We start from the raw sequence: 288,358 nt of genomic DNA, 5'->3' as shown, positions 1-288,358 counted from the left end.
CCAAACGTGATTCCCCTCTCCCTGCCCCCTTCCCACTCACAGTCCACAATAGAGACCCGTATCAAAATCAAGTTTATCATCACTCACACATCTCATGAAATTTGTTTTTTTTTGCAGCAACAATACAGTGCAATACATAAAATTACTACAGTACTGTGCTGAATTCTTAAGGTACTCTAGCTATATATATGTGTGCCTAAGACTTTTGCACAGTACAATACATTTACATGTACATAGAATATTGCAGCCCTGTTAACCTACTCTAGGATCTATTTACCCCTTCCCTCCTACATAACCCTCATTTTCTTTCATCCATGTGCCTATCTTAAATGTTCTTAAATGTCCCTCGAGTATCTGCCTCTGCCACCACCCCTGGCAGTGCGTTCCACACACTTACTACCTTCTGTGTAAAAAACTTACCTCTGACATCCTGCCCATATTTTGTTCCAATCATGTTAAAATTATGCCTCTCATGATGTGTTGGCCAGGGTGTGACAAGCAGCACATTGTGCTACATACTTGGGACAACAGAATTTGCTCTGCTCTGCAGTTGGATGTGTCAACTTTGCCAGGCAACAATGTTGGCTTCTTGGTTATGTTCACTTCATAAAAGATGAAAGCATGGTTCCAGAGTTGTTATTTGCAAGGGTACTAGAAACAGATACAAAAGGGGAGTCAATATTTTGGGTTTTTAAGCAATTTTTCAAAGAAAAGGACATTCTGGTCACCAACATTCTTGCTTGTGCAACAGACAGGGCACCATCAATGACAGGACACCACCAAGGGGTTATTACTTGAAAAATACATACCATTCACTGTGTAATTCACAAACAGCATCTTGTCACAAAAACACCTAAGAGATTGGTTTCACGAATCATTAAGTACTGTTTTCACAGCGGTAAATAAAATCAAGTCCCATGCTCTCAACTCTCAACCATTTCAGGAGAATATTGAGAATGGTGAGCAGTTTAAATGTTTGCTGTTGCATAATAGAAGTCAGGTGGTTCTCAAAAAGAGTTGACCTGAGTTGGTTGCACGGGTATAATTGGGTGGTACGGGCTTATTGGGTTGGAAGAACCTGTTACTGTGTGTATCTCTAAATTAATAAAATAATAATAAAGAATATGACGGAAAGTGAAATGCTGTGGTTCCCAGAGTGTGCGAAATCACACCCTTCCCCCCCGGGGGTGGTTGGAGTTTCTAAGGGGTGGGGGGGGGGGGTCACTCAGTAATACAAAGGAACACGTGCAAACAAGCTGGATGAACTCAGCACGTCAAGCAGCATCCATTTCAACGGATGCTGCCCGACCCTCTGAGTTCATCCAGCTTGCTTGTACATGTTGATTTGACCACAGCATCTGCAGTGTACTTTGTGTTCAGTACAAAGGAGTTTGACTTAGTGGCCATTTCAGAAATGAATTCATCTGGGTAGAGATTAGAAATAGTAAAGGGAAAAAATCGCTGGTGGGAGTTGTCTAGAGGCCACCAAATGATAACATTACAGTGTCATAAGCAATGAACAGAGAAATATCTGAAGCATGTAAGAATGGAACAGCAGTTATCGTGGGGGACATTAACTTGCACATAGATTGGGTGAATCAAGTTGGTCGAGGCAGTCTTGAGGAGGACTTCATAGAATGCATCTGTGATGGCTTTCTTGAACAGCAGGTTACTGAACCTACAAGGGAACGTGCTATCTTAGATCCAGTCCTATGCAATGAGGTAGGTAAAATTAGTGATCTTGTAGTTAGAGATCCTCTTGGAAAGAGTGATCCCAGTATGACTGAGTGGAGGATGCAATAATTCAATCTAAAACCAGTGTATTATGCCCAAACAATGGAGACTACAATGGGATGAGGTAGGATTTGGCTAGTGTAGACAGGGTACACAGGCTATATGGTGGGACAATTGAGAAACAGTGGAATACTTTCTAAGAGATTTTTCATGGCGCTCAACAAAAATATATTCCAGTTAAAAGCAAGGACGGTAAGGGTGGGGAGAGCCAGCCTCGGATAACTAATGAAATAAAAGAAGGCATCAAGCTAAAAGCTCATGCATACAGTTTCCAAGAGTAGTGGCAAACTGGTAGACTGGGAAGGCTTCAAAAAGTAACGAAAAAACCACACAGCGAACAATAAATAAAGGGAAGATAAACTAGCACAAAATATAAAAACAGTTAGAAAAAGTTTTTTTAATTATATAAAGTGCAAAAGAGCAGCTAAAGCAAAAGTAGGACCTTGAAGGACGAGAAGAGGAAATTGATATTGGGTAATGAGGAAATGGCAGAGGCTTTGAATGACTATTTTGTGTCGGTCTTCAAGGTGGAGGACATGTCTAACATGCCAAAGAGAGATGTTATAGATGCGATGAGAGGTAAGGACCGCGATACAATACCTATCACTAAAGAGGTTGTTCTGAACAAACTTTTGGGCCTGAAGATGGGTAAGTCCCCTGGTCATGATGGAATGCATCTCAGATTACTGAAAGAAATGGCAGAAGTTATGAAAGGGGTAGATAAGATAGAGGCAGGAAAGTTGCTACCACTGGAAGACACAGCCTCACGATTCGGGGAGTAGATTTAGGATGGAGATGAGGAGGAACTGCTTTTCCCAGAGGGTGGTGAATCTGTGGAATTCTATGCCCAATGAAGCAGTGGAGGCTAACTCAGCAATATATCTAAGACAAGGTTGGATAGATTATTGCACAGCAGGGGAATTAAGTGTTATGGGGAAAAGGTAGAGATAAGTCCATGGCCAGATCAGTCACGATCTTATTGAATGGCAGAGTAATCTCGATGGGCCAGATGGCCGACTCCTGCTCCTATTTCTTATGTTCTTCTGCAACAGACATGTTGGCTGTTGTTGGTTGTTTGGTACTGGTATAAATCCATATCTCACATACTCTGCACTATTTTGTCTACATTTTTTTCATTTGGTCTGCTTCTGCTATTTTCATTACAGATTAATGACCATGGTCAATCATCTCTTGTTTAAGCCCAGCATCAAGTGCTGTGATCAATAAAGGGAAAAATTATGACATCATCATAGCTTGGGCAAAATCTGACTCTCTGCCTGAAGGTACATACAGTGGGGCAGCGATATCTCGGTTGGGCTGTGGGCTAGAGAAATATGGCCATTTGAAAGGGCATAATCTGAACTTTATCCCAATGAGCACCATACCCAATTCACAGGATTTGCGTTACTGTGTGATTAGAGTATGGAAATCATACTAGCTAACACTACAGTAGTGAGTGGCAATAATGCATGGGTTAGACTTGGAAATGACACAATCCCTTCCGTCCAGGTTATCTGTTGTCAACTATGAGTCACTGAGGATCTAGGCCCCATACTACTGAGTGACCCCCCCGCCCCATAGAAACTCCAACCACCCCCGGGGGGGAAAGGGTATGATTCCACACACTCTGGGAACCACAGCATTTCACTTTCTGTCATATTCTTTATTATTATTTTATTAATTTAGAGATACACACAGTAACAGGTTCTTCCAACCCAATAAGCCCATACCACCCAATTATACCCATGCAACCAATTAACCTACCAACCGGTACATCTTTGGACCATGGGAGGAAATCAGAGCACCCGGAGGAAATCCATGCCATCACGAGGAATGTACAAACTCCTTACAGACAGTGGTGGGAAATGAACACAGGTTGTTGGCACTGTAATAGCATTATGCTAACTGCTACACTACTGTGCGCCAGTACTTCAGGGGTGGGACGTCAAGGGTTTGGGGAGTGAAGTACCCAGGCAGGGAGGGTTTTGGGACAGTTGTAACAGGAAAGAGGAGTGGGTAGGGATTCAGAGGCTGTGGGGTGATGGAAAGAGATTGGGGAGCAGTTGAGGTGATGGCTAGTCTGAGATTTGTGGAGCAGTGTCTTTCCAGAAAATTTGACGGGTGAAGCTGTTCCTAAACTGTTAAGTGTTGATATTCAGGATCTTGTACTTCCTTCTTGATTTCAGTAACAAAACAGCCTGCATGCTGACCCTAAGACCAATGTCCTTTAGTTTACAATGAGTTTACAGCATTTGAGAAGGATGTTGCCCTCTCCCCCGCTTGCTGGTTCAATTCAAACTAACCCCATTACTGCCCTCTTGATGAAACTCAATGTGTTTTTTACTCCTTCCAGATATTCAACTTGCAGGTTGTGTGGATGGTGACACTGGAGATGGTCCAGAGGAGGTTTACAAGATTGATCCTGGGAATGAAAGAATTAACATATGAGAAATGTTTGATGGTTCTGAATCTGTACTCAATGAAGTTTTTAAGTATGAGGGGAGATCTAATTGAAATCTATTGAATAGATAGAGTTGATGTGGAGAAAATGTCTTTATAATGGGAAGTGTAGGACTAGAGGGTGTAGCCTCAAAATAGACGGGCACCCCTTTAGAACAGAGATGAGGAGGCATTTCTTTAGCCAGAGGGTTGTGAATGTGTGGAATTCGTTGCCGCAGACAGCTGGAAGGCTAAGTCATTGGGTATACTTAAAGCAGAGTTTGTTAGGTTCTCAATAGGGTGTCAAAGGTTACAGGGAGAAGGCTGAAGATTGGGACTGAGAGGTATAATGAATCAGCCATGATGAAATGGAGGAGCAGGCTCGATGAGCCGAATGGCCTAATTCTGCACCTATGTCTTAAGGTCTTATGGACATGTGCACATCTAGGCCTCATATGGAGCCAGTAATCATTAATGGAGAATGTGTGGAGCAGGTTAAGACCTACAAGTATCTGGGAGTACAGTTAGACGAGAAGCTAGACTGGACTGCCAACACAGATGCCTTGTGCAGGAAGGCACAGAGGCGACTGTACTTCCTTAGAAGGTTGGCGTCATTCAATGTCTGTAGTGAGATGCTGAAGATGTTCTATAGGTCAGTTGTGGAGAGCGCCCTCTTCTTTGTAGTGGCGTGTTGGGGAGGAAGCATTAAGAAGAGGGACGCCTCACGTCTTAATAAGCTGGTAAGGAAGGCTGGCTCTGTCGTGGGCAAAGTACTGGAGAGTTTAACATCGGTAGCTGAGCGAAGGGCGCTGAGTAGGCTACGGTCAATTATGGAAAACTCTGAACATCCTCTACATAGCACCATCCAGAGACAGAGAAGCAGTTTCAGCGACAGGTTACTATCGATGCAATGCTCCTCAGACAGGATGAAGAGGTCAATACTCCCCAATGCCATTAGGCTTTACAATTCTACCGCCAGGACTTAAGAACTTTTTAAAAGCTATTATTAATGCTTTTTGAGATAGTGATTTAGATGCATATCATATTTTTTACTGAGTTAAGTATTGTATGTAATTAGTTTTGCTACAACAAGTGTATGGGACATTGGAAAAAAGTTGAACTTCCCCATGGGGATGAATAAAGTATCTATCTATCTATCTATCTATCCATCTATCTATTAGTCCAGGCTGCAGTCTTGCCAGAACCATACAAACTTAATTCCTATTAAATCTTTTCACTCTCACCTTAAACTTATACCCTCCAGTTGTGGATGCCATTCACCCTGTCTATGTGCCCCACGATGTCATCCATCTCTATAAGGTCACGCTACAGCCTCCTACACTCCAAGGAATAAGGTCCTAGGAATGACGCCTTTCCTATATCAGGAAATGCGTACACAATACATTAGGTGTGGCCCCACCAAGATCTTGTACAACTTCAACACAACATTCTCAATCCTTTACTGAAGTCCCCTGACTCATGAAGGTCAGCGTCCCAAATGCCTCATTGACCCACCACCCCGCCCCCTTGTGATGCCACTGCACAAGGTGTACATACACCTCACTCCCTCACTCTCATGTGCTTATCTAGCACCCTCTTAAGAATTGTTATCTTATCTGAATCCATTTTCCCCTGATCAGCATGTTCCAATCACTCAACACTCTTTGTGCATAAAACCTTATCCTGCACATCTCCTTTAAACTTCGCCGCTCCCAGCTCTATAAGTTGATATTTTCACCCTAGTAAAATACTCTGATGTGGCATGTGGCCAGGTGGTTAAGGTGTTGGACTAGCAATCTGAAGGTTGTGAGTTTGAGCCCCAACCCAGGCAACGTGTTATGGGCAAGGCACTTAACCACAATTGCTCCAGTCCACCCAGCTGAAAATGGGTACGGCAAAATGCTGGGGGTTAACCTGGCGTCTTACCTGGGTGGGGGGGGGGGGGGGGGGAGAGTCTCGTACTCTCAGTCTCTTCACACCACTCTGAGCCTATATGTCTCTCAACATATTATTTGCTTCTATCAGATGGCTCCTCAGCCTCCAGTGCTCCAGAGAAGCTTATTCAATCTCTCCATACAACTAAAACTCTCTAATCTACAACCAGTTGGACCTCTACTACACTCTCTAATGGAGCCTCCACATCCTTCTTGTAACGTGGTCACCATAATACAGATTCCTTGAAAGTGACGTCACAGGTAGGTAGGAAATGTTGAGATTTCAAAGTGTTAAATAGGATGGGCAGTAGTTCTTTGATGGTCTCCGGAGGCTTGCTGTTGCTTGGTGGGTGGTGGGGGGGGGGGGGGGGGGCGGGGTGCTGATGCTTTTTGCTGGAACAATTGAGGAGGGTTGAAGCTTTTGCTGAAAAGGGGGAGGGAATCTTTAGAGTTCTAACACTTTCTGTCATTCATTCTTTGGATTCGTTTTTCCATTCCGTGGATGTTTACAAAGAGTTTAGGATTTCGGGCTGTTTACTGTATACATTCTCTGATATTAAATTGACCCATTGAACCACTAAAGACAGCTTTTAGCACGTTGCCCTTCATAAACCAGACTACTGATTACAGGAGTCGGGGATGTTATGTCATACAAGACATTGGTGAGCCTAATTTGGAGTACTCTGTGCAATTTTGGTCACCTACTTGCAGGAAAGATATCAGGGGACGTAAGCGGAGGTGAAGCATGATGGCGCTAGATTGCGACTCCTTTGTGTTCATCTACAAAACAGCTTAATTTCTACCTTTGTCGTCTCTCCTTTTCCCTTTCAGGGTGGATGGGGTTCTATTGAAGACCCTGACCTGGAGTTATGTTCAGACTTCAGTTCACTGAGGTGTTGGGGCCCACTCCCAGATAGCCCCTTTTCAATATTCCAAGAATGTGGCCTTCAGGGTTCTGAGGTGTCACTGACTGAAGCATCACAGGAGAGAACGGAACTTCAGGAACAGTGGATCAGCTGTCAGAGACTCTGTACTCAGCAAATTGTTTACACACACACACACACACACACACACACACACACACACACACACACACACACACACACACACACACACACACACACACACACACACACACACACACACACACACACACACACACACACACACACCTGCTTCACTACAAACACATCACAACATGAGCCATAGAGTCCAATCCACAAACCACATCAATTAAACTATGCTCAAGACCCAGGACTCCAGCACCATCAAATGAGAGGGAAAGATGGGCCATTTGAATACAGGGACTTTCCTCCAGGAGCAGTGGACATGAGGGAGAGAGAGACCGTCACATACAGACACATTCCAGCAGCATCTATGAAGACAAATAAACAGTCGACTTTTTGGGCCACAACCCTTCATCAAGACTCATCACTCCTGGTTCCCTATTTGCTCTCTTCTGCCTCCTTTAAAATTTTCGGAGACCCTGTCTGATTTCAGCTTCCTAAACCTAACATATCCTCCAAAAGGACCACAAACCTGTCGTGGTTTGGAAGCGTGCCTCAATGACTCAGAGAGCTACGCTGGCTGGATTCAGGGCTTTATGCTTTGGCTTTTGGTAGGGTCACCCATGCCAAACAGGTCAAAGGGTAGAAGAAACCAGACTAAGAGTGGTCCACTGGTCCTGCAGGTTCGGGATTTCAGCGCTAACAATCCTAACTGGTAAAACAAAATTGTAATGAAAATAGCAATGAAGAATCCTTCTACATCTGAGTGCAATGGTATTCCTGAGTCTCCACCTTGAACGTGCATGACTGACAGCAGTGAAAACCAAGAGAAAGCTACCGACATGATGAAGGAAGCCCTGAACACCGCCCAAGATCAAGGACCTTCACTGTTGCCCTAAACATCAGCGGAGTAATGCACAGTAATTTTAATTTTAAAAACCTTACATCTTCCATTCTCTTCTTGACTAAAGTAGATAAACATTAAAAAATATATATAGGGAAAGGTATTCCACAAACATGAGAAAGTCTCCAGTTGTTGGAAACCCATAGCAACACACACAAGATGCTGGAAGAACTCAGCAGGCCAGGCAGCATCTATCGAAAAGAGTAAACAGTTGATGTTTCAGACTGAGATCCTTCTTCAGTCTCTGTGTAATGATCTGATCTGAATGAACAGTATGTAAGACAAGTTTTTCACTGTAACTCGGTACACGTGACAATAATAAACCAATACCAATATAAATACCCCTCTAAACTTTCAGTCCAGGTGAAGTCTCAACCAAAACCTTCGGCAGTCCATTTCTCTCCATAGATGCTACTTGACCTGTTGAGTTTTTCCAACAATGTGGTGTAACATTTATGCAGACATACCTCAGACAGAGATGAGAGGGCATACAGGAATGAGAAATACCAGCTGGTTGAATGGGGTCGCAGCAACAACCTTGAACTCAACAAAGAGCTGATTGTGGACTTCAGAAAGGGTAAGGCGAGGGAACACAGACCAATTCTCATCAAGGGATCAGAAGTGGACAGAGTGAGCAATTTCAAGTTCCTGGCTGTCAATATCTCTGAGGATCTAGCCTGTTCCTGACATATCAATGCAGCTATAAAGAAGGCAAGACAGCAAATATTTTTCATTGAGTTTGAGGAAATTTGGTCTGTCATCTAAAACACTCGAAAACTTCTATGTGTACGTGGAGAACATTCTGACTGGCTGCATCACTGTCTGATAATGGGAGGGGGGGGGCTACTGCAAAGGACTAAAGGAAGCTACAGAGAATTATAAAATTAGTCAGGTCCATCATTGGCACTAGCCTGTGCAGTATCCAAGACATCTTCAAGGAGAGGTGCCTCAGAAAGACAGTGTCTATTATTAAGGACCCCCATCACCCAGGACATGTCCTCTTCTCAATGCTACCATCAGGAAGGAGGTACAGATGTCTGAGAACAATTGAGGATCAGCTTCTTCCCCTCTGCCATCTGATTCCTGAATGGACATTAAACCCTTGAACACTACCTCACTACTTTTTATTTTTTGATTTTGCACTACTTATTTTAACTACTTAATGTACAAATTTACTGTAATTCTGTTTTTTTATCTATATTTATCATGTATTACAATGTACTGCTGTGGCATAGTTAACAAATTTCACAACATATGCCAGTGATATTGTTATGAAACCAGTAACTGGTTTCACTTACCAGCAAAGATAGATATGTCAGTTGAAGTCCAATGGTACTATTTTCAAAAGTTTTATTAATAAAGGGGCACAAAAATTAAGGTTAATACAAACATTCAGATAACATGCGTCAATACTCAATCTAAAACGCAGGTACATTAATAATCACTCAGAAATAAGCTCTTTCGTTGTCTAGGGTATATAATACTGAGTCCAATTGGAAATATAAAGAGTCACTCTGAAGTCTGCAGGCTTTTCTCTTTTGGTTTCACGTGTTGGAGAGAGAGAGAGATAAAACGGAAAAACTTGCCCGAAACATCCATGGAATCAGGGGAGCGATCTTCCCCGTTGTTAGTTAAAAGCGATCTTCCGTTGGTTCCAGCCACAAACCCCGCATTCGGAATTTAACGCACGTGGCTTATTTCAAAATGGCTTCCCGTTCCCATGGGAAGCGGTATCGTGCTTCTTGGTGTCTCCTTGGTGCGTCTGAGGGTCGTCCTCTTTCAGACCCTTCTTTATACTGCCTCACGGGATCTCAGGTGTCAATCAGGTTGCAGGTGATGCAATCTCTCTCTCAACCAGCCCACTTTGCCCGAGGGCTTTACAATGTCCCTGCGAGTTGGCACGTCTGCAGTTCCCAGGTGTCTCCTGAGAACAATGCCACAGTCACCAGCTTTTGTCCCAGTGGAATGTCTTTCCATTTCCTGTGTCCATTCAGCCTGTCTCTCTCTCTCTCTTTTGGGTCATTGACCCCCCCTTTTCTAGGGCTCTTGCAATTCTCACAAAGGAGGGGGCTGGTATCATAACAATATTAAACCTGATTCTGATTCTCGTGTTACTTGGATGTGTCAGAGTTGGGGCAATATTAGCTTCTATAATAACTCCTCTCTGCCAGCAGATGGCTCCTTTTCATAGTGTTTGTGATCAGATTCCCTGATTTCTGGAGGCATGGTGCCATCTACTGACTCTGCTCTGGTAAGGCAGGAGCAGAAATTCCTCCTCTTACTGGAGAGAATCAGAGCCCGACCATATCCAGAAGAAAGTTGCAGACATCATTAAGGATGTCTAGAGGGTCTTGATGAGGTTCGCTGATAGGGTGGGTGATACGTAGTGGAGGGATGGGTGTGTGGGAGAAGTTGACATGTTAAATCTAAGTGCATGGGGCTGACGGACAACCGAGATAGATAGATAGATAGATAGATAGATACTTTATTGATTGTAAAGGAAATTACAGTGTAGCAGTAGCATTACAGGTGCACAGATATACATAAACACAAATATTAGAAGAGAAGTAAGAAAGAATAAAAAAAAGTTACCTCAAACAGTCTAACAGGAGGAGGTCATCACTTCCCTGGCTAGAGGTTGACTCATTATAGAGCCTAACGGCCAAGGGTAATAATGACCTCATATAGCGCTCTTTGGCGCAGCACAGTTGTCTTAGTCTATAACTTAAAGGGCTCCTCTGTTCAGCCAAGTTGGCATGCAGAGGGTAAGAAACATCGTCCAGAATTGTCAGGATTTTCTGTTATACCACAGCCTCCAGTCTGACCAGTTTGACTCCTATAACAGAGCCGGCCTTTCTAATTAGATTATTGAGCCTGTTGGCATCGCCCGTGTTGATGCTATTGCCCCAGCACACCACCGCATAGAAGATTGTACTGGTGACAAAAGGCTGGTAGAACATGTGAAGGAGAGACCTGCACACTCCTAAGGACCTCAGTCTCCTCAGGAAGTAGAGACAACTCTTGCCCTTCTTGTACACAGCCTTTGTGTTGGTGCTCCACTCAATTCTGTCATCAAGGTGCACTCCCAGGTACTTGTAGGTCCTCTCCACATGCACATCCTCACCACCAATAGTACCAGGGAGTAGTGCAGGCTTAGTCTTCCTAAACTTCATCACTCTCATTTGTCTTACTGATGTTGAGCTGCCAATGATTCAGCTTGCTCAGTTTGACAAAGTCCTCCACCAGGGCCCTGTTATCATTCTCCCATCCTTCCCTTATACACCCAACAATTGCTGAGTCATCAGAGAATTTCTGCAGGTGACATGACTCAGTGTTGTATCTGAACTCTGAGGTATACAGGATAAGCAGGGAGACAATACAGTCCCCTGCGAGGCCCTAGTGCTGCTTGTAGCCATGTTTGACACATAGCTCTGAAGTTGCACAAACTGTGGTCTGTCAGTCAGGTAGTCCACTACCGAAGATACAATGGAAGTGTGAACCCGCATTGAATTGAACTTCTCCCCCAGCAATGAGGGCCTGTATGGTATTGAAGGCACTGGAGAAATCAAAAAACATGATCCTCACACAGCTGCCCCTCCAAATGGGAGTAGGCTTTGTTCAGCAGGTAGACGACAGCATTGTTGACTCCAATGCGCTCCTGGAAGACAAACTGCAGGAGATTGAGGGCTGGGATCGGAGGTGAGCCAGGACCAACCTCTCTAGGGTCTTTCTGATGTGTGAGGTCAGGGTCACTGGACAGTAGTCATTCAAGACTTGCGGTTGGCCCTTCTTGGGTCCTGGGACCACACATGTTTTCCACACAGTCTAGACCCTTTTCAGGCTGAAACTCAGGATGAAAATGTGCTGGAAAACTTCACACAGCTGCTCAGCACATTTCTTCAAGACCTTTGGGTTCACACCATTTGGTCCCAATGGTTTGCTGTGTCTGAGTTTCCCCAGAGCCCTTCTCACCGGCTCAGTAGTTACCTAATCAAACTTCAAGATCATGTGATAATAACTGCAATTGCCAATCATATTTTAAAATAGTGTTACCATAAGAGGCCTTACAACACTTTAACATAATACTATCAACTACTGGAAATATCCTTTCCAAATCCACTCGATCTGGGCCTACGGTAGGATCCAACGAGATCTCCCCTTCATTCTTCTAAACTCCAACAATTGTGGTCCCAGAGCCAACAAGCATTTTTCATACAGTAACCATTTCATCCCCAGGATCATTCAGAGCCTCTGAACACTCTCTAATGCCACCAAGTTCATCCTCAGGTAAGGGGCCAAAAGCAACTCACAATACTCCAAATGCAGTACCATGAACACTATAAAATGCTAACTAGCTCTTCTCTCTTCAAGCTGTTAGATCCATTCCTACATTGGACTTAGGAGGGTTATCTGGAGACATAATCCTGGTCATAGCCCTCTGATAAGGATCAAACCTGAATGACATTTTTAATTGTAATTGGTTGATTATTGTCACGTGTAAAAGGATTTTTCTGGCAGGTATTGATATATTACTCAGTGCATTGAGGTAGTTAAAGTTGAAGTTAAAGTCTGTCCCGAGCCTTATATGCTCATCAGGCCGGTGCTTATGCCAGTTTCCATGGCGTGAAGCGACTGAGAGTATGAGACTCCCACCCCCCCCCCCCCCCCCCCGATAGGATGCCAGTCTATCTCGAGGTTAACCCCCAGCGTTTTGCTGGTTTTCAGCTGGGTGGACTGGAGCAATGTGTGGTTAAGTGCCTTGCTCAAGGACTCAACACGCTGCCTCAGCCGGGGCTCAAACTCATGACCTTCAGATCACTAGTCCAATGCCTTAACCACTTGGCCACGCACCACACACATTGAGGTAGAATGAGTTAATATAGTCATAGAACACTATAGCACAGAAACAAGCCCTTCAGTCCATTTAATGGCCCATCCCAAGCCACTTTGCACATCAGATTTCTGAATTTGCTCTCCATTTAGAATTTTCTCTGCCTCTCTCCCTACTTGAAGACTGGAGTGACATTTGTAATTTTCCATTCTTCCAGATTCATGCCAGAAACCATTGATTCTTGAAAGATCATTGCTAATGTCTCCACAATCCCTTCAGCCACATCCTTCGGGACTCTGGCATGTAGACCATCTGGTCCAGGTGACTTACCTACCTTTAGTTTTTCAAGCACCTTCTCCCTAGTAATGACAACTTCACTTGCTTCTGCCCCCTGACACTCTTAAGCCTCTAGTATATTCCTAGTGTCTTCCACAAAGACTTGGCCTCCACAGCCGCCTGTGACAATGAATTCCACAGATTCACCACTCTAAAGAAATTCCTCCTCATCTCTGTTCTAAATGAATGCCCCTCAATTCTGAGGCTGTATCCTCTGGTCTTACAGTAGATACCCCCACCACTGGAAATATTCCCTCCACATCCACTAAACAATTGAAAGGAGATACTCCCTCATCCCTCTGAATTTCAGAGAGTACACTTCCAGAGCTATAAAATATTCCTCATATGATAATCCTTCCAATCCCAGAATTATTTTGGAACCCTCTGCAATGTCAGCACATCCTTTCTTTGATAAAGGGTCAAAGATGTTCACAATACTCCAAGTGAGGCCTCTCCAGTGCCTTACAAAGAATCAGCATTCCATCCTTGCTTTTATATTCCAGTCCTCTCAGAACAAATGCTAACATTGCATTTGCCTTCCTCACCACAGACTCAACCTACAAACTAATTTTTAGGGAATCCCTGCACGAGGACTCCCAAGAACCTTTGCACCTCAAAATTTTGAATTTTCTCTCCATTTAGAAAATAGTCTATGCTTTTATTTCTCCTATCAAAGTGCATGACCATACACTCCTGACACAGTGTTCCATCTGCCACTTCTTTGCCCATTCTCCTAATCTGTCCAAGTCCTTCTGTGGCCTCTCTGCTTCCTCAACACTAAGAGACCCTCCACCTATCTTCGTGTTGTCTGTAAACTTAGCCACAAAGTCATCAATTACGTCATCCAAGTCATTGATGTAAAAAGAATCTGTCCCAACAAGAAACCCTGTAGTCACTGGAAGCTAATCAGAAAAGGCTCCCTTTATTCCCACTCTTTGCCTCCAGCAAATCAGCCATGCTACCTATGCTAGTGTCTTCCTTATAATACCATGGGTTCTTAACTTGCTAAGCAGCCTATGTGTGGTACCTTATCAAAGGCCTTCTGAAAATCCAAGCACATAGCATCAATGGATTCTCCTTTGTCTATCCTGCTTGTTACTTCTTCAAAGAATTCCAACAGATTTGTCAGACAAGATTTTCCCTTGAGGAAACCATGTTGATTTTGCTTTATTTTATCAGGTGCCTCCAAGTACCCTGAAACCACATCCTGAACAATCGAGTCCAACATCTTCCCAATTAATGCGGCCAGACTAACTGCCCTTTAATTTCATTTCTTCTGACTATCTCCATTATTGAAGAGTGGAGTGATAGTTACAATTTTCAATTTCTCCGGAACCATGCCAAAATCCATTGATTCTTGAAAGATCATTACTAATGCCTCAACAATATCTCAGCTACCTCTTTCAGAACCCTGGGGTGTAGACCATCTGATCCAAGAGACTTGGCTAACTTCACATCTTTCAGTTTTGCAAGAAACTTCGCCCTAGTAATGGAAACTTCACACACTTCTGTCCCCTGACACTTACAAATTTCCGGCATACTGCTAGTCTCTTCCACAGTGAAGACTGATGTAAAATATTTACTCAGTTCATCCGTCATTTCCTTGTTCCCTATTACTAACTCTCCAGTACAATTTTCCAGTGGTCTCTTTTACATTTTATGTATCTGAAGAAACTTTTCGTATCCTCTTTAATATTATTGGCTAGCTTACCATTGTATTCTGTCTTTTCCTTCTTTATGACTTTTTTAGTTGCCTTCTGATGGTTTTTAAAAGCTTCCCAATCCTCTAGATTCCTACTAATTTTTGCTCTATTATGTGCTCTCTCTTTGGCTTTTATGTTGGCTTTGACTTCTCTTGTTAGCCACAGTGTGTCATCTTGCCTTTAGAATACTTCTTTTTCTCTGGAATGTATATATCCTGCGCCTTCTGAATTGCTCCCAGAAATTCCAGCCATTATTGTTCTGTTGACATCCCAGCTAGTGTTTCTTTCCAATCGATTTTGGTCAGCTTCTCTCTCATGCCTCTACTGCCTCTTTACTCCACTGTAATACTGATATATCAGAATCAAGTTTTTTATTACCAGCATGTGTTGTCAAATTGGTTAACTTATCCGCAGTAGTTCAATGTAATACATAATATAGAGGCAAAATAATAAGTAAATCAATTATAGTATATGTATATTGAATAGATTAAAAATCATGCAAAAACAGAAATAATACATATTTAAAAAGTGAGGTAGTGTTCACGGGTTCAATGTCCATTCAGGAGTCGGATGGCAGAGGGGAAGAAGCTGTTCCTGAATCGCTGAGTGTGTGCCTTCAGGCTTCTGTACCTCCTACCCGATGGTAACAGTGAGAAAAGGGCATGCTCTGGGTGCAGTAGGTCCTTAATAATGGACGCTGCCTTTCTGAAACACCGCTCCTTGAAGATGTCCTGGGTACTTTGTAGGCTAGTACCCAAGATGGAACTGACTAAATTTACGACCCTCTACAGCTTCTTCTGGTCCTGTGCAGTAGCCTCCCTGCGCCTCCCCCCCACCCCATACCAGACAGTGATGAAGCCTGTCAGAATGCTTTCCACGGTACATCTATAGAAGTTTTTGAGTGTTTTTGTCGACATAACAAATCTCTTCAAACTCCTAATAAAGTATAATTGCTGTCTTGCCTTCTGTATAGTTGCATCAACATGTTGGGACCAGGTTAGGTCCTCAGAGATTCTGACACCCAGGAACTTGAAGCTGCTCACTCTCTCCACTTCTGATCCCTCTATGAGGATTGGTATGTGTTCCTTCATCTTACCCTTCCTGAAGCCCACAATCAGCTCTTCCATTTTACTGACGTTGAGTGCAAGGTTGTTGCTGAGCCACCACTCCACTAGTTGGCATATCTCACTCCTGCACGCCCTCTCGTCACCACCTGAGATTCTACCAACATTGGTTGTATCATCAGCAAATTTACAGCTGGCATTTGAGCTATGCCTAGCCCCACGGTTGGGTAGAGAGAGCAGAGCAGTGAGCTAAGCACACACCCCTGAGGTGCACCAGCTTTGATCATCAGCGAGGAGGAGATATTAACACCAATCCACACAGATTGTGGTCTTCCGGTTAGGAAGTTGAGGATTCAATTGCAGAGGGAGGTACATAGACCCAGGTTCTGTAGCCTATCAATCAGGATTATGGGAATGATAGTGTTAAATGCTGAGCTATAGTCGATGAACAGCATCCTGACATAGGTGTTCATGTTGTCCAGGTTGTCTAAGGCCATGTGAAGAGCCATTGAGATTACATCTGCCGCTGACCTATTGTGGCAATAGGCAAATTGCATTGGGTCCAGGTCCTTGATGAGGTAGGAGCTCAGTCTAGCCATGACCAACTTCTGACTTTAGCTTCTTGTTCCCAAATTGTAAAGTGAATTCTTTCATATTATGATCATTGTCCCTTCAAGGTTCCTTTACCTCAAGCTGTCTAATTAATTCTGGTTCATTGTACAACACCTAATCCAGAATAGCTGATCTCCTCATGGGCTCAACCACAAGCTGTTCTAAAAAGCTATGTCATAGGCATTCTACAATTTCCCCCTCTTGGGACTGAGCACCAATTTGCTTTTCCCAATCTACATTTGTATTGAAATCTCCCATGACTATCGTAGCTTTGCCCTTTTGACATGCATTTTCACCCGTAGTAATCTTTGCTACTATTCAGAGGTCCGTACACAACTCCCATCAAGGTATTTTTATCCTTGTCCTGTGTTCATCATCCTTTTCGATTTTGTCTCCCATTTACACTGTAACTTATCCCATTGACTGCAATTTTGCTCTATCACCAAGCCTTTCCTTGCTAACAGTCTCACTACACACTGTCTCTGTTTGTAAACTAACTACCCCATTCTCAGCACTATCTCTCTGGTTCCCACCCCCCTGCCAAATTAGTTTAAACCAGGGTTCCCAATCTTTTTTATGCCATGGACCAATGCCATTAAGCGAGGGGTCCATGGACCCCAGGTTGGGAACCCCTGGTTTAAATTCTCCCGAACAGTTCCAGCAAACCTGCCTGCAAGGACATTTTGTGTGGTTGTTCTGGATATGCAGCATCTGCACACTTTCTCATTTTATAAAGTCCTAATTGATTGAAATTTTACCTATAACTCAGGTCAAGTCCCAGCAACATCCTTGTGAATTTTCTCTGCACTTTTTCAATCTAATTTTTATAGTTCCTGTAGGCACAGTGCCTATAAAAAGTATTCAACCTCTTTGGAAGTGTTCATGTGTTATTGTTTTACAACATTGAATCACAGCAGATTTAATTTGGCTTTTTTGACAATGATCAATGGTAAAAGACTCTTTCACGTCAAAGTGAAAACAGATCTTTGCAAAATGATCTAAATTAATTGCAAATATAAAACACAAAATAATTGCTTACATAAGTATTTGCAATCCCACCCCCCCCCCCCCCAGTCATTATTTAGTAGATTCACCTTTGCCAGCAATTACTTTGGTACAATCATCAGCTTTGTACATCTGGATGCTACAATCTTTCCCTATTCTTCTTTACAAAACTGCTCAAGCTTTGTCAGATTGCATGGGGATTGTAAGTGATCAGCTCTTTTCTAGTCCAGCCACAAATTCTCAATTGGATTGAGGTCTAGACTCTGACCTGGCCTCTCCAGGACATTAATTTTGCTGTTTTTAAGCCATTCCTGTGTAGCTTTCGCTTTATGCTTGGTGTTATTGTCTTGCTGGAAAACAAATCTTTTCCCAATTTACAGTTCTCTTGCAGACTGCATCAGGTTTTCCTCCAGGATTTCCCTGTACTTTGCTGGATTAATTTTACCCTCTACCTTCACAAGCCTTCCAGGGCCCGCTGCAGTGAAGCATCCCCACAGCATGATGCAGCCACCACCATGCTTCACGGGAGAGATGATGTATTTTTGAAGATGTACAGTATTTGGCTTATGCAAACAGAGCATTTAGTTTGATGGTCAAAAAGCTGAAATTTGGTTTCATCAGACCATAGAAATTTCTTCCATCTGACCTCAGAGTCTCCCACATGCCTTCTAGCGAACTCTTTTGGCCGAGATTTCACGTGAGCTTTTTTCAACAGTGGTTTTCTCTTTGCCACTCTCCATAAAGCTGCGAATGATGACACACTCGGGCAACAGTTATTGTATGTGCAGTCACTCCTATCTCAGCCATTGAAGCTTGTAACTCCTTCAGCGCTGTCATGGGTCTTTGTGGCCTCCCTCTTAGTAGTCCCCTTCTTGCACGGTCTCTCAGTTTTTGAGGACAGCCTGCTCTAGGCAGATGTACAGCTGTACCATATTCTTTCCATTTCTTGATGATTGATTTAACTGTACTCCAATGGATATTGTGTCCATCTCCTGACTTGTGTTTTTTAATAACCTTTTTGCAGAGTTGAGTTGAACTGTTTTTTTTCTTCATGGGGTGGTTTTTACCAGTATACTGACTCACCAGCAATTGGACCTTCCAGATATAACAATTACAGCACGGAAACAGGCCATCTCGGTCCTTCTAGTCCGTGCCAAACGCTTACTCTCACCTAGTCCCACCTACCTGCACTCAGCCCATAACCCTTCATTCCTTTCCTGTCCATATATCTATCCATTTTTTAAAAAATGACAAAATCGAACTTGCCTCTACAACTTCTACTGGAAGCTCGTACCACACAGCTACCACTCTCTGAGTAAAGTTCCCCCTCGTGTTACCCTTAAACTTTTGCCCCTTAACTCTCAACTCATGTTCTCGTTTGAATCTCCCCTACTCTCAATGGAAAAAGCCTATCCACGTCAACTTTATCTATCCCCTCATAATTTTAAATACCTCTATCAAGTCCCCCCTCAACCTTCTATGCTCCAAAGAATAAAGACCTAACTTGTTCAACCTTTCCCTGTAACTTAGGAGCTGAAACCCAGGTAACATTCTAGTAAATCTCCTCTGTACTCTCTCTATTTTGTTGACATCTTTCCTATAATTCGGTAACCAGAATTGTACACAATACTCCAAATTTGGCCTCACCAATGCCTTGTACAATTTTAACATTACATCCCAACTCCTATACTCAATGCTCTGATTTATAAAGACCAGCAGACCAAAAGCTTTCTTCACCACCCTATCCACATGAGATTCCACCTTCAGGGAACTATGTACCATTATTCCTAGATCACCCTGTTCTACTGCATTCCTCAGTGCCCTACCATTTACTATGTATGTCCTATTTTGATTAGTCCTACCAAAATGTAGCACCTCACACTTATCAGCATTAAATTCCATCTGCCATCTTTCAGTCCACTCTTCTAACTGGCCTAAATCTCTGTGCAAGCTTTGAAAACCTACTTCATTATCCACAACACCACCTACCTTAGTATCATCTGCATACTTACAAATCCAATTTACCACCCCATCATCCAGATCATTAATGTATATGACAAACAACATTGGACCCAGTACAGATCCCTGAGGCACACCACTAGTCACCGGCCTCCAACCTGACAAACAGTTATCCACCACTACTCTCTGGCATCTCTCATCTAGCCACTGTTGAATCCATTTTACTACTTCAATATTAATACCTAACGATTGAACCTTCCTAACTAACCGTCTGTGTGGAACCTTGTCAAAGGCCTTACTGAAGTCCATATAGACAACATCCACTGCTTTACCCTCATCAACTTTCCTCATAACCTCTTCATAAAATTCAATAAGATTTGTCAAACATGACTTTCCACGCACAAATCCATGTTGACTGTTCCTAATCAGACCCTGTCTATCCAGATAATTATATATACCATCTCTAAGAATACTTTCCATTAATTTACCCACCACTGACGTCAAACTTACAGGCCAATAATTGCTAGGTTTACTCTTAGAACCCTTTTTAAACAATGGAACCACATGAGCAATATGCCAATCCTCCGGCACCATCCCCGTTTCTAATGACATTTGAAATATTTCTGTCAGAGCCCCTGCTATTTCTACACCAACTTCCCTCAAGGTCCTGGAGAATATCCTGTCAGGACCCGGAGATTTATCCACTTTTATATTCTTTAAAAGTGCAAGAACTTCTTCTTTAATCATCATAGTTTCCATAACTACCTTACATGTTTCCCTTGCCTTACACTATTCAATATCCTTCTCCTTAATGAATACCAAAGAAAATAAATTGTTCAAAATCTCCCCCATCTCTTTTTGCTCCACACATAGCTGTCCACTCTGATTCTCTAAGGGACCAATTTTATCCCTCACCATCCTTTTGCTATTAATATAACTGTAGTAACCCTTTGGATATATTTTCACCTTACTTGCCAAAGCAATCTCATACCTTCTTTTAGCTTTTCTAATTTTTTCCTTAAGATTATTTTTACATTCTTTATATTCCTCGAGCACCTCATTTACTCCATGCTGCCTATATTTATTGTAGATCTCTCTCTTTTTCCAAACCAAGTTTCCAATATCCCTTGAAAACCATGGCTCTCTCAAACTTTTAACCTTTCCTTTCAACCTAACAGGAACATAAAGATTCTGCACCCTCAAAATTTCACTTTTAAATGACCTCCATTTCTCTATTACATCCTTCCCATGAAACAAATTGTCCCCATCCACTCCTTCTAAATCCTTTTGCATCTCTTCATAGCTAGCCTTTCTCCAATTAAAAATCTCAACCCTGAGTCCAGTCCTATCCTTCTCCATAATTGTATTGAAATTAATGGCATTGTGATCACTGGACCCGAAGTGCTCCCCAACACATACCTCCGTCACCTGACCTATCTCATTCCCTAACAGGAGATCCAACACTGCCCCTTCTCTAGTCGGTACTTCTATGTATTATTGCAAAAAACTATCCTGCACACATTTTACAAACTCCAAACCATCCAGCCCTTTTACAAAATGGGCTTCCCAGTCTATGTGTGGAAAATTAAAATCTCCCACAATCACAACCCTGTGCTTACTACAAATACCTGCTATCTCCTTACAAATTTGCTCCTCCAATTTTTGCTCCCCATTAGGTGGTCTATAATACAACCCTATAAGTGTTACTACACCTTTCCATTCCTCAATTCCACCCAAATAGTCTCCCTAGACAAGCCCTCTAATTTATCCTGCCAAAGCACCGCTGTAATATTTTCTCTGACAAGCAATGCAACACCTCCCCCCTTGCCCCTCCAATTCTATCACACCTGAAGCAACGAAATCCAGGAATATTTAGTTGCCAATCACACCCCTCCTGCAACCATGTTTCACTAATAGCTACAACATCATGTTTCCAGGTATCAATCCATGCTCAAAGCTCATCCACCTTTCTTACAATGCTCCTAGCTTTAAAATAAATGCATTTAAGAAATTCTCCACCTCTTACTCTCTGTTTATCGCTAACAGTGCAAACAACTTTATTATCTTTTCCTTCCTTCTCCCCTACATCTTCGGTCTGAGCGCTCCCCTTCTCTATCACCTGCCTATCCTCCCTCACACACTGTCTTCAAGCTTTCTCTATTTGTGAACTAACCTCCTTTCTTCTAGTCTCTTCAATTTGATTCCCACCCCCAACCATTCTAGTTTAAAGTCTCCCCAGTAGCCTTAGCAAATCTCCTCACCAGGATATTGGTCCCCCTGGGATTCAAGTGCAACCTGTCCATTTTGTACAGATCATGCCAGCCCCAGAAGAGGTCTCAATGATCCAGAAATATGAATCCCTGCCCTTTGCTCCAATCTCTCCGCCACACATCTATCCTCCACCTCATTCCATTCCTACTCTCACTGTCGCATGGCACAGGCAGTAATCCCAAGATTACTACCTTTGCAGTCCTTCTTCTCAACTGCCTTCCTAACTTCCTATATTCTCCTTTCAGGACCTCTTCCCTTTTCCTACCTATGTCATTGGTACCTATATGTACCACAACCTCTGGCTCCTCACCCTCCCACTTTAGGATATCTCAGACGTGATCAGAAACACCCCAGACCCTGGCACCAGGGAGGCAAACTATAATCCGGATCTCCAGACTGTGTCCACAGAATCGCCTATCTGACCCCCCCAACTATCGAGTCCCCTATCAGTACTGCCTTCCTCTTCCTTTCCCTACCCTTCTGAGCCACAGGGCCAGACTCTGTGCCGGTGGCACGGCCACGGTTGCTTCCCCCAGGTAGGCTGTCCACCCCCCCCCAACAGTACTCAAACAAGAGTACTTATTGTCAAGGGGTACAGCCACAGGGGTACTCTGTAGTACCTGACTCTTCCCCTTCCCTCTCCTAACCATGACCCACCTGTCTGCCTCCCGTGACCCTGGTATGACTACCTGCCTGTAACTCCTCTCTATCACCTCCTCACTCTCCCTGACCAGACGAAGGTCATCGAGCTGCAGCTCCAGTTCCCTAACACGGTCCCTGAGGAGCTGCAGCTCGACACACCGGGTGCAGATATGGACATCCGGGAGGCTAGGAGACCCCAGGACCTCCCACATCCGACACCAAGAACAACAAGCTGCCCTCATAATTCCCCCTTTCCTGAAATAACAGGAAAAATTGAAAACTAAACCTACCTTGCCTTGCCTGTTGAGCCAAACCCCTTAAACCTTCACCTTGCTCCCACCTCACTCCACTCCCCACAAACGACGCTGCCCGCTGTATAAGGCTGTGTTCCTTTTAAATCTTCCACGCTTCACTGCCCGACATCAAATGCCTGCGCAGTCCCGCCTCTCTACAGGTGTACTTTTAATTGAAACGCCCTGACTGCACACAGGTCTCCAAAACAGATCTCCATTTAATTATGTGACTTCTAAAACCAGTTGGTTGCACCAGTGATGATTTGGTGTGTCATGTTAAAATAGGGTGAATACTTATGCAATCAATTACTTCATGTTTTATATTTGTAATTAATTTGTAGAGATCTGTTTTCACTTTGACATGAAAGAATCTTTTTCTGTTGATCACTGTCAAAAAAGCCAAATTAAATTCACTGTGATCCAATGTTGTAAAACAATAAAACATGAAAACTTCTGGGGGATGGTGGTGAATACTTTTTATAGGCACTGTATGTGGCCAGAGCTACACACAATACACCAAATTAGGCTTCATCACTTTTACAACCTAAACACCCCAACTCCTGTACTCAATACTCTGATTTATAAGGCCAATGTGCTGAGGGTTCTCTTTACGACCCTTTGACGCCACCTTCAAGGAATTCTGGATCTGCATTCCCAGATCCCTCTGTTCTATCACACTACTCAGAGCCCTACTTCTCACTGTGTAAGTCCTGGCCTAGTTTGACCTCCTAAAGTGCAGCACCTCACATTGCTTCTGAAATATAACAGAAGCAGAGAAAGTGCAGTGTGGGTAAACATCAGGGTGCAAGATCGTAACCAGGTCAAGCGACAATCTTATCATACACAAATCTGTTCAATAGTCATCTCTCAGTGAGGTAGAAGCTGTCCTTGAGTGTGATAGAACGTGCTGTCAGGCTTTTGTCTGCTTTGCCTGATGGGAGGAGGGAGAACTTACATTCAGTGGCCTCTTTATTAGGTACACCCGTATGTCTGCTTGTTAATCTAATCATGTGGCAGCAACTCAATGCATAAATGCTTGCAGATGTGGTCAAGAGGTTCAATTGTTGTGCAGACCAAACATCAGAATGGGGAAGAAATGCGATCTAAGTGACTTTGACTCTGGAATGATTGTGCCTAAAGGGGAGGTTTGAGTATCACAAAAACTGCTGATCTCCTGATATTTTCATGTGTAAGTCACTAGGGATTCCCAACCTGAGGTCCATGGACACTTCAGTTAATGGTAAGGTTCCATTGCATAATAAAGGTTGGGAACCCCTGCTCTAAAGTTTACAGGGGATGGTGCGAAAATCGTAAAGTCATTCAGTGTGCGGCAGTTCTGTGGGTGAAAATGTCTTGTTAATGAGAGAGGTCAGAGGAGAATGGTTCAAGCTGACAGGAAGGTGACAGCAACTCAAATAACCACATGTTACAACAGTGGTGCGCAGAAGACCATCTCTGAATACACGACACGCCAAACCTTGAAGTGGATGGGCTACAGCAGCAGCAGAACACACTGGGTTCCATTCTTGTACCTAATAACTGTGTGCATATGTTTCAATGAGGACACTCACTCATTCTTCTAAACTGAAAAGGATACAGACTGCAACTGTTTCGTCACTGCTGATGCATTCATCAGCTTTACAGTCTGGGTGAATCAGATACAATTATTATGTTCAAGAGTCATTGAAAGAGACACTTCTGCATTAGGTATTTCACACTTTAATGTGTTTATTCATGTGCTTTAATGCTTTCAGAATGTTGCAAGTCGTATTAATGTCTATTTGGTAAAAAGGTGGTCCCCATTGTAGTATCTGTACATTTTGACATCATGACCTTTATCTCATGGGTAACTGGGACTGAGCAATGGTGGCAGAACTCAGCAGTTTAGGCAGCATCTAAACAGTCAACGTTTTGGGCTGAGACCTTTCATCAGGTCTAAAAGCAGGAGCAAGAAGAGGCTGGGTAGTGACAGGTGAAACAGGTAAAGGGCTGGAGAAGGAGGAATCTGATAGAAGGCAGTGGACAATGGAAGATAGGGAAGGAGGAGGGATAACAGAGGGAGGTGATAGTTAGGTGAGGAGAAGGGGTAAAAGGGTAACCAGAATGGGGAAGTGGTGGGGAGGGAAGTTAGAGGAATCAATGTTGGTGTCATCAGACTGAGGCTATTCAGAGGGGATATAAGGGGTTGCTCCTCCAACCTGAGTTTGGCCTCAACAAGACAGTAGAGGAGTCCATGGACTGTCATGTTGGAATGGGAATGGGAGTGATATTGAAATAGGAAGCCAACAGGAGATCTTGCCTTTTGCAGCAGACACAGTGAAGGTACTTGACTCTGTAAATGCCCCTCCATTGATGCTGCTAAACTTGATTTTGTATGCTTTGCTTAAGATTTCCACCAACTACAGAAACTTCTGTGTTTTTGAGTATATTCCTCTATCGACCTATTATAGTTAATAAACAGCTCTCACAAAACTCCCCGCCCCTCCAGTATTCTCACTATGTTAAAGGTAAGGGAAAATTCTTTCCAAACAGAGGAAAAATAGTAGTAGGAGCAGGCCATTTGGCCCAACAAGCTCCTGTGCTCTCCCATAGCCCAAAATGCTTCCCACATCTGGAAACCTATCTACCTCCTACTTCCTCGGCTTAGCCTCCACAGCCCGCCACAGTAGTGAAGTCCACTCTTTCCTCATTACTATCTCAAATCCCTTGCTACACAACATGGTGCTGTCCATTCTTGCTCTTGGCAACACTCAGAGGCCACTTTATTAGGTATACCCGTACACCTGCTCATTCATGTAAAAATCTAACCAGCCAATCATGTGGCAGCTTCCTATCTGGATACGTCACATTCTCTTTGAACCTTCTAGATTGGTGGTTAGGTGGCTGGGTGGGAGGGGAGGAATCCAGAATAACACATGCACAAAAAGCTAGAGGTCAAATAGCAGCTCAGGCAGCATCTATGGAAAAGAATAAACAGGCGGTGTTTCAGGCCAAACTTTTCATCAGGACTGGAAGGGAATCATTCCCACTCTTCCCTGAAATCCCTGCTAATTATTCCCCATCTAATTCCTTTCTGAATTTCCTCTCAGGGTCGGCAGGGTCCAGGAGAGTTTCACTCCAACACGATCCCCTACCACCCTGGCCATTCTCTCTTCTCCATAGGACGGAAGATACAAAAGCCTGCGAGCACAAATACGGTGGGTTGAATGGCCTCAGACTGATAACTTGTGTAAAGTTCTTTACCCACTGTTACAGGCTATAGAATGGTAACCTAGTATGTTAAGATGTAACCTCAAAATCTACCTCATTTGGGGCCTTCACACCATACACTCAGTAGCCACTTTATAAGGCACACCTACACACCTGCTCGAGAATGCAAATATCTAATCAGCCAATCATGTGGAAGCAACTCAATGCAGAAAAGTCTGCAGACAAGGTCAGAGGTTCAGTTCTTGTTCCAGCCAAACATCAGAATGGGAAAGAAATGTGATCTGTTATTTTGAGCGTGGAATGATTGTTGGTGCCAGATGGGGTGGTTTGAGTATTTCAGAAGCTGCTCTAGCTTTTGAAATACTCCTGACATTTTCATGCACAACTGTCTCTAGAGTTTACAGAGAATGCTGCAAGAAGCAAAACGATAAACACCCAGTGAGCAGCAGTTCTAGGGGAAAAAGGCATTATTAATGAGAAGGTGGTGAGGTGGAGACACATCTTATCAAAGGAGGTGTAAGGTGTTTCTTCTGTCCGCTAGTCTGCAGGTCACCCTTGTGCAAGGTGTAGCACCTGCTTAGCCCCATCCCCCACCCCCCCAGATCAGGGTCATGTGAAACTGTGGGGACAGATGGTGGATGGTCATATAAACAGCGGGTGCATATCCCAAGTCCTGCTTTGTGACCAATGATGCCAAGCAGACAATCTCCTAAGAGTATTGATAATGGCTAGGGCCACTTGTTTTGTAAAGACTCTGCCCAGAAGAAAGCAGTGGCAAACCACTTTTGTAGAAACATTTGTCAAGAACAATCAATGCCACGTCATACAACATGGCACATAGTGATGATGAATGAGGGAGGTCATTCAACAGAGGAGAATGGCCAGAACGGTTCATGCCGACAGGAAGGCGACGGTAACTCAAATTACCACGTGTTACAACAGTGGTGTGCAGAAGAGCATCTCTGAACATAGAACACATCAAACCTTGAAGTGGATGGCTACAGGAGCAGAAAACCATGGACATACACTCAGTGGCCATTTTATTAGGTACAGGTAATAAAGTAGCCACTGGGTGTTAGCATCCTATCCAGGTGCATCACATTGTCTTTGAACTTTTCAGATGCGTAGTTAGGTGGCTGGGTGGGAGGGAGGAAAGGGGTTAGTTTTGTTGTCAATTACAACATTCGCCACAAGTGGGACTTCCCAGTGGCCAAACATTTTAACTCCCATTCCGACATGTCAATCCTCTTGTGCCAAAATGAGGCCACCCTCAAGATGGGAGGAGCAACACCTTCTATACCGTCTGGGTAGCCTTCAACCTAATGACATGAACATCCATTTCTCCTTCTGGTGAACAAATTTCCCCCCTCCTCTATTCCCTAATCTAACCTTTTACTTCTTCTCACCCATTACTTCTCCCTGGGTTCCCTCCTTCTTCCATTTCTCCTATCGTCCATTCTTCTCTCCTATTAGGTTCTTCCTTCTCCAGCCCTTGACATTTCCCACCCACCTGGCTGTACCTATCACCTTCCAGCTAGCCTCCTTCTGCCCCCTCCCACCTTCCTCCTTCTTCCCTTCACATCTTCCCCCTTCTTTCTCAGTCCTGGAGGAGGATCTTGGCCCAAAACGCAACTGTTTATTCACTTCCACAGATGTTGCCTGACGTGCTAAGTTCCTCCAGCATCTTGTGTGTGTTGCTTTGGATTTCCAGTATCTGCAGACTTTCTCACGTTTATCTTTTGTTGTTGTTGTTTTGTTACACAGTCTGTTGTTTTATTGTTGCTGCTTGTGTTGTTTTGTGGAACATCGTGGGCATGTTGCGTTGGAACCAGAATGTGTGGCCACACCTGCAGGCTGCCACCAGCACACCCTTAGGTTGTTAAGATAAATGGCAGATTCACTGCATGTTTTGATGCACTTGTAATAAATAAATTCATCTGAATTTGAATCTTGGCATCGCAACTAATCTGCCCGAGACCACAAGAAACTGCAGTGAGTTTGGATATAGCCCAACACATCACAGAATCCCAGCCTGCCCTCTACGGATTGAAAGGCCTAGAGAGAGTGAAGTCTCCGATAACACTGGACAACTAATTTGTTCCGAGAGTGTTTCTTCCTCAGAATCTCAGAATTTTTTGTTTATGATAGATCACTTGAAGCTGAACAAAAATATAATTTCAGGCTAGTTGCATCATGTAAAAATTCATAGAAACAGGAAATCCATGTTTATTGAATATAATGTGAATATAATATGGTGCTGATGCTTTGCAATAGTTCAACTAAGCTAAAAATGTCTTGTTGATGACTTTCGTTTGTACTCAACATCTGAGACTTCTCACTTACATGTCTGTCTGAAGCTTCTTACTTACATGTCCAACAATAATCAGCCAGCATTGATGGATTCCAGTTGCCCCTATACCAGTTGACGATGACCACAATGTTCTGGTGAAACTGAGAGTGTCAGTTTTGTCACTGACAGCACCAAGATTTGCAGGGAAGAAGTCTAAATGTTAAGACAGAAAATGAATCTTTAGTGACATGTTGCACTTCATAGTTTTGTGTGCTTGAAGCACGTTGTCAACCAGCTGCATGTAGTTTGGTGCTCTGTAGTCACCAGGAAATTTTTCAACATTCTTGAATGGCTTCCGTGCGATCTTCTCCAGTCCTACTAAAAGCTCTTCAAATTGCTTGTCAATAATGACTTATTTGATTTGTGGACCAACAAAAATGCCTTCCTTAATCTTGGCATCAGTTATTCTGACTTGAATTATGAAATAAAATCACAAATACAGACAATATCAAAAGATGGTGCTAGATAAGGAAATTTCAAGGTGATTTTCACGGTCAGTAACCCAAAATCCATAAGACACTGTCAAAAGTATTCAGGAAGCAAATGCTTTTGTTGTCTAGGGTAATGGGAGAGTCTAGGGTTAGAGAGCACAGCCTCAGAATACAAGGACATCCCTTTAGAACAGAGATGAGGAGGAATTTCTTTAGCGAGGGGATGGTGAATCTGTGGAATTTATTGCCTCAGATAGTTGTTGAAGCAAAGTCATTGGGTATATTTACTACAGAGGTTGATAGGTTCTTGATTAGTATGATCAAATGTCACAGGTAGAAGGCAGAAGAATGGGGTTGAGGGCGAAAATAAATCAGCCATGATAGAATGGCTGAGCATTCTCGATGAGCCAAATGGCCTGTCTGCTCCCATGTCTTATAGTATTACGGAATTATAAACTCTGACCCAAAAAAAACAGCCAGCATAATCAAAGATCCCTCCCACCATGGATAATCTCTCTTGGCCTCTTCTCCACTCAGGACGAAGGTACAACAGCCTGAAAGCACGTACCACCAGGCTGTTATCAGGTTATTGACCAGACTCTTGTACATTAAAGACGATCTCACGACGTCACAAACTATATTGCCATGGCCTTTGCACTTAATATTTACCCTGCAATGCACTTTCTGTGCATTCTACACCTTGTCACTGCTTTTCGGTATGAACTGCCTCGGAGTAGTTCTGCCCTGAATTGATCAGTTCGGATTGCTTGTAAAGTGAAGTTTGTCACCGTTATCTTGGTACTAGCAACAAAATGAAACCAATACTGATATCAAAGAAGGCAGCTACTCACTCCCATCACGTCTGTCTGTCCCACACCCCTCTCAAATTTCCCTGCACTCTCTCTCTCTCTCACTAGTTCTTTCTTGTATTATATCATCATGGACTTTAAGTACAATATGACTGGAGACAATATGACCTTGGTACTTGAATTGAGTTGAGATAAATCAATGAGTCTCTACCCGAGTTCATACAAGTTCACTAAAACCTTTGAGTCTGTTAAACATTAACCGAGGGCCAAAATCTCTGTTCCAGAAGGAGAAATAGACTCAGTGGCCACTTTATTAGGTACCACCTGTATCTAATAAAATGTTCATGGTCTTCTGCTGCTGTAGCCCATCCACTCCGACGTTTCACGCGTTGTGCATTCAGAGATGCTCTTCTGCACACCACTGTTGTAACACATGTGGTTACTTGAGATACAGTCGCCTTCCTGTTAGCTTGAACCAAGCTGGCCATTCTCCTCTGACCTCTCTCATTATCAAGGCATTTTTACCCACAGAGCTGCCACTCATCTGGATGTTGATTTTTTTTTGGTTTTTCGCACTGTTTTCTGTAAACTCTAGAGACTGTTGTGTGTGAAAATCCCAGCAGATCAGTAGTTCCGCAGATACTTAAACCACACCATCTGACACCAACAATCACATTTCTTCCCCATTCTGATGTTTGGTCTGAACAATAACTGAACCTTTTGACCATGTCTGTACACTTTTATGCATTGAGTTGCTGCCACTTGATTGGCTGATTAGGTAATTGCATTACGGAGCAAGTGTACAGGGGTACCTAATAAAGTGATGATTTTTTTTAATTACGCATTCGGTTGGAGATCTGGCCACAGGTTTACTGTGAGAAGGGGGAGAGGAGGAGTTAAAGGATAGTTGAACATGTAAAGGATAGGGAATGTTTAGATAGAGAAGCATATGCTGGAATCTGGAGCCACACCAAAAGTGCTGGAGGAACTCAGTGGGTCAGGCAGTATTTGTGGAGGGAAATTGAGAATGACCCTTTATCTAGACTGAAAGATAATAGAGAGACAGAAAACCTCTACCTCACAGTCCGGATATCAGCATGGACACAATGGGCCAAAAGGCCTGTTTATGAACTGTATGACTCTATGGCACAATCCTGTAGGGAGATTCTGGAACAGAGAACAGATAACAGGAATAGGCTTTTCAGCCCACTATATTGTGTGGAACTAGTTAAACCAGTAATTAAATACTGCTGCCACACTGTCCATATCTCTCCATTCTCTGCACATTCATGGGCTTATCTAAAAGTTCTTAACTGCTTCTAACCTATTTGCCCCCAGTGACACCTTCAGCAGCCATTCCAGGCCGCACCACTCTGTCTTCCTACAGATGTACCATGGAGAGCATTTTAATGGGTTGCTTCACTGCCTGGTGTGGAGGGAGCCAATGCACAGGATGAGAAAAGGCTGCAGATGGTTGTAAACTCAGCCAGCTCCATTGTGGGCACTAGCCTCCCCACCAGTGAGGACGTCTTCAGAAGGCAATGCAGATAGCAGCCTCCATCAGTGAGGAGGTATAGCAGCCTCTACTCAACATTTTAGAAACAGCTTCTTTCACTCCATCATCACATTTTTGAATGGACAATGAAACCATGAACATTACCTTACTATTACTTTTGCACTTTATTTACAGTACTTAAAATGTTTGGGTGGCAGGGTGGAGATATGTCTCTAACAAAGGACACGTAAGGTGCTCCTTCCCTTAGGCCTGCCTGCAGGTTACCCGTGCGCAACATGTACCACCTGCTTAGCCCACCAGTTGAGGTCACTTGAGACCATGGGAGCAGGTGGTGGATGGTTGTGTGAGCAGCCAGTGGATATTGGTTATGCGACCACTGACACCCAGGCAGACAATCTCTGATGAGTATTGATAATGGCTGGGGACACCTGTCTTGTAAAAGTACTGCCCAGAAGGAAATGGCAAACCACTTCTGTCGAAAAATTTGCCAAGAACAATCATGGTCATGGAAAGAGCACGCTCACCCACGTCATATGACATGGCACATAATACAGCTTACATTTCTTAATGTGAGTGTAATGCTCTGATTTAAGATTTTTATCTTTATGCTGTAGCTACTTCATTTTAGCAGTTCTGTAAAAGCAGTGTGTTCTCCTTTTAGAATGCTTGAGTTTCAGCTAACATAGAACATAGAACAGTACAGCCCTTCGGCCCACAATGTTGTGCTGACCCTTAAACCCTGCCTCCCATAAATTCCTCCATATACCTGTGATGTGATGGTTAGGTGCTGTGAAGTTCAGCTTAGGAATGTTGTGTCAGCCAAACAGGATGGCGGGATCGGGAGAAAATTCAAGAGAGCAGGTGGAGAGAGATTTGTGACGGACAGTGTGGTTCACATCTTTTTTTGGGGGTGCGGAAGGTGTGGAGAGGACAGGAGGGAGGATGGCTGAGGATGCTATGGGAAGAAGTGTCCCGGTTGCACAAGATGCTTTGTGCAGATGAATGGCTCTCAGAAGGAAGGGCCAATACTCCCGTTGGAGAGGCCGCTTGTTCAAAATGGATTTTGAGCGAAGTTCGGAATGTAGTGTGTGCTTTCATGCAGGCCATGGGTCCAGTGCGTGAGTAAAAAGACAACTTAAAGATGAGCTCCAACTTTATATGTACATTTGGACTGGTTTAAGTGTAAAGGGCGCTTTTATTTTTTTCCTTTTCTTTTTCCCACTAACAGTTCATTAAAGTTGAAATTTGTAAATATACTTTCTTTATAATTTTATGTGGTGTACAATCTGCTATTTCTTGCCGACCGACAATTGTGTATGGGCAGTACTTATGCAGTATTTGCTCAAATTGAGGTCTCTTTAATTGTTCCACGACGTTCCTGTCTGGTTGAACCCCAAATCATACCGACCCCAGACACCTATTGTTTATGAAAGGTGCCTTTCTCACTGCTGAATCCCATGGCTGTTAGTGGAGTCGACAACAAGCTGTTTCCATACGAGCCCAGTGACAGGGCTCCATAATTTAAAATATATTTTATGTATTGCATTATATTGCTGCCACAAAACAACACATTTCACAACATATTTCAGTGATAATAAACTTGATTCTGATTTATGTACAACACTTATCTCTTTTCGACTAAATTTGCAACATCGCTTGTCATCCTAGGTTCCTGAAGCTTGCCATTCTTGTATATTTTCCTCACAAGAACATGTTAAATAATATGATATTACTACATTACATTAACATAGAACAGTACAGCCCTTTGGCCCACACTGTTGTGCCAAAACACATACGAAGTAAATCAATCCCTGTCCCAAACTAATCCCTCCTACCTACACAATGTCCATATCCCCCCATCTTCCTCACATCCATGTGCCTGTCCAAACGTTTCCTAAAAGCCTCTAATGCATTTGCCTCTACCACCATACCAGGCAGCACATTCCAAGCATCCAGCACTCTGAGTGAAAAACCATCCCTCACATTCCCTTTGAACCTCCCCCCTCTCCCCTTCAATGCAAGCCCTCTGGTATTAGACATTTCTACCCTGGGAAACAGATACTCCCTGTCCACTCTATCAATGCCTCTCATGATCTTATAAACCTCCATCACATCTCCCTTCAGCCTCTGCTGCTTCAGAGAAAACAGCCCAAGTTTGTCCAGCCTCTCATAGAAACATAGAAAATAGGTGCAGGAGTAGGCCATTCGGCCCTTTGAGCCTGCACCGCCATTCAGTATGATCATACTTGTACCTGCCTTCTCTCCATACCCCCTGATCCCTTTAGCCACAAGGGCCATATCTAACTCCCTCTTAAATATAGCCAATGAACTGGCCTCAACTGTTTCCTGTGGCATGATAGCACATGCCTTCTAAACCAGACAGCATCCTGTAAACCTCTTCTGCACCCTCTTCAAAGCCTCAACATCCTTCCTATAGTGGGGTGACCAGAACTGTATCAATACTCCATGTGGCCTAACCAGAGTCTTATAAAGTTGCAACATAACCTCTTGACAGTCAAACTCAATGCCTCGACTAATTCCATAATTATTCCATAAGCCCTCTTAACCACCCTATCAATTAGCATAACCACTTTCAAGGAGTTATGAACATGGATCTCTAGATCCCTGCTCAGCAACACTGTAATGGATCTTGCCCTTAACAGTGTACTGTCTTCTTGCATTTGCCCTACCGAGGTGCGGCACCTCACATTTATCTTGGTTAAACTTCATCTGCCATTTCTCTGCAAATCTCTGCAACTGATCTATATCATGCTGTATTCTTTGCTGGTCTCCCACACTATCCATAACTCCAACAATCTTGGTATCATCAGCAAACTTATAGAACCACCCATCTACATATTACATAGTATTATCCACAGTTTATTAGTTACACCTGTATGTCTGCTCATTAATACAAATATCTAATCAGCCAATTATGTGGCAGCAACTCAGTGCCTGAAAGCATGCCCACGTGGTCATGAGATTCAGTTGTTGTTCAGGCCAAACATCAGAATGGGGAAGAAATGTGATCTAAATGACTTTACCCATTGTTGGTGCCAGATTGGGTGGTTTGAGTATCTCAGAAACTGCTGATCTCCACGGGATTTTCATGCATAATAGTCTCTAGAGTTTACAGAGAACGGTGGCAGTTCTGTGGGTGAAAATGCCTTGTTAATGACAGAGGTCAGAGTAGAATGACCAGCTGACAGAAAGATGACAGTAACAACAGTGGTGTGCAAAAGAGTACCTTTGAATGCACAATATATTGAACCTTGAAATGGATGGGCTACAACATCAGAAGACTACAAACATATGACAATACGATATGGTAGCAGAATTAGGCCATTTGGCCCATCGAGTCTGCTTCACCATTTCATCACGGCTGATCCATTTCCCTGTCAGCCTAATCTCCTGCCTTCATGCCTTGACTAATCATGAATCTATCAATCTCTGCCTTAAATATACTCAACAACTTGGCCTCCACAGCTGCCTGTGGCAATGAATATCACAGATTCACCACTGTCTGGCTAAAGAAATTCCTCATCTCCATTCTAAATGGACATCCCCCTATACTGAGACTCTGTGCTCTGGTCTTAGACTCCTCCGCCACAGGAAAGATCCTGTCCTTATCCACTCTATCTTCTGTAACCTCTCAGTTGTGGAACTCAGATCCCTGTGGAACACCACTAGTCACCGGCAGCCAGTCAGAAAAGGTTCCCTTTACTCCCACTCTTTGCCTCCTGCCAATCAGCCAATGCTCTATTCATGCTAGAATCTTTCCTGTAATACCATGGGCTCTTAGCCTGTTAAGCAGCCATATATGTGGCATCTTGTCAAAGGCCTTCTGAAAATCCAAATGCACATCTACCGATTCTCCTTTGTCAACCTGCTTGATATAATTCTTCAAGGAATTCCAACAGATTTGTCATGCAAGCTAATCTCTTAAAGAAACCATGCTGACTTTGGCCTATTTTTGCCTCCAAGTACCCCAAAACCATATCCTTACCAATCAAGTCCAATATCTTTCAAGTCATTGAGGTCAGACTAACTGGCCTGTAATTTCCTTTCTTCTGCCTCTATTCCTTCTTGAAGAGTGGAATGACATTTGGAATTTTCAAATCCTCCAGAATCGATTGATTCTTGAAAGATCATTACTAATGCCACAACAATCTCTTCAGCTCCCTCTTTCAGAACCCTGGGGTGCAGACCATCTGATCTAGGCAACTTATCTATCTTCAGACCTCTCATTTTCCCAAGCACCTTCTCCCTAGTAATGGCAACTTCATACACCTCTTCCCCCTGTGACACACTTGAACTTCAGGCACACTGCTACTGCTTTCCACAGTGAAGAATGATGCAAAATACTCACTCCATTCATCCGCCATTTCCTTGTCACCTCTCTAGCATCATTTTCTAGCTGCCTGATCATTACTGTCACCTCTCTAGATATCGAAGGCGAGAGTAGATATCATGGCCACTTTGTTAGGTACTTCCTGGCCACTGTGTATATATTAACATTAATAATGTTATATTCTTATTGTAGATTATAGTGGATTTTATGTATTGCACTGTACTGCTGCTAAAAAAACACAAAAATTTCACAAGATGTCAGTGATAAAAGTCATCCTGATCCTGTCTGTCCCACACACCTCCTTTGAACTTATTGCCTCCTTTCCCCTTCACCTGAATTGCATGACCCTGCTAATTCTGCACTCCCTTGTAATCTGGGACCTGAATGGCTTATGCATCAGCACCAAAGCCCGCCCACCCATATCACGCGGCCCCAGAACAAAGATAAAACCAGAGCAAAGCTTGAAGTCTGAAATCCATCGACTTGCAGTTGAGCAACAGGTTAGAAACAATGCAGAGTTCTAGTGGAGTTGGGGGGTTGGGGGGGAGGGTAATATTATTTTTTAAAATGTGCATTTTTTGTGAATGTCTTTTTTCAGGATACAAGCAGGAGAGCAGAGGTAATTGGTTAACTGGCTTTTAATTGTTATATTTGCTAAGGTACAGTGATAAATTTTGTCATGCATAGCATCTATACAAATCATTTCAATACTTCAGGACTTTGAAAGGGTACAAGGGCAAGTTTGCAGAATATTCTGGTCATTTACCTACAGGAAAGATCTCAACATGACTGAAAGAATACAGAAGAAATTTGCAAGAATGTTGCCAGGACTTGAGGTCCTGAGTCACAGGGAAGGGTTGAATAGGTTATGACTTCATTTCCTGGAGCGTAGGAGAATGAAGGGATATTTGACAGAAGTGTACAAAATTACGAGGGGAATAGATAGTAACCAGACTTTTTTTCCCCACTGAAGGTTAGCTGAGACCAGAATAACAGGTCATAGGATAAGGGTGAAAGGTGAAATGTTTAAGGGGAACCTAAGGAGCAACTCAGAGGGTGTTGCGAGTGTGGAATGAGCTCCCAGCTGAAATGGAGGATGTGGGTTCGATTACAACACTAAAGAGATGTTTGGATAGGTACATGGACAGGAGAGGTATGGAGGGCTATGGTCCAGGTGCAGATCGATGGGACTAGATGGAATAATAGTTCAGTCCAGACTAGATGGGTCTGTTTCAGTGCTGTAGTGCTCTATGATTCTATGTAGTGGTACAATTACAGAGTAAGTTTATTGCAGGTAGACAATAAGATGCAAGGGACATGATGCAGTAGCTGTGAGGTCAGGAGTTCATCTTATTGCTCAAAAAGTCCATTCAATGTAATAGTGGTATAGAAGCTATCTTTGAGTCTGGTGGTAAGTGCTTTCAGGCTCTTGTACCTTCTGCCAATGGGAGGGTGGAGAAGACAGAACTCCAGGATTGGGGGGGGGGGGGGGTCATTCTTTGACTATGTTGGCTGCTTTCTCGAGAAGTGTATACAGAGTCCATGGTGGCTGAAATGCTGAGCTGTGTACACAACTCTCTGCAGTTTTTTGCAGTCTTGAGCAGAACAGTTGTCATACCAAGCCGTGATGCATCCAAATAGGATGTTTTCTATGGTGCATCTATAAAAATGGGTGAAGGTCAACGGGGACTTGCCAAATTTGTTTCGCCTCCTGAGAGAGTAGAGGCTCTGGTGGACTGTTTTGGCCATGACATCTGATTGATTGGACCAAGACAAGTTATTGGTGAGGTCTCCAGTTTGGAACTTAAAGCTCTCAACCCTCAGCAGTGATGTAAACAGGAGCATGTCACATGCATGGTCTCAGGAGGTATGGGGCCAAAATATAGTGGATGGGTTGATACAGTCCTGCGAATGCATCAGGTGTAGCAGTGGGAGCCGAGTTAGATATTCCTGAGGGGGAAGAGTCAACTGCTCCTTGTCTGAGCACTAATGTTGACTTTAAGGTCCATCCGCACCCTGCCCTTCAGGACCTGCCAGTTCAGATGAGTGGATCTCAGGCTGAGGTCCAGCCTGAAGATATTCCTCCATCGCCCCCACCATAAGGTCTCACCAGAAGGCTTAACCAGTTGCAGTTTCCTCCCCCAGGTCTGTTTCAGCATCAGCACTTTCAGGATGGAGGGAGTGAGCCACGAGCTGGAGTTTTGCCTCGCCCAAGTGGATGACTTTGAGCAGGTGATGTCCATCTCCGTGAACATCTACAATGGACTCGACTACCTGCCGGACCGTTATCACAGATGGCTGAAGGACTCATCCCGGAGAGTGATCTTGGCCAAGAAAGAAGGCAAGGTGGTGCGTATATTACAGAATCAGAGTTGTACAGCACAGAAACAGGCCTTTCATCCCATCAAGATGCCCCATACAAGCCAATTTCATTTTTCAGTGGCAGGCCCATACTCTTTTAACTCTTTCCTATCCATGTATCTGGATGGTGGGATCATATGGAATCATTCCCGTTATTTATCAGCTATACAGTAGACACTGGTCAATTGGGCCATCAGTTAATCGGAGCAGCCGCTATTTTGGCACAGCTCTTAAAGAACAAAAACTAATCCAGAAAATAGCCAGGATTCCCTTTGTTTAATTGGGACACTATGTCGCTTTTTGGAGCAGGAGACTGTTGCCAAACAGTTCCTTACTAGCGTCAGACGCATGCCCTTGCATGGCCGTTAAACACTACACTGTGCTTAGTGCAAAAGCTTTTAAACTAGTGTCAGTTGCTGTCGTGGTTTCTTGAAATAACCAGGAGACACAGAAGATTCTTCGAGAAGTTTAAGCCTTTATCTGCAAACAAAAGCTGAGACAATTAATGAGCGTGTCACTAATTGCCCGCGAAGCCTAATACACAGTATTCTTTATAGTAATTTCTTATTTCAGTTACATTAGCATACCCTCGTCCCCTATCTCAGTTACGTTAGCATACCCTCGTCCCCTATCTCAGTTATGTTAGCATACCCTCGTCCCCTATCTCAGTTATGTTAGCATACCCTCGTCCCCATCTCAGTTACATTAGCATACCCTCGTCCCCTATCTCAGTTACATTAGCATACCCTCGTCCCCTATCTCAGTTACGTTAGCATACCCTCGTCCCCATCTCAGTTACATTAGCATACCCTCGTCCCCATCTCAGTTACATTAGCATACCCTCGTCCCCTATCTCAGTTACATTAGCATACCCTCGTCCCCTATCTCAGTTACGTTAGCATACCCTCATCCCCATCTCAGTTACATTAGCATACCCTCGTCCCCATCTCAGTTACGTTAGCATACCCTCGTCCCCTATCTCAGTTACATTAGCATACCCTCGTCCCCTATCTCAGTTACGTTAGCATACCCTCGTCCCCTATCTCAGTTACATTAGCATACCCTCGTCCCCTATCTCAGTTATGTTAGCATACCCTCGTCCCCTATCTCAGTTACGTTAGCATACCCTCGTCCCCTATCTCAGTTACATTAGCATACCCTCGTCCCCTATCTCAGTTACATTAGCATACCCTCGTCCCCTATCTCAGTTACATTAGCATACCCTCGTCCCCTATCTCAGTTACATTAGCATACCCTATCCGCTTGCAACCGCTTATCACCAGCACATTAGCTTCTCGATTCGCCACCAATATTTCTGCTCAGAAGCTTATTTGTTCTAGTCTACTCCTTGGAACACATGTCCCCCTTCCCGGCCTTGACTGGTTTTCACACCATCACACCATCGCACCCCTCCACCACTGTTATCTCTACACGCTTACTTTCACTGTTAGCTACATTCTTAAGGCACTGATGCATTCAATAGCACAGAGGCAATACAGAGATTACATTCTGGCTAATAAGTTGGATACATAGTAAATATAAGGCTGGTTTTTCACTGATAGCTACATTTTTAAGGCACTGATGCGTTCAATAGTATAGAGGCAATACAGAGATCACATAGTTTTGGTTACATAGTAACTGATGCAACTTTCTTTTCCAATATAATCCCCCCTTTGAGACCCATAGGGTCTCACTCAGAGAAAGAAGACAAAGAGTCCGCACACAAAAGCCCCAATAAAGTCCAGCACTTATTCCCAAATCTCGGGTTAAACTATAATTTTCTGCGCCAAGACCTCAAAGTATTCTCTCCCTGTTACCCTAGGCTGCTGAGTCAAAAACCTGTCCCTCTGTACCTGAGACAGGAAAAAAAAAACACAGAAGCCCTTACAATCTACTCCCACACTGTCGTTTTGCTCTTGTTCATCCTGCAGGTGTTGTAGGCTGTAACAATACATCTTCGGTGCTTCTTTCTCCGCTAAGCTTGGTTCAGTAATTGCCACGAGCATCGGAAATTGTTTGGTTGCAGCACGCACTACAAGAGACTTAAGACAAGGAAGGAAACGGCACAGAACAAGCGCAGAGCTCAGCAATACAATACCAACAGTCGTTGCCATCTTAGTCAGCCAAACTCCCCATCCTCCGAGTCTACTTTCTAACCAGTGAAATAACTGATGTCCGAACCCTGCATTCTGTTTAACTCCCTTTCTGAGACTTTTCAACTTATACATTGCCTTAGTAAACGATCCTTCTGGACTAGTATTATTTGGTATAAAAGTACAGCACTGCTCTCCAAACATCACACAAACTCCTCCTTTTTCTGCCAACAGCCAGTCCAATGCTTGTCTATTCTGCCACGCCATTTTGCTAGTTGCATCTAACTGTTGTCCCAAGGCCTCCAATGCATCATCGGTGTAGTTGATGAATCTTTGCTGATTGTAATATATATAATTTATCCATTCAACATCCTTAATAGTTCCTATCAAGGGTAGAAGTGCTTTGAAGCCTGCAGCAATCTCATTCCTCACCTTAAATTCGTTAGGTATACCTCTCGGCTGTCCTATACTATCTATCCAGATCGTCCAGTCGGGTTCATATTTTCTCCTTTTCCGCAATAGTGTCTGCTGTTCAGAGATATCAGTGTTGAAGTGTACTTCAGGGGATACTATAACTTCTTGAAGTAGCATAACACGTGTACACGTACCTGCCCAATTGACAGGAAGTGTGGATCTTAGACCTCCTTCTTCACCACACAGCCACCAGGTGTCTGCTAAGGGGATGGTCTGGGCGTCCAATGCACCTTTGGGTGGAGGGGAACCTACTACGTGTCTTTCGCCTGGGGTTACATCCCACATCTGAGTGCAGTTACCTCTGAAATGACCCACTGGACGAGCACCTGTCCGCGTAAAACATTCATAGCTCAACTGATACTGCATTATAAGCTGTTCCAGTGTAGGTGTCTGGCTTCTTTTGTTTATAGCCCATGGTCTGCTGTAGTTGCAGTCGGAGGCAAGCTTGCGTTGATCAGACTGCGAGGAAGCCTGATATAACATACACCAATATGGGCACATTGGTGCGTTTCTCATACAGCTTTGATAGCAGGGATCTGTTTTAACATAAAGCTTCAGGGAGCAAGCCTTAATCGGACCTGGACACTGTCGTTCACATCGCTCCCTATACTCTCTTTGCCACCGCATGCAAGTGGAGGAGTTATAAGGCATGGGAACTACATGCTGAGTGGGGCTTTCCCTTGAGCACAGGTAACAATTCTGTCTCTTCATCATTCCTGCCGTGTAAGTTGCCCATTGATACCACTGATTAGTATGTGTCTGTAACCATGGCGAGGAGTTAAGTGTTGTGCTCCTCTTACTTCTTTTCTGTAGGTTCTGTGGGGACTGAACAGTCCCATTCCATTTCTGCCACACTAATGGTATCCAAGTCTGCACTGGAGCATGTGGGTGCTTTGTCCCCAGGGGCACGACTGGTCATTCCCAGGTCATCCCCGTTATCTGAAGAAGCACTACTATCCACCACCACATCCTGAGTGTCTTCAGGCCCATCCTCAGAATCAAAAATTTCCCTTACTAATTGATAAAACTCCTGTGTCAGCTTCTTGTTCCTCCTGTCTGTCTCCTGCTAACTGTTCCTCCGCATCACTTACCTCGGACTCCTCACCTGATTGTCCTTGCGGGACTGCTCTCGTGCAGTGGTTCAGATGGTACCAGGTGGAGTATCCTTCTACCTGAACTGCGGTGGGTGATGCCTTGGTCACTGTAAAGGGTCCTTCCCTTCTCCGCTAGTTCCACTTTCTCCGAAAAACTCGCACGTAAACCTGGTCTCCTGGTTTGATCGGTCCTTCCGCCTGTACGGTCTCCGGCTCTTTCTGTTTTTCCTGTGCATAAATAGACCTATGTATCATAGTTAGCTGCTGCATGTATTGTTTCAATTCTATTTCCAATTGTTCCAAACTAGGTCCTTTATACGGCCCTCTCCACTGGGGCACTGGCATGGGCCTCCCAGTGAGCATCTCATGCGGTGTCAGGCATGTCATTCGATTAGTTTGCATGCGGTAACTCATCAATGCTAACGGTAAAGCATTGACCCAATTAAGTTTAGTGTCTGCACAGATTTTATTCAGTTTGGCTTTCAGGGTTCCATTAATTCTCTCTACCATGCCCTGCGACTGAGGGTGGTATACACATCCAAATCTTTGCTTTATCCTCAGCGCCTGTAGTACCAATTTGACCACTTTCTGGATAAAAGCTGAACCATTGTCTGAGCTAACTTCTGTAGGTATTCCAAACCTTGGGATCACTTCATTTGTCAGAAATTTTACCACTGTCTTTGCCCCTTGATCTCTTGAAGGTACAGCCTCCACCCATCTGCTAAATCAATCAATTACTACCAGCATGTATCTTTTCCCTCTCACTGTCTTTATCATGTCTACGTAATCGATCAGTAGATGTTTAAATGGTCCTTCAGGTACAGGAATGTGACCTATTGGGGTTGTAATTCCCTTCCGAACATTATTCTGTGTGCATACCTCGCACTGTGACAAGACAAAGTCCACTGAAGCCTGTAAATAAGGAGACCAAAAACCATCCTTCTTTATTTGCTTTATCAATTCCCCCCTTGCACAATGGTCAATCCCATGCGCTTCTGAAATCAGAATCGTCAGTAGAGGGGTGGGCACTACCAACAAACCGTCTTCCATGCTCCACAAGCCTTCCAGGTTCTGCTTGGCCCTCCTTCGTCTCCACATTGTCTGTTCTGCCAAAGTTGCCTTACCTTGCATTTCAATTAGGTCCTCTACCACAGGTTCTGGAGGAAGGCTTACCTGGGGGGCAATGACAGCTGATGTACATCTAGACGCTTTTCTGGCTGCCTTGTCCGCAGCTTGATTTCCCTTTGTTATTACATCATTTCCCTTTTTAAGTGCCTGGCATTTTACTATAGCCAATGCTTTAGGTTTCATTATGGCTTTTATTAAGTCTAGAATTTGCTGACAATGTTGTATGGGATCTCCACTGCTTTTTTTAAAACCTCTCTGCTTCCACACTGCCCCGAACAAATGGCATACTCCATGAGCATATGCCGAATCAGTATAAATGTCTACTTTCTCCCCTTCCATCATTTCACATGCAGCTGTCAGGGCTTTGATTTACGCTAGTTGGGCAGAACACGGTTGGGGACAGGACTCCATCCTAATAATCTTATAGCTCGACTGATCTTGCTGCACTACTGAGAACCCTGCATGATTTCCATCATAATCCCTATAACAAGAGCCATCTACGAACAGAACCTTTTTATCTGCATCCTCTAGTGGTTCTGACCGTAAATCTGCTCTCAATTTGGAAAATGCCATCGTCTTCCCTACACAATCATGGGGTTCTCCTTCATAGCCCAAAGGGACAAAATCGGCTATATTACTGGTAGTGCATCTCTGTATGGTTATGTCTGGAAATGTCACTAGCATCTGCTACGCTGCTATCCTGGCTGGCGTCAGCACAAATTTCCCTCTTTCCAGCAATTCTGCTACTTTGTGGTGTGTGTACAGAGTCACAGGATAGCCCAGGGTTACAGATGATGCCTTTTCATATGCATAGTACAGCGCCGCCAATCCCTGATAACAGGGTGGATACCCCTGAGCCACCTCATCTAGTCTCATACTGTAGTATGCTATCAGCTGCTTTGCTTTTCCTGTGCCTTTCTCCTGTGTTAGAACCGCTGTGACATAACCTTCCTGTCGGTTGGATACATACAAATGAAAAACCTTCTCGTAGTCAGGCAAAGCTAATGCTGGTGCTGACTGCAATTCCTGCTTAATAGTATTGAAAGCTATCTCCGCCTCTTCATTCCACTGTAAGCCGTTCTTCAAATTTGTATGTCCTGCTTCTTTCATTATCATTCTCAAAGGTGCCACAATCTCAGCATATTCTCCTATCCAATCTGAGCTGTACCCTGCCATTCCCAAAAACGTCATCATCTGCCCTACTGTCTGGGGTTTTGGGGCCTTAGTTATTGCCTCAATCTGATCTGGTGCTATTGCCTTCACTCCCTTGGATATTACCCTGCCTAAGTACTCCACTTGCTGCTTGCAAAATCGCAGTTTCTTTTTGGATACTTTATGTCCTCCATGCACCAGCTTCTCTAACAGAGTTATAGTGTCCTGCTCACATAGTTCCTCACTGTGGGAGCAAATCAACAGGTCATCCACATACTGTAACAATGTACTTTCCAATGGTATGCCCTCTAGGTCTGCCTTCAACACCTGATTAAAAATATGTGGTGAATGTTTAAACCCTTGAGGCATTCTGGTATAGGTATACTGAGCACCTCTGTAAGTAAATGCAAACAGATACTGACACTGGTCGGCTAGAGGAATGCTGAAGAAAACCGAACACAAATCAATCACTGAAAAGTAACTTGCTTCTGGCGGAACATTAGGCAAAAGCGTGTGTGGGTTGGGGACTACCGCTGGTCAGTCCTTCACCACGTCATTTACCACTCGCAAATCTTGCACCAATCTCCATTTAGATTTATCTGCTTTTAAGACCGGCAGCAAGGGGGTATTGCATGGACTGTTTGTTCTTTTAAGCACTCCTGCTTCAAGCAACCCCTGCACTGTTGATGCTATTCCCTCTTCTGCTTCTGGTCTTAGAGGGTATTGTGGTCTCCTGGGTGGAATTGCTCCCCTTTTCAGCCTTATTTCCACCGGACTAGCTGTTTTTATTTTCCCTACGTCCGTGTCATGCTGCGACCACAGAATAGACGGCAACTCATCTAACCTTTTATCTTTCTGCTGGCCTCTTTTCTTTCCCAGCAAGGGCAGGTGTGGTTGGGGAGTTATTTCGACCTCTTTCATTGTTCCTACCATATCTACACTTACCATTATTTTAATGCAATTGTTGTCTTCCGATATCCACACCTCCGGCGTGATTTTCCTCCACACTGTTACGGTTTCAGCACTCTTAACTAAGGGTCCTAAGTCTTTAGACTGATATCCCTTGTTTACCAACAATGTTACATGGGGTGCAGCCTCCGGTATCCTGTACCATTTTTCTAAAAAGGTGTCCCACTTAACTTGTAAAGCTGCCCCTTGCTTTCCAATTATCACAGCCTCCCCTTCCAGGTGCTGTTGGGTACATGCCTCCAGGTGCCATCTCTCCTCTAACTCCCTGTTCTGAGTCTCGTCAAAAATCACTGTACAATGTAGCTCAGATTTGGGCATTACAGCCCTGGGTAATATAGCCTGCACGCCCTTTTTCCATTTTTCCCAGGTTTCCTGAATCTGATCTGCTATGTCTCCTATCCAAAAGACATTAGCCTTCTTGTCTTCTCGCAATATCAATTAAGCCCCTGCTCTTTCCACACTCAGCCCATTTCTGGTGCATTCTAATTTTAATTCCAGTTTCAATAAGGCATCTCTGCCTAACAAATTAATCGGAGTTCCTTTAGATACTAGCAATGGCAAAACAATTCCTTTATTTCCCATTTTCAACTGCACTGGAGCCATCTCAATAAATAATTAAATAGGGAGGATTAGTGTAAATTGGTGGTTGACAATCACCAGCAACATGATGGGCTGAAGGGTCTGCTTTCCTCTGTATATGTCCCCTTGTTCAAAGTACATTTATTATCAAAGTATGTATATATTATACAACCTTGAGATTTGTCTCCTTACAGGGAGACACAAATCACCAAAAGAACCCGTTTAATAAAACAGTCAGAACACCCAATGTGCAGAGACAAAAAAAAACAAATCATTCAAACAATAAACACAAGCAAATAGCTGAAGTCCACAAAGAAAGGCCATCTACAGACCCTTAGTTTGGTGCAGAGCTGAGTAAATGTCTCGGAGAAGCGAGCTGAACTGGCCCAACCCTCACCTCAGGTTTCGATACTCTGACCTTTTGTGATAGTTCAGTCTATCCGGGTTTTCCGGCGGTCCCTTACTGCGGTTGGATTTAACTAGAAACACCCTGAGGCTCATATTGGAACTGGGAATATAAGTGGCCCTGGCACTGAGAGTGGGTGGGGGTTGTTGTCTTGTCAAGCTACTCATGGCATAGATGGCTGGTGGAAGGCTAGAATGGACTCTGCCATCCTTGGGGCCGCGTTGGAGAACCATGGCTTCTGGGAGCATTGCTGGTAGTAGTTGGAGTGGTCATTGCGGTATGGATTCAGCTGTTTCCCGGGCCAGCTGGGTGGCCGTCAGCCACTCTGAGCTAGGTAGGGATCCGGTTGCTTCCGTAGCCAGCCAAGGCTGCCGGCCATAACGGCTACTCGGAGCTACCCTGATGCAGAGGTGGAACTGTCTGTTGTTCCTTGGTGTTTGTCTCTTCCTGTCTTTGCCCCTGTGGGGTAAGTTAGGCCGTTCTGCCGTTGCCCTGCGGGGGGAATCTGTCTTGTCTTGTCCTTGCCTCCATAGGGTAAGCCAGGCTGTTCTGCCGTTGCCTGATGGATGGTCCTGCCCCACCTTGGTGTGGAGTTATAGAGGAGTCCTGGCTTGTCGGAGGACAAGTCCTGGCTCTATGTCTGTGTACTGTCCTGTCTCATGTCAGTATCCTGTCAAAGATGAGGCCCGGCTTGTCAGAGGATAAGTCCCGGCTCCATGTTGATATATAGTTCCTACTCTGCCCCTAGCTCCAGCCTCCGAATTCCTCAAGCCTCGACCCAAGCCTGCAGCCTTGACCCTCGACTCAAGTCTGCAGCCTGCAGCCTCGACTCAAGCCTCGACCCAAGCCTGCAGCCTGCAGCCTCGACCCAAGCCTCAAGACCCCAAGTCCCTAGCCAAGCCTCGTCATGTCCTCGCCTGGGGGTCTGAGCCCGAGGCAAGACCCAGGTTCTGGGTCCTTGTCCAGTCTCAGGCTCAGAGTCCACCCCAGGCTCCTTGTTCCCAGTCCCTCATCCTGCCCAGTTCCTAGTACTACAGTGTCTGCGTCCTGCATTTGGGTCCTGATTCAACGCTGGACTTATGACACCTTTTCAATTAGGCCTAGCACCTAAATTTCTGTTTAAACATTGGGTTCTGTCAACCGATACACTCTAGACCCCATCACCTTGACTTGGCTTGTATCCGACCTTTCCAATTCAGCCCAATGCTTAAATCGTCATCCAAATATCAGGCTCAGTTGTTGTGATATCACCTTTCCAGTTTTTTTAACTTCGCAATTGTTGAGGCTCATGTGAGGGGGAGGGTGGGGATAATCTGACTTGGTGTGAATGCAGGCTGTTGCTCTTGTTGGCAGGTGGCTCTGGTGTCAGTGAGCGTTGTCGACGATGGCCACACCGCACTTGTGGAAGGTTTGAGAGTGGCGCCCAGCGAGAGGGGACAAGGAATCGCTGGGCGGATTCAGCGGTACGCCTTGGCCCTGATAAAATCCCAGTTCCCAAGTCTGGAGGTTCGACGCTACGCCAGAATAGGGAAGCTAAACCCTGACGTCTTCACCAAGTTCCGGTTAATATGCAGCCGGGTAACAGCATGCACAATTCCTTTTTTCCCTTTTACAAAGGAGATTCTGTCAGTGATTACAGAATCACTTTATCATATTACACTCAGTAGCCACTTTATTAGGTTCACCTGCTCATTAATATAAATACCTCATCAGACAATCATGTGGCAGCAACTCAATGCATAAAAGCATGCAGACGTGGTCAAAAGGTTCAGTTGTTGTTCAGACCAAACATCAGAATGGGGAAGAAATGTAATCAAAGTGACTTTGACCATGGAATGATTGTTGGTGCCAGATGATGTGGCTTGAGTATCTCAGAAACTGCTTATCTCCTGGGATTTTTCCACACAACAGTTTATACACAATAGTGTGAGAAACAAAAACCAAGTAGTGAACCTTCTGCGAGTGAAAATGCCTTGTTAATGAGAGAGGTATCCGGGTGCTCTGGTTTCCTCCCACAGTCCCAAGATGTACTGGTTGGTAGGTCAATTGTCCCCCTAATTAGGCTAGAGTTAAATTGGAGGATATCTGGGTAGCATGACTCAAAAGGCTGGGGGTGGGTGGAGGAAGGAGGGAGGGAAAAATTATTGGATAAAAACATCCCCATTGAATTTAGCCCCCTCACTTTAAATGCATGTTTTCTAGTAATAGACATTCCCTGGGAGGAAGATATGATCTAAACCTTTGGTAATCTTATAAAAGTCTATCAGTTCTCCCTCTCAACCTCCACTGCTGCAGAGAAAACAATCCAACCTCTCCTTTTAGCACATGCCTTCTAAGCCAGGCAGCATCCTGGTAAACCTTTTCCAAAATCTCCATGTCCTTAACGTAAGGCTTAATTTGTGTCTAGTTTTGGTCACCTGCCTACAGCAAAGAAGTAAACAGAGTTGAAAGAAAACAGAGAAAATTTACATGAATATTGCCGGGTCTGGAAAGACTGAATAGGTTAGGTCTTTATTCCTTAGAACATAGAAGATTGAGGGGAGATTTGATAGAGGGATACAAAATTATGAGGGTTCAGATAGAGTAAATGCAAGCAGGCTTTTTCCACTGAGGGTGGGTGGGATTACAGTCAAAGGTCATGGGTTAAAGGGTGAAAGGTGAAAAGTTTAAGGGGAACATGAGGGGAAACTTCTTCACTCAGAGGGTTGTGAGAGTGTGGAATGAGCTGTCAACACAAGTGGTGAATGCAAGCTCAATTTCAACATTGAAGAGAAGTTTGGATAGGTACGTGGATGGGAGGGTTACAGAGAGCGGTACAGGTCGATGGCAGTAGGCAGTTTAAGTGGTTTTGGCGTGGACTAGATGGGTCGAAGGGCCTGTTTCTGTGTTGTACTTCTTATGACTATGACTCTAAGGGGGTGACCAGAACTGAAGGCAATACTTCCGATGCAGCCTAAGAGTTTTATAAAGCTGAAATTTAATTTCCAGACTCTTTAACTCAGTGCGACATCTAATAAAGGCAAGCGTTCCCTACACCTTTGTTACCACCCTATTAACCCTGCAGGCATTTTCAGGGAAGCAATAGACCACTGCAATATTCACTAATCACACAACTTACAGTGAAAGGCTTCGAATTACAAAACTTGTTTACCAAAGAACGTTTGATCAGTGAATACATTATTACAATACTACAATGTTTTATGATTCACACTTTTTACACTCAGTAGTTTCAAATTATAACACAACCTAAGATTGTTATAACCAGGGGTAGTAATGAGGATAAGCTCCCACTACCTATTAAATGTTCCCAATGGTGTGCGCCCAAATAGCCTCTGACAACCAAGTCCAGCTCTTGGCCTTCATGTGTGGCTCAGCTACTAAGCCCAGTGGAACCATTTCTACTGACAGGTGAAGGGGCAAAGGTGGGTTACTGGTACCTTAAAACCAGTTGCTTTGGGCAGATGGGGCTTGTCAGTTGTGGTTGGCAGCTCATCTAGGAGAAGGAAAACTCAGATCTCAAACCTCCACTGCATTTCGGCTATACCTACTCATGGAGAAGGCTTCATGAGTAAACTTCAAGGGAAAAATCTGGAGCTGGAGTCCCTCAGGCAGTCCTACATTGAGTTCAACACTGACTGGCAACTCCTGCGACATGCTGGTCCCGAACTGTATCAGTCTCTGCTATTCCTTTGGGTTCATCAGATGCTTGGAGAGGGGGAGTTTGCTACATGGGCAACAGTATGCTCTCCATATTGTTCTGCCCTGGCTTGCATATCTAGACAGCTAGGTCACAACATCTATGGTTGTCCCTGACCAACAGAGAGCATCAGAGCCTACTGTCCACGGATATCTCAGTGTTCCTTCTCCAAGTACACACAGGCACTTCAGCTGATGATAAATTAGGGCTCTTGTTGACAGTGAAGCAGGTTAAAATCAATTACAGTACAATGATATCTTGATCATTTGCGGCGATGTACTGAGGAATGACAAATGGTTTTCAATTTAGATAAGTGTGATGTAATGCATTTTGGACAATCAAACCAGGGTAGGACCTATACCATGAATGGCAGGGCACTGATGAGTGTTGCGGTACAAGTACAAAGTTCACTGAAAATGGCACCACGAGAAGACAAGGTGGTGATGAAGGCATTTAGAATGCTGACCTTCATCGAGTTTAGGATTAGGGACACTATGTTGCAGTTATACAGCTTGTTAATGAGGCTGCACTTGGAGTATCAGAAGGACAAGAGATTCTACAGATGCTAGAAATCTTGAGCAACACACAAGATGCTGGAAGAACTCAGCAAGTCAGGCACCTTCTATGGAGGGAAATAAGTGGTCAATGTTTCAGGCCGAGGCCCTTCATCGGGAGATGATCATGTTCATATGAAAGGTCTTGGCACAAACATCAACTGTTTACTCTTCTCCAAAGATGCTACCTGACTTACTAAGCTCCTCCAACATTTTTGTGTGTGTGTTAGTTAGTTAGTTACTTGGAGCTTTGGTCAGTCTGTTAGAAGAAAGACACCATCAAGATGGAGAAGGTGCAGGAGGGATTTTACAAGGATGCTGCCTGGACTAGAGGGCCTGAATTATAAGGAGTTGATAGATCTTTATTCCTTGGAGTGCAGAAGAATGAGACATGACTTCATAGAAATTTTAAAAATCATAAGGAGTATGAATGACAAACATGAGAAAATCTGCAGATGCTGGAAATCTAGAGGAACACACACAAAATGCTGGAGGAACCCAGCAGGCCAGGCAGCATCTATGGAAAACAGTAAACAGTTGACGTTTTGGCCGAGACCCTTCATCAGGACTGAGAAGGAAAGAGTATAGATAAGGTGGACAGTCATAGTCTTTTCCCAAAGATTGAAGAATCCAAAACTAGAAGGCATAGTTACAAGAAAAGAGGGAGGAGATTTAAGAGACATGAGAGGTAACTCCTTTATGGGGAGGGTACTTAATACCTGGAATGAGCTGCCAGAGGGTCTAGGCCCAAAACGTTAACTATACTTTTTTCCAGTGATGCTGCCTAGCCTGCTGAGTTCCTCCAGCGTTTTGTGTGTATTACAAGTAAACTAACCCTTCACATTACAACTAGTAGGAAGGATGCTGTGATCAGCACGAACCTGTTGGGCTGAAAAGCCTGTTTCCATGCTGTATCACTCTGTCACTCTATGACGCCACGATATTCCATTATTCACTCAATTTACAGTGAACAGCTTCAAATTACAACACAAATATGATTAACAAAGGAAGTTTATTCAGTGATTATTATGATTGCTATTGTTATGTCCAACAACGAATCTGTGATTACAGTATCAAATTACTACCAGTTACTGTATTCCATGATTCACACACTAACTGCAGTCCATAGTCTCACATTTAAACAGTCATCCCTATCAGAGTGCACTCAGTGCATTAAAAAAATTGCCCCACTCATTTCCTTTGAAATTAACGCCTCTCACATTAAATGCATGCTTGAGTATTAGACATTTTGACCCTGGATGAAAGATGCCAGCTGTCCACCTTTCATAACTTAATAAAATCCTGTCAGGTCTCCCCCCAGCCTCTGCCGCTCCTGAAAAAACAAGCTGGTTGTCCAACCTCTCCTTGTAGCACATGCTCTCTAATCTGACGCAGGACTTTTTCTTATGCCTACAGGAGGTGCTGATTCTCCACTTCATGGCAGAGGAGCTGCAGCCCTTGCTGGACACCACCATCGGCCACCTGAAGGCAAGCGGGCAGGAGTGGGAAGAGCCCATCCAGCTGGCAGCGGTCGAGGTCAAGCAGGTGTTCCTGGACCGGCGGGTGGTGGAGGAAGTGCTGCCAGGGGGCACCATCATACGAGACTGGATCCCTTACAAGCCCTCCAAGGGCAATCTAGAGGTACTCCTGAAGCGAGGCACCACCTGGATGGCGGACAGCGTAGTGGACCCGACCGTCCTGAGCCTCTGCTCCAGCCCCTACAAGGTGCCCGCGGGTGCCAACAACTTTCGTCTCAACATTGACATCTTCGGGAAGGATTTCCTTCGCGCCAGGAGCCAGTTTCTTGCTCAGCTGCACAAGGCTATCGACTTCCTTCAGGGTCCCACATACTGCCTCATATACTTGGACAAGACCATTTGGTCTATCATGCACTCCTTCTGCCAGACAGTCTTCAGCCTGACCACTGAAATCGTCCTTGAGAAGCAGTGGGTGCTAGAGGCAGAGTTTTAAGGCAGTGTTGGCCATTGGCTTATCATTGTCACATGTACCAGGATACATGCTGTCCATACAGATCATTTCAAACATAAGTACTTTGAAGTAGTACAAAGCAATAAGAGAATGCAAAATATAGAGGTACTGTTACACACTAGTGCAGTGCAGGCAGACAATATGATTCAGGGTTACGTCTAGATCATAACACACATCGAATCTGCTCTGGCATTACATTATACCTGAATTATTATCCCCCTCAACCCATTCCTCTGCCTTCTCCCTTTACTAAACAAGAACCTCCACTTTAAATATACCCAATGACTTGGCCCCAACAGCCATCTGTAGCAATGAACTCCACAGATTCACCATCCTCTCCATAGATGCTGCCTGACCTGCTAGTTCCACCAGCATTTTGGGCATGTTGTTCTGGATTTCTTGGAACCTATGACACACCTACTAACCAAGAAAAAAATCAACCTCCTCTTTAAATATACCCAGTCACTTGGCCTCCATCGCCATTTGTGGAAATCAATCCCACCATCTGGCTGAAGAAATTCCTCCTCATCTCTGTCCTGAAGGGACATCCTCCTATTCTGAAGCCAGCCCTCTGGTCCTGGACTCCATCACTATGGAAACATCCTCCCCACTAAGCTTTTCAATATTCTGTAGGTTTCAATGAGATCCCCCCCCCCCCATTCTTGTAAATTCCAGCAAGTGCAAGTCCAGACCCATCAAATGAGCCTCAAACATTAACCCTTTTATTTCTGAGATCATTCTCCTAAGCCTCCTCTGGATCCTCTCCAAAGCCAGTGCACCCTTTCTTAGATATGGAGCTGAAAACTGTAACAATTCTCCAAGTGCGGTCTGACCAATGCCTCGGTGTTATGTCCTTGTCTAATACTCTCGAAATTGATGTTAACATTGCATTTGCCTTCCTTGCGACCGACTCAAGCTGCAAATTAACCTTCAGTGAATCCAGCATTAGGTGTCTCTGCCTAGGATAGACCCAACACCTCTCCCACTGGGTTTCAGGATTAGGGGAAGAACATCTCCCTTAGGTTCTCCTCAAATCTAACTGCACATTGATTCATCAATCTGTTGCAGTTGCTTCATTGTAACTGGGTCCCAACCTTGGAACTCCATCTCCAACAGCACCGTGGGGGCAACTCCAGCAGAAGGACTGCAGCAGTTCAAGATGGCAACTTACTCCCCCCTTCAAAACTTTCTCAAGGGGCAGTTAAGGCTGGGAGAGAAACATTACCCTTGCCAGCAATCCCAGATCACAGGGAAGTAGGGTATGAAAACAGTATGACTTCAACACAATAACCGCTGTATTTTCAGTCTCGCTCTCTCCTCTCCTTCCTTCACACCAGTGCATTTGATGATACTCCTTGGAGAATGTACATAAAGCCAGTTACAAGTTATGTACAGAAACAGGCCTTTCAGCCCACGATATGTGTGCTGACCTGCGCTGCCAGTCCAAACAAACCCCATCTGCCTGCACATTATCTACTGTATATTAGAATCAGAATCAGGTTTAATATCACTGGCATATGTCATGAAATTTGTTGTTTTCATGACAGCAGTACAATGCAATATATGATAATAGAGAAAAGGAGTAGTGCAAAAATAGAAATAAAAATGTAGTAGTGTTCATAGGTTCAATGTCCGTTGAGAAATCATTGGCACAGGGGAAGAAGCTGTTCCTTAATCGCAGTGTGTGTGCCTTCAGGCTTCTGTACTTCCATTCTGATGGAGCAATGAGAAGAGGGCATGACCTGGGTGATGGGACTCCTTAATGATGGATGCCGCCTTTCTGAGGCAACGCTCCTTGAAGTCCTGGATACTATGGAGGCTAGTGCCCATAAAAGGAGGTAATTTTACAACTCTCCGCAGTTTACTTCGACCCATCACCCTCCCCGCCCCATATCAACCGGTGTTGCAACCAGTTAGAATGCTCTCCACGGTACATCATTGGTGACATACCAAATCACCTCAAACTCCTAATGAAATACAGCCGCTGTTGTGCCTTCTGTCTAGCTGCATCGATATGTTGGGCCCAGGTTAGATCCTCAGAGATGTTGATATCCAGGAACTTGAAATTGCTCACTCTTTCCAACCCCTGCTTGTGTATGTGCCTATTTGAATTTCTCTTTAATGCTACTGTTGTAACTGGTTTCCTAGCAGCCTGATCCAGGTATCTACCAAAACCTATCCCCCACATCTCCTGTAAACTTCCCCCTTCTCCCCTTTAAGCTCTCTCCTATGGTAGAATCTGATGTTTCCACTATGAGATAAAATTGTTACATGGTGCTTACAAATTATCTGATTTCTTGCAAGAATTTGAAAAGTAAATGTTATGAACCATTTATAAAATTTTAAAAAAATTGGTTATAAACACTTTAAACTGGTCTCACTTTGCCCAATTGTCTTTTCATTCATGATGCCATTAGATAATGCAATAAAGGAAGAGTCCATTTAGCTCACTGTTCATCTCTTCAGAATCAGGTTTAATATCACCAGCATATGTCGTGAAATTTGTTAACTTAATGGCAACAGTACAATGCAATACATGATAAACATAGAAAGAAAACGTAAATTACTCTAAGTATACATATATGTATATTAAATAGTTACATTAAGAGAATCAGTGTAAAAACAGAAATTTTAAATAAAGTATTGAGGTAGCTTTCATGGGTTCAATGTCCATTTAGAAATTGGATGGCTGAGGGGAAGAAGCTGTTCCTGAATCACTGAGAGTGTGCCTTCACGTTTCTGTACTCCCTTCCTGATGGTCACGTCCTGGGTGCTGGGGGTCCTAACGACAGAAGCCCATTTTCAGAGGCACCATTCCTTGAAGATGTCCTGGATACTATGGAGGCTAGAGCCCATGATGGAGCTGACTAATTTTACAAATTTCTGCAGCTTTCTTCAATCCTGTGCAGTATCTCCCCACCCCCAAACCCATACCAAATGGTGAAGCAGATAGTCAGAATGCTCTCCATGGTACATCTGTAGAAAGTTGCGAGTGTTTTAGGTGACAAACCAAATCTCCTCAAATGCCTTACGAAATATACTGTAGTCACTGTCTTGCCTGGTTTATAGCTGCATCGATATGTTGCGACCAGGTTAGATCCTCAGAGATCTTGACAGCCAGGAACTTGAAAATGCTCACTCTCTCCACTTCTGATACCTCTGAGGATTCTGCATGTACTTGAAATTTATTTTATTTAATGACACAGAGCGGAGTAGACTCTTCCAGCCCTTTGATCCCATCACCCCAACAACCCCGATCAACCCTAACCTAATCACAGGACAATTAACCTATCTGGTACATCTTTGAATTGTGGGAGGAAATCAGAACGCCCAGAAAATATCCGCACATTCAGCGTGAAGGACGTACAGATGGCGCCGGTACTGAACTCTAAACTCTGATGCCTCAAGATGTAATAACACTGTGCTAACCACTATGCTACCATCAGACCCTCGGAAATCTCGATCTCTGTAAAACCTGAAGACACAGGAGCAGAATTAGGCCATTCAGTCCATCAAGTCTACTCTGCCTTTCCATCATAGCTGATTCATTAGTCATCTCAACCCCATTCTCCTGCTTTCTCTCCATAATCTCTGACGCCCTTACTAATCAGGAACATATCAATCTCCGCTTTAACTAGACCCAATTACTCTGTCCCCACAGGCAATGAATTCCACAGATTCACTACTCTTCTCATTTCTCCTCATCTCTTTTCTGACAAGCCTTTTGAGAGGATTATGAACAGCTTGAGGTCTGGTGCCAACCAAAAAACCTTTTCCTCAATGTCAATGAGAGAAAGGAGATGGTTGTCAGCTTCAGGAGAACTTCCAGCACTCAACCCCTCTTTCCACTGGCAGCACAGCAGTGGAAACTGCAAGCACTTTTAATCTCCTGGGAGTGCACATCTCACACAACCTCTCATGGTCCCAGAACACATCCTACACAGTCAAGGCAACACACACAAAATGCAGGCCAGGCAGCATCTACGGAAAAGAGCAAACAATCAATACTTCAGACTGAGACCTTTCATCAGGACTGGAAAGCAAAAGGGAAGAAGTCAGATTAAGAAGATGGGGGAAGGGATGAGCAGGTAGAAGGTGTCAGGTGACAAGTGAAGCTGGGAGAGGAGGAGGGGTGAAGTAATGAGCTGGGAAGTGGATTGGTGAAAGAGACAAAGGGCTGGAGTCTGATAGGAAAGGAAAGAAGACCATTGAAGATGGGGAAGAGAGAGGAGCACCTGAGGAAGGTGATGGACAGTTAAGGAGATAAAGAAAGAGAAGGAAACAGAAATGAGCAGTGGTGAAGGAGAGTGGGGGGGGGGCAATTACCAGAAGTTCAGGAATCAATGTTCATGTCATCAGGTTGGAGGCTAACTGGATGGAGTATAACATGTTGCTCCTCCAACCTGAGTGTGGCCTCATCATGACAGTAGAGGAGGCCAGGGACCAACATGTCAGAATGGGAATGGGAAGTAGAATTGAAATGGGCAGCCACTGGGAGATCCCGCTTTTTGTGACATACGAAGTAGTCTCCCAATCTGTCCATCAGGTCTCACCAAAATACAGGAGGCTACACTGGGAGCACCGGATACAGCAGATGACCCCAAAAGACTCACAGGTGAAGTGTCGCCTGATCCGGAAGGACTGTTTGGGGTCCTGAATGGTAGCAAGGGAGGAGGTATAGCGGCAGATGTGGCACTTGTTCCGCTTGCACAGGTAAGTACCAGAAGGGAGATTAGTGGGGAAGGTCATTACTTAGGGCAAGGGAGTGATCCTTGCAGAAGTGGAAAGTGTGTGGAGGGGGTGTTGGGAGGTAAAGATGTGCTTGATGGTGGGACAAGAACACTCATGAATGCCACTCCTTTTTGAGGGGGCTGAAGCAAGCTGTATTACGCACATCAGTACTAATGCCCTATCACAGATGCACAGTAGATGCTACATCACTGCATAGAAACTGCACTGTGGTAGACAGGAAGGCTTGACAATGGGTGGACAAAATTGTCCAATGCCTCACAGACACCAGCCTACCACATCAAGGACAAATATACAGAAAGATGCCAGAGAAAGGCAAGCAATATCAAGAAGGTTCCCAAACACAACGCTCATGGACTGTTTGTACCATCCCATCAGGGAGGAGGCTACATAGCATCCACGCCAGGACCACCAGACTCAAAAACAGTTACTTTCACAAAGCAGTAAGGCTGATCAACACCTCCACGCACTAACTCACCCCTCTGCACTCCCCACAACCACTACTTTATCATTTCCTGTCAAAGTCACCCTATGTACAGACACTCTTGTACCTAGTGTCACTTTATGGGTATACAATCAATGTATATAAGCTATTTTATTATCATTCATTCGTTACGTGCCGTGTCATATGACATGAATGATCATGGCCCTTCCATGACCATAATTGTTCTTGGCAAATTCTCCTACAGAACTGATTTGCCATTGCCTGCTTCTGGTCAGTGTCTTTACAAGACAGATGACCCCAGCCATTATCAATGCTCTTCAGAGACTGTCTGCCTGGCATCAGTGGTCACATAACCAAGACTTCTGATATGCACCGGCAACTCATACGACCATACACCACCTGCTCCCATAGTTAGAGGGAGTGTGGGTGGCCTATTAGAATGGCTAATCATATTAACTGCCTTGGAGAAGAAACTTTTAGAATGGCATAAAGTTTTAATTTTAATAGTTTTAATGAGCACTTTCCAGAAGGGTGTGTTTGGAAAAGGCAATTTGCTGGGTGGGTAGTGTGCACAATGATTTTTCCTGCCCATTTTTTTGTCCTCCTTCAAGAGGATTTAGAGGCTTACATGCCTCAATGACCCAAAGAGCTTTGCTGGTTGGGGTCAGGCCCTTGTGCTTTGATTCTTGTTAGGGTCACCCATGCCAGACAGGAGAAATAGTAGGGGGTAGACTAAGAGTGGTCCACTGGTCCTGTAGGTTCGGAGGTTCAGCTCAGGACTAACAGCCCTGACTGGTAAAATGAAATTGTTACAGAAAAAGCAATGAAGATGGAGGACCTTCATTGATACCCAAAGTGCCATTGGCATAACAGGCAGTACAGCAAAAAGTCTTGGTCCTGGACACATAATGTCCTGGAGTGATGGTAGAATATGGTCAATTACCATTTCTGCTGACCTGATAGTTCACTGTAGTTTATGTGTATTTTGAGAGGATGCTGCACCAAACCTGACAGTAATGGCTGACGTAAGGATACTCTCTACAATGACAGAATTTCACCAGTATGTTCTGGGGAAGATGGAATTTTAACAAATGGCTCTTGTGAAATATCTAAGCACATTCAAGGTCGCATGTACAGGTAACGTTCGTTAAATAGTGGTTAGATCTTAAAATGAAAGATGCAGCCCCATAAAGATGTCAAGCAGAAGGACATTTATGAGTATTAAAGGCTTATTATTTGTGTGAGAGGCCCAGAAGGTAATCAGTTACACAATGAGCCTGTTCTCATTAATAAGGGTGGCCTATAGTTGCCTGGCAACACCTAACAAGGTCCTGAATCATTTTCTGAAGGGTGCTGGTCAATTGACATTTATCTTATGAGCCAATGCTTTCAAAATATATAGGACTTAGTCTGAACAGATACTTGGTTGAGTGAATGGGAAATTTTCCACTGAGGTTAGGCGAGGCTAAAATTAGAAATCATAGGTAAAGGGCAAAAGCTGAAATTTTTAAGGGGAACATGAGGGGAAACTTCTGCATTCAGAGGTTGGTGTGAGTGTGGAATGAGCTGCTAGCAGAGGTGGTAGATGCAGGTATGGAGGGCTATGGTCCGGGTGCACGGACTATGGGACTTTGGCATGGACTAGATGGGCCACAGGGCCTGTTTCTGTGCTGTAGTGTTCTACAGTGTGATTCTATGACATAATGGCCATGGAGACACTGAGTCACGGATGTGTCAGCAATGACAACTGTGAGGGAAAGGTGCAGCACCTGACGCAAAGAACCTATCGCCCCCGACATCAATACATCACTGGTAAATGACTGACACCACTTGTCCTACCTATGAACCCAGGCGCTTTGCAGATGGACTGTGGAAGGGATTATTATAAAGTCGAAACCCTTTTCCTTCTCAACAGCTGTAAAGATGTCCTGCATGTGTTCTTCACCATCAGCCCAACCAGGATCTCTCCAACATCCCACACTTTCTGTCTCTCTTAGGACATCTGACCTCCACCCTGCCACCTTTCTCTTTTTGATTTCAGACTTAGATTTATTATCATGGACCTAGATGTCATGAAATTTGCTGTATGGCAGCAGCGGTACAGCTCAAAGACACAATGTTACTGTAAACTACAAACATCAAACAAATTGTTTACACTGGATTGAATGCTATTGTTCCCTCATACCAATACTTAGTCAGACCATCATTCTAACTTATAATATTGAAATAAAGAAATTCCTATTGGTCAAACAATTGATCCTTCTTCTCCCTGCCCCTGCTATGGGGGTTTTCATTGCAACAGTTTTTCTCCCTATAATTTTCACTGCTCATTCCCTTTAGTCCTTAGTCCTATTCTCTTATCAGTTCAAACTGTTGTGTTTTGATTTTGTTGGCTCTGGCCTATCTGGCAAATAAACTTTTCATTGTCTCTGGTCCAAGGCAGTATCTCTTTATTGACCTTCTCCCAAGTAACAACTTGGACCTCATCGACACACACAAAAAGCTAGAGGAACTCAGCAGGTCAGGCAACATCTATGGAGACAAATAAACAATTGAAGTTTCGGGCCAAGACCCTTCATCAGGACTGTTGAAACACTGATTGTTTATTTGACTGTTAATGATGTCTAATTCAGTGGGGGCCTCTCTTAACTCAGTTATCTGTGAGTAAAACCAGTTCACAAAATGAAGGCTGCAGAACAGCCTCACAAAATGGCAGCTTCCATTCCTTTCATCACATAGCAAGAACAACAACATTTGGTTTGTTTACTTCACTATCCTTGACTCATTCAAGTTAGCCGTTTCTTCCATATTTTATTTCCTTCATGGCCAACAGACCCAATTGCAGAGGATTAAGAAATCACGAAGCAGTATTCCCGAGCAAAATCAGTTCACAAAATGGAGGCTGTAGGTCAGCCTCACAAAATGATGGCTTCCATTCCTTCTATCATATAGCTAGAGCAACGACATTTGGTTTGTTCACTTCCATGGTCCTTGACTCATTCCAGTCAGATGTTTTCTTCCATATTGTATGTTTTTCATAGCCAACAGATCTAATTGTAGAGGATTAAGAAGGCATAACACCAAACTTCTACCACAGCTGTGTTGGAGCCCTCAAGAGTGAACTGCAGGTCTAGTCAGGTTGAAGGTGAAGTGGTGGTATCTGGTGCATAGAATAAGGCCACAAGCTCAAATCCTCCCCTCACTGGGGATGGCTAAAACTTTTTGACTGAAACTTAATCCCATTACCTTATGTTGTCATTGCCTATTACCCAATGTTAACAACTGGTTAGAACCTTATGCCTAATGAAATGTTCGCTGAACTTAACTCTTCAGTTTCTTAGTTCCAACATCACACAAAACGGATTCACTGGTGTTGGAGGGGTTAATAACTTGAAACATCAGACGTAGCTTGTGCTGAAGTGGTATCGAGGGAACCATTGATAAAACAAAAGAGAGATATAGTTGTAACTGTACCAACTGTGCTCAATGATCATGTTATGGCCTATCATTATTGCTGTGGCTAAAACTTAGATTTGCTATTAATTAAGTTAGATTTAGATAGATAGATAGATAGATACTTTATTCATCCCCATGGGGAAATTCAACATTTTTTCCAATGTCCCATACACTTGTTGTAGCAAAAACTCATTACATACAATACTTAACTCAGTAATAATATGATATGCATCTAAATCACTAACTCAAAAAGCATTAATAATAGCTTTAAAAAAGTTCTTAAGTCCTGGCAGTTGAATTGTAAAGCCTAATGGCATTGGGGAGTATTGACCTCTTCATCCTGTCTGAGGAGCATTGCATCGACAGTAACCTGTCGCTGAAACTGATATTTAGATTGGCAGATGGAATTTAAAGCAGACAAGTGTGAGGTGTGGCACTTTGTGAGGACAAACAGTCAGTGGTAGGACAAAGAGATCTGGGAATGCAGATACATAATTCAATGAAAGTGGCATCTGTGGAAACGTATCTACAACCCTGAAGTCCTGATGAATTTGTAACTTTTTGTAAAATGTAATTCGACAAAATGGAACGTATAAAATCCTAATTTGCATTGCTGGTTTTGATGAGAGGTGTGTGTGTTTTATGATAGCAAGCTGTGTATTTTTCTATGACAGGAGATGTGTTTTATGGCTGGGCAGGGGACTGTTTCGATAACAGAGGTAAACAGGACAGAACTTCTAAAGAACAAATGTCAGAACCACATAAGGATGCAGATAATGGACGAATGTTATGGAATGGAGCAACTTAATTACTGTTCTCTGTAAAAAGTATAGAAGGCTTTGTTTGAGAGTAAGATCAAAGCTTATTTCCAGGCGATACTCATGTGGAAACAGAACCTGCATTGCAAATTAAATAATACATGCACTATAACATGATCCACACTGAATTTGTTGTAATTTGTTTCCATATAATAGAAGACCGAGCTGAACAGTACACAACACATCACAAGTAGATAGGGTTGTAAAGAAACATTTTATTAATTGGTCTTCAGTAATTATTGACTACTGGAATTGGGATATTATGTTGAAATTGTATAAGAAGTTGGTGAAACCAAATTTGGAGTTTGGAACAAATTTGGACCATTGCAGTTCTGGTCACCTAACTACAGGGACATATCATTAAGATTAAACGAGTACAGAGAAGTTTACAATTTGCTGGTACTTCACGACCAGTAATCGGGAAAGGTCAAATAGTTGAAGACTTTTGTTTCCTGGAGCACAGGAGAATGAAGGAAGATTTGATGGAGGTATACAAAATTATGAGGGGCAAAGATTAGGATAAATACAAGCTGGCTTTTTCCAATGACGTTGAATGGGACTAAAACTAGACGTCATAGGCTAAGGATGAAAGGTGAAATACTTAAGGGGAACCCAAGCGGGAATTTATTCACTCAGACAGTGGTGTGAGAGTGGAATGAGCAGCCAGTGGATATGATGACATTGGCAAACCACTTCTGTAGAAAAATATGCCAAGAACAATCATAGTCATCACAAGACCATGATTGCCCACATCATATGACACAGGACATAACAAACGAAAAAAAGTGCTCAACAACTGTATGTAGGGTTCTCAGTAATATTGACTGTGATGTTAACTGTTAAGGCTAACAAAATGGCTTCTCTGTAATGTTACTTAATGCTGTAATGGGTTTCGGTAGCTGGAATGTTAGGGTTATAACTGCAGATAAGGGGGGGAACTAACCAATGGAGAGTTGTTGTGCTATTTTGTATGTGTGAGCTGAGCTGGAGTTTGTGATCTTTTTCGGGAGGTGAGCAAAGAGGACGGACGTGTGGGGAGTGGACAGTGGTTCCAGGGCTGCGGATACTGGACGTCGGCGGTTCGGACGGTGGACGAAGGCCTGGAAGGTCATTGTGGATGGTACCAGAGGCGTGAGCTCCAATGTATTAAAATATTATGTGCACAAAACTGATAAAGTTACTGATTTGGCGCCTTTATTTTATCTGTTTCTGCTAATCCATCACTAAGAAATCATTATAAAGTTGTAATTATTTACTTGCCTTTGGTGTATTGTCTGATATTTTGTGTTGCGAGCTTGTACTGGGGTGGGGGGCATCACACCGTATCTACACCAAAGCGATTGCACCGTTGGCGGGGTCAACGGTTCACCCTAGGTAAATTGGGGGCATAGATGCTACATTGCAGGGGCTCATCTGGGATCAATGTAACCCTAACCCTAACCCTAATTTTACAACATTGAATCACAGTGGATTTAATTTGGCTTTTTTAAAAAATATATCATTACCCTCAGAATTACATGCCTCTCATTATCCTGGTCCATGGGAAAAACACAAGCCAAGTCTGATCAACTTTGGCTGGGCCACCTCGGGGAGGCTGTCTAATGATGAAAGGCCCAAAACACCTGACGATCCGAGGATGCATTACTGACAATGTGCCCCAGTGCACACCCGGTTCGTTGAGCCAAGTGGTGTCGGACCACGATAATTAAAGGCATGGGCCAGATTAACCTGGCTTCACCATATAAGCCTATCTGGCATAGCAGGTCATACATCATCACTCAAAACTCTGAAACCTAACCTCTCCCAGCCAAACATATACATCCACCAGCCCAACACTCAAACCTAATCCTAAAGTCCAAAAGGGGCACACACCCCCATAAACCCTAGGCACATCCCGATTAATCCCAGCTTCAGCCCCACAAACCCTAAGCACACCCTGATTATCCCTTGCTAAACCCCCACAAACCCGATGTCCTATGTCAGGAGGGGCAAGATTCAACAAAGGCAAGTGTTGGACCTGGTCAATGAAGGCGTGGGCCAGATCAAAGTGGCAGGTTTGCGTGAAACTGAATCTCAAGTGACAAGATCAAAAAGCACAAGAGGGCTGATTCGCCCACTGCCCGCATAATCTCAACCTAACCCTAATTTTACAACATTGAATCACAGTGGATTTAATTTGGCTTTTTTTGACAATGATGAACAGAAAAAGACTCTTTCTTGTCAAAGTGAAAACAGATCTCTACCAAGTGATATAAATTAATTACAAATATAAAACACAAAATAATTGATTGCACAAGTATTCATCCCCCTTTTATATGACACACCAAAATCATCACTGGTGCACTCAATTGGTTTTAGAAGTCACGCAATTAATTAAATGGAGATCTGTTTTTGGAGACCTATGTACTTGCAGCCAAGGTGTTTCAATTAAAAATACACCAGCATCTGAAAGGTCCAACTGCTGGTGAGTCAAGTGTCCTGGCAAAATCTACATCATGAAGACAAAAGAGCAGTCCAAGCAACTCTGCAAAAAGATTATTGAAAATCACAAGTAGGGAGATCGATTCGAGAAAATGTCCTTGTCACTAAATATCCCAGGGAGTACAGTTAAGTCAATCATCAAGAAATGGAAGAATATGGTATGGCTGTAAATCTGCCTAGAGCAGGCTGTCCTCAAAAACTGGGTGACAGTGCAAGAAGAGACTAGTGAGGGAGGCCACCAAGAGACCTATGACAACTCTGGAGGAGTTACAAGCTTCAGTGGCTGAGATGGGAGAGACTGCGCATACAACAACTGTTGCCCGGGTGCTTCACCAGTCACAGCTTCATGGGAGAGTGGCAAAGAGAAAGCCACTGTTGAGAAAAGCTCACATGAAATCTTGGCTAGAGTTTGCCAGAAGGCATGTGGGAGACACTGAAGTCAGCTGGAAGAAGATTCAATAGTCTGATGAAACCAAAATTGAGCTTTTTGGCCATCAGAGTAAATGCCCTATTTAGCATAAGCCAAACTCCGCACATGAACAAAAACACACCATCCCGACTGTGAAGCACAGTGGTGGCTGCATCATGCTGTGGGGATGATTTTCTCCAGCAGGCTCTGGAAGGCTTGTGAAGGAAGAGGGTAAAATGAATGCAGCAAAATACAGGAAAATCCTGGAGGAAAGCCTGATTGTCTGCAAGAGAATTGCAACTTGGGAGAAGATTTGTTTTCCATTTTTTAAAATCTTTTTATTGATATATAATCTTCTACAGCTATAAAATGATACAAGACTTCAACAAGTTGATATATATACAATTAATAAAGCTGAAAAAAACTTATCAAAAAAGAATAATATATGATAATGAAAAAAAGATATTTTTATTAAGAAAAGGAAAAAAGAGAACCCCAATTAACTAAAAAAAGAAACCCCACTAACTACTAGAGAAGGAAAAAGAAAAAAGAAGAAAAAAAGAAAAAAAGAACAAAAATCCATTAGGAATCAACTCCTGAATACGTCTTACCATCATCTAAATATATATAAAGAAGAAAAATCATCAACCGCCAGTTCACATTTATATAAAATAAAGTTGGAAGGAAATCATATAAATTAATTCAAATTAAATGATAACATTTGGCAAACGAGCCCCATCTTTTCTCAAAATCGAATCAAGGATCAAAAGTTCTACTTCTAATTTTTTCCAAACTAAGACATAACATTACTTGAGAAAACCATTGTATTAATGTAGGGACAGAGGTATCTTTCCATTTCAATAAGATAGCCCTTCTTGCCAACAATGTAACAAATGCAATTACATGTTGGTCTGAAGATGAAATACCCTGAATATGATGCGGAACTATTCCAAATAGAACAGTCAATCTATTAGGTTGTAAATTAATTTTCAGAGCTTTAGAAATTGTAGAAAATAAAGATTTTAATAAAGAACATGACCAGAACATCTGTGACAAAGTGGCTACTTCAGTTTTACACCTATCGCAATAATTGTCCATGTTAGGAAATATTTTGGATAGTCTCTCCTTTGTTAAATAATAACGGTGAACAATTTTAATTTGAATTAAACAGTGATTGGCACATATCGAGGAAGAATTGACCATTTTCAGAACTCACAACCAATCTTCATTAACAAAGGTCATATTAAGCTCTCTCTCCCAATCTTGTTTAATTTTTGGTGAGAGGTTATCTTTTTGTTGTAAAAGTAAATTATAAATTCTACCAATGGAACCTCTTACTAAAGGATTCATATTCAAAATAGTACCCAACAAATCAGATTCTTGCATATATGGAAACTTAGATAAGCATTTTTGTAAAAAATGTCTAATCTGAAGATATTGCAGAAAGTGTGTATGAGAGAGAGAATATTTGCTAATTAACTCTTCAAAAGTCATCAATCAACCATCACAAAACAAATCTGCAAAAAAACAGATCCCCTTATTTCTCCATAAGAGGAAAATGGGATTGGTTATTGAAGGTTTAAATAAAAAATTTTGATATAAAGAGTTGGACAATTTAAATTGCTTAAGATTTTAAAAATTACGGAACTGAAACCAAATCCATAAGGACTGTTTAATAACAGGGTAGAGATTTAAATTTGGAATGTTAGAGAGTTGTAAAGGTAATGGAGCTCCTAATAGTGAGGTTAGATGAAATTGTTTGATAGCTTTTAATTCCAAAACAATCCAAGCTGGTTTTTAGCCAATATAGCCAAAAACATAATTGTCGAATATTAACAACTCAATAATACAATCCTAAATTAGGAAGTGTAAGTCCACCAGCTTTTTTAGATTTTTGTAAATGATACTTGTTAATTCTTGGTCTTTTATTGTTCCAAATAAAGGACGAAATATAGAGTCAATTTGATCAAAAAAATTTTTAGTTAAAGTGATAGGTATATTTTGAAAAATATATAAAAATCTAGGTCAAATCATCATTTTCATGGCATGACCTATTAAAGAAAGTGTAAGTGGGTTCCATCTAGAAAGTAATTGTTTATAGAGTCCATTAAAGGAACTACATTAGCTTTATAAAGATCTTTATTTTTTTTTAGTAATTATAATAGCTAAATATTTAAAAGAATTAACAATTCTAAATGGAATATCGTATATAAAAACAGGAGCATTTAATGGAAACAATTCACTTTTATTTATGTTAAGTTTATACCCTGAAAATTTTTCAAATTCATTTAGTATTTCCAAAAGATTAGGAATAGATTCTTCAGGGTTCGAAATATAAACCAAAAGAGCATCTGCATAAAGAGAAATCTTATGTATGGTCCCATTTATAGAGATACCATGAATATTTTTAGCTTCACGGAGTATTATAGCCAAAGGCTCCAGTACAAAATTAAATAAAGGGCTTAATAGACATCCCTGTCTAGTACCTCGTGAAAGTGAAAAAGGGGACCTAAGATTATTAGTAATAACAGTAGCAATAGGATTCTTATAGATCATTTGAATCCACCTATTGAAATTATTACCAAAGCCAAATTTTTCTAATACCTTAAACAAATATGTCCATTCAACTCTATCATATGCCTTTTCTGCATCAAGAAAAATAACACATTGGGGTATCTTAGATAGTGATGAATATATAATGCTCATCAGTCTCTGAACATTGGAGAAAGAGTAGCGGCCTTTAATAAAGCCTGTTTGATCCATAGAGATGATTTTAGTTAAAATATTTTCCAAACAGTTAGCCATTATCTTAGAAAGAATCTTTGTGTCCACATTTAATAATAAAATAGGTCTGTATGATGAACATTCAGTAGGATCTTTATCTTTCTTAAGGATTAAGGAAACAGAAGCTTCATGAAAAGGAGGTAAATTAACCTTCTCAAAAGATACATAAAATATTTCCAAGATATAGAGAAAGTAATTTTTCAAATTTTTTGTAAAATCCTACCAAATAACCATCAAGTCCAGGAGCTTTACCTGATTGCATTGACAACAAAGCTTCCTGAATTTCATGCTCGGTAATTGGAGCATCAAGCATCTGTTGATCTTCAACAGTAATTCGAGGAAATTTAATCTTATGTAAAAAAAAGCCTTCATTTTGGAGGAATCTGCAGGAAATTGAGATTTATAAAGGTCAGAATAAAAATACTGAAAAATATTATTAACGTCTTCATAATTACTTACTATATCTCCATTATCTTTATGAATCTTTAAAATTTGTCTTTTAGCTCTAGCTACCCTTAATTGGGAAGCTAAGAGCCTATTATTTTTATCCCCAAAAATATAAAACTGACTTTTCAATTTAAGCAAATATCCTTCAATAGGATAAGTTAATAATAAATTATATTGTGATTATAGTTCCACTCTTCTTTTAAACAAATCAACATTTGGAGAGGTTGCATTGATGTTATCTAAAACTTTGTTTAGAAATTTTATCTAATTTCATTCTTATCTGTTTCTTCAGCTTAGCTATATACGAAATAATTTGTTTTCTAACAGGCCAATGACCCCAAGCATAAAGCCAAAGCTACACAATAATGGCTTAAAAACAAAGTTCATGTCCTGGAGTGGCCAAGTCGGAGTTTAGACATAAATCCAAGTGAGAGTTTGTGTCTGGACTTGAAGAGGGCTGTTCACTCACAATCCCCATGTAATCTGACAGAGCTTGAGAGTTTTGTAAAGAAGAATGGGGAGAAATTGCAGTGTCCAGATGTGCAAAGATGATAGAGACCTATCCACACAGACTCAAGGCTGCAAATGTGCACCTACGAAAAACTGACATGAAGGGGGTGAATACTTATATAATCAATTATTTTGTGTTTTATATTTGTAATTAATTTAGATCCCTTTGTTTTCACTTTGACAGGAGAGTCTTTTTCTGTTGATCAGTGTCAAAAAAAGCCAAATTAAATACACAGTGATTCAATATTGTAAAACAATAAAACATAAAAACTTCAAGGGGGTGAATACTTTTTATTGGCACTGTATAATCACGTCAGCTTTGGCTGGTGCCCGATGCTCATTGGTCTCAATAAGTCATCTGTTGTTCGTATATTGATTCCTTGCTGCCTCTCTTGTTTGCGTCTAAAGGTAGACATTTATTGGTGCTTTTGGGATCTTCCTGTGCATACGCGGGTACTGACAGCTATGCTGCATTGGCTGGGGAGTGTGCTTTGAGCTTCTGAACATTGGGAAAACCGTCACGTTAATGAAGTTCTAGTACACCATTGAGAGAGTCCTGACAAGTTTCATCTCCATCTGAGCATCAGACCAGAAGTCCCTTCAACGGACTGTGAGAATAGGTGATAGGATCATAGAGGGACATATATCAGGAGCGCTGTGTATGCAGGGCTCTTAGTATCAATATAGATCTCATCCAATATCCTCTTTGACTTCCTACTGTCAGGCAGGAGACTCCTATGCATAAAGACAAGAACGGTGAGGATGGAAAACAGTTTCTTCCCTCAGGCCATTAGGCTTCTGAACTCCCTGCTGCATCAGATTCAAAGTGTCACTGGTTAATCTGTTCTGTACCTTACAATATTTAATTTATGCACTTTAGTTTGTTTATTTATATGTAATCCATCTGTAGATTTTATCCTTACTTTCTTAAGTTACTGTGTGTTATGTGTACTACTGTGCTTTACATCCTGATTTGGAAAGACATTGCCTCAATTGATGGCATACATGTATATAGTAAAATGACAATAAACTTGAGTTGTTAAATGCTGTCACCATCTGGGACATGCCCTCTTCTTGTTCCTACCATGAGTGAATTTGGGTGAGTCAAGGACAATGGAAGTAGACATATTAATTTTCTTTGTTCTTGCCATGTGCTTGAAGGAGATGGAGGCAGACATTTTGTGAGACTGCCCTTGTGTTCCCCCCCCCACCCATTTTCTGAACTCTGAACCAATTTTTTTTCTGTGGGATAATCTAATCAGAGGAATTGAATGTGGACACAGGAAGGTTCAGCTAATGACCTGCAAAACCTGAGACCATTCTCAGATGAGTAATTATTTATTAAGTACAGCAGCAGACTTGTAATCTGTAATCTCGTTAGACTCAGTGTCTGGGTCACCTAGTTCAATTGGTTTGAACCAGTTAGAGTTGAAAGGAACAAAGGCACAAGGCTGGGGTGATGGTGGGCAGAAACTATAGAACAGTGCTGGTTGTAGTTGAGGGCCAGAGCCAGTAAGAAGGTGACCCAGATTGGTCAGGTGACCTTGAGCAAATGGGATGGAGATCCATCTTTCCTCTTTTTAAATCTTTTAATTAATTTTTAAACAAACATAAATGAAACATGAATACAGAGAGTTTGAGAGTACATAGTTAATAGTTTAAATAAACATTCAAATAGATGATAATCCATATATAACTTCCCAAACTCATAGTAATTACGAACAAAAGTTAAAAAAAAACCAAAAAAAGAGGGGAAAAAACTAACCAACATGGGCCATTGCATTATGTCAAATATATACAGTAGTGCCAATAACTCCGTACCTCCATCCAAATAATTAAGGATAATAAAAGTGAGGTTTAGGAAAATACAGTTTAACTCATATGAAAATGTTGAATAAATGGTCTCCAAGTTTATTCAAATTTAACTGAAGGATCAAAGACAACACTTCTAATTTTTTCTAAGCTCAAACGAGATAGTTTGAGAAAACCACTGAAATATAGTTGGAGGATTAATTTCTTTCCAATTCAATAGAATAGATCTTCTAGCCATTAATGTAACAAATGCAATCATCCATCCAGCTGAGGGGGATAAACTACTATTATCCGCCATTGGTAAACCGAAAATTGCAGTAATAGGATGCGGTTGGAAATTGATAATCAGAACTGTTGAAATAATACCGAAAATATCTTTCCAGTAATTTTGCAAACAAGGGCAAGACCAAAACATGTGGGTCAATGAAGCAACTTCAGAATGACATCTGTCACAGGTTGGATTAACATAAGAATAAAATCGAGTAAGTTTATCCTTAGACATATGAGCTCTATGTACAACCTTAATTTGTATTATGGCATGTTTAGCACAAATAGAAGAAGAATTGACTAATTGTAAAATTTTCTCCCACTGCTCAGTGGGTATAAGACAATGAAGTTCTTTTTCCCATTCCTTCTTAATTTTTTCTGATATTTCTGGCTGTATTTTCATGATCATATTATAAATGGTGGGTACTAAACCCTTCTGACAAGGATTCAGAACTAAAAAAATTTCCGTAACATCCGATGGACATAATTTCGGAAAAGACGAACTTATTATTCAAGAAATCTCTAACTTGCAAATATCTAAAAAAAATGAGTTTTCGGTAAATTATATTTATTAGATAGCTGTTCAAAGGACATAAAACTATTATCTAAAAATAGATCATGAAAACATGTTATACCTTTTGTTTTCCATAAAACAAAGGCTTGATCCATAAAAGAGGGCCGAAAAAGAAAGTTAGATATTATAGGGCTTGATAACTTATTCAAGCCAAAAAATTTACACAATTGAAACCACATTCGCAATGTATGTTTAACTATAGGATTAGTTATTTGTTTATTCAATTTAGATAAAGAAAAAGGAAGTGAAAATCCTAAAATTGAAAACAATGAAAAGTCTTGTACAGATTTACATTCCAAATTTACCCATTGTGAGCAAGCTGCTATGTCAATTCTTGTGTCCAAAATATTAAATATCGTATATTAACTGCCCAATAGTAAAATCTCAGGTTTGGCAAAGCCAAACCACCCTCCTTCTTAGGCTTCTGTAAATATTTTTTGCTTAGTCTAGGATTTTTATTCTGTCATACATAGGAAGATATTTTGGAGTCAATAATATCAAAAAAAGATTGAGGAATAAAAATTGGTAATGCTTGAAATAAATATAAGAATTTGGGTAATACCATCATCTTAATAGCATTAATTCGACCAACCAATGACAAAGATAATGGAGACCACCTGGTAACAAATTGCTTAATTTAGTCAATTAAAGGTAAAAAATTAACTTTAAATAAATCTTTATGTTTTTTGGTAATTTTAATACCCAAATAAGTAAAATAATCTGTGACAACTTTAAATGGTAAATGCTTATAAATTGGAACTTGCATATTTAATGGAAATAATTCACTCTTATGAGATCAGTTCAACCGAAAAGGAACACTACAAGAGTCAAGAGCTCCAAATATGTAATGACGCTAACTCTCCAGCAACCAACCATCTTTGATGAGGAGGACTCCACGGATACTTGGAGACCGGGAATATGAGGAACACCTGGCCAGTGTAGACTTCGTTCCCGGGCAATAACTTTTCTCTTCGTTAACTGTTCACTAGGAATGCTAGTTTGTGAACCCATGTGCTTTTTAGTTGAGACAACAAAGATTATTTCTTGATACAGATTCTCTCTGATCACTGTTACTAAGAGGCAGATCCTTATAGAAACATCCTCCGCCGCTCCAAGGAGAAAGGGCCGAGTTCACACAACCTATTCTCATAAGGCATGCTCCCCCATCCAGGCAACATCCTTGTAAATCTCCTCACCCTTTCTATAGTTTCCACATTCTTCCTGTAGTGAGGTGACCAGAACTGAACAGAATACTCCAAGTGGGACCTGACCAGGGCTGCAACATTACCTCTCGGTTCCTAAACTCAATCCCATGGTTGATGAATGCCTTCTTAACCACAGAGTCAACCTGCACAGCAGCTTTGAGTGTCCTATGGACTCGGACCCCAAGATCCCTCTGATCTTCCACACTGCCAAGTGTCTTACCATTAATACTATATTCTGTCATCATATTTGACCTACCAAAATAAACCACCTCATACTTATCTGGGTTGAACTCCATCTGCCATCTCTCGGCCCAGTTTTGCGTCCTACCAATGTCCCATTGTAACCTCTGACAGCCCTCCACACTATCCACAACACCCCCAACTTTGCGTCATCATCACATTTTTGAGGGCACTCACAGTAGATACAAAGAAACACAATAGAATAAATGAAAAACTACACAACCAAAGTGCAAATACAAGAAAAACAACAAAAATAAATATATTGAGAACATGATCTGCTTAGACCTTGAAAGTGAGTCCAAAGGCTGTGGAATTAGTTCTGTGTTGAGGTGAGTGAAATTATCCACACTGGTTCAGGAGTTTGATGGTTGTAGGGTAGTAACTGTTCCTGAACCTAGTGGTGTAGGATCTAAGGCACCTGTACACCCTTCTCAATGGCAGCAGCAAGAAGAGAGCATGGCCTGGATGGTGGGGGTCCTTGATGATGGATACTGCTTTCTTATGGCAGAATTCCTTATAGATGTGCTCAATGGTGGGCAGGGGTATGCCTGTGATGGATTGGGCTATATCTACCACTCTCTGTAGACCTTTCCGTACCTGAGCATTGGTGTTTCTATACCAGGCAGCGATGGTCATGATACCCTCCAACGTACTTCTAAAGTTTGTCAAAGTTTTAGATGACAAGCTGAATCTGTACAAACTTCTCAGAAAGTAAAGGTGCTGCCACACCTTCTTTGTGACCAGTCAGAATGTTCTCCACTGTACATCTGTAGAAATATGCTTGGTGTGAAGGGGCCACAAGGGATAAAAAGGGGCAGGGGAGGGGGTAACAGATGGGTCATTACCAGAAGATGAAGAAACTAAGGTTGATGCCATGAGATTTGGAGACTACCAAGATGGAACAGGAGTTGTTATTGCTTCTCCAACTGTGTCCAACCTCGACTGACAGCAGAGGAGGCTGCAGAGAGACATGTCGTTTTGAGTCTGGGAAATAGATTTAAAACGGCTAGCCATTGGGAGACCTGGTTCTTGTTCGAGATTTCCAGGATCTACATCCTGTCTTGTCCAGTCATAGGAAGAGCATGCAAATTGAGGAGAGACTACCATGAACACTACCATAATATAACTTTTACACTATATGTTTTTATAATTTATAGTAATATTATCTTTGCACTGTGGAGATGAGTCTGACTGGTTGCATCACCGCTGAGGGGTGGGTGTCTATGGCAGCGATTCAAAATAAGCTGTAGAGAGTTGTAAACTTAGTCAGCTCCATCACAGGTGCTAGCCTCCGTAGTATCCAAGATGCCTCAAAAAGGCAGCATCCATCATTAAGGACCCCATTCACCCAGGCCATGCCCTGTTCTCATTGCTACCATCAGAATGGAAGTGCAGGAGCCTGAAGGCATGCACTCAACGATTCAAAACAGCTTCTTACCCTCTGCCATCTGATTTCTGGATGGAGATTGAACCCGTGAACACTACCTCTATGTTTGTGCTACTTATTTAATTATTATAAACGGCGACTCCTTTGCTTGCATCTTCAGAAACAGCTCTATTTCTATCTTTGATATCTCTTTTTTCCCTTTCAATGTTCTTTTGAAGACCCTGACCTGCAGTTACACTCTGACTTCAGTTCTTTGCGGGAATGGGACACGCTCTCAGGGCCTCACAATCTGCTGCTTTTAGATATCCCAAGGACGAGGCCTAGGAGACTAATGTGCCTTCAGGGTACCAGATTTCCATGGCTCTGTAGATGGGCTGATTCAAGGCCGGTACCCCTGACTGAGGCATCATGGGAGAACACGGAACATCGGGAGCAGCGGGCTAGCTGCAGGCTGTGTGTCCAGACACCTGAGGCTTTCTGGGGCCGATTTTCTGCGCACAGAGCTCAGAAAAAGCGACGCAACAGACTTTGAACATCATAAATCAGTGAGTTGTTTGTTATGTCTCCCCTCTCCCTGTGAAAGGGAGACACCTCTTTTCCCCTTATTAGAGACAGACAGAGGTATGTCTGCAAGGGGTACTGCAAGTCTGTGTCTTTATTGATGCTTTGCTGCATGTTTGAGTACTCGGTGGAGGGTGCAGATGTTTTTGTGCTGTGGAGGAGGGGGAGTCTTTGCTTTGCTGCTGCTTATGTGTGGTGGGGGAACTGGGAGGCTTTGGGGTTCTAACATGTAACTGTTATTCATTCTTTGGAGCACTCCTCTGTTTTCGTGGATAGTTAAGAAGGTGTATATTGTATACATTTCTCTGACATTAAATGTACCTATTACACCTGGCGATATAGTTAGAGAGAGTCATTGAAAAGTACATCACATAAACAGGCCCTTCGGTCCATCTAGTCCATGCCAAAACCATTTAAATTTACCGTAATTCACGTATTTTTTCTACTATTATGTATTGCATTGTGCTGCCGCAAAGACAACACATTTCGCGGCATATGCCGGTGTTATTAAAAACCCCAAAAGTATTTCTAGGCCATACAAGTGAGCGATAATAAATCTGGTTTGAGACCTGCTATAAGTTGATAAAATTATAAGAGGCATAGATAGTGTTCTGTATCGGTGGGACATGAACAACAACGTAGTAATGTAAAAAATGAAACGTTTTTAACTGAGTCGTCTTCGTTACGGTATTCGCTGGGCAAGTTACGGTGAGGGAGCAACGAACCGGGTCCGCAGAGACGGAAAGCGCATGTGTACTCTGCGCCCCACTATACTGGTAACGCCCCACCCCCTTCTCCGCACGTAGGAAGCCCAATCGATTGACAGAGCGATCGATCGGCACATGCGCACTCGCCACCTTCTCGCGATCGATGGGATAGGGTGGACGTTCCAAGTCCTTTCTCACAGGTTAGAAATGGACGCACACGTTTAAGGTAAGAGGGAGCAAGGTTGTAGGCGATGTACAGATCCTTTAAAAAAAAACAGATTAAAATTTATGTTTCTGTTGTGTTATTATTTCAGAGGATCTGTCTTGGACCCAGCATGTAAGTGCAATTGCGAAGAAAACACGAAAGTACCTCAACTTCCTTGGGAGTCTGCGGAGGTCCGGCATGGCATCTAATACTTTAACAAACTTGTATAGATGTGTAGTGGAGAGTATATGGACAGGCTGCATTGCAGCTTGGTATGGAAACGCCAATGCCTTTGAACGGAAAATCCCTCAAAAACTAGTGCATATGGCCCAGTACATCCCGGGTAAAGCCCTCCCAACCATTGAGCACATCTACACGAAACGTTGCTGTAGAAAAGCAGCCTCCATCATCAGAGATCCCCACTATCCTGGCCATTGGGTAGAAGGTGCAAGAGCCTCACTACTCTGGCAGCACCAGGTTCAACCATCAAACTCTTAAACAGAAGAGGATAACTACACTCACTTGCCCATCCATTGAAATGTTCCTGACCAATAATCTAACTTTAACTCGTTATCTCATGTTCTCATTATTTATTTATATTTGATTTGCACAAGATGTTGTCTTCTGCACTCTGGCTGATCTTCCATTGATCCTGTTATAGTTACTATTCTATAGATTTGCTGAGTATGCCTGCAGGAAAATTAATCTCAGGGTTCTATATGGTAAAATGTAGGTACTTTGACAATAAATGTACTTTGAGTTTTTGAATTTTCCTCTATGGAGTCTACCTATGCTTCTTCCCATATCAGTAAAGCAGCCAACATAATCAAAGACCCCCACCCACCCCAGACATTCTCTACTCTCGCTTCAGGCAGAAGATACGAAAGTCTGAAAGCACGTAACCTACTGACTCTTGAGCAGACCTTTTGTATGATAAGATGGACTCGGCCTCAAAATCTACCTCGTTATGATCTTGCACTTATCATTTTCCTGCACTACACATTTTCTTTAGCTTTGACACTTTATTCTTCATTCTGCTATTGTTTTACCACGCTCTGCCTCAATGCACTGTGTAATGGTTTGATCTGTATGAACTGTATACAAGACAGGATTTTCACTGTACCTTGGTACATGTGACAATAAACCAATTCTAATTCCATTGAGTCCTTAACCTAGGTTTGTTTCTAGCATTTGTTAGTAAGTTAAACTGTCGATAACTTTAATAAATGAATGAATATAATTCCAAATTCATTGTTCCCTGAAAGTTGATAGGGTGATAGAGAAGGCATGTTATATGCTCGCCTTTATTAGTCCAGGCATTGAGTTCAAGAGTTGGGAAGTTTATGATGCAGCTTTCTAAAACTTTAGTTAGGCCTCATCTGGATTTATCATCATGTGCCATGCCATATGACATGGGCGATCACAGTCTTCCATGGCCGTGATTATTTGTGGCAAATTTTTCTATGGAAGTGCTTTGCCATTGTCTTCTTCCGGGCAGTATCTTTACAAGACGGGTGACCCCAGCCATTATCAATACTCTTCAGCGATCAGTGATTGCATAACCAGGACGTGTGATATGCACCTGCTACTCATACAACCATCTGCCCCCATGGCTTCATGTAACCCTGATTGGAGCAGGGGCTACACCTTGCCCAAGGGTGACCTGCAGGCTAGTAGAGGGAAGGAGTGCCTTACACCTCCTTTGGTAGAGATGTATTTCCACCCTGTCGCCCCTCTTCTGGATTATAGGAAGGATGTGAAGACTTTGATGAGGGTGTAAAAGAGGTTCACCAGGATGCTGCCTGGATTAATATGTGTGTGCGCTATTAAGAGAGGTTGGACAAACTTGGGTTATTTTCTCTGGAGCAGTGGAGGCTGAGGGGAGACCTGATAGAAGCTTATAAAATTATGCAATGTATAGATATACATTTTTCTTTACCAAGGTAAAAATGCCTCATATTTGAGGGCATACATTTAGGTTGGGGGGGGGGGGAGTTTCAAAGGAGATGTGTGGGGCCTGTTTTTACAGAGAGTGATGGATGCCTGGAATGCACTACCCTGGGTGGTGGTGGAGGCAGATACAATGCAGGCATCCAAGATGCTCCTGGATTTGCACATGAATGTGCAGAGAATGGTGGGATATGGACATTGTGCAGGCAGAAGGGATTAGCTTAACTCAGCATTTAATGCCTAGTTTATTTTGAAATATGGTGCCGGTGAACCACGGCGACGCTCTGTGGGCTGCAGACAATACTTTGAACTTTGAGCTTTAATCCATTCAGCCCAATGTTGTGTGACCAGTGTTCTAACTCATAGACTCACCCTACAATGAAATGGGCCCTTTACCCATATTGGCCATCAATCACTCACTTACTCTGTAGGTTTTCACAAATAAAATGGTGGAGGTGTTTTATGATCAAGAAAAACCATAGCAACACATTTATTGAACACCAAAATCTGAACACAAGGTGCGGTAAAAGCCCTTTATGTAGTTACTCATCATGTCAGACCAGATTCTTAGAGCGAACCCCAACCCAATGTCAGTGGTTGTGAATACTGTACGTCTCCACCAATGATAGTACCCTACATCAATCCCACTTTGTTCTCTCCATGATCCCCTCAATTCAATCCTAGATTCTACCAGGGGAATTTATAGTGGCAAAGCCGCCTTCCAACCTGCTCGTCTTTAGAATGAGGTGGAGGGTGGGGGAGGCTAACCAGAACACATGCAAAACTTGCACAGATAGCGCTAGAGGGTGGGATGGAATCTGGATCTCTGGGATACTGAAGCAACAGCTCTAGAGGCTGCACTCCAGTTCCGTCCTGACCAGGATGATGAAGAATGATCCATTTTCAGAGCAGATGGAGTATCAAGGTGTCAACAAAAAGGAAACGTCCATTATATAGAGAGAATTTACAAGCAGGGTGCTGGAACTCAAGGACCTGATTACTGTATAGGGGAAGGTTGAACAGGGTTAGGACTTTATTCCCTGGAGCGTAGGAGAATGAGGGGAGATTTGATAGAGATACACAAAATTATGAGGGATATAGATTGGGAAAACCTCTAAGAGGACCACAATCTTGTCATTGGATTTGGAGGCTTGCATGCTTCAATGACCCAGAGAGCGATGTTGGCTGGTGTTAGGGCTTTAGTAGGCTTAGTAGGGTCACCCTTGCCAAACAGGTCAAAGGTAGTGGTGAGACTAAGAGTGGCCCTCCAATCCTCCAGGTTCAGGGGTTCAGCTCGGGGCTAACAACCCTGACTGGTCAAACAAACTTACTGCTTAGAATCCTTCTACATCTGAGGGCATCTGTATTCCTGAGTCTCCACCCGAACATGAAGGGAAACTTATTCACTCAGAGGGCAGTGAGAGTGTGGAATGAGCTGCCAGTGGTAGATGTGGGCTCAATTACAACATTTAAGAGAAATTTGGATAAATACATGGATGGGAGAAGTATGGAGGGCTATGGTCCAGGTGCAGGTCAACGAGACTAGGCAGAGTAATAGTTCAGCACGGACCAGAAGGGCCTGGTTCTGTGCTGTAGTGCTTTATCACTCTAGTTTGAGCTGTCCATTTTAAAGAAGTTGCTGTTTGAGTGGCAGGGAGCGTGGCTGGAAGCTGCTACTGAGAACATTAGCAGGCATCGACTTCAACATACACATCTGCTTCAGTGAAAGGTCAGACAACTGGAATACTGTGACTAATGGCATCAACATTAAAAGGTATCCGAGGTATCACACTGTGCTCCCTCCCGCGGTTTTGTTGACCTTTAAGTTGTTTTCCGTGTGCTGGGCCTCATTAAAGTGATGGATTTTTGTCCCCAGAGGTGGGATGCTTTTCACTCCGAACGGCAGGGGTTGGGGACAGATGGAGGGGTGAGGGGCTGGAATGGGGAGTGCGACTTGCATTTGACACGGTGAAGCTGGATTTGCAAAGTCTTTCTGTTGCTGTACAGAGCATTCTGACTGGTTGCATCACCAGCTTCTGTGGATGCAGTGGATCACTGCAACATGCAGTGTTGGGGCATATTCTGGAGTTAGGGTATAGTGCAAATATTAATCTCGTCAGCAACCAAACGTCAGATCTGAATGTAGGTTGTAGACTGAATTTAAAATGCAGCTCTGAACAGGAAACATCTAATTGGCTTGAGATGTCTGCATATGCATGAATGCAATCAACATACCATTGCATGAATACAACAGTAATTAACAGTCATTTGGGGTGCATTGGTAGGAAGATCAAGGCATTTGAAAAACTACATGTAGCTCAAAAGAAGCATTATGAGGGCGTTGAAACTACAGAAATTATCCTGTTACCTTTGTTTTTAACTTAAAAATGTTCTGTAATGTGGGATTGGGGAGCTTCTCTCTGAGTTGACTCCAATGGCTCGTGTGTCCCAACTAAATACTTTTACATGTACCAGCTGCATCTCTCTGGTGACTTTGTTCACAGTGAGAGCATGCAGGAAGGAGGCTACAGACGGTTGTAGACTCAGCCAGCTCCGTCACAAGCACAACAGTCTCCACCGTCAAGGACATCTTTAGGAGATGGTGCCTCGAGAAGGTGACATTATTCATTCAACACCCTCGCCATCCAGGACATGTCCTCTTCTCCTTGCTACCATCAGGGACGAGGTTCAGAAGCCTGAAGACCCACACTCTCAATGTTTTAGGAATAACTTCTTCCCCTTCACTATCAGACTGGGTGACGAACATATGAACATTGCCTCACTATTCCTCTTTATACTATTTATTTATTCTTTACAACTTATAGTGAATTTTAAGTCTTGCATTACACTGCTGCTACAAAACAACATATTTTGTAACATATGATAATGATAGTAAACCCGATTCTTATTCTGTGCACTCCAAGAGGACCGCAACCTTGTTACAGGGTTTGGAGGCTTGCGTGCCTCAATGACCCAGAGAGGTATGCTTGCTGGAGTTGGCCTCTTGTGCTTTGGATCTTGGTAGGGTCACCCATACCAAACAGACCAAAGGGTAGAGGACAGACTAAATGTGGTCCACCTGCCCTCCAGCTTCAGGGGTTTGGTTCAGGGCTAACAACTCTTTGACTGGTCAAAAAACAATTGTTATGGAAACAGCAATGAAGAATCCTTCTATACAGACAGAGATGGAGGACCTTCATTGCTGCCCTACATGCAAGCGGGGTAATGGGCAGTAGTAAGCAAGTTTTCTAAGTGCTGGACAACTGTGCTCTGTTTTGGTTTCCTTATTGAAAACGAGATAGAAGGAAAAGTAGAGGTTATTTCTGTGATAATCTCCACATTGCTGTAGGAGTATCACCTCATCGTGGGTACAGCATAAAAAATATTAGCATTGAATGCTTGGAGTGAGTTGTATCTTATTTCTGACTCTCTCTCTTTCTCTTTCTCTCTCCCTCACTCTCTTTCTCATTGTCTCTTTTTCTCTCTCTCTCTCTCTCTCTTTCTCTCCATCAACTCTTTCTCTTTCTCCCTCTCCCTGTCCCGTGCCTCTCATCCTCTCTTCCCCCTCTCTCTGCCTGCCTCTCCCCCTTACTACCACTCCCTCTCCCTCTGCCTCTCCCTCGCTCTCTGCCTCTCCCTCTCTTTCTCTCTGTTGCTCCCTCTGCCTCTCTCTCTCCCCCATCCTTCTCCTTCTCCCTTTGCCTCTCTCTCTGCCTCTCCTTCTCTCTCTCTGCCTCTCTCTCTCTCTCTCTGCCTCTCCCTCTCTCTCTGCCTCTCCCTTTCTCTCTGCCTCTCCCTCTCTCTCCCCATCCTTCTCCCTCTGCCTCTCTCCCTCTCTCACTGCCTCTCCCTCTCTCTCTCCTTCTCCCTCTCTGCCGCTCCCTTTTCCTCTCCCGTGGAACTGCTTTAGAAAAGGGAATGGTATTTCTCCCTCATGACCAGTCTTTATCACTCCATTAATATAATAAAAATGTTATTCATAGCCTGTGGGCTCTTTGTCTGTGCAAACTGACTGCTGGCTTGCTGAAATTATGACAACAGTGGCTGCAAGATGCATCCAGATTCTGAACATGCCGGAGAAATGCAAGTCATTATTTCACTGTGAGGTATTAGTTGGGAAGGGAGAGGATATCCCAGGACTTCAACCCTAATGTAGGGGAGAACACCTGGCTGATAGAGTGGGTGTGAAGTGAATGGTTGAGTGAGCTAGAAGGGATGAATGGTCTTCATCCTATTTCTTATAAGGCTATAAAATACAGGAACAGAATTAGACTATTTAGCCCATCGAGTCTTCTCTGCCATTTCAGTCTGGCTGATCCACTTTCCCTTGCAGCCCCAATCTCCTATCTTCTCAGTAATCAAGAACCTATCAGCCTCTGCCTTAAATATGCCCATTGATGACCTCCACAGCTGTCTGTGACAATGAATTCCATAGATCCACCACCCTTTGGCTAAAGAAATTCCTCCATCTCCATTCTCAATGGACGTCCCCTAATCTGAGGCTGTGCCTTCTGGTCTTAGACTTCCCCCACTATAAGAAACATCCTCTCCCCATCCACACTACTGAGGCCTTTCAACATTCGATAGGTTTCAATGAGGTCACCTTAAGAAGGAAAAGAGGGTTGGACAAAACCTCACGTCGTGGAGGGATTGGATATTTGGAATGTTTGAAGATCTAAGAACTTTGAAGTCGATCGTGTGAACAGATAGGGTCAAATGCCATTTTGGTAGGTGTACAAAAGATCAAAAGGATATTTAGGCAGATTGGAGACAAAGGGTAAGATACAAAAAAAACGAGTCAAAGAGTACTGAACCAAATTGTATGGATAGGGTCAAAGGACATTTAAGATGGTCAAAGGTTATTTTGGGAGATGGTCAACAAAGGGTTAAGGCCATTGAGAATGGGAATAGATATCAGGGTATTTGATGGTTACAGCTTGGCCTCCACTAACTGGTGAAGTTGCATTGTTTTCTGCCACAGAATTAGCCCCCGAGCCCTTAGGTTGAGACCCAAACCTCAACGCTTGGTGTTACATTCAGCAGTTCTCCTGTGCCGGATTCATGGAGGAACTCTTCAAAGTTCAAGTTCAAAGTCAATTTATTGTCAAAGTACATATATGTTACCCTGAGATTCATTTTCTTGCACGCACAGTCAATAAATCCATTGAATAATAACCATAATAGAATCAATGAAAGACCGCACCAACTTGAGCGTTCAGTGTGCAAACGACAACAAACCATGCAAATACAAAAAGAAAGGAAGAATAATAAATAAATAAACAATAACTAAATATATAACTCTTATAGAAGACCAACCAGCTCATCAACTTTTGTCAAGAAGGAGGGCAATCAAGTGCTGGCTCGGGTCAAGGTAGGCCGTGATGCACGTTGTTGCTAAGGCAACAAGGAATAGTTGATAAATCCTAGACCTGGGAGGCGGAGCTGAATGGAGTTGTTATCACTTCTTAAGACAGCTCAGGCGATTTCTCTAATTCTGGACTCTGCCCATCTCCAGTTTTCATTCTTTTTAATTTAGAGACACAGCATGGTAACACCCGTCCAGCCCAGTGAGCTCTTGCTGCTCAATTACACCCATGTGACCAATAGCACAATGCTATTGCTGTTCAGGGTTCAATTCCCACCCTTTGCAAGGAGTTTGTATGCTCTCCCCGTGACTGTGTGGGTTTCCTCTAGGTGCTCCAGTTTCCTCCCACAGTCCAAAGATGAACTGGTTATTAGGTTAATTGGTCGTTGTAAATTGTCCCGTGATTAGGCTAGTGTTAAATAAATGGGTTGTTTTGTGGTACGGCTCATTGGACTGGAAGGGCCTGTCCCATGCTGTATCTCTAAATAAGTAAATAGACAAACAAACAAACCTACTAACCTGTACACCTCTGAGATGTAGGAGGAAACTGGAACACCCAGGCACAACCCATGTGGTCACAGGACAAATCAGCAAACCCCTTACAGACAGTGGTAGAATCGAACCTGGGTCATCGGCGCTGTAATAGTGTTGCAGTAACCGCTATGCTACTGTGCGGCCACCGATAAAAGAGCCTTCAGCTGCTTGCACCGCCCAGCTCATGGTTTTTAATCCACAAAACCCACCAGCCCCTCTAGTCCCTTTGCGCTCCCCACCCACAGGCAATTCTTAACCACAATCAAAATGTTACATCAATGAAGCCAGGTGTTGCAGCTAGAATTCTTTGTACCTTGGTCCTATTGTTTATCCAGTCCCCAGACACTTGGGAAATCATGTTGCAGCTCCGCAAGATATTGCCAAGGCCACATTTGGATAACCGTGTACAGCTCTGGTCACCTGAGTTCTGAGGATCTAAGTTATAAGGAGAGACTAAGTAGGCTGCGATTGCTTCCCCTGGAGAGCATAGGAGGCCAAGGGGTGATCATAAAGAGCAGAGGTTCCCAATTTGGGTTCTATGGACCCTTTGCTTAATGGTATCGGTTCATGGCATAAAAAAGGTCGGGAACCCCTATTATGGAGGTTTACTGAATCATCAAGGCCATACATTAGGTGCACTGTGTCTTTGCAAAAGGTAAAGTTCATCTTCTTTTGCACTTTGGTTGTTTGTCAGTCTTTATGTAGTTTTTCATTGATTCTATTGTACTTCTTTGTTCTACTGTGAGTGCCTGCAAGAAAGTGAATCTCAGGGTAGCATGTGGTGACATACACGGACTTTGATAATAAGTTTACTTACAACTTTGCACAGTCGGTGTCTTTTCTCCCCAAGGCAGGGGAGTCTTAAACAGAGGGCATAGGTTTAAGGAGAGAGGAGAAACATTTAAAACGGATACAATGAGCAACGTTTTCACACAGAGGGTGGTACGTATACAGAATGCACTGCCAGAGGCAGATCCAAATGCAAAAATAAAAAGAGATTTGGACAGGACCAAACATGGGCGAAGGGTAGAATCTCAGATGGGTATCTTATTCAGCATTGATGGGTTGGACTGAAGAACCTACTTCCATGCATGACTCCTGGGGCTTATCATCTTTCTAAGACCAAGCACCACATTTCAATGAATGTTTCAATGTACATTAGGTAAATAAACGAGTCTGCAACAAAGCTAATGATTTTGTTTTAACAGAGCTGTTTGGCCTAATGACACAGAAGAATGTCATCCTGCCCACAGTGTTCATGCTGACTTCCAGGGAGAAACTCCTTAAGTCCCGCCTGACACTCACTGTCCTGAAGTCCCATATTCTGCTGTCGGACCGTTGGTAAACACAGATGTTTCAGCAGCTGCCTCACCAGAAGGTAGATCTTAAGACATAGGAGTAGAATTAGACCATTTGGCCCATCGAGGCAGTTCTGCCTTTCCCTCGCAGCTGATTTATTTTCCCTCTCACCCCCATTCTCCCTGGAACCTTTAACTCCACTTTAAATATATCTAATGACTTGGCTTCCACAGCCATCTGTGACAATTAATTCCACAGATTCACCTCTCACTGGCTAAAGAAATTCACCTCATCTCTGTTCTAAAGGGACATCCTTGTATTCGGAGGTCATAGCCTCGATTCCTAGACTCCCTCACTATAGGAAAATTTTCTCCACATCCACTGTATCTAGGCCTTTCAAAATTTGATAGGTTTCAATGAGATTCCCCTTATTCTTCTAAATTCCAGTGGGTACAGACCCAGAGCCATCAAACACCTCTCATATGCTAATCCTTTCCTTTCCAGGGACATTCTCGTGAATCTCCTCTGGATCCAAGTGCAGTTTGACCAATGCCTTATAAAGCCTTTACATTATATCTTTGCTTTTATATTCTAATCCTCTCGAAATGAATGATAACATCACTTTTGCCTTCCTCACCACCAAATCAACCTGCAAGTTAATCTTCAAGGATTCTTGCACTAAGTCTCTCGATTTGTTTCCCATTTAGAAAATAGTCTACACCTTTATTCCTTCTACCAAAATACGAGATCATTCACATTTTCCACATCTGTGCCCATTCTCTTAATTTATCTAAGTCATTCTGCAGACTACCTGTCCCTCCACCTATCTTTGTATCATCTGCATACTTGGCCACAAAGCCATCAATTCTGTCATCCAAATCGTGACATGATCTAACGTGAAAAGAAGTGGTCCCAACTTCTTTCGATTCCCACACTCCTCTTAAAACACTGGGGATTCCTTCTAACACTCTGAACAAATTTGTTGTGGAAGAAAATTCTGTATAAAGGGTTAAGATATCTGAGCTGTTAACAGCCTGCACCTTCCTTTAATTTTCAACATGCCTAGTGCTGATCTAAGTACATATCACAGCAGCAAGATGAAGTTTGTAGATTGTAGGGAGAACCCTATGGGCTGTCTGACAGTTAAAAAGTATGTCTGGTTTTCTTTCAGCTGTCTGGTACTAATATATAAAACAAATTATGCTTTTGTACTGCAATGACTTACTATAGCTAAAAACTTAATGGACCTACTTTATATCATAAATAAAGACTCACCATTCACCCTGGGTTCTCAGCATGCTTGCAATAACCTATCTTAGTTTCAGGGATTTTTGAACAGCCTACGTCTGTGTGTTTGGGCAGAAGAGATTGTCTCTGGCATTTTCTTGGGAATTGACAAAACACACAGGATTGATTTTTTTAACTGACTTATGTAATTGCCTATCTGTGTGCATCACAGTATAAAAAGGCTGTGACTATTGTTCTTTGGAAGACCTGACGATCACTCCATTAGCGAGTCACTCTTCCCTTACTCATGAATAAAGGTATTCTCCAGTCACTTCGAAGCCCATGTTCACTTTATTAGTGATCAACTTTAATTGAATTTTCTTAGCAAATTTATTTCCCTAACACTCATCCTGGCTCTGTTCTCCAATTCTTTATAAACTCACCAGAGCTGTTTCTCATATCCCTTATAAATTCAAAGAAGCCCCATTTCAGACATTTAGACATGATGTGAACGTGCACCCATATTATGGTAATTCTTGCACTGCCATCTTATAGTGTGAACTTGTAAATCTTGTAATCTTTGATTTCTAAATCTTGTACATCTTATGTTTAAGCTAACTTATTTTTTATTCTTTCTTACTTCAATTCTTATATTTGTATACCTGTGCACTTGTAATGCTACGGTGACACTGTCATTTCCCTTGGGATCAATAAAATATCTTCTCTATCTATTTACCTTCATAGTCTCATTAGGGCCCTGTTCACTCCACTCCTTATAAGCTCACCCAGGCCCTTCTTCCAGAATCCTTTTAAGCGCACCCTCAGTGGCAGCAAAACAAAGGAATTGTTTGTGGACTTCAGGAAGGGCAAGTCAGGAGAGCACACACACAAGGGGAAAGAGGGGAAACTCCTTCACTAAGAGTGTGAGAGTGTGGAATGAGCTCCTGTGCAAGAGGTGCAAGCGAGCTCAATCTCAACGTTGAAGAGAAGTTTGGATAGGTACGTGGGTGGTAGGGGTGTGGAGGGCTATAATCCCGGTGCAGGTCGATGGGAGTACGCAGTTTCAATGGTTCAGCATGGACTAGATGGTCTTTTTGGTGCTGTACTTTGCTATAACTGAGTCCTCGCTGAGGGTTCACTGGAGGAAAGAATGAGCAGCTTTCAATTCCTGGGCGTTGACATCTCAGAAGGTCAATCCTTATTCAATCATGACCAAGACATACCAGTGACTCACTTCATTGGGAGTATGAGGGGATTTAGACTCACAAAAGACTCTCACAATTTTCTACCAATCCATGCTGTAGATGCTTCAGACTAGTTGCATCGCAGCCTGGTACGGAGGCTCCAACGCACAGATCACAAGAGTTTGCAGAGGGCTGTACACTCAGCCAGTGCCATCACGGGCACCACACTCCCATTATCAACGACGTCTTCACAAGGTAGTGCCTCAAGAAGGCAGCATCCATCAGAATCAGGATCAGGGTTAATATCACTGGCACATGTCATAAAATTCGTTGGTTTTCTTGGCAGCAGTACATTGCAATACTTAATGATAAAAATTGTAAATTACAGTTCAAGTATATAATAGTAAGTCATGCAAAAAAAAGTAGTGAGGTAGTGTTCAGGTGTTCAATGTTCACTCAGAAATTTGAAAGCAGGTGGCAGAGGGGAAGAAGCTGTCCCTGAATCACTGAGTTTGTACCTTCAGGCTCCAGTACCTCCTCCCTGACGGTAACAGTGAGAAGAAACCATATCTTGGGTGACAGGGGTTCTGACTGATGGATGCCAGCTTTTTGAGACATTTCTCCTTGAAGATGTCCTGGATGCTACAAAGGCTAGTGCCCATGACTAAGTTTACAAGTCTCCACAGCTTACCTTGATCCTGTGCAGTGTCCGCACACTCCCCCCCCTCCCCCATACCAGACAGTGATGCAGCCAGTTAGAATGCACTCCACTGTAGAAATTTGTGAGTGTCTTTGATGACCTACCAAATCTCCTCCTAACGAAATATAGCCGCTGTCGTGCTATCAGAATTGTGATGTTATGTTGTAAATTTGATCACACTTGGAGTATTATGTATAGTTCTGGTCACTGCACCATAGGAAGGTGTTCTGAGCCATGCCCTCTTTATGTTACTACCATCAGCGAGAAAGTACAAGGATCTGAAGACCTACATTCAACTAAATAGGAACAGCCCCTTCCCCTCCATCATCAGATTTCCAAACAGTCCATGAACCCCTGAACACTATCTCACTTTTGCACTACTGATTTTTGTAACTGATTGTAATTTGATGTCTTACGCTGTACTGTTGCCGTAAAACAACAAATTTCAGAACATACAGTAAGCCAATGAGAATAAACTTGATTCTGATTCTCACTCTGATAAATAAACCCATTTCCCACCCTCCCTATAAACTCACCGGGATCCTGTTCCCACTTTCCTTTTAACTCACTTGGCCCTGTTCTGCATGCTTTATCTAAACTTACCAATGTTCACTATAAACCTCACTAGACGCCACACAAAAACACTTGAGGAACTGAACCAATGTTCACTGCAAACCTTTTTAGACGCCCCAAACACAAAATGTCGAAGGAACTCAGCAGGTCAGGCAGCATCTTTTGGAAATTAATAAACAGTCAATGTTTTGGCCCAAGACTCTTCTACAGGACCTGTATTAACGACACTGTGTAATGTCTTTAAAAAAGGTGAACTAAATGTATTTTGCAATGTTAACAGGAATAATATCCAATATCTTGGAAAATCTGATAGCTTTGTCACCACCAAATTCCAGAGAGTGATGGATTATTTGGAGTTAACTCTTCTCTCTCTCTCTCTCTCTCTCTCTCTCTCTCTCTCTCTCTCTCTCTCTCTCTCTCTCTCTCTCTCTCACACACACACACACACACACACACACACACACACACACACACACACACACACACACACACACACACACACACACACACACACACACACACACACACACACACACACACACACACACACACTCTCACTCCTTTTATTGTTCCTGCCAGTAATCTAGGGATTAAGGATACACTAGGGATTCTCTATATCAGCCAATTGTTCCCAATAGTCTCAAAGGTACAAAGCTTCTATATATATATACATAATATTTAAAAACCAGACTAAAATTGTATCCCTATGCTGTTTAACAATGCCTTGTTTTTAATAAGGTCTCACCCATCAAGAATAATTAGATGATTATGTAGCTTTTACCTACCAATCGGCACCAATGAGTTGGACAGTTCAGATTCAGTCATCTTACACCTAACAATGGTAGCTCACAATGTATACAGGAGTCACATACCTGCAGAAAACACCCCTTAAACATTATTAAACTGCCCAGTTTTGTGATCAGGGTGAGATAGAAGGTTAGGAGTAGGCTTTGTGGAGCAGAAACACCTGCCAGTCCCCTTGCTGCATGCAATAAAGTTCAGAAATCCCACATGCTCAAATAAAAGGCCTCTGCATTCCTGTGCAACCAAAATATGTTTGGCTTCCGAGAGCCATTCACGTCGATGGCAGACTATCTTCCTGCTCACTGACATTAAATACGTCTGAAGACCTTCTTCTTAGGTGGTACACAGAGGAAGAGAACGATGGCAGAATCTTCAGCCTCATCTTCTTCACCCCTGTTTTGAAAAGCTGTCAGGTCCACGCAGTTTGCAGATCGGAGTCCCAGTTAGAGCAGACTTTAGTCACTGCCCTTCCCCACTCGTCAATCTTTCTTACAGGGGCGATCCCACCAGTTGCCATTAACAAGGGAAGTTGGGAATCGCTGGGTTTTCCAGTTTTGCACTGAAATTTGAGATTCAATATTCAGTCCCTCCTCCAGCGTGGTGGGAACTGTTTTTGCAATGAAAGTGACCACCAAATCCAAACAGACACGGCTTCTTCAAATCAGCAGCTCTTGACAAATCTTCCTCAGAATCCTCACCACCCAGACTCACTCCCAAAGTTTCTGAAAGGGAAGGTTGGCACCTTGCGAAGCCTTGCCTCGGCTTTTCTGTGGCTTTGCGGTTGAAACATCACCTCCCCGTTCCTCCTCCTCCTGCTCGTGCCTCCTGCAGGCAAAGTTAAAAGGTGGGTGGCGTAGGTGAAGGGGCGATGGCGAGCCAACTAGGAGGAGTCAAAATCCCTTTTTCCATTCTGGAAGTTGTAATCACAGGCGGACTTCCTGGCCCAGGTTACATCTCTTCGTCTTCGCTGGCCTTGCTCCAGCGGTGGCAACAGTTAGCAGTTATCCCCAGCAGGAAGTTCATGGCAACTGATGCAATTGACACAGCGAAGCCCACAAAAGCGATGAAAAGGTAGTCGTCCAGACTCAGCGAGAATCGACAGGCCTTGAAGCTCTCTTCAGTCAGGGTGAAAAGAGGAGTGCCTTTGACCTGCCCCGGGGCGGCACAGACAACTTCCCTGGAATCTGGCACAAGAAAAACACAACAGGTTACCAAAAGTAAGCTGGATGGAGCATAAAGAGGAGTTTTATTGGGTGCTCAGTTGGGTGGAATTGTGGTTCAGTGGGTAGAGTAGTTGCCTCACAGGCACAGATACCCTGGTTTGATCCCGAGCTCTAATGGTTTGTGTGTGTGAGAATGTGGGTGAATAAAACATAATTAGTATAAGATAGATTGTTTATGGTCAACACAGATTCAGTGGGCCGAAGGGCCTGTGCTGTATGAATTTTGATGACCTTCCCATATATCAACCTTCACAAGTCAGGTTATGTGGACTGAGGATTGGCCTAGCAGCTTTTATTTCAGGGTGAGGTATTGCATTTTGGGTAATCAAACCAGGAAAGGACTTATTCAGTGAATGGTAAGGCCAGTGGGGAGCGGCACGGAACAGAGGCACCTAGCAGTACAAGCGCATAATTCATTAAAAGCAATATCACAAGTAGACAGTTTGGCTCAAAGGCCTTCATCAAAGTTCAAAGTTAAAAGTAAATTTTATTATCAAAGTACATATATGTCACCATATTTATCCTTGAGATTCACTTTTTGTGGGCATTCTCAATAAACCTATAGAATAATAACAATAACAGAATCAATGAAAGACCACCCAACTAGGGTGTTCAACCAATCAGGTTATTTGAGTATGGAAGCTGGGACGTTATAATGCAGTTATATAAGACATTGGTGAGGCCACACTTTTGGTCATCTTATCACAGGAAGGGTGTAAGTAAGCTAGAAAGAGTTGAAGAAAAGATTTGCCGGGATGCTGCCTGGACTTGGGGGTCAGAGTTACAAGGTGAGGTTATGTGGACTAGTATTTCATTCCCTGGAATGTAGGAGGTTGAAAGGTGACCTGACAGAGGTATAGAAGTGTGACAACCACAGACTCTGCTGTGGTGTTTACACACTGGCATACGGTGCAACAGGTTCGGCAAGCTCACTCGTGAGTATGCATGTTCTAGCTAATTATTATTTCATTATGGTGTTATTTAAATCCCTTCTTTTCATTCTAGTCTTGTGGAGACTTGACCAAAAGCACAGCGACATTTACGCTCCCTGTTTACCCTCGTCCTTATCCAGGAAAAGAGGATTATCGTTTCGACAGACGCTGGAAAGGAGCGGTATTCGTTATTACTTCCAGCCGTGGTGTTACCATTAACTTATACCATGAGAGTTCAGTTAACAGCCCTGTTGGCCTAGTGTTTATTGTTTCCTTTTCCTTTAATCTCTCTAACAGTTCTCATTAAAGCCTGTGAACTGTCGACTGCTTCAATGTCTCTTCCTCTCCCCACATTTGGGCCATATCTGAATGTTGTGTCAAGAAGATCAGGAGGGCCATAGACAGGGTGAAAGCATGTAGTGTTTTTCCCAGGGAAGGGCTGCTAAAACCAAGAGGGCATAGGTTAAAGGCCAGAGGAAAGAGATTTAAAAGGGACATTAGGTGTGATATGTGTTTGGAACAAGCTGCCATATGTAGTGTTTGAGGTGGGCACATTGGCAATGTATAAAAGCCATCTAGAGAGGTATATGGAGAGGAGAGGTGCCAATGGATGGGACTAGCTCACTGGCAACACAGTTAGCATGGATGTGTTGGGCCGAAGGGCCTAATTCTGTGTTGTATGTGGAAGATTTCAGAGGTACACAGAGCGGTAGGTGCGAGGATTGTGCTGCCAGAAACGGTGATCCAGGCCAAATGGAGGCGTCAGGGTCCTGAAGGCAAGAGCGTATTGAAGCAACTGAACCCAATGTCTGGACAACGAGTTAGGTGCAGGGCCAAGTTGAAAAGGACAAGGTGTTGGGGCCCGAGGCGAGCAACGGGCTGGCTCAGCTCACTGATCTGCTCTGCGCTGAACTAAGAGCGTGTACACAGACTCTCTCTGTGGACTTCAGTTCAGAAAGCTGTTTGCTTGCATTTATTGTGTTTTTTCTCTCTCTGCCCACTGGGTGTTCGAAGGTTTTTTTAAAATGGGTTCTTTTGGGTTTCTTTGTTTGGTGACTGCCTGTTAGGAGACAAATCTCAAGGTTGCATAATGCACACATACTGTGATCATCAATGTACTTTGAACTTTGGTAGAGACAGACTGTATATCAGGGACATTAAGATAGGCCATGAATGATAGATAGATAGATAGATACTTTATTCATCCCCATGGGGAAATTCAACTTTTTTTCCAATGTCCCATACACTTGTTGTAGCAAAACTAATTACATACAATACTTAACTCAGTAAAAAAATATGATATGCATCTAAATCACTATCTCAAAAAGCATTAATAATAGCTTTTAAAAAGTTCTTAAGTCCTGGCGGTAGAATTGTAAAGCCTAATGGCATTGGGGAGTATTGACCTCTTCATCCTGTCTGAGGAGCATTGCATCGATAGTAACCTGTCGCTGAAACTGCTTCTCTGTCTCTGGATGGTGCAAAGTAGAGGATGTTCAGAGTTATCCATAATTGACCGTAGCCTACTCAGCGCCCTTCGCTCAGCTACCGATGTTAAACTCTCCAGTACTTTGCCCACGACAGAGCCCTCCTTCCTTACCAGCTTATTAAGATGTGAGGCGTCCCTCTTCTTAATGCTTCCTCCCCAACACGCCACCACAAAACGGGGAGTTAAGGGAGGGAGGGGTGTAGTGGGGTGGAGATGCGTCTCTACAAAAGGAGGTGTAAGGCACTCCATCCCTCTGCTAGCCTGCAGGTCACCCTTAGGCACAGCCCACCCCCCGCCACCCCCCAGGCACGTGAAGCCACGGGATCAGTTGGTGGATGGTCGTATGAGCAGCCGGTGCAGATCACAAGTCCTGGTTATGCGACCACTGACACCAGGCAGACAATCTCTGAAGAGTATTGATAATGGCTGGGGTCACCCGTCTTGTAAAGACACTGCCCAGAAGAAGGCAATGGCAAACCACTTCTGTAGAAAAATTTGCCAAGAACAATCATGGTCAAAAGGCCACGATCGCCCACGTCATACAACACGACACAGAATGATGATGATGTATGAGGGAAGTGTTACATTAATCTGAGAGTAGGTTAAAAGGTCGGCACAACATCGTGGGCCGAAGAGCCTGCGCTGTGCTGTGGTGTTCTGTCACTGTCACTCTAACCCTCTGCCAGTATCACTCACATCTGACAGTTCGATGTCAATAACAGCAGCCTGGGCTTATTTTAGCATTACAGCTGCAAAGACAGATGTGATCATTTATAATTTGCACGTCAACATCTGCACTGGAAAATGAATGGTCCCTGTGCGTTTTCCCAGTTGTACTTGAAGCTAATTACAGGAAACAAGCAGCACCAGCACAGAGGCAGTACTGGAAGAAAACATCTGAGGTCATAAAATTAGACGATCGGAACAAAAACAAAATATGGTAATACATTGCAAAGTTATGTAGTTCAAAGATAGCCTGGAGGTCGGGGGCCTATCATTGACTAGTCGGGGGTCGGGGGGGTGTCAATACCAAAGATCGAAGCTCTAGTGCCAAGCCTGGAGGTTGGAGGCCCGTAGGCGTGAGGACTGTCCTGGAGTTGGGGACCCGTCATTGGCTAGATCAGGGGTCAACACCAAATATCAAAGCTTGAAGGCTAAAGCCAGTAGGCCAATAGGCCCGAGGACTGCCCTAGAGTTGGGGGACTGCAATCGGCTAGACCGGGGGTCAACACTGAAGATGAAAACACAAAGGCTGAAGCATGTAGACAAGTAGGCCCGAGGACTGTCATCGGCTAGATAGGGGTCAACACTGAAGATCAAATCCAAAGGCTGAAGCATGTGGGCCAGTAGGCCTGAGGACTGTCCTAGAGCTGGGGGACTGTCATCAGCTAGACCAGGGCTCAACACCAAAGAACTAAGCCTGAAGGCTGAAGCCTATAGGCCTGTAGGCCCAAAGACTGTCCTGGAGTTGGGGGATTGTCCGTGTGTGTGTGTATGTGTGGGCGGGAGGGAGGAGTGGGGCTGATTTTGCTGTCGACCTTCTGTCACTTGTGTATTCTGTGTTGTTCTGCTGGGCACGATGGGCGTGCTATGTTGACGCCGGAATATGCAGAGACTCTTGCGGGCTGCCCCCAGCACATCCTCGAGTGTGCTGGTTGTTAACACAAACCACGCGTTCACTGTATGTTTCAATGCACATGTGATGAACAAATCTGAAACATTTTTATAAAATATCTAATATTTATAAAATGTGGACCATACATGTTACATGAGTGAGAGAGTGAAATTGAGAGAGACAGATGGATAAGAGAGCAAGAATTAGAGAAGGATGGAGTGAGAGGAGAAATGAAAGAGAGGCCTAAATATAGAACAGGTGAGAAAGACAGACTGAGAGAAGCAGAGGTGAGAGGAGGATGATAATAAATTGTGACAGAGATTGAAAAGTGGCAGAGTGAAACAAGAGCTTAAGACCATAAGACATAGGAACAGCATAAGGCTGTTTGGCTGATTGAGACTGCTCAACCATTCCATCACGGCTGATTTATTATTCCTCTCAACCCTATTCCCCTGCCTTCTCCCCATAACCCTTACAAATCAAGATACTATCAGCCTCTGCTTTAAATATACCCAATGACTTGGCCTCCACAGCTGTCTGTGCCAATGAATTCCACAGATTTACCACTCACTGGCTAAAGAAAATCCTCCTCATCTCAGTTCTAAAGGGATATCCCCCTACTTAGAGGCTATGCCTTCTGGTTCTGGACTCCCCCACCATGGGAAACATCCTGACCATGTCCACTCTATCTAGGCCTTTCAATGATCGATAGGTTTCAATAAGATTCCTCTCATTCTTCTAAACTCCACCAAGTACAGGCCCAGAGCCATAGAACACTCCTCATACATTAACTCTTTCATTCCTGGGATCATTGTTGTGAACTTCCTCTGGACCCTCTCCAATGCCAGCACATCCTGGGGCCCAAAACAGCTCACCATGTTCCAAATACGGTCTGAGCCATGGCTTCGGAAGCCTCAGCATTACCACCTTGGGTTTAACATTCTAGTCCTCTAGAGATGAATAGGAGGAAGGAACATGGATGAGTGGAGTGAGAAAGGGAGGGAGAAACTGAGTGAAAGGGCATTGTAGCCAAGCAGGAGGAAACGGGGGATGATAGGGAGAGGGAAAAGACGAGAGTCAGCTTAGCAAGAGAAAGTGAGTTGTTAAAAATGAAAGCAGTATACATACATTCAGTGGCCACTTTATTAGGTAACACACACAAAATGCTGGAAGAATGCAGCAGGTCAGGCAGCATCTATGGAAATGAATTAACAGTCAATGTTACGGGCCAAGACCCTTCTTCAGGAAGGGTAAGGTGATAAGGTGGCCACTGAGTTTATGTTCGTGGTCTTGGCTGCTGTAGCCCATCCACTTCAAGGTTAGACATGTTGTGTATTCAGAGATGCTCTTCTGCTCACCACTGTTGTAATGCATGTTGACTGAGCTACTGTCACCTTCCTGTCAGCTGGAACCAGTCAGCCATTCCCCTCTGACTACTCTCATTAACAAAAAAAAAGTCACTCACAGAACTTCTGCCTACTGGATGTTTTTTGTTTTTCGCACCATTCTCTGTAATCTCAAAAGACTGTTGTGCATGAAAATCCCAGGTGATCAGCAGTTTCTGAGACACTCAAACCACCCTGTCTGGTACCAACAATCACATCTCTTCCCCATTCTGATGTTTGGTCTGAACAATAACTGAACCTCTTGACCATGTCCGCATGCTCTTATGCATTGAGTTGCTGCCACATGATTGGCTGATTAGATATTTGCATTAGTGAGTAGGTGTACAGGTGTACCTATTAAAGTGGCCACTGAGCGTATGACAAGAAAGTGAGGGACAGAGAGAAAGAGAGAGTGGTGTAGAAAACAGGAAGGGCGTATAGGAAAGAATGAGAGAAAGAGAGGGAGTGAAAGATGGTGAGTGAGTGAGTGAGAGAAAGACATACAGCACAGAAACAGACCTCTCGGCCCTACTTGTTCATGCTGACCAGTGTGTGTCCTTCTGCACTTAACTTGGTCCATAGCGCCCTTGCGCCTAAGTGATTCAGGTGGATTGGCTTGCCGAGAGAGAAAAAGCTAGAGAGTGAAGGATGAGGAGGGCTATGTGTGGAAGAAATGAGAGAGAGAGGCAGAGAAAGAGAAAAAAAGACTGACAGAAAATGAGAGAGAGAGAGAGGTAAAGTGAGAAATGGAAAAACAGGATAAAAGACAAGAATCCAAAATATAGATAGTATAAGGAAACAGAGTCATAGAAGAGTACAGTACATTAATAGGCCCTTTCAGCCCATCTGGTCCATGCCAAACCATTTAAACAGCCTAGTCCCATCAACCTGCACCCAGACCATAGCCCTCAATACCCCTCCCAATCATGTACTTATCCAAATTTGTCTTAAACAGTGAAATCCAGCTCATTCACCTCTTGTGCGGACAGCTCATTCCACAGTCTCACCACCCCCGAGTGAAGAAGTTTCCCCTCATGTTCCCCTTAAACCTTTCACCTTTCCCCCTTAACCCATGACCTCTGGTTGTAGTTGCACCCAACCTCAGTGGAAAAAGCCTGCTTGCATTTATCCTATGTGTACCACTCATAATTTTATATGCTTCTATCAAATCTCCCCTCAATCTTCTACATTCTAAATGACTTAGATAAACAGAGGCAAACAGTGAAAGACTGAGTGAGATTGTTTCATGCACTTACAGGAGCTGGGACCTGAGAATCAGACCTATGACCAATGTTCACTTCCCCATATACCAACTCCCCTTGAAGCTGCAGTCCAGTGGTGAAGACATTAGTCGCTGGATCATGTCCAGAAGCAGCTGAATACTTGTCACATTGCTGGAGTCATCTGCTAAGGGCAGCAGTCTTCTCTAGGTTAAGAAAAGCTGGTGGCAATTTTCAGATCAACAATCTGGTGTCAACCAAGAGAATTCAGGATCCTCGCCATCAAAATCACTGCTACTAAACTTTTAAACTTGAGGTAAATAAGATAATGGAATTTAAATATCCTTATTTGCGATAATGGAAATTGAGTTCATTAGTTCAGAGCACTGGATTACTGGTGCATGACTTCAGCGCTACATCAGAATCCCCTGGGTATGTGGCAGGGAAAGAGAAAGGGAGAGGCAGAAATGGAAAAAAAGAGAGCAAAGGAACAGATAAGGGAGGGAAAGACACAGAAAGAGAGAGAAGTGGAAAGAGTGTTAGAGAATGGATAAAGGAGAAAAAGACAGAGAAAGAGTGAGAGAGAAATGGGAGGAAGGAATGTAGGGAAATGGATAAGAGATGTAAAGAGGAAAGAATGAGAGAGAAATGTAAGGAAAGAGAGTGAGGAAGTTGATAGGGGAGAAAACAGAGATAGAGAGAGAGAAACTAGACATATTCCGTTTATCTCAGTTCCAGCGCTAGATTGAACTAGAACTGAGCAGAGCTGGTATGCCTGGACTCTTTCGATTTTGTGTTTTATATTTGTGTTTTTTTTTGCTGATTGCAGCAATTGTTTATTTTGTGCATTGGTGGGTTGGAGTGTGAGATTTTTCTTTGAACGTGTTCCATGGCGTTTCTTTGTTTTGTGGCTATCTGTGGGAAGATGAATCTCAGGGTTGTATATTGCACACCTACCTTGAGTCTTTGAACAGAGACAGAGGGAGGGAAGGAAAGAAATAAGAGAGAGAAGAAGGAAATAAAGAAAAGGGGTAAGCAGTGAGACAGTGGCATAGCTAGCAACATATCTAACAGCTCCAGAGACCTCCTGACCTCCAGTAGTGTTTGTGTCTGTGTGTATGTCTGTGTGTGTGTCTGTGTGTATTCCCCCCAGGTGTTCCAGTTCTCTCTCACATCTCAAAACCTTGCAAGTTGCTAAATTAATGGTGTAAATTATCCCCTACATTGCAGATACAGCAGGTGATGGAAAATTAACAAGAATGTGAAGAGAATTGCTTACATGGAAAATATGTGTGGGGCTCGGTCATGGGATTGCTCTGTGAGCTAGCATTTCTCAGTGGGCTGAATAGACTCCCTTTCTGCTTTAGGGAGTTATTGAATGGCAGATCTGACTTGAGGAACAGTACAATCTACTCCTGTTTCTACTTCTTGTTTTTTAATCGGGTACCATAGGTCACAATAACAGGCACAACAGAAAACATCAAACCAAACAAAATCTGTTGTAAGTCTGTAATTTAAATTTAAAAAAACACAGAAAATACTAGAAACACTCTGCAGGTTGGGCAGCATCTATGGAAAGGAAAGCATCAAAACTGGGAAAGAGAGATGAACACAAATTGTATTTAAATTAAATTGTTAAGAGAGTGAGGAAGGAGAGATAGATAGGATAAAGGAAATAGGATGAGATCAGTGTCACATTGTGGATAAGTTGTGGACACTGAATTAATGCAGGGTAGTTGGGGGGGGGGGAGGCAGTCAGAGAATGATAATACAAGTGAAGGGGTTTCTTCCTGTTCCTTAGTTAATCTGTGCTATAGGTCACTGTTTTTCTTATTCAATCCAATAGTAATTTGAACAACTCTTAAATTAACCTACTCTGCTCCAAGTCCCATGCTGGTGGATAACAAAGTACCTCCTCTCTGTTTCCATATAGGTAGTCCTACCCTGTTTTCACAGTGTCCCAATGTTATTGCTAAAAGTCCAATACCAAAGCCATTGTAGGAACCATGGTACCTATCTAAAGGCAGGAATTCAACTTCGACCCTGCCAAATGGTAAAATAAAGTACTGGGCTTTAAATAAATTTTGAATAAAATTCTCATATCATAAAGAAGGCCAAGAAAGCCACTGGACAGAAAACATATCAGGTTTGTTAACATTGTTCAGGCAAGCACTTGCCACCCCGACTCATCCTGGGCCTACATGTGGCTCCAGGCCCCCAGTTGAATCTTAAGTGCCTCCTCAGTTAAGGGGCAATTAGGGAAAGGCAGTAAATGCTGGCATTGTCACCGAGTCTGAGAAAGAATGAAAGGAATATTTATCCAGTCCCAGTACATTACAAGGCACTTTACAGCCAGATCAGCTGTTCCATAACACAAACTGTGCAGCCCATGGAGGCACAGCAAGCTCCAAGGTAAATAAAATGTGACATGCACATCAGTGAGTGTGTTAAGTATGTGTGTGTTTGAGTGTGTAAATGTGTCTGTATAAGTGTGTGTGTGTGTGTATGTATGCACAGTCTGTGGGCTTCTGTATACACAGTATGTATGGATCTTTATGTAAGTGTATTTGTGTGTCTATATGTGTGTCTGGGTCTATGACACACTACGTGTGCCAATATGTTTGTGTATGTAAGAGGCTGTGTGTATGTATAGTCTGTGGACACCTGTATATATTGAGTGTCTTTATGCAAGTGTGTGTGTCTGTGTGACTCTATGTATGTGTGAGGTGCCTCTTTGTGTGTGTGTCTGTGTCTCTGTGTGTCTGTCTGTCTGTGTTTGTGTGTGTGTGTGTGTGTCTGAATGTGCGTGGGGCCCCTTGGCCATACCCTTACTGGAGTTAGACTGCTGTGTCTGAGTGTGTGAGTGTGCGTGGGGCCCCTTGGCCATACCTTACCGGAGTTACACTGGTGGACACGCTTCAGGAGCCACTTCAGCAGCGGTTCCAGGGTGCAGCCGCAGAACCAGGGGTTGCCGGCCAGGCGGAGCGACACTGTGGACGGGAGGCTGTCCAGCAGCTGCTGGCTGATGGAGGTGAGCCCGCTGTGGCTGAGGTCCAGGTACTGAAGGCGAGTCAGGGATGCGAACCCGATGACGGAGAGCCCGGGGTTGTGGCTCAGGGTGAGGGTGGCCAGGTTCTGGGTGGGCTCCAGCAGTTCGCGAGTCACCAGGCTGAGGTTGTTGTAACTCAGGTCCAAGTGCATCAGCTTCCTCAGGGGGACAAAGAGCTGGTCGGGCAGCTCACTCAGAGAGTTGTTGTGGAGGTCCAACACCAGCAGTTCGGTGTAGCAGGAAAAGTAATCCAAAGGCAGTGAGTGGAGTTTATTGTGAGCCATACTGAGGTTGGAAACGTCCAGAGGGAAGCCAGTGGGGGCCACGACCAGCCCTCTCTGGCTACAATCGGCCGTCTTCTTCCTGCAGTTACAAAATGCTGGACAGCTCCGAGCAAGTCTCTGAACCACGAGAATTAACAGCAAAGAGCTCACATACATAATCCTGGCCTGGAAGTCGTTCCTTCTCCCTCCCTCTCTCTCTTTCTTTCCCTCTCTCTCTCTCTCTCTCCAGATCAGATGTAATGATAGTTGAGCTCTCTCCCGAAAGTACCGGGGGCGTTCCTCCCAGTCTCTTCCCACCGCCCCTGGCATCCAAGGAAGAAAAATCCAGGGAATAACATCTGCAAACGACAAGTGAACAAGCAGATTACAAGAGACCCCAAACTGCAAATCTAACCCCAGACACAGACAATTGCAGAATACCCCACTGCATTTTATATATTTTTTTAGTATAAACCTGTGGATTTACAGCTATGTGTGCAATTGCAAAGGGCTTACCAAATATCTGGCTAAAGATAGAACAAGACAAAGGATTTTTTCTCTCTCTCTCATGCTCTCCAGCTTCAGAGGGGACCGATCGCCTCCTGCTTCTTGCCACTTTTTCTGGCCGCCCAGCGCTCACTTTGAACTGAGGCTTGGCTCCACAGACGGATGGGGAGACGGACAGGCAGACATGCAGAGACAAGACAAGGGCTCTGTTGTGTTTACAATGAAATTAAACTGTTTTCTCTCCCCATAGCTTCCAGTGACGTGAGGCTGTTGCCTAGCAACTGTCTCCACATCCCAAACCAAGTGTAGCAGGGAAGCACCATCATAATGAGTCACTCAGTAACCCAGCACGGAGGCAGGCCATTCAGCTCGTGGGGTATGCGCCAGCCCATTTACCTATTCTCCCTAAATTCCTATCGACACATCTAGCCCCCCCCCCCCATGAGATCCTACACCCCACCCACACACTGGGGCAAAATTTAAAATGGCTAACTCACCCACTGACCCTGTATGTCACTGGGATGCAGGAAGAAACCCACACGGTCACAGGGGAGCTCGGTGCAAGTTCTACCCAAGCATTGCCAAAGATCAGGGTTGAACCTGGGCCTCTACCAGCCTTGTTATCAGTGAGTCCAGAATTTGAGGTCTAGCATTCGGTGAGCGGTGGGTACTGTCTGCGGCCTATGCCGAGGATTGAGGCCTGAAGGTTAATTGGAACTCCTGCCCATTGACGGAGCCACCAAGCCTACAGATTCCTATGCATTCATTGGGGGTGTCAAAGCTCCAATCTCTGTGATTCCACAAGTCCATTGGAGGCCGAAAACAGCCCTATCCTGGGGTTAGAGGACTGTGTGTGTGTGTGTGGGTGGGAGGGAGGAACAGGCCGTGTTTTGCTGGTGCTGTTTTGTTGCTTGTTTCATTGTGTTCTGTGTTGCTATGCCAAGCATTGTGGGCATGCCAAGTTGGCGGGTAGTGTGTGGTGACAGTTGGGGGCTGCCCCCAGCACATCCTTGGGTTGTGCCGGTTATCATCGTAAACGGTGCATTTCACAAACAAGAGAGCATCTGCAGGTGCTGGAAGCACAAGCCACACACACAAGATGATGGAGGAACTCAGCAGGTCAGGCAGCATCTATGGAAAACGAGTACAATCGACATTTCGGGCCGAGATCCTTCGGAAGGACTGGAGATAAAAAGATGAGGAGTAGAGTTAAAAAGTGGGGGGGGGGGGGGGAGGAAGAAACACAGGGTGATAGGTGATACTGGGAGGGGGAAGGGTGAAGTTGATTGGTGAAAGAGATTCAGGGTTGGAGAAGGGGGAGTCTGATAGGAGAGGACAGAAAGCCATGGAAGGAAGAAAAGGGGGAGGAGCACCAGAGGGAGGTGGTGGGTGGGCAAGGAGATAAAGTTAGAGAGGGAAAAGGGGATGGGGAATTGTGAAGTGGGGGGTCATTACTGAAGTTCATGAAATCAATGTTCATGCCATCAGGTTGGAGGCTACCCAAACAGAGTATAAGGTGTTGTTCCTCCAACTTGAGCATGGCCCCATCACAACAATGGAGGAGGCCATGGGCAGACATTTTGAAATAGGAATGGGAAGTGGAATTAAAATGGGTGGCCACTGGGAGATCCCACTTTTTCTGGTGGACAAAGCGTAGGTGCTCAGTAAAGTGGTCTCCCAATCTATGTCTGGTCTCACCGATGTACAGGAAGCAAAACCAGACACAGTATATGACCCTAACAGACCCACAGGTGAAGTGTCGCCTCACTTGGTCGGACTGTTTTGGGCCCTGAATGGTAGTGAGGGAAGATGTATAGGGGCATTTCACTGTATGTTTCGATGTACATGTGATAAGTTTGAATCTTGAATCTACAGCTGGGTTTCCTACATTGCCAAAGGACAGAGAGCTGCATGTCTGCCTCTTCTGGCTGTGGGACACTTCAGAAGTAACCCAAATGGTTCCTGCTGCCTATCACATACTCTACATCCCTATCACAAACCGTCTGCCAGCCACCCACACACCAGACTTGGTAGTCTCCCCTTCCCTCCCCAGTTGGTTCCGCCCATCCATTACCATTCCTTTATCTGGTTCCATTAATCAGAAAACCAGAATTAGGTTTAATATCACCGGCATATTTCATGAAATTTGTTGTTTTTGTGGCAGCAGTACAATGCAATACAGAATAATAGACAGAAAAATGTGAACTACAGTAATATATATATTCTTATATATATATAAAAGAATTACATTAAATAAGTAATGCAAAAACAGAAATTTTAAAAGTAGTGAAGTAGTGTTCATGGGTTCAATGTCCTTTCAGTAATCAGATGGCAGAGGGGTAGAAGCTGTTTCTGAATCATTGACTGTGTGCCTTCAGGCTCCTGTACCCCCTCCCTGATGGCAGCAATGAGAAGAGGCATGTTCTGGGTGGTGGGGGTCCTTAATGACAAGACACCTCCCTTATGAGGCATTGCTCCTTGAAGATGTCCCGGATACTACGGAGGTTGGTGCCCATGATGGAACTGACAGAGTTTACAACTCTCTGCAGTTTACTTTGATCCTGTGCAGTAACCCCCTCCCTCTCCACACCAGACTATGATACAGCCGGTTAGAATGCTCTCCATGGCACATCTGTAGAAATCCTTGCTTCTCAGATACCAGCTTCTTGGCTCTTCACTTAACACCTCCCAACCTTTGTCTCTACTCACCCCTCCCCCACCTGTCTGACTCCTTCTGCCCCTCCCTCCTCTTGTTTACCCACACCAAAGTCACACTGTCTCCCAACTCTCCCCTTGTTGGATCTAGAGATGAAATTGTCCAAAACGTTCTTTGGAAGTCAAGAATGAGGAGCAAGTCTTGTGGCTGCTGCCATTTTATTATTCCTCTCAGAGGGATCAGAAGTGAAGAGAGTGAACAATTTCAAGTTCCTGGGTGTCAGTATCTCTGAGGATCTAACCTGGACCCAACATATCGATGCAGGCACGACCAGCAGCAATACTTCGTTAGGAGTTTGATGAGAATTGGTAGATTTTTCACAAAAAAAAACACTCTAATTTCCACAGATGTGCTGTGGAGAGCATTCTAACTGGCTGCATCACTGTCTGGTATGGGGGGGTGGGGGCGGGGGGGGGGAAGCTACTGCACAGGATAAGCTGCAGAGAGTTGTAAAATTAGTCATCTCCAGCATGGGCACTAGCCTTCTTGGAGCGATGTTTCAAAAAGGCAGTGTCCATCATCAAGGACCCCCATTATAGGACATGGCATCTTCCCATTGTTATGATCAGGGAGGAGGTACAGAAGCCTGAAGACATACTCAGTGGTTCAGGAACAGCTTCTTCCCTCTGCCATCTGATTTCCGAATTGACATTGAACTTAACGAACACTACCTCCTACTTTTTTAGTTTTTGAATTACTTATTTGCTTTAATTATTTTACGTATATGTATGGACTTACTGTTATTCAGCTTTTTCTCTCTATATTATGTATTGCACTGTACTGCTGCAAAGTCAACAAATAACATGACATATGCTGATGATACTAAACCTGATTCTGCTTCTCTTTAGCCAGAGAGTGGTGAATCTGTGGAATTCGTTGCCACAGGCGGCTGTGGAGGCCAAGTCTTTGAGTATATTTAAGGCGGAGGTTGATAGGTTCTTGGTTAGTCAGGGTGTGAAGGGTTACAGGGAATAATGTGAGATAACGAGGCTGAGGGGAAATATGGATCAGCCATGATGAAATTGTGGAGCAGACTTGATGGGCTAAATGGCCCAGTTGTGTTTCTATACCTTTTGTCTAAATAACACAGCAGCAGTTAGTAACTAACTCTAACTGTGTATATATATAGCTAGGGTAATTGTAGGTAGTGCACTGTACTGCTGCCACAAAAACAAACAAATCATTTCATACCATTTGTGAGTGATGATAAACCTGATTCTGATATGAGTCTCTATTGTGGACTGAGAGTGGGAAGGGGGCAGGGAGAGGGGAATCATGGTTGGGAAAAGGGGAAGGGAGAGGGGAGGGGATGGGAAGAACCAGAGAGACATTCTGTAATGATCAATAAGCCAAATGTTTGGAATCAAATGAACTTGCCTGGTGTCTCACGTCTGGACATGTCTGCAACTCCCCCACCCCTGGTACTCCTCCTCTGCCACCTGTCCCACACCCCTCCCATGGTGCTCCACCCTCGCCATTCCCAACAACATTAGCTCCCGCCAGATTTACAAGCTCGCTCTCTGCTCCATGTTGACAAATACAGTACTGTGCAAAAGTCTTAGTGAAGAAGAATACTGTATGTGTGCAAGACTTTGCACGGTACTGCACCTCTTGCGGCAGTCGGTAAAATAAGCGAACTGTCAGAACCACAGGAAAGGGCATTGGCTGCAATCTACCACCACTGCAGGACTTATTTAGTCACTTATCTAGAAATGCAACACAGTCACAGGACCTTCCGCACCACCTAATTACACCCAGGTGACCAATTAACCCTTGCGTCTCCGGGAGGAAACCGGAGCAGCCGGAGGACCCCACAGCATCACAGGGAGAACATACAAACTCCTTACAGACAGTGGTGGGAATTGAACCCGGGTCATTGGCACTTAATAGCGTAATGCTAACCACTATGCTGTTGTGCTCTTGGCTGTGTCCAGGGCAAAAAAGCACTCTGGAAAACCCGGGCACTACCCACCCTGCAAACTGCCTTTTCCAAAAGCTCCCTTCTGTTAATTGCTATAGGGCTATTAAAACAAAACTTGCACCGTCTTAAATGTTTCTTTCCCCATGCAATTAATCTGATGTTACTGCCTATTACACCACTGGCATTTCAGGCAGCAATGAAGATCCTCATCTGTAGTGGTGTTCATCATGTCTTCGTGTCATCATAGCTTCCTCTCGGTTTTCACCACCGTCAGTCATGCAAGTCCCGGGTGGAGACTCAGGAATCCCATCGCACTCGAATGTGGAAGGATCCTTCATTGCTGTTTCCATAACAACTTTGTTTACTACTCTGGGTTGTTAGCCCTGAGCTGAACCCCCGAACCTGGAAGACCGATGGACCACTCTTCGTCTGGCCTCTACCCTTTGACCTGTTTGGCCTGGGTGACCCTACCAAGAGCCAAATCATAAAGCCCTGACTCCAGCTGACAGAGCTCTCTGGGTCATTGAGGCACGCAAGCCTCCAAACCATGACAAGTTTGTGGTCTTCTTGGAGGAATTAATCTTTTGAATCATTCTAGTTAATCTCCTCTATCTTCGCCGTCTATCCATTACCCCTGTCACTGCTCTGCACTGTAAGCACTAAACCCCCATTTTATAATGCTACTTACATTGTAAAAACTTGCTGTTGTATTTATACATTTTATTCCATGTCCCTACTTTAATCTCCAACTTTATTTTTTTATATAACTTAGAGAATTATTTAATGTGGCTTTTTGCTGCGTGTCATGCACCAGCCAACACACCACAGCAAATTCCTAATATACTATTTGTAGAGTATATGGCAAATAAAGTTGATTCTCAAGATTCTTCATAGATCAAAGTATGAGTACAGGAGTTGGAATGCTATGTTGAAATTGTGTCAGATGCTGTTGAGTCCAAACTTGGAGTACTGTGTGCAGTTCTGATCACCTACCTACAGGAAAGATACCAATAAGATTGAAAGAGTGCTGAGAAAGTTTACAAGGATGTTGCCAGGAATTGAGGATCTGAGTTATAGGGAGAGGCTGAATAGGTGAGGACTTTATTCCCTGGAGCGTAGGAGAATGAGGGGAGATCTTATGGAGATATACAAAATTATGATGGGTATAGATTCAACTCCTCTCCAGTGTCGCCAACTGGAATGTCATGGAGATCGGACATCGATACAGCAGGTTCAACTGTCAGAGGCTTCTGCACTCAGGCAATCGCTGTCCCTCTCTCTTGATGGGGGGTGGTGGGGTGGACAATTCTTGAGCCGAGTGAACTCGAATAAGTGTCTCCAGATTATAACATCGAAACCATGATCCGTTTCCTCCTGAGGAAAGCGGGACACCTGTCTGTCCCTTGTTAGTGAGAAAGAGAGCCCGTGGAACGTCAAAGTACTCGGTTATGGACTGTAGTTTTTTTTTCCAGACTGCAGATCATGGTCTTGTTGGGGGCTTTGTTATTGCTCGGTAGGTAGGTGATGGGAGCGATGCTTCCTGCTGGAACTGCTGGGGGGTGAGAATGAGGGGGAGGGTTCATGCTTTGCTGCTACTTGTGTGAGGGAGTGGGTTGGGCGGGCTATGGAGTTCTAACATTTTTTTCTGTCATTCATTCTTTGGGGTTTTTTCCTGTTTCGTGGATGTCTGTGAAGAGTAAGAATTTCAGGCTGTATATTGTACACAATATTAAGTGGAACCATTGAACCCCTGATAAGGTAAAAGGAAGCAGACTTTACCCTCTGGGGTTGGCTGAGAGTAGAACTAGAGGTTAATAGGTTCAGGGTGAAAGGTGAACTGTTTTGAGGGTGACCTGAGGGGGAACTTCTTCACCCAGAGGGTGGTGCAAGTGTGAGAACGAACTGCCAGTGGAAGTGGTCAGTGTGGGTTGAATTGCAACATTTAAGAGAAGCCTGGTTAGGTACATGGATGGGAGAGGTACATGGGTCTAGGGTTAGGGGGTACGCCTTACAGTACCAGCCACCTGGGTCAAATTCCTGTCGCTGTCTGTAAGGAGTTTGTACTTTCTGTGCATGACCATGTGGGTTTCCTCCCACAGTCCAAAGCTGGTGGTGGAATTGGTAATTGTAAGTTGTCCTGTGCATCACAGCTGCATGCCTGCCTGGTTTGGCAACACCAATGTCTTTGAACAGAAAATCCAACAAAAGGCAGTGGATATGGCCCAGTCCGTCACAGGTAAAGCCCTCCCTGCCATTGAGCACATCTACATGAAATGTTGCCATAGAAGAGCAGCATCCATGCTCAGGGAGCCCTACCACCCAGGCCATGCTCTCTTCTCACTACTGCCATCAGGTAGAGGGTTCAAGAGCCTCAGGACTCGCATTGCCAGGTTCAAGAACAGTTACACCCCTCAACTATCAGGCTCTCGAATAGACAGAGAAATCTACACTCACTTGCCCCATCATTGAAATGTTCCTACAATCAATTATCTCACTTTAAGGACTCTATCTCATTATCTCATGTTCTCATTATTTTTTGCTATTTATTTATATTTGCATATAAATAATTTGTTGTTTTCTGCACTCTAATCGATCTTTCACTGATCCTGTCGTAGTTACTATTCTATAGATTGCTGAGTACGTCCACAGGAAAATGAAATGCAGGCTTGTATATGGTGGCATATATGTGCTTTGATAATAAAATTTACTTTGAACTGTGAAGTTTGATTAGGCTAGGATTAATTCGGGGGTTGCTGGCCTGTGAGGCTCGAAGGGCTGGAAATAAATATTCAGCACTGTATCTCAATAAATAAATAATAATAAAAATCTCTCCTAACCTGGTTCCACCTATTGTCAGCCAGCCCCAGCCTTGTCCCTCCCTCACACTTCCACTTCCTTATTCTGGCTATCTCACCCCTACATTCTCAGTCCTATCGCAGCGACATCACCCGCTCCTCTGGCTCCGCAGACGCTCCCCGACATGTTGAATTTCTCCAGCAGTTCATCTTCTGCTCCAGATTCCAGCATCTTCAGACGTTCATGTCTCCGGTCTATCCTGTCCTATAATTAATTAATTCAGTCATTCATTTATTTTAATGAGATACAAAGTGGAACAGGCTCTACCGGCCCTTCGAGCCACCCTGCCCAGCAACCCACGATTTAACCCTAGTCGAATTACGGGACAGTTTGCAAGCACCAATCAGCAAACTTGATGGTTCAGTTTGAACTGGATCTAACAGTGCAGTCATGTGTCAGCAGTGGGCTGAGCACACAGCCCTGGGGCCGAGCGGGGGCAGTGGGGGGCTGCCAGCATGGTGAAACTAGAGATGTTTCTGCCAGCACTGACTGACCTTTCTGTCAGAAAGTCCAGGATCCCACAGACGTATTGAGACCCAACAAGGACAGTTTATCTGAGGGAGGATTGTATTGAATGCTGAGCTGAAGTCAATGAGCAGCATCCTGGCATGTGAGGCACCATTTTCCCAGGTGAGATAGGACAGAGAGTAGCACAGAGGCTATGGCATTGTCAGTGGAATGATTTGAGTGATAAGTGAACTGGAAAGGGTTTATTATTGATTCTATTGTATTTCTTTGTTCTGTGATTGCCTGCAAGAAAATGAACCTCAGGGTTGTATATAGTGACATATATGGACTTCGGTAATAAATTTACTTTGAACTTATGAGTACAGGTAGATGGTTCCCTGAAAGTGATGTCATAGGTAAACAGGGTAGTGAGAAAGGTCTTTAGCACGCTGGCCTTCATCAGTCAGTGTATATAGTATAGACATTGGGATAGTACGTTGCAGTTATATACTTGGTGGCAGGGTGAAGATGTGTCTCTACCAAAGGAAGTATAAGGTGCTCCTTCTTTCCACTAGCCTGCAGGTCACCCTTAGGCAAGGTGTAGAACCTACCTAGCCCACCCCCACCCCAATCAGAGTCACCTGAAGCCATGAGCAGGTGGTGAGGATGGTCGTATGAGCAGCCGGTGCGGATCACAAGTTCTGGTTATGCGACCGCTGATGCAAGGCAGCCAGCCTCTGAAGAGTATAGATAACGGCTGGTGTGTCACCCATCTTGTAAAGACGCTGCCTAGGAGACAGCGACAGCAAACCGCTTCCGTAGAACAATTTGCGAAGAACAATCATGGTCACAGAAAGACCATGATCGCCCATGTCATACGACATGGCGCATAACCATCAAATGATATACAATGCACTTGGGGTATTGTGTTCAGTTCTGGTCACCTTGCTCTCAGAAAGATGTCATGAATCTGCAAAGGAAATATTTCCAAGGATGTTGCTCAGACTCGAAGAACTGAGTTGTAGAGAAGGTTGAGTAAGCTAGGACTGTATTCCGTTGACTGTAGAAGACTGAGGGATAATCTTATAGGGGTGCATAAATCATGAGGGCCATAGATAGAATGGTAGCGTCTGTGCCCCCAATTTACCCCTGTTCGCCTAGGGTGAACCACTGTCGCCCCGCCCACAGTGCAATACTTTGGTGTAAATACGGTGTAATGCCCCCCCCCCCCCAGTACACACTCACAACACAAATATCAGACAATACACCAAAGGCGAGTAAATAATTACAACTTTATAGTTATTCCTTAGTGATGGGTTAGTAGAAACGGATAACCTAAAGGCACCAAATCAGTAAGTTTATCAGTTTGTGCACATAATATTTTAATACGTTGGAGCTCACGCCTCCGGTTCCATCCACAATGACCTCCCGAGCCTTTGGCCACCATCCGAACCGCCGACGTCCAGTATCCACCGCCCTGGAACCGCTGTCCGCTCCTCACACGTCCGTCCTCCTCGCTCGCCTCCCGAAAAAGACCGCGAACTCCTGCTACATTCACATACATACAAGATAGCATAACAATTCTCCATTGGTTAGTTCCCCTCTATCTGCAGTTATAACCCGAACATTCCAGCTACAGAAACCCATTACAGCATTAAGTAACATTACAGAGAAGCCATTTCATTATAACAATACAGAGAAGCCATTTTGTTAGCCTGAACAGTTAACACCACAGTTACTGGTACTGAGAGCCTTACAGAGAAAATGGCCTCCCTATGTTCAGATAACAGGAACTAAAGGGTTTAGGTTTAGGGTGGGAGGGGAGAGATTTAATATGGTGACCTGAGAGGCAACTTCTTCACCGTCTGTATAATGGAACAAAATGCCAGAGAAAGTTGTTGAGGTGGGTACAATAACAACATTTTGTTCAAGTACATTGATAGTAAAGTTTTAGACAGGGTTCCCAACATGAAGTCCATGGACCCCTCAGTTAATAGTAAGGGTCCATAGCATAATAAAGTTTGGGAACCCCTGGTGTACAGAGAGATGGGTCAAACCCTGGCAAATGGGATTAGTTCAGATGGACATTTTGGTTGACTTAGGCCTGGTGGGCAGAACAGCCTTTTTCTGTGTGCTATGACCCAATGTCTCTGCGACCTGATATCTCTGTAATAAGTTATTTTAAACAAACACATTATTTTGTACATTAAGAAATTATTGTTTGAAAGCTGCCGACTGCTAAACTGTAGACTAATGATAACACTGGGCAACAAATTATCTTGAAAGTTTTGCTTCCTCAGAATTTTTTCAATGTTTATGATAGACCGCGTGAAGCTGAACACAGATATAATCTCAGGCTGCATGAAGCTGCAGACTTAGGAATTTAGGGAAACAAGAAATTAACTTTTATTGAATATAATGTGCTTTATTGCATAATGCTGCTGATGCTTTGCAATAGCTCAACTGAGCTAAAAATGTTTTGTTGATGATTGTCATTTGTACTCAGTGTCTGAGGCTTCTTGCTTAAATGTCCAATGAAAATCAGCCAGCATTGATGGATTCCAGTTGCCCCGATACCATTTCTCCATGACTGCAAGGTCCTGATGAAACACCATACTCGTCACTGACACTGCCAAGATTTGCAGGGAAGAAATCTAAATGGGAATGCAGAAAATGAATCGTTAGTGACATATTGCACTTCAAGGTTTTGTATACTTGAAGCATGTCTGGTTCTCTGTAGTTGCCCTGAGTACCTCCCATGCGATTTTCTCCGGACCAACTAGAAGTTCTTCAAATTGCCTGTTAGTGTTTGAGTAGTAGACCAACAAAAATGCCTTCCTTAACCTTGGCACCGGTTATTCTGATTTGAATTATGAATTGAAATCACAAATATAGGTGATTTAAAAAACGGTGTGTGATAGGGAAATGTCATGATGATTTTCAATACCAGAAGCCTAAAGTCCATAAGATCCACTCAAAAGTATTCAGGAAGCAACTCTTTTCTTGTGCAATGTAATTAATTAGAGGAAGAGAGGGTGGGACTACAATGCTAGAGGGCAAGAACGATTGATGTCGTATGGAATGGAAGAGGGACTGTTGAGTGATTGTGGGAGAGGAGGAGTGCACTGGCACATCAACACAGGGTCACAGAAGCACAGATAAGGAAAGAGGCAGCTATCTGCTGAGAAATGACTGAACATGAAAGATCATTTCGGTAGGGCGAGTGAAATAAATAGGCAGGTGTGGACACGTACACAGGCAGATAGATACATGCAGAGGCAGACAGAGAAATGCAAATACTTATGTGGATAGATAGATACAGAATAATACAGATAGCTGAATAGATACTGACTGATACAGGAATACATGAATAGATCCTACCTGATATGGATTGATACAGAAATTGATATACTGTATCTTCAAATGTGATGCCTCAGAAAGGAGGAATCCATCATTAAGGACCCCAATTACCCAGGACATGCCCTCTTCTCTACCGTCAGGACCTTGAAGACACACACTCAATATTTTAGGATCAGCTTCTTCCCCTCTGCCATCAGATTTCTGAATGGACAGTGAAACCATGAACACTACCTCACTATATTTTGTTTCTTCTTTCACTCTCTTTTTGCTCTTATTATTTAATTTATATATATATATATAATTTCTTACTGTAATTTACAGTTTTTAGCATTGCAATGTCGCATGACAACAAGGTATAGAGATAGATAAGTAAACAGAAGAGAAGGGAAGAGTTGGGAGGGAGGGATCAGCAGACTTTTACGTGTGGGTGTAAATACATAAACGGAACAATGACAGCGGGCCAGATGAAGGAACAGGCAGGCAGATAAACAAATAAATATGATGGATTTCTTATCACAATGGTGCGGACAACAGGCTTGGGTTTGGAACTTCCCTGTAGGCAGTGAAAGGTCAGGCACAGCGAGGGTTCAGCACTGAATTCAACAATGTTCAAGGTAACAATGATGTAAAACTCTTGTAAATGTTGCTGCCAGTCTGGAAGTAGCAAGTGAGTCAGTTTATGTAGTGAGAGCCAGTGAACCCAGTGAGAGCCAGTGTACCCAGTGGGAATCAGTTAATGCAGTGAGAGCCAGTGTACCCAGTGGGAATCAGTTAATGCAGTGAGAGCCAGTGTACCCAGTGGGAATCAGTTAATGCAGTGAGAGCCAGTGTATCCAGTGGGAATCAGTGAACCCTGTGAGAGCCAGTGTACCTATTGAATGCCAGTGTATCCAATGGGAATAAGTGTACTTAGTAAGGACCAGTGTATCCAGTGGGAGCCAGTGTGCACTTTGGGTGACTGTGTATCTAGTGGGAATTGATGTACTCAGTAAGGACTGAGTATACCAAGAGGGAATGTGCACTCAGTGGGAGTCAGTGTGTTACAGTACACACCTGCATGCACTAGCCTTCGGGGTTTAGATGCTCTGAATCTCCAGGGTATGGATATATGGTACTTTTGCTTTAAAGATTCTGACCCACTCCGATAATTGGCTGCCATGTTTTGGCGCCTAAGACTTAGATATTTAAAGAAACCCTGAACTCAGGTTCGGGGGCTCAACTTTGGTTCAGTCTGTGATTGCTGTTAGGATTTCTGACTCGTTTGGATTCTCGTCTGAGCTTGTCAGGTACTTGTCCGGCATCTAGTCAAGAACCCTGTTCTCATCTCCGTCTTGAAAGCATGTCTTGATTCTAGTCTCGGATACTCCGGCATTTGGGTCCTTACCGTCTGGCCTAGGCCTCTCATTGCACAGAGGGAATCAGAGAGGACCTGTATACCATGAGCCTATGTATCCAATGGGAGCCAACGTCCTGCGGGAGGCCCAGCTATGCCAGGAGCTGCTTATTTGCTTACTGCCTGTTACGTGTCTGCTGTTTAGGGCAGCAGTGAAGATCCTCTATCTCTGGCGATGTTCAGGGATTCCTTCATCGTGTCAGTAACTTCCCCTCGGTTTTTACCACTGTCGGTCATGCAAGCCCCAGGTGGAGACTCCAGGTGAAATACCATCACCTCAGATGTAGAAGGATCCTTCATCGCTGTTTCCAAAATAATTTTGTCTTACCAGTCAGGGTTGTTAGCCCTGAGTATACCCCCGAACCTGGAGGACCGGTGGCCCATTTCTAGTCTGGCCTCTGCCCTTTGACCTGTTTGGCATGGGTAACCCTACAAGAGCCAAAGCATTAAACCGTATTTGCCAACGTAGCTCTCCAAGTTATTGAGGCATGCAAACCTCCAAACTCAATGATGAGGCTGTAGTCCTCTTGGAGGAATGTCAGGAAACAACCTGAAATGATTGCTGTGCACATCATTGTGCCAGTGATTATGATGTCACTGTGATCAGGATAGTGACATAATTCAAGATTCAAGCCTATTTGTCATGTATACATTGATAGAGAGTGTCATTTGCGTTTACAACCAGAACACCCGAGGGTGTCACCACACATTCCGGTGCCAACATAGCACGTTCATAATACTTGATAAAATATCACAGAACACAACAAAACATCGCACAAGAACAACAACAGCAAAACATGATCTGTTCCTTCCACCCACTCACCCACACACAGAGTCCTCTAACTCCAGGACAGGCTGTCTTCTTTGGCTCCCAGTGGATTCGAACTTGGACTTGGGCTGACAGACATTGGCCCTTGACGTCCCCAATAGACTCGCAGAGGTCTGCAAACTTGAGGCTCCAGCAGTGGAACGACCTCCGGACTTCCGATTTGACCCTCAGGCCTCAATCCTTGGCTTCTATCCCTGGATTCGCCAGTCACCAAATGCTAGGCCTCAAGCCCTGGACTCGACGATTCATGAACCCAGGAGGTCATCAGACTTCACTTTCACCTCATGAACTCCCACTCCGGAACCACTGACAACTCTTGACCATGGAGTAGGGTGGGGTGTGGGACCATCAGCCCTCATCCATGCTGGTCTGTCAACCCAACAACCGGCTGCACATCTCGGCCTCATCCACAGATGTTACCAGTCCGTGACACCTGCCTTCAAATACAGAACGGAGACATGGACTGTAGTCTGATCTCTAATTCCTCCAATCCCTGTCTCTAAACCAGGGGTTCCCAACCTTTTAATGGACCAAATCTATTAAGCAAGGGGTCTGTGGATTCCAGGTCGGGAATGCCTTATAAATCCTAACCTGATGCTCAACTGCCCTCTCTATCCACACAACCATCCTTAAAAACACCAAAAATCAACTCATTCCGAGCTGAGATCTCTGAGCCATCTTGGAATCACTGTGATGTCACACTTTGAAGAGGGTTGAATGTGATTGTGACTGAGTTATGAAGTCATAGAGCTATCAGTTCTGATGTCACTGTACCAAGGATTGTGATGTCACTGGTAGGCAACAGGAGCACGTTGCCAGGCATGATGTCACACTGACTGTCTGGCCATGACTCCTCCTGTACTGAGTCCACTCCGGGCAACCGAGCTTCACTGTGGCTATGATTACCTCCTGCTTCTCTCTTCTGTAGGTTGACCATGCCAGCCCGGAGGGAGCTCTGAGAGCAGGGGAAATGCTTACCTTCTACCTCCTCCTCCTGTTACTAGGCATCGAGCAGAGCCCAGCCGGTAAGTAGCCTGACATTATGAACGCGGGAAAGAAAGAAAGGCGGGTAATACTTGCTGGCACCGGTACCATCACACTGTGAGCTTGCACAAACACACACCGAGGGAAGGGCATAACTATGGAACGGTAGATTCTGACAGATGCTTGTGCTCCCTTGCACAGCTGGAAGCTCTGCAGGATCTGGCCAGCATTCCTCCCTCAACCAGCATCTGACCCAAGTCATCCAGATGTATGTCAGCACACACATGCACATATTTAACTATGGGTGAGGATAGGATCGGAATCAAGGGTCAACTTTACTCGCTGCATGCATTTACATGTGTTAGGGATATGCTGTGGTGTGCTGGTCAGGGTGTGACAAGCAAAACTCAATAATGATAAAGAATTATATACAGTATGTATTTACAGTTCTATGCAACAGTCTCAGTCACATATATATAACTAGGGTGCTTAAGGATTTCACACGGTAGTGCAGTATTTTTATGCTGCTGCAAAAAAAACTAATTTCATGACATCTGTGAGTGATGATAAACCCGATTCTGATCTGGGTCTCTATTGTGGACTGAGAGTGGGAAGGGAACAGAGAGAGGGAAAAGTTTGGGAAAAGGGAAATGGAGAAGGGAGGGAATGGGAAGCACCAGAGAGACGCTCTGTGATGATCAATAAACCAATTGTTTAGAATCAAGTGACCTTGCCTGGTGTCTCAGGGCTGGGTGAGTCTGCACCCACAGCACCCTCCACCCCGGCACTCCTTCTCTGCCACCTGTCCCACACCCCTCCCAAGGCACTCCACCCTCACCATTCACAACATCCTTTGCTTCCGCCAAACTCGCTCTCCACTCCACATTGACAAATACAGTATACATAGCTGTGCAAGCTAATAAGGTTAAAGGTTAAAGGATGAATATGGAATAAAACATAAATAAATCTCAGCATGTATTTACAATGTAAACAACATTATAAAAAGTGGGTTAAGGTGTTTACAATGCAGTATTGTGACAGGGGTATGAAAAACGGGTAGGGTCTAACTAGCAACACACACAAAATGCTGGTGGAACACAGCAGGCCAGGCAGCATCTACAAGGAGAAGCACTGTCGACGTTTCAGGCCGAGACCCTTCGTCAGGACTAACTGAAAGGAAAGATAGTAAGAGATTTTCTAGGATGGTTGATCAGATTAACCGCCTGTGGGAAGACACTCTTTAGATGGCAAGGAGTTTTTGTTTTAATAGTCCTTCAGCACTTTCCAGAAGGGAGCTTTTGGAAAAGGCAGTTTTCAGGGTTGGTAGTGTCCACAATATTTTTTTCCTGCTTGCTTCTTTGTCCTGGGCATAATTTCCAGAAGTGATAGTAGACTGCAGCCATGATCTTTTCTGCTGTCCTGACAGTTCGCTGTAGATTTTGTCCATTGTGTGAGGATGCTCTCTGTGATGGCAGTGTAGAATTGCACCAGTAAGTTCTGGGGGGAGATGGGATTTTGCCAACTTCCAAATTGGTAAAGTATCAAGATAAAGATACATCAACACATACAGAAGGGAAGGAGAGATCAGGAGGATGATATTTAACCCCTTTGCCATGTCCCACTAGAGCAGGGTTTCACAGACCCCGGTTAACAGTAGGAGTCCATGGTATAAAAAAGATTGGAAACCCCTGCATTAGACCGTAAGACCATAAGACAAAGGAGCAGAAGTCGGCCATTCGGCCCATCGAGTCTGCTCCGCTATTTCATCATGAGCTGATTCAATCTCCCCTTTAGTCCCTTCTCACCATAACCTTTGATGCCCTGACTACTCAGATACCTATCAATCTCTGCCTTAAATACACCCAATGACTTGGCCTCCACTGCTGCCCGTGGCAACAAATTCCACAGATTCACCACCCTCTGGCTAAAAAATTTTTGGTTCTGAATCATCTTGGTTCTGAATGGGCGCCCTGCAATCCTCAAGTCATGTCCTCTTGTACTACACTCCCCCACCATGGGAAACAACTTTGTCACATCCACTCTGTCCATGCCTTTCAACATTCAAAATGTTTCTATGAGGTCCCCCCCCCATTCTTCTAAACTCCAAGGAGTACAGTCCAAGAGCAGTCAAACATTCCTCATATGTTAACCCTCTCATTCCCGGAATCATTCTAGTGAATCTTCTCTGAACCTTCTCCAATGTCAGCACATCCTTTCTTAAATAAAGAGCCCAAAACTGCACACAGTACTCCAAGTGAGGTCTTACCAGTGCCTTATAGAGCCTCAACATCACATCCCTGCTCCTATACTCTATTCCTCTAGAAATGAATGCCAACATTGCATTTGCCTTCTTCACCACTGACTCAACCTGGAGGTTAACCTTAAGGGTATCCTGCACGAGGACTCCCAAGTCCCGTTGCATCTCAGAACTTTGAATTCTCCCCCCATTTAAATAATAGTCTGCCCGTTTATTTCTTCTACCAAAGTGCATGACCGTACACTTTCTGACATTGTAATTCATTTGCCACTTGTTTGCCCATTCCCCCAATCTATCCAAGTCTCTCTGCAGACTCTGTTTCCTCAGCACTACCAGCCCCTCCATCTATCTTTGTATCATCAGCAAACTTAGCCACAAAGCCATCTATTCCATAATCCAAATCATTGGTATACAATGTAAAAGAAGCGGCCCCAACACAGACCCCTGTGGAACACCACTGGTAACCGGCAGCCAACCAGAATGGGATCCCTTTATTCCCACTCTCTGTTTCCTGCCAATCAACCAATGCTCCATCCACATATGTAACTTTCCGGTAATTCCATGGGCTCTTATCTTGTTTAGCAGCCTCATGTGCAGCACCTTGTCAAAGGCCTTCTGAAAATCCAAATACACAACATCCACTGCATCTCCCTTGTCTAGCCTACTTGTAATTTCCTCAAAAAATTGCATTAGGTTTGCCAGGCAGGATTTTCCTTTAAGGAAACCGTGCTGAGTTCTGCCTATCTTGTCATATGCCTCCAGGTACTCCGTAACCTCATCCTTGACAATCGACTCCAACAACTTCCCAACCACCGATGTCAAGCTAACTGGTCTATAATTTCCTTTTTGCTTCCTTTCCCCCTTCTTAATCAGCAGGGTGACATTTGCAATCTTCCAGTCCTCCGGGGCTGGAAGACTCCATTGGTGGAAGACTGACCAATGCCTCAAGCCACAAGAACTAACACCATCGGTTAGCTCAATGTAGGCATCTCATGAACAAGTGAGACAGCATTGGTTGCCATTGGGGCAAGAGAGATCTGCATCCACTTCTTCCTGCCGCTGGACATGTTCACCAACATCCCAACATCCCCAACATTCCCGCTGCAGGGCCCAGCCAACATCTTAACACTCCACCAGATCATAAAACTGTATTTTGCCCTGAATCTGCCCTTTCAATCCCTATAGAAAACATCAATCAAATCACTCATTAAAGCAGCCTTTCATGTTGCATAGACACGTTGGTCCTGGCCTCCTCTTATGCCAAGGTGAGGCCATCCTCGGGTAGGCAAATAATTTCTTATTTTCTGTCTTATGTCCCCCACCCCCCATCCCTTCCCACCGATCTCCCTCCTGGCACTTAGCCTTGCAAGCGGAACAAGTGCTACACCTGCCCTTACACTTCCTCCCTTACCATCATTCAGGGCCCCAGACAGTCCTTCCAGGTGAGGTGAGACTTCACCTGTGAGGTGAGACTTCATCAGGTAGTCTCCAACCTGATGGCCTGAATGTCAATTTCTCCCTTTGGTAAACAAATGTCTTCCCCTCTCTGACCTTCTACCCTCTGACCTGCCTGTTATTTCCCTCTGAGTCCCCTCCTCCTCTCTCCTATTGTCCAAACTCCTCTCTTACCAGATTCTTTCTTCTCCAGTTCTTTATCTTTTCCACCCACCTGGTTTCACCTATCACCTTCCAGCTAGTCTCCTTCCCCTCTCCCTAACTTTTTATTCTGGTATCTTCCTCCTTCCATCACAGTCCTGAAGAAGGGTCTCAGCCTGAAATGGCAACTGTTTATTCATTTCTATGAATAGAGTGGATAGGGGAGAACCAGTGGATGTGGTATATTTAGATTTTCAAAAGGCTTTTGACAAGATCCCACACACGATATTAGTGTGCAAACTTAAAGCACACGGTATTGGGGGGTATGGTATTGATGTGGATAGAGAATTTTTTGGCAGACAGGAAGCAAAGAGTGGGAGTAAACGGGATCTTTTCAGAATGGCAGGCAGTGACTAGTGGGGTACCGCAAGACTCAGTGCTGGGACCCCAGTTGTTTACAATATATATTAATGATTTAGACGAGGGAATTAAATGCAGCATCTCCAAGTTTGCGGATGACACGAAGCTGGGCGGCGGTGTTAGCTGTGAGGAGGATGCTAAGAGGATGCAGGGTGACTTGGATAGGTTAGGTGAGGGGGCAAATTCATGGCAGATGCAATTTAATGTGGATAAATGTAAGGTTATCCACTTTGGTTGCAAGAACAGGAAAACAGATTATTATCTGAACGGTTGCCGATTAGGAAAAGGGGAGATGCAACGAGACCTGTGTGTCATTGTACACCAGTCATTGAAGGTGGGCATGCAGGTACAGCAGGCGGTGAAAAAGGCAAATGGTATGTTGGCATTCATAGCAAAAGGATTTGAGTACAGGAGCAGGGAGGTTCTACTGCAGTTGTACAAGGCCTTGGTGAGATCGCACCTAGAATATTGTGTGCAGTTTTGGTCCCCTAATCTGAGGAAAGACATTCTTGCCATAGAGAGAGTACAAAGAAGGTTCACCAGATTGATTCCTGGGATGGCAGGACTTTCATATGAAGAAAGACTGGATCGACTAGGCTTATACTCACTGGAATTTAGAAGATTGAGGGGGGGATCTTATTGAAACGTATAAAATTCTAAAGGGATTGGACAGGCTAGATGCAGGAAGATTGTTTCCGATGTTGGGAAAGTCCAGAATGAGGGGTAACAGTTTAAGGATAAAGGGGAAGCCTTTTAGGACCGAGATGAGGAAAAACTTCTTCACACAGAGAGTGGTGAATCCGTGGAACTCTCTGCCACAGGAAACAGTTGAGGCCGGTTCATTGGCTATATTTAAGAGGAAGTTAGATATGGCCCTTGTGGCTGAAGGGATCGGGGGTATGGAGAGAAAGCAGGTACAGGGTTCTGAGTTGGATGATCAGCCATGATCATACTGAATGGCAGTGCAGGCTCGAAGGGCTGAATGGCCTACTCCTGCACCTATTTTCTATGTTTCTATGTTTCCATCGACGCTGGCTGACCTGCTGAGTTCCTCCAGCATTTTGTGTGTATTGCTTCCCTGTTGAATAACCAGTGAAGTCTAGATATCACTGTAGTAAAATCTTTGCCGTTCTTCCCCTAAGGGATAATGTGATCTTCCTAAGTGACCATGACCTAGGCAGTCCCCAGTTCTACCCTTGAGACATAATGACCAACATTCCTCTTACCCCCTTAACTTATTCAATTGTGCATGACGATGGACACTAAATCTAATGTAATGTTAAGGCTTTATAAGGCATCAGTCAGGCCTTAGAATATGGTGAGGAGTTTTGGGACCCTAACCTAAGTAAAGATGTGCTGGGTTAGGAGGATGTCCAGCACATATGTAGAGAGTATAGAGAAAGAGAGGGGGGTGAGAGAGAGAGAGTGAGGAGAGGGAGAGAGGAGAGGGAGAGGAGCGAGAGAGGGGGAGAGGAAAGGGGAGCGAGGGAAGAGAGAGGAGAGAGAGGAAAAAAAGGAGAAGTGAGAGAGAGAAAATGAGCGGAGAGACGGGAGTGAAGAGAGAGAGAAAGAGAGTGAGAAAGAGAGAGTGAGAGAAGCAGGTCAAGAGAGGAGAGAGAGGGAGAGGGAGAGGAGAGAGAGAGAAAGCGGAGAGAGAGAGTGAGGTGACAGAGAGGAGAAAGGAGAGAGAGGGAGGATAGAGAGAGAGGAGAGGGAGAGAGGAGAGTGGGAGAGAGAGGAGAGAGTGAGAGGGAAGGGAGAGAGAAAGAGAATGAGAGGAGAGAAGGGAGTGAGGAGAGAGAAAGGGGAGAGAGAGGAAAGAGTGTGAGGAGAGAGAGGGATAGCGAGAGAGAGAGAGGAGAGAGTGAGAAAGGAAGGAGTGGAGAGAGAGAAGACAGAGAGAGAGGAGGGAGTGGAGAGGGGGGGGGTTGGGGACAAGAGAGAGAGAGGGAGGAGAGGTAAAAGAGAGAGAGGGGGAGTGAGAGGAGAGAGTGTATTTTATGTATTACACTGTACTGCTATCATAAAACAACAAGATTTCACGGCACGTGTCAGTGATAATAAACCTGATTTTTACGTTTACAATCCATGTACCTGTCCAAATGTCTTTAAAATTTGTTAATGTTAACTCACTCCCAAACTAACCACCAATTCCATGAGTTTTAACTTCAGCTAACAGTCAATGGCCTTTGAATGTCATGGACTGTCATTGTATGTAAATATAGGATTTTTTTTAATTAAACCAAACTGCATGCATTGTAATTATCTGTGTTTGCATGGGCTGGAGTAGCACCACCATCTTGTGTTCAGCAATGACAATTCAGTTCTGTTCTCTATGTGACTCCAGACCAACAAATGTGGTTGACCATAAGAGTCTGCTCTGCCAGCTCATCATGGCTGATCCATTGTCCCTCTCAGCCCCAATCTCCTGCCCCCTGGAGAAGGTGGGGGGGGGGGGAATGGTGAGCAGCCTCCTTGACCTGCAGCCATCCTTCTGGTGAAGGTTATGCCCCGGCGCTGTTGGGCTGGCAGTTTCAGGGTCTGGTCTAGCCTGTAACCCTATGACTACATTGCCCACCCGACCATTGAGCACAGTGTGAAACACTCGCAGAAAAGCAGCATCCATCGTCAGAGACCCCACCACCCAGGCCACGCTCTCTTCTCATTGCTATTTGAGAAGGCATAGGAGCCTCAGGACTCATATCACCAGGTTCAGGAATAGTTATTACCCCTCAACCATGAGGCTCTTGAAACACAGGGGATAACTTCACTCAATTTCACTTGCCCCATCATTGAAAAATTCCCACAACCAATGGACTCACTTTCAAGGACTCTTCATCTCATGTTCTCGATATTTATTGCTTATTTATTTATTATTATAGTTTATTCTTTTTGCATTTGCACAGTTTGTTGTCATCTGTGTTCTGGTTGAACACCCTAGCTGGGTGGTCTTTCATTGAGTCTGTTATAGTTATTATTCTATAGATTTGCTGAGTATGCACACAAAACTGAAATGACTATTTCTTACATCCTTCACATACATGAGGAGTAAAACTCTTTACGTTATGCCTCCGTCTAAATGTGCAATGTGCAATCATAGTAGTTAATAATAATTTATAATAAATAGAACAGTCAATGTAACATAGAAGTACACTCAAATCAGTGTGTTAATCAGTCTGAGTTAATCAGTCTGATGGCCTGCTGGAAGAAGCTGTCGCAGAGCCTGTTGATCCTGGCTTTTATGTTGCGGTACTGTTTCCTGGATGGTAGCAGCTGGAACAGTACGTGGTTGGATTGACTCAGGTCCCCGATGATCCTTCGGGCCCTTTTTTCACATCTGTTCTTGTAAATGTCCTGAATCATGGGAAGTTCACAACTACAGATGCGCTGGGCTGTCTGCACCACTCTCCGCAGAGTCCTGTGATTAAGGGAGGTACAGTTCCCATACCAGGTCGTGATGCAACCAGTCAAGATGCTCTCAATTGTGCCCCTGTAGGAAGTTCTTAGGATTTGTGAGCCTATACCAAATTTTCTTAATCATTTGAGGTGAAAGAGGCGCTGTTGTGCCTTTTTCACCACACAGCTGGTGTGTACAGACCACGTACAGACCGCATTTATCTTCTCAACCCCAGATCCATTGATGTCAATAGGGGTTAGCCTGTCTCCATTTCTCCTGTAATTCACAACCAGCTCCTTTGTTTTTGTGACATTGAGGGAGAGGTTGTTTTCATGACACCACTGTGTCAGAGAGATGACTTCTTCCCTGTAGGCCACCTCGTTATTATTTCAGATTAGGCCAATCAGTGTAGCGTCTTCAGGAAATTTAATTAGCAGATTGGAGCTGTTGGTGGCGACACAGTCATGGGTATACAGGGAGTAACGGAGAGGACTTAGTACACAGCCCTGAGGGGCTCCTGTGTTGAGAGTCAGAGGGGTGGAGGTGAGGGAGCCCACTCTTACCACCTGCCGGTGATCTGACAAGAAGTCAGGAAAACTAATCTCAGGGTTTATTTATTGGGATAGAGCTTGGAATTGACCCTTTGTGCCATGCCGCCCAGCTATCCCCTGATTTAAACCTAGCCGAATCACAGGACAATTAACCTACCGACTGGTACGTCTTTTGACTGGGGGAGGAAACCAAGCACTTGGAGGAAACCCACACGGTTACAGGAAGAATGTACAAAATCCTTACAGACAGCAGTTGTATCTGGTGACATATATGTGCTTTGATAATCTATTTCCTTTCATCACTTTGTCCCTTTGAGTGGAAGAGTTCCTGGGTTTGGCAGGTGTCTATAGAGGATTCTCACTGTGTACTGGTGTCGGAAGGGGGAAGAGTTCAGGGTGATGGATAGGGTGCCAATTAACCCCTGTTCTTCCTTTAGTAATGTCTTCCTTCGAACATATCCTTCTGTAAATATTGACAGAATTGATTATGACACATCCGCTACTTTCTGAGTTTATTTTGCAACATCGCAGTTTTCAGTTTTCAAAGAACTTGCATTCTGCTTGAGACCACTCTCCTTTCACCCAGAAATAACAAAAACCTCATATTGATTTTACTCCCCCTTGCTAAGACTGTTTGACTCTGCGAACTAGCATTCTCTGAGTAATCGCAGCCTCTGGACTTGAGCCTTTGTCGGTTTATTTTGGGCGCTGCTTCGCTCAGGTCCGTGTTCTGCTTTACATCTTTTGTCCTCGTGGTTGATTTTGTTTGACAAGTGGAGCTTCTGTGCCTGAGGGAGTGAAGTGCTCTTGCACTTCATTAAGTCCCATGCTGTATGGCTGTGTGCACGTACACGGGCAGACAGAGAGAGTCACACACACTAACAGATGTATACAGACGTGTTGTCTGTACTGTAGTGTTGTGCTGACGATTATGCTCTCGTGCTGCCTCTCACATGAACACAGATATCTACATAAAAACATACAAACATACATATACACATACAACAAGCATGCACACACAAATACATACAGGCAAATGCACACAGGATCATTCATATGCAAACACACACATACCAACATATACATATACACAAAGGACAACACATACAGACGTACACCCACAGACATTCTGTTACATACACACACATTCACATAGACATACAGACAGTCACATCCACACACACTCACACACATACTCACACACTCTCTCTCTGTCACACACACACACAATCAGAACCACTCTCACTCTCTCTGCCTCTCCCTCTCTCCTTCTGCACCTCCCTCTCCCTCTCTGCCTCTCTCTCTTTCTCTCACAAGCACAACATACACAGAACCATATAATCACTTGATTGCCAGGCTAACTAACTGATGACCTATGAAGGGAGGAAAGCTGCTGTCCCCACTTGCTGTGCCTGTGTGATTGTAAAACGCAATCTGCTTCACTTTTATTCACCCCCCCCCCCCAGTTCATTACCACTGAGGGGACCGACAATATATAGACAATAGACAATAGGTGCAGAAGTAGACCATTCGGCCCTTCAAGCCTGCACCGCCATTTTGAGATCATGGCTGATCATCTACTATCAATACCCGGTTCCTGCCTTGTCCCCATATCCCTTGATTCCCCTATCCATAAGATACCTATCTAGCTCCTTCTTGAAAGCATCCAGAGAATTGGCCTCCACTACCTTCCGAGGCAGTGCATTCCACACCCCCACAACTCTCTGGGAGAAGAACTCTGTCCTAACTTCCTTAACTCTGTCCTAAATGACCTTCCCCTTATTCTCAAACCATGCCCTCTGGTACTGGATTCTCCCAGCATCTGGAACATATTTCCTGCCTCTATCTTGTCCAATCCCTTAATAATCTTATATGTTTCAATCAGATCCCCTCTCAATCTCCTTAATTCCAGCGTGTACAAGCCCAGTCTCTCTAACCTCTCTGCGTAAGACAGTCCAGACATCCCAGGAATTAACCTCGTGAATCTATGCTGCACTTCCTCTACAGCCAGGATGTCCTTCCTTAACCCTGGAGACCAAAACTGTACACAATACTCCAGGTGTGGTCTCACCAGGGCTCTGTACAAATGCAAGAGGATTTCCTTGCTCTTGTACTCAATTCCCTTTGTAATAAAGGCCAACATTCCATTAGCCTTCTTCACTGCCTGCTGCACTTGCTCATTCACCTTCAGTGACTGATGAACAAGGACTCCTAGATCTCTTTGTATTACTCCCTTACCTAACTCTACACCGTTCAGATAATATCTGGCATCACCAGTAACATCCACATCCCAGACAAACATTTCACCTTCTGTCAATTTCAGAAATGGATTTTCTAACCGTTGTCACTGTGCAGTTTTATGGGATGTCAGTGAGGAGCAAGAATTTCAGGTTGTATATTGTATACATTCACTGATAACAAATGGAACTATTGAAACTAATTTAACCAACATCCCCACAAAATAAATCAAACAATGCCATTGAAGCATTTATCAAGTCAAGTCACTTTTTATTGTCATTTTGACCATAACTGCTGGTACAGGACATAGTAAAAACGAGGCAACATTTTTCAGGACCATGGTGTTACATGATGCAGTACAAAAACTAGACTGAACTACGTAAAAAACAACACAGAAAAAAACGACACTAGACTACAGACCTACCCAGGACTGCATAAAGTGCACAAAACAGTGCAGGCATTACAATAAATAATAAACAGGACAATAGGACAGTAAGTTGGTGTCAGTCCAGGCTTCGGATATTGAGGAATCTGATAGCTTGGGGGAAGAAATTGTTACATAGTCTAGTCGTGAGAGCCCAAATGCTTCGGTGCCTTTTCCCAGACGGCAGGAGGGAGAAGAGTTTGTATGAGGGGTGCATGGAGTCCTTCATAATGCTGTTTGCTTTGTGGATGCAGCGTGTAGTGTAAATGTCCGTGATGGCGGGAAGAGAGACCCCGATGATCTTCTCAGCTGACCTCACTATCTGCTGCAGGGTCTTGCGATCCGAGATGGTGCAATTTCCGAACCAGGCAGTGATGCAGCTGCTCAGGATGCTCTCAATACAACCCATGTAGAATGTGATGAGGATGGGGGGGTGGGAATTGGACTTTCCTCAGCCTTTGCAGAAAATAGAGACGCTGCTGGGCTTTCTTTGCTATGGAATTGGTGTTGAGGGACCAGGTGAGATTCTCCGCTAGGTGAACACCAAGAAATTTGGTGCTCTTAATGATCTGTACCGAGGAGACGTCGATGTTCAGTGGGGAGTGGTCGCTCTGTGCCCTCCTGAAGTCAGCAACCATCTTTTATGTGTCGTTCACATTCAGAGACAGGTTGTTGGCTCTTGCCCAGTCCGTTAGCCGCTGCACCTCCTTTCTGTAAGCTGACTAGTCGTTCTTGCTGATGAGACCCACCACGGTGGTGTCATCGGCGAACTTGATGATGTGGTTCGAGCTGTGTGTTGCAGCACAGTCGTAGGTCAGCAGAGTGAACAGCAGTGGACTGAGCACACAGCCCTGGGGAGCCCCCGTGCTCAGTGTGATGGTGTTGGAGATGCTGCTCCCGATCCGGACTGACTGAGGTCTCCCAGTCAAGAAGTCTAGGATCCAGTTGCAGGAGGTGTTCAGGCCCAGTAGGCTCAGCTTTCCAATCAGTTTCTGAGGGATGATTGTGTTGAATGCTGAACTCAAGTCTATGAACAGCATTTGAACATACATGTCTTTTTCCTCAGTTAAGGAAATCCATGCAACTTTCAAAGAAATACCATGCCTTTAATAGTTTTATGTCTTTTTATTGAGATTTTCAAAAGTTCAAAGTACATACATTTGTTATTAAAGTCTGTGTATAACCTTGAGATTCATCTCCTAACAGGCAGCCACAAAACAAAACAAAAAACTCAAAAAAAAACATTAAAACAAAGATTGACGAACACCCAATGTGCAGAGAGAGAGAAAACAACAAATCACGCACACAATAAAAGTAAGCAAATAGCATTTAGCATTTAGAACAAAAGAGAGTCTTCAGACACGCAGCCCGGAGCAGCCGGAGAAGGCCACAGGATCAGCCTCAGCAGAGCGGAGTGAACGTCGCGGAGCTCACAGACATGAAGCCCAAAGCAACCTTTAGTGTAAGGTAGCAGCTTCGTAATCGAGGCAATATCTCTTTAATTTCGGCAATTCCTCTTTAATGAAGACATTCCCTTTAATATTGATCCAACATATTGAAGATAATGTCCCCTTTACAAGCATACCGTCTCTTTGAGGTTATCCCCCTTTAAAGAAGATGTCTTTGAAAGGGAGATACAATAATGTCCTTTTAATGGGAGCAGTGTCTCTTTAATAGAAATCAATTCTAACATTGGCACTGCACCTTAATGGAGACATTGGCTTTTTTGGTGGGATGATGACCCTGGAATGTCATGCATTTTTAATTACGGTTGTTTTATTGACGTCGCTCCCTGATTTGGTGCCTTTGAAAGCAAAGGTGAGACCACCCTCAGAGACTGCAGGGAGCCAATTAGACGTCAACCTTTGAAAGCCTCTCTCCGGGTAGGTGAGAGGAAGCTGAAGACCTCCCTTCGTGTTGTTGACAACTCCGCTGCCACCAAGCCGAGTTTATTGTTGTCTGCTCAAGCCCATGTGAGTACAGGTGCAATGAAAATCTTACTCACAGCAGCATTACAGGCATATAGCATCAGATAAGCAGCATTCACAAGGAAAACATAACCAGAACATAAATGATACAAAAAAGAACAAAAATTAAACAAAAAAAATGTTCATTATAGTGCAAGGTGATCAAAGTGGATGTAGTATTTCCATGCTGAGGTAGTGATTAGGTTCTGCAGAACCATATGGAAGGAAGGGAAGTAGCTGCTCCTGGTGTGGGTCTTCAGGCTCCTGTACCTCCTATCTGATGGTAGCTGTGAGAAGGTGGCATGGCCGGGGTGGTGGGGTGGGGGGTAATTTTTATGATGGATATTGTCTTCTTGAAGCAGAGCCTCGTGTGGTTATGACTGATGGTGGGGAGGGATGTGCACATGATGTAGTGGGCTGAATCCAGCACTCTCTGCAGATTCTTTCTTTGCTGTGCATTCAAATTACGTATCAGACCATGGTCCAACCAGTCAGGATACTTCCAACAGAGTTTGCTGGTGTGTTTGGTGACAATCAAACCTCCTTAGCCTTTTCAGAAAGTAGAGCCACTGGCACGCCTTCCTTGTGATTGTATTCAGACAGAGGCTAACGAGCAAAGCTCCAGAGATCAAGACACTCATCTGAGGATCTGAATGACTACACCAGGGTTGTAACAGATGAGTGTGTCCCCACAAAATCATTCAGGGTGTGCCCCGATCAGAAGCCCTGGATGAACCATGGAATCCAGAGTCTGCTGAGGGCCAGATCAGAGGCGATCAAGTCCGGAGATCAAGAGGTACAGGTGTGATCTCCGGAAAGCCATCTCACAAGTGATGGACACTCCCGACTAGACTGGAATCAATGAGGGATGCTCAGAGCCGTGGCAGGGTTTGAAATCCATTGCCTGCTACAAAGATAAATCTGACAAGATGGGGGAAGCAGAGCTTCATTTGCCGACAAGCTCAATCCTTTTTATGCTCACTTTGACCTCCAGAACAAGGAGGAACCATCGCGCACCAGCCCCACCCCCTGTCTCCCTGATGATCCTTGAAGAGGTTCTTGAAGAGCCTTCAAAAGAGTGAATCCCAGGAAAGCATCCGGTCTGAATGGAACAGCTGGATAAGTACTGAAGACCTGTGCTAACCAACTGGCTGGTGTACTCACGAATATCTCCAACCTCTCACTTTGGCTGTGTGTGGTACCCAGCTGCTTCAAGCATATGGGTACCCAAGAAGGGCATGGTACCCTGTGTAATGACTATCGCCCAGTGGCACTTACATCTACAGTGATGAAGTGTTTAGAGAGGCTGGTGTTGAAACATATTAACTCCTGTCTGTGTGGTGATTCAGATTCACTCCAGTCCACAGCAGATGCCATTTCATTGTCTCTTCATGCAACCCTGGAACACCTGCACAGCAAAGATACACACATCAGGATGCTCGTTATTGATCACAACTCAGCATTTAATACCATCATCCCCTCAAAACTAATCCGAAGACTCCAAAACCTGCACCCGGTCCATAGCACACCCTACCCCTCCCATCCATGTACTTATCCAAACTTCTCTTAAATGTCACAATGGAGTCCGCATCCACCACTTCCGCTGTCAGCTCCGTCCACGCTCTCACCACCCTCTGTGAAGAGCTGCCCCTTAAACGTTTCACCTTTCCCCCGTAACCCATGACCTCTAGTTCCAGTCTCAATAGAAAAAGTCCGTTTGTATTTACACCATGTGTTGAATCTTGTGTTTATGAGTTAGTGTAGTTTAATTTATTTTCACGTACATCAGAGAGTGATGAAATTTCTTGCGACTGTTTAAGTCTCACGTGGTGGCGGTTGTCCATCGTGTTCGATGATATCAGAAACTGTGCTAGAGCTTTTTTACAATGGAGGCAGCGCTGTAGGGGGAGGGGGCTGGCCTTGCCGCTCGATGCTGCCCTCCACTGTTCGACTGGTGGAATGACAGGCTAATTTGCCTGGAACTGTACAATCATTTATCAGACATGTCACTCAGGATCTTGTACTAGACATATTCTTTTCCTCTCTCTCCTTTCTCGCTATTTTGAATAAATGCCATACACCTTGGCCCCAAGCTGTCTCGTTCAACTGTACCTATGCGTGGTTTGCATGAAAATTAAACTTGATTTGATTTTGAGTTGATTTAAAGTGGAAGTCATTGCACTGGGGCAGTTCCAGCCTCTTGAGCCCAGAAGTCCAGTTCCAGTGGTACGAACGAGTGTCACAAACTAGAGTCTTCCTTGGTTGCAATGGATGACAATGGTGTCTTCTGTGCCCTTCGCTCTCCATGGAGCGTTGCAGTACCACCTTCCTGGCCATTGGGTGTCACTGTAGATCTGATCCGCCTCGTCCACCAGAGCTGACTTAGACCATAAGATATAGGAGCAGGTCTGCTCCACAATTTCCTTCCAAGCACTAATCTCCTGCCTTCTCCTCATATCTCTTCATGCCTCAACCATCAGACCATAAGACAGAGTTAGGCGATTTGGCCCATTGAGTCTGCTACATCATCTAGTCACGGCCGATCCTTTCTTTCTCACCTCCTCAGCCACACTTCCCGGCCTTTCCCCCATATTCTTTGATGGCATGGCCAATCAAGAGCCTATCAATGCCCGCCTTAAATACACCCAACTACCTGGTTTCCACTGCTACCTGTGGTAACAAATTCCACCAATTCACCCCCCTCTGGCTAAAGAAGTTTCTCTGCATCAATGTTTTAAATGGACATCCCTCATCCTGATGCAGTGCCCTCTTGTCCTAGACTCCCCCACCATGGGAAACATCCTTTCCACATCTACACCTTTCAACATTCAAATGGTTTCAATGAGAGTCCCCTTCATCCTTCTGAATCCCAGTGAGTAAAGGACTAGAGTCATCAGACATTCCTTTTCATTCCCAGAATCATCCTTGTGAACTTCCTCTGAAACCCTCTCAAATGCCAACACATCTTTTCTTAGATAAGGATCCCAACAGTGTTCACTATACTCAAGGTGAGGCCTCACCATTACCTTATAAAGCCTCAGCATTACATCCCTGCTTTTACATTCTGGAACTCTTGAAATGAAAACTAACGTTGTGATTGCCTTCTTCACCACCAACTCAACTTGCAAGTTTGGGTGTCCTGCACAAGGATCCCAAGTCCTTTTGCATCTCAGATTTTTAGACCTATCCTCATTTAGAAAATGATCTGCACATTTATTTCTTCTACCAAGGTTCATGACCATGCATTTCCCAACATTGGTCATAGTGTTTCCATGCTGAGGTAGTGATTAGGTTCTGCAGAACCATATGGAAGGAAGGGAAGTAGCTGCTCCTGGTGTGGGACTTCAGGCTCCTGTACCTCCTATCTGATGGTAGCTGTGAGAAGGTAGCATGGCCGGGGTGGTGGGGTGGGGGGTAATCTTTATGGTGGATATTGTCTTCTTGAAGCTGAGCCTCGTGTGGATATGACTGATGGTGGGGAGGGATGTGCCCATGATGTAGTGGGCTGAATCCAGCACTCTCTGCAGATTCTTTCTTTGCTGTGCATTCAAATTACGTATCAGACCATGGTCCAACCAGTCAGGATACTTCCAACAGAGTTTGCTGGTGTGTTTGGTGACAATCAAACCTCCTTAGCCTTTTCAGAAAGTAGAGCCACTGGCACGCCTTCCTTGTGATTGTATTCAGACAGAGGCTAACGAGCAAAGCTCCAGAGATCAAGATGCTCATCTGAGGATCTGAATGACTACACCAGGGTTGTAACAGATGAGCGTGTCCCCACAAAATCATTCAGGGTGTGCCCCGATCAGAAACCCTGGATGAACCATGGAATCCAGAGTTTGCTGAGGGCCAGATCAGAGGTGCAGGTACGATCTCCAGAAGCCACCTCACTGGAGATTGCTGACGAGACCGGAATCAATGAGGAATGCTCAACAGCTGTGGCAGGGTTTAACTACAAATCTAAATGTAACGATGTGGGGAACAGCAGAGCTTCACTCTCAGATGAGCTCAATGCCTTTTATGTTCACCTTGACCTCCAGAACAATCAGGAACCACCGCACACCCCTGCGTCTTGCAGTGATTCTTTGGTCTCAGTATCTGGAGATGACGTGCAGGCTGCCATCAAAAGAGTGAACCGCAGGAATGTATCCGGTGGAAACGGAGTACCTGTGCCATCCGCATGCTGGTGTATTCACGGATATCTTCAGCCTCTCGCTTTGGCCGTGTGCGGTACCCACCTGCTTCAAGCAGGCTTCAATCCTATGGGTACCCAAGAAGAGCGTGGTAACCTGTCTAAATGACTACCACCCAGTGGCACTTACAGCCACAGTGATGAAGAGAGGCTGGTGTTGAAGCAGTTTAGCTCCTGTCTGTGTGCTGATCTGGATCCGCTCCAGTTTGCCTACCGAAGCAACAGGTCCACAGCAGATGCCAACTCAACCCTGGAATGTCTGGACAACAAAGATGCATACATCAGGATGCTCTTTATCAATTACAGCTCAACATTTAACACCATCATCCCCTCAAAACTAATCAGTAAACTCCAAGACGTGGGCCTCAATACCCCCTTGTGCAATTGGATCCTGGATTTCCTCACTTGCAGATCCCAGTCAGTTCAGATTGGTAAAACATCTCCTCCCCAATCTCCATCAGCACAGGAACACCACAGGGATGTGTACTTAGCCCCCTGCTCTTCACCTATAACTGACTGTGTGGCTAAGTTTAGCTCCAACACCATATACAAGTTTGCTGATGACACCACTGTTGTGGGCCGTATCAAAGGTGGTGATGAATCAGCATTCAGGAGGGAGATTGAAAACCTGACTGAGTGTCGTAACAACAATCTCTCACTCAATGTCAGCAAAACCAAAGAACTTCAGACCTTCAGGAAAGGGAAGCAAGAGGTCCGTGAGCTCTCATCGGAGGAGCAGAGGCAGAGAGGGTCAGTAACTTTAAATCCCTGGGCGTCACAATCTCAGAGGACTGGTCCATTATATAAATATAATTACAAAGAGACCACAACAGCTTCTTATCTATTGCTAGAACATAGAACATAGAAATCTGCAGCACATTACAGGCCCTTCGGCCCACAATGTTGTGCCAACTATGAAACCTACTCTATAAACTGCCTAGAAATCCCCTAGCACATAGCCGTCTATTTTTCTAAGCTCCATGTACCTACCTAAGAGTTTTATAAAAGACCCTATTGTATCCGCTTGCACCGCCGCTGCCAGCACCCACCACTCTCTGTGTGAGAAACTTACCCCTGACATCCCCTCGGTACCTAGCATCTTCAAACTATCCCCCTTGCATTAACCATTTCAGCCCTGGGAAAAAGCCTCTGGCTCTCCACACAATCAATACCCCTCGTTCTCTTATACACCTCTATCAGGTTACCTCTCATCCTCCGTCACTCCAAGGAGAAAAGGCCAAGTTCACTCAAACTATTCCCATAAGGCATGCTCCCCAATCCAGGCAACATCCTTGTAAATCTCCTCTGCACTCTCTCTATAGCGTCCACATTCTTCCTCTAGTGAGGCGAGCAGAACTGAACACAGTACTCCCAAGTGGGGTCTGACCAAGGTCATATATAGCTGTAACATTACCTCACAGCTTTTGAACTCAATCCCAAGGTTGATGAATGCCAACACACCACAAGCCTTCTGCTATTTATTTATATTTGCATTTGCACAGTTTGTGGTTCATTGATCCTGTTTACAGTTACTGTTCTACAGATTTGCTAAGTATGTAGGCTGGAAAAAAAAAAGTGTGTGTGTTTGTGTCTGTGTGTGTGTATATTTGTGTGTGCACATGTATGTGTGTATGTTAGTATGCGCGTTTTAACTTTTAACTTTAATTTTAACTTTATTTTAACTATTTTATTTTAACTTTAATCTTTAAACATGTCCCCAGTGATGTTGATGTAAGAGGTAGCAATGGGGAAGGGTGGCAAGTGGCTGTCAGGGCTGGGGGGTGAATTTGCTCATGCTTTTGAGCGATGGGGCCAGAGGGTGGAGGAGAAAACTACCCCCCCCCCCAACCCCCGGTCAGGGAATCCAGAGTCACAGAGAGGTGTCGCAATGTTCGAGCCAGAGTGAAACTGGGAATCTCCCGGTAGGGTGGAAACCCTCTGTGGGGTCACACTGACATCAGAGTGCAGCAACCAAGGGACCTGAGGGTTGGAGGGGGGGGGGGGTTGCCCACAATCTCACCGAATGGTGTGGTGAGGCCTTCAGAACCAAACGTGAAAAATGGTTGACAGGAAGCTCTTGCTGGGCAGAGAGAGGGAGAGAGACAGTCAGACAGGGGGTGGTGGCAGTAGGGTGTGGGGAGCCAGACAGGGGAGAGACAGTCCATGGAGACACAGACGGGGGGGAGGTGGAGGTGGTGTAGGGTGTAAGGAGCCAGACAGGGGAGAGACAGTCCATGGAGACACAGACGTGGGGGGGTGGTGGAGGTGGTGTAGGGTGTAAGGAGCCAGACAGGGGAGAGACACTCCACGGAGACACAGACGTGGGGGGGGGGGGGGGCGGGGGTGGAGGTGGTGCAGGGTGTAAGGAGCCAGACAGGGGAGAAACACTCCATGGAGACACAGTGGTGCAGAGACAGACAAGGGGTGGGCTGATAGGGTGTAGAGAGCCAGACAGGGGAGATACAGACAGAGGAGAAACAGAGAGAAAGAGAAGAGAGGAACGATGTGGGAACGTGAGGGAAAATCAAAGATGGGGAGAGAAAGGGCAAAATGGAGTGAGAGAGAGATAGGGAGAGGAGGGTGGAGAGAGAGGGAGTGATGGAGCCAGTGAATGGGATGAGAGAGAGCGAAAGGGGAAGTGGGGAGACACAGAGACAAACTGAAAGGATAGAGGGAGAAAAATGGTGTAAGGGAGAAAGAAGGAGAGGTGGAGAGATGGGCAGTGAGGATGAAGGGGGGACGACGGAGAAATGAAGAACCAATATTTATTGACTTTCTCCCGCTGCCCATTCATCTCAGAATGTGGGAAGTGCAGGCTGGGCTCAGATGCAGTGCTGCGGGCAGACCAGCAGAGGGCGGCAGAGACCCCGTTTCCCCAGCCAGGTCCGGACCCGGAGATGGTGGTCTCACCTCTCACCCTCCAGTCCGAGGCAGGCAGCTTTGCTTATTAAGGCGGCAAGCTGTCGCATCGTAGTTAGGACACTTTTAGGAATAATAATAGTAATTTTCTATTTATTCTGTTGGACATCCTAAATCTAAAGTGTCTAACAGCCAAAAAAGTGCACCTTTGCAGCTCTCCGTTCGTTCATAATGTAGAAAATAATGGATAGAATTGCTGGCTGTCAGCTCCAGAGTCATGGGTTAGAGTGAGTGAGTGAGTGTGTGTGTGTGTGTGTGTGTGTGTGTGTGTGTGTCTGTGTGTGTGTGTGAGTGGGGGGGGGGTGTGTGTGGGATATGGGGGTCGCTGACCGGAATGTAGAGATAAACGGGTTTCGGGTAAAGACCAAAGATGTTGGTTCCTCTCCATGGAAGCTGCCTGGCTTGCTGGGTTCCTCCAGTGTTTAGTCAGGATTTTCAGCATCTGCGGGGTCTCTGGTCATGGAGTCATAGACCACTGCAGCTCTGAAACAGGCCCTTCAGCCCACCTAATCCATGCCAAATTTCATTATTCTGTCCAGTCCCATCAACATGCACCCGGACCATAGAATACCATAGCTACCCCTCCCATCCATGTACTTATCCAAACTTCTCTTAAATGTCACAATGGAGTCCGCATCCACCACTTACGCTGTCAGCTCCGTCCACGCTCTCACCACCCTCTGAGTGAAGAGCTGCCCCTTAAACATTTCACCTTTCCCCCGTAACCCATGACCTCTAGTTCCAGTCTTGGGCTGATTTGCCAGGAACTGTACAATCATTTATGGGACATGTCACTCAGGAATGTGAACTAGACAAATTTTTCTTCTCTCATATGATTTTAAATGTACCTTGGTCCCAGGCCGTCTCATTCAGCTGTATCCAGGCATGGTAATTAAACTTGGTTTGAACTCGAGTTGATTTAAAGTGGAAAACCATTGTACTGGGGCAGTTCCAGTACAACGAGCTCAGAAGTCCAGATCCAGTGGTATGAACCAGAGTCACAAACTGGGATCTTCCTTGGTCGCAGTGGAGCTTGTCAACTTCTGCACCTCGTCATGCCCTTCGCTCTCCACGGAGCATGTCAGAACTGCCCCATGGCTGTTGGATCTCACTGTAGATCTCATCCACCTAGTCCACCGGAGCCGACGTAGACCGTAAGATATAGGAGCAGGTCTGCTCCACAATTTCATTCTGGCCGATCCATTTCCCTGTCAGCACCAATCTCCTGCCTTCTCCCCATATCGTTTCATGCCCTGACAATCAGACCATAAAACTTAGGAGCAGAATTAGGCCATTTGCCCCATCAAGTCTGCTCCACCATTCAAACATGGCTGATCCTTTTATTCCCTTCCTCAGCCCCACTCACCATAACTTTTGATGCCATGGCCAATCAGGAACCTATCAATTTCCACTTTAAATACGCCCAATGACCTGGCCTCCCCAGCTTCCTGTGGTGACAAATTCCACAAATTCACCCACCTCTGGCTAAAGAAAATTCTCTGTATCTCTGTTTTAAATGGACGCCCTGCTATCCTGACACCATGCCCTCTTGTCCTAGACTACCCCACCATAGGAAACATCCTTTCCACATCTGCTCTGTCTAGGCCTTCCAACATTCAAAAGGTTTCAAGGAGATCCCCCCCCACCCCACCCCGGCATCATCTTTCTGAATCCCAGTGAGTAGCGACCCAGAGCCATCAAAACGTTCCTCATATGATAATCCTTTCATTCCTGGAATCATCCTTGGGAACCTCCTCTGGACCATCTCCAATGCCAGCACATCTTTTCTTACATGAGAAGATCAAAACTGTTCACAATACTCAAGGTGAGGCCTCACCAGTGCCTTATAAAGCCTCAGCATCACATCCCTGCTCTTCTAGACCTCTTGAAATGAGGAAACAGGAAGGCTGCAGAATGAATTAGACAGATTCGGAGATTCACTCAGAAGGTGGTGAGAGCGTGGACGGAGCTGACAGTGGAAGTGGTGGATCCGGACTCCATTGTGACATTTAAGAGAAGTTTGGATGAGTACGTGGATGGGAGGGGTAGGGAGTGCTATGGTCCGGGTGCAGGTTGATGGGACTGAACAGAATAATAAGATCTGGCATGGATTAGGTGGGCCAAAGGGCCTGTTTCAGAGCTGTAGTGCTCTATGACTCCATGATGTCACATTTCAGACCTCTTGAAATGAGTGCCAACATTGCATTTGCCTTCCTCACCACTGACTCTACTTGAAAGTTAACCTTTAGGGTGTTCTGCACAATGACTCCCAAGTCCCTTTGCATCTTAGATTATTAGATTTTCTCCCTGTTTAGAAAATAGTCTGCACATTTATTTCTTCTACCAAAATGCATGATGATGCATTTTCCAACATCATATTTAATTTGCCACTGTCTTGCCCATTCTCCTAATCTGTCTAAGTCCTTCTGCAGCCTTCCCATTTCCTCAACACTACCTGCCCCTCAACCAATCCTCGTATCATCTGCAAACTTGGCAAAAGAGCAATCTATTCCATCATCTAAGTCATTTATATGCAGATAGAAAGAAGCGGTTCCAACACCGACCCCTGTGGAACACCACTGGCAGCCAAGCAGGAAAGGATGCTTTTATCTCCAGTCACTGCCTCCTACCAATCAGCCAATGCTCTAACCATGCTAGCAATTTTTCTGTAATACCATGGGCTCTTATCTTGGTAAATAGCCTCCTTGTCAAAGCCTTCTGAAATCCAAATATACAATATTCACTACATCTCCTCAAATAATTCCAACTGGTTTGCCAGGCAAAATTTTCCCTTAAGGAAACCATGCTGATTTTGGCCCATCTTGTCCTGTGTCACCAAGTGCTCCATAACCTCATCCTTAACAATTGGCTCCAACATCCTCTTAAGTTAACTGGTCTACAATTTCCTTTCTTAAAGAGTGGAGTGACATTTGCAATTTTCCAGTCCTCCGGAACCATGCTAGAGTCTAATGATTCTTGAAGGATCATTACTAATGCCACCACAATCTCTACTGCTATCTCTGGTCCAGGTAACTTATACACCTTTAGGTCTTTCAGCTTTATGAGCACCTTCTCCCTTGTAATAGTAACTGCACTCACTTCTCTTCCCTCACGTCCTTCAACACCTGGCACACTGCTAGTGTCTTCCACAATGAAGAGTGATGCAAAATACTCATTTAGTTCATTTGCATTCTCCTTCTCCCCATTATTATTTCTCTGGCCTCATTTTCTAGTAGTCCTATATACGCTCTCGTCTTTTATTATTTATATAATTGAAAAAGCATTTTCTATCCACCTTGATATTGTTTGAGAGCCTGTTTTATATGCTCTCCCAATAAATCTTATAGTTGCTTTCTGCAAGTTTTTAAAAGCTTCCCAATCCTCTATCTTCCTGCTAATTTTGCTTTATTGTATGCCCTTTCTTTTGCTTTTACATTTCCTTTGACTTCCTTTGTCAGCCACAGTTGTAGTATTTTGCCATTTGAGTGTTTCTTTGTTTTTGCACCTTCCTCATTTGTCATCCCTGCCAACATCTCCTTCCACTTTATTTTGGCCAAATCCTCTCTCACACCACTGTAATTTCCTTTACTCAGGCAGACTTTACTTCCTCCCTATCAAATTTCAAGTTGAACTCAATCATATTGTGATCACTGCCTGATAAGATTCCTTTACCTTAAGCTCCCTAATCACCTCTGATTCATTACCTAGCACCCAATCCAGTATAGCTGATCCCTTAGCAGGCTCAACGACAATGCTCATAGGCATTCAACAAATTCACTCTCTTGTGATTCATTACCAACCTGATTTTCCCAATCAACCTGCATGTTAAAATCTTGCATGTCTATCATAACATTGCCCTTTTGACATGCCTTTTCTATGTCCCATTGTAATCTGTGGTCCATATCCCAGCTATTGTTTGGAGGTCTGTATTTATCCCTTTTACCCTTGTAGTTCCTTAACTCAACACACAAGGATTCAACATCTTTCAATTCCATGTCACATCTTTCTAATAATTTGATGCCATTATTTACCAGCAGAGCCACGCCACCCCCTCTACCGACCTTCCTATCCCCCCAATATAACATGTAACCTTAGACATTCAGCTCCCAAATACAATCATCCTTCAGCCATGATCCAGTGATGGCCACATCATACCTGCCAATCTGTAAAAGTGCAACAAGATCATCCACCTGATTTCTTATACTCCATGCGTTGAGATATAACACTGTATGTGCATTTGCTACCCTTTTTGATTCTGCATCCCTGAAACAGGCTGTAGATTTTGTCTTATCGTCTCCCTGCCCTTCCTGACAGTCTGACTGCATGCTATCTTTGCTTTTTTACCATTCGTCCTGTTCGGAGTCCCTTCACTCTGGTCCCCATCCCCTTGCCAAGTTAGTTCAAACCCTCTCCAACAGCTCTAACAAGCCTGCGATGAGAATATTGTTCAGGTGCAACCCATTCCTTTTCTACAGGTCATACCTCCCCCAGAAGAGCCCCCAATGATCCAAGAACCCGTAGCCCTGCCCCCTGCACCAGCTTCTCAGCCACACATTAATCTGCCAGATCACCCTTTTTCTACCCTCACTGGTGCGTGGCACAGGTAGCAATGCAGAAATTACTGCCCGGGAGGTCCTGCTTCTCAGTTTTCCACCTAGTTCTCTGAATTCTTTTGTCAGGACCTCTTTGCTTTTCCTTCCTATGTCATTGTTACCAATATGTACCGAGACATCTGGCTGCTCACCCTCCCTCTCCAAAATGCTGTGGGCGTGATCCGAGACATCCCTGACCCTGGCACCAGGGAGGCTACATACCATCCGGATGTCCCGTTCACATCCACAGAATCTCCTGTCACTAGCACTCCCTCTTCTCCCTCTTTCCCTCTGGCTCAGTGCCAGTAACCTGGTCTTCGTGGCATCCCCCATAACAGTATCTAAAATGGTATACTCATTATCGAGGGGAGTGGTCGCAGGGATGCTCTGCTCTAACGGCCTATTCACCTTCCCATTCCTTCTGCCAGTCACCCAGCTACCCACCTCCCGCAACTTAGACTAACTGAGCGATGAGCTCCTCCCTCTCCCGTACAAGCCAGCTGCTGCTCCAGATCCCTAACACAGTCTTCAAGGAACTGCAGCCGGATGCATTTCAGTAGTTCCCCGGGAAACGCCAGGTCTCTCAGAACTCCGACATCTGGCATGAAGAACACGCAACGGCCATTTAAACTACACTAAGTACCCCTGACACAGTAAGTAAAAAGGGAAACTAATAGAAACTTACCCGGACAACTTACCCATAGCCAATGCCTCTTCAAAGCAGAAGCCTCCTTTTAATCAACCTCTGCTTTAAATATACCCAGCGACCTGGCCTCCACAGCCGCCTGTGGCAATGAATTCCACAGATTCACCCTCTCTGGCTGAAGAAATTCCTCCTCATCTCCGTTCTACAAGGATGCCCGTCTATTCTGAGGCTGTGTCCTCTGGTCCTAGACTTCCCCACCATAGGAAACATCCTCTCCACATCCACTCAATGCCATTCGATAGTTTCAATGAGGTCACCCCTCTTTCCTCTGAATTCCGGTGAGTGGAGGCCCAGAGCCATCAAACGCTCCTCATATGACAAGCCGCTCATCCCTGGAATCATTTCTGTGCCTTAGCATGCCGGGTCGGGTAGATCCCTATCTCACCTGGGTATGTGGCCTCACCTGGTTTAGCCCCCTTGTCGAAGCCGCATGCTGGGGTGTCGCCATTGGTGCGTGAAAAGAGTACTTGAAGCCACAGGTGAGAGCTGAGCAACCAGTGGGGGCTAAAGGTGAGTGACAAGCCCTATTCACCAGGCGTGCTACCCTTCCCTGGACACCTCATCTCACATCATCAGTGGTATGAACAGAAGTTCAATTTCAAGTTTATTGTTATAAGAGTACATTCACAGGGTTCTAATGCCGTAAAGATAGCTTTTTGCAGCAGCGATGCATTGCGGGCCAAGGATAAACATGTTCACATAAAATAAAATGAACACAAATGATATATATCCTACACAGGGTAATAAATGTGACCATCAATACAGTGACGGGTGCAAAAACAAGGGGTTGGAAGTGCTGACTGAAGCAGTCCAAAAGGCTGAAGAGACGATAACGGTAGAACTAAAGGTTCAGGGATGCAGTAGAACCATGGGAGGAGGTGAGTGGTTCACAGATCATAGAATAGTACAGCATAGTACAGGCCCTTCAGCCCACAATGTTGTGCTGACTTTTTAACCTACTCCAAGGTCAACCCAACTCTTCACTCCTACATTTTGAGACTGTAAGATATAGGAGCAGAATTAGGTCATTTGGCCCATCGAGTCTGCTCTGCAATCTCATCACGACTGATCCACTTCCCCTCTCAGCCCCAATCTCTTGCCTTCTCCCTGTATTCCTTCATGCCCTGACCAATCTCGAATCTATCAACCTCTGCTCTAAATATGTTCAAATGACTTGGCCTGTGGCAACAAATTCTGTAGATCCACAGTGGATTTTTCTATCATCTATGTACCTAGCTCAGATGTCCCTCTACCACCCCACCCTACCTAACCCCACCCCACCCGGCAGCACCCTTCACAAACCTACCACTCTCTGTGTAAAAAAAAAAATTACCTCTGACATTCCTCCTCTACTTTCCTCTAAGCATGTTAAAAGTTCAAAGTAGTTCGAAAGAAGTATGTTTAAGATGAAATCTAGAACAATTTTCTGCAGCCCCCTGAAAGTCACTGATGATCATCAGCGACATCTTGATCCACCCTTGTATTAGCCATTTCCACCCTGGGAAAAAAGTCTCTGGATATCCACTCGATCTATGCCTCTTATCTTGGACACACCCCTATCAAGTCACCTCTCATCCCCTTCACTCCAAAGAGAAATCTCCTTACTCGACATGCTCTCCAATCTTATCTAATCTAACACATGAATGGATACAAATATACATATGGGCAGATACCCTGGACATGCCCCATCTACTTTCCTCCAATCACCTTAAAATGATGCCTTCTCATATTAGGCTCAGACAGATTGGTGAGCGCCAAGAAGAGAAGTGACCGAAATCTATAAAGTTATGGGAGCCATGGACAGAGTAGACAACCGGTATCTTATTCCTGGGAAGAAATTTCTAATATTAGAGGGCAGGCACTTAAGGTGAAAGGAGGCAAGTTTAAAGGAGATATGAGGACCACAACCTTGTCATGGTTTGAAGGCTTGCATGCCTCAGTGACCAGGAGAGCGATGTTGCCTGGAGTCAGGGCTTTATGCTTTGGCTCTTGGTAGGGTCACTCATGCCAAACAGGTCAAAGGGGAGAGGCCAGATTAGGGGTGGTCCACCAGACTTTCAGGTTCAGGGGTTCAGCTCAGGGCTAACAACCCTGACTGGCGAAACAAAATTTTTATGGCAATAGGAATAAAGAATCCTTCTACATCTGGGTGTGACGGTATTCCTGAGTCTCCACCTGGGACTCACATGACTGACAGCTACTGACACGATGAAGGGAGCCCAGAACACCACCTGAGATGGAGGAGCTTCTTTGCTGCCCTAAATGCCAGTGGCATAGCAGGAGGGAGAGGGAGGGAGGAGGAGGAGGAGGAGGAGAGAGAGAGAGAGAGAGAGATATGGATGGATGGATGGGGTGGTAGTGGAGGCAAATACGACAGAGATGCATTTCGAGAGACACATAGATATACAGGGAATGGGAGGATAAAGACACTGTGCAGACGGAAGGAACTAGGCATTGTTACTTTGATGAGTTTGGCACAACTTTGTGGACTGGAGGGCCTGTTCTTGTGCTGTACTGCTCTTTGTTCAAAGAGTGACAGCAATGGGGAAGAGGTTCTTCCTGGCTTTGATGAACTGGGCTTTCAAGTTTATAGTCGTAGAAAAGTACAGCACAAAAACAGGCCCTTTGGCCCATCTAGTCCATGCTGAAACTGATTAAAATGCCTACTCCAATTAATCTGCACTGGAACCGTAGCCCTCCATGTTACTACCATCCACGTACCTATCCAAACTTTGCTTAAACTTTGAAATCAAGCTCGCATGCACCAATTTCACTGGTAGCTCGTTCCACACTCTTACAGCCCTCTGAGTGAAGAAGCTTCTCCCTATATTCCCCTTAAACTTTCCACCTTTCTCCCTTAACCCATAACCTTTGGTTGTAGTCCCACCCAACCTCAGTGGAAAAAGCTGCTTGCAGTTCTCCAATCTGTACCTCTCATAACTTTGAACACCTCTATCAAATCTCTTCTCAATCTTCTGCGTTCCGAGGAATAAAGTCCTAACCTATGCAATCTTTCCTTATAACTCAGGTCCTCAGGACTCAGCAACATCCGTATCAATTTTCTCTGTCCTCTTCCAAACTTATTTACATCTTTCCTGTAGAGATGTGACCAGAATGGCACACTATGCTCCAAATTAGGCCTTACCACATCTTAAAGAACTTCAGCATAACATCTCAAGTTCCTGTATCTTCTCCCAGAAAGCAGAAGAGAGGACAGGGAATGACTGGGAGGGTGGCAGGCATCCTTTACAACTCTGTGACTTCACTCAATGAGGGAACGGCTTCCCTCTATGTCGTAAGGAAATTTCAAAGCAGCAGACATGGGGAAATCTTCACTACTCTCTGATGGATTTGTGAGGCTCCACTGAAGGGGTGGGATTCAGGAGGTGACAGTGTGATGGAACCCCATGGATGACAGTGTGACATGGGAGTCCCAGTCCTGGAGACCCTGCTCTTGGCTGATCCATGAAGTCCCAATTCAGTGGGACGGGATCAGCGTTGGGGCGGGCCAGAGTGGGTCAGCCGGGCGGGAGGAGATAGGAGCTGGCGGAGCACTGAGCAGCCTGTTTCCCGGAGATTCTTTGCCCTAAGGCTTGACGGACAAGGCCCACCAGAGGCAGAAGAGGCTGAATCCACAGATAATCGGAGGGAGCGACTCCAGGCCAGGAGATTGGCCCTGGCAGGTCAGCGTGCAGAAGGGAAGGAAACATTTCTGTGGAGGGTCCATCCTGGACAACCAATGGGTGTTAACAGCAGCACACTGTATCCGGACAGTGAGGTGAGCACAGTCAGGGATTCCAGTACACCCACCAATGACATGACCATCTCCCTCAGGGGATATCTGTACACTGACCGGTGTCTCTCAGTCCCTCTCTCTCGGGGGATATCTGTACACTGACCGGTGTCTCTCAGTCCCTCTCTCTCAGGAGATATCTGTACACTGACCAGTGTCTCTCAGTCCCTCTCTTTCAGGGGGATATCTGTACACTGACTGGTGTCTCTCAGTCCCTCTCTCTCAGGGGATATCTGTACACTGACCGGTGTCTCTCAGTCCCTCTCTCTCAGGGGGATATCTGTACACTGACTGGTGTCTCTCAGTCCCTCTCTCTCAGGATATCTGTACACTGCCCATTGTCTCTCAGTCCCTCTCTCTCAGGGGGATATCTGTACACTGACCGGGTCTCTCAGTCCCTCTCTCTCAGGAGATATCTGTACACTGACCGGTATCTCTCAGTCCCTCTCCCTCAGGAGATATCTGTACACTGACCAGTGTCTCTCACTCCCTCTCTCTCAGGGGATATCTGTACACTGACCGGTATCTCTCAGCCCCTCTCTCTCAAGGGGATATCTGTACACTGACCGATGTCTCTCAGTTCCTCTCTCTCAGGAGATATCTGTACACTGACCGGTGTCTCTCAGTCCCTCTCTCTCAGGGGGATATCTGTACACTGACCATTGTCTCTCAGTCCCTCTCTCTCAGGGGGATATCTGTACACTGACCATTGTCTCTCAGTCCCTCTCTCTCAGGAGATATCTGTACACTGACTGGTATCCCTCAGTCCCTCTCCCTCAGGAGATATCTGTACACTGACCAGTGTCTCTCAGTCCCTCTCTCTCAGGGGATATCTGTACACTGACCAGTGTCTCTCACTCCCTCTCTCTCAGGGAGATATCTGTACACTGACCGGTGTCTCTCAGTCCCTCTCTCTCAGGGGATATCTGTACACTGACCGGTGTCTCTCAGTCCCTCTCTCTCAGGGGATATCTGTACACTGACCGGTATCCCTCAGTCCCTCTCCCTCAGGAGATATCTGTACACTGACCAGTGTCTCTCAGTCCCTCTCTCTCAGGGGATATCTGTACACTGACCGGTATCTCTCAGCCCCTCTCTCTCAAGGGGATATCTGTACACTGACCGATGTCTCTCAGTTCCTCTCTCTCAGGAGATATCTGTACACTGACCGGTGTCTCTCAGTCCCTCTCTCTCAGGGGGATATCTGTACACTGACCATTGTCTCTCAGTCCCTCTCTCTCAGGGGGATATCTGTACACTGAATGGTGTCTCTCAGTCCCTCTCTCTCAGGGGATATCTGTACACTGAGCAGTGTCTCTCACTCCCTCTCACTCAGGGAGATATCTGTACACTGACTGGTGTCTCTCAGTCCCTCTCTCTCAGGGGATATCTGTACACTGACCGGTGTCTCTCAGTCCCTCTCTCTCAGGGGATATCTGTACACTGACCGGTGTCTCTCAGTCCCTCTCTCTCAGGGGATATCTGTACACTGACCAGTGTCTCTCAGTCCCTCTCTCTCAGGGGGATATCTGTACACTGACCGGTGTCTCTCAGTCCCTCTCTCTCAGGGGATATCTGTACACTGACCGGTGTCTCTCCGTCCCTCTCTCTCAGGGGATATCTGTACACTGACCGGTGTCTCTCAGTCCCTCTCTCTCAGGGAGATATCTGTACACTGACCGGTGTCTCTCAGTCCCTCTCTCTCAGGATATCTGTACACTGACCGGTGTCTCTCAGTCCCTCTCTCTCAGGGGATATCTGTACACTGACCGGTGTCTCTCAGTCCCTCTCTCTCAGGGGGATATCTGTACACTGACCGGTGTCTCTCCGTCCCTCTCTCTCAGGGGATATCTGTACACTGACCGGTGTCTCTCAGTCCCTCTCTCTTAGAGGATATCTGTACACTGACCGGTGTCTCTCAGTCCCTCTCTCTCAGGGGATATCTGTACACTGACCGGTGTCTCTCAGTCCCTCTCTCTCAGGGGGATATCTGTACACTGACCGGTGTCTCTCAGTCCCTCTCTCTCAGGGGATATCTGTACACTGACCGGTGTCTCTCAGTCACTCTCTCACAGGGGGATATCTGTACACTGACCGGTGTCTCTCAGTCCCTCTCTCTCAGGGGATATCTGTACACTGACTGTTGTCTCTCTCAGTCCCTCTCTCTCAGGAGATATCTGTACACTGACCGGTGTCTCTCAGTCCCTCTCTCTCAGGAGATATCTGTACACTGACCGGTATCTCTCAGTCCCTCTCCCTCAGCAGATATCTGTACACTGACCGGTATCCCTCAGTCCCTCTCCCTCAGGAGATATATGTACACTGACCAGTGTCTCTCAGTCCCTCTCTCTCAGGGGTTATCTGTACACTGACCAGTGTCTCTCACTCCCTCTCTCTCAGGGAGATATCTGTACACTGACCGGTGTCTCTCAGTCCCTCTCTCTCAGGGGATATCTGTACACTGACCGGTGTCTCTCAGTCCCTCTCTCTCAGGGGGATATCTGTACAGTGACCGGTGTCTCTCCGTCCCTCTCTCTCAGGGGATATCTATCCACTGACCAGTGTCTCTCAGTCCCTCTCTCTCAGTGGGATATCTGTACACTGACCGGTGTCTCTCAGTCCCTCTCTCTCAGGGGGATATCTATCCACTGACCAGTGTCTCTCAGTCCCTCTCTCTCAGGGGGATATCTGTACACTGACCGGTGTCTCTCAGTCCCTCTCTCTCAGGGGATATCTATCCCCTGACCAGTGTCTCTCAGTCCCTCTCTCTCAGGGGGATATCTGTACACTGACCGGTGTCTCTCAGTCCCTCTCTCTCAGGGCTTATCTATCCACTGACCAGTGTCTCTCAGTCCCTCTCTCTCAGGGGGATATCTGTACACTGACTGGTGTCTCTCAGTCCCTCTCTCTCAGGGGATATCTGTACACTGACCAGTGTCTCTCAGTCCCTCTCTCTCAGGGGATATCTGTACACTGACCGTTGTCTCTCTCAGTCCCTCTCTCTCAGGAGATATCTGTACACTGACCGGTATCCCTCAGTCCCTCTCCCTCAGGAGATATCTGTACACTGACCGGAGTCTCTCAGTCCCTCTCTCTCAGTGGGATATCTGTACACTGACCGGTGTCTCTCAGTCCCTCTCTCTCAGGGGGATATCTATCCACTGACCAGTGTCTCTCAGTCCCTCTCTCTCAGGGGGATATCTGTACACTGACCGGTGTCTCTCAGTCCCTCTCTCTCAGGGGATATCTATCCCCTGACCAGTGTCTCTCAGTCCCTCTCTCTCAGGGGGATATCTGTACACTGACCGGTGTCTCTCAGTCCCTCTCTCTCAGGGCTTATCTATCCACTGACCAGTGTCTCTCAGTCCCTCTCTCTCAGGGGGATATCTGTACACTGACCGGTGTCTCTCAGTCCCTCTCTCTCAGGGGATATCTGTACACTGACTGGTGTCTCTCAGTCCCTCTCTCTCAGGGGATATCTGTACACTGACCAGTGTCTCTCAGTCCCTCTCTCTCAGGGGATATCTGTACACTGACCGTTGTCTCTCTCAGTCCCTCTCTCTCAGGAGATATCTGTACACTGACCGGTATCCCTCAGTCCCTCTCCCTCAGGAGATATCTGTACACTGACCGGAGTCTCTCAGTCCCTCTCTCTCAGGGGATATCTGTACACTGACCAGTGTCTCTCAGTCCCTCTCACTCAGGGGATATCTGTACACTGACCAGTGTCTCTCACTCCCTCTCTCTCAGGGAGATATCTGTACACTGACCGGTGTCTCTCAGTCCCTCTCTCTCAGGGGATATCTGTACACTGACCGGTGTCTCTCAGTCCCTCTCTCTCAGGGGATATCTGTACACTGACCGGTGTCTCTCAGTCCCTCTCTCTCAGGGGGATATCTGTACACTGACGGGTGTCTCTCAGTCCCTCTCTCTGTCAGGATATCTGTACACTGACCGGTGTCTCTCAGTCCCTCTCCCTCAGGAGATATCTGTACACTGACCAGTGTCTCTCAGTCCCTCTCTCTCAGGGGATATCTGTACACTGACCGGTATCTCTCAGCCCCTCTCTCTCAAGGGGATATCTGTACACTGACCGATGTCTCTCAGTTCCTCTCTCTCAGGAGATATCTGTACACTGACCGGTGTCTCTCAGTCCCTCTCTCTCAGGGGGATATCTGTACACTGACCATTGTCTCTCAGTCCCTCTCTCTCAGGGGGATATCTGTACACTGACCATTGTCTCTCAGTCCCTCTCTCTCAGGGGGATATCTGTACACTGAATGGTGTCTCTCAGTCCCTCTCTCTCAGGGGATATCTGTACACTGACCAGTGTCTCTCACTCCCTCTCTCTCAGATGGATATCTGTACACAGACCGGTGTCTCTCAGTCCCTCTCTCTCAGTGAGATATCTGTACACCGACCGGTGTCTTTCAGTCCCTCTCTCTCGGGATATCTGTACACAGACCTGTGTCTCTCAGTCCCTCTCTCTCAGGAGATATCTGTACACTGACCGGTATCTCTCAGTCCCTCTCCCTCAGGAGATATCTGTACACTGACCGGTATCCCTCAGTCCCTCTCCCTCAGGAGATATCTGTACACTGACCAGTGTCTCTCAGTCCCTCTCTCTCAGGGGATATCTGTACACTGACCAGTGTCTCTCACTCCCTCTCTCTCAGGGAGATATCTGTACACTGACCGGTGTCTCTCAGTCCCTCTCTCTCAGGGGATATCTGTACACTGACCGGTGTCTCTCAGTCCCTCTCTCTCAGGGGATATCTGTACACTGACCGGTGTCTCTCAGTCCCTCTCTCTCAGGGGGATATCTGTACACTGACCGGTGTCTCTCAGTCCCTCTCTCTGTCAGGATATCTGTACACTGACCGGTGTCTCTCAGTCCCTCTCTCTCAGGGGATATCTGTACACTGACCGGTATCCCTCAGTCCCTCTCCCTCAGGAGATATCTGTACACTGACCAGTGTCTCTCAGTCCCTCTCTCTCAGGGGATATCTGTACACTGACCGGTATCTCTCAGCCCCTCTCTCTCAAGGGGATATCTGTACACTGACCGATGTCTCTCAGTTCCTCTCTCTCAGGAGATATCTGTACACTGACCGGTGTCTCTCAGTCCCTCTCTCTCAGGGGGATATCTGTACACTGACCATTGTCTCTCAGTCCCTCTCTCTCAGGGGGATATCTGTACACTGAATGGTGTCTCTCAGTCCCTCTCTCTCAGGGGATATCTGTACACTGAGCAGTGTCTCTCACTCCCTCTCACTCAGGGAGATATCTGTACACTGACCGGTGTCTCTCAGTCCCTCTCTCTCAGGGGATATCTGTACACTGACCGGTGTCTCTCAGTCCCTCTCTCTCAGGGGATATCTGTACACTGACCGGTGTCTCTCAGTCCCTCTCTCTCAGGGGATATCTGTACACTGACCAGTGTCTCTCAGTCCCTCTCTCTCAGGGGGATATCTGTACACTGACCGGTGTCTCTCAGTCCCCCTCTCTGTCAGGATATCTGTACACTGACCGGTGTCTCTCAGTCCCTCTCTCTCAGGGGATATCTGTACACTGACCGGTGTCTCTCAGTCACTCTCTCACAGGGGGATATCTGTACACTGACTGGTGTCTCTCAGTCCCTCTCTCTCAGGGGATATCTGTACACTGACTGTTGTCTCTCTCAGTCCCTCTCTCTCAGGAGATATCTGTACACTGACCGGTGTCTCTCAGTCCCTCTCTCTCAGGAGATATCTGTACACTGACCGGTATCTCTCAGTCCCTCTCCCTCAGCAGATATCTGTACACTGACCGGTATCCCTCAGTCCCTCTCCCTCAGGAGATATATGTACACTGACCAGTGTCTCTCAGTCCCTCTCTCTCAGGGGTTATCTGTACACTGACCAGTGTCTCTCACTCCCTCTCTCTCAGGGAGATATCTGTACACTGACCGGTGTCTCTCAGTCCCTCTCTCTCAGGGGATATCTGTACACTGACCGGTGTCTCTCAGTCCCTCTCTCTCAGGGGGATATCTGTACAGTGACCGGTGTCTCTCCGTCCCTCTCTCTCAGGGGATATCTATCCACTGACCAGTGTCTCTCAGTCCCTCTCTCTCAGTGGGATATCTGTACACTGACCGGTGTCTCTCAGTCCCTCTCTCTCAGGGGGATATCTATCCACTGACCAGTGTCTCTCAGTCCCTCTCTCTCAGGGGGATATCTGTACACTGACCGGTGTCTCTCAGTCCCTCTCTCTCAGGGGATATCTATCCCCTGACCAGTGTCTCTCAGTCCCTCTCTCTCAGGGGGATATCTGTACACTGACCGGTGTCTCTCAGTCCCTCTCTCTCAGGGCTTATCTATCCACTGACCAGTGTCTCTCAGTCCCTCTCTCTCAGGGGGATATCTGTACACTGACCGGTGTCTCTCAGTCCCTCTCTCTCAGGGGATATCTGTACACTGACCGGTGTCTCTCCTTCCTCTCCCTCAGGAGATATCTATCCACTGACCAGTGTCTCTCAGTCCCTCTCTCTCAGGGGGATATCTGTACACTGACCGGTGTCTCTCAGTCCCTCTCTCTCAGGGGATATCTGTACACTGACCGGTATCTCTCAGTCCCTCTCTCTCAGGGGATATCTGTACACTGACCGGTGTCTCTCAGTCCCTCTCTCTCAGGGGATATCTATCCACTGACCAGTGTCTCTCAGTCCCTCTCTCTCAGGGGGATATCTGTACACTGACCGGTGTCTCTCAGTCCCTCTCTCTCAGGGGATATCTATCCACTGACCAGTGTCTCTCAGTCCCTCTCTCTCAGGGGGATATCTGTACACTGACCGGTGTCTCTCAGTCCCTCTCTCTCAGGGGATATCTATCCACTGACCAGTGTCTCTCAGTCCCTCTCTCTCAGGGGGATATCTGTACACTGACCGGTGTCTCTCAGTCCCTCTCTCTCAGGGGATATCTGTACACTGACCGGTGTCTCTCCGTCCCTCTCCCTCAGGAGATATCTATCCACTGACCAGTGTCTCTCAGTCCCTCTCTCTCAGTGGGATATCTGTACACTGACCGGTGTCTCTCAGTCCCTCTCTCTCAGGGGATATCTGTACACTGACCGGTGTCTCTCAGTCCCTCTCTCTCAGGGGATATCTATCCACTGACCAGTGTCTCTCAGTCCCTCTCTCTCAGGGGGATATCTGTACACTGACCGGTGTCTCTCAGTCCCTCTCTCTCAGGGGATATCTATCCACTGACCAGTGTCTCTCAGTCCCTCTCTCTCAGGGGGATATCTGTACACTGACCGGTGTCTCTCAGTCCCTCTCTCTCAGGGCTTATCTATCCACTGACCAGTGTCTCTCAGTCCCTCTCTCTCAGGGGGATATCTGTACACTGACCGGTGTCTCTCAGTCCCTCTCTCTCAGGGGATATCTGTACACTGACCGGTGTCTCTCCTTCTTCTCCCTCAGGAGATATCTATCCACTGACCAGTGTCTCTCAGTCCCTCTCTCTCAGGGGGATATCTGTACACTGACCGGTGTCTCTCAGTCCCTCTCTCTCAGGGGATATCTGTACACTGACCGGTATCTCTCAGTCCCTCTCTCTCAGGGGATATCTGTACACTGACCGGTGTCTCTCAGTCCCTCTCTCTCAGGGGATATCTATCCACTGACCAGTGTCTCTCAGTTCCTCTCTCTCAGGGGTATATCTGTACACTGACCGGTGTCTCTCAGTCCCTCTCTCTCAGGGGATATCTGTACACTGACCGGTGTCTCTCCGTCCCTCTCTCTCAGGAGATATCTATCCACTGACCAGTGTCTCTCAGTCCCTCTCTCTCAGGAGATATCTGTACACTGACTGGTGTCTCTCAGTCCCTCTCTCTCAGGGGATATCTGTACACTGACCGGTGTCTCTCAGTCCCTCTCCCTGTCAGGGGATATCTGTACACTGACCGGTGTCTCTCAGTCCCTCTCTCTCAGCAAATATTTGTACACTGGCCAGTGTCTGTTGACAAATCTTTTCCATGTTGAAACTGCTGATACTTTCTTCCTTTCCAGAAGAAAGGAAGAAAGAAAGGTTCCAGGCTTTGGGACCACCGAGATCCCTTCCATTCCTAGTGCCCTGCTGAGTGTCCGTACTATTGTCGATTCCCAGATGTGTTATTCTGCAGTTTGTCTGATGTGTCCATGTAGGGGGAGGGAATCTCCATGGCGGCTAATGATCATGACCTCTCCCGTGCAGGGCCAAACACATCTCGGTGGAGATGGGGACCAACAGCCTTAGACGGGACGGTGGGGAGCGGCACGGAGTGGCCAAGGTCTTCGTTCATCCTGGCTTCAACTTCTCCACCTTTGACAATGACATAGCCTTGCTTCTGGTGAAGCCACAGGTCACGTTCCGCAAGAACCAGGAGCCGGTTCTCCTGCCTCCGAGCTTGGAGACAAACATCAGCTTCTGGGCTCCCTGCTTCGTCATCGGATGGGGTGTGACCAGAAACGGTAAGGACACACCCAGACGTGCAATAGTCACGGGAATGGCCGGGAGTTAGGCACGGGGCTGGGGACCAATTCGGGGGCTTGGAGATTCCTGGGAGAAATTTACAGGCTGGGGTTCTGGGGGTCTCCTGTTCTGTAACAGTAAACAAGGAGGGATCTAATCCGATGCTTCAGGGAGTGAGTTATAGGCTGGGATCTCATCTCGGAATTTGTTGGTCTATATGCAGAATAGCTGGGAATGAGTTACAAGCAGGGATTATATCCAGGTGTTCAGGGACATGACTGGGAGTGAGTTACAGGCTAAAGTTTCATCGAGGAATTTGATCATTATATATGGAATATCTGGGAATGAAGTACAGGCTGGGATCTGATCCAGGGATTCTGTGATTTATATACAGAAAATCCCCTAGGAGGTACAGGCTGGCATCCCACCAGGGATTAAGTGAGATGCTGGGGAGTGAGTTTAATGCTGGGATCCAATCCAGGAAATTCGATTTTATATTTAGAGCACACACACATGCAAGCAATCAGTGATCACTCGTAGTTGAGTATGAATCTTCTGCTGGTGGTCGACCTGGTCACTTGAGGGTCTTGAGATGACTGAAGAGGCCGATCCGTGATCCACAAGTCCTAATGCATTGTTGGCAGGTGTAGGCCATTGAGGTGATGGTGGATGTAGCTGGTTGGGCCTTTCTATCCTCACATTGAAGCTGTTTCATCTCAGCAGCACAGTGGAGATATTCTTCGAGCTGTGCAATAGACAGTCCTTCTCCAGTTTTTCCTGTCCTGTGCTAATTTCTCCCATCTATTCAGGTTGATATGGCGTTTCCTCAGGTGCGTCTTGATATTGTCTTTGATCCACTTTTTCTGCCTTCCAGGAGTGTGGTTTGCATCCTGAAGTTGGCTAAACAGGAGTTGTTTGGGGAGGCGGGAGTCAGGCATACGGGTGATGTGGCCGACCCATCGCAATTGGTGTCGAGTCATGTTTGTGGCTATGGAGTTGATGTTAGTTTCCTCCAGGATGCTGGAGTTAGCACACCTGTTCTTCCAGCCAACTCTCAGAGTCTTTCAGGGATTTTATGTGCCTGTGGTATGTTGTCCATGGCTCCACTCCATATAGCAAGGAGGGGAGGACTGTAGCTTTATTGACCAGAAGCTTCGTGTTGGTCTTGACATCCCGATCTTCAAAAACCCTCTTTCTCAGCCGCACAGAGCCTTCACTCGCACTGTTTATTCTGTTATTTTACTTCAACATCAGTGTTGGCTCTTGAAGAAAGAAGGCTGCCAAGGTATGGGAAATGAGCAGTGTTCTCCAGAGAGACGTTGTCAGCTTGGATAGCTGAGGTTTAGGAGCATGATCTGGAGCAGGTTTGTGCAGGAATTGGGTTTTCTTGATATTTAGATCAATTCCCAGGAGTTTGTATGCTCCAGCAAAAGCTATTAAACTCCATTCCGCTCTGCAGATCCTCCTCAGAGTCAGCTACGATGGTGTGGCCGTCTGCACATCAGAGCTCCATGATTGAAGTAGTTGACACTTTGCTCTTTGCCTTGAACCTGTTAAAATTAAAGAGCCCCCCCCCCCCCCCCAGCTGTCCTATTGAGCATCTGGTCTCCTTGTGGGAGATCTTGCCCTGTGTGGTGAAGAATGGTTGCAATGAAAGCCACAAACAGAGCTGGGGCAATGATGCACCCCATTTGACCCTGGTCTCAACATTAAAAGGTGCTGTTTCAGAGCCACTGCTACTGATGACTGTAGCACTCATATCATTGGGTCTTGAGGTTGCAGGATCTTGAGGTATTTCTCCAGGCAGTCGATTTTGGACAGTACCTTCAAAGAGTAGGACGATTTACCAAGTCAAATGCTTTTGTAAGGTATATGAAGGCCATATAAATTGGAAGACTTTGTTCCGGGCTTTTTTCTGCAATTAACATACTGTAAAAATCATGCAGAATGTCCCTCTGGCTGGACAGGCAGGAGATCTTCTGCCAGGTGAAAGCCAGTCGCATAAAATTCGGGTGAGTACCTTTCCTGTTGTAGAGAGGAGGTAGATGCTTCAATAGTTTCCACAGTCAGCTTTGCCACCCTTACTGAAGAGTGTGACAATCAGGGTGTCCCTGAGTTCAGATGAAACTTTCGCCTGGTCCCAGATCTTGACAAGCAGGTCATGAATATGATTTAAAAGTTCTGTGCCACCTACCTTGAGCTGGAATTCCAACAGGCCCAGTGGCCTTGTTGATCCTCAATTTCTTGCAAGCCGTCTGCACCTCTTTGATAGTAGGAGGTTTACTCATGTCCTCCTTCATGGGTCGTTGTGGGAACTGTTTGATGACTTCAATGTTAACAGTGGTGTTATGATTAAGTAGTTCCTGAAAGTGTTCTTTCCATCAAGAGTTGATGGCATCGTTGTCCTTCAGCAGCCCCTGTCCATCTTCGGAGTGAAGCAAATTTAGGCCTCAATGGTTTGGGCCGTACACTGCCTCGGTGGCAATAAAGAAACCCCTGATATCACCAGAGTCGGCAAGCTGCTGTATTTCTAGGCCCTTCTCAGTCCACCTCTGGCTCTTTACTTTCCTTATTCTACGCTGGATTACAGCCTTAGCTTTGGAGTGGGCTTTGCTTTTTGCCTTGAGTTGATGTCCTTCTGCCAGGCACAGAAAACTTACCCTTTGATGTTGAATAGCTCTTCTATTTCACTGTCATTTTCATCAAACGAATCTTTGTTTCTCCTGGTCTTGTATCCAATGATGTTTTACAAGTATCAAGGATGGTGGTCTTCAGTGTGGTCCAGAGTGTTTCAATGTCCTCTAGATACTGCTTTGGGAGTCTTTCAGAAAGGGCAACATGGGATGACTCAACTACATTTGCACTCTACTCTTCCGCATGATTTTGATGGTCATTTGTGAGCAGATGGTCTGTCCAGCCATCATCAGCTCTGATCATGGCTCTTGTATTCTTTACGTTTTTGTGATCCCTTCTCCGAACAATCCATAAGATGCCAAGTCTTTGAACGGGGATGCATCCACAAAGCTTTCACCTTATTTCTCTGGTGGAGATGTCGGTGATGGTCAGGTCATGTTCAGCACACTTGGAGAGTAGGAGCACTCCAATGGGGTTGATGTTACCAACACTTTCCTTTCCAGGAGTCACCGTCCCTGTCAACTCTAGCATTGAAGGCTCCAAGAAGAATGACCTTATCTTCCTAGGGAATATCTGATTGTATGTGGTCTAGGTCAGCACAGAAGTTCTCCTTAACATCCTCTGGTGAGTCTAGGGTTGAATCGTAGGCACTCACAGCTGTAGCCATTTGGTTAAAGTGCGTGGTCGTGAGACGTTCATTGATGCTAACTGGCAATTCAGAGAGGTGACTGATGACGCTGTTCTTTATGGCGAATCCAACTCCATGGATTCTGCGTTCATCTGCTGATTCCCCCTTCCAGTTAAAGGTGTATCCACCCTTCTCATTCAATTGCCCTTCCATGGCCAATCATGTTTCAGAGGGGGCAGCAAGGCCAATTTGGAATCTTCTCAGCTCCCTGAAGGTGGCGGCAGTACGTACACACACACACACACACACACACACACACACACACACACACACACACACACACACACACACACACACACACACACACACACACACACACACACACACACACACACACACACACACACACACACACACACACCTTGCCGTTTCTTTAGCATTTGCTCTTTACGAGGCCGAGTGCTAACTGGATGCTCAACCCAGCACGGATGGAAAGTGTGCAAGGAGCCGGGCGGACCCAGGCCACTCACCTCAAAGTCCAGTGTGGATGCCACTACACCACCGGTCGGCTTACACACTCACATACACACAACAAACCACACCCTCCACACACACAATCACACTCATTGGTTGGCGCACACATTTTACCCGTCTGCCTGGATTATCCATGCTCCTGTCTCTAGAGAAGCAGCCGACCATCCTGCAGGGAGTGGAGGTGGAACTGATTGACTGGCAGGAGTGTTGGAAGTGGGTGCCCGGAGTCACCAGAAACATGGTGTGCGCTGGCTTCGAGGAAGGTGGAAGAGACGCTTGCCAGGTCAGGGGGAGGCTGGGGCTCGTGTGGAGGGAGGGGTGGCCTAGGGGAGGGAGTCCCTTACCTCCCTTACACCTCGTGTGCCATACTGATGTCCAGAGCACGACATAGACCGTTACTGTGCACACACATGATGAAAGTACCTAGTGCTCACCCCACTTCTGGTATCCTGCTGGTTTGTTTCTCCACCTTGTTTAGTAATTTCGGGTTCTATTTCTTTCCTATTTACTGGCCCTTCTGCCCATCCTCCCAATGCTAGCCACCAAGTGTTCCTCTATACCAATCACTTGGCTCCCACATTCTGATACCCGCCATCTTCCACCATATACTCTGAGCCAGGACTTCCGCCACATGCCTCTATGACTCCCCCTTTGGTCACCACCTTCCCTTTCTTTCTCTCCACCCCACCTTCCTTCCTGACTATCCCCGATTTTGATGAAGCATCTTTTTCTGTGCTCTCAAAGATGCTGCCTGACGTGGTTGACTTCCCGCTTTCTCTGTTTTATCTCAGATTTCCAGCGGCTGCAGGTTCCTTCTTCAGGTTCACAATGAAATAACCAGACTTTTTAAATTCCATCACCAAGAACCTTCCTCCCATTCTGGGAAGAACAAGGATCACTGCTTCAGGCTGTTCTATTTCTCTGAGCCCATTCAGTGATCTCTTGTTCCTTACAATTTAGAAGGAGGCCTTTTGGCCACATAATCTACACCAGCTCATACCTCTGCCATTGTTTTCTCTGTAACTTCTTCTCTCCACATTCCCACCAACCTCCACCTGATCCTACCCCTCGGCCGCATGATTAACCACCAACCGTGCACATTGTCGGGATATAGGTGAAAACTGGAAGATCTGGGGGGAGGAACGTGGAAAGCCCTCATGGTTACAGGGAGAACGTGCAAACTTCACACACACACACAGAGGGACAGAAGTCAGCGAGGTCAGCATTGAACCCAGGTCTCCAGTGCCGTGAGCCAATGGTTCAACCCGCTGCCCACTATGCCACCCTTGCCTCACACACTCATTCTGATGGTGTACTTGACCTGAAGCATCAGCTGTTTCTCACTCTACAGAGGCTGCCTGACCTCGAAGTATCAAAGTATTTGCTGCCTTTGCTCTGTAGATCTGCTAATTCCCACATCACTTTATAAAGTTTTACCAAATACAAGCTTTCAATTGTTAATATCAGAGAATGTATACAATATCGAACCTGAAATTCTTGCTCTCCACAGACATCCACCAAACAGAAGAAAAAACACAATGAATGACTGAAAAATGATAGCAGCCCAATGCCCCCTTCCCCCTCTACGCACACGCAGCAGCGAAAAGCATCAGCCCACCCCCAACCACCCACCATGCAAAGAATAGCAAAGCCCCCAGAGAGACCATGATCTGCAGTCCACAGTTCATCCCAACACTCTGACATGCCACAGGCACCCTCTTTCACTAGTGAGGGAGAGAGAGATATCACTCCTGCCACAGAGACTGGCAGCTCACTGTTTCAATATTTTAATCTTCAGCGTCCCTTATTTCAAACTAATATTTGCCCCCAAGCCCCAGCATCTATTGAGAGAGGCTCCCTGTCTGTGCAGGTTATGAGGGACTTTGTCCCTAAAACTCTAGTTCTAAATGAAAGACCCGGATAGAGTGGACGTGGAGAAGATGTTTCTATTGGCATGAGACTCTAGGGTATAAGGGCACAGCCTCAGAATAAAGGGGGATGAGGAGGAATTTCTTCATCCAGAGGGTGGTGAATCTGCTGACTTCATTACCACAGAGGGCTGTGGAGGCCAAATTATTTGGTGCATTTAAGGCGGAGATTGATAGGTTCTTGATTGATAAAGGGGTTATGGGTTGCAGGGAGAAAGTGGGAAAATGGGATTAAAAAATAACCCAGCCATGATTGAATGGTGGAGCAGACTCAATGGACCGAATGGCCTAATTCTACACATAAATTTTAGGTACTAAGTTTAGACCCTCCTCAATCACCTGAGAATCCTGGGTGGTTTGGGCAATCACAGAGCTTTCTGTGGATGTTCTATCTGGCTGTTCCATTTCAGGGTGACAGCGGGGGCCCACTGATGTGCCAGGGTCTAGACTCAGAATCGTGGATACAGATCGGCATTGTAAGCTGGGGGAACGGATGTGCAGAGTCGCATAGCCCAGGGATCTACACGATGCTGTCAAAGTATATCGACTGGATCAAGAACTCTACGTCCGAAGCAGGAAAACCCTACACCCCGAGGTGGGGTAACACAACTGTACCACCGAGTGGAGTAACTGACGCAAACTCCACACAGAGACTTACAGCCATCTTCGGTAGGGAGATGAATCAGAATGTGATTGAACTTTTCCCTGTCTCAGGAACCTGCCGTAAAAGAGCCTTCCTCTCAATGATTACCTTTACCTGGAGAATTCTGATCAATGTGATTGATAAATAAACTCATTACTACTGGCAAGAGAGTGATGCCACTTACTCTACACTGTCCCATCACACACTCCCGGGGTCAGACACAGAGTGAAGCTCCCTCTACACCATCCCATCACACACTCCCAGGGTCAGACACAGAGTGAAGCTCCCTCCACACTGTCCCATCACACACTCCCAGGGTCAGACACAGAGTAAAGCTCCCTCTACACCATCCCATCACACATTCCCAGGGTCAGACACAGAGTGAAGCTCCTTCCACACCGTCCCATCACACACTCCCGGGGTCAGACACAGAACGAGGTTCCCTCTACACTGTCCCATCACACACTCCCAGGGTCAGACACAGAGTAAATCTCCCTCTACACCGTCCCATCACACACTCCCGGGGTCAGACTCAGAACAAGGTTCCCTCTACACTGTCCCATCACACACTCCCAGGGTCAGACACAGAGTGAAGCTCCCTCTACACTGTCCCATCACACACTCCCAGGGTCAGACACAGAGTGAAGCTCCCTCCACACTGTCCAATCACACACTCCCAGGGTCAGACGCAGAGTGAAGCTCCCTCCACACTGTCCAATCACACACTCCCAGGGTCAGACACAGAGTGAAGCTCCCTCTACACTGTCCCATCACACACTCCCAGGGTCAGACACAGAGTGAAGCTCCCTCTACACTGTCCCATCACACACTCCCAGGGTCAGACACAGAGTGAAGCTCCCTCTACACTGTCCAATCACACACTCCCAGGGTCAGACACAGAGTGGAGCTCCCTCTACACTGTCCCATCACACACTCCCAGGGTCAGACACAGAGTGAAGCTCCCTCTACACTGTCCCATCACACACTCCCAGGGTCAGACACAGAGTGAAGCTCCCTCTACACTGTCCAATCACACACTCCCAGGGTCAGACACAGAGTGAAGCTCCCTCTACACTGTCCAATCACACACTCCCAGGGTCAGACACAGAGTAAAGCTCCCTCTACACAGTTCCATCTCAGACTCCTGGGGCAGGGAGAGCATGGATGAGAAAAAGAAGATAGATACCTTTGTTGGGGAATGTGAGCATCACGTCATGAATTCCACCAACTTCATTAAAATTATAACTGAAATCCAGCTAAAGCCGGAAGACATAATGGTTGGTTTTGAGGGAATGTCCCTGTTGATGAGAGTTCCCATTAAGGACAGCTTGGTCCTCCTGTGGTCAGTGATTGATAAGGGTACTGCTGACATTTTTGAACACATTGTTTCATTGATGTGCTTCCACTATAAGGGGAACTACTATGAACAGACAGATGGCGTGGTCTATTGCCAGTTTCTACCCGGAGGTCTTTGAGGAGAGGACTCTGAGTTCATTGGCCTTACCCCCCTAAATGCTTCTTCAGATACGTCAATGACACGTCCGTAATGTGGCCTCATGGACTCCATTATGAATGTGATAAAGATGGCAGAGTTTGTCATTGAACTGTTGGTAATAAGCAATACATATACCTGGCTGGAAGCCCAAGAAGAGTTTATTCGTTAGAAGATATGTCTCTCTGCACTGTCCCTTCAAGGTCTCTCCTTGGCTTCCCTTTGATGGCATCCTCTGCCTGTTCTCAAGATGCTCAACAAACAATCAATTTCCACAAATTTGACTCAAGCTTTCTTCCTTTGTTTAAATTCACTTGGTCCATTTTGACACCTTCCTTGCTCCCCTTTCTCGATCTCTGGAGACCAATTGTATACTAATACAAGCCCGCTGACTCTCACAGCTACCTTGACTGTCACCTGTCACTTGTAAAGTGTGGAGTGTGGAGGAGGTTGTATGGAGGGGGAGTAGGTTTTGGGAGAGCAGGTTTGGAGAACGGGTGGGGTTGGAGGTTAGGGCAGGTTGGGGAGAGGAGCAGGGGAGTCAGGGTGTATGTCAGAGTGAGAGACAGTGTGTGGATATGATAGGAGATGGGTGGGAGTGGATTAGGTGGGCAGTGGGAGGGAGTACGTTGGATGGGCAATGGGTGAAAGAAGAGGGCTGGGAGTGGGGAGCTGGTGAATGAGGAGGGTGATAGGGTGGGTGGGTAGGTTGTGAAAGTGGGTGGTATAGGCGGGGTCAAGACCTATTAACTGGATCTCTTGACAGATAATCTCTGAAGCTGCTTCAAAGTTCAAAGTAAATTTATTATCAAAGTGCATATATGTCACCAGAAACAACCTTGAGATTCATTTTCTTGTGGGCATTTACAGGAAAACAAATACAACATGACCAATAAAAAATACTATACACCGAGACTGACAAACGAGCAATGTGAAAAAGAATTGGGCAGCTATAAAAAGCAATAACAATTATTATAATAATAATCAAGATGATAATTATAAAAATGCTGAGTAAAACCAGAAACAATCCAACACATTTGAGGATCCTGTAGCAGCTTAACTCAATCTGATTTCTTACACAGGCACAAGCAAGGGACAAACATCATTCACTAAAATCTTGCTTTAAAATGCAAACTCATAAAATAAATCATACCTTACTATAAATACAAGCCTGATCCAGTTTTAGAGACAGAATCCCACAAATTATATTATGATTGATCAGTTATTACAGATAGGACAATCCACAATAACAGTCGGGATATAATAATACAGGATGAACAAGCAAGAACAGCTTATTTAACAGATATCGCCATTCCAAACACACATAACACACAGAAATCAGCAAGTGAAAAACACCAGAAATATGCCGAATTAAAAGAGGAAATTGAAAGACTATGGAACATGAACAGGGTATACATTGTCCCAGCAGTACAATTAGTATCATCCCAAAGTCACTACACAATAGCTTTAAACAACGAGGACTACACAGCAACATCTCTGTAAATCTCCAGAAAGCCACAATGCTAAACACCAGTAGAATAGTCTGGAAGTTCCTAGCGAATGAGAAATGAGTGTGCTTGGCTAAGCCTGTACCTCAGGTTTTATCAGCTTGTGCTGAGAGAAAATAAAATACAACAATAATAATAACTAAATAGATAGATAGATACAATAGATCGATAAAGCTGAGGACGAGTTGTAGAGTTCTGGAAATTCAGTTTGCAAATTATGAATCAGTTCAGTACTGAGGTGAATGAAGTTATCCACACTGGTTCAGGAACCTGATGTTTGTAGGGTAATAACTGTTCCTAAAGCTAGTGGTGTGGGACCTCGGGCTCCTGTACCTCCTTCCCAATGGCAGCGTCAAGAAGGGAGCATGGCCTGGATGGGGTGGGGGCGTGGTCCTTGATGATAGATGCTGCTTCCTTGTGGCAGCCATCTTTGTGGTTGTGCTCAGTGGTGGCAAGGGCTTTTCCTGTGACGGACTGGGCTGTATGCACTGTTCTGGACTTTGGTATTTCCATGCCATGCTTGGTGCTTCCAACATGAGCTGAATTCATGAGCAACCAGGCATCAGAACACAGAATATTACAACAGTCTTTTGTCCACAATGTTGTGACAACCTTTTAACCATCTCCAAGATCCTTTTCTCCCACATACCTGCCCATTTTCCTATCACCCTTGTACCTAACTAAGAGTTTCTGGAATGTCCCTAATGTATCTGTCTCTACCAACACTCCAGGCAGTGCGTTCCCACGAGGCAACAGAGAGACATGGAGGAGAGTGTGGGCGCTGGGATCTGGAGCAACAGACAATCAGCTGGAGGAACTCAGTAGGTCAAGCAGCATCCTGAGGGAGAAAGGAATGATGCAGTGTTTTGACATTAAATTCCTTTCCTCCCACAGATGCTGCTTGGCCTGCTGAGTTTCTCCAGCAGACTTTGCGTTATCAGGCAACAAATGCTACTTAGTGTCATCGAGAGAGAGAAAGAGATAGAGCCAGGGAGAGGAAGAGGGAGAGGGGAGAGAGAGAGATTGAGAGAGAAAAAGAAAGAGCGAGTCAGAGAGATGGAGAGAGAGGCAGAGAGAGACAGAGAGAGAGAAAGAGAAGAGACAAAGAGAGAGAAAGAGAAGAGACAAAGAGAGACAGAGAGAGAGAGAGAGAGACAGAGGGGGAGAGAGAGAAGGAAAAAAGGGTGCTTCATCTCACCAAGTTATGTTTTAATCTCCCCGCACACTCACCCCACCTTCACCTTCCCCCACTCCCCGCACTCTCTACACACCAGTGGTACTTTATCGCAGCCAATTAACCACCAACTGCATATTTTTAAAATGTATTTTGCTTATTTATTGAGATATAGTGCAGGAGAGGCCCTCCCAGCCTTTGGAGCCACACTGCCCAGCAAACCCATATTAATCCCAGCCTAATCATGGGACAATTTACAATGACCAAAATCCAAAAGATACACCCGAATGTATTCTGGAAACAAAATCTTTGTTATCCAGTGTGGTCAGAGACATTTCGACTCAGTAGTTCAGGGAGCATTTTTATTTATTAGTTATTGATAGAATAGGCCCTCCGGCCCTTTGAGCCACGCTACCCAGTAATCACCCCAACTTAATCCCAGCCTAATCACGGGACAATTTACAATGACCAGTTAACCTACCAACCAGTACCTGTTTGGACTGTGGGAGGAAACCAGAGCACCCGGAGGAAACCCACATAGTAATGGGTAGAATGTACAAACTCCTTACAGACAGCGGTGAGAATTGAACCTGGGTTGGTGGCATGGTGAAGCTAACCACTCCGTCACCATGCCACCATCTTTGGAATGATATCAAACATCGAATGTGAAACAGTACGGAAGAGGAACAGGCCCTTTGGCCCACAATGCTGTGCCAAACCTCTTGAAATAATGACACCTAATTTAATCTAATCCCTTCTGCGTGCACATAGTCCATTACCCTCAATTCTCTGCCTACTTATAATTCTTAGAGCCTCTTAAACCGTTGTATCTGCCTTCATCATCATCCCTGGTGCCCACCACCCTCTCAAGAACCTGCCCCACACGAATCCTTTGAACTTATCTCCTCTTGCCTTAAGTACATGCTGTCTAGCATTTGAAATTTCCGCACTGGGAAAAAGATACTGGCTATTTACGCCTCATACTCCCATCAACCTCTCTCAGGTCTCCTCTCCTACAGGGATATGGGAGGAAACTCGAGTAGCCAGTGGAAACCCATGAGGCCACAGGGACAACGCTCTAACTGTGTGCATAGACAGAGCCGGAGGTCAGGATCGAGACTATATCTCTAAGACAATGCACTGCTTATGAATTCAGTCTTTGTTGGACTTTGCCTCTGTCTGAATTCCCTTTTGATCACTTGACACGCAGAGTGGAAGAATTCGTCATTCTCTTGTGCACACATTCACTCATCCATAATCTATTCATGTCCACCTCCTTCCTCAATGCGCTCTGTCTTGCCTTGATAATTACACGCCGTCCCTTCAAGCCAAATGTCAGTTTCCTATTTATCATTAATATCCTGTGCTGAGCTTCCATTTTTAGAAGCATCAGTTCACCACTGCTCAGTCAGACCACAGGACTGTAAACTACAGGAGCAGAATTAGACCAGAATTAGCCCATCTGGTCTGCCCTGCCATGCAATCATGGCTGATTTTGCCTGCCTCTCTTCAACCACATTCTCCTGCCTTTTCCCCATATCTCTTGAACCTCTTACCAATTAACGTTCATCTTCAATACACCCGATGACCTGACCTCCACAGTTCCCTGTGGTAATGAATTCCACAGATTCACCACCTCTGGCTGAAGAAATCCCTCCTCATCTCAGCTCTAAAGGGATGTCCCTTGATTCTGAGGCTGTGCCCACAGATGCTGGACTCTCCTGCTGATGGTAACACCCTGTCCACATATACTCAATTCAGCTTTTCAGTATTAATGAGACCCCACCCTCATCATGTTGAACTCTTATCGAGTACACGTTCAGAGCCATCAAAAGCCTCATCATACGTTTAGCAAAGGATTTCTTCCTGGCCTGACTCCAGGGGACATTTCCAAGTTTAGCTCCCTCACTGGTGAGGGAGCCTCTTCCACACTGAGGTCACCAGAGATGGATGGGGAGCTGACGGTCTCTTAAAGCTGGCTAGGTCTGGACCAAGCATAGCCAAGAACAGCTCCTGTGAGTGGATGGGATCTTAAATTCCACCATATGAGGCCTAGTTGAAGACAAAAATGAGGGGCTTTAAACCTTGTGGACTCAAGGGGCAGCACGTGGCATAACGGTTAGGGTAATGCTTTACAGCACCAGCAAGCCTGCAACCCAGTCACCCTGGTTCAATTCCTGCTGCTGCCACAAAGGAGTTTGTACATTCTCTCCATGATGGCATGGGTTTCCTCCGGGTGCTCTGGTTTCCTCCCGCATTTCAAAGACATACGGGTTAGTGGAATAATTGGTCACATTGATGTAATTGGACAGCATGGTTTGATTGGGCCAGAGGGCCTGTTACCATGCCGTATCTCTGAATTAAAATTAAACAAATAAATAAAATAAAGACTTGTGTACCAAAAAAAAACGCTTCAGGTATTTTCCTCAGACATTATCACCCGTCTTGAGGTCTCTTTTCTACTAATTATTCTCCTGGGATTTGGTTGAAAGTGTAGTGTTTATTGGCTGTATCTGTTTGCCCATGCAAAGGAGGTGATTGTGAGGGTGGGAATTTTGGGACCGAGCCCCAGCCATGATAAGGAGCGGTGACATATTGCCGGGATGGTGTGCGCCTTGGAGGGGAACCTGCAGGTGGCGGTGTTTGCCTGCACCAGCTGCCCTTATCCTTCTAGGCCATGGATCAATACCATTAAGCAAGGGGTCCATGGACCCCTGTGTGGTGAAGGTCAGGGGTTTGAGAGTTACATTCCAAGTCATACATTCCCTTTGCCACCGATACAATGCTGGAGGAACTGAGCAGGTCAGGCAGCATCTATGGATGAGTACTAACAGTCCTCGTTTTGAGTCTCAGGTCCTGATGAGGGGTTTCGGCCCGAGCCGTTGATTTTATTCCTCTCCATAAATGCTGCCTGAACTGGTGATTTACACACACACACACACACACACACACACACACACACACACACACACACACACACACACACACACACACACACACACACACACACACACACACACACACACACACACACACAGTGAGCCGCTGACTCTACCCTCTGCACCACTGTGCCAGCTGTGTCGCAGTGAGGCTGGTGTCCAAGCTCTGTGGAACTTCATTCCTCTCCGCAGATGCTGATGGACCTGCTGGGTTCCTCCAGCGCTTCAGGGGTTGCTCTTTGTCCTCGTGAGGTGGTTTTATGTTTGCGACATGAAGCACATCAAACAGTGCAGACTTGTGTTGGCATAACACCATGCCCAGTGCTACTCAGGCAGACAGCAGTCTTGAGTTTCATGCTGCAGCTCTGGCAGAGAGAACGTGATGGAGATGAATTTGGTTGCTTCCCATTTCCAAGTTACGAGGAGCATCAGTGGATGAAGAGTGGAGACCAGAGGTGACAGAGGAGCAATCTTTCAGACTCCCCTTGCTTAACTGATGTAGATCTCTTTCATAAAGTGGAACGGATTAAGCAGGAATGTCCGGGAATTATGGACGCTTGGAATTTGCAAGATGCTGTCACACATTCCTGGGGCTCATTGTAGATTCCTGGAAGAGAAGAGTAATCAATTTAACCTGCCAGGTGAGGATGCATCATTCTAAATCAGCCCCTCCCTCCCCTTCCGACCTCCAACCCACATTGGTGGAGTGGGGTTTGGTTTAGCCTCCCACACAGGGTTTCGTACGTCTGGCAAAGAGGCTGCCTGAGCAACTCTCTAGACCAGGGGTTCCCAACCTGGGGTCAACTGACCTTTTGCTTAATGGCATTGGTTCATGGCACAAAAAAAGGCTGGACATCCCTGTTCTAGATCCTCAGTAGTGCAAACCCATTGCTCTCCCCTTTCACTGCCCCCCACATTCCCCCTTCTGGTCCTCCTGCAGCCCTCACATTCTTCTCCCCTTTCCCACCAGCCACCTCTCTGCTATGTCTGTAATACATCTTTGTTCTCCTCCTTCCCTGTTCATCCACCAACTTTCCTCCCTCCTCACCTCCCCACTTCTCTCCCTGGTGCTGGTTCCATCTGCCACACATCTCTCCCCAGTGATTCCCACTGTCACTGCCAAGAATCCAGCACAGTTCAGTTTCTGCGATCCTGCTTATCTCCCCCCCAGCAACTGTTTCCTATCTTTATAAGACCATAAGATACAGGAGCAGAGAGACCATTTGGCTCATCGAGTCTGCTCCGCTATTTCATCAAGGCTGATGATCCGTTTTCCCTCTCAGTCCCAATCTCCTGCCTTCTCTCTATAGCCCTTCACACCCCGACTAATGAAGAATCTATCAACCTCTGCCTTAAATATACCCAATGACTTGGCCTCCACAGCCACCTACGGAAGCGAATTCCACAGATTCACCACTCTCCAGCTAAAGAAATTCCTCATTATCTCCTTTCTAAAAGGACGCCCCACTATTCTGAGGCTGTATCCTCAGGTCTTTAGGAAACATCTTCTCCACATCTACTCTATTGAGTACTTTCAGAGTTCTCTCTCTCTCTCCCTCCCCCTCTCCCTCCTTCCTTCCTCCCTCTCTCTCTCTCTGTTTCCCCTCACACTCTCTCACTTTCCCCTCCTATGTGCTCTCTCTCACCCCTCTCAAGTGCTCCCTCCATCTCTCTCTCTCCTCTCTCGTGTTTACTATCTCTCTCCCCTCTTGTGCTCTCTCAGTCTCTGTTTCTCTCTGTTTTTCTCTCTACCTCTCTCTAGCATTAGAGATTCTGGTGGCATTAGAAATTATCTTTCAAAACTCACTGGAATCTGGCATGTTACCAGAGGACTGGGAAAATGCAAATGTCACTCCACTCTTTAAGAAAGGAGGAAAGCAGCAGAAAGGAAATGATAGACCAGTTAGCCTGACCTCAGTGGTTGGGAATATGTTGGAGTCAATTGTTAAGGATGAGGTGTTGGAGTACTTGGTGACACAGGACAAGATAGGACAAAGTCAGCATGGTTTCCTTAAGGGAAAATCCTTCTTGACAAACCTGTTGGAATTATTTAAGTAGGATAGATAAGGAGGATGTTTGGATGTTGTATATTTGGACTTTCAGAAGGCCTTCGACAAGGTGCCACACATGAGGCTGCTTACCAAGTTAAGAGCCAGAGGTATTACAGGGAAGTTACTAACGTGATTAGGGCATTGGCTGATTGGAAGAAGGAAGCGAGTGGGAATAAAAGGATCCTTGTCTGGTTGGCTGCCAGTGACTAGTGGTGTTCCGCAGGGGTCGGTGTTGGGACCACTTCTTTTTATGGTGTATATAAATGATTTAGATGATGGAATAGATGGCTTTGTTGCCAAGTTTACAGATGGTATGAAGATTGGTGGAGAGGCAGGAAGTATTGAGGAAACAGGTAGGATGCAGAAGGACTTAAGCAGATTAGGAGAATGGGCAAGAAAGTGGCAAATTATAATGTTGGAAAATGCATGGTCATGCACTTTGGTAGTAGAAATAAGAGTGCGGATTATTTTCTAAATGGGGAGAAAATCCAAGAATCTGAGATGCAAAGGGACTTGGGAATCCCTGTGCAGAACACCCTAAAGGTTAACTTGCAGGTTGAGTCAATGGTGAGGAAGGCAAATGCAATGTTAGCATTCATTTCAAGAGGCCTAGAATACAAGAGCAGGGATGTGATGCTGAGGCTTTATAAGGCACTGGTGAGGCCTCACCTTGAGTATTGTGAACCTTTTTGGGCTCCTCATCTCAGAAGAGATGTACTGGCATTAGAGAGGGTCCAGAGGAGGTTCACGAGGATGATTACAGGGATGAAAGATTAATCATACGAGGAACGTTTGATGGCTCTGGGTTTGTACTTACTGGAATTTATAAGGATGAGGGGGCTCTCACTGAAATCTCTCTCTCTCTCTCTCACACACACACACACACCCCTCCCCCCCCCCCCCAGGACTGGAGAATCCAAACCTAGAGGCACTGCTCCTTCTGGGCTACATAGGTGCACAGCCATGGAGTAACTGAGATGCTCCTGTTGCGGCAAGGCTGGAATATTTTTAATATAATGTTAATATAATTTTGAAATAATGCTAATATAATTATGAAATCTTTGCAATATCATTATGAAATACCCTGTCATTAGACAATGCATGGAATATCACAGCAATACTGTGATTTTAAGTTCGGCATTTCTGAGAAAGTTCAGCTGGTTCAATTATGACATGTTATTTGAACTACGTGCTTAGAACCAAAGAATTTGAAGAACTGTCAACTGTTGTTGATGTTGTAACATTTCCAGCTCCTGGAGTTGACTGCAAATGTAGATATAATCTTATGAATTCAATCAAATATAAATCCAGAAACAGACTAGAGGTGCAGTGTTTTTCTGTGACTATGACTCTAAGTGAAAGAATTGAATTATCTAATAAGGATTAAGACGTATCTTTCAACTGGATGCGAAATTAATTTGGACAACTTATAGGCGATAGATTTGTAATAAAGACAGATGAGAAAAAGTTTACCAGGCATAAACTTTTCATTGTTGTACAGTATTTCATTACACCAATCAATAAATAAAATCAACAATATGTGATTTCTCAGTTTTCATTATAAATATTCATAACATGCATATTACTAAAAAAATCATTCGAAGTTCTGCACTGTTTTCAGGCCACGTAAAAATTTCCTGCTCAGAGCAATAGTTGGCCCACACAGCTGTCCAAAAAAAATTAGAGGGAACATTGAATAGAGAGCACAGCTATAAGTTAAGATGGGAGAGAGATTTAAAAGAGGCCTGAGTGGTAATTTCCTATACAGAGGGTAGCCACAGGCATTTGGATAGGTACAAAACTCTGCTATGGATGGTCCCAGGCCCATCTGTGATAGAAGGGTTGGGCATGGGGCTAGCAACTGCTTCCTATAAAAACTCATACCTACTTCAGTAGCAGTTCCAAACATCTCATCCCTGGATAAGAACTATCATTGATGGGCTACCCTGGGGACAACATGCAAGACTGACCCAGAGCTACAGAAAGACTTGAAAGATTGGCCCAGAGCTAAAGAAAGGCCAGCAGAAGCTCCAAGCACCTCATCCCTGGAAAGGAAAGACTAATGATGAGCTACCCTGGGGACAGCTTGAAAGACTAGACCAGGACTGTCCCAGCACAGGTGATGGGCTTAAGTAAGAAATGCAAGTTTGGATAGATACAAGGATGGGGAAGGGCTTGGATTGTTATGAGCCAAATTCAGGCACCTAGCTCTAGCAGGGACAATGCTGAGGTCAGCATGGACCAGTTGGGCCAAAGGGCCTTTTTCTATACTCTATGATTCTGTGCTGCTTGACCTAAAGAGTTCCTACAACAGACAGTTTGTTGCCCCTTGGTACTATTCAGTATCGACCCAAAACCAATGACTGGAACCTGTGGTTCAAACTCAGAGCATGTCAACAGACAGGCCCCCGAGCCTCTTGCTCATTTCTACTCCTTGAAACTTACCCTCTCACTTTGGCTGTCTTGGTATTAACTTACTCTAAAAGATAATTAGCAGCAGCCTATCAACCCTTGGGAGGAAACCACAGCACCCAGGAAAATACAAGTGGGACACTGGGAGAAAAATCTCCAAGCAGAGAGCACCCCAGGTCAGGATTGAACTTGGGTCTCAGGAGCTCGGTGATGGTGATGATGAAAATAGCGCTGGACATTATCCCTTGGAATCACAATCAGGTTAATATCGCCGGCACAAGTAGTGAAATTTGTCGTCTTTGCTGTAGTGATACAATGCAATACATAATACATAATACAATTAGATTTACTAGAATGTTACCTGGGTTTCAGCACCTAAGTTATAGAGAAAGGTTGAACAAGTTAGGTCTTTATTCTTTGGAGCGTAGAAGGTTGAGGGGGGACTTGATAGAGGTATTTAAAATTATGAGGGGGATAGAGTTGATGTGGATAGGCTTTTTCCATTGAGAGTAGGGAAGGTTCAAACAACAGGACATGAGTTGAGAGTTAGGGGGTAAAAGTTTAGGGGTAACACGAGGGGGAATTTCTTTACTCAGAGAGTGGTAGCTGTGTGGAATGAGCATCCAGTAGAAGTGGTAGAGGCACGTTCGATATTATTGTCATTTAAAAAAAATTAGATAGGTTTATGGGCAGAAAAGGAATGGAGGGTTATGGGCTGAGTGCAGGTAGGTGGGACTAGGTGAGAGTAATGCAGCCGGTAGACTGCTCTCTACAGTACACCTGTAGAAATTTGCTACTGTCTTTGATGACATACCAAATCTCCTCAAACTCCTAATGAAATATAGCCGCCGTCATGCCTTCTTTGTGACCAGCTGGTGGCGTAGTGGCATCAGCACTGGACTTCGGAGCAATGGCTCCCCAGTTCAAATCTAACCAGCTCCCTTGCACATTTTCCATCTGTGCTGGATTGAGTGTTGAGCTAGCAACTTGGCCTTGTAAAAACAAGAAAGCCTGTTAAAAAAAAAACACCGTCACGACGGTGTCCCGATGACTCCACTCGGAGCTAAGGGCCTTCTTCTTCTTCTTCTTCTTCTTCTTCTTCTTCTTCTTCTTCATGCTTCTTTGTAGCTGCATCGATATGTTGGGTCCATAATAGGCATTGACACCCAAGAACCTGAAATTGCTCACTTTTTCCACTTCTTATAGAAACAGAGTCGTGACCTTGCAGAGGTGTATAAAAGCATGGGGGATATATGGTCACAGCCTTGTTCCTCATGGAAGGGCCAAAAACTAGTGGGCATAGGTTTAAGATGAGATGGGAAAGACTTAAAGAGGCAATTTGTTTCATACATACAAAGGGTGGTGGCTACATGAAACTAGCTTCCAGAGAAAATAGTTGAGGCTGATAACAATAAGGCCATTTGGATAAACACATGGATAGGAAAGGTTTAGAGCAGGGGACCCCAACCTTTTTTATGCCATGGACCAACACTATTAAGTGAAGGGTCCCTGGACCCCAAGTTGAGAACCATTGGTTTAGAGGGATGGGGGCCAAGCATGGGTAAATGAGACTGGATGAAATAGGCTGAAGGGTGTTGTGTCCATGGCTGTGCTATTCTATAAATGTCCGCTAGTTCAGTGGCTGTCTCCCAGTGGCAAAAGAGCAGGCACACCACAGCACCACTTATCTCCGGGGCAAGAGCACGATGGCAGGGTACATGTCCAAATGTTATCTTCCTATTACAGTCATAGAGTTAGAGAACTCCACAGCACAGAAATAGGCCTTTTGTCCCATCTACTTTGTGCCCAACTGTTATTGTGACTAGCCCCATCAACCCGCACCTGGACATAACTCTTCAGATCCCATGCCATGTTATCTCCATACAGATATTCACATAGTGGCAACTTTATTGCTGTGCCTGTGCACCTGCTCCTTAATGCAAATATCTAATAAGCTAATCATGTGGCAGGAACTCAATGCATAAAAGCATGCGGACATGGTCAAGAGGTTGAGTTGTTGTTCAGACCAAACATCAGAATGGGGAACAAAATGCAATCTAAGGGACTTTGAACATGGAATGATTGTTGGTGCCAGATGAGGTGTTTTGAGTATCTCAGACACTGCTGATCTCCTGGGATTATCACACACAGTAGTCCCTAGCATTTACAGAGAGGGAAAAACAAACAGAAACATTTTTAAAAAAAACAGTGTGAGGCAGTTCTGTGGGCAAAAATGCTTTGTTAATGAAGAATGGCAGATTGTTTCAAGCTGACAGGAAGGACACTAGTTACTCAAATGACTACACATTACAACAGTGGTGTGCAGAAGTGCATCTCTGAACACACAGCATATCAAACCTTGAAGTGGGTGGGCTAAAGCAGCAGAAGACCACAGCGGGTTCCACTCCTGTACCTAATAAAATGGCCACTGAGCATAGTTGGAAGCTAGCGGTCAATCAAATAAACACATGAAAGAACTCGCAGAAATATGTGCCTGCATACAATCTACAGCTGTGGGAACAGATTTTGTTCTTTATGCAAAGATTACGGCTTTGACTCACCTCCCCATTGCTATCTTTGTGCCCTCGAATCCCAGATCTCCCGGCCATTGCAGATGGTCCAGCCTCATTGAGGTCTCGCTCCTGCAACCAAGCTCTCTGAACTGGCCCACCGAGCATGGGGAGCAGTGCTGCCTTGCCCCCACCTCTCTTCGCTCGCCTACACTTGCTCAGGAGGCTCCTGAGTTCTGCACGAAAACCATCATCCAACCAGCAGTAGATGAAGGGGTTGCAGCAGGAGCTGCTCATTGCCAGCCAGTGAAAGGCAAAGTAAAGAGCGTTGTTGGCCTGGACCCGCTGGCTGGAGAGAAGGATCACGTAGCAGTTGAGGGGGAACCAACAGATGGCAAAGACAACCACAACCAGCACCATCATCTTGATTGTCTTCTTCTTCTTGCGGCGCTGGGCAGCCGACTGCTCAACCGTGACGTCACCTATGGCGCCACGCAGCCACAGCTTCTTGCCCACCGCAGAGTAGGCTGCGGTGATGACCAGCAGCGGTAGGGCATAGAGCAGGCTGAAGGTGGCCAGATCCAAGTACTTCCAGAACACATTGGATGGTTTCGGAAAGGCAGGGATGCAGAGGCTCCTGACGATTTTCTCCCTATAGGAAAGGATAGGTTAGAAGCTCAAGTTCAAGTTTATTGTCGCAGACAAGTGTATAAATACCGTGGGTATTGGTTTTTTGAAGCATTATCCCAAACATGGTAAACGTAAGTTAACATAACTTAAATTATACCCCACATTGAACCTCACAAGTGGAGGTGGTGTTGGAGCGGCATACTGAGATACATTGTAGGATGACTGGGACACAACATCAGTGATGTAACCTGTGGTCGTTGGGATTTACAGGGTTTTCAACATCAAACACCCTTGCATGGGTGACCCAGCCAGGGTTGATCATGCCCTTGCTTTTGTCCCAGCAGCAATGGTCCATGGGCCACACTTCTAGATCCATAGCCACCTGGAGGTTCACTCATCAGCCTCTGTCACAGTCCTGATGGCTCTTTTCTTTGTAGAGCCCTCCCATAAAGCTGAGGACAGAGTAGGTTCTACAGAGCGAGCAGTCAGCAAAACATCTACACCCCACCTCTATAGACTCCCTTCGTACCCTCCACCCCTGTCTCTGGCACTGCCCTACCAGCTCCTGGTATTTGGCCTACTTATACTCAAACACCCCCTCAATCCATTCTTTCCAAGGCACTGTCTGTTTGACCATGACTTCCTGCTTCGAGGTTTCTGACAGAATGACCATGTCAGGATCAATGATGATGTGATGAAGTCAGGAAACTTTAACTGTCTTCCAAGCTTGACTTTCAGTTACCAGTCAAATGCCCTGGCAAGCAAGCCTGCTGGTGATCTAGTCTGAGGCTGTGGTTGGTTTCCAGCATTGACAAAGGTTATGGGCTTTCTGAGTTGGTGAAAGTGCCCTCTGTTGTTAATGGCTGAGGACATATTTTCTACATATGACCATCACCTGGTCATGGCACCAGCAGTGGCATCCTTCTCCCAAAGCTGCTGAGGATATGATCCAGTGGCCCTCTGCCAGGACAGAGAGGGCATGATGGCCCAAAGCAGAAGTGTTTGCTATACTAGGCAGGATATTATGCACAGCCTGAATCATGAATGTAAACTGCTAGGGTTCTGTCTGCCAGATGTTGGACCAGGAGCTCTTCCACCCTCCCACCTTGTCCAAGCTCCCCATTGTCTCGTTCCTACCATGCTGGTGGTATGAACTTCCTCAACACTGCTCACACCTCTTCCTGGTTCACTTTGCATCTGAGCCCTGTCAAAGCAGATTGAAAGGAAGCTGCCAGGCCCCATCTGACCAGACACCACGGTCACTACCAAATTCCTATGCCTCAGACATGACTCAGCCATCTCCTATGCATCCTTGGCTTTCCAGTCTGGACCTCAATCCTGCTGATGAGACGTTGTGGGTTACTAGAGTCTCTGTATAGCAGCAATTCTCTGGTATGGAAAACCATATGCTCCTCAATCAGGCTACTGTACAGAGCAATGCTGCTCAGCCTACATGGGAGGCCCAGCCATTTTCAAAGGTAGCCATTGATCTTTCTTTCAAGACCCTCAACTGTTGTCAAGGAAGGATGTCATGCTGGCTTTGAACTTGCCAGGTAGGCTTGATTGTCTTCTCTATAGAGACAGAACTTTAGCTCATCTGCCAATGGGAATAGCTTCCCCCTCTCTTTTTCTCTCCCCCCCAGCCTCTTCCTGTCTTTTTCTCTCCATTACATTCTCTCTCTCTCTTGCTCTCTCTATCTATCTATCTATCTCTATCTCTCTCACACTTTCTCTCTCTGCCTTTCTCTGCGCCACTTTCTGTTTCTCTCTTTCTCTCCAATATGCTTCATTCTTCTGGAGTCACGTAGGTAAGGTACACTCTGGGAAACAGCTATTAAGAAGGCAAGCAACTGTATGATGCACCAAACCTCCTCTGCCCACAGAGAACAAGAATGCTTGTCTATGTGATATACAGTATTTAACAAAGACTGATTGTACTATCAATGATCAGGAACACATTGACTGACAAGTGTGGTCAACGGGCCGAAGGAACTCTGTCATTATTCCAACAGCCGACTGGGAATCAAGAAGTAATGGGATTGGACAGGGGTTTAGAGTTGGGATGGAATAGTGACCAATGAGGTTATTCAATGGCACAAAACATAATGGGCTGAATGGTCAACTCCTGCCTCCGTTCCTTACTTTCTACACCTGTCCAATAACAGACCGGTTATTGCCTCATTGCAGCAAATTCTTGGACAGTTCGCCAGAGTAACAGGGCGTTAATCAGATACACATTGCAGCTGGAGAATTTAAACGCGTATTATTAAATAATTTTTTTTTCTTAAAATGCTAGATCTCAACAATAATAACTAGATTGATCGTTAAAAAGTCACCTGATCCACCAAAGCCCTTCAGAGATGGAAATCTGTCATGTTAATCTTTCTGCCAGTAGGTGACTCCAGAACCACGTCAATATGGTTGGCTGTCCCGTCAGACGGCAGTTAGAGCTGAACGACGATTGTTGACTCATCCCCGGACATCCCATGATCAAATAAAGACAGTGGTCAGGATTTTATAAACGTGAGATGAAGGGAATTGACAGGCTGATTTGCGGGATTCGCGATTCAGCACCACGGACAGCGCCTTATGAAGACAATAAACGCGCTGTGCTAAACCTAAGATTCCACAAATTCTGGAAATTCAGTACTACAAACAAACAAACAAACACACACACACACACACACACACACACACACACACACACACACACACACACACACACACACACACACACACACACACACACACACACACTCACTCACTCACTCACTCACTCACTCACTCACTCACTCACTCACTCACTCACTCACTCACTCACTCACTCACTCACTCACTCACTCACTCACTCACTCACTCACTCACTCTCACACACAGTGCCTGAGGTTGGAATCAGACCCGGTTCTGAAAATGAGACCCAGTGATTCTATCCACTTTGTCACTGTACTGTCATGTAAGAACTTCAGATCTCCATCTCTGGATCACATGGGCGTTTACTACATCCGTATAATCTCAAGTTTACCATTACTGGGACTTGTTCATTATCTGTCATTTTATGGGTGGCGGGCTGGAGATGCATCTCTGCCAAAGGAGGTGTAAGGTGCAAGCTACCCTCCGCTAGCTTGCAGGTCGCCCTTGGGCAAGGTGTAGTGCCTGCTTAGACTCTGGTCATCGTCATATAGAGCCGTAGCAGCAGGTGGTGGATGCTCCTATGAGCAACTGGTTTATATCACAAGTCCTAGTTATGCAACCACTGACGCCAGGCAGACAATCTCTAGAGTATTGATCGTGGCTGGGGTCACTCATCTTGTAAAGTCACTGCCCAGAAGAAGACAATGGCAACCAATTCTGTTGAAAAATTTGCCAAGAACAATCATGGTCACCTCTTTCATTACTGACACTAGGTATTTTAAAAACACAATTCCAGATTAGATTCAATTTAAATTCCCCAATTTCATGAGTTTCAGACTCCTGTCTGTGGCCTCTGTGCTGATCCCATAACAAGTGGGACACTGCCACCCACTGCAGCTGAGTGTTAGGATAACAGCTGCAGCACACCGGCCTCAGCTCGTTGATAGGTGTAAGGTTGTGAAACAGGGTAACTCATGCCAGATATCCACCAATATAGTAACACACTCATTTTTGGGGTGGTGTTGATCATCAAGTTCAAGTGTATTGTTGTTCAACCGGTTCACATGTGCATCACAAGGCCATGTGCTTAGCCTCTGGCTCTAATTACTTTACACTAATGATTGTTTAGCTAAGCACAGCACCAGAGCTATATTTAATTTTGTTGATGACACCACTGTCATTAGCCAGATTAAGGGTGGTGACGAATCAGCATATATGAGGGAGATTATAAATCTGGCTGAGTGGTGCCACAACAATCACCCCTCAATCAATGTCAGCAAGACCAAGGAGCTGATTTTTGACTTCAGGAGGAGAAACCCAGAGGCCCATGAGCCAGTCCTCACTGGGGGAATCAGAGTGGAGAGGGTCAGCAACTTTAAGTTTATCAGTGTTATTATTTCAGAGGATCTGTCCTGGGCCCAGCACATAAGTGCCATTTTGAATAAAATGTGATAGCACCTCTACCTCTTTAGAAGTTTATGAATATCTGGCATGACATCTAACACTTTGAAACAAAAATACAACTGCAGATGCTGTGGATCAAAGAATACGTACACAATGCTGGAAGAACTCAGCAGGCCAGGCAGCATCCGTGAGAAAAGAGTAGCCAACATTTCAGGCCAAGACCCTTCATCAGGAATCACTTTAACAAGCTTCTATAGATGTGTGGTGGAAAGGATATTGGCTGGATGCGTCACAGCCTGGTTTGGAAATGCCAATTCCCTTGAACAGAAAATCCTATAAAAAGTAGTGGCTATGGACCTGTCCAACATGGGTTAAACCCTCCCCACCAATGAACACACCTACATGGAGCACTGTCGCAGGAAAGTAACACCCATCATAAGGGACCCCACCACCCAGATTATGCTCTCTTCTTGCTGCTGCCATTGGGAGGAGGTACAGGAACCTCGCAGCACCAGGTTCAAGAAAAGTTTTTACCTGTTAACCATCAGGCTCTTGAACCATACAGGATAACTTCACTTGCCCCATCAGTGAACTGTTCAGACATCCAGTGCACTCACTTTCAAGAACTCTTCATCTCATTTCTCGACATTTATTGCTTATTTATTTATCACTATTATTTCTTTCTTTTTGTATTTGCACAGTTTAGTATGTTTTGCACACTGGTTGAATGTTCTAGTTGGGCTGTCATTGATTCTGTTACAGTTATTGTTTTATAGATTTATTGAGTATGCCCACAAGAAAATGTATATCTGGGTTGTATATACTTAGATAATAAAATTTATTTTGAACTTTGAACATGTTTACAGCTAAATGAAACAATGTGCAAATCACAGTACATATATCACATACATCACATAAAATATTAACACAATAATAACAGAAAATTTAAAAAAGTTTCTGCAGCTTTACATGGACATAAAGTGCATGAACCTAATATAGTTAAATATACAACAGTAATACTACTATTGGCACTGTCATGAATAATGTGTACTGAGTGGTAGCAGGGTGTTCAGAAGTCTCACAGCCTGGGGGAAGAAGCCTTTACCCAGCCTAACAGCCCTAATCTTATACCGTGGTACCTTCTGCTTGATGGTAAGAGGTCAAAGTGATTATGAGACACAGAGTGACTGGGGGCGAACCCAAGTGCTGGACACAGACACGGAGATATGGTTGAGAGGTGCTTGCACAGTGCGAACGTGGAACAAATAACCAGGAGGAATCTTGACATGGAGCTCTGATATAGAGTCTTGACACGGAGATGGGGTTTTCATGGAATAACTTGAAACTAGAGCTGAACTTAGAACTAACAGTTCTAAGCAGTCAGGAAAAAGGTTTTCACTTGGGAATAGACCAATGAATTGGCAACCAGTGGTTGTGATGCCAAGGTTCTTATACTGCAGTCTCTGATGGCAACCAGGTGTGCTGTAATTAAGTGAACTAGCAGCAATTGGGAATCTAATGACTGGAATTAAGGCATAATCAAGGAGATAGGAGTGAGATGGGGACAGCCAGACGGGACTATGACAGAGATAATGCTGAGGGCTCTGCTTCTGGTGTATGTCCTGGATGGGGTGCGGGGGCTGGGGAGAGAATCATGATGATTCATTCAACAATCTTCACATCCGTTGCAATGTTTGATAAATTTTCCCCTTTGAGGGAAAGCTTTCCTCCTTAGTACAGCATTGGCCTTTCATTTCAGATGAATCACTCCTGGTGACAACTTTTTTTCTGCGAGGAAAACTTCAAAGGAAATTGCTTTTCTGGAACCTACATTAGGAGTGTTCTGTCCACTTGAGTTGAATAGGCAGCTACTTGAGAAATCAAGAAGCATAATTCTCCCTGAAGAAAGAGAGAGTTTGCCCCTGTTGTCATGAGCACTTCCAGGCTTGCTAGTAAAGTTAATGTTACCTGGGCAAGAAGTGGTAACAAAATGCCCAGACACTCTGTATATTCTGTCCCCTACTGTGCTCATGGGCCCCTCGTCCCATTCCGCCACTCAGTCTCAACAACCAAAGCCAGCTCTCCTGATGCTAAAATTATCCTCTTCTTCATATCCCTCCATGGCCCTTGGCTATACCTTCCTCCAGGGTTTCTGCTGTCCTCCTGATATGGGCTACTGTGGACAGACACTGAGTAAGAGGTTAGACCTGATCACAACCACCATTACAACAGTGCCTCCTTGCTTCCCTCACCTCTCACCTTCACACGGATACAAGGAATGTTGAAAGGACTTGATAGAGTGGATGTAGTAAGGATGTTTCCTTGGTGGGGGAGTCTAAACCAGAGGGCACAGCCTCAGGATAGAGGGATGTGTCTTCAGCATAGGAACGAGGAGGAATTTCATTAGCCAGAGGTGGTGAATCTGTGGAATTTGTTTCCACTGGCAGCTGTGGTGGCCAAATCATTGGGTATATTTAAGACAGAGGTTGATAGATTCTTGATTAGTCAGGGCATGAAGGATTACAGGGAGAAGGCAGCAGATTGGGACTGAGATGGAAATGGATCAGCCATGATGAAATGGCAGAGCAGATTTGATTGGTCAAATTGCTGAATTCTGCTCCTATATCTAGTGGTCTTATAATACTTTCTCCTTCAACCCTGACCCCCACAATGACTCTTCCTCCCTCCCTCATCTCTCCCCCTTACACTGACACCTCCGCATCCTTCAGCCCTTGCCCTCAGGTTTGACCCCGCTCCCTCTCTCACATCTTACCCTCACACTCAACTTTGCTCCCTTATTCTTATTCACCCTCGATGACCCCTCTACACCCTGCCCACTGAAACTTCCTCCCTCATCCTTCACATACTCACCCTCTACTGGCTCCCTCCACTCCCTTCCCCTCTCAATCTCCTCATGCTGACCCATCACCCATATACTATACCATCCTCCTCCACACACCCCTCCCCCCACAAAATCATGGGGCTCAATTCACTTCCATACATTTTAACACCTCACCTCCTGGAGTGGATCCATGTGACCAGACGGTCTCTGGGTTTCCTGGAATTTACTGAGAAAGCAGATTATGAAAATTGGGGAAGGGGAGAGAGAGATTTGGTTCACATCTTATTTTCCCCATCACCTAGGAGTAGGCCATTCAGCCCATCAGTGCCAGTGTGACAGAGAGCACTCGGTGAGTGCAATCCTTACACAAGAGCATTTGCACACACAGACATTGCCTTGTCATTCTGCTCTCGTTGCACTGAGTGTGACACTTCAGTGTCTCCCACCCCCACCCAGTGTATTCGTATAATTGGTAAGCTTTACGGTGCTTTCCCACCATTAGGACAGTGTGGTAGCGTAGTGGTTAGAACAATGCTTTACACTACCAGCTACTTGTGTTCAATTCCCGACACTCCCTGTACGTCCCCCCATGACTGCATGGGTTTCCTCAGGGTGCTCCAGTTTCCTCCCACCATCCAAAGACGTACCAGTCGGTGGATTAATTTGACTTTGCAAATGCTTCCGTGACTAGGCTGGGGTTATATCAGGGGTTGCTGGCGGCACGCCTTGTACAGCCAGAAGGGCCTATCCCGTGTTGTATCTCAATCAATCAATCAATCAATATTCTATCTCTTTAGTAATAGGGATGCGTAAATGTGTATATATTGTTATTATACTGTATTTAATGTAGATGCTTCTGTTTACTTTGTAATATGATTGTAAATACATTGTGGGGTGAATCACATTCCAGTTCATGTGTCGTCTTGCGTTAACTCTGTAAGTAATTAAAGATGAGTATATACCGTTGTCTAATAAACGGGGCTCATCACTCTCAGTGGCAGAGAGAGAGATCGGTTCTGCCGGGAGTTCACACTGGACAAAGTACAGAGCTATTATTATGTTTTCTGGTAGGTATCTTTTTATAAATACTGGCAGTTTTCTTTTCACTATTTTCACCAAATTTTGTAAGTTTGATTTTTGACATTCTTAATAAGCACCCTTGCATGAAAGTGCTAAGTGACGCCAGCCATTTTTTTCCGCTTTGGTTGTAACTCACATCATAACAGCCAGCCCTCAGAGTATTCACCAACTTATACCCTCAGTCTTAAGTATCCCTGATTCTCCCACTGCCCATAGTAACGAGGAAGCAGGTTCACAGGTTTGGCGAGTGAGATGGCAGGCACTGATTACAAATAAGCACATTTATTTACAAACAGTAATAGATTCAATCAAACATGTAGGTCCCCCAAGTTACACAAAGTACAGAACTAAATAGTCAACAAACAGTAACAAGAGAACCATCAACCATTAACACTGTCTTCAACCACATCTCTTCCATTTCAGGCACGTCAGCTCTTTCACCATCCTCCCGCCACCCTACGACATAGGATTCCTCTTGTCCTCACCTACTACACCACCAGCCCCCGCACCCAGCACATAATTCTCCGTAACTTCCACCTCTAACTGGATCTCACCACCAAGCACATCTTTTCCTTCTGCTTTCCGCAGAGATCACTCCCTACGCAACTCCCTTGTCCATTCATCTCTCCCCATTGATCTCCCTCCTGACACTTATTCTTGCAAGCAGAACAAGCGCTACACCTGCCCCTACACCTCCTCCCTCACTACCATCCAGGACTCCAAACAGTCCTTCCAGGAAAGGCGACACTTCACCTGTGAGACTGTATCCGGTGCTCCCAATGTGGCACCTGTATATCAGTGAGACCCGACATAGGTTGGAAAACCATTTTGCCGAGCACCTGCGCTCCGTCTGCCAGAACAAGCGGGATCTCCCAGTGGCCACCCATTTAAATTCCACTTCCTATTCCCATTCCAATATGTCAATCCATGGCCTCCTCTACTGTCACGATAAGGCCATACTCAGGTTGGAGGAACAACACCCTGTTTTCTGTCTGGGTAGCCTCCAACCTGTGGCATGAGCATCGATCTCTTGAATTTCTGGTAATGACCCCTCCATGCCCCCCTCCAGTTAACCATTCCCCATCCCCTTTTCCCTCTTTCACTTTATCTCCTTGCCTGCCCATCGCCTCTGTCTGGTGCTCCTCCCCCTTTTCTTTCTTCCAAGGATGTGCATGAATGCCTGTCCTTGAGATTAGATCCTATTAAAGGATGTTTTCCTCCTTAAAGATCGCTTGTCTCTGTCACTGCTATTGAACAAGTTCCACACCTGTCCCTACAATTGTGTGTACACCGAGCGAGGCGGCAGCACATTACCGTAGCTCTGTGTGTTCGTTTGTCTTAGTTATTTAACGTGCTTCGTTCATAAAAAGCGGTGCAACAAGAGACGGGGATATAAACCATACTTCCCATCTATCATTATGAGGAACGGAAGATCGCTGGCAAATAAAATGGAGGAACTGGCAGTACTCGCAAGAACACAGAGTGAGTATCGGGAATGCAGTGTTAAATGTTTCACTGAGACATGGTTACACAAACAAATCCAGACTCCAACACTACTGTGAGTGGGTTTACAATGATAGGAGCAGGCAGAGTTGATCTACAGATGTCATGGTCCCTTCTGGCAATCCCCCACCTGGCTATTTACCTCAGGTTTTGGGCCTCAATTCCCTTGTTTAGTTTCCAATCACTCCCAGGTTCCACTAACTACACACACCTGCTTTCCATCAGCAAATGCAGGATAAAGACCCTGTGATCACAACAAGGAGCTGCCAGTTTGTTGGTCGACTCCAGTGTGAGTAACCTCGTTTCATGGATAGTCAGTTCTAAGTCTAGCATCGCTCCTGGATACGGATTCCAGGCTCGCTACGTCAATAACGCCTCCCAACTCTGCCTCCGTGCCCGCGTTCTGCACTTGGGTTCGTCCGCCGTCTCGCTCCTGTAACAACAGAGCGGTAAAATGAAGGGAGATGGGTTTGCTGTGCCTGTGAACAAACGACGGTGTAATCCCGGTCACATTTCTGTAAAAGGACGAATCTGCAGACCGAACATCGAACTGCTTGCTGCGAGTTTGTGTCCGTTTTATCCACCGAGTGAATTCAGCCACACCATGTTGCTCGTAGTCTACATTCTGCCTCCCAGATGCACTCCTGATGTTGCATGCGGTGTCATACACACTACCATCGCAAGACTCCAGACAACACAATGCGTTCATTGTAGTATCTGGAGATTTAAACCCTGTTTCTCTCTCAACAACCCTACACACCTTCGATCAGTTTGTCAAGTGTCATACAAGAGAGAATAAAACACTGGCTCTCTTGTAGGCAAATGTTAAAGATGCATACAGCTCCACAGCTCTCCCCCACTTGGAAGATCAGATCACAACCCAGTTCACCTCATACCCTTGTATAAGCCCAAAGTACAGCAACAGCTAGCTACCAACAAGATAGTAAAGGAATGGTCTCCAGAGACCATCGAAGCCTTGAAAGCCTGCTTTGAGATTACTAACTGGAATGTGCTTTGTGAACCATATGGGGAGGGCATTAACGGACATTGATTGTTTCATTGGCTACATCAACTTCTGTGTGGACACCCTAGTACCATCAAAGACTGTTTGCTGCTTCCCTAACAGCAAATCCAGGGGTCATCAGTGAGCTACATGTTCTTCTCAACCACAAAAAGAAAGCCTTTAGATCAGGAGATAGGGAGGCTTGTAATGTGCGGAGGGAGCTAGAGCAGGAGATCAAGGTGGCTAAAGAGGAATACAGGAGAGAGCTGGAGAACAAGCTTGGGCAGAGTAGGGCACGGGAGGTGTGGCGAGGCGTGAAAAACATCACTGGCTTCAATCAGTCTGGCTGTGGAGCCTCAGAATGCAGCTGTGAGTGAGTTAACTCATTTGAGTTAAGCCAATTCTTCGATAGGTTTGACAATTGCCCTCCTACTCACACCCCCTCAGCACACCATTCTAGGTACAGAGGCACCCAATGCTCCCTCAGCACCAACACCTCCCCACTCCAATTCAACACATGGATGAACAACACAGTCTAGCACAGTCTACATCCCCTCCTTGACCTGCACCAACCATCCACACCTCCACATACCAACTGCTGCTGTGCTAATATTTACCTCCCCCAGCCTCCACCTTCTACCAGCTCCCCAGTTATCATGGACTCACCTTCACTATGAGTAGGGTTCTGGGGAAACTCAGACACAGCAAAGCATTGGGAACAAATTGTGTGAACCCCAAGGACCTGAAGGAGTGTGCTAAGCATCTGTGTGGAGCTCTCCAGCACACTTTCCATCTGAGTCTCAGCTTGGAAAGGGTCCCAACTATGTGAAAAACATCATGTGTGGTCCCAGTACCCAAGAAGGGCCAACTGAAAGCCTTGAATGACTACTGTCCAGTGGCCCTGACCTCACACATCATGAAGACGCTGGTCCTGGCTCACCTCCAACCCCTGGTCAGATCAGCCCTTGATCCCCTGCAGTTTGCTAACCAGGAGCACATTGCAGTCAATGATACTGTCATCTACCTGCTGAACAGAGCCTCCTCTCATCTGGATATGCAAGGCAGCACCATGACGATCATGGTTTTTTTTTAATTCTCCAGTGTCTTCAAAACCATACAGCCCTCTATATAGGTTTGCATTTCCATTGTATCCTGGATAATGGACTACCTGACTAGGAGACCACAATATATGTGGCTTTAGAGCTGTGTGCCAGACATGATTATAACCAGCACTGGGGCCCCACAGGGAACTGTATTGGCCCCCTTCCTGTTGATCCTGTATACCTCAGACTTTAGATACAACAGTGAGTCATAAGTTAATAAGTTATCTATCCCTCTGCACCTCCTCCCTCACTGCCATTCAGAACCCTGAACAGTCCTTCCATGTGAGGTAACTCTTCACCTGCATATCTACTATATCCAGTGCTCCTGGTGTAGGTTCCTGTATATCAGTGAGCCCCGACAAAGATAGGGAGACCACTTTGCTGAGCACCTAAGTTCTATCTGCCAGAAAAAGCGGGATCTCCCCGTGGCCACACATTTCAAAACCACTTCTCATTCTCTTTCCAACATGGCAATCCATCACCTCCTCTACTGTCACGGTGAGGCCACACTCAGGTTGGAGGAGCACCGCTTCATATTCCATCTGGGAAGCCTCCAACTTAATGGCATGAACATCAATTTCTTGAACTTCCAGTAATTGCCCACCCTCCCCCTTCACCATTCCCCATTCCTGCTTCCATTTCTCAACTTCTCTCTGTACCTGCCCATGATCTCCTCTGGTGCTCCTTCCCCTTCCTTTTCTTCCATGGTCTTCTATCCTCACCTATCAGATTCCCCCTTCTCCAGACCTTTATCTCTTTCACCAACTTCCCAGCTCCTTACTTCTCCTCCTGCCCCTTCCCCGGTATCACTTATCATCTACCACCTTGTATTTCTTCCTCCCCTCCTCCCCACCTTTCTCTGACTTCTCCCCTTCCTTTCCTGTCTAAAAAAAGGGCCTCAGCCCAAAATGTCAACTGTTTACTCTTTTCCTTAGATACTACCTGGCCTGCTGACTTCCTGAACATTTTGTGTGTATTGTCATCTTTGTTTCTAAGTTATATACCTAGGTCAAAGGTAAGGACACCTACTTGTGTGTCTGGGTGTCTTTATGTTTGATAAGCAACCTTGGCAGCCATCTTAGCAAGGACTGTGGGAGAGGTTATTGGTGCCATTGCAATGGACGTTCTAAAGGTCTAATGCAAAGCTTATGAATACAAGAAAGTCTGCAAATGCTGCCAATCCAAAGCAACACACAAAATGCTGGTGGAATTCAGAAGGTCAGGCAGCACCTATGGAGATGTATAAACAGTTGATGTTTCAGGCCAACACTCTTCTTCAGTACTGAAAAGGAAGGGGAAAGACACCAGAATAAAATGGCGGGATTGGGGGAAGGAGGTTAGCTGGATGGTGATAGGTGAAGCCAGGTGGGTTGGAAAGGTCAAGAGCTGGAGAAGAAGGATTCTGATAGGAGAGAAGTGTGGACAATTGGAGAAAGGTGTAACACAAAGTAAAAACCCAGAGCTGGTCCAAAGACAATTAGACATAAATGGTAAGCAATCCAAGGACACTGCACACCCATAAGACTACACTGAGAAAATTCAGTCCAAATACTAACTGAAAAAAATTAAACAACTCTTGGTTGTGACAACAGTGTTGTTGATGAACAGACAGACCTTGGGGTGTAAGTCCATAAATCTCTTAAAGTAGTAAACCAGGTGGGTAGGATAGTGAATTTAAAGAGCAAACATGAGGAAATCTGCAGATGCTGGAAATTCAAACAACACACACAAAATGCTGGTGGAACACAGCAGGCCAGGCAGCATCTATAAGGAGAAGCACTGTCAACGTTTCAGGCCGAGACCCTTCATTGGGACTAACTGAAAGGAGAGATACTAAGAGATTTGAAAGTAGTGGGGGGGGGGGGGAGGGGGAAATGCAAAATGATAGGAGAAGACCGGAGGGGGTGGGAAGAAGCTTAGAGCTGGAAAGGTGATTGGCGAAAGTGATACAGAGCTGGAGAAGGGAAAGGATCATGGGACAGGAGGCCTTGGGAGAAAGAAAGTGGTGGGGGGGGAAGCACCAGAGGGAGATGGAGAACAGGCAGAGTGATGGGCAAAGTGAGAGAGAGAAAAAACAACTAAATATATCAGGGATGGGGTAAGAAGGGGAGGAGGGGCATTAATGGAAATTAGAGAAGTCAATGTTCATGCCATCAGGTTGGAGGCTACCCAGTCGGTATATAAGGTGTTGTTCCTCCAACCTGAGTTTGGATTCATTTTGACAGTAGGGGAGGCCATGGATAGACATATCAGAATGGGAATGGGACATGGAATTAAAATGTGTGGCCACTGGGAGATCCTGCTTTCTCTGGCGGACCGAGCGTAGGTGCAGCACAGTGAAGAAGGTACATGATATCATTGTTTCATTGACCAGGGAACAGTATAAAAGATTGGGATGCCAATTTTACAAAACATTCATTAGCTTGCACTTGGAATCCACAGTTCTGGATGTCATGCACTAGAAAGGATGTGATTGTACTGGAGAGAGTCCAGAGGAGATTCCCTGGAATGTTATCTGGTTTGGAGGCAATAGAATTATGGGGAGAGATTGGACAGATGCTGCACTTCTTTTCTGGTGTGAAGGAAGCTAAGAGGTGACCTGACAAAGATATAACAGCGTGGATAACTTCACTCACCTCAACTTTGAACTGATTCCATAACCTATAGGCTCACTTTCAAGGACTCTACAACTCATGTTCTCAGTATTTATTCATTTATTTATTTGTTTATGATTTACTTATGCACAGATTGTATTCTTCTTGCACAGTCATTGTTTGTTAGTCTTTATGTAGAGTTTTTCATTAAATTTATTGTACTTCTTTATTTGCCTGCAAGAAAATAATTTGCAGTGTAGTAAATGGTGCTATATACATACATTGATAATAAATTTACTTTGTAACTTAAATGTTTTTGTATATAGAATTTCTAGATGTATAAATAAGGTGAATGCTGGGAGTCATGGTGAGCGCTGGCAATGACTGAACCCAGGTGCAGAGGAATGGCAGGCTCCCACCTAAAGATGAAAGACAGGAGTTTCAAGATAGGAATTCCAACAGAACACCGGTAGCGCCATCAAGCGACACTGTGAGACGAATCCTTCTCAAAACAAGGACCACATGATAAGTGCTAATCAGTCCACTTTAAATAATCACAGCATGCACAAAGCCCATGCCACTCAAAATAAACTTGACCATATTAAACCGAAAGGACAAGGGCTTAACAATTCTAGTTAAGATGGCAATTAAGAAAAACAGGTGCATGATGGGGGGAGGGGGGTCAGTGCTTTTGCTAGACAAGTAGGGGGAGGGGGAGGCAAGAGGGTTGATGATAGTGCGGGGGTGGTCTTTGAGCTTCTGATGTCTCAGTTATTCATCCTTTTAGGCATTTTCTGTTTCCTGGATGTCTGTGAAGAGTAAGAATTTCAGTTTGCATACTGAATTCATCATCTGATATTAAATTGAACCATTGAACTATTGAACATACACTTAGGGTGAAGGCTGGTTGTGGGCCTGCATGGCAACACTTGTGGGCTGCCCCAGTACAATCCTCACTAATTTGATTTTAAGTGAATGATGCATTTCACCGTATATTCCAATGTTTCAATACGAATTTGACAAATAAAGCTCAAATTTATAATCATTAATCTTTATTTGAACCACCCAGGCACAGAAGGCTACAAGCCAAGATGTGCTTCATGTAGGTGGATGCTCACTGGTCAGCACAGGTGTGCTGGGATGAATGGCCTGTTTCCATGCTATATCACTCTCTGACCTATGTACTGAGCATGGACTGTATGGATATCAATGTTCAAAATTTGAAGTAAATTTATTATCAAAGTACATATATGCTACCATATACAACCCTGAGGTTCATTTTCTTGTGGGTATGCTCAATAAATCTATAGAATAATAACCATGACAGAATCAATGAAAGACCACACCACCAAGGGCACTCAACCAGAGTGCAGAAGACAATAAACTGTACAAATAGAAAAATATAAAAGTTATAATAATAAATAAATAAGCAATAAACTTTGAGAACATGTGATGAAGAGTCCTTGAAAGTGAGTCCATTGATTGTGAGAGTATTTCAATGAAGGGCAAGTGAAGTTGAGTGAAGTTAGCCCCTTTGGTTCAAGAGCCTGATGGTTGAGGGGTAATAAGTGTTCATGAACCTGGTGGTGTGAGTCCTGAGGCTCCTGCACCTTCTTCCTGATGGCAGCAGCAAGAAGAGAGCATGTCCTGGGTGGGTGGTGGGTGTCCCTGCTTTCCTTTGACAGAGTTTCATGTGGATGTGTTCAATGGTGGGAAGAGCTTTACCTACAATGAGTTGTACGCACCTATTTTTGTAGGATTTTCCATTCAAAGGCATTGGTGTTTCTACACCAGGAGGTGATGCAGCTGGTCAATATACTCTCCACAACATAACTACAGACGTTTGTTTATATCAGGTGTTTAAGAGAGATTTACCTGTACACAAAGCGAAACAACTTCTGGTAAATGGCATGGGGCAAGGAAAAAGATGAAGCCAGTGTCCAGATGACAGCGATACAGACAATTCCTTTGGAGAGGGACATACGAGGCCTTAAGGGGTGTATGATAGCCTGCAAACAAACAGCAAGAGTTAGAAATGAAAATCAAAGCCAAAACTTGTCATTTCTCTAGATGCGGAGAAAGCGTTTGATTGTGTGGAGTGGAATTATCTTTTTGTGGATTTAGAAAAATTTGATTTCAGACAAAGTTTTATTACGTGGTTTAAATTGTTATATTCACACCCCACGGCTTCTGTCTTGACTAATTCTCAGCAATCCCAATCTTTTAATCTTAAACATGGTACCTGGCAAGGGCGTCCTTTAAGTCCCTTACTTTTCGATTTGGCTATAGAGACATTGGCGATTGCGTTTCAAAGTTGTGCTGAATGGACAGGGATTTGGGGGGGTGGTGTTGAGCACAAAGTCTCTCTTTATGCTGATGATCTTTTACTTTTTATATCAAACCCAACTATCTCCTTATCCCCAATGTTTTCATTCCTTAATAAATTTAGTCAGCTTTCTGAATACAATATAATTTACATAACAGCAAACTTTTTCCATTAAATAGAGAAGCACAATCACTAGAATTTCATAACCTCCCTTTTAAAGTAGTAAATAATCAATTTATTTACCTTGGCATTACAGTAACAAGAAATTATAAGCGTCTTTTTGGAGAAAATTTTACTAATCTTTTAAATCATACAAAACAGAGCTCAGCACAGTGGTCACCCTCGTCCATGTCTTTGATAGGTCAAATTAATGTTGTTAAAATGTTTATTCTTCCTAAATTTTTATACTCATTTCAATCTTTACCAATCTCTGTTTCTAAAGTTTTTTTTTGATTCATTAGATTCTATTATTTCATCCTATCTATGGAAGGGCAAATGTTCCAGACTAAATAAAGCTCATCTTCAAAAACTTAAAAGGATAGCTGGTATGGCCTTGCTCAATTCCTGCTTATATTACTGGGCAACCAACAAATGTTGTCTTATCTTTTGGTCTTACTTTTACAATCAGTCTGGCTGCTCAATATGGGTGGCAATGGAGTTGAACTTTAATAAGAATCTGTCCATCTCCGCACTTCTTGCATCCGCACTTCCTTGCCGTTTGCCTAAATCAATTGTTAATCCGGTTATCAGACACTCTCTGAGAATATGGGCTCAGTCCAGAAAACATAATGGGCTTCACGGTTTCTCTCTCTCTAGTCCTATTCTACATTATCATCTTTTTCAGCCTTTACGCAGGATTTAACATTTCTAGACTGGCACAGGAAGGGCATTAGGTGTTTTGAAGATCTTTTCATAGATAAGTGCTTTGTAACTTTTGAACGATTGTCTGTAAAGTTTGGCCTACCTAACACTCATTTCTTTAGATATCTCCAAATTAGACATTTTATCAACCCTTTAATACCAAACTTTCCTGAGGTACCTGTTAAAAATGTTGTGGATTTGTTTCTTCGTGTGAATCCATTGGGTAAAAGTTTAATTTCTACTATTCCAGATATGTTAATGATGTTGAAGTGAGCCCCCTTCAACAAAATTAAAACTGCCTAGGAGCATGATTTAAATTTTTCTTTGTCCGACGAGGTTTGGGATTCAGTTCTCAAGTCAGTTAATTCAACTTCTTTCTTCATCAATCTTTTTATTAATTAATAAAAAATACATTCAAAAAGAGTACTTCAAAAGAGTACAAAAAAAGAGTAAATTCATCTTCTCTATGTGCTCACCACTGTCTTTTACAGTTTGAAGTGGTACACAGGGCTCATATGTCTAAAACTAAATTGTCACGGTTCTATCCTGATATTAGTCCCTGTTGCGACAAGTGCAAAGGGGGCGAGGCTTCTCTTATTCATACGTATTGGGCTTGCCCTAGCTTGGAGAAATTCTGAAGAGATGTTTTTTTAACTTTATCTCACATATTTAATTGCTATTTGGAACCTAACCCTCTGATTGCTATTTTTGGTACTTCGGGAGAAGTTGACATGCATTTAACTCCGACTAAGCATCGTACATTGTCTTTCGCCTCTCTTTTGGCCAGACGTGCGGTCCTTCTTACGTGGAGAGATGCTGCCCCCCCCCCCCCACCCATGCTCAATGGCTTAGAGATATTATGTCCTGCTTAGACCTTGAAAAGATTCATTATTCACTTCTTATTCAGATATAAAGTTCCAAAAGGTGTGGGGACCTTTTCTAGAATATTTTCATAATTCCTGTTTAGATTAAGGGTGCATTCCTCCTTTTTTTTCTTTTGCATTTAAATCCCTTACCACCAGCTTTTTACGGTTAAGGTTCATGGGGTTTTTTGATATGTAAACATATCATAGTTTAGGTAATAGGCAATATACCTTCTTTTTATAAATACAGCTCTGTATTAACTTTTTTATATATCGTAAGGTTGGCTTGGAGTTGGGTAATGGGAGGGCGGGGTGGTAACTAACTTTATACAATTCTACTATGGGTGCTTTGCTTAATTGGTAAGAATTGTACTTTGATGTGTTTGTTTCACACTGTATAACCCTCTTTTTTATTGGTTTTTTTTGTTTGGTTGCATGGTAAAAACTCATAAAAATCAATAAAAAGACAAAACTGCAGAAACAGTAAATCTGAAATGAAATCAGTCAGCAGCCATGGAGAGAGAAACAGTCAATGTTCCAGGTCCAAGTTCCTTTTTCAGAATTGGAAAGGGTAGACGAATAATTTTTTGGGCAGTCATACAGAAGGTGAAAAGGGATAAAGCAAAGAAATACTCCTGATAAGTGAGACTACGTGAGAGGAGAATGAGAAGTCGTGAAAGGAGATTCATTAGTTAGGGTCAACAGGAGTTCCTAGGGATGAGAATGAGATTCTCGGATTTTCTCCCAGGTGCAAGGGTCAGGGACATCTCAGATTGAGTCTGTTGTATTCTTAAGGGGGAGGTCAAGATCCACATTGGTACCAATGATATAGGTAGGAAAGGTGATGAGGTCCTGCAAAGTGAATTCAGGGAATTAGGAGCTAAATTAAAGGACAGAACCTATGGTGGTGACCTCAGGCTTGTTACCAATGCTACATACTAGTGAGGCTAGAAAAAGGAAGATTATACAGTTTAACATGTAGCTCAGGAGATAGTGCAGGAGGGTGGGCTTCATAATTTAAGATCATTGGTCTCTCTTCCAAAGAAGGAGGAACCCCTACAAAGGGGACGGTTTGCACCTGACCTAGAGGGGAATCTCTTTGCGGGAACGTTTGCTAATGCTGCTCCAGCAGGGATCTAAACTAGAGTTGTAGGGGTTCGAAACCTGAGAGTCAAGGCAGCTAGTGGAGTTGTTGTGGGAAAAATAGAGCTTTGACTAGTGACCAATCTGGACATCGGAAAGGAGGGGACTTTACTCAGGTCCACTACCCCAGTAGACAAGCCAGCAGCAGGTCGCTACAGTGAGAAAGAGCTTTGACCAGCAACCAATCAGCATTTGGGATTGATTAGCAGGAGCAAATTAAGGAAGGCAGGGGTATGCTCAGCAGCCATTTTCTGAGTGGAGAGAGTCAGAGTGGTGATCTTGAGGCTTTAGCTCTTCAAGGCTTCAACGAAAAGAGGTTCAGTCAGAGAAAGCAAAGGAAAGAAACGCTCAAGTTCAAATTTTTCTTTTTTCTGCATAGGTTTTTCAGGGAGTTAGATGCTAAGTTAAAGGGCAGGACCTCCAGGGTGGTGATCTCAGGACTGCTACCTGTGCATGTGCCAGTGAGCCAAAACTAGGAAGATTAAACAGTTTAATACGTGACTAAGGTGTTGGTATAGGAGGGAGGGCATGAGATTTTGGATCATTGGGACTCTTCCACGGAAGGTGGGACTATACAGAAAGGATCATTTGCACATGAACTGGAGGGGGACTAATATCCTAGCGAGAAGGTCTGGTAATGCTGCATGCTGGGGTTTAAACTAGAATTGCAGGAATATGGGAACCAGATTGCCAGAACAGTTACTGGAGAGGTTGTGGAGGCAGATGGTTTCAAGACCAGAGACAAAGTCAGGAATCAAAATGTTGAGCATGGTGTGACTATTGTCCTGAGATACGTAAATTTCAGTGCAAGAACTATCCTAGTGAAGGTGGGTGTTAGTGTTGAAGGTGAGGTAGCTGGTTTACAAACAGAGGCAATGTGTAGTCAGGAGAGGCTGTTGATAAGGGCTAAATTGCAGTCAACAGGATGAGTTGCAATGTAAAAGGCCGACAAAAATGAAAAGGGTGAATACAGGACTGAAGGTGTTGTATTTCAATGAGTGCAGTATACGGAATAAGATAGATAGTACAGTTAAAGACTGGCATGTAGAATGTTGTAGGCATCACTGAATCATGGCTTGGAGATTTTAGCTTGGAGCTTTATGCACATTGTATCAAAAGGACAGGTAGGAAGGCAGAGGGGGTGGCTTTGCTCTGTTAGTGAAAATTTAAATCAAATCATTGGAGAGATGCAACAGGAAGTGGAGGGTGTTAAATCATTTTGGATAGAGTTAAGGAACTGAAAGGGTAATAACTCCCTAGATGGGAGGTGTATACAGACCACCAAACAGTAGTAAGGATGTGGTCTACAAATTACAATGGGAGATAGATAATGCATGCCTAAAAAGGCAATGTTACAATAGTCATGGGGGATTTCAATATTGCAGGTAGATTGGGAAAATCAGGTTGGTGCTGGGTTCCAAGAAGGGGGATTTCTGGAGTGCCTACAAGATGGCTTTTAGAGCAGCTCGTGATTGAGCCCCAGGGGATCAGCTATTTTGGATTGGGTGCTGTGCAATCAACCTGAATTGATTAGAGAGCTTAAAATAAAAGAACCCTGAGGGGAATGTGACCATAATTTGACCGAATTCACCCTGACATTTGAGAAGGGGAAGCTAAAGACAGATCTATCAGTATTACAGTGGAGTAAAGGAAATTACAGAGCCATTAGAAAGGAGATGCCCAGCATTGATTGGAAAAGAACACTGGGAGAGATGATAGCAGAGCAGCAATGGCTGGAATTTCTGGAAACAATTTGGAAGGCACAGGATATACATCCCAAAGAGGAAGAAGTATTCTAAAGGAAAGATGACACAACCGTTACTAACAAGAGAAGTCAAAGCCAACATAAAAGCCAAAGAAGAGGCATATAAAATTAGTGGGAAGCTAGAAGATTGGGAAGCTTTTTAAAAAACCAACAGAAGGCAACTAAAAAGTCATTAAGAAAGTAAAAATGGAATACGAAAGTAAGTCATCCAGTATTTTGAAAAAGGATACCAGAAGTTTCTTCAGATACATAAAGTGTAAAAGAGAGATAAGAGTGGAGATTGGACCATTGGAAAATAATGCTGGAGAAGTAGTAATAGAGGACAAGGAATTGGTGGACAAACTGAGTAAGTTTTTTGTATCAGTCTTCACTGTGGAAGACACTAACAGGATGGTGGGAGTTCCAGATATCGGGGTGATGAAGTGTGTAAAGTTACCATTAATAGGGAGAAGGTTATTGGGAACCTGAAAGGTCTGAAGATAGTTAAGTCACCTGGATCAGATTATGTACACACCAGGATTCTGAAAGAGGTGGCAGGAGAGGTAGTGGAAGCATTAGTAACCATCTTTCAAAAATCATTCAATTTTGAAATAGTTCCGGAAGACTAGAAAATTGCAAATATGACTCCACTCTTCAAGAAGGGAGAGAAGCAGAAGAAAAGGAAACTATAGGCCAGTTAGTCTGACCTCAGTGGTTGGGATGATATTGGAGTCGATTATTAAGGATGAGGTCTCTGGAAACTTGGAAGTACATGATAATATAGGCAGAAGTTAGCATGGTTTTCTCAAGGGAAAATCTTGCCTGACAAATCTGCTAGAATTCTTTGAAGAAATAACAAGCAGGATAAACAAAGGAGAATCGGTTGGCGTTGTGTACTTGGATTTTCAGAAGGCCTTTGACAAGGTGCCCAACATGAAGCTACTGAACAAGGCATTGCAGGAAAGATTCTAGCATGGATAAAGCAGTGGTTGATTGGTTGATTGGCTGATTGGCAGGAGGCTAAGAGCAGGAATAAATAGTTGTCTCCCGGTAAATAGTGGTGTTCCACACAGGTCAGTGTTAGGACTGATTCTTTTTATGTTATATGTCAATACTTTGAATGATGGAATTGATGGCTTTGTTACAAAGTTTACAGACAATATGAAAATAGGTGTTGGGGCAGGTAGTTTTGAGGAAGTAGAGAGGCTACAGAAAGACATAGACAGATTAGGAGAATGGGCAAAGAAATGGTAGATGGATTTCAGTGCCAGGAAGTGTATGGTCATGCATTTTGGTAGAAGAAGTGAAAGGATTTTCTAAATGGACAGAAAATTTAAAAATCTGAGGCGCAAAGGGACTTGGGAATCCTTGTGCAGAATTCCCTAAAAGTTAACTTGCAGGTTGAGTCTGTGGTGAGGAAGGCAAATGCAATGTTAGCATTTGTTTCAAGAGGACTGGAATATAAAAGCAAGGATGGAATGTTAAGACTTTATAAGGCTCTGGTGAGGCGTCACTTGGAGAATTGTGAGCAGTTTTGGGTCCCTTATTTTAGAAAGGATCTGCTGAAACTGGAGAGAATTCAAAGGATTTTAGAAAAATTATTCCATATTTGAATGGCTTGTCACATGAAGAGTGTTTGATGGCTCTGGGCCTGTATTCACTAGAATTCAGAAGAATGAGGGTTGACTTCATTGAAACCTATCAAATTGTGAATGGGCTTACTAGAGTGGATGTGGAGAGGATGTTTCCTATGGTGGGAGAGTGTAAGACGAGAGGACACAGCCTCAGAATAGAGGGCATTCTTTTATAATGGAGAAGGGGAGATATTTCCTTATCCAGACAGCGGTGAATCTGCAGCCTGCAGGACTCTAGGTAACATGCTCTTTTATACCAGGAATTTTTACACAACAGTCCACACCTCCTTTCTCTACCAGAGTGACTCGCCCCCACCCCAAATCACTCTGGCCACACTTGGCTGTCATTATTTCACAGGACCTCTTGCGGGAGAACCATATCTCCTCCATTAACAGAAAAGGTTCTAGTTGTGGCAGTTGCTAAAATTCCATTTTCCCCTGAACATACTGGTGCAATTCTACACTGCTACCACAGAGAGCATTCTCACCTCAGCTATTACTGTCTGTCTTGACACAGTACATGAAAACTACAGCCAACTGTCAGGCCAGCAGAAAAGGTCATTGGCTGTAGTCTACCATCACTGCAGGACTTGTCCGTGACCAGGCTGGAAAATTCATTGCATACACTACCTTCCCTGAAAACTGCCTGTACCAGAAGTTCCCTTCTGGAAAGCACAGTAGGACAATTAAAACACAGATTTCTTAAATGTTTCTTCCCCCAGGCAGTTAATCTGACCAACCATTCTAGTTGGTCACCACACCCCTCTATCTATCACCTTCATCACTACATCTCACTGGAAGCACTTAAAGCCACTTTTTATAATACTGTTTACATTGTAAATAAATGCTGGAATTTATTCATGCACATTTATTCCATATAGATATATACACACATACACAGTACTGTGTGAAAGTCTTTGGCACAGATATATATATAGGTAGAGCACTAGAGCACCAAAGACTTTTGCACGGTACTGTATTTGTCAATGTGGAGTGGTGAACGAGTTTGTAAATCTCACAGGGAGCAAAGGATCTTGGAAATGGCAGACACACCCAGCCCTGAGACACCAGACAAAGTCATTTTGCTTTCAAACAATTGGTTTACTGATCATTACAGAATGTCTCTCTGGGTGCTTCCCTCTCCTTCCCTTCTCCCTTCCCCTTTTCCCAACTTCGATTCCCCTCTCCTTGTCCCCTACCCACTCTCAGTCCACAACAGAAACTCATATCACAATCAGGTTTATTGTCACTCACATATTGTCATGAAATTTGTCTTTTTTTTGTGGCAACAGTTCAGTGCAATACATAAAATGACAACAGTAGTGTGTAAAGGTCTTAGGCCTTATGTGCCTACAACTTTTGCATAGTACTGTACAATGCTTTTATATTACCTTATACTATATATAATATCAGTAAAGTAAGGAGGCATGGGATCCAAGGGGACTTTGCTTAGTGGATCCAGAACTGGCTTGCCCACAGAAGGGAAAGAGTGGTTGTAGATGGGTCATATTCTGCATGGAGGTTGGTCACCAGTGCAGTGCCTCAGGGATCTGTTATAAGATCCTTACTCTTAGTGAGTTTTATAAATGACCTGGATGAGGAAGTGGAGGGATGGGTTAGTAAGTTTGCTGATGACACAAAGGTTAGGGGTGTTATGGATAGTATGGAGGGCTGTCAGAAGTTACAGCAGGACATTGATAGGATGCAAAACTGGGCTGAGAAGTGGCAGGTGGAGCTCAATCCAGATAAATGTGAAGTGGTTCATTTTGTTAGGTCAAATATGATGGCAGAATATAGTATTAATGGTAAGACTCTTTGCAGTGTGGAGGATCAGAGGGATCTTGGGGTCCGAGTCCATAGGACACTCAAAGTAGCTGCGCAGGTTGACTTTGTGGTTAAGAAGGCATACGGTGTATTGGCCTTCATCAACCATAGGAATGAGTTTAAAAGCTAAGTGGTAATGTTACAACTATAGAGGACCCTGGTCAGACCCTACTTGGAGTACTGTACTTAATTCTGGTTGCCTCACTACAGGAATGATGTGGAAACTACAGAAAGTGTGCAGAGGAGATTTACAAGGATGTTGCCTGGATTAGGGAACATGCCTTATGAGAATAGGTTGAGTGAACTTGGCCTTTTCTCCTTGGAGCAACAGAGGATGAGAGGTGACCTGATAGATGTGTATAAGATGATGAGAGGCATTGATCATGTGGATAGTCAGAGGCTTTTTCCCAGGGCTGAAATGGCTAGCATGAGAGGGCACAGTTTTAAGGTGCTTGGAAGTAGGTGCAGAGGAGATGTCAGGGTTAAGTTTTTTACATCGAGAGTGGTGAGTGCGTGGAACAGGCTGCCAGCAATGGTGATGGAGATGGATACGATAGGGTCTTTTAAGAGACTCCTGGACAGGTACATGGAGCTTAGAAAAATAGAGGGCTACGGGTAACCCGAGGTAATTTCTAAAGTAAGTACATGTTCGGCACAGCATTGTGAGCTGAAGGGCCTGTATTGTGCTGTAGATTTTCTATGTTTCTATGTTGTATCATTCTTTATTCTCTATCATTTTAATTGATTTTTTTTTGTTGCATGTTGAACCTTGACAAACACACCGCAGCAAATTCCTAGCACATGTATATGGTGAATATAGGTGATCCTTATGGCACAGTGTGTGCACCACAGACAAGTAACAGTCACTTAAGTGAGAATGACTAAATTGAAAGCAGCGTCACAGGTAGATAATGTTGCAAAGGCACCTTGCCTCAGGGCACTCAGTACAGGGTTTGGGATGTTTTGTTGTTGCTGCTTAAGATGTTGGTGAGGTCAAATTTGGAGCGTTGTGTGCAGTTCTGGTCACCAACCTACAGGAAAATTATCAATAAGCTTGAAAGTGTGATGAGATAATTTAAGTTATACAGAAAGGTTAAATAGGTTAGAATTATATTTCCTGGAGCATAGGACATAAGATCATACAGATTTATACATAAGTATGAGGGGCATAGATAGGGTAGATGCTAGTAGGACTTTTGCATTGAAGTTTGGCGAGATGAGAACTAGAGGTCATAGGTTTAAGGTGAAAGGAGGAATATTTAAGGGGAGTGTAAAGGGGAAACACTTCTTCACTCTGAGGGTGGTGAGAGCGTGGAACGAGCTACCAGAAGAAGAGGTGAGTGCGAATTCAATTGCAACATTTGGTTAAGTATATGGACACAAGGAGATGTGGAGGGCTATGGTCCAGGTACAGGTAGATGGAACTAGGCAGGAAAGCAGACTGGAATAGACTAGTTGGGTAGAAGGGCATGTTTCCATGCTGTGGTGCTCTGTGACTCTAATATGAAGCTTCTGGTCTAATCCATTGAGGGAATGTGGTGGTCAGTAAGCAGGGTCCCAGCTTGTCCCCAGATAATCTTCCATGAGAAACTGGTCTATGTGCCCGCTGGTGGTGTTGTGGCATCTGCACTGGACTTTGAGGTGAATGGTCCTGAGTTCGAATCCAGCCAGCTCCTTGCACACTTTCCATCTGTGCTGGGTTGAGCATTGAGCTAGCAACTCGGGTTTATAAAGAGCAGACAGATGCTAAAGAAACAGTAAGGTTGGTGCCTGATGCACCATTCCTGAGGAACAACAACAATGAGAAAATGACCTAAGGGAAATCTAAAATCTAAAAGACCCTACAAGTACTCAAAAATGTATGCATACACGCGCGCGCGCACACACACACACACACACACACGCATGTCCACACACATACACACACACACACACACACACATAAATGTGTGTCACCTAGATGGGGTCAGTTGTGCTGTGAGGATTACATTCCTTGACTTCTCTAGTGCCTTTAACACCATCCAGCCCAAGATCTTAAGGCACAAACTAACGGAGATGGGAGTAGACTCTCACATGGTGGATTGGATAGTGGACTACTTGACAGATAGACCTCAGTATGTGCGGTTGGGAGACTGTAGGTCTGACACGGTGGTCAGCAGCACAGGAGCGCCGCAGGGAACCGTACTCTCTCCGGTCCTGTTCACCCTGTACACATCAGACTTCCAATATAACTCGGAGTCCTGCCATGTGCAGAAGTTCGCTGATGACACGGCCATAGTGGGGTGTGTCAGGAATGGACAGAAGGAGGAGTATAGGAAACTGATACAGGACTTTGTGATATGGTGCAACTCAAACTACCTGCGTCTCAATATCACCACGACCAAGGAGATGGTGGTGGACTTTAGGAGATCTAGGCCTCATATGGAGCCAGTGATCATTAATGGAGAATGTGTGGAGCAGGTTAAGACCTACAAGTATCTGGGAGTACAGTTAGATGAGAAGCTAGACTGGACTGCCAACACAGATGCCTTGTGCAGGAAGGCACAGAGTCGACTGTGCTTCCTTAGAAGGTTGGCGTCATTCAATGTCTGTAGTGAGATGCTGAAGATGTTCTATAGGTCAGTTGTGGAGAGCGCCCTCTTCTTTGTGGTGGCGTGTTGGGGAGGAAGCATTAAGAAGAGGGACGCCTCACGTCTTAATAAGCTGGTAAGGAAGGCGGGCTCTGTCGTGGGCAAAGTACTGGAGAGTTTAACATCGGTAGCTGAGCGAAGGGCGCTGAGTAGGCTACGGTCAATTATGGAAAACTCTGAACATCCTCTACATAGCACCATCCAGAGACAGGGAAGCAGTTTCAGCGACAGGTTACTATCGATGCAATGCTCCTCAGACAGGATGAAGAGGTCAATACTCCCCAATGCCATTAGGCTTTACAATTCAACCGCCAGGACTTAAGAACTTTTTAGAAGCTATTATTAATGCTTTTTGAGATAGTGATTTAGATGCATATCATATTTTTTACTGAGTTAAGTATTGTATGTAATTAGTTTTGCTACAACAAGTGTATGGGACATTGGAAAAAAGTTGAATTTCCCCATGGGGATGAATAAAGTATCTATCTATCTATCTATCTATCTAAATGCATCCCACACATGCACCCATGTTCATGTGTGTGCACACAGACATATACACAACCACAAATGCACATAATCATGTACACAGGCACACACACATAAAAAATGTGAATGCACACACACACACAAACGTGCACACACATGTACATAAACATATATACATACATGATTTAAAATGAGTTTGCCAGGATATTACATCCCTCCCTAATTGTCCCTGAACCGATAAGGCAATTAAAGATCAATTCAGATTTTTTTTTATATAATGTGTACAGGTGTCCCCTGCTTTACGAATATTCACTTTATACCACTTTGCTTTTACAAAAGACATACATTAGTAACCTGTTTTTGCATTACCAAGAGGGTTTTTGCTTTTAGAAAAATTTTTCCCATATACATTAATGGTTCTTTGCTTTATGCCATTTCGGCTTAAGAAAGGTTTCATAGGAACGCTCTACCTTTGTAAGGGGGGGGGGGGCAAACACCTGTATTTTAAAACATAGAATGAAGTGTACCATTTGTATTAACAACCAACATATTGACAATATGTTGGGGGCAGCCCACAATGATGCCACACATTCCAGTGCCCACAGTGTTCAGCAGAACAACACAAGTAGCTGCAACAGCAACAACAGGACTAAACAAGACAACAGCAAACAAGCCCTTTCCCACCCTCTCACACACAGCCAGGCCCCCAACACAAGGACAGGACCCACACTATGATGCTTTGCAAAACTATTACCAGCTGCTGTAAATTCCACCCCCCCCCCCAGTGTATGGGTGAGGGGGAGAATCTGGAATGGGTGGAAGCGGGGTTTAATAGGAATATGACAAAGATAGAAAGCTGGTTAGACCACACTTGGAATTTTGTGTTCTGTTCTGGTCACCTCATTATAGGAAGATTTGGAAACTTCAGAGAGGGTGCACAGGAGATTTACCAGGACACTGCCTGGATTGGAGAGGATGTCTTATGAGGAGAGTTTGAATGAGATAGGGATTTCTCTTTGGAGCAAAGGGTGAGTGACTTGATAAAGGTCAAGTACTGTATATGGTACGAAGAAGCATATTCAGAGTGGACACCCAATGGCTAATGCCAGAGGACATGTTTTTAAGGTAAGTGGAGGAAGGTTTAGGAGAGATGTCAGAGGTCGCTTTCTATTTACACAGAGAGTGGTAGCTACCTGGAATACACTGCTGGTGGTGCTAGGGGCTGATATATAAGAGGCTCTTAGATAGACACATGATCATCATCATCAATATGTGGCGTGTCATTTGACGTGGGCCATTATGATCTTCCATGTCTTTTATCTGCTTGTAGGGAAGACCCCCTTCATGCTTTTGATCTTACTATTTTCTCCATCCATGACCGTGATTGTTCTTGGAAAATTTCTCTACAGAAGTGGTTTGCCATTGCCTTCTTCTGGGCAGTGTCTTTACAAGAGGGGTGACACCAGCCATTATCAATATTCTTTGCCTGGTGTCTGTGGTTGCATAACCAGGGGTTATGATATGCACCAGCTGCTCACATGACCATCCACCACCTGCTCCGGTGGCTTCATGTGACTCTGATCGGGCGGCTAAGCGGGTGCTACACCTTGCCCAAGGGCGACCTGCAGGCTAGAGGAGGGAAGGAGCGCCTTACACATCTTTTGGTTGAGACGTATCTCCACCCCACCTCCCATGAATGAGAGAAAAATGGATGGTTATGGGCTGTGTAAGAGGGAAGGCTTAGGTTGATAGGTCAGCACATCATTGGGTGCCGTGCTGTGCTGTACTGTTCCATGGTTTATTTTCTGGAATAGACGATAGAGAATAGGATTGCCCATTGTGAGTGAGAATAAAGAATGGGAAGTGTGGGTATGTGTTGATCCAGTGGGCCTGTTCCTTGTATCTTGGAGATGCTGGACGAAGACGACACAAAAGGTGGAATGTGTACCTGGTACCGGTCCAGTGCGATGGCCATCAGGGTCAGCGCTGAAACATGCAGAGAGCAGTACTGGGAGAACCGGCTGATGTGACACATGGTTGTTCCAAACACCCAGCTACTGCTCATGAAACGGACCTGAGGAACATCAACAAGTTACTGGATTAGAGCCTAATTTGTCCTCTTCCTTGTTGATTAAAGTTATTGTTATGACATTTACCAAAATACAGTGGAAAGCTTGTCTTGTAGACTGTTCACACAGATCAAATCATTACACAGAGCATTGGGGTAGAGCAAGGTAAATCGATAACAGAATGCAGAATGAAGTGTATAGAGTCTATAGAGAAACCGCAGTGCAGGTAAACAATAAGCTACAAGATCATAATGAAGTAGATTGTGAGGCCAAGAGTCCATCTTGTCATCTTGGTCTGTTCAAGGGTCTGATAACAGTGGGACAGAAGCTGCCTTCAAGCATGGTGGTACGCACTTTCAGGCTTTTGTATCTTCTGCCTGATGGGAGAAGGAGAAGAGAGAATATCTGGGGTAGGTAGGGACTTTGATTATGCTGGCTGCTTTACTGAGTCAGTGAGAAGTGTGGACAGAGTTCGTGGAGGGGGGGCTGGTTTCTGTGATGTACTGAGCAGTGCCCGTATGCTTCTATGATCACCTGCTTATCTGCAAGTGTTCAGTGGATTTTCAGTAATTTGTAGTAGATAAGACCATAATACATAGGAGCTGAATTAGGCTATTCGGCCCATAAAGCCTTCCAAGCCATGCCGAGTTCCTCTAGCATTTTGTGTGTGTTGATTTGGATTTCTAACATCTGCAGAATCTGTCATGTTTGTGATTTACTATCCTTTTCAACCCCATTCTCCTGCCTTCCCATAAGCTTTGATGCCCCTTACTAATCAAGAATCTTCAAACTCTACTGTAAATATATATCCAATGATCTGGCCTCCACAGCCATTAGTGGAAATGAATTCCAAGAAATCCTTCCTCATCTCTGTTCTAAAGGAACATCCTTTTACTCTGATGTTGTGCTCTCTGGTCCCAGACTCTCCCACTGATGGAAACATCCTCTCTATCTAAGTCTTTCAATATTTGATTGGTTGGGCTACAGCTGGAGTATCACAACATCTGTGGTCCCCAAAAAAAAGGTGTGCATTCACGGGTTGCTGTGTCCCTGTGTGTTATGTACCGAACATAACGTGAGAGGACATTCTGGGTAGATGACTTACAAGTAAAATAAACAGCAGCACATTTATCCTCACCTCTCTGTCTCTCATGGGTGTTACTCACGGCCGTGTGACTTTCCACTACCACAAGCATAACAACTGGTGATGATCTGACAGGTCCTCATGGCTGAGCAAAAAGACGAATCCATGGGAAAACTGCCACAGGAAATGTGGTGAGTGAAGAATTTGAGGGGATAGAATGGGACAGTTAAATAAAACAAATAGAGAGAGAGAAAGGTGGGTAAAGCCAGTTAACTTTTCTGGGATGGGATTGTGTCTGACAATGGTGACAATGCTTGGAAGTATGGGACCATATGATGAAACAACAGAGCATTAGAGTTCATGAAGAACACTACATCTGAAAAATGACTTGAGGAGCTACATTCCATTTGTAGCCGTTTTGGACTTCCTCAACAACTTGTAACTGACAATGGCCCACAACTCCAACCTGAAGTGCTTGAAGCCTTTATGGAAGCAAATGTTATTCAGCACTTCAAGTCAGCACCGTATCATTCAGCCACTAATGGCCTTGCTGAACAGTTCATAGAAACAATGAAACAAGCCCTCAAGACTTCAGTGGGAAGTGGATCCCTCAATCAGCATCGTAGCACTTTCTTGCTGACATACTGGAAGACAGTCACCATCAAAATGGCTCCACTGCACCGATGAAAAACCTGCACCCAGCTTGACACCTTAGACCCCCAGACACAAAACGGATTGGCATAAATGAACAGAAAACCCAAGCAGAGAGATGTGCCAGAGCAAAGTACAGAAGTTTCAGGGTACTTGCCCAGAACTACATCTCTGGAACAAAGTAGTTACCTGTGACAACAATGGCATAAACCGGCCCCGTGTCGTGCCCAGTGGAAACTAGTAAGCACGACAACTGGAGAAGGCACATTGATCACTGTTGCCCTCATCTGAGGCGAGTGAACACGAACACAAACTGACCAATCCAGACCAAGTTGTAGAAACGGGTCGGGATTCTGAAGCAAAGATTTCAGGAGCTCCCCCATCACCTGAGCTTTCTGAGGTGCCCCCTACTAATGATACAGTACCCAAGCCAACATGTATACATACTCCACCAAGGGATAAGACGACTCAGGTCACCGGTACCCTCAAAGGGACAGGTGGCCTCCAGACAATTTGAATCTCTCAGTGCATGAGGCAGGATAACCCCCAGGGTTATGTCTGGGAATAGAGACAGTCTACCCTCTTTCCCTAGTCTAACAAAAATGTTTTTTTGTTGTTAGTTAAATTTGATCATTACTCCATTGACAGTTAATAGTTCATCAGCTGGTCTGTGAATGGAAGGGGGAGAAACCTTTAAAATAAGGGAGGAGGGACATTCATGTATATTTTGACCCTTGTGTTATGTACTGAATGTAATGTGAGAGGGCATTCTGGGTAGATGACTTACCAGTAAAGTAAGCAGCTGCACATCTGATCCTCATCTCTCTGTCTCTCGTGTGTCTTATTCATGGCCACCCCGGCTTCCCAGCACCACGATCATAACAAGAGGGGTTTCAGATATAGGGTGAGTGGGTGAAGCCAGGCTTGTTCATCCTGGGGTAAGGGAGTTTTATAGGAGGCTTGGCCGATACAGACAGGTTTAGGAAGAAGGAGATAGAGGGAAGATGTTCTCATCAGCACCGAGGTTATCAGCTCAGGGGCAGAAGACACCAGGGTGACCTGAGGAAAATTCCCTTGCTCTGCAAAGGTCGACAATCTGTCAGATTGATGGAACCGGTCAGTTAAGGCTTTCCTGAGGGAACTGAGTTCCAAACACTAGGGAAAGATCGTCTGTAGATTATGAACCTAACTGGACTGCATCGGGAGTTTGTAGAGACCCGATGGGATGAATGACCTTCATTACTGCAGCAATTCCACATTTCAATAGGAGGTTAATGCACAGCCGGTCATACTCGATGAGATTGCAGCCATTAGTCGTGGATTCAGACCCAATGGTTTGATTATTAGTGGCAATTTTTGCAGCATGGAAAGGTGTATTTAAGCTAATAAGGGTCATTACAAGAGGAACACGTCACCCAGGAGAATCATGCTGATTTCATCTAACAACCAGATGTTCCAGTGTGCAAAGAATCTGCTTTGGGAAACTGATCTTCACAAACAAGTCCCTTTGCAGTGATGCTCTTGTGATCACTTAACCATATCTGTCCCATCCCATGAGCAGCCTATCCCAACCCGCAACCCTCTACTTCAATCCATTCTCTTCTATCCCAACCCACGGGCCCTCTATCTCAACACGTGGGCCCTATCCCAAACTATGGAGTATCTGATCTAACACATTGACTCAGCACATGGACCCCCTGTCCAACACATGGGCACTCTCCCCCAATCCACGGACCCTATCTCAACCCATGGACCCTTTGTCCCAACACACAGATCCTCAGTGGTGGGGTGGGGGGTTTGCGGGTAAATTTCTGGATGGCGTGGCTCAAGAAGCCGGAGGGGCTTATTCTGTGCTCTATCTCACTAAATAAATAAATATCCCCATGGCTTGGCCTCCATAGCCATCTGTGGGAATGAATTGTAGAGATTCATCAACCTGTTTAAGTCACTGATTCATCTTTAGTCACTCTAATAATTCTTCTCTGCTGCTCTGAATCAGTGCGGCAGATCGCTCTCTTGCTAAGTAAAGGTCGTATTGCCTACTGGGACAGAAGAATTCTTCTCCATGTGGGGCAGCCTAACAGGCAGACAGGGTTTGTGCTGATGTTCAGGCCGGCTAATATACACTCAGTGGCCACTTTATTAGTCATCTCCTGTAACCAATAAAGTGGACACTGAGTGTATGTAACACTGCAACATACATCCCCATCTGGTGTGGGAGCAGCTGAGCATCGGGTCCGAAGACCCAACTAAGGAATGGCTGAGAGGATCATAAGGGTCTCCCTACCATCCACTGGGAACATTTATCAGGAGCGCTGTACGCCTAGCCACTTAGATCACAGTTTGCCCCATTCTGATGTTTGGTCTGAACAACAACCAAACTTCTTGACCATGTCTGCATGCTTTTATGCACTGAGTTGCTTCCACCTGATTGGCTGTTTAGATATTTGCATTAACAAGCAGGTTTACTGGTGTACCTAAAGAAGTGGCCACTGAGTGTATAACTGTAAAAGCACCCTCCAAGTCTGTGGTGGGTTAGCAAACAAGAGATCATTAGATATTAACAGAACTGAAGGATGTGGGGGTAGTTCAGGAAAGTAGCCTGTGGTTAAAAGACCAATATCTGAAGGGCAGGATAGCCTACTGTTACGTTGTTTAACATTACCAGGGCAGGGCAGGTGCAGAGGGACTGGATACAGAGTAAAGATCCCTCTACACTGCTGCACTAAATACACTCAGGGGAAATACAGCATGGGCTAAGTCAGGACCAATACTCTCCACACACTCCCAGGGTCAGACACAGAGTGAATTCCCTCCACACTGTCCCATCACACACTCTCAGAGTCAGACACAGAGTGAAACTCCCTCCACACTGTCCCATCACACACTCCCGAGACAGGGACAGCACAGGTTAGACACAGATTAATCGCAGGGCTGCTTAAGGGGTCCTGCTGAGCACAAGTTGACCAGCATGATGTTGGTCAGCAAGAGAGAGACGGACCTCACACGCAGTGAAGCCCACTGAGACCTACCAGAGTGAAGGGGCTGTTGAGGAGGGTGATGAAGAGGTCGGCTACCGCCAGGTTCAGGAAGAAGAGGCTGGTGGCGGTGACGGTCTTTTTCTTCAGGACGGTCTGACACACCAGGAGATTGCCGAAGACAGCGAGGGCGATGATAACGGAGTAAGCCAGCGCCAGCAGGGCTTTGGCGGCGGTGTTCTGAGCCTCCGCGCTGTGCCGCGCTGACTTGAGCAAGTCTCGGAGGCGATCGACAGAGAAGTTCTCGAATGTGCTGATGTTCCATTCCCAGCCACCTTGCAGCCCCTCCAGCTGGGAGAAGAGGGCGTTGGACAGGGACCAGGACTTGGGGCAGTCGGTGGAGCCAGGTATCTCTCCGCTCGCCATGGGCGGCGACTTGGACCTTCCCGCGAAATGAGATCCTCCCACTAGTATCTGTGTCCTCTTGTCCGCCTTTCGTCCAGCGACAGGAGGATGTGGAATAAATTCTCTGGTGATGGGACAGCCCGCTCAAACCCCGTTTCAGTGCAGGTCAGAACAAAGTGAAGATTAGTTTTCGGGTGAAATTGGTCGAGTCCCGGTGAATTTCGAGCGTGCAGGCAGTTTCGGGGGGGAATTGAAGGACCCGGTCGGGTTCAGGGTGAATTTGAAGGGACCGGTCAGTTTCAAGGTGAGACTGAAGTATCTTGTTAGTTTCCCGGTGAGATTGAGGTCCCGCTCAGCTTCGAGGTGAATTTGCACGTCCAGTCTCACTAACTCTGACGCTCTTATGTGGGAGGAGTTTCAGCGGCCGCCGGAGATAGTGGCTCTCTAAATAAGCCTCACAAACGAGAAGACTGGGAAAAGGTAGGGGAAGAGAGAGGAATGAACAGATGACTGGGAGCAGAGGGATTTACGGAGGTGGGGAGAGATAGGGACAGTGGAGTGCGGATGAGAGTGTTGAGGAGCAGAAGAGAGCGAGCAGGGAGCGAAGGGAGAGGTACAGAGTACAGAAAGGGAAGATGGAGAAAATGGGAGAGAGAGAGAAAGTAGATGAATGGCAGAGGGAATAGACTGGAGGGGGGAGGTAAGAGATCAGAAGGAGGGGAAAGAAGTAGGGAAGTGAGTGAGGAAAGGGAGAGAAAAGGGAGGGTGTGAATACTGTACCTAAACCACTCCACCTGACCCTTGCTCTCCCCAGGTGGATGAGTGAGCAAGGTCCATCTTTGGGTTAGAGGCATAGAGTCATAGACTAACACAGCATGAAAACAGGCCCTCCAGCCCAACTCATCCATGTTGACCCAGATGCTCATCTAAGCTAGTCCCATTTGCCTGTTTGTTCCTCTATATCCCTCTAAACTGTTCCTATCCTTAGAGCTGCCCAAATGTCTTTTAATTACTGTTATTGTATCTGATTCAACTGCCTTCTTCATCTGACAGCTCACTCCGTAAACCATCCTCTGTGTGAAGTCCCCCCAAAGATTTTAAATCTCTCCCCGCCGCCTTAAAAGTATGCCCTCTGGTTTTCAGTCATGGAGTCACAGAAAACCTACAGCACAATACAAGCCCTTCGACCCACAAAGCTGTGCCAAACATGTCCTTACCATAAAAATTACCTAGGGTTACCCATAGCCCTCTATTTTTCTAAACTCCATGTATCCATCCAGGAGTCCCTTAAAAGACCCTCTAGTTTCCACCTCCACCACCACCGTCTGCAGCCCATTCCACACACTCACCACTCCATGCATAAAAAACTTACCCCTGACATCTCCTCTGTACCTACTTCAGTATCCACTGAACATTTGCCACATTTTTTCTGTCAGTTTCCCTGAAAACATCCTCCCCTTCAACAGTTCACCTTTCACCCTTAACCGATGACCCAACCTCAGTGGAAAGCGCCTGATTGCATTTACCCGATCTATACACCTCATAATTTTGTATACCTCTTTCAAATCTCCCCTCAAGTTTCTAAGTTCTTGGAACCAAGTTCTATTCTATTCAATCTTTTCTTATAACTCAGGTCCTCCAGTTCCAGTAACATCCTTGTAATTTTTTTCAATCTTATTTACCTCTTTCCTGTAGGTTGGTGACCAAAACCAATACTCCAAATTAGGCCTAATTAATGTCTTATACAATTTCAACATAACATTCCATCTCCTGTACTCAATACTTTGATCCATGAAGGCCAACATGCCAAAAGCTTTCTTCATGACCCTATCTACCTATGACACCACTTTCAATGAATTATGGTCCTGTATTCCCTGATCTCTTTGTTCCACCACACACCTCTGTGCCCTACCATTCACTTTGTATGACCTATCCTGCTTAATCCTCCCAAAGTGCAGCACTATCTTGGAGTACCTTCCAATAACTTTCCCACTATTAATGTCAGGCTCACCAGCCTAGAATTTCCTGCTTTATGCTTAGAGCCTTTCCTAAACAGTGGAACACCGCTTATCCTCCAACGCATCCATAATTGTGAACTTCCCACGATTCAGGACATTTACAAAGACAGGTGTGATAAAAGGCCCAAAGGATCACTGGGGACCCGAGTCACCCCAACCACAAACTGTTCCAGCTTCTACCATCTGGGAAATGATACTGCAGCATGAAAACCAGGACCAACAGGCTCCAGGACAGCTTCATCCACCAGGTTATCAGACTGATTAACTCACGCTGATTTGAGTGTATTTCTATGTTACATTGACTGTTCTATTTATTATAAATTATAATGATTGCACATTTAGATGGAGATGTGACGTAAAGATTTTTACTCCTCATGTATGTGAAGGCTGTAAGAAATAAAGTCAATTCAATTCAATACTCTAGTTCCACACTTTGATTCTGTTTCTTTGGGAGAAAGACCATGTGCATTCAGCACATCTATCGGAATCAGAGTCAGGTTTAATATCACTGGCATACGTAGTGAAATTTGTTGTTATGCAGCAGTACCAATGTTTCTAACCCCTTGAAGAACTGTTTCCACAATCTCCTGACAGTGAGCTCCCTGTATCACAGCTCTCATACATCCATACACGTGCACACACACTCAGCTTTCATGCTATTACCTACAGGAGTTCTGTTGCTGTGGCCTATCCACTTCAAGGTTGACATTTTGTGCATTCAGAGATGCTTTTCTAACACAACTGTTGTAATGTGTGGCTATTTCAGTTACGGCCGCCTTCCTGTAGCTTGAACCATTCTGGCCATTTGCCTTTGATCTCTCTCTCTCTCTCTCTCTCTCTCTCTCTCTCTCTCTCTCTCTCTCTCTCTCTCTCTCTCTCTCTCTCACTCTCTCTATTTCACTCTCTCACTCTCTCTCTCTCTCTCTCACTCTCACTCTCTCTCACTCTCACTCTGTTCTCCAGCTCTAATTGCCAAGGAGCCCAACATGAGCAAAGAGTGTAATGGTACCAACATTGACAGATGTTCCAATGTCCCTGGGGGAGCTTCAGATGGACCAATAAATCCATCTTCAAAGATCTGAATAGCAGACCCATGTATGTTAGCACCAGTAGCTGTATGTGTGGCGATTAATATGCATGTGCATCTGTCTGGGTGTATGGGACCAGTGGTATCTGGAGCTCACTTTTGGGAAGATTTGGAAGTAATCCTTCAGAGCATTCAGAAGGCCAATTAAGAGTCAACTGTGGAGGCAAGAGAGATGGCAGATGCTGGGATCTGAAGCAACAATCCGATGGAGGAACTCAGCAGTTCGAGCAGTGTATGTAGGGGTAAAGAAATTGGCAGGGTTTCAACCCAAAGCATCAACAAGTTTATCAAAGATTAAAAAGTTTTCAATGTAACTTTATTATCAAAGTATGCATATGTCACCATATACAACCCTGAGATTCATTTTCTTACTGGCATTTACAGGAAAATAAAGAAATACAACAGAATGTATGAAAAACTATACATAAACAAAAACTGACAACCAATGTGCAAAACAAGACAAATTGTGCAAATAAAATCTAACCATTGATCAATCAATGAATTAATTAGAAAGATAATACGGAGATCACAAGTTGTAGATTCCTTGTAAGTGAGTCTTTAAGTTGTGGAATCAGTTCAGAATTGTGGTAAGTGAAGTTATCCATACTGGTTCAGGAACCTGATGGTTGTATGGTAATAGCTGTTCCTGAACCTAGTGATTGTGGTACCTAAGGCTCCTGAACCTCCTGCTAGATGGTGGTAGCAAGAAGAGAGCATGGTCTGGATGGTGGGGGTCCTTGATGATAGATAATGATTTCTTGTGGAGCTCTCCTTGCGAATGTATTCAATAGCGGGAAGGGCCTTATGGACTGGGTGGTATCCAGCACATTTTGTAGGCTTTTTCCATTCATGGGCATTGGTATTTCCATACCAGGCCTTGATGCAACCAGTCAGGATAATCACCACTGTACATCTATACAAGATTTTAGATGGCCTGCCAAATCTACGCAAACTGCTAGGAAAGTAGAGATACAGTCATGCCTTCTTTGTGATGCCACTTATATGCTGGTCCTAGGACAGATTCCCAGATATGATAATGCCAAGGAATTTAAAGTTACTGACCATTTCAATTCCTGTCCTCCAACAGATGCTACTCGACTCGTTGAACCCATCCAGTGGACTGTTTGCTACTTAAGCCTCCATCGTGTGACTGTTGGCATGGAATCAAGAAAATAAGAATCAGTTCTGTTTGTAAGATTTGTTGGAAGGAGCAGGAAGTGTTGGAGAGGGTGCAGAAGAGGTCCAACAGGATGCTGGGTGGAATACAGAGCATTCTGCCATCTCTAGGGGTGGTTGGACAAACCTGAGGCTTTTTGTCTGGAGTGGTGGAGGATGAAAGAAGACTGATAGAAAGTAATAAAATTATGAGAGGAATATAGAGAGCAGACAGCTATTATCTTTACTCCTTCATTCCTACATATCCCTCCATTTTTCTATCATCTATGTGCCTATGTAAGAGTTTCACAAATGTCCCTAATGTATCACCACTCCTAGCAGGACATTCCGTACATGTGTACCACTCTCTGTGTAAAACACTTAGCTCTGAAATCACCTTTATACTTTCCTCCAATCATCTTAAAATATCCCCCCCCCATTTTTTTGTTCAAGTTGGTTGCTAGAGGCAACCAGTTATGAGAAGCAAACACAGGCAGCAAGTCTCTTATTCCCAGGATTGAAATGTCTATTACAGGACTGGAAGGCATGAGGCAAAGGTGAGAGGGGGCAAATTCAAAAGGAGTGCATGGGGTAAGTTCTTTACATAGAGAGCAGTGGGTGCCTGGAATGTGATGCCGGGAGTGGTGGTGGAGACAAATGAGATAGAGGCGTGTAAGAGATCCTTAGATCAATGTACAAAAAGCAGAGGGTTATGGACATTGTATAGGGAGAAGGGGTTAGTATTTACTTGTTAATTTAGTTAGCTGAGGATGTTCATTAGCTCAGCATCATGGACTAAAGGATCTTTCCTGTTGTACTGTTCTGTGTTCTGTGTTCCATGTAAGTATTCAAGAGACTGTAACATTAACATTAATTTGGACTCTCACTATCAGATATATTCCCTCTAGTCTTGAGGTTCTCAAACTTTTTAAACCATTGACCCCTACAATTAACCGAAGGGTCCATGGACCCCAGGTTGGGAACCCTTGTTCTAGTCTACCCACTCCCCCACCTTCTCTGCTGCTGATAAATAATTTGTTTCCTTTTTGTTTTTCCCCACTCTGAAACATCAGCTGTTCAACATTCAAAGTAAATTTTATTTACAAAAAACATATATGTCAGCATATACAACCCTGAGATTCATTTTCCCGTGGGAAATATAAAATAGTAACTGTAACAGGATCAATGAAATATCAACCAGAGTGTAGAAAACAACAAACTGTGCAACCGCAAATATAAGTAAGAAAATTTACAAGGATGTTGGCGGGTTGAGAGGACCTGAGTTATAAGGAAAGACTGAATAGGTTAGGACTATTTTCCTTAGAATGTAGAAGATTGAGAGGAGATTTAAGGGAGGTGTACAAAATTAAGACGGGTATGGAGAAAGTAAATGCAAGCAGGCTTTTTTCACTGAGGTTGTATGGGACTACAACCAGAGGTTATGGGTTAAGGGTGAAAGGTGAAAAGTTTAACAGGAACACGAGGGGAACCTTCGTCACTCAGAGGTCGTGCGAGTGAGGATGAGCTCCCAGTGCAAGTGGTGTATGCGAGCTCAATTTCAATGTTTAAGTGAAGTTTGGATATGTATATGGATGGCAGGGGTATGGGGGACTATCGTCCTGGTGCAGGTCCATGGGAGAAGGCAGTTTAAGTGGTTTCAGCATGGACTAGGTGGGCCAAAGGGCCTCTTTCTGTGCTGTACTTCTTTGTGAACTCTAACACTCTATGAGTCATCAGTATTAGAGGAAGCTATGGACATCTGGGCTCTCTATGCCTGTGTCTTGACTTTGGTCAACAAAAAAATACTCCAGTCTCCTAACAGCTCTCGAACAGGAGGGGTTAACATGCAGGAAATGAATGAAAAAGCCCCATAGGGAGCTGTGTGCTGATGTATGAAAATAAATTATCTGGTTTGAGGTCCGATGGTGCACAGCTGACAGATTACAATGGGCTCAGCAGGGGCAGAATGTTCCACATGAGCAACCTCATTTCCCTCCCGCATCACTGAATCAGGAATAACACCTACTCACACTCCTCTGGCCGTTCCGCACAGTTCCCTGGATCCCTTGCTGGAATGGGAATTGAAATTGGTTTACGCTCAGTGAGTGTATGTTTGTGGCCCTTTGCTTCTGTAGCCCATGTTGTGTATTCAGAGATGCTCTTCTGCACGCCACTATTGTAACACATGGTTATTTGTTATGTACACCCAACCCTGTAAAAGTAGCAGCAATGGAACACACCTGGAGTCTGGTTTTGCTGTTAACAAAACACTGTTTTATTAGTTACTATGTCATATAGTAACTTAAACCAGGTCAATCAAGAGTTAACAGTGTTATGCACCTATAACAGTGTTATAGGTGTAAATATATAAATCCCCAAACTTCTTCAAGCTCAGGTGGTAAGTGATACAGTCTTACGACGGTATGTAAGAAAAATTCAGTTCAAATGCACAGGTTGATTAATGCGAGATGTTTGTAATCCAAAGGCGAATGTTGTGAGAAGGCAATTACGTTGATAATCCACAGATTCCACGATAGCAATACAAAATAACAATAGTTTTATCTCCGACGTTGTTCCACTCCACACATGAAGTATCACTGACAGTGATCTTCAACGAATATCCTTTCACCACAAGTGGTACCACACCCGAATTCAGCTACGGGACATCTCAAAGTGGTGGCCACAGGATACTCGAACAGAATCCATGTATGGATTATCACCAACAGTAGCTTATCACAAAGGGGACCATCTTCAAGTGATAATCTACAAACCCAGGCAAGGGTTAGACACATCGGTAGATTCCACACGGTTACCCCAATCACTCACAACGTGATAGCCACTTATCCCGTCCCACGACATACGAAATAACTCCAACAGTGATTTACCACAGGGGTGCCTTTCTTCAGTGAACTCCCACACCCAGACAAAGGGTAAACACACACGTGGCATTCACAAAGGTTTTCCCCTCACCATGGAACCCACTCCTGTGGATTAACTAAGTGACAATCACACTTTCATAGCTGAATGGACACAAACTCACCCTCACGGGCTACTTGGAGAGAGTCCTTTATCAATACTCAGGATCGATCTTAACTCACCCCTTTTGGGCTACTGAAAGTTTAAACCAGCAACCGACTCACTGGTGTCCTCCATTGACCAAATCCACCTTGACTCTGACTGTATGTGTCTGTGTGTCCTTGTATATTCAAAACAAGCTGCAGAGAAACCATAGCATTGATTGTGCATCAAATAACTCCACCTCTCTCTCTCTCTGGAGCAGCTCAAACAGTGTCCAAAAGTCAATCTCATTCTCCTGGCATTTTAAAGTGACAGTCCACAGAAATAAAGAAACCCTAGGAGTATATAACATTATTTCAGTTACTGTCACCTTTCTGTCAGCTTGAACCAATCTGACCATTCTCCTCGGACCTCTCTCATTAACAAAGCATTTTTGCCCATGAAATTGACGCACGCTGGAAGTTGGTATTTTTGCTCCATTCTCTGTAACCTCTAGAGACTGTTTTGCATGAAAATCCCAGATGATCAGCAGTTTCTGAGATACTCAAACCACCCTGTCTGGTACCAACAATCATCCCACAGTCAAAGTCACTTAGATCACATCCCTTCCCCATTCTGATGATTGGTCTGAACAACAACTGAAGCTGTTGACCATGTCTGCATGCTTTTATGCATGGAGTTGCTGTCTTACGATTGGCTGATTAGATATTTGCATAAATGAGCAGATGTACCTAATAAAGTGGCCATTGTGTGTATTACTGCCGTATGTACCAAGACACATAATCGTTGTCACACTGTTATAAAACATGAAGCCAGCCTCAAATGGCCCATCACACCAACCAAGCTGCACCCACGCAAGCTAGTCCTATTTGCCAGTGTTTGGCTCATAACTTTCTCAGTCTTTCCAGTCTATTAACTGTCCATCTGACTCTTCAAAGTTATGGTACCTCTCTCATCCACTGTCTCTGCCAGCTCAGTCCACATAGACACTATCCTTTGCATAACAATATACGGTAAAAACCTTTTGTTTCTTGTGCCATTCAGACAGACTGTTTTATACATAAGTACATCAAGGTAGTTAAATAGGAAAACACACTTCAGGATATAGACATACAGTTACAGAGAACGTGTGGTGTATGTAGAAAGCTGCCTCCAATCTATGGACTCTGTAAAACAGGAAGCTTAAACAAACACGCAATCCACCCCAGACAGTCACTCTTCTCTCCTCTCCCATCAGGCAACACAAAAGCCCGGAAATATGTGCAACTAGGCTCAAGGACAACTTTTATCCTACTGTTATCAGACTCATAAACGATTTCATATACAAGAGGATAGACCTTTGACCTCGTTATGATCTTACACTTTATTGTTTACCTGCACTGCACTTCCTCTGTATCTGTTGCACTTTATTCTGCAATCTGTCATTGTTTTACCTTGTTCTACCTCAATGCACTGGTCAATAATTTGATCTGTATCATAGGGATCTAGGACTATAGGGGTCTCCCTACCACCCATCAGGGACATTTATCAGGAGTGTTATGTACGCAGGGCCCTTAGTATTATCAAGGATCCTCTTTGACTTTCTACCATCAGGCAGGAGACGCCAATGCATAAAAGTAAGAACAGTCAGGATGGGAAAGTGTTTCTTCCCTCAGGCCATTAGGATTCTAAACTCCCTGTCGAATCGCATTCAAAGTGTCAGTGGTTAATCTGTTCTGTAGCTTCCAATATTTAATTTATGCACTTTATTACGTTTATCTATGTGTAATTCATTCATAGATTTAATTCTTACTTTCCTAAGTTATTGTGTGTTATGCATGTGTTATGTGTACAACTGTGCCTTACACTCTGGTGTGGAGAAACATTATCTCGTTTGACGGTATACAGGTATATAGTTCAATGACAATAAACTTGACTACATGTGAACCAATATATAAACCTGTACTCTTCCCCTACACTTTGGTCTAAGTCTCACCCAAGAGACACCATTGCCAAAAGCGGTGTTATCCCTCAAGCCGGCAATGGGATTTACAACTTTGGCTTCCTGCTCGAACAGCAAAGGAGACATCCACTTATAGCAAGATTCACCAGCTGTGCATCTGTGTATAAAATCATAAGGTGAATGTGTATAAAATTGTCAGGGATATTGACAGAGTGAATACACATATTATTTTCCCTGTGGAAAGGGAACTCAAAAGCTAGAGGTTTAGGATTAAGACAGGGGTTCCTAACCTATGTTATGTCATGGACCAATACCATTAAGCAAGTGTTCCGTGGGAACCTTGGATTTAAGCAGACAGGTGAAAGATTTAAGAGGAAACCGGAGGGGCAGTTTCTCTCCAGGGGTTTGGAAACATAGAAACATAGAAAACATACAGCACAATACAGGTCCTTTGGCTCACTAAGCTGTGCCAAACATGTCCCTACCTTAGAACTACTTAGGCTTTACCGATTGTTTGTTAACTGAATATTCAGCCAGTGGAAGTGGTCAGGGCTGGTAAAATAACAACATGTAGCAGATCTTTGGACAGGTGCATCGGTAAGTGGCATTTAGAGGGATATCGGTCAAATGCCCACAGATGAGATTCGCTTGGTGGTGTTGGATCTATGTTAATTTTCTGACCCTTGGGGTTCTTCCAGGGGTCAAGGATGCTCCCCTTAATTCTTAATGATTCTTTATTTTAAAGATTAAACAAACATACAAGTACTAAGCAAACTAAGAGCTGAGGAAGAAAAGCAGAGATGAATGAAAAGCAAGGAAGGTGAAGATAAAAGAAAAGATGGCACCTCTGGAAAAAAATCCATCACTTTTATAATCAAGATAAGAGAAATTCCTTAGATAAAGTAAACTGATCACTGGTTGCACAATTAAATCACGTGGGAAATACTTAGCCAATGAAAAATGAGGAAGGTGGCAAACCATTAGTTTAGCTGCTATATCGCTTTCTGCCAGTAAGTGGATGAACCACCACAAACATGAGTCTTTTAAAAAGAACAACTCCTTAAAATACAAGTTCAGTAAAAGTGCAAATGATTACTTTAGTCTTACATTAATTCATCTAATGTCTTGAAAAAGAATTTTAAAAACAGTGGTTTCTAACAGTGGGCACCATGGTTGGCATGGACGAGTTGGACTGAAGGGCATATTTCCTTGTTATATTGTTCTATAACTCTGACCTTTGAGTCTAGCCCTCAGAAAGGAGATCACTCTGATCTCAACCTTCAAAGGCATGTGTTGTCTTTCCAATCTGGTACACCCACCCTCCATGGAGAAATGAGTCACATTGATCACCCAGCTCACTCAGAAATGTTTAAGGTGAGAGGAGAAATATTTGAAAAGGATTCAGGGGTAAGCTTTTCACATAGAGGCTTGTGGGTACATGGAATGATCTTCCAGAAGAAATGGTGGTGACAGGTACAATTAAAACATTTAAGAGACATGGGTAAATGGAGAGGAAAGATTGAAAGGGATATGGCCCAAACCAGGGAAATAATATAATATCAAATAAATCCTCTCCAAACCTCTTATGCCTGATTCAAGACCAAGTTTTAGACACCTCAGTTACAAAGAAAATAACTCCTACAATTTCAATGCCTCTCACAATCTTGCATATCACAGGTACCCCTAAACTCAGCTCAAAGCTCAAAGTACGTTAATTATCATGGCATGTATGCAGTATACAACCCAGAGATTTGCCTTCCCACAGACAACCATGAAACAAAGAAAACCATGGAACCTGCTTAAAGAAAAAAAATCAAACCTGGAACATGCAAAAAAAAAAAAAGAACAAATCATGCAAACACCAAAAAAAAGAGAGAAAAACACAGAAAACAACACACCAAATCACAAGGATATCAAAAATGTCTGGGTATATTCAGTTCCGCTCCATTCCGTTCAATCCAGCACCATGGCTCTCACTATCAGCAAGTCCGCCCCAATCAAAATCACACAGCACAGCAACAAAAAACCAGAGCTGCCAGAAACTAGAAACACATCAAAAAACATGTTCAAACACATGAACTACAGAGTCCAGTCCACAAACCACGCCAATTAAACCTTGCTCAAGACATATGGACTCCGGCAGCATCGAGTGTGAGGAAAGGAGAGACCCTTCGTACATAGGCACCTTCTCTCGGGAGCAGCCTCATAACTGAAGCATTCTATCCCAGGCAACATCTTAGTGTTGCATCTCTAAATCAAAATCATCCTATAGAGGGTGCCCAGATGACCACTTGAATCACCAAAAGGCATTGAATCCAGAGGTTGATGAGCTGGTAAATAGGATTAGTATAGAGGAGGTTTTGGGTGGCAGGGTGGAGGTATGTCTCTACCAAAGGAGGTGTAAGACACTCCTTCCCTCCACTAGCCTGCAGGTTACCCTTGGGCAAGGTGTACCACCTGCTTAGCCCTCCAGTCAAGGTCACATGAAGCCTTGGGAGCAGGGGGTGGGTGGATGGTCATTTGAGTAGCTGTGCATATTGCAAGTCCTGGTTTCTTGGTTTTGTGACCACTGGTGCCAGACAATCTCTGAAGCGTATTGATAATGGCTGGGGGATCACTTGTCTTGTAAAGACACTGCCCAGAAGAAGACAATGGCAAACCATTTCTGTAGAAAAATTTGTCAAGAACAATCATGGTCATACATAGATCATGATCACCCACGTCATATGGCATAGCACAGGATGATGATGATGATGATAGGGAAGATGAACCAACTGTTGGCATGGATAAGATGGTCCAAAGGGCCCTTTTCTATGCTGTATGATACTATAACTCTGAAGTGGACTTGTCTCTCTACTCCTCCAGGTACCAACACCAGTGACCTGCATGGATCTGTTGTATACTTCAGTGGCCATTTTTAATAGGTACACCTCAACACATGCTTGTTAAGTCAAACATCTAAACAGCCAATCATGTGGCAGCTACTCCTAAAAGTATGCAGACATGATCAAGAGGTTCAGTTGTTGTTCAAATTAAACATCTGAATGGGGAAGAATGTGACCCAAGAGATTCTGACCGTGGAATAATTGCTGGTGCCTGATGGGGTGGTTTGAGTATCTCAGAAATGGCTTATCTCCTGAAATTATCATGCACGACTGTCCCTAGTGCAGGGGTTCCCAACTTTTTTTATGCTGTTAACTTCTACCATTACCTGAGAGGTCTGTGAACCCCAAGTTGGGAACCACTGCTCTAGAGTTTACAGAGAATGGTGCAAGGAACAAGAAAAAATCCCGAGAGTGGTTCAGTGGGAAAATCGTTAATGAGAGAGGTCAGAGGAGAATGGCCAGGCTGGTTCAAGCGAACAGGAGCTCAAATAACCACACGTTACAACAGTGGTGTGTCGAAGAGCAGCTCCAGACACGTAACGTGAAGACCACAAACATACACTCAGTGGCCTGTTTATCAGGTACAGGAAGTTCTACTGAGCGTAAGATATACAGGGAGGATCCTCAGTGTAAAGAGGGTTAATGATCCATGCTGGGGAGCAGCAGAGTCATCTGCCTGTGAGTCTTGATTGTGCTCGCCACTGTACCTGCCTCTCACTGATAATCTGGAGATTATAATGCCAGGGCAGGAAGGTGAAGCTAAGCAACTGGTTATTAGTGTGCTGGCCATGACATAGCTGTCAGCAAATCACAGCAAGTGGAAGTTATTGCCTTGAATTATCCGGCAGGGTGACAAGCAGGGAGAATTTAACCCACCACACCTCCACACAGACAGAGCCATATCGGCTATATAGAGTCATAGAAACATACAGAACAGAAATGAGGCCTTCATCCCATCTAGTCTGCTCCAAACCATTTAAGCAGCCTAGTCCCATCCACCCACACCTGGCCCATGGCCCTCCATGTCTCTGCCATCCAAACTTCCGTTCAACATTGAAGTCGAAACCGCATCCATCACTGGTGCTGTTGGCTCGTTCCACACTCTCACCAGTGAAATCTCAGCAGGTAAATGGGACCACTTCCAAGAAGATCACAACCATGTCGTAGGGTTTGGAGGCTTGCGTGCCTCAATGACCTAGAGAGCTAGGTTGGCTGGAGTCAGATCTTTATGCTTTGGCTGTCAGTAGGGTCATCCATGCCAAACAGGTCAAAGGGTAGAGGCCAGATTAAGAGTGGTCCACTAGTCCTCCAGGTTCAGGAGTTCAGCTCAAGGCTAACAACCCTGACAGGAAAAACAACATTGGAATAAAAATAGCAATGAAGAATACTTCTACACCTGAGGCTCCACCCAGAATTTGCATAACTGACAGTAGTGAAAACCAAGCTACTGACAGGATGAAGAGCTACTGACACACCCTGAACATCACCAGAGATGGAGGCCCTTCGTTGCTGCCCTAAATGCCTGTGGTGTAACGGGCAGTAGGAAGCAGGACTAGCTTAGATGGGGATGTTGGCTGGCACAGACCAGTTGGGCAGAGGGGTCTGTTTCTATGCTGTATGATGACATGTAGACACATTACATGGATAGGAAATGTTTAAACATGAGAAAATCTGCAGATGCTGGAAATCCAAAGCAGCACACTAAATGCTGGAGGAGCTCAGCAGTTCAGGCAGCATCTATGGAGATGAATAAACAGTCAATGTTTCGGGCCGAGATCCTTCACCAGGACTGGAAAGGAAAGGGAAAGACACCAGCATAAATAGAGAAGGAGAAGGAGGCTAGCTAGAAGGTGGTATATGAAGTCAAGCGGGTAGGAATGACAAAGGCTGGGGAAGAAGGAATCTGATAGGAGAGAAGAGTGAACCAACCACGGATGTGTCGGGCAATCTCTCTCTCTCCCTCCCTCTCTCTCTCTCTCTCTCCCCCTCTCTCTCTCCTTCTCTCTCCTCTCTCTCTCTCTCTCTCCCCTCTCTCTCTCCTCTCTCTCCTTCTCTCTCTCCTTCTCGCTCTCTCTCTCTCCCCTTCTCTCTCTCTCACTCTCTCTCTCCTTCTCTCTCTCCCCTTCTCTCTCTCCCCTTCTCTCTCTCTCCTCTCTCTCTCCTTCTCTCTCTCTCTCTCTCTCTCTCTCTCTCTCTCTCTCTCTCTCTCTCTCTCTCTCTCTCTCTCTCTCTCTCTCTCTCCTTCCCTCTCTCTCCTCTCTCTCTCTTTCTCGTGGGGGAGAGTTTGCTGCAATTCTCGAGTCGGAGAACTCAGAATAAAAGCACGACAGACTGTAACATCATAATCAGCAAGTTGTTTTGTTTTGTTAGTCTCCCCTCTAGCTATGGAAAAGGGGCGACATCTCTCAAACTCTTGTTGGAGAGAGAGAGAGCGCCTGTGGCATGTCTAATTGTTTGATGGACAATTAGTTTTTGTTGTACTGCTGGTCATGGTCTCTCTCTTTGGGGGCTTGGCTCGGTGGGTGGTGGTCATGGGTACTGAAGCTTCCTGCTGAAATAGTTGGGGGAGAGTTGATGCTTTGCATGGGAAGGGGTAGAGGGGAGCTTTGGGGTTCTAACATTTTACTGTCATTCATTCTCTTCTTTTCCCATGGATGTCTGCAACGAGCAAGTATTTCAGGTTGAATATATAAAGAACTGTGCAAAAGTTTTAGGTGCATATGTATAGTTAGGGTGCCTAAGATTTTTGCAAAGTACTTTAATAATTTTATGTATTACACTGTCTGCTGCTGCAAAAAAAGCAACAAATCTCATGTCAAATGTGAGTGATGATAAACCTGATTCTGATCTGGGTCTCTATTGTGGACTGAGAGTGGGAAGGGGGCAGGGAGAGGGGAATCATGGTTAGGAAAAGGGGAAGGGAGTGGGAAGCACCAGAGAGACATTCAGTAATGATCAATAAACCTATTGTTTCGAATCAAATGACCTTACCTGTTGTCTCAGGGCTGGGTGTGTCTGCATTCGTGCCAACCACCGCCCCTGGCATTCCTTCTCTGACTCCTGTCCCACACCCCTACCACAGAGCTCCACCCTCACCATTTTCAATATCCATTGCTCCCTCCAGATTTACAAACTCGCTCTCCACTCTAAGTTGACAAATGCAGTACTGTGCAAGAGTCTTGGGCACCCTAGCTCTATAAGACTTTTGTACAGTACTGCGCACACACACACACACACACCACACACACACACACACACACACACACGCACACACACGCACACACTCTCACACACACACACACACACACACACACACTCACACACACACTCACACACACACACTCACACACACACTCACACACACTCTCACACACACACACACACACTCACACACACACTCACACACACACACGCACACACACTCGTGCACACACACACACTCACACACACTCACACACACACACACTCACACACACACACACACTCACACACACACACACTCACACACACACACGCACACACACTCACGCACACACACTCACGCACACACACACACGCACACACACTCACGCACACACTCACACGCACACACTCACACGCACTCACACACACACTCACACACACACTCACACACACCACACTCACACACTCACACACACCACACACTCACACACACACACACACACACACACACACACACACACACACACACACACACACACACACACACACACACACACACACACACACACACACACGTGCCGAGGGACTGCCGTTCCAGTGGATATGCTATCCTGTGGGAATTATCGCCAAGATGTTACCCTGTCCACCTTTCCAGCTGAGCTGCAACAGAGAGGAGATCCAACAGGTTTAAAGCCCTGAATCTACTAGTGAATACCCACCCCCTCCCACTGTGTCTTTTGCAGGGCACTCACAGAAAACTTGGTCATCATACATGAGGTTCCCAACAATCATCACCCCATTGAGTGTCATAGGGGGAGGTAGGAACACTCAGAATCGGAATCAGGTCTAACACCACTGGCACATGTCATGAAATTTGTTAACTTTGTGGCAGCCGAACAATGCAATGCATAATATAGATAGATAGATAGATAGATAGATAAATAAATAAATAAATAAATAAATAAATAAATTGCAGTGAGTATATGCATGTATAATAAATAATTAAATTAAAAATAGTACGGAAATAATTTAAAAAGTGAGGTAGTTTTCATGGGATGGCGGAGGGAAAGAAGCTGTTCCCGAATTGCAGAGTGTGTGTCTTCAGGCTTCTGTACCTCCTTCCTGATGGTAGTAATGAGAAAAGGGCATGTCCTGGATGAAGGGAGTCCTTAATAATGGATGCTGCCTTTTTGAGGCATCGCTCCTTGAAGATGTTTTGGATACTACGAAGGCTAGTGCCCACGGTGGAGCTGACTAATTTTATAACTTTACATAGCTTCCTTCAATCCTGTACAGTAACCCCCAACCCACCATGCAGCCTGTAAGAATGCTCTCCACAATACATCTGTAGAAGCTTTTGAGTGTTTTAGATGACAATCCAAAACTCCTAATGAAATACATCTGCTGTCTTGCCTTCTTTCTAGCTGCATCAATATGTAGGGACCAGGTCAGGGCCTCAGAGATATTGACTTGCAGGAACCTGAAATTGCTCACTCTCTCCACTGCTGATCCCTCTGTGAGGATTGGCAATCTGGAGTTTCATCACTTAGCAGTGCACCTCCGAGTCAGCCTGTATGGAAATGGCACCATACCTCTCCAACTGAAGCCCAAGGAACGGCAGAACAATTATCATCAAATTATCATCAGGTACATAAGCACAATCACCGGAAAATGGAAGCATTTTACTGAAACAGAGCCTTTTCTCAAGAGAAATCACATTAGCAGTGTACATAAAAGCAGGCTTCCTGATAGCAATGCTATTACATTGATTAGAAAATTGAGTCAAGGACAAGAGAACTTCAATGAGAAATCATGCCTTGATTTCCGGCTGTATCCAACCTTACGTAGCCTTCTTGATCTCATCATCATTTTCCAGGTGTGATGACTCAAAATATCATTAAATATTAAATCAGAATCTTTCACATGTAAATATTAAATTCTTTTGATCAGAGTCAATCTAAAAATACACTGAGAGAAATTGTTCCAATTAACTTGAAACAAACATACTTCGAATTATTAGTTTCCACTGCAAAGTTTTGGAGGATGCACACACTGAGATAGATTCAAGTTCATATTTATTTATCACATGATTTCAACTATTTAAATTGCCAACTCCCATTGACCATAACCCTCCATACCCCTACCATCCATGTACTTACCCAAACCTCTCTTAAATGTTGAAATGAGCTTGCTCCACTTCTGTTCCACACTCTCTCCACTCTCTGAGTGAAGAAGTTCCCATTCACCTTTCACCCTTAACCTATAACCTCTAGTTCTAGAGGAGAGAAAGCCTGCTGGAAGGCCATCAGTTTGCTGAAGGATTCCCTTTGCTCAGCCCAAAACATGTCCATCTCTCAGCACATCGGGATGCTTGTAAGACCACAAGACCATCAAATGTAGAAGCAGAATTAGGCTGTTTGGCTCATCAAGTCTGCTCTGACATTCCATCATGGCTCATTTATTATCCCCCTCAACCCTCATTCTCCTTCCTTCTCCTCGTAACCTTTGGCATCTTACTGTTCAAGAACCTATCAACCTCTGCTTTAAATATTCCCAATAACTTGGCCTCCACAGTCATATGTGGCAATAAACTCCACGGATTCACCACCCTCTGACTAAAGGAATTTCTTCTCAGCTCTGTTCTCATGGGGAATCCATATGTTCTTACGCTGTGCTCTCTGATCCTCGACTCTCCCAGTATTGAAAATATCTATCTAGGCCTTTCAAGGTTCAAGGTACATTTATTTTCAAAGTATGTATGCCGTATACAACTCTGAAATTCATCTTCTCCAGACAGTTATTAAGCAAAGAAAACCATCGAGGCCATTCAGAGAAAAACGTCAACTGCCCCCATACACAAAAAAATAAAATTACGCAAACGGAAACAAGAACAACAACCCCACAACCGCCCCTCGCGCATAAAAACAAACAAACTGCACAACTGACAACAATATTTGGTAGGTTTCAATGAGATCCTTCCTCATTCATTATATACTATGTTGTATGATGTGAGTAAGGGGGATGGGAGAGGTTCCAGAGGATTGGAGGGTTGCAGATGTTGTTCTCTTATTCAAGAAGGGGAATAGAGATAGCCCAGGAAATTATAGACTGGTGAGTCTTACCTCAGTGGTTGGTAAGTTGATGGAAAAGTTCCTGAGAGGCAGGATTTATGAACATTTGGAGAGCTATAATATGTTTAGTAACAATTATCATGGCTTTCTCAAAGGCAGGTCGTGCCTTACTAGCCTGATTGAATTGTTTGAGGATGTGACTAAACACATTGATGAAGTAAGAGCAGTAGATGTAGTGTATATGGATTTCAGCAAAGCATTTGATAAGATAAGCCTAGTAATTTCTAAGGTAGGGACGTGTTCAACACAACTTTATGGGCCAAAGGGCCTGTATTGTGCTGTAGGTTTTCTATGTTTTATGTTCTATGTTCCCTGCACTATGTCATGTGCTAACCCGGTGATAAGCTTCTCCTCACAAAGTCAACGGTTTGGTTGGAGTTCATCAATGTTTCTGTAATCCACCTTATCCACTGTACAGGGGATTGGCCTTTACAGCTCCACAAGAGCCCTGTTGGCCAGTCTTACCCATTTCTACCTCTCACGATGGGGACGTAGTGTTGGACTTTGAGAGGTATAGTTTTAAGGTGAAAGTGGGAAAGCTGAAAGGTGATTAATGTGGCGGTTCTTTTATACAGAGAGCAGTAGGCGCCGGGGAAATGATGGAAGCTGATATGATAGCAATGTCTAAGCAGCCTTTAGACAGGCATGCGAACGGATAGGATTAGTTTAGATTGGCGTCATGGTCGTCACAGACATGACGGACCGGAGGGCCTATTTCACTGCTGTACTTTTCTATGTTCTGTGTGTACAGTCCCATCCCAGGGACTGGTGCTTTATATGTCCACCTTGATGTTTCCCAGATTGGCTTGGTGCGGAAGCTTGCTGTCTGGATTATGGGACATGTTTTATGAGGAAGTACTGAGCTTTTTAAAGATTAAAAAAGCCTCTACGCTACGTAGGAATACTACCACAGTCCAGTAGCAGTTAGCACAATGCTGCTACAGTTCAGGGCGTTCCAGAGGTCAGAGCTGAATTCTGGCACCACCTGTAAGGAGTCCATACATCCTCCCCGTGGAGTGCCTGAGTTTTCCCCGAGTGCTCCAGTTGCCTCCCACAGTCTGACGGTGTACCAGGTAGGTGAATTGGTATCGTGAATTGTCCCGTGATTAGGTTAGGGTTAATCAGGTTTGACAGGGGTTGCTGCAGTGGCATGATTCGAAGGACCGGGGGGGGGGGGCTGTGTCACTAAATAAATAGATTAGGTTTATTTGTCACATGTACATCGAAACATAAAAACATACAGTGAAATGCGTTGCTTGCATCAGTGACCAACACCATCCGAATATGTGCCGTGCTTCCAGTGCCGACGGATTGTCTCCATATTAACCCTTACTAAACCACATCTCTTTGGAATGTGAGAGGGCACAGTTAATGAGGAACTGGTGTGTACTGAGACAGATGCACGAGATTGCACTTGAGCTGCTAAGGGCTGCTTCAAGAGCGTCAAAGTGTTGCTTAGAGTGGCTGCTCCCTCAGGTTTGCTCGGAATGGGACAGAGGAGGCTGCTTTGTTGCGAAGCAGTGAGTAAAACCTTGTTGGACTTGGATTAGGTCACGTTGACCCTTTCCTCTCTCTTCTTGGCCCTAAGTGCTTCAATTCTGTAATGCCTGGAGGGAAAGGCCTGGGAGTCTGGAAGGTAGACTCTGATAGTGACCTATAAAACTGGGACATGAGAAGGCTTTGACGAGTAGGTTAAGGAAAACCCCAAGGAGTTCTGCACATACTTGAAGAACAGCAGGATAACTAGATCAGGGATAAAAGATGAAACATGTGTCTGGATTATTTTGGTCCTCAATGAATATTTTGCTTCAGTATTCACTAGTGAGTGGGTTATTGACAAATGCAAGGATGATATAGAACAGGCTAATATGCAATGTTAAGAAAGAGCTTGAAAACAGAGTACAATGGTACTGGCAGGATTCTTAGCAGTATGGAAAAGCAGTAGGACCTTGAAGTTCACATCCTTTAAAGTTGCCACACAAGTTGAAATGGTGGTTGGCTTCATCAGTTGGGAGGATTTTATTTGAGAACAGTGAGGTAAAGCTGCAGCTCTCGTTGGAGCATGCTTGGAGAATTGCATTCAGTTCTGGTTGCCACAGTTTTGGAATGACATGGAAGCCTTAGAGAGGGCGCAGCGGAGATTACTAGGATGCTGCCTGTATAGAGATCTTGCAATCGCAATACACCGTTCGACACACAGGTAAGATACCATAGGCTTGTTCACCTTGTTTGGTGGTGCAGCAGGCAGAGGGGAAGCTGCGTAGCCTCGGATGAGTGAGGGCCAGGCCTCAAGCCGCGGGATTGCCAGGACAGAAGACACCGGAGGCAGTGCTGCCTGGTGTCTGTGCACAGTTCGGGGCTGGCCTCTCCCATTGGTGCCGTCCTCCTATGTTTATTCAGTGGAATGGCAGGCTGTATTGCAGTGCTGGGAACTATATCATCAATTGTAGGATATGTCACTCAGGGGCTTGGGCTATACAGAATATGTTTTCTGCATGACTTTATTTTCTTGCTTGTTATTTTGAATGTGCTGTTTTGCACCTTGGCCCAGAGGAACACTGTTTTGTTCAGCTGTATTCATGTATGGTTGAATGATAGTTAAACTTGAATTTGATTTTGACTTGATTTTAGCAAGCTAGGGGTTTTTTTTTTAGAGCGACGGAGGATGAGAGGTGACTTGATAGAAGTGCAAAAGATGATAAGAGGCAGGGATTAGAGTGGACTGCCACTCTGTCAGGGCAGAAATAAGAGGGCATAACTTTAGGGTGAGTGGAGGAAAGTATAGGGGAGTTGTCAGAGGGTATTGTTATGATACAGCAACAATGAATATAGAATTAAGACAAATTTTTATAAACAAAGAAACATTTATTTAAACTCAGCTCAACAACAAATGAAAAGTAAACAAACAACTAACTTAACCAGAAGTTAACTGCTATACGGCAACTCGAACAGTTCTTAAAGTGATAAGTGCGAACACAGTTCTTAAAAGTGGTAAATGCGAAAGTCCAAATGATTTACACAGTCAATTAGGAGAGACTTTCCTGAAGTAACGAATTCCTTGATGACGTGACGCTACTGCTGATCTCAGCCAAAATATGCCTTGCCCGAAGGATTTACAACGAAGGAAATTAAAATGACTTAAAGGAACTGACCTTTTCCTTGGTGAATAACACTGCCCCAATCTTTTCTGCTCTTATAGCAGGGATCATCTCAGATGTAGGTTACTAATTCCTTGAACGAAGATTCAATAAGCTCGATCCTGTATTATCGCTGACGACACCAATTTTACTCGATCCTTCGGGTCTCCGTACTTCCATAAATTCTTCACTCTCCGGCTGGACTAAAACTGGCAGCTTTGTGGCGAAACTGCCGGCAATAACCTTTGAGACTTAAGATAGAACTTAAAACTGCACTTTAAAACAAAACTGCGTCATGAGACGAATACGCAGCATAACGGGGTAACTGACGAATTAAACAATGAACTAACCTGCATCACAGCGAGGCTTTCCTGTTTTATACCTGTTGGAACAGGCCATCACATGACCTCACACTGGCGGGAAAATTACATCGTGTGACCTTGCACTGGTGGGAAATTACATCACCCCACCATCACATCATGCTCACCAGATACTCAATTACATCATGGTCATAAGACAGCCACAAGATACCCATGGGGGGGGGGGTATGTAACAGTAGTGAGTGTGTGGAACACACTGCCAGGCTGGTGGTAGAGGCAGATACATTCGGAACATTTAAGAGACCCTTAGAAACATGGATGAAAGGAAAATGGAGGACTATTTTATTTTATTTCATTGAGATACAGCATGGAGTAGGCCCTTCCATGCAGAGCAAACATGGATTTTAGGATAGTCACACTTCCCAGTTCTTGGTGCTTATTCCGAGAAAGATCCACTTTGAAGGTTATTCCTCTTCAAGATCCCCATTCCGATATATTCCCAGCAGCCGCCATCCTAATTCCATTCTTCATTCCCATTCTGACATATCAATGAGGCCACACTCAGGTTGGAGGAGCAACACTTCGTATTCCGTCTTGGTAGCCTCCAACCCAATGGCATGAACATTGATTTCTCTAATTTCTGGTAATTTATCCCCCACCCCTTCTCCATTTTTTCACTCTGGCTCCTCTCTTACCCAATTCTCTTCTCGCCACCTACCCATCACTTCCCTCTGGTGCCTCTCCTGCATCTCTTTCTCCCATGATCCACTCTCCTCTCCTATCAGATTCTTTCTTCTTCAACCCTTTACCTTTTCCACCAATCAACTTGCAGCGTTTCACTTTATCCGCACCCCCATCCAGCTACCTACCTTCCTTTTCACCTAGTTTCACCTCATACTTCTTCTTCCCATACCCCCCCCCTTTTCTTTCCAGTCCTGATGAAGGATCTTGGCCCAAAGTGTCAGCTTCATATTCCTCTCCATATACGCTGCTGTTCTTCCAGCATTTTGTGTGTGTTGCTTTAAATTTCCAGCATCTGCAGAATCTCTTGTGTTGTAGACTGATGGGATTGTTTTGAGAGCCGGAAAATAAAAACAAGTCTTGGCCCAAAACATTCATCTGCTCCCTTTTTTCCCCAGTTCTGATGAAGAGCCTTGGCTCAGATGTTGACTGCTTGTTCCCTTTTATGGATTCTGCCTGACTTGCCGAGTTCCTCCATCATGAGTGTGTGTGGTTTTCTCTGATTTCCAGCATCTGCAGAATCTCTCATGTTTCCAATATACTTTAAACACATTGTGGGGGTTTCTTCTGCCACAAACATTTCAGACAGCGAGCACCCAACACACATTAACTGCAATAATTTCTCAGCTCTCCTCTGAACTTTACTCCGATTCGCTTAGATCAATGTCCTCTGGTCCTCTGCAGGTCCTCTGCCGTGTGAGAATCAAGTTTCAAAGTTCAAAGTAAAAATTTTATCAAAGTATATATCACTTCGGGTAAGATTCAGCATGTTCTTCTGCAGCAGCTTCTGCAAGGTCAACAAAAGGTGCCTATTTAAACCAGTTTTTAATGATTGCAAGATCCTACTATATATTAAGATCGTAAAGTACTGCAGGTCTATTCCATCAGTGAGTTGTTCATTGATAGAGGAAGTAAAGGAGTTGTGTAAACTACTGCAGCCTGAGATGCTGTTAGACTGTAAGTCTCCAGTGAGTGAGTGACCATCAGGGTCCCTTTTCTTGTGATCACAAGACCCTTTTGAACATTGTTGATCTGATATGCCGCAAGCTCGATTCGCTGATCTACTGGCTGAGAGCAGGGGGCAGGCGGCAGGTGAGCTCCATGGAATCAGTCGTAGTGAGGAGCAGGCCTCAGGCCACGGGGTTACCTGACTTACAGCTGCTGGGAGAGAGGCATCTGAGCTGGTGCCTCCACCGGGGGCAGCATGGCACAGCACCCCAGCTGGAGTTGTGGCTATCCCCATGATGTTTGCTCACCTGAAGCCAACCTCTTTTGTGGTTGACGGAAGAATTCAATTGACTATACTAATATACATGTATATTTTGTGTGACTGTATTTTTACTGACATTCTATATGGACTTGTTATCTTGTATATAAGACCATAAGATGTAGGAGCAGGATTAGGCCATTTGGCCCATCAAGTCTGCTCCACCATTCAATCATGGCTGATCTTTTATTTTACCCTTCCTCAGCCTTCTCCCTGTAACCATTTGACGCCATGGCCAATCAGGAATCTCCACCTTAAATACACCCAATGGCCTGGCCTCCACAGCTGCCTGTGGTAACAAATTCCACAAAGTCACCACCATCTGGCTAAATACATTTCTCTGCATCTCTGTTTTAAATGGACACCCCTCTATCCTGAGGCTGTGACCTCTTGTCCTAGACTCCCCCCACGATGAGAAACATCCTTTCCACATCTACTCTGTCTAGGCATTTCAACATTCAAAAGGTTTCAACATGATCCTCCCCTCATCCTTCTAAATCCAGTGAGCACAGGCCCAGAGCCATCAAACGTTCCTCATATGATAACCCTTTCATTCTCGGAATCATCCTTGTGAACCTCCTCTGAACACTCTTTATATGTGAGCACTGGGCCTCGAGCCGTCATATTGCCGTGGGGGTGGGGCACCAGGGCCAGTGCGCTCCACAGCAGGCGTTGTGGTTGACTGAAGCTTTCAATGGGCTGGGACGTTTGAATATATACAAATATATTTTGTGTGGTGGTATTTTTTTCTGATCATTTATATAGGCTTCTGGTATGTGCATGGACTGGGCTTCAACCTGCTGTATTGCAGGGAGGTGGCGGGGGCGGGGGGCATCTGGGCTGGAGGAGACGGGCTCTATTGTAGTCGACTATGGATTAAAGGCACTAGTTTCTGACTCTTTTACTGAGTGGCGGTGAGTGCTTTGTGTTGTATGTGACTTTTGCACCCGACCCCAGAGTAATGCTGTCTCATCTGGCCGTATTCATGAGTATTCATGTGTGGTTGAAAGACAATTAAACTTGAATTGAATTGACTCTGTCACCAAATATTACTCTGAGATTCATTTTCTTGCAAGCATTCACAGCAAAACAAAGAAATACAACAGAATCAATGAAAAAGCTACAAAGACTGACAAGCAAAACCAATGTGAAAAAGAAGGTAAACTATGCAAAATCAAATAATAATAATAAATAGTAGATAATTAACACCATGAGTTACAGAGTCCTTGAAAGTGATTCCACAGGTTGTGTTGTGTTGTGGTTGGTGAAGTTGTCCACGCTAGTTCAGGAGCCTGATGGTTAAAGGGTAATAACTTTGAGTTTATAATGCAGGGACTCTATCTACAGAACTCCAGCTGAGGTCAATCCAAGATTCAGTGCAAGTTTATCGTAAGTTTCCTGCCTGCCAGCTCTTGGATTTATCGAACTCCATTTCTACCTCCGTCAAAATGTGATGCGCTGCTGGATTTCGAAGGACATCTGTCATCCAACCTAGATTAGTGTTTGAACATAATCAGTGCACGTGGCACACCCTCCACACATCAGCTGATGCAGAGTGCAGGGGAGGAATTGAAAATCATGTCCAGACATGTTGGGAATGATGAGATCCTATGTAACATTCCAAGACTCTGCTGTGTGGCGAATGAAATCCAAAGTTCTGGCATGGTGTCATTGCGACCACCTTTCACTCAATATCGGAAAAATAAAAGATGAACAGTCTCAGTATGAAACATCAATTCTTTATTCCTTTCCACTGATGCTGCCTGACCTGCCGAGTTCCTCCAGCATCTTGTGTGCGTTACTCTGGTTTTCGAGCATCTGCATAATCTTGTGCACATGAAAACAAGAGTTGGTTATTGATTACAGGAACCAGAGTGGTACACAAGCTCCTGCTTACATCAATAGTGCTGAGAGCTTCATGTTCCTTGTTGTAAAAGTCACCAATAACTTCTAGTTCAACCATATAGATGCCATGGCCAAGACAGTACACCTGTACCTCTACTTCCTCAGAAGGCTAAAGAAATTTAGCATGTCCCCTTCAACCCTCATCATAGGTACACCATAGAAATCACCCTATCCAGATGTATCACAGCTCAGTATGGCAACAGCTCCGCCCAAGACTGTAGAAACTACAGTAAGCTGTGGACAAAAAAAAACAGCTTCTCTTCCATGGACTCTGTTAAATCAAGAGTTTACACTTGAATCCAAAAGCTAACTAACATTATTCTGAAGTTAAGCAGCAAGGCCTTGTCTGGTATTGGGACTTTGAGCAACAGCCAAGCCCTGCCCAGAATTTCCCATAAACAACCTTCGACAGATGGCAAAGCTCAATTTCAGCTATGCCAGCTGTCAGAATAACCAAGTATTACATGCTCAGAAAAAAATATTAAACAGTTAATTCTTTCTGAAAATATTGATTCCATTTAAGAATACTTTTTCATTTAAAACATTAATGGACTCAATACTCTGACAATCTGCTTGCTTGCAGAAATATTGAAATATTATTAAAATTAGTCTATTAATCTTTATAGCTGCCATTTATTGCCCTGTGAAGGTGGGGGAAGATCTGCTTTCTTGCATCACCACAGTACTATTGGAAAGGGAACACCTGACTTAAACCCAGCAAGTTTAGAACACTTTGTCTGTAGCTATTACACTTCATTCTGGATTATTATGGCTCTACCTGTTTTACCTCAATGCACTATATGATCAGCATGAACAACATGCAAGACAGGCTTTTCACTGTATCTCAGTACATGCAACAATAATAAGCCAACTCCAATGTTTCCAAGTCACAATTGGCAACTTGAATGGGAACCTCGTGGTGATGCTCCCAAGCAACTTCTACCTTTGTTCTTGTCAATGGCCAAGGTCACGGTACAGGAGGCAAAGTACACCGGTTGGAAAAGGATTGGACATTTAGGTGGTAATAGGTTGTTTTGTACCAGACGGGTCAGAGCTTTCAGTATTGATGGAGCTGTACTCATCCAGGAAGATAGAGGGCCTTCTAACATTTCTGACCGACACTAAATCGATCAGGAGTTCATAGCCTCGGGGTCCATGGACCCCTTGATTAACGGTAGGGTCCATAGCATAAAAAAAGGTTGGGAACCCCTGAAATTAATGTGAGGATGGAAGGGTCAGGAAGTAAGTCACTTGCTTCAGGACACTCTGACCTGCTGGTGTAGCAACATTATTTATGTGGCTGGTCCCTCCAAGTTCAGGGATCAATGTTGACCTCCGAGATTTGGATGCTGGGGTCTTAGCAAAGGTGATAACATTGAACATCAAGGTTAGGTGGTTAGTTTGTTCTGTTGGAGATAGTTGGTGGCTGGCTCTTCTGTATCCCATGTCAGCATGGATCAACCCATGGCTTAATGTTGCATTGATCTCATCAAAGATGCCCACCATCCAGACCTTGCCACCTGTTTGCAGCTACCATTAGGCAGGAGCTACAGAAGACAACATCCATCATGAAAGGTCGTCACCATCCGGGCAATGCCATCTTCTCACAGCTACTATTTGGCAGGGGGTACTTACTGAATTCTGAAGTCCCACATCATCAGGTTCAGGAATGGCTACTTTCCTTCAACCATTTGGGTCTTGAAGCAACCGACACAACCCTATTCAATAGAGGATAGTAACACTGTGACCCTATTGATCAGTTTGTCCTTTGTGTATTTTGTTGCAATTGTACTATTTCATGTAAAAATTGTATATAATTTAAGCTTTTAATCCTGCTTATATATAGTAATATGCCTATAATGCAGCTGCAAGCAAGTATTCACACATGTACTTGCACAGATGACAATGAACTAGGCAGCACTTTAGTATAGTGGTTAGCACAATGCTTTAAGTACAACCGACCGGGTTCACTTCCACTGTTGCCTGTAAGGAGTTCACATGTCTCCCCATGACCGCGTGGGTTTCCTCCCACAATCCAAAGACGTACCAGTTGGTAGGTAAATTGTCCCGAGATTAGGCTAGGATTAAATCCTAATCCTAAATCATGGGATTGCTGGGTGCACATCTGAAGGGCCTATTCTACACTGTACCTCAATAACTAATTAAATAAATAGATTCTGAGAAAGGATCTAGTGCTTTCCCAGAGTATAGGATGAATAAACTCTCCACGAACTTCCAGCCAGGTACAGGTATCAATTTTAACTGATGTTTTGATAAGAAACTCTATTACCTTCAACATCTGGCATCATCCCTGATGAAGATAGCGGAGTTTGTCATCAAAATGTCGATGTCTGTATCTAGCCGGAAGCCCGAGAAGAGTTTTCTTGAATAGACTGAACCAGTAGGCTGCCTTAGTAGTTGAGGAGTTGCAAATGAATTGAACCTTGTGCAATCTCCAGTGAATGCCTCCCCTCTGAGTACATAATGGAAGTGATGAAAGAGTTTAAAATGGCTCGGTCTGGGCCACTGCCCTGAGGAACTCCTACAGTGATGTCCTAAGATGGGACGATGGATTTCCAATATCTACAACCAGTGTGGATGTTACATTTCATTTCCAGGAGGATTTGAGAACATTCTTATACCCCTTCCTTGCCTCTCTTGCAATTTTGGAGCATGCAATAGAGCTTCCATTTCTGAACACAAAGTACACTGCAGTTGCTGTGGTCAAAGCAACACGTACAATACGCTGGATGAACTCAGCAGGTCGGGCAGCATCCGTGGAAATGAACAGTCAACATTTCGGGCCAAGACCCTTCGTCAGGACTGAAGAGGGAGGGGGCAGGAACCCTATAAAGACGGTGGGAAGAAGGCTGGTAGGTGCCAGGTGAAAAGCCAATAAGAGGAAAGATCAAGGGGTGGGGGAGGGGAAGCAGGGAGGGGATTGGCAGGAAAGGTGAAGAAGGAATATAAGGGGAAAGCACTATGTGTAGATGAAGAAGGCAGAATCATGAGAGGTGATAGGCAGCTGGAGGAGGAGGCAGAGTGAAACTGGGGTTGGGGAAGGGAGAGGGAGGGAATTACCAGAAGTTGGAGAATTCAATGTTCATGCCAAGGGGCTGGAGACTACCCAGACGGTATATGAGGTGTTGCTCCTCCAACCTGAGTTTGGCCTCACCATGGCAGTAGAGGAGGCCATGTATGGAGAAATCTGAATGGGAATGTGAAGCAGAGTTGAAGTGGGTGGCAACCGGGAGATCCATTTCTGAAGCCTGAGATCAAGCACACTAAACAAAGACTGACCAGCATCATACAAGCCAGTTTGATACCCCTCCACTGGATTTTGCTGAGACATTATTGACTGCACATCTCCAGTGTTTGGAAGTGCTTTCTTCAGATAGCTCATGCCTTTGAAGCTTACAGAATCCCTGCTGCCCAGGACAGGTTCTTGGGTTAAGTTTTGACCTTCAAGTTTAAACCAGCCAAAGGCTGTGCAAGTGCTTTGTAGGTGGTAGCAAATGTTATCATCTTTAGTAATCTGGCCTTGATGGCAAATAGCTCTGCCTCCTAAACTGACAACCTTCAGTCCTAGACAGAGAGTTTTGAAACAAAACGTCAACAGTTCCTTCCCTCTCATGGATACTGGGTGGCGCTGGGCAGCACAATAGCGAAGTGGTCAGCACAACTCTTTATCGCGCCAGCTGTAAAATCAGTGTTCAGATCCTGCCACTGACCATGAGGAGTTTGTGCGTTCTCCTCATGACCATGTGGGTTTCCCCCAGCTGCTCTGGTTTCCTCCCACATTGCAGATGTGTACAAGTCAGGGTTAGTAAGTTGTGGGCATAAAATGTTGACACCAAAATTTGTGGCAACACATTTGTGGACTGCCTCTGGAACATCCCAAGTGTGTTGATCACTGACATTTCACTGTTTCAATGTACATGTGACAAATAAAACTAATATTAACTCTCCTTTTAACACACCTACCTTGTCAGTGCTGCACTACTGGTATTCCAGCAGGGCATGCAGTCTCCTTTATTCTCCCCACAATACAGCCTGACTGAGTATTTCCTACTTATTGTAAACCCTAAACCAAACAGTGGAAAAAATAGAAAGGCAAGTTTTGTCAATTTCACACCTTTTAAATGTTACATTTGTAACCTGGGCCACTACAGCCTCTGTTAGCTCATTCCAGACATCGACCATTCTGGGTCAAACTTTCCCCACTGATGCTCTCTAAAATTCCTCCCTCTCACTTATGCTCTTTTGTTTAGATGCCACCCCCCCCCCCCACCCAGATTCTACAAAAGAAATGATTGGCTATAGACCAGATTCAGGAAGATGTAGAGTGGAAAGCATTCTGACTGGCATAGAAATTCCGATGTACAGGAATGCAAGAGGCTGCAGAGTGGTGGGATTCAGCCTGTTCCATCAGAGGTACAGCTCTCCCCACTATTGAGGTCATCTTCAAGAAGTGATTTCTCAGTAAGGTGACATCCATCTTCCGGGATTTCCACCACCCGGGCCATCTCCCTTTCTATGCTGCCATCAGGCAAGTACAGGAGACTGAACCCCACACCTCAAGGTCCAACAACAGCTGTCATTCAACTGACCTGAAAAACCCTCAAATTGCACTAACGTCATTTTTGTTTATTTTGTTGTATCAGTTCTGTACGGGTGTCTCCCCCACCCCTTTACAAAGGTAGAGCGTTCCTATGAAAGCTTTCTTAAGCCGAAATGGCGTAAAGCAAAGAACCATTAATTTATATGGGAAAAATTTTCGTAAAAGCGAAAATCCTTTTTGGAGTGCGAAAACAGGTTACTAATGTCAAACACAAGGAAATCTGCAGATGCTGGAAATTCAAGCAACACACACAAAATGCTGGTGGAACGCAGCAGGTCAGGCAGCATCTATAGGGAGAAGCGCTGTTGACGTTTTGGGCTGAGACCCTTTGTCAGGACTAACTGAAAGGAAAGATAGTAAGAGATTTGAAAGTAGGAGGGGGAGGGGAAAATGTGAAATGACAGGAGAAAGACCGGAGGAGGTGGGGTGAAGCTGAGAGCTGGAAAGGTGATTGGCGAAAGTGATACAGAGCTAGAGAAGGGAAAGGATCATGGGACAGGAGGCCTAGGGAGAAAGAAAGGGGGAGGGGAGCACCAGAGAACAGGCAGAGCATTGGGCAGAAAGAGAGAAAAAAAGGAGGGGGAAAAAGCTAAATATATCAGGAATGGGGTAAGAAGGGGAGGAGGGGCATTTACGAAAGTTAGAAAAGTCAATGTTCATGCCATCAGGTTGGAGGCTATCCAGCCGGTATATAAGGTGTTGTTCGTTCAACCTGAGTGTAGCTTCATCTTGACAGTAGAGGCCATGGATAGACATATCAGAATGGGAATGGGACGTGGAATTAAAACGTGTGGCCACTGGGAGATCCTGCTTTCTCTGGCGGACAGAGCATAGGTGTTCAGTGAAACGGTCTCCCAGTCTGCGTCGGGTCTCACCAATATATAAAAGGCCAAGTGGCGTAAAGCAGGGGACACCTGTATAATGTTGTGTTAAGTCACTCAAGCCTGGTATGCACTGTGCTGTTGCAGCATAATGCTAATTTTCATGGCATTTCTAACCGATGACAATATGACAATAAGCAAAATGACAGATTGTGAGTAGTTTTTGTTTTAATTGAAAAATCCATCCATACACCTCTAAAATAAAATCCCATTGCAATGGTGGTCAACAGTCACCAACGGAGCTCCTTGGAATTGAGCGACATGCAGCGTCAGTCGGAGTTGGTCAGCTCGGCTCTGGTCTTTGCTGGCACTGGACTGAATTCTGCTGGCCGACCTCCTGGCTGACAGGAGGAGTGGGGCTCCCTCTGTGAGTGAGGGGGCCGGTAGAGTAGAGAGGAGGAAGAGAAGGTGGTGGGGGGGCGGGTAATTCAGCGAGACGGGAGCGGGGTGTCTGAGGTGCTCATGATGAGACTGGAATCGAGGCTCAGACTATCTGGAACAGAGATGGGCAAAAACAAAAGTTATGTTAGCAAAGCGACAGGAGATGGGTTCCCTTCCCAACTGCCCAAACAGCGAAACGTCAGCTATACTGTAGGTCTTATGGTCTACATTTCAGACTGGTGCCAATGCAAAGACTTGACAAGCTGTGTCTAACTCCCCTTCAAATGTATGAACAGGATGCTGGGCTTCTTCATCCCTCCTCTTTTTATTCTCAATGGGTGCATGTCCGCTGGTGTCATCATTACCACTTCAGATTCAAGTCAACAGAAGAACTAATCTCCCACCAAACCTATGACTCAAGGTCTCACCCCACACTGGAGGGACATAATTGGCTGCTCCCCAATCGTGCGCCTTGTGGGACTTTTTTTGTCTGATTGAGGGTGATGGGGTGAGGAGTGGAACAGCATCACAGAATTGGCACTGCAGCCTCAATCCTCCAGGAAGCTGTGTTCGATCCTGACCCCTGCTTGGAGTTTGCATGTACTCCTGGTGACTGCATGTGTTTTCTCTGCTTTCCTCCCACATCTCAAAGACTCACAGGCAGTAGGTTCACTGATTACAGTAAGCTGTCCCCAGTGCATTGGTCCACAGCAGGAGAACCAGGGGATGGTGTGCGGGTGGGATTTGGAAAATATTGGTGGGCATTTGAGTAGGTTAATGGGAAACAGAAGGGGTGGAATGCACTGAGAGCTAGCATCATTACGATGGGCTGAAGTACTTCCTATGTTTCAAATACGAGGGCAAACTGGGCATTAGGGAAATGCCCACCTACCACAGAGCAACACATACCCTGGTCAAAATTGAGCTTCTTAGCTGGAGAGCTGTCACCCAGGCCTTCGATGTCCACCAGGTCACTGTTGACATCAGAGTCATTCAGGGCACTGAGGGTCACATCTGCAGGAACAGGCAGAAATCATCATCCTCTCTGTAACTAGCACCCATTACCTCCCCAGCTCTAATCTACGATAGGCTAATCAATATCAGAGTCAGACTCTTACATTGAAAATCCCTAAGTAAATATTACAGTATCATTATATGCTCCGCCAATAGGTGGTGGTGTGGCACATGCTGCTAAAATCTCCTCTCCAGAAAGGAGGCAAATAGACACTCAGCAGCCACATTATTAGGTGCCTCTTGTATCGAATAAAGTGGCCACTGAGTATACGTTCATGGTCTTCTGCTGCTGTAACTAAGCCACTTTAAGGCTCAACATGTTGCAAGTTCAAAGATGCTCTTCTGCTTACCACAGTGGGGTTATTTGAGTTACTGTCACTTTCCTGTCAGCTTGAACTAGTCTGGCCATTCTCCTCTGACCTCTCTCATTAACAAAGCGTTTTCACCCACAGAACTGCTGCTTACTGAAGGCTTTTTTTTTTGTTAATCATAGCATTCTTTGTAAACTCTAAAGACTGTTGTGTGTGAAAATCCCAGATCAGTAGTTTCCGAGGAGGGTGTACTTAAGGCAGAGATTCATAGGTTCTTGATTGGCAAAAGGGTTAAGTATTAGAGGGAGAAGATGGGAGAATGGAAACAAAAACAAAAATCAGCCACGATTGAACGTTGGAGTAAGCTCAATGGGCCGAGAGGCCTAATTCCCCCCTATGTCTAATGGCAGGTGTTTCCATGACAACAAGAACTGGAAGTTGAACCGCCGCACCTGATGGTTTCTGCTTCTTAGCCCCTGTCGAGTCTGTGGAGGCCACATTCCCAGACCCCACTGTCGCTGTGGGTGGCGTAGTGCTTGTTGGGGCACCAGTTGTTGCCACAGGGGTTGCCATCTTCTTATGGGCCTTCTTGGGGGACTCGGAAGGGAGCGGTACGCTACTGTCCTCGTAGACCTTCCTCTTCACTGTGGTCTTGATCTGCGCTCTAGGGTAGGAGTGGGGAGCAGTAATATTACATCATTAGCACCCATGTATAAAGAAAACAGAACTGCCAGCTCCAAAACCTCTCAGAACTTTTAAGATACACATACAAAATGCAGGAGGAACTCAGCAAGTCAGGCAGTATCTATGGAAAAGAGTACAGTCGATGTTTCAAGCCGAGATCCTTCAGCAGGACTGGAGGAGAAAAAAGAGGAGTAGATTTAAAAGATGGAGGGAGGGGAGGGAGAAACACAAAGTGATAGGTGAAAGAGATACAGGGCTGGAGAAGGAGGAGTCTGATAGAAGAGGACAGAAGGCCATAGAAGAAAGTAAAGGTGGGAGGAGCACCGGGGGAGGTGATGGGTGGGCAAGGAGATATGGTGAGAGAGGAAAAAAGGGATGGGGAATGGTGAAGGGGGCCATTACCAGAATTTCAAGAAATTGATATTCATGCCATCAGGTTGGAGCCTACCCAGGCAGGATTTAAGGTGTTGTTCTTCTAACCTGAGTGTGGTCTCATCGTAACAATAGAGGATGAGGCAATGGATTGACAAATCTGAATGGGAATGGGAAGTGGAATTAAAATGGGTGGCCACTGGGAGATCCCGCTTCTTCTGGCAGACAGAGCTTAGGTGCTCGGCGAAGTGGTCTCCCAATCTACATCGGGTCTCACCAATATATAGGAGGCCATACAAGGAGCATCAGACACAGTATATGACCCCAACAGACTCACGGGTGAAGTGTTGCCTCACCTGGAAGGACTGTTTGGGGCCCTGAATGGTAGTGAGGGAGGTGGTGTAGAAACAGGTATAGCACTTGTTCTGCTTGCAAGGATAAGTGCCAGGAGGCAGATCAGTGGAGGGTCAAATGGACAAGGGAGGTTGGTGGCAGTGGATGGGAGAGTCCCAGAGCTAATAAGGCTGGTGATGGTGTGCAAGACAATGGCCTGGTGCTCCTTAGTAGGGTCCTGCTGCCACCAACCTCATAGTTCTTGCACCTCCCGTTTCTACCTCCTACCCAAGATCCACAAGCCTTGTCCAAGTAGACCCTTTGCTTCAGCTTGTTCCTGCCCCACTAAATGCATTCTGCATACCTGGACTCTGTTTTATCCCCTGGTTCAGTCCCTTCCTACCTATATCTGTGACACTTCACACACTCTGGATCTCTTCAATGACTTCAAGTTCCCTGGCCCCCATCATCTTATTTTCACTATGTCCAGTCCCTATACATCCCCATTCCCCACCAGAAAGCTCTCACAGCTCTGTTTCTTTCTGGACACCAGACTCAACCAGTTCCCCTCCACCACTCTCCTCTGTCCAGTGGAATTTGTCCTCACTCAATAATTTTACTTTGGCTCCTCCCCCTCCTTCAAACAAAAGGTGTAAACATGGGCACTTGCGTAGGTCCCAGCTATGGCTGCCTGTCGGTTATGTGCAATATTCTATGTTCCAAGCCTACACAGGTGACCGGCCTGCACTTTTCCTACACTACATCGATGACTACATTGGTGCTACTTCCTGCACCCATGCAGAGCTCATCAACTTCATCAACTCTGCCTCTGGCTTCCACCCTGCTCTCAAATTTACCTGGTCCATTTCAGACACCTCCCTTTGCTTCCTCGATCTTTCTGCCCCTGGAGACAGCTTATCTACTGATGTCTATTATAAACCTATGAAATCTCAGAGCTACCTGGACTGTACCTCTACCTACCCTGTAAAAACGCCATCCCCTTCTCTCAATTCCTCTGTCTCCACCATGTCGGCTCTCAGGATGAGGCTTTTCATTCCAGAACGAAGGAAATGTCCCCCATTTTTAAAGAAATGGCCTTCCATTCCTCCAGCATCAATGCTGCCCTCAACTGCATCTCTTCCATTTCACACACATCTGCTGTCACCCTATCCTCCCGCCATTCTACCACGGATAAGGTTCCTCTTGTCTTCACCTACCAGCCCACCAGCCTCCGCATCCAGCACATAGTTTTCCGGAACTTCCGCCACCCCCAACACGATCCCACCACCAAGCACATCTTTCCGCTTTCCGCAGGGATCGTTCCCTATGCAACTTCTTTGTCCCTCCCCACTGACCTCCCTCCCTCCTGGCACTTATCCTTGCAAGCGGAACAAGAGTTACACCTCCTCCCTCACTACCATTCAGGGCCCCAAACAGTCCTTCCAGGTGAGGCGACACCTCACCTGAAAGTCTGTTGGGGTCATATACTGTGTTCCTGTATATCAGTCAGACTCAGCATAGGTTGGGAAACCACTTCACCAAGCACCTACACTGCATCTGCCAGAAAAAGCAGGATCTCCCAGTAGCCTCTCATTTTAATTCCACTTCCCATTCTGACACGTCAATCCATGGCCTCCTCTACTGTCGCAATGAGGCCACACTCAGGTTGGAAGAATAACATCTTATATTCTATCTGGGTAGCCTCCAACCTGATGGCATGAACATAGATTTCTCAAACTTCTGTAATGTCCCCCATCTCTCCTTCACCATCCCCCAACCCCTTTTCCCTCTTTCACTTTATCTCCTCGCCTGCCATTGCCTCCCTCTGGTGCTACTCCCCATTCTTCTCACTTCATGGCCTTCTGTCCTCTGCTGTTAGATTCCCCCTTTTCTAGCCCTGTATCTCTTTCATCAGTCAGCTCTTTACTACACCCCTCTCCCTCCAGGTTTCACCTATCACCTTGTGTTTCTCCCTTCACCCCCACCACCTTTTCTTCGTAATCGGAGCTACATGTAGTACTTCAGATACTGTGTAAGCAAAGTTCAATATGAACGGCAATAGCTTAAGATAGAGGCACAGTGGTGTGGCTGGTAGAGCTGCTGCCTGACGGCTCCAGAGACCCAGTTCACGGGGGGGGGTGTAAGTTTGCACGTTATTGGTGTAGCTGCATGGGTACCCCCCACCACGGGTACTCTGGTTTCCTCCCACATCCCAGAGACATGCAGGCTAGTAGGATAACTGGCTACAGTAACTCGTTGCTAGATTGGTAACTGGTTTATTGTTTTCACATGTACAGTAAACTAAAATTTGTGTTTGCATGCCACCCACACAGATCATTCTATACTCGTGTATGCTCAGAAGCCACTTTATGAGATAGAGTGGACACCCACTGCCTCTTCCCCGGGGCACCACTGTTCAATACAAGAGGACATGGCTTTAAGGTAAGGGGTGGGAAGTTCAAGGGGGATATTACAGGAAGGTTTTTCACTCACAGAGTGGTTGGTACGTGGAATGCACTGCCTGAGTCAGTGGTGGAGGCAGATACACGACTGAAATTCAAGAGACTACTAGACAGGTACAGTTGGTCCTCCTTATCCGCGGGTTCCGCATGCGCGGATTCAACCAACCATGGATCGGGAAAACCCGGAAGTTCTCTCTCCAGCACTTGTTGTTTCAGCATGTACAGACTATTTTTTCCTGTCATTATTCCCTAAACAATACAGTATAACAACTACTTACATAGCATTTACATTGTATTAGGTATTATAAGTAATCTAGAAATGACTTAAAAGTACAGGCAATCCCCGGGTTATGAATGAGTTCCGTTCCTGAGTCCGACTTTAAGTCGGAACAGGTACATCTGGTATTATTTAGTGTCAGTTAGTCAAATGTTTTTCTTAGTATATAGTACATATTTTACCTTTCTATGCATATAAAACACTTAAGAAACATACGTATTTCAATAATTAAACCACTGCATTGCTTAATAATAATTATAGCTTTCATTGGGGCAGGGCCTTTCACATGTTCCATTAAAATTGTTCCGATCGTTGACCAACTGTAGCCTAACGTTTTTCCAATGACTGATGGCACTTCACCTCTTTCCGATCGTTTTATTACTTCCACCTTATTTTTAATCATGATTATTTTCGTGAAAAGAAACCCTGTGGATTCAGAGCTGCGCTGCCGGGTCCTAATGTCCACCGCACTGAGACAAGTTAAATAAAGTCCGGGGTTCCGCTGGGTCCTAAAGACCACCGCATTGAGACAGGTTAAATAAGGGACTTAAGCATCCGCGTTTTTTGGTATCCGCAGGGGGTCTCGGAACCAGTCCCCCGCGTTTAAGGAGGGCCGACTGTATATGGAGGAACTTAAGGTGGGGGGGTTATATGGGAGGCAGGGTTTAAGGGTCGTGGGCATTGTGGGCCAAATGGCCTGTACTATTCTATGTTTATGAGGCAGATCCTGTACCTAATAAAGTGGCCACTGTGTATACGCTCATAGTTTTCTGCTGCTGTAGCCCTTCAAGGTTCCATGTGTTGTGCATTCAGAGATGCTCTTCTGCACACCATTGTTGTAGTGTATGGTTATTTGAGTCTGTGTCACCTTCCTGATAGCATGAACCAGTCTGGCCATTCTCCTTTGAACTCTCTCATTAACAGGGCATTTATGAATGTCTATTGTTTATCACAACATTTTCTGTAAACTCTAGAGACTGTTGTGCATGAAAATCCCAGATCAACAGTTCAGATCTGAGATACTCAAACCAAGAATTTGAGTATTGGCACCAAGAATCATTCCACAGTCAGAGTCACTTACATCACATTTTTTCCCCATTCTGATGTTTGGTCTGAACAACAATTGAACCTCTTGACTATGTCTGAATCCTTTTCTGCATTGAGTTGCTGCCACATGATTGGCTGATTAGATATTTGCATTAAGGAGAAAGTATACAGGTGTATCTAATAATAAAGTGGTCTCTATATAGACAGGCAGAAAAAGTACAAGGGTGACATCAAGGTCAGATACATCCATGGGATAGAAGCAGTCCTTGAATATGGTGATATATATATTCCTAAGCTTTTGTATCTTCTGACCAATAGAAGGGGGAAGGAGAATGATCGGTGTTGCAGGGGTCCTTGATTAAATTGGTTGCTTTCCTGAACCAAATGATAAAATTAAAGGAGGCAGGGAAATTGACAAGAATATGAGAACTAAACAAGTTAGGATAGAATTACTGCAAATGGCTGCATGAATATGGTGACCTGTCTCTCATCAATTTATGACAAGCCCATTCTCACCCTCTCTACATTGAAACTGAACCCACTAAATTGTGACTGAGTCACTTAAGACAGACAATAAAAGCTACAGATGGCACCAGAGGTTTTTGTGAACTTGGATGACTTCTTCCAGTTCACCAGCAAAAGTTTAATTCTCCCCTTTTTCCTTTTCAAGGTGGCTGGGGTCCGATTGGAGACATGATCTATTGCTGCTCTCAAAGTATGTTCTTCACAGGCAGGGGGTTCTTACTCTTAGAACTCGCTGGGCAGCCTGGCATTTCGATATCTCCAGATGCAGCCTGGAAGACATGTGCCTTCGGGCCTTCGGGGTGAGACCCTGTGAACAACCCGATTCCTCACCAACTGAAACATTACCAAGAGACTGAAGCATTGAGATAGCAGGCAGGTGGTGTACGCTGCTATCAAAAGTAGGTTTCTGCGCTCATGAGAGATATCTCGTGAGGGTCTGCTGGTCGGGGGGAGTTCAGATAAGTGATGGGGCAGATTGTAACATCGAAACAGCAAACTGTTGGTCTCCCCTCTCGTTGTGGTTTAGAGGAACAGTCCCGCAGGAAGAGGGGCCGAGGGAGGAAAATGCAGAGCTTGGGGTCCTGACAACTGAATGGCAATGTGATTAAATTTCAGAGACATGAGAGACGATAGATGTTTGAAATCTGGAGTGACAGACACAAAGTGCAGGAGGAACCTGTTCAGGCAGCATCTGTGGAGAGAAATGAAGAGTTGACGTTTCAGGCCGAGACCTTTCAGCAGGGCTGGAAAGAGATAAAAAAGGTGGGGAAGAAGTGGTAAGAGCTGGTAGGTGATGGGTGGATCTAAGTGAGGGAGAATGGTAAGCAGGTGAGAAAGAGTGGGAAGAGAGGGATCGAGGCAAAAACCTGAGAGAAAGTGGTTTCTTCCCCCAGGCAGTTACTGTAATCTGATCAACCATTCTAATTAACCCTCCTCCACTCGTCTACCTACCACCTCAGTCACTGCATTGGATTGTAAATACTTTAAACCACTTTTTATAATGTTTACATTGTAAATACTTGCACATGTTTAAATGTTTATGCACATTGCTTTCCATGTCCACACTTTAACCTCCAACTTTATTTTTAATTTAATTTGTTTTAACTTTGAATGTTGATGCTTATTGCTTCAAGTCATGCGAACATGCCACAGCAAATTGCTAATACGTGTAAGTATGTATGGTGAAGAAAACTGATTCTTGGAAGTGACAAAGAGCTGAGGAAGATGGAAGTAAGATGGTGGGGTCCAGGCCTCAGAGCGTATCGAAGCCACCGAACCCAATGCTTGGACAACAATTTAGGCACCAGGCCAGATTGAAAAGGTCAGAGTGTCTGACCCGAGACGAGGGAAGTCCGGTTCGGCTCGCTGCTCCGCAGTGTTTACTCGGCTCTGCACTGAACTATGGGTCTCAGACTTCAGAACGCGATTTACTTGCAGTTATTGCTTGCATGATTTGTTGTTTTTCACTGCACACTGGGGTGTTTGATGCTCTTTTTTTTTTAATGAGTCCTTTGGATTTCTTTGCTTTGTAGCTGCCTGTTAGGAGACGAATCTCAAAGTTGTACAGTGCATACATATTTTGATAATAAATGCACTTTGAACTTTGTATTTGTTTAAGAGGGGACTATGGGCCATGAAATGAAGGGAAGTAGGCAAGGAGGAGAACTGGAAGGAGGCAATGTGTAGGTGATGGACATGTAGAGGGGACAGGGGAAGAGGCAGAGAGGAGGTGGTGGTGCCAGTGAGATAAGGAAAAAGAGGGCACATTGGAGAATGGATAATGAAAATTAAGGGGAAAACAATTACATTTTGAAATGATCAAGAGACATGAAGTGCATTTCAGGCCACTCTTTGCATCATAAACTACAAACAAGCTTTAGCCAGCGGTTATTCAGAACGAGCACGAGAAGGTCTTTTGGTGAATACAGGGTGCATCGTGTTCCTCCAATAAACGTTCAAATGCAAGAGGCAGTAAATCACTTGGCACTTCTCATCTACACTCAGTAGCCACATTATTAGGTAACCTGCTCATTCATCAGCCAATTATCAGAATGTTGAAGAAATACGTGACTGACCGTGGAATGATTGTTGGCGCCAAATGGATAGTTTGAGTATTTCAGAAATGGCTGATTTATCTATCTATTAATTATTTAATTTTATTGCCATGCAGCATGGAATAGGCCCTTCGAGTCACATCGTCCAGTAACCCAATTTAACTCTAGCCTAATCAGGAAACAATTTACAATGACCAATTAACCAACCAACTGGCACATCTTGGGATTGTGGGAGGAAACCGGAGCACCCAGAGGAAGCCCATGCAGTCATGGGGAGAATATGCAAACTCCTTACAGACAGCTGTGGAAATTCAACCCAGGTTACTGGAACTGCAAAGCGTTGCAAAGTAACTGCTGCATTATTGTGCCATCCACGATCCCCTGGCATTTTCATGCACAACACTCTCTAGAGATTACAGAGAATGCTGTGAGAAACAAAAGAACATCCAGTTAGCCGACAAAAACACCTTGTTAATGAGAGAGTTCAGAGGAGAATAGCCAGACTGGTTCAAACTGACAGGAAGGCAACAGCAGCCCAAAACAACCACATTAGAACAGAGGTGTGCAGAAGATCATCTCTGAATGAACAACACGTCAAACCTTGAAGTGGACGGGCTACAGCAGCAGAAAATCACAAACATACTCAGTGGCCACTTCATTAGGTACAGAAGGTACCTGTAAAGTGACCACTGAATGACCAAGTAAGCTTTAGCCAGCAGTTATCCAGAATGAGGAAGACTGGGTCCTTTGGTCATTACACGCAATATCGCATTCCTCAAATAAACATTCAAAAGCAAGTGGCAGTAATTCATATGGAACTTCTTTTCATCTATTGCTGGAAAGGAATTAATTAGTTAGGGAAGGGATTTGGAGGGGTATTTCCTGTTTGGCTGTTCATCATCCTAGAACAGGCCCATTGTCAGCATTTCTATATGCCCACTAAACAGAGACCAAGGCACTTGCAAAATGAGATATTAACCCCTCCATAATGGGTTTTGGCCCAAAACAACAATGTTTATTTCCCTTCATCAGTGCTGCCTGACTTGTTGAGTTATTCCAGCAATGTGTCTGTGTGGGTGTATGAGTGCATGCACATGTTTGTCATGTCTGGGTCTGTGTCTGTGTGGCTCAAAGAATCTCTTGTGGTTAAGGATTAATCCTAAATACACACACTAGTCAAACTAACTGCTAAGAGGAACCATGATCTGGATGAGGGGTGGTAAATTGGATTAGTAAGTATGCAGATGATACTAAGATAAGTGGCATTGTGGATAATGAAGTAGGTTTTCAAAGCTTGCAGAGAGATTTAGGCCAGTTAGAAGAGTGGGCTGAAAGATGGCAGATGGAGTTTAATGTTGATAAGTGTGAGGTGCTATATTTTGCTAGGAATAATCCAAATAGGAGATACATGGTAAATGGTAGGAAATTGAAGAATGCAGTAGAACAGAGTGATCTAGGAATAATGGTACATAGTTCCCTGAAGGTGGAATCTCATGTGGATAGGGTAGTGAAGAAAGCTTTTGGTATGCTGGCCTTTATAAATCAGAGCATTGAGTATAGGAGTTGGGATGTAATGTTAAAATTGTACAAGGCATTGGTGAGGCCAAATTTGGAGTATTGTGTACAGTTCTGGTCACTGAATTATAGGAAGGATGTCAACAAAATAGAGAGCGTACAGAGGAGATTTACTAGAATGTTACCTGGGTTTCAGCACCTCAGTTACAGAGAAAGGTTGAACAAGTTAGGTCTTTATTCTTTGGAGTGTAGAAGGTTGGGGGGGGGGACTTGATAGAGGTATTTAAATTATGAGGGGGATAGATAAGAGTTGACGTGGATAGGCTTTTTCCATTGAGAGTAGGGGAGATTCAAACAAGAGGACATGAGTTGAGAGTTAAGGGGCAAAAGTTTATAGGTAACATGAGGGGGAACTTCTTTACTCAGAGAGTGGTAGCTGCATGGAACAAACTTCCAGTAGAAGTGGTAGAGGCAGGTTTGGTTTTGTCATTTAAAAAAAATTGGATAGGTATATGGACAGGAAAGGAATGGAGGGTTATGGGCTGAGTGCAGGTAGGTGGGACTAGGTGAGAGTAAGCAGTCGGCACGGACTAGAAGGGCCGAGATGGCCTGTTTCCATGCTGTAATTGTTATATGGTTATATATGTTCTTCAAGCCTGGTCACGATATACTGTTGCGAAAGCATTAATCGGCTTTTTATTTCGAAATGAGTTAAAACACTTTGTTCCTTTGCACCGATGTTCCACCATCTAGGCTTTTAAAATTTACATGGTCTGATCACATTCCCAAACTGGCAAGCCCTTCTCACAGTATTCCATTAAAAGATATGAGGAGTGTTTGATGGCTGTGGGTGTACTCACTAGAGTTTATAAGTATGAGACAGGAACTCATTGAAACCTATCGATTATTGAAAGAACCAAATAGAGTGAATGTGGAGAGAATGTTTTCTATAGTAGGAAGGGGGTGGGGGGGGAGGGGAGTCTAAGACCAGAGGGCACAGCCTCAGAACAGGAACATAGGTGAGTTTCTTTACCCAGAGGGTTGTGAATTGTTGGAATTTTTTGCCACATTGGAGGCCAAATCATTGGCTGCATTTAAAGCACAGGTTGATAGATTCTTGATCAGTCTGGGTGTCAAAGGTTACAGAGAGAAAGCAGGAAAATGAGGTTGAGAGGTATGATCAATTGAGAGGTTTAATAAATCAGCTATGATGGAATGGCAGAACAGACTCAAAGGACCGAATTGCCTGATTCTGCTCCTATGTCTTTTGATATCAGTGCTTTTTGTAATTATAACTTTGCATAACCAAAATTTGACAGGAATATTTGGCTTTTTATATGTTCCTATGGGTGGCAGGGTGGAGATAAGTCTTTACCAAAGGAAATGTAAGGTGCTCCTTCCCTCACTAGCCTACAGCTCACTCTTGGGCAAGGTGTAGCAACTGCTTAGCATTCCCCTCACCCCCGATCAGGGTCACGCGAAGCCATGACAGCAGGCAGTGGGCGGTCGTACGAGCAGCTGGTGCACATTACAAGACCTGGTTATGCGACTACTGACGCCAGGCAGACAATCTCTGAAGAATATTGAAAATGGCTGGGGTCGTTTGCCTTATAAAGACACTGCCCAGAAGGAGGCAATGGCAAACTACTTGTGTAAAAAAAATTTGCCAAGAACAATCACAGCCAAAGATCATGATTGCACATGTCATACGACAAGTCACATGGTGATGGCAATTATACTCATTTCTTCTAAGCCTGTATTTCCCTACAAAGTAAATTGATTATCAAAGTCCATTCATATATGTCGCCACATACTACCCCGAGATTCACAGCAAATACAGAGCAACACAATAGCATCAATGAAAAACCACATATAACAAAGACAGACAAACAACCAATTTGCAAAAGACAACAACTGCAAACACAAAAAGGCAGAGGGGAGATCTGATAGAGGTTTACTAGATTATGAGAGGCATAGATAGACAGGGAGCACCTGTTTCCCAGGGTAGAAATATCTAAAACTAGAGGGCATTCATTGAAGGTGAGAGGGGTTAGATTCAAAAGGATGTGAAGTGTAAGTTTTTTCGCTCATAGACTGGTGGATGACTGGAATGCGTTGCTGGTAATGGTGGCAGAGGCAAACACATTAGAGGCTTTTAGATGTTTAGATAGGCACATGAATGGAGATGGACAGATATGGACATAAGGAAGGATTAACGTTTGGATGTTTTTGATTTGCTTTTTAGCTTGTTCGATACAACATTGTGGGTGGAATGGCTTACACCTGTACTGTACTCTGTTTTATATTAGAATCCGAATCAGGTTTATTATCACTAGCATATGTCATGAAATTTGTTAAATTAGCAGCAGCAGTACAATACAATACATAAAACAGAAAGCAAAAAGTAAATTGCAGTAAGCACGTTTATTAAATAGATTAAAAATAGTGCAAAAACAGAAATAATATTATAAAAAGTGAAGTAGAGTTCATGGATTCACCATCCATTCAGAAATCAGATGGCAGAGGAGAAGAAGCTGTTCTTGAATCATTGAGTGTGTGTGCCTTCAGGCCCCTGTACTTCCTTCCTGATGAGAAGAGGACACGTCCTGGGTGATGGGGGTCCTTAATAATGGACGTTGCCTATATTAGCTCTATTCAAAGTGCTTTCAACTTCTATTCATTTGAAACTCAATGAGATAAATAGTGCAGGAGTGAATTTTATGAAATATCACTCTAGATCTTGCAGCAACTTTGAGATTTCACTTATAGCTTTTCTATGCAGAAATTCCAGCATTGTCTGCTATCTTTTCCAAAGGAATTAAGGTAGGTTACCCAAATTGACCTAAATTTCTGGTTTTTAATGAACCGGTCCCAAAGTACAATCTTTCACTGGGGCAACATTTTACATTCAGCGGCCACTAATTAGGTACAGGAGTGTCCCTAATAAAGTGGCCACAGGAATGGAACCCATTCTGATCTCCTCCTGCTGCTATCTATCCACTTTAATGTTTGACATGTTGTGTGTTCAGAGATGCTCTTCTGCATACCAGTGTTGTAACGTGGTTACTGTCACCTTGCTCACTACTTTTATTTCTATTTTGCACTAGTTATATATAAAACTGACAGTAATTCTGTAAAATGTTTTCTATTATCATGTATCGCATCATGCTGCTGCTGTAAAGGTATTTGCTGGTGATATTAAGCCTGATTCTGATTCCGTCAGATTGAAGCAGTCTGGCCATTTTTCTCTGACATCTCTCAATAACGAGGCACTTTCACCCACAGAACTGCCACTCACTGAATGTTTGTTTTGGTCTTTTCACACCATTCTCTTTAAACTTTAGAGACTGCTGTGCATCAAAATCCCAGGAATTCAGCAACTTCTGAGATACTCATACCACCCTGTCTGGCACCAACAGTCAATGTCACTTAGATCACATTTCTTCCCCATTCTGACATTTGGTCAGTACAACAACTGAACCTTTTGACCATGTCTGCATGGTTTTATGCACTGATGCCACATGATTGGCTGATTAGATATTTGCATTAATGAGCAAGTGTACAGGTGTACCTAATAAAATGTCCACTGAGTGTAATGAAATAGCAAGCATTGTGGACAAGAAAAATTACAAAAATATCTGAAACTACAAATGATTAATAAAAAACATTTTATATTTAATATACTTTTAAAGGAATGTTTCAATTTTTATTTGACATCAGTAATTATTTAACTACAGGGATTTACTACAATGCTGACTGGACTAGAGGGCATGTCTATTGAAGACAGGCTGAACAAGCTATGAATTTTCCCTATGGAACAAAGGAGGATGAGAGGTGTACAGGATGAGGCATAGATAGAATAGACAGACAGAGACTTTTCCACAGGGCAGAAATAGCTAAAGGAAGGGGGCATAATTTTAAGGGGATTGGAGAAAAGTATAGGGGACATGCCAGAGGTACGTTCTGGTGAGTGGTGGGTGCGTGGAGAACCTACAAGGGGTGATGGTGGAGGCAGATACATTAGTGGCATTTAAGAAACTCTTAGGCACAAGGATGACAGAAAAATGGAAAGTTATGTAGAAAAGAAGGATTAGATTGGTCTTAGGATAGGTGTGCAGCTTAGGTCACCTACCTACAGGACAGATGTAAATAAGGTTGAAAAAAATGTTGCCAGATCTGAAGGAAGTGAGTTACAAGGAAAGATTGATGAGGCTAGGACTTTATTCCTTGAAACAGAAGATTAAGAGGAGATTTGATAGAGGCATACAAAATTATGAGGATATAGATATGGTAAATGCAAGCAGGCCTTTTCCACGGAGGTTGGGTGGGATTACAAGAGGTCATAGATTAAGGGTGAAAGGTGAAATTTAAGGGGAAAATGAGGGGAAACATCTTCACTCAGAGGGTTGTGATAGTGTGGAATGAGCTGCCAGCATGATGCATACGAGTTCTACTTCACTGTTTAAGAGAAGTTTAGATAGGTACATAGTTGACCTATTTGCCTATCACCACAATCTCAATGGCTCTTCACACAGCCTTAGACCACCTGGACAACACAAACACTTAAGTCAGGATGATGTTCATTCACTATAGCTCAGCATTTAACACCATCATTCCCACAATCCTGATAAAGAAGTTACAGAGCCTGGGCTTCTGTACCTCCCTCTGCAATTGGATCCTCGACTTCCTAACCAGAAGACCACAATCTGTGCAGATTGGTGATAATATCTTGTCTTCGCTGACGATCAAACCTGCTTAGCCCACTGCTCTACTCTCTGTACACACAATTGTGTGGCTACGCATAGCTCAAATACCATCTATAAATTTGCTGATGATACAACCACTGTTGGTAGAATCTCAGGTGGTGACGAGAGCGAGATAAGCCAACTAGTGGAGTGGTGTTGCAGTAACAATGTTGCACTCAACGTCAGTAAGATAAAAGAGCTGACTGTAAACTTCAGGAAGGGCAAGATGAAGGAACACATACCAATCCTCATACAGGGATCAGAAGTAGAGAGAGTAAGCAGTTTCAAGTTCCTGGGTGTCAAGATCTCAGAGGACCGAACCTGGTCCCAACATATCGATGCAGTTATAAAGGCAGCAAGTCAGTGACTACATTAGGAGCTTGAAGAGATTTGGTATGTCAACAAATACACTCAAAAACTTCTATTTTGAGAGCATTCTGACAGGCTGTATCACTGTCTGGTAATGGGGAGGCTACTGCACAGGACCAAAAGCTGCTGCAGAGGGTTGTAAATTTAGTCAGCTCCATCTTGGGTACTAGCCTACAAAGTACCCAGGACATCTTCAAGAAGCAGTGTCTCAGAAAGGCAGCATCCATTATTAAGGACCTCCTGCACCCAGGGCATGCCCTTTTCTCACTGTTACCATCAGGTAGGAGATACAGAAACCTGAAGGCACACATTCAGCGATTCAGGAACAGCTTCCCCTCTGCCATCTGATTCCTAACTGGACACTGAACCCTTGGACACTACCTCACTTTTTTTTAAAATATGTATTATTGCACAAATTTTAATCTATTCAATATACGTATACTGTAATTGATTTACTTATTTATTATTTTTCTTCTTCTATATTACGTATTGCATTGAACAAATTCCACGGCACATGCCAGTGATAACAAACCTGATTCGGGATGGTAGGTATATGGTGGGCTACGGTACTGGTGCAGATCGATGGGAGTGGGCTGTTTAAATGGACTAGATGGGGCGAAGGGCCTGTTTCAGAGCTGTACTTTTTTATATTGTAATTACAAAACGGTGCTGCTAGGTTGCTGTGAGAATTCTTTACATGACAGGCCAGCTGACTGCCAAGAACTACCTTATAGAAGCACAGTATACAGAAGGGCCCTTTGGCACACTGTGCCCAGGTTGACCACTAACAGTAACCCCACTTCATGCCTTGACAATTTGAGTGCTCATTTAGCTTTTTCTTAAAGAGAGTACCTACCTCCATCATCCACTCAGCTTACTAATCTAAGAGATGGTAAAGGGGAAGACGTGGGCTTCATACTCCCCTTTCTCCCCAGGAGATCACCCTCCACCCTTGCTCCCCAGGCTTACACTGTACGGTCTTTGATGACGGTGCTGATTTTGTTTAAATCCTCTCCGAAGCGCTTAACAGCCGAGCGCAGCATCTCAATCTCTGTGTCCGTCCACTTGGCACTGGCGAGAAGAGAGAAAAAAAATGGAAAACAAAATGTGGGAGAGCTGGGAAGGCAAAGTTAAATTCCACGAGGGCCCAAACTCTGCACGGAAATGGACCACTCGGCCCACTAAGTCCGCACTAACCATCCAGCACCCGTCTGTGCGAATCCTGGATTATTCTCCCTGCATTCCCATCAACTCCCCACCATGTTGTGCTCCTCACCTACAGACCAGTGTCAATTTACTGTGGACTATTATCCTACCGACCTGCCCATCTCTGGGATGCGGAGGAAACCTGATTACTTGGAGGACACAGTCACAGGGAGAACGTGCAAATTCCACACAGAGGTCGGGATCTAAGGTCAGTCACCCGAGACACTGGCTCTACCCGCCACACAACCACGCATGTTCTCAGTGCTGATGAAAGGTCAATGAAGATAGCATGACTGAGGTGAAGGTCAAGCCCACACGGTGACTGAGTCAGGCACCAGGATGAAGCAGTTTCTCAACAAATCTACCATCCCGTGTACATGCCATGGGTTACATGCAAGCAGTCAAGACAATTCCTGTACTGGCACAGCTTCCACCACTGTATCCCGACAAGCTGCATCACTGCCCGGCATGGAAATACCATTGCCCAGGAATGGAAAAGACTACGGAAAGTGGTGGGGATAGCCCAGTCCATCAAAGACAAAGCCCTCCCCACCATTGAGCACAGGTACAAGGACTGCTCCCACAAGAAAGCAGCAACCCCAACCAACCAGGTCAGGCTCTTTTCTCACTACAACCACTGGGCAGGAGGTACAAGAGAATAGGTCCACACCACCGAGTTCAGGAACAGTTACCACTCAACAACCATCCAGCTCCTGAACCAGCATGGATAATCTCACTCACCTCAACTCTGAACTAAATCCACAACCTACAAACTTATTTTCAAGGACTCTACAATTCATGTTCTCAATTTTTTTTTAATGTTTGCACAATGCGTTTTGCTTGCACTTTGTGTTACAGCATATTCTGGACTTAGAGCAAAACATTAACTTCAGCCACCAGTCTTCAAATCTGAATATAGACCTTCGATTAAATTTAAAATGCAGCTCTGGACAATAGGTTCCCAAGAGTCGTGAACCACAGTTAATTGCAAGACCAGGCAATGCTGATTTAAAATTCATTTTGGTGATGGGAGTATGGGTGCAAAGAAGGAGGTGTTAAAGTTATACGTAATTCAAATGGAAGCATTCTAGATTTAAAAAAATAGAATTGTCCTTTGATCTTTAGCCTATAATGTCATATAATATTGGGTCAAGCAGGCCTCGTCCTCCGAAAGGGTCTCATATGATGCCTGATGTATCTCATTTTGTCAAATAAAGAGACCACACCTACCAGCTAAGTCTCTCCAGTGACTCTGTTCCATAGAACATTACAGCACAGAAACAGGCCTTTTGGCCCTTCTTGGCTGTGCCAGACCATTTTTCTGCTTAGTCCCACTGACCTGCACCTGGACCATATCCCTCTCATCCAATTACCTGTCCAAGTTTTTCTTAAATGTTATTAGTGAGCCCGTATTTACCACTTCATCTGGCAGCTCATTCCACATTCCCACTACTGTGTGAAGAAGCCCCCCCCTAATGTTCCCTTCAAACTTTTCCCCCTTCATCCTTAACCCATGTCCTCTAGTTTTTTTCTCCCCTAACCTCAGTGAAAAAAGCCTGCTTGCATTCACTCTATCTATACCCATCATAATTTTATATACCTCTATCAAATCTCCCCTCATTCTTCTACGCTCCAGGGAATAAAGTCCTAACCTATTCAACCTTTCTCTGTAACTCAGTTTCTCAAGTCCCAGCAACATCCTTGTAAACCTTCTCTGCACTCTTTCAACCTTATTAATACCCTTCCTGTAATTCGGTGACCAAAACGGCACACAATACTCCAAATTTGGCCTCACCAAAGCCTTATACAACCTCACCATAACATTCCAACTCTTAAACTCAATACTTTGAGTTATAAAGGCCAATGTACCAAAAGTTCTCTATACTACCCTATCTACCTGTGATGCCACTTTTAGGGAATTTTGTATCTGTATTCCGAGATCCCTCCTACTGCACTCCTCAGTGCCCTACCATTTACCTTGTATGTTCTACCTTGGTTTTTCCTTCCAAAGTGCAATACCTCACACTTGTCTGTATTAAGCTCCATCTGCCATTTTTCATCCCATTTTTGCTCATGTGATAATTGGTCATTTGTTAGTCTTTATGTATAGTCTTCATTAATGTTATTGTACTTCATTACTTTCCTGTATTTTCACTGTGGAATGGGTGACATCTCTCTGTTCCCTGTGTGAGAGAGAGTGCCTGTGGCATGAACTGTTGCGTAAACAATAGTTTTTGTTGACTGTAGATCATGATCTCCCTTTAGGTGCTTTGCAGTTGCTTGGTGGGTAGTGAGTGGGAGGAGTCAGGGGAGTGAGGAGGCACTGCTGCTTGGATGGGGGAGGGGAAAGGGGGCTTTTGGGTTCTAACATTTTTCAATCGTTCATTCACTTTGGGGTTCTTCTGTTTTTCGTGGATGTCTGTGAAGAGTAAGAATTTCTGGTTGTGTACTGTATACATTCTCTGGTAATAAACTGAAGCACTTGAAATGCCAGCAAGAAAATAAACCTCAAGATAATGTATGGCAATCAATACCTTGATAGTAAATTTACGTTGACTGTCCTTCTTTAATGGGATGAGTGGCACACTTTAGTCAACAATAGATGAGCCTTATCCCAGGGTGTGGTGGCCTGTAAGGTACTAGGGGCAAAGTTTTCACAAGTGGGAGGTCAGGAATTGGAGAAGAAAAGTAGTCTTGAAACATAACGCCTCATGCGACACTTCTGTAGATGGCCACTTACCCAGCCGGCGAGGAATCGGCCACCGGGTGAAGCTGCATGGTCAACTCTCCCAGCTTGGTGAAGGCAGCACCGGCTGCAGAGAATATCTCGCCCACCTGCAAGGTCAGAGGGAAAGTGAGAGCTCTGCCAAGGGGTGATCTGATCTCTCCCTATATTTTATTTATACAATATATACTGTATTTATATATAAATGAGGAATTCTAGGGTGACACTACTGATCGATTATTTTACTAATTCTAAAGTATTATTGGCCTACAATGAGGAGACTATTGATTATTAAAACCTGTATTACTGTAGTGTGATTGGAGATTGATCATATAAATAAGGAAAATGAACACAGCGGGCAGCATGGTAGTGTAGTGGTTAGCACCAGTGACCCGGGTTCAATTCCCACCGCCGTCAGTACATTCTCCTCATGACTGTGTGGGTTTCCTCCAGGTGCTCAGGTTTCCTACTACAGTCCAAAGACATACCAGTCAGTAGGTCATTGTTAATTATCTCGTGATAAGGCGAGAGTTAAATCAGAGGGGTTGCTGAGCGGACAGGCTCGAAGGGCCTATTCTGTGCTGTACCTCAGTAACAAAATTTTAAACAAAACATACACAAGGTTACTAATTGGTCAGAATCTGTATCCAACTAATCAAGAACACAAAAGATTAAAAATTTCATTCTTCCAACGATCTATACTCAAGTATGAATCCGATCTCCAAGTAACTGCAATAGCCTTTTTGGCTACTGCCAATGCAATTTTTATGAATTCTTTCTGATATTTATTCAATTTGGATTTCGATTTTATCCCTTCAATGTCACCTAGTAAAAATAATATTGGATTATGTGGAAGTTGTATTCCAATAATTTGTTCCAGTAAAACTCTTAAATTTGTCCAAAAAAATTGAATTTTAAAACAAGACCAAGTAGAGTGTAAAAAAGTACCAATTTCTTGATTACATCAAAAACATCGATCAGATACATTTGAGTTTAATCTATTTATTTTTTGTGGTGTAATATATATCTGATGTAAAAAGTTATATTGTACTAATCTCAGTCGAACATTTATTGTATTTGTCATACTGTCAAGACATAGTCTTGACCAACTTGTTTCATCAATTTTAATATTCAAATCAGTTTCCCATTTTTGTCTTGACTTATGAATTCCTTGTTTAATTGCCTGTTTTTGAATCAAATTATACATACCAGAAATAATGTTTTTAATTTTTCCTTTATGAATTAAAGTTTCTATTTCATTAGGTTTCGGCAATAACATTGTTTGACCCAGTTTATCTCTTAAATAAGCCCTTAATTGGAAATAACAGAAAAGAGTGTTATTTGATATTTTATATTTATTCTTTAATTGGTCAAATGACATTAATATACCTCCTTCAAAACAGTCTCCCATATATCTAATCCCTTTGTGAAACCAGTTGATTATCCATTGTAAAAGGGATAAGTTTATTTTGAATTAAAGGTCTCTTTGCTAATAAAGATTTCTTTATCTCATCATCAACATTTATCTTATTCCATAAATCAATCAAATGTTTTAGTATAGGAGATTCTTTCTTTTCCCGTATCCATTTAGATTCCCATTTATATATAAAATCTTCTGGTATATTTTCTCCTATTTTGTCTTATAATTTAAGAGATAAATATGAAATATTTCTGAAAATTTGGCGCCCTTATTTACAAAAAATAGGATTAAATATATAGGTGCTCCGAAGATAAAATTATTGGTTATCTGGGGAAAGAAATAAATATACATATTAAAGCTATTATGAACTCCATGGAGCATGTGGGGATCTTCTGATATCCAGGCATTCTTTCTTTCTTTCTTTTTTCTTCTATAGGGATATGTTAGGGGGGAGAGGTTAAGGGGAGGGGGGAAGGGTTGATAATTTTTTTTCTTTCTGTAACCTATTTGAAAATTCAATAAAAAATTTAAAAAAAAAACACAAAAGATTCTACAGACATTGTAAATCTAGACCAACACACACACACACACACAAAGTGGAGAAACTTGGCAGGTCAGGCAGCATCTATGGAGTGGAAAAGGATCCTCTTGGCAGCAAGACATAAAAATACTGTAAGTCAAAACATAGAATAGTACAGCACATTACAGGCCCTTGGGCCTGCAATGGTGTGCCGACCCTCAAACCCCGCCTCCCATATAACCCCCCCACCTTAAATTCCTCCATATACCTGTCTAGTAGTCTCTTAAACTTCACTACTGTATCTGCCTCCACCACTGACTCAGGCAGTGCATTCCACGTAACAACCACTCAATTATCAATAAATTACAAAAATGAATAAATGAACAAATGAAGACTACAAACAAGGCAGTGATCATGGGTTCATGGACCATAAATAGCAGAGGGGAAGAAGCTGATCCTAAGACTTTGAGTGTGGGTCTTCAGACTCTGGTACCTCCTCCCTGATGATAGTGATGGGAAGAGGACATGTCCCAGGTGGTGAAGGGTCCTAATGATAGATGCTTGAGATGCCACCTTTTGAAGATGGTGGGGAGGGTTGTGCCCCGATGGCAATGGTTGAATTTACAAATCTGTGTTTCTGACCTAGTGCATTGAACCTGCACCCCAAATTCTACCTCGCAGGTACATACTCAGGGCACTTTACTGTGGCCAATTAATCTACCAACCCACTTGTCTCTGGCTAGAGGAAGCAAACAACGGTCCCGGAGGAAATCCATAAAATCTGAATGCAAACTGAAGACTGTGTGTACCAATTAGGAGCTCAGCAGGTCAGTCAGCATCCATGGATGGGAATAAACAGTCTATGTTTCGGGCTGAGACTTGTCATCAGGATTGGAAAGGAAGGGGGAAGAAGTCGGATTAAGATGGTGGGGGGAGGGGAGTAAGAAATACAAGGTGCAAAGAGCGGGGAAGTTGATTGGTAAGGGCTGGAGAAGGGGGAATCTGATAGGAAAGGATAGAAGACCATGGAAGAAAGGAAAGGGGGAGGAGCACCAGAGGGAGGCGATGGGCAGGTAAGGAGAGAAGGTGAGAGGGAAATGGGAATGAGGAATGGTGAAGGAAAGAAGGGGGGCAATTACCGCAAGTTCGAGTAACTGATGTTCATGTTATCAGTTTTGAGGCTACCCAGACGGAATATGTGTTGCTCCTCCAACTGAGTGTGGCCTCATCACAGCAGTAGAGGAGCCCATGGACTGACATGTTGGAATGAGAATGGGAATGGGAAATAGAACTGAAATAGGAGGCCACCAGGAAATCCCGCTTTTTGCTGCAGATGGACTGAAGGTGCTCGACGAAGCAGTCTCCCAATCTAAACTGGGTCTCACAGGAGATTGGAATTGACTTCAGGCGACTGAAGAAAAGGCACTTCCTTCTGCACCAATTAACCTACCAACCTGTATAGTACGTCTTTAGACCGTGGGAGAAAACCAGAGCACTCGGAGGAGACCCACGTAGTTGCAGGGAGAATGTACAAACTCCTTACAGGCAGTGGTGGAAAATGAACCCACGTGACTAGTACCAAAAGCGTTGTGCTAAGCACTACGCTACCGTGCCACCCCAATGAACCTGAAATTTGACACTGCTGTCTTTACCAAGTCTGACACTACATATGCCATCTTAATTCAGGGACGATGAGAGTAAAAACAATAAATGCCAATCCCAGAGGGGAGGTGAGAGAGGGGCGGAGGCATATGTTTCAGGTCAAGACCCTGCATCAGAACTAGTACACTAATTTTTAAAAAGTCTGATTGATGAAATGTTTTGTGCTTCCAGAGTTGATGACTATTTAGCTCAGATTTAAATACTTGCTGAAAGCAGGGTTAGAAATTACAATAATAAACACAAATAAGTCTGCAGATGCTGGAAATCCAAAGCTACACACAGAAAACGCTGGAGAAACTCAATCGGTTGGGCAGCATCTATGGAAATGAGTAAATAGCCAACATTTCCGACTGAGACCCTTCCTCAGGACTGAAAAGGAAGGGGGAAGAAATATGGCATATCCCCCTTTCCTTCTCAGTCCTGAAGGGTCTCAGCCCAAAGATTAGCTGTTTATTCATTTCCATAGATGCTGCCTGACCTGCTGAGTTGCTCCAGCATTGTGTGTGTGTTGCTTTAGAGTTTGCAATAAGCATCTCATTCTGTTTTCTCCCTTTTTGAGGAAGTGACTAAACAGATTGATGATGGTAGAGCAGTGGATGTAGTGTATATGGATTTCAGCAAGGCAATTGATAAGGTATCCCATGCAAGGCCTATTGAGAAAGTAAGGAGTCATGGGATCCAAGGGGAAATTACTTTCTGGATCTAGAACTGGCTTGCCCACAGAAGGCAAAGAGTTGTTGTAGATGGGTCATATTCTGCATGGAGGTCGGTCACCAGTGGTGTGCCTCAGGGATCTGTTCTGGGACCCCTACTCTTCGTGATTTTTATAAATGACCTGGATGAGGAACTGGAGGGATGGTTTAGTAAGTTTGCTGATGACACAAAGGTTGGAGGTATTGTGGATAGTGTGGAGGGCTGTCAGAGGTTACAGCGAGACATTGATAGGATGCAAAACTGGGCTGAGAAGTGGAGTTCAACCCAGTTAAGTGTGAGGTGGTTCATTTTGGTAGGACAAATATGATGGCAGAATATAGCATTAATGGTAAGGCTCTTGGCAGTGTGGAGGATCAGAGGGATCTTGGGGTCTGAGTCCATTGGACCCTCAAAGCAGTTGCGCAGGTTGACTCTGTGCTTAAGAAAACATACTGTGTATTGGCCTTCAACAATCATGGGACTGAGTTTAGGAGCCCAGAGGTAATGTTGCAGCTATATAGGACCCTGGTCAGACCCCACTTGCAGTAGTGTGTTCAGTTCTGGTCGCCTTACTATAGGAAGGACGTGGAAACCATGGAAAGGGTGCAGAAGAGATTTACAACAATGTTGCCTGAATTGGGGAGCATGCCTTATGAGAATAGGTTGAGTGAACTCGGTCTTTTCTCCTTGGAGCAACGGAGGATGAGAGGTGACCTGATAGAGTGTATCAGATGATGAGAGGCATTGATTGTGTGGATAGTCAGAGGCTTTTTCCCAGGGCTGAAATGGCTAGCATGAGAGGGCACAGTTTTAAGGTACAGAGGAGATATCAGGGGTAAGTTTCTTTTACGCTAAGAGCGGTGAGTGCGTGGAATGGGCTGCTGGCGACGGTGGTGGAGGCGGATACGATAGGGTCTTTTAAGAGACTGTTGGACAGGTATATGGAGCTCAGAAAAATAGAGGGCTATGGGTAACCCTAGGTAATTTCTCAGGTAAGGACATGTTCGGCACAGCTTTGTGGGCGAAGGGCCTGTATTGTGCTGTAGGTTTTCTATGTTTCTCCCTGTTCTCATTATTAGTGTACATTTAAGAGCTTATTCAATATTTACAATTTGACTTTTAAAAATGACACTGCTTACCTTAGTAGATGCAGAGGTCATACTTTCCTTATTCAGAACCAGCTAGCAAGCAAACGCCACAAGATAGATACGTAGCTGGTGTCAAATCAAAGCCTTTGGATAGCTGCAGAACGTTGCTTGCCTGCTATTGGAAATTTTAAACTCAAAAAGGCAAATTACGTTTCAATGTACACAAAATATTTCAAAGCAATGCCCCGGAAGGTAAAGCAATGCAAAGGTCTCTGCTAAATACAGTAAAATATAGTAGACTCCAATGCAACTCAGTACAGTAAGCGGAGACACAGCCAGAAGCCGCGTACCACTCGCTATCTCCCAAAGCAGCCAGTCGCCCTTTCAATTCGCAATACGAGTTAACACCCCGGGATCCCAGGCCTGCTTCCACCCTGCAGGCCGGGGATCGGTTCCAAGCCGCGGCCCGTCACTCGCTCTGATCCTCGGACTCAATTGGCGCTCCAAAGCCAAACGCCCAGCTCTCTAATTTCCCCAACAATTGTATCCCGCGCTATTCTAGGCCGATCTCCCCGCGTCTCCCGGAGCAACTTCTGCCTTGCTCTCATTGGATAGTGTCTTTACGATCTGCGTCTCGATTGGTCAACATATACGTCCGTTAACACTGAATTCGGCCTCTTTCCATAAAGCCCACATGCGTACTGGATGTTTTTTTCCAGCGTTTTTATTGGCTAAAGTATATATCAATCAAAAATTAAACGCGCTTCAGTGTTTTTGTCCGATCAGTCGACGATTCTTACTGATCATGTGAAGTGTCAATCAACAATGAATCCGCTCCTTCCCTGTATGCCTCCATCCGGAGCTGGTTTACATTTAATCTTTTACCCACCCCAATAAATCAAAAAGCCCAACGCTTTAATTCTGTTTTTCACGTTGAGTGATCACTGTGAAATCCCTGTTTTGATTGGCTATAAATGAAACGCCCCTCCGTCTAAAATCCTATCCATTGGATTAGCTTCCTTTTATTCTTCGCATTCAGTAGTGTAACTTCAGTAGTATAGTTAAGAATAGTTATATATAATTATTATGAATAACGTTTCATAAAACATTAAAAAAATTCTCGCCCAGACGTCTTTCAGTCTTTCGTCAATCGTATTCCAGCTTGATTAAAATCCTGCCTTTATCTCAATCTCATTGGAAGACGTTCTCATTGATTCGTCCGCTTTCTACCGTTTCCCCAATGGAAAACAGATATGGGTGATTGACAATCAGACTTTCGATGTTATTAGCTAGCTGACGTTGCCCATCAGAGACTGCTCCCGCCTTCACTGGGAGGAGCGGTGGTTCTGCAGTACCATCTGTCTCTGGGGAAGTCAGCAGAAGCGCACAGAGGCTCAGTGTCAAGTTCAACATCAATGAATCATAATCAAGATTATTATCACTGACATGAGTCATGCAACACAAGATGCTGGAGGCTCCATCACCGGTACTAGCCTCTATAGTATCCAAGACATCTTAAAGGAGCAGTGCTTCAAAAGGGCGACGTCCATCATCAAGGACCCCCATCACCCAGGTCATGCCGTTTTCCCATTGAAAGGAGGTACAGCGCCTGAAGGCACACACTCAGTGATTCAGGAACAGCCTATTATCCGATTTCTGAATGGACTGAACCCATGAACACTACCTCACTCCATTTTTTTTAAATTTGTGGTTTTGCACTATTTATCTTAATTCAACTACTTAATATACATATATGTTTACTGTAATTCAATTTTTTCCTATATTTATCATCCTTTTGCATTGTACTGCCACAATATTAAACCTGATTCTGAGAAACACAGCAGATCAGGCAGCACCTATGGAAATGAACAGTCAACTTTTTGGGCCAAGACCCTTTATCAGGAAAGGGAACATGCCAGAATAAAAAAGTGGGTGGGAGGGGAAGGAGGACAGCTAGAGGTGATAGTTGAAGTTAGGTGAGTGGGAACAGTCAAGGGCTGGAGAGGGAGGAATCTGATTGGAAAGAAGAGTGGATCATAGAAGAAAGACAAGGAGGAGCGAAGCTAGGGGGGAGTAATATGCAGGTGAGAAGAGGTAAAAGTCAGCGTGAGGAAGGGGGGAGGATCTGTTTACCAGAAGGAGAAATCGATATTCCTGCCATCAGCTTGGAGGCTACCCAAATGGAATATAAGGAGTTGCTCCTCCACCCTGAGGGTGGCTTCATCTTGGCAGAAGAGGAGGATGTGGATCGACATGTCAGAATAGGAATCGGAATTAAAATGCTTGGCCACCAGGAAGTCCTACTTCTGGCGATAATGCGGCGGTGCTCGATGAAGTGGTCTCCCAATTTATGATGGGTCTCACCAACATGGGCACAACTTACAAAACTAAATAGTGCAAGAGACCAATAGCAAGGTAGTGTTCATGGGCTCGTGCATTATCCAGAAATCTGATGGCAGAGGGGAAGATGCTGTTCTTACTCTGCTGTGTGTGTGGGTCTTCAGGCTCCTGTACCTCCTCTCTGATGGTGGTAATGCAAATAGGGCACGTCCCGGATGGCGGACGTCCTGAGTAGTGGATACTGGCTTCTGGACGCACCACCTCTTCAAGATATCCTTGATGGTAGAGTTGTGCCTGTGAGGAAAATGGCTAAGTCTACAACCCTCTGCAGCCTCTTGTGACCCTGTGCATTGGAGACTAAGATGCAACTAGTCAGAATTCTTGCCAAATATGGCCTCAGTTGCGAGGGCAGGGCCTCAAGCTGCAGGCTTGCCTGCTGATGCAGTCCAGGTGAGGAGACACCGGATCCGGGCAGTGTAGCATGGCACTAGGGCTGGCCTCTCCCATCAGTGCTGCCCTCCAGTGTTCGACTGGTGGAATAAGTCTGGATTGCCATGAGCTGTACAATCAATTTGCATCTTGCTCAGGGTCTTGGACTATACGTGTTTACTTGCGTAATGAGGTGTGTTTATTTTTCTCTCTTACTATTTTGAATGGCACTTCAGCCCCAGAGGAACACTGTCTCATTCGACTATCTGGTTTGAGTGATACTTAAATGTAATTTAATTCTGATTTGATTTGAAGATACATCCCAAATCTCAATCTCTTTATCAAGTAGCGCCAGTGGCATGCCTTCCTCCTGATAAACACGTTAGGCCGAGGATGTTGTTGATACTCGAGAACCATGCCTTCACCAGATTATTGTGACCTTCAAGACCATCTTTACCTAGTCCTGGTTGTGCATAGCTTTAAATCTTTTACTGTCGATGACTCTGCACTTTGAAAGGCTATAGCAAGCTCCAGTTAATTGGGAACTGAAGAGAGAGGGGAATTAGTTCTGTAAAGCAAAACGGGAGTGTGCTGTTGTGACTGAGAAAACGTTATTCAAAAAGACGGTAAAGAACTGGATAAACACAGGATAAAGAATCAGTGCAAGGCTGTAATGACTCTACAAGTATACACCAAATGGCCACTTTATTAGGTACGTTTTGTATGTTAGGCAGCCACTGTGTGCACGTTCATGGTTTTCTGCTGTTGTAGCCCATCCACTTCAAGGTTCGATGTGTTGTGGGTTCAGAGATTCTCTTCTGCACACCACTGTTGTAACACGTGGTTATTTGAGTTACTGTCCCCTCCCAGTCAGCTTGAACCAAACTGGCCATTCTCCACTGACCTCTCTCATTAACAAGGCATTTTCACCCACAGAAATGCTGCACACTGGATTTTTTTTGTTTTGTTTTTCGCACTATTCTCTAAACTCTAGATACAGTTGAGCATGAAAATCCAAGAGAACAGAAGTTTCTGAGATACTCAAACCACCCTGTCTGGCACCATCAACCATTCCACAGTCAAAAATCACTTTGATCGTTAAATCTGAATCTAAAATCATGTTGTTCATTTCTGCGCCTTGTGGCACATTAGGTGGCAATCTTGCCTTTTCTTTAGCATTGTGTCTGGTTTTTTTCAAAAACAAGGTTGAGTTGCTAGCTTGATGCTCAACCCAGCATGGATGGAAAGTATACATGGAGCCTGCCAGATTCAAACTTGAGACCACTAGCCTTCAAGTCCAGTGCAACCTGAATCTGAAAAAAGGCTCAAGACATGTTAGGTGCTGACTTTTAAAGTTGGGAAGTTATATTGCTATTGTATAAAACCTCAATTAGGCCACATTTGGGAGTATCATGTGCAGTTCTAGTCACACTCATTACAGGAAAGAGGTGCAGAAGAGGCTCAACAGGATGCAGCTTACATTGGAGGGTATGAGTTCTAAGAAGTTGAAGAAACTCGGTTTGTTTTCTCTGGAATGTCGGACATTCAGACATGAGGGACACCTGATAGAGAAATTATGAGGTATATGGTCAGGGTCAAAATTCAAAGTTCTTTGAAATGTTCCTATATTCAAGGACTCTTCATCTCATGCTCTCAATATTTATTGCTTCTTTATTTACACTATTGTTTCATCTTTTTGCATTTGCACAGTGTTGCCTTGTACATTCTACTTGAACAGCTTTTCATTGATACTGTTATAGTTATTATTCTATAGATGTACTGAGTATGCTCATAAGAAAATTAATCTCAGGGTTGTATATGGTGACATATGGACTTTGGTAATAAATTTACTTTGAACTTTGATGGAAATTTATTAAAGTATATATATGTTACTATATCTTTGGGATACATTTTCTTGCAGGCATTTACATGAAAATGAATAAATAGAATAGAATTTAAGAAAAACTATACATAAACAAAGACTGGCAAACAACCAATGTGTAAAAGAATCAAAATTGTGCAAATAAAATATAAATAATACTGAGAACATGAGTTGCAGAGTCCTTAAAAGTGACAAAGGGTAGATAAGCTCTCCCCATCCCCCAAAATTGGAAATGTCAAATACTAGAGGGCAAAGGTTTAAGGTGAAAGAGGGAAAAGTTCAAAGGAGATGGGTTTATTTTTCTACCTACAGAGAGAATGGGTGGCAGATGGAGATACATCTCTGTCAAAGGAGGTCTAAGGCCTCCTTCCCTCTGCAAGCCTGCGGGTCACCCTCGGGCAAGGTGTAGCACCTGCTTAGCTCCCCACCCCAAAAATCAGGGTCACGTGAAGCCATGGGAGCAGGTGGAGGATGGTCATATGAGCAACTGATGCTCATCACAAGTCCTGGTTATGCGACAACTGACACCAGGGAGACAACCTCCGAAGAGTATTGATAATGGCTGGGGTCACTCATCTTGTGAAGAGACTACCCAGAAGGCGGCGATGGCAAACCAGTTCTGTAGGAAAATTTGCCGAAGTACCATAGTGGGGATGGAAAGACAATGATCACGCGTGTCATACAACACAGCACACAGTGATAACGATGATACACAGAGAGGATTGTGATTCCCATCGAGATTGTCGAAGCAAATGCTGCATGATAGCAATGTGTAAGAGGCACTTAAGACACATGAACAGGCAGCAAATGGAGGGATACAGGCCCCACGCAGGCAGATGAGATTAGTTATATTATGGTCAGCAGAGATGTAATGGGCCGAAGGGCCTATTCCTGTGCCATTCTGTTCATGCAGAGATGATCACAGAGAGAAAACAAGACAGCACCCATCCCCAGTGGAAATCCCTTTACGTAGGGGCCCTTCCCCTGTACACTGGGGACCTGGGTGGAAGATGTTGGATAGGGCAGTACCATGCAACAGGTTTTAAGTCTGTTCATTGACACCCCATCCACTTGTCCAGTCTGTGACCGGGTGGAGTCAGTGTACCACATTTACATGGAGTGTGAGGGGTTGCAGCCCTTATTCGATAGCTGAAGGGGGCTGCTCCTCGGGTTTTGGCTACACTTCAGCCCCGTGCTCTTGGTATATGGGCACCCAGTATGGAAGGGGTTGCTCCTGGGCCTGGCCAGCAAGTCGAGGGCTCTGCCGACTGCCTTCCGGAGATACGTTCATGTCCGGGTGCCCTTGGAGAGGGAGCACGGGGTCACGATGGATACAGTGGGGGATTTCCTGGAAGGGTGGGCCCCCAGAGAAGAGAAAGAGGGGAGATTTGATAGATGTATAGAAAATTAGGAGGGGTATAGATAGGGTAAATGCAAGCACGCTCCCCCTCCCCCCCCCCCCCCCCCCCCACTGAGAGTGGGTGAGACTGGAACTAGATTTAATAGGTTAAATGGGAAAGGTTAAACATGAAGGGGAACTTCTTCACAGAATGGTGAGAGCGTGGAACGAGCTACCAGTGGAAGTGGTGAATGCAGGCTCGGTTTCAATGATTAGGAGAAATTTGGGTCTGAGTCAATGGGACTAAGTTAGGCCCAGACTAAATGGGCTGAAGGACCTGTTTGTACATTGTATGACTACGACCTCACAGCCAGAACTGGAATGTAGAGATGTGGAGAAGATGGGTCGCATTTGTTGTACTGAGAGTACGTATTTTCAAACATCACCCGGCACACCTGAACTACTGTGGAGAAACCATGGTCTGGAATCTGCTCTGCACTTGACCGAAAGAAACTACAGAGATTGCTGGACACAGCTCAACCCATCACACTTTTCACTGCTTCAGCAAAGCAGCCAACATAATCACCCCACCCCAGACATTCCCTCCTTCACCCCTCCCCCACCTGGAAGACACAAGCTCAAAAACAGGTACACCAGGCTCAAGGGCAGCTTCCGTAATCAGACTCTTGAACAGATGTCCTCAAGGTTCAAGGTACATTTATTATTAAAGTACGTACGCAGTATACAACTGAGATTCCTCTTCTCCAGACAGCCACGAAATGAAGAAAACCATGGGAGCCGCTCAAAGAAAAACATCAACCCCCGTGTACAAACAAACTACAAGAACATCAAACCTCAAAATGTCTTGTCTGATGAGATGAATTCTTCACCCCAATCTACCTCATTATAATCTTGCACTTTATCATTCACCAGCAGTACACCTTTTTGGTAGCTTTTCCACTTTATTCTGCTTTGTTTTTGTTTTACCTTTTGTCCCAGCTCAATACACTGCAAGTGAACTGATCTGTACAAACAGTACACAAGACAAGCTTTTCGTTCTATCTCAGTACATGTGACAACGATAAATCAATTAACCCACACTGGGCTGAATGACAATCATTTTATTGTAATTCTTTTGTGTTTTCTTCCCCCAAATAATGGATCACTGACGCTGGTGCAAAAATGGTGCTCATCTCCCCATACACACCATCAACGTCAAGGCTAAACCAGAAACACGACATTGACACAGATAAACTGACCAGGATCTAAAGCTAGACATTTGGAGATGTGTATGGCTGAAGAATTAGTCACAATGGAATGAGGATCAAACAGATCGAGAAGAAAAAAAATCTTAGAGGGCACCCCAGAATCAGATTTACAAAATGGGTGGTGTCTTAGTATTTAAAATTGTACATCAATTATTTCTAAACCACAAGAGACTCTGCAGAATAGCACACACAAAATGCTGGAGGAACTCAACAGGCCAGGCAGCATCTATGGAGAGGAATAAAGGGCTGACGTTTCAAATCAAGGAACGGAAGGGGAAGAAGCCAAAAGGAAAGGAGGGAAGGCTTCTTTCCCCCTTCCTTCCCAGTCCTGATGAAGGGTCTTTCCCAGAATATCCTGTTTATTCCACTCCATAGATGCTGCATGATCTGTTGAGTTCCTCCAGCATTTTTGTGCGTTGCCCGCTTTTCATTCAAATAAATTAAAAATTCAAAAGTTTCAAAAGTTAAAGACAAACACGCTCTTTATGGTCCAAGGCTTCCACATTGTCTAAAGGAGTGGAATTTGGACCCGGGGGAGGGGGAGAAAGCAGGAATCTATTAAACAATCTCCATGGAAACAAGGTCAGAAAATGGCAAGGGCACAACTTTATTGTTTCACCTCGTCTTCCCCTGACCCCAGGCAATCCCAAATAAAAGTGACCCATTCCTGGGAGGGATTAGACCCAAGAGCAAGATGGGGGATGAATGGTAGACAACAACCAGTGACTCCCCGACAGTCAAGTGCAAACTTCCCAAGGAGAATTCCCCACTATCCACACTTGAGAAGAGCAGAGAGAACTCTCCTCCCCCCCACCTTCCCAATAATTCTCCATTCCACAAGAAAACGAGACAAGGTCGATCACATTTAAGCCATCTCCACCCTCCCACCCCCTCCCCAGCTAGTGAAATATCACTAACAAATTTATTTATATTAAAGCAGCAAGATTTCAAAAATACAAGATTAAATAAATGGTAACAGCAGGTCATTTAAAGGGGAGGGCGTGGTGGGTCACCCAGTTGGGAAGTGGGTCAAGGAGACGGGACTGTTTTAGCGAACCATGTACTCCTTGCGTTTGTTCATGCGGATCTGGCAGAAGGAGAAGCCCCCCAGCACGATGTAAATGGCAGCAGCGATGAAGCAGTTGTAGCTGACCTGTTCGTAGAGCCGGTAGATGCGAGCCGGGGAGTTCCTGTGGGAGAGGCGAGAGAGGCAGTGGTTGAAGGGCTAAGGGTCCAGTATTGATCAGCTACTCACCCTCCCACTGTATAACCCTCAGCCAGTCTCCAGCCTTATTGCAGTACTGCTCAGTGTATCCCTCCCTCGCGCCCCGCAACAGCCCGGATGCCTCCCTTCCATCAACGCTCCACAGTGCCTCAACTCCCTCTCCTGCCACAATGTCAACTCTATCCTCCTTCCCAACCTCCTGGACTCAGCTCCCCCTTTCTCGCCACCCCCCCCCCCCCACCAACTTTCAGGCCCCACAAGCTCCAGTTCCTGAACCCTCCATGGCCTCAGTAAAGTCTTTCTCGCCACCTTAATCAACACCCTAATTGAACCCACCAACAACAGAAAAGGCAGCGGGCTTTACTCAACCACGAGATCCCTCCAACCCTCTACCGTGCTCTTGTGCTAGTTCACGGGCTAACCAGATCTAGATTTGGAGACACAGCACAGTAACAGGCCCTTCTGGGCCAACGAGCCCACACGGCCCAATTACACCCATGTGGTCATTTAACCTACTAACCGGTATATCTTTGGACTGTGGGAGGAAACTGGAGCACCCGGAGGAAACCCATGCAATCATGGGAAGAACGTACAAACTCCTTACAGGCAGCCAGTAGCTCAGTAGGACTGAACCCTGATTGATGGCACTGTAGAAGTAGCATCCTACCATGTCTACACCTCCCCCCTTGCCCCCACCACCTCCCCACATGCCCCTGCCCTGCGGCACCCCAACCCCTGCACCACCAAATGTAAACTTACTCCGCAAAGTCCTCCTCGGTGAACGGAACGTCTTCGATCAGCACCGCCGAATGGATATTGAAGAAAACACCCAGTAAGGCCTGGAATGGGACAAAAAAACCATGTTACCATAGCAACCACCAAATCCAGGCAGTCAGAGGCAACTTGGCTTGGCCATATTGTCGGGGATTTCTGAGAGATCGCTTTCATCAGAGTCAACGGCACTCTGGTTAAGTGATGGACCGTACACCCATGGCTAGTGCAGCCATGGTCCCAGAGACCCAGGTTCGATCCTGACCTCCATTAAGTGTGGGGGACCATTCCCCACTGAGATTCTGTGCCACGGAGTTTGCATGCTCTCTCTGGGACCACGTGAATTTCTCCCGGGTGCTCTGGTTCCCAACAATGTGCGGCGGAGGGGGGTTAATTGGCCGCTGTAAATTGCCCCCTAATGCGTGGGTGAGGAGGGAGGAATCTCGGGGTATTGATGGGAATTTAGGAAGAATAAAATACAACTAATGTGCAATTATTACAAATGGGCAGATGATGGCTAACACAGACCCAAATGGGCTGAAGGGCCTATTTTTGAGTTGCATCTTCTATTAATCTACAATGTACAATCCATTCAGAGACGACAACTCAGATCCAGTGAAGCTCAATGAAGAATTTAAATTCCCGTGATTAACTGTGATGAACCCATCCACCTACACCAGGAGCGAGGTTTGATCCATCTAAGCACCGGGCCAATTGGAAGAGGTCAAGTACAGGCCAGAACTCAGGCCTATGCCCAGAGTGTATCATTGCAGCAGGGCCTGGGTCTGAGTACAGGGGACGACCCTTGTTTGGACAATTTAAAAGCCGGACCAGATGGACTGAAAAGGCAGGGTGTCAGGTCCAAAGGCGAGCTTCGGGGCTGGTTTTGCACCAAGATGTTTACTCAATCTCCTTGGCACTGAGGCTGTGCCCTACTCTGTGCGTAGTGTTGTGAGCTTCATGGTGATTTGGCCCACTATGTGATGAACTGGGACCGAGACCGTGGGCCTACACAGGGCTTCAGGTTTTATGTACTCACTTTCCTTCTGAATGTTGTTGCTTGCTTTATTGTTAGCATGATTTGTGTTTTATTCCCTCTCTGCTCATCGGTCTGTTGGCCTGTTTTTAAATTCGGTTCTTTCAGGTTTCTTGCTTTGTGGCTGCCAGTAAGCAGATAAATCTCAATGTTGTACAATTTATACATACTTTGATAATGTCATAAATTAGTCAGCACCATCATGGGTACAAGCTTCTGTAGTATCCAAGACATCTTCAAGGAGTGATGCCTCAAAAAGACGGCGTCCATCATTAAGGACCCCATCACCCAGGTCATGCCCTCTTCTCATTGTTACAGTCAGAAAGGAGCTACGGGAGACTGAAAGCACACACTCAAGTGATTCAGGAACAGCTTCTTCCCCTCTGCCATCCAATTTCTGAATGGACATTGAACCCATGAACACTGCCTCACTAATTTTTATTTCTGGTTTTTTTTGCACTATGTTTGTATTTTAACTTAACTATTTAATAGACATGGACTTAATGTAACTCAGTTCTTTTAATATATTTATCATTTCATTGTACTGCCGCCGTAAAGTTAACAAATTTCACGACATATATCAGTGATATTAAACCTGATTTTGAATAAATGTACTTTGAACTTTGAAATATACACCATGATTGTGAATCATTAGATAAAAGTTTGGCAAACCAATGAATTCCACAGAGGCCTCAAGGCCACCTTTAGCCATGATCTTTGAATTCTCAGTGGCCACAGGTGTAGCATCAGAAAATTGGAGAGTGGCAAATATTATCCTTTGTTCAAGAAAGGCAATTGGGATAATCCTGGGTATTACAGACCAGTGAGCCTTACACAGGCTGATAAAATGGTTCAGGGTGCTTATGGAATCGTTGCTTTTATTAGTTCAAAAGTCAAGAGGCTACATTGCAACTTTACAAAGCTCTGGTTCAGCCACATCTGGGGTATTGCGTACAACTCAGTTCACCAGTTGGGTTGTTTTCTCTGGAGCAGCGGAGGCTGAGGGGAGATCTGATAGAGGTTTATAAGATTATGAGAGGCATCGATAGAGTGGACAAGGAATATCTGTTTCCCACAGGAGAAATGTTTAATACCGGAGGGCATGCATTGAAGGTGAGAGGGGGTAGGTTCAAAGGGGATAGGAGGGAAGTTTTAACTCAGAGAGTGGTGGATGCATGGTATGATGGTAGAGGCTTCTAAGAGACGTTTAGATAGGCACACAAATGTGAGGAAGATGGGGGATATAGACATTGTCTAGGTAGAAGATTTTACAGAGGGAGGGTTGATTTGCTTTTTAGCTGGTTTGACACAACACTCTGGGCCAAAGGGCCTGTCCTATGCTGTAACGTTCTATCACCAGTGGGCAAACTATTGGAGGGGATTCTTAGAGATTCTTGAGCACTTGAAGCAGCATTGCCTGATTAGAAACAGTCAACATGGGTTTGGAGAGGTAAGTCATGCCTCACAAGCCTGATTGTCTTCTTCAAGAAAGTGACAAAACAAATTGAAGAGCATAGAGCAGTGGATGTGCTACACATGGAATTTAGCAAGGCTTTTGAGAAGGTTCTCCATGGTAGGCTCATTCCATGGGCATGGAATGGGATGCAGGGAAACCTGGCTGTGTGGATTCATAATTGGCTGTGTGGATTCATAATTGGCTTGCCCACAGAAAATAGAGGTTGGTAATTTTGCTTCAAGGTCGACGACCACAAGGATCTGTCCTGGGACCCTTGCTCTTTGTGATTTTTATAATTGACTTTGAAATGGAAATGTATACACGTTTGGAGATGACTTGAAGGTTGGTGGAGTTGTGGGTAGCGAGGAAGATTGTTTTAAGTTACAAAAGGGCATTGACAGGATGCAGAGCTGGGTTGAGAAGCAGATGGAGTTCAATGTAGAAAAGTGTGGAGCAATGCACTTTGGAAGGTTGAAATGGAAGACAGAGTTAACGGCAGGATTCTGAGCAGCATGGAGGAACAGAGGGATCTTGAGGTCCAAGTCCTTTGAACCCTCAAAGTTACCATGCAAGTTGATGGAATGGTTAAAAATTCACATCGCCTTCAATAGTCAGGGGAATGAGTTCAGAGCCATGAGGTAATGTTGCGCCTCTATAAAACCCTGGTTAGATCACACTTTGTTCTCATTGGAAGAATGTGGAAGCTTTATAGAGAGGGTGCAGAAGAGATTTACCAGGATGCTACCTAGATTAGAGTGTTTTATAAGGCAAGGTTGAGTGAGCTAGGGCTTTCGTCTTCGGCGCAAGGCTGGATTGATCTTGAAGTAGATTCTATGGGGTCTCTTGTTTCGTGGATATTTGTGAAGAGTATGAATTTCAGGTTGTATACTGAAAGCATCCTGTTATTAAAGAAACCCAAATCTGAATCCAAATCCGAAAGGTTGGCACAACATTGTGGGCCAAACAGCCTGATTTGTTCACAATTTGCGTTTGTCATGTCTATAATGCACTGTGCTGCAACAAGTTAATCTTTTCATGGCGTTTTAAGTTAATTTGGAACTCTGCTCTACAAAGGATGCATGCTTCACCCAGTCACTGCACCCACTGATAACCAGGTTTTTAAAAAAAGGCTCTGCAAAACTAAAGATCTGTAAAAGTGGAATTTGCTAGAGACACCCAGTCCTGAGCACACTGGTTTTGACTGAGATGGTTTGTGGAGCGTAAACACAAAACTCCGGCACAGAGCAGTCTGATCCTGATCTCCTGGGCTTTATTCCACATCAAATGAGAGTCATAGAGAGGGTTAATGTGCATAGTCCATCTTCTGGGGTTGGGGAAATCAGGGACGAGAAGGAATAGGGTTTAAGCTGAGAGGGGAGAGATTTAATTACAGGCCAGAGGGTAGTCCAAGCTGACAGAGGTGGTTATTGGGGAAGGTGCATCAACATTTAAAAGTATTTGGTCAGGTTCACTTATTGGAAAGCCAGGGAGTCCCAACCTGGGGTCCACAGACACCAGCCCCCTTCGCTTAATGGTATTGGCCCATGGTAGCTGTTCAAAGAGACAGCTCACTCCTGTAGGGGCAGTTAGGAATGGGTATTACACAACTGCCTTGACAGTAACCCGAAGTGAAATACAGAGTGTAACAGCTTGCTACCAATATACAATATGTGCAAAAGTCTTAAAAACATATATATAGCTAGGATGCCTAAGACTTTGCACAGAACTGTAGTAATTTTATGTATTGCACTCCACTACTGCCACACAAAAAAACTTCATGCCAGAAGGGCTGATAAACCATTCTGTTATGGGTCTGTATTGTGGACTACGAGTTGGAAGGCGGCAGGGACAGGAGAATCATTGTTGGGGGGGGAGAGAGTGGGAAGCTCCAGATAGACTTCCTAATGATCAATAAACCAATTGTTTGGAACCAGGTTACCTTGTCTGGTGTCTCAGGGCTGGATGTGTCTGGACCCATGCCACCCCAGCTCCAGAGCACCATCGCTGCCAACTGTCCCACACCCCTCCTGCAGGGCTCCACTCTCACCACCCTTCGCTCCTACCAGATTTACAAACTCGCTCTCCACTCCACAAACACAGTGCTGTGCAAAAGTACTAGCTATAAATATGTGCGCAAGACGTTTGCACAGTACTGTAGAACAAGTCAAATGAAAACATTTAGAAACCAACTTCAGAGAAACAAGCCCTTCACTCTAACTGGTTCATGCCAACCAAGATTCTCAGGTTAGCTGGTCCCATACACACAAGAGAATCTGCAGATGTTGGAAATCCACAGCAATGCACACAAATTGCTGGAGGAACTCGGCAGGTGAGGCAGCATCCACTGAGGGGAATAAACAGTCAAATTTTCGAGCCGAGACCCTCCATCAGGACTGGAAAGGAAGGGGGAAGAAGCCAAAATAAGGTTGGTGGGGGAGGGGACGAGAGCACGGAGTATAAGCTGGCAGGTGACAAGTGAGCCAGCTGAGGTGGAAGGTAGGTATGAAGTGAGAAGCTGAGAGGTGATAGGTGGACACCGTAAAGGACTGTCTATTCCTCTTCATATATGCTGTGTGGCCTGCTGAGTTCCTCCAGCATTTTACGTGTGCTTGCCATTCCCATACCCCTTGCAACTTCCCCATTCAATTTGCATAGCTCCTCTCCAATCCCTCGCTTGTGAAACGCGAGGGGAAGTTCTCAATCCGGCATTTCCTTTCTCAGTACAAGAACAGATGCGTTAAAGAAGCAGCCTATTTTCGTGTCAATTGGGGGCTTGGAAGACACAGAGATAACCCATCTTCAATATAACATCTGCAGGATTCCCTATCAGCCTCCAGAGAGGAGATTACTCGTGAAAAAAAAAAACTAGAAATGGTGTACGCACTCAACAGGGGTGAAGAGAGGGAGAGGTCAACCCGAACGGTGTTTGAGGAATCAGTGTGTATAGCGGAAAATCCTTCCAACCGAAACGTTAACTCGTTCCACCAGAGCGGCCGGGTCACGGAACAGCCTGACACCGGCTTGGGTAGGGTTCCGGGGTGTCAGCGTCTGCCCTTGGTACCTGAAGGCAAGGTGACTTACCAGCATGATGACTCCCCAGATGCTGAGGACAATGCCGCAGGCCGCCAGCTTGGGTCCACAGCACAAGAGAGACGCCATCTCCCAGCGCCGTCAGCCGCTTCGCCTTCTTCCTGGTGCGGAATGTAATTCACTCCCGCTGATTGGGAAATGGATCAACCCTGGGTACAATGACTGAGAGTAAGGGGTGAGGCAGAGAAAGAGAGGTTCCCAGCAATCGAAAATAGAGACATTCCCCCTAGAAATAGTTCAGAAACCCCGTATAAACATATATTATATATTAATATAATCTGCATAGGTCAACAAGATATCACTTGTAAACAAATAAGAGTACTTTATCTCCCAGCATTCAACTTTTACTCCCCTCCTACATGTGCTATAGTGGAACAGTCCCAATGTAGCATCACCTGACTATCACGTGATTCTTAAAGGGTCAGCGCAGAGTGAAGGGTTTATAAAGTAATATGTGTTATTTTCGTTAATGCGTGATGTATTTTGGGAATTGATAGTATTTATTTTGCTAATTAAAATAATCAAAATTAAGATTTAAAAACGTATTATCTCTAGACCAACCTATCAGCACTTTGGACTGACGCTCAGTGTTTAATTGTTGAGATGTGACTTTGGTGACATTTCGATTGAATTGATTTTATTACTTACATCCTTCATGTACGTGAGGAGTAAAAATCTTTACGTTACATCTCAGTCTAACTGAGTGATTTATAGCAAATAGTATGTACAACAGGATATTCAAAATAACATAGAAATACAGTTGTGTCAGTATGAGTTAATCAGTCTGATGGCCTGGTGGAAGAAGCTGTCCCCGAGCCTGTTGGTCCTGGCTTTTAAGCTGTGGTACCGTTTCCCGGATGGCAGCAACTGGAACGGTTTGCGGTTGGAGTGACTCGGGTCCCCAGTGATCCTTCGAGCCCTTTTACCCACCTGTCTTTGTAAATTGTGTTTTAAGTGTTTTCTTCTTTCTATTATTTTTTAATTCTCAAGGGATGAGTCTGGAGATCCACATTTCAAGACGCCTCAACAATCTCAACCCCACTGCCATATGCTTCTTAAACCAGCAGATTCACTATCTCTGACTATATATCTTTTCTCTTTCAACTTGCACTAGAATGTTTACTAGTTGGGTTTATTTATCCATTAATGTTATATATAGTTTATATTATTTGAAATTCATGTCAATTATGTTTGTATTCTAGACCAATAAGACATTAGAGCCAAATTAGGCAATTTGACCCATCAGGTCTGGCCTGCCATTTGATCACTGCTGATCCATTTCCCTCTCAATCTCCTGCCTTCTCCCTGTATCATAAGACATAGGAGTTGAATTAGGCCATTGGCCCATTGAGTTTTCTCCGCCATTCAATCATGGCTGGTCCTTTTCCTTTATCCTTTTTTTCCTCCTCCTCAACCCCAGTTCCCAGCCTTCTCCCCGTAACCTTTGATGCCATGTCCAATCAAGAGCCAATCAATCTCTGCCTTACATACACCCAACGACCTGCAACAAATTCCACAAGTTCACCACCCTTTGGCTAAAGAAATTTCCCTACATTTCTATTTTGAAAGGGTGCCCCTCTATCCTGAGGCTGTGCCCTCTTGTCCTAGACTCTCCCACCAAGGGAAACATCCTTTCCACATCTACTCTTCTAGGCCTTTCAACATTCAAAAGTATTAAAAGACATTCCCCCGAACACAGACCCAGAGCCATCAAACATTCCTTGTATGATAACCTTTTCATTCCTGGAATTATCCTTATGAACCTCCTCTGGACTCTCTCAAATACCAGTGCATCTTTTCTAAAATGAGGGGCCCAAAACTGTTCACAATACTCAAGGTAAGGCCTCACCAGTACCTTCTAAAGTCTCATCATCACATCCCTGCTCTTGTATTCTAGACCTCTTGAAATGAACGCTAACATGACATTTGCCTTCCTCACCACTGACTCAACCTGCAAGTTAACTTTCAAACTGTTCTGCACAAGGGTTCCCAAGTCCCGGATTTTCTCCCTGTTTAGAAAATAATCCGCACATTTATTTCTACTACCAAAATCATGACCATGCATTTTCCAACATTGTATTTCATTTGCCACTTTCTTGCCCATTCTCCTAATCTGTCTAAGTCCTTCTGCATCCTACCTGTTTCCTCAACACTACCTGCCCTCCACTAATCTTTATATCATCTGCAAACCTGGCAACAAAGCCATCTATTCCATCATCTAAATCATTTATATACAGCATAAAAAGAAGTAGTCCCAACACTGACCCTTGTGGAACACCATGAGTCACCGTCAGCCAACCAAAAAAGGATCCTTTTATTCCATATAACCATCTAACAATTACTGCACAGAACCAGGCCATCTCGACCCTTCTAGTCTGTGCTGACTGCTTACTCTCACCTAGTCCCACCTACCTGCACTCAGCTCATAACCCTCCATTCCTTTCCTGTCCATATACCTATCCAATTTTTTTTTTAATGACAAAATCAAACCTGCCTCTACCACTTCTACTGGAAGCTCGTTCCACACAAGCTACCACTCGCTGAGTAAAGAAGTTCCCCCTCGTGTTACCCCTAAACTTGCCCCTATCTTCCCTCTATCCTCTATCTTCCTCTATAATCCTCTATCTTCCCACTTGCTGCCTCCTACCAGTCAGCCAATGCTCTAACCATGTTAGTAACTTTCCTGTAATACCTTGGGCTCTTAATTTGGTAAGCAGCCTCATGTGTGGCACCTTGTCAAAGGCCTTCTGAAAGTCCAGATATACAACATCCACTGCATCCCCTTTATCTCCTCAAAGAATTCCAACAGGTTTGTCAAGTAGGATTTTCCCTGAAGGAAACCATGCTAACTTTGTACTATCTTGTCCTGTGTCACCAAATACTCCATCACCTCATCCTTAACAATTGACTCTAACATCTTCCCAACCACTGAGGTCTGGCTAACTGGTCTATAGTTTCCTTTCTGCAGATTTCCTCCTTTCTTAAAGAGTGGAGTAACATTTGTAATTTTCCAGTCCTCTGGTACCATGCCAGAGTCCAGTGACTTTTGAAATATTATTTCTAATGCCACCACAATCTCTAATGCTACCTCTTTCAGAACCCTAGGGTGCAGTTCCTCTGGTCCAGGTGACTTACGTACCTTTACATCTTTCAGCTTTTTGAGCACCTTCTCTCTTGTAACAGTAATTGCACCCACTTCTCTTCCCTCACACACTACAACATCAGGCAAACCGCTAGAGTCTTCCACAGTGAAGACTGATGCAAAATACTCATTTAGTTCATCAGCCATCTCTTTGTCACCTGTTATTATTTCTCCTGTCTCATTTTCTCATGGTCCTATATCCACTCTGATCTCTCTTATATTTTTAACATGCTTGAAAAAACTTTTACTCTCCACTTTGATATTGTTAGATAGATAGATAGATAGATAGATAGATAGATAGATAGATAGATAGATAGATAGATAGATACTTTATTCATCCCCATGGGGAAATTCAACTTTTTTCCAATGTCCCATACACTTGTTGTAGCAAAACTAATTACATACAATACTTAACTCAGTAAAAAATATGATATGCATCTAAATCACTATCTCAAAAAGCATTAATAATAGCTTTTAAAAAGTTCTTAAGTCCTGGCGGTAGAATTGTAAAGCCTAATGGCATTGGGGAGTATTGACCTCTTCAATACTTGTAAGCTTGCTTTCATATTTCATCTTTTCCCTTCTAATGATTTTCTTTAGTTGATCTTTGTAGGTTTTTAAAAACTTCCCAATCCTCTGTCTTCCCACTAATTTTTGTTTTGTTGTATGCCCCTTCTTTTGCTTTTACAATAGCTTTGACTTCCCCTGTGAGTCACGGTAGTACCATTTTACCATTTGAGTATTTCTTCATTTTTGGAATATACATGTCCTGCACCTTCGAAATTTTCACAGAAATGCATGCCATTGCTGCTCTGCTGACATCTTTGCCAGCAGCTCCCAATTTACTTTGGCCAACTCCTCTCTCATACCACTGTAATTTCCTTTACTCCACTGAAATACTGCTACATCAGACTTTACTTTCTCCCTATCAAATAACAAGTTGAACACAATCATACAAGGGGTGATTGATAAGTCGTGGCCTAAGGTAGAAGGAGTCAATTTTAGAAAACTAGCATATTTATTTTTCAACACAGTCCCCTCCTAAATTTACACACTTAGTCCAGCGTCATGGAGCATACGGATCTTGGACCTCCAGAAAGTGTCCACAGCAGGGGTGATTGATAAGTTTGTGGCCTAAGGTAGCAGGAGATGAGTTATACAGCTCTCGTTACATGCACGTGCAGTTCAACTCGTTGAGTGATTATGCAGGAAGTTTGAAGTTAATAACTCATCTCCTTCAAGGGTGTAAATGTAGGAGGGGACTATGTTGAAAAATAAATGTGCTAGGTTTTCTAAAATTGCCTCCTTCTCCCCTAGGCCACAAACTTATCAATCACCCCTCGTATTGTGATCACTGGTTCCTAAGGCTTCTTTTACCCTAAGCTCCCTAATTGCCTCTGGTTCATTACATAACACCCAATCCAGTATAGCTGATCCCCTAGTAGGCTCAGTGACAAACTGCTCTACAAAGCTATCCCTTCATGTCCTGACTGTGGCAACAAATTCCACAGATTCACCACGTTCTGGCTAAATTCCGCCTCATCTCCGATCGAAATGGATGTCCCTCTATTCTGAGGCTGTGCACTCCGGTCCTAGACTCCCCTACTACAAGAAATATCCTATTAACATCCACATTATCTAGGCCTTTCAACATTCAATAGATTTCAATGAGATTCCCCCTCATTCTTCTAAATTCCAGTGAGTAAAGGCCCAGAGCCACCAAATGCTCCTCATATGATAAGTCTTTCAATCCTGGAATCATTTTTGTGAACCTCCTTTGAACCCTCTCCAATGTCAGCGCATCCTTTCTTAGATAATGGGCCACAAACTGCTCACAATATGCCAAGTCAGGCCTCACCAGAGCTTTATAAAGCCTCAGCTTAAATTCTTGTTTTTCTGTTCTAGTCCTCTCAAAATGAATGCTAACATTGCATTTGCATTCCTCACCCCAGACTCAACCTGCAAATTAACCTTTAGCGAATCCTGCTTGAGGACTCCCATGTCCCGTTGTACCTCAGAGTTCTGAATTTTCTCCCCATTTAGGAAATAGTCTGCATTTTATTCCTTCTACCAAAGTGCATGACCATGCACTTCCAGACACTGTATTCCATCTGTCATTTCTTTGCCCGTTCTCCTAATCTGTCTGTCCTTCAGCAGTTTATCTGCTTCCTCAACACTACCTGCTCCTCCACCTACTTTCATATCGTCCACAAACTTGGCCACAGAGCCATCAATTCCATCATCCAAATTATTGACATACAATATAAAAAGAAGCAGTTCCCGCACTGACCCCTGCAGAACACCACTAGTCATCGGCAGTCAATCAGAATCGGAATCAGGTTGATTATCACCAGCGTGTATTGTGAGATTTGTTAACTTAGCAGCAGCAGTATAATGCAATATAGAAAGAAAATACATAAATCAATCAATTATAGTAAGTATATATGTGTATTGAATAGATTTCAAATAGTGCAATAACATAAATAATATATATTAAAAATGTGAGGTAGTGTTCATGGGTTCAGTGTCCACTTAGGAATCATATGGCAGAGGGGAAGAAGCTGTTCCTGAATCGCTAAATGTGTGCCTTCAGGCTTATGTACCTCTTTCCTGATGGTAACAATGAGAAGAGGGCATTTCCTGGGTGATGGGGTCCTTAATAATGGACGTCGCTTTTCTGAGACATCACTCCTTGAAGATGTCTTTGATACTGTGGAGGCTAGTACCCAAGATGGAGCTGACTAATTTTATAACTTTCTGTAGCTTCTTTTGATCCTGAGCATTAGCCCCTCCCCCCATACCAGACGGTGATGGAGCCTGTCAGAATGTTCTCCGCAGTACATCCAAAGTAGTTTTCGAGTTGACAAATTTGGTCGACAAATCAAATCTCTTCAAACTCTTAATGAAATATAGCCGTTGTTTTGCCTTCTCTAAAGCTGCATTGGTATATTGGGGCCAGGTTAGTTCCTCAGAGATCTTGACACCGAAGAACTTGAAATTGCTGAGTCTCTCCACTTCTGATTCCTCTGTGAGGGTAGGCTCATGTTCCCTCATCTTACCCAATCAGAAAGGGCTCCCTTTATTCCCACTCTTCACCTCCTGCCCATCTGATATTATTCTATCCAAGCTGGTATTTTCCTTTATTATCATGGGCTCTTATCTTGCTAGCTGCCACATGTATGACGCTTCATCAAAATCATTTTGAAAATCCAAGTACACAACATCCACTGATTCTCCTGGCCTATGATTTCCTTTCTTCTGCCTCCCTCCATTCTTGAAGAATCAAGTAACATTTGCAATTTTCCAGTCCTCCAGAACCATTCCAGAATCTAGTGATTCTTGAAAAATCATGGCTAATGCCACCACAACCTCTTCAGCTACCTCTTTCAGAACCCTCGGATGTAGTCCAGGTGACATCTACTTCCCAAGCACCTTCTCCCAAGTAATAGCAACTGCACTCACCTCTGTCCCCTGACACCCTTGACCATCCGGCATATTGCTAATGTCTTTCACAGTGAAGACTGATGCAAAATACTTATTCAGTTTGTCCTTGTCCCCCATTACTACCTTTCCAGCATCATTTTCCCATGGTCCAATATCTACTCTTGCCTCTCTTGTATCTTTAAATATCTGAAGAAACTTTTGGTACCTTCTTTTATATTAATGGCTAGCTTACCTTCATATTTCATCTTTTCGCTCCTTATGGCTTTTTAGTTGCCTTCTGTTGGTTTTTAAAAGCTTCCCAACCTCTAACTTCCCACTAATTTTTGCTACTTTAAATACCCTCTCTTTTGATTTTATGTTGGCTTTGACTTCCCTTGTCAGCCATGGTTGTGTCACCCTGCCTTTAGATTATTTCTTCTTTAAGATTATCTATTCTATGCCTTACAAATTGCTCCCAGAAACCTCAGGAATTACCATAATCCCTTTTAGTATGCCCTTCCAATCAGCCTTGGCCAGGTCCTCTCTCATGCCTCTGTGCTTCCCCTTACTCCACTGTAATACTGATACATCTGACTTTACCTTCTCTCTCAAATTGCAGGGTGAATTCTATCATATTATGATCACTTACTCCTAAGGGTTCCTTTACCTTAAGCTCCCTAGTCAAATCTGGTTCATTACACAACACCCAAAGCTGATCCCCTCGTGGACTCAACCGCAAGCTGCTCTGAAAAGTAATCCCTTAGCATTCCATAAATTCTCTCTCTTGGTGTCCAAAGTCAGTACCATCCTGTGTTTCCCAATCTACTTGCGTATTGAAATCCCCCATGACTATCGGAACATTGCTCATTTGATTTGCATTTTTAAAAATCTCCCATTGTAATTTGTAGGCCACATCACGGCTGCTGTTTGGAGGTCTGTATATAACTCCCATTGGGGATTTTTTAACTCTGCCCACAATGATTCTGTATCTTACAATCCTATGTCACCTCTTTCTAAAGATTTGATTTCACATTATATCGACAGAGCCTCGCCACTCCCTCTGCTTACCTGCCTGTCCTTTTGATACAATATGTATCCTTGGGTGGTAAACTCCCAACTATAATCTTCTTTCATCCACGACTCTGATGCCCACAACATCACATGCCTGCTAATCTCTAACTGCACTGCAAAATCATCTACTTTATTTCATAAACTGTGTATAACACCTTCAGTCCTGTATTTAGCACCCTTCTTGATTTTGTCCCCGTGTTACACTGCAGCTCATTCCACTGACTGCAAATATTCCCTAGTATCTGCCTGTCCATCTCATTACACACTGTCTCCACTTGTATACTAACTTCCCCATCCTCAGCCCTGTCACTCAGTTTCCCACCACCAAATCAGCTTAAATCCTCCCCAAAGTTCTAGCAAACCTGCCACAGGGGAACTGGTCCCCTTTGGGTTCTGGTGTAACCTGTCCTTTCCCAAACCTTTCCCAGAAGAGATCCCAATAATCCAGAAATCTAAAACCCTGCCTCCTGCACCAGTTCCTCAGCCACACATTCGTCAGCTAAATCATCCCATTCTTAACCTCACTGGTGCATGGCACAGACAATATTCTAAAGATTTCTACCCTGGAGATCCTGCTATTCAGCTTTCTATGCAGCTCCTGAAATTCGCTCTTCAGGACCTCCTCCCTTTTCCTACCTATGTCACTGGTGCCAATATGTACCAGGATTTCTGGCTGCTCACCCTTCCCTTTAGAATACTGTGAACCCAATCCAAGGCATCCTTGATCTTGGCACTTGGGAGGCAACATATCGTCCAGGTGTCTCTATCAGATCTACAGAATCTCCTGTCTATCTTCTAAATGTGGAATCCACTATCAGTGCTACAGTCCTCTTCTCTCCCTTTTCCTTCTGACCTAAGCGTCAGATTCAGT

General features: G+C 44.5%; 6 protein-coding genes across 9 annotated transcripts; 2 read left to right on the top strand and 4 right to left on the bottom strand.

The window, feature by feature from the left end:
* The first annotated feature begins 35,937 nt into the window (after positions 1–35,937).
* nat16 (N-acetyltransferase 16) lies at positions 35,938–54,402 on the top strand. The gene is made up of 4 exons (XM_073048895.1): positions 35,938–35,961; positions 37,607–37,810; positions 47,071–47,295; positions 51,385–54,402. Exons 2-4 carry the CDS (start codon positions 37,634–37,636, stop codon positions 51,937–51,939), a joined length of 957 nt encoding a protein of 318 aa, XP_072904996.1. The 5' UTR covers positions 35,938–35,961; positions 37,607–37,633; the 3' UTR covers positions 51,940–54,402.
* A 20,522-nt stretch (positions 54,403–74,924) lies between these two features.
* On the top strand, positions 74,925–158,903 carry LOC140729287 (trypsin-like). 2 transcript variants are annotated; one of them, XM_073048892.1, is made up of 8 exons: positions 74,925–75,035; positions 75,124–75,146; positions 82,272–82,335; positions 114,784–114,880; positions 143,690–143,876; positions 152,123–152,379; positions 156,326–156,459; positions 158,515–158,903. In XM_073048892.1, exons 4-8 carry the CDS (start codon positions 114,826–114,828, stop codon positions 158,893–158,895), a joined length of 1,014 nt encoding a protein of 337 aa, XP_072904993.1. In that variant the 5' UTR covers positions 74,925–75,035; positions 75,124–75,146; positions 82,272–82,335; positions 114,784–114,825; the 3' UTR covers positions 158,896–158,903. The 2 variants fall into 2 exon arrangements, with proteins under 2 accessions (XP_072904993.1, XP_072904994.1); XM_073048893.1 differs by lacking the exon at positions 82,272–82,335.
* On the bottom strand, positions 88,554–100,572 carry LOC140729288 (leucine-rich repeat-containing protein 55-like). Its single transcript, XM_073048894.1, has 3 exons — positions 100,343–100,572; positions 99,409–100,185; positions 88,554–89,834 (listed from the first exon to the last, which is right to left on the bottom strand). Exons 2-3 carry the CDS (start codon positions 100,154–100,156, stop codon positions 89,599–89,601), a joined length of 984 nt encoding a protein of 327 aa, XP_072904995.1. The 5' UTR covers positions 100,157–100,185; positions 100,343–100,572; the 3' UTR covers positions 88,554–89,598.
* Positions 158,904–160,400: 1,497 nt separating the features above from the next.
* LOC140729811 (G-protein coupled receptor 83-like) lies at positions 160,401–208,342 on the bottom strand. The gene is made up of 5 exons (XM_073050023.1): positions 207,971–208,342; positions 203,083–203,208; positions 189,499–189,632; positions 172,885–173,485; positions 160,401–160,478 (listed from the first exon to the last, which is right to left on the bottom strand). The coding sequence occupies exons 1-5, from the start codon at positions 208,340–208,342 to the stop codon at positions 160,401–160,403; spliced, it is 1,311 nt and encodes a 436-aa protein (XP_072906124.1).
* Positions 208,343–239,762: 31,420 nt separating this feature from the next.
* On the bottom strand, positions 239,763–266,611 carry LOC140729285 (BPTF-associated chromatin complex component 1-like). 3 transcript variants are annotated; one of them, XM_073048888.1, is made up of 6 exons: positions 265,067–266,611; positions 259,648–259,742; positions 256,671–256,772; positions 241,771–241,982; positions 240,903–241,007; positions 239,763–240,105 (listed from the first exon to the last, which is right to left on the bottom strand). In XM_073048888.1, exons 1-6 carry the CDS (start codon positions 265,085–265,087, stop codon positions 240,041–240,043), a joined length of 600 nt encoding a protein of 199 aa, XP_072904989.1. In that variant the 5' UTR covers positions 265,088–266,611; the 3' UTR covers positions 239,763–240,040. The 3 variants fall into 3 exon arrangements, with proteins under 3 accessions (XP_072904989.1, XP_072904990.1, XP_072904991.1); XM_073048889.1 differs by having other exon boundaries at positions 239,763–240,101; positions 265,067–266,481; XM_073048890.1 differs by lacking the exon at positions 256,671–256,772 and having other exon boundaries at positions 265,067–266,606.
* Positions 266,612–271,705: 5,094 nt separating this feature from the next.
* rnaseka (ribonuclease, RNase K a) lies at positions 271,706–280,000 on the bottom strand. Its single transcript, XM_073048891.1, has 3 exons — positions 279,843–280,000; positions 274,258–274,337; positions 271,706–273,463 (listed from the first exon to the last, which is right to left on the bottom strand). Exons 1-3 carry the CDS (start codon positions 279,918–279,920, stop codon positions 273,322–273,324), a joined length of 300 nt encoding a protein of 99 aa, XP_072904992.1. The 5' UTR covers positions 279,921–280,000; the 3' UTR covers positions 271,706–273,321.
* Between the last annotated feature and the right edge of the window lie 8,358 nt (positions 280,001–288,358).

This window comes from Hemitrygon akajei, chromosome 6 (assembly GCF_048418815.1).
Source record: "Hemitrygon akajei chromosome 6, sHemAka1.3, whole genome shotgun sequence".
Taxonomy (NCBI): Eukaryota; Metazoa; Chordata; class Chondrichthyes; order Myliobatiformes; family Dasyatidae; genus Hemitrygon; species Hemitrygon akajei.
This window is presented reverse-complemented; position numbering and strand designations above follow the sequence as displayed.

What these genes read in the sequence shown, in the direction of transcription:
- nat16 (XM_073048895.1), top strand. Translation starts at nt 37,634, where the DNA reads ATGGAGGGAGTGAGCCACGAGCTGGAGTTTTGCCTCGCCCAAGTGGAT. An exon ending in CCAAGAAAGAAGGCAAGGTG is followed by an intron (nt 37,811 to 47,070) that starts GTGCGTATATTA and finishes TCTTGTTGGCAG; the next exon opens with GTGGCTCTGGTGTCAGTGAG. An exon ending in TCCGGTTAATATGCAGCCGG is followed by an intron (nt 47,296 to 51,384) that starts GTAACAGCATGC and finishes TTATGCCTACAG; the next exon opens with GAGGTGCTGATTCTCCACTT.
- LOC140729288 (XM_073048894.1), bottom strand. Translation starts at nt 100,156, where the DNA reads ATGCCAGGGGCGGTGGGAAGAGACTGGGAGGAACGCCCCCGGTACTTT. An exon ending in TGTCCACCAGTGTAACTCCG is followed by an intron (nt 89,835 to 99,408) that starts GTAAGGTATGGC and finishes TTCTTGTGCCAG; the next exon opens with ATTCCAGGGAAGTTGTCTGT.
- LOC140729287 (XM_073048893.1), top strand. Translation starts at nt 114,826, where the DNA reads ATGCTTACCTTCTACCTCCTCCTCCTGTTACTAGGCATCGAGCAGAGC. An exon ending in ATGGGGTGTGACCAGAAACG is followed by an intron (nt 152,380 to 156,325) that starts GTAAGGACACAC and finishes TCCTGTCTCTAG; the next exon opens with AGAAGCAGCCGACCATCCTG. An exon ending in GTGGAAGAGACGCTTGCCAG is followed by an intron (nt 156,460 to 158,514) that starts GTCAGGGGGAGG and finishes GTTCCATTTCAG; the next exon opens with GGTGACAGCGGGGGCCCACT.
- LOC140729811 (XM_073050023.1), bottom strand. Translation starts at nt 208,342, where the DNA reads ATGGCGAGCGGAGAGATACCTGGCTCCACCGACTGCCCCAAGTCCTGG. An exon ending in TTGTTTCGCTTTGTGTACAG is followed by an intron (nt 173,486 to 189,498) that starts GTAAATCTCTCT and finishes CCTTTCCTATAG; the next exon opens with GGAGAAAATCGTCAGGAGCC. An exon ending in ACAAAGATAGCAATGGGGAG is followed by an intron (nt 160,479 to 172,884) that starts GTGAGTCAAAGC and finishes TCTTGAGAACAG; the next exon opens with GCAGAGGATGCCATCAAAGG.
- LOC140729285 (XM_073048888.1), bottom strand. Translation starts at nt 265,087, where the DNA reads ATGACCTCTGCATCTACTAAG. An exon ending in GCCGATTCCTCGCCGGCTGG is followed by an intron (nt 256,773 to 259,647) that starts GTAAGTGGCCAT and finishes TCTTCTCGCCAG; the next exon opens with TGCCAAGTGGACGGACACAG. An exon ending in TAAGAAGCAGAAACCATCAG is followed by an intron (nt 241,008 to 241,770) that starts GTGCGGCGGTTC and finishes CTGTTCCTGCAG; the next exon opens with ATGTGACCCTCAGTGCCCTG.
- rnaseka (XM_073048891.1), bottom strand. Translation starts at nt 279,920, where the DNA reads ATGGCGTCTCTCTTGTGCTGTGGACCCAAGCTGGCGGCCTGCGGCATT. An exon ending in TCTGGGGAGTCATCATGCTG is followed by an intron (nt 274,338 to 279,842) that starts GTAAGTCACCTT and finishes GTCCCATTCCAG; the next exon opens with GCCTTACTGGGTGTTTTCTT. An exon ending in ACCGAGGAGGACTTTGCGGA is followed by an intron (nt 273,464 to 274,257) that starts GTAAGTTTACAT and finishes CCTCTCCCACAG; the next exon opens with GAACTCCCCGGCTCGCATCT.